Source organism: Rattus norvegicus, chromosome 4 (assembly GCF_036323735.1).
Source record: "Rattus norvegicus strain BN/NHsdMcwi chromosome 4, GRCr8, whole genome shotgun sequence".
NCBI classification, from domain to species: Eukaryota; Metazoa; Chordata; class Mammalia; order Rodentia; family Muridae; genus Rattus; species Rattus norvegicus.
In genome coordinates, this window is record NC_086022.1 from 64,565,582 (window position 1) to 64,796,860 (window position 231,279).

At 43.2% G+C, this 231,279-nt stretch overlaps 4 protein-coding genes and 1 long non-coding RNA gene across 27 annotated transcripts; 3 read left to right on the forward strand and 2 right to left on the reverse strand.

Moving 5' to 3' along the window:
• The first annotated feature begins 2,998 nt into the window (after positions 1-2,998).
• Stra8 (stimulated by retinoic acid 8) lies at positions 2,999-26,333 on the forward strand. The gene is made up of 9 exons (XM_006236282.5): positions 2,999-3,231; positions 10,761-10,958; positions 15,221-15,296; positions 15,733-15,817; positions 18,034-18,240; positions 19,027-19,312; positions 21,457-21,530; positions 23,653-23,764; positions 26,082-26,333. The coding sequence occupies exons 2-9, from the start codon at positions 10,767-10,769 to the stop codon at positions 26,154-26,156; spliced, it is 1,107 nt and encodes a 368-aa protein (XP_006236344.1). The 5' UTR covers positions 2,999-3,231; positions 10,761-10,766; the 3' UTR covers positions 26,157-26,333.
• Positions 26,334-32,847: 6,514 nt separating this feature from the next.
• Positions 32,848-80,587, reverse strand: Slc23a4 (solute carrier family 23 member 4). Of its 3 annotated transcripts, NM_001270038.2 has the most exons (12): positions 80,488-80,587; positions 73,422-73,565; positions 71,872-72,029; positions 52,304-52,463; positions 46,891-47,072; positions 45,937-46,057; positions 44,947-45,103; positions 43,980-44,233; positions 35,802-35,966; positions 35,429-35,537; positions 35,241-35,336; positions 32,848-33,780 (listed from the first exon to the last, which is right to left on the reverse strand). In NM_001270038.2, the coding sequence occupies exons 1-12, from the start codon at positions 80,527-80,529 to the stop codon at positions 33,524-33,526; spliced, it is 1,845 nt and encodes a 614-aa protein (NP_001256967.1). In that variant the 5' UTR covers positions 80,530-80,587; the 3' UTR covers positions 32,848-33,523. The 3 variants fall into 3 exon arrangements, with proteins under 3 accessions (NP_001256967.1, XP_063142059.1, XP_038963448.1); XM_063285989.1 differs by lacking the exons at positions 71,872-72,029; positions 80,488-80,587 and having other exon boundaries at positions 73,422-73,563; XM_039107520.2 differs by lacking the exons at positions 46,891-47,072; positions 52,304-52,463; positions 71,872-72,029; positions 73,422-73,565; positions 80,488-80,587 and having other exon boundaries at positions 45,884-46,159.
• Positions 36,523-56,922, forward strand: LOC103692099 (uncharacterized). 6 transcript variants are annotated; one of them, XR_010066135.1, is made up of 4 exons: positions 45,097-45,892; positions 45,999-46,090; positions 50,190-53,062; positions 55,764-56,922. XR_010066135.1 is itself a non-coding variant. In XM_063286931.1 (3 exons), exon 3 carries the CDS (start codon positions 51,040-51,042, stop codon positions 52,225-52,227), a length of 1,188 nt encoding a protein of 395 aa, XP_063143001.1. In that variant the 5' UTR covers positions 36,523-36,782; positions 45,999-46,090; positions 50,190-51,039; the 3' UTR covers positions 52,228-54,584. The 6 variants fall into 6 exon arrangements, 3 of the variants coding, with proteins under 3 accessions (XP_063143001.1, XP_063142999.1, XP_063143000.1); XR_010066137.1 differs by having other exon boundaries at positions 50,190-50,266; XR_010066136.1 differs by lacking the exon at positions 55,764-56,922 and having other exon boundaries at positions 45,999-47,192; positions 50,190-50,266; positions 52,928-54,584.
• A 33,734-nt stretch (positions 80,588-114,321) lies between the features above and the next one.
• On the reverse strand, positions 114,322-215,851 carry Cnot4 (CCR4-NOT transcription complex, subunit 4). 12 transcript variants are annotated; one of them, NM_001037782.1, is made up of 12 exons: positions 215,660-215,851; positions 172,237-172,502; positions 170,237-170,434; positions 162,636-162,722; positions 161,894-161,995; positions 161,134-161,259; positions 157,368-157,492; positions 149,279-149,336; positions 145,883-146,132; positions 143,996-144,493; positions 116,372-116,584; positions 114,322-115,680 (listed from the first exon to the last, which is right to left on the reverse strand). In NM_001037782.1, exons 2-12 carry the CDS (start codon positions 172,408-172,410, stop codon positions 115,379-115,381), a joined length of 2,133 nt encoding a protein of 710 aa, NP_001032871.1. In that variant the 5' UTR covers positions 172,411-172,502; positions 215,660-215,851; the 3' UTR covers positions 114,322-115,378. The 12 variants fall into 12 exon arrangements, with proteins under 12 accessions (NP_001032871.1, XP_063142060.1, XP_063142061.1 ...); XM_063285990.1 differs by having other exon boundaries at positions 157,359-157,492; positions 215,660-215,796; XM_063285991.1 differs by lacking the exon at positions 215,660-215,851 and adding an exon at positions 215,009-215,450 and having other exon boundaries at positions 157,359-157,492.
• Positions 215,723-230,812, forward strand: LOC102553126 (uncharacterized). 5 transcript variants are annotated; one of them, XR_005503517.1, is made up of 5 exons: positions 215,723-215,860; positions 219,407-219,531; positions 219,647-219,780; positions 227,194-227,300; positions 230,540-230,812. It is a non-coding gene; the product is annotated as an uncharacterized LOC102553126 (long non-coding RNA). The 5 variants fall into 5 exon arrangements; XR_010066138.1 differs by lacking the exon at positions 230,540-230,812 and adding an exon at positions 216,696-216,758 and having other exon boundaries at positions 215,724-215,860; positions 227,194-227,842; XR_592076.4 differs by lacking the exon at positions 215,723-215,860 and adding an exon at positions 216,017-216,758.
• Positions 230,813-231,279: the final 467 nt, after the last annotated feature.

Consider the following 231,279-nt stretch of genomic DNA (forward strand, 5'->3'; position numbering starts at 1 on the left):
CGCTCCCTCTCTCTCTCTCCCTCCCTTCCTCCTCTCTCTCCCTCCCTCTCTCCCTCTCTCTATCCTTCTGTCCCTCCCTCCCCTCCTCTCTCTTCCTCTCTCTTTCCCTCTCTCCCTCTCTCCATCCCCTTCTCTCCCTCTTTCCCTCCCCTTCTCCTTTTCCCTCTCTCCCTCCTCTTCTCTCCCTGCAATGTTTGGCTGTCAGAATCCTGGGCTCTCTAGCCTTTGGACCCCAGAGTTCACACCAGTGTTTCTCAAAATGCTTAGACCACCCCGACCCCACCCCCAGCCTTGAAGTGACATTTACCTCAGCAGCTCCTCTGGCTCAGAGGCCTTTAGATCTGAACTGAATCACGCTACTGACATCCCAGGGTCTTGAATCAGGAAACGCCCTGTCACGGGATTTCTCAGCCTTCATAATCATGTGAGCCACGTCTCTTAGTAAATCATTCATTTACCTGTTTATCTATAAGGGTATCCATCCTTCCGCTCATGAGCCATGACTCTAATTTTGTTTGCTGGGTTAAAAAAAAAAGTCTTAGGCCTCCACACTTTAACAGATGGAATGGCTAGGAGCCAATTAGAGAGAGCTAGCTCAGCAGTTAAGAGCACTTAGCTTTGCTGCTCTTGCAAAGGACCTGGGTTCAGTTGCGGGCACCCACACGGCTCACAATTGTCTATAACAACTCCTGGGAACCTAGCACCCTCTTCTGGCATCTGCCAGACATACATACAGGCAAAACACTCATACGCATGGAGTTTTGAAAAGAATGTTAATTTTTTGGGTGTTTGTTTGTTTGTTTGTTTTTAACAAGCCAGGGCCAAAGGACACAGAACCAAAGTGGCTCTGAGTTAGTCTAAAACAGGGATCTTGAAAGTCTTCCTGTCAGGAGGGTGTTATGTGAATCTAGTAAGAGGATAGTGAAACCAGGAAAGAAGCACAGCATCTCAGGACAGCGCCTGCAATGCAGGGATGCGGACAGAGTTCACGGGACATACGTGAGGGGTTGGCTTTTAACGATCCATCCATACTGAGCCCAGAGCGCTGGAGTTGCAGTTGTAGGCAGTTGTGACTACCTGGTGTAAGTCCCCATCCTTTGGAAGAAGAATCTGAGCTCCTAGCCTCTGAACTGTCTCTGCAGCCCGTGGGGGGCGGGGCGGGGCGGGCAGCAGCTATGTTACAGTGGAAGCAGACGTGAGACTCAAAGGACAGCAATCGTATGGGTACTGCTAGGGCCCCTACCATTCAGGAGCAGAGCCCCTGGCCTTGATGCTGAGGAACTGCCTAAGGATCTCTTTTTCAGTAAAGAAACCAGGCTACTGCAGGTAGGGTTAGAATGTCTTCAGAGTGCTCCGTTGCCTCTATGGAGGTCAAAGTATGGAAGCGCGTGCGCGTGCATGTACGTGCGCGTGCATGTGCGTGTACGTGTTCATGCTAATGCATGAAGTAGGCAGAGGACTGGTAACTAAATTAAAGGTTGAGGCTTGTCAGAGGTCAAAGTTTGCAAACCTCCACTTAACCTCTCAGGGCAAGGACAAGGCTCTCCAAGACAAAGGTTTACAGCCTCAGTACCAGTTCTGTTCCCGGTAGCCCCAGCAGCACTTAACCAAGGTTTAAGCAGAGCCAAGAGAAGGATCACAGATGCAGGCACGGGACCACCTAAGAGACATCCCTCAGGCTCTCAGAAACCCACATCAAAGGCTGCCGAGAGTCAGAAGGGATAGGTCATGACCCGAGCAGTACTTTGAAGGGAAATGATACATTTTTAAACTTGCCTGCAAGGGGGTAAGGTGCAGCTGCTATTTGGACGTGGAACAAGCCTTTGAGCGAAGCCTTGCTGCCATACCTGTCCACACCACTCTTTTCTGTATCATTTTTGCCACTCACTACACTGTCCTCCAGAGCTCCAGCTCCTTTGGCCTGCCACATCCCTGCCAGTTTGGAAGGGAGCTGGTAACAGGGTCTCCATTGGTCCCCACCTTAAGTACCAGACCTGTTTTCTGCCAGAAGCAAGAGCCTCCCTCCCAAGTTCAGGTTAGCCGCCAACTTCAGCTTCTTTTCCTTTCTGGACTACCAGATTGCTGCGACTACAGCTGTGCCCCACCATTCCCACTGGACAGTTTTTATTTTGTTGATAAAATACACAACCTACCAAAACCTCTTGAAAGATGACACCATGACTCTTCTAGGGTCGAATTTAAGGTACCCTGTTGCATACTTTAGATAGGGGCTCCTTTATAGCCAGTCACAGTCACTGTGAGGTAGATTCCCGATTGGAATCCAACTTCTGGTGCCCTGGCTGCACCTGCTACTTCAAGTGACCTCCGTTTAACCTCTGCGTAGGGGAGGGAGAAGGTGAAGCAGCTCACCTCAGGTCAGACTGCAGGAGGCGCCCTCCCTCCTATTCACAAGCTGAGCCTCTCACCTTCCAAGGGGCTTTTGCTTGCCTTTTTTGCTCTACAAGTATGTGGTGGCACTCCTAGCGTGCCAGTTTGATGTGGTGGCACTCCTAGTGTGCCAAATTGATGTGGTGGTGTGAGGACCATTAATGGACATCTCAGGATACAAGGTGGGAAAAGAGGCTTACTGATAACAGTACATCTGGTTTGAGGTGGGAAAATGAGTTGTGGTCCCCTCAACCTGGAGGAAACTTGTTGCCTACTGCACCAACAACTAAACACACCCTCTGTCCTCTTTCTTCTCTGCCTTTTAATTCTGCCTTTAAGGTTCTCTTCTCTGCTTTCTCGGGTTCCTCCATTCCTCTCTCCTATTTTGTACCTATTCCCTCTCATATCTTTATTTTTCTCTTTCTTTTCTTTGAAATAGGGGACTGCTACCGGGACCTTGAAGATGACTCCTCTGTCGCTCAAGAGAAAGTTATGGTGGCGTTGCCCTAGTTGAGGGGTGTAAGAACTGGCGTTAGCCGCCTGGATGGGGTGAGAAGGTCATCTCGCTTCTTCCAACCTGTGGCAAATTGTTACAATGTTTCCACCAATGCCCACGCTCCCATTGGCGCACCACCACGTATCTCCATTGGTCATGGGGGTAGTGACAGGGCTGTGATTGGTCCCCAGCCTGGGGTACCAGGTCACATATCTACCTGAGGCAAGAGCCTCTCTTCTTACTCTGCGACGGGCAGTCGTGAGTGACTGACTCGTCAGAGCTTCGAGCAACTTCCTGCGTGTTCCACAAGAGTCGAAGGTGCATGGTTCACCGTAGTGGCCTTAAGGGTAAGTACTCTTGTGTTCTCAGAGTCCGAGTGGGTGCTCGTGAATGCATGAACTAATTTAATGAATAGTAGCCGTGTCAGTGACTAATTTGTTCGCGGGTGTGTGTGTGTGTCACCCGCGACTCCTTAAGCGTGCGTGTCACCGTGACTCCTAGAGCATGTGTGTGGGTCACCCGCAATTCCTAGAGCGAGTGGGGAGGGTCACCCGTGACTCCTAGAGAGTGTGTGGGTCAGCCGCGATTCCTAGAGCGTGCGTGTGAGGGGGTCACCCGTGACTCTTAGAGCTTGTGTAAGGGTCACCTGCGACTCCTTGAGCATGTGTGAGAATTACCCGCGACTCCGCGAGCATGCATGGGGATCACCCAGGACTCCTAGAGAGTGTGCAAGTCACCTGCGACTGCCACAAAGTGTGCGCGTGTGTGTGTGTGTGGGGTCACCCATGATTCCCAGAGAATGTGGGGGGTCACCTGTGACTCTTAAAGGATGTGGGGGGGTCACCTGAGACTCCTAGAGGATGTATGTGTGTGTGGGTCACTTATGACTCCTAGAGCGTGTGTGGATCACCTGCGACTCCAAGAGGTTGTGTGAGTCACCACAACTCCAAGAGGATGCGTGCGTGTGGGCGGCAGTCACCAGCGACTCCTAGAGGATGTGTGGAGATCACCCGAGACTCCTAGAGGATCTGTGGGTCACCAGCGCCTCCTAGAGGATGTGTGGAGATCACCCGCGACTCCTAAAGGATCTATGGGTCACCAGCGCCTCCTAGAGGATGTGTGCGGATCACCTGCAACTCCTAGAGGGGACCTGTGGGTCACCAGCGCCTCCTAGAGGATGTGTGCGGATCACCTGCAACTCCTAGAGGGGACCTGTGGGTCACCAGCGCCTCCTAGAGGATGTGTGCGGATCACCTGCAACTCCTAGAGGGGACCTGTGGGTCACCAGCGCCTCCTAGAGGATGTGTGCGGATCACCTGCAACTCCTAGAGGGGACCTGTGGGTCACCAGCGCCTCCTAGAGGATGTGTGCGGATCACCTGCAACTCCTAGAGGGGACCTGTGGGTCACCAGCGCCTCCTAGAGGATGTGTGCGGATCACCTGCAACTCCTAGAGGGGACCTGTGGGTCACCAGCGCCTCCTAGAGGATGTGTGGGGATCACCTGCAACTCCTAGAGGGGACCTGTGGGTCACCAGCGCCTCCTAGAGGATGTGTGCGGATCACCTGCAACTCCTAGAGGGGATCTATGGGTCACCAGCGCCTCCTAGAGGATGTGTGCGGATCACCTGCAACTCCTAGAGGGGACCTGTGGGTCACCAGCGCCTCCTAGAGGATGTGTGGGGATCACCTGCGACTCCTAGAGGGGACCTGTGGGTCACCAGCGCCTCCTAGAGGATGTGTGGGGATCACCTGCGACTCCTAGAGGATGTGCAGGTTACCGGTAACTCCTAGGGGATCTGTGTGTCACCAGCGACTCCTAGAGGATGTGTGTGGGGGTCAGCCACAACTCCTAGAGCGTGTGTGGGTCACTTGCAACTCCTAGAGGGTGTGTGTGTGTGTGTGTGTGTGTGTGTGTGTGTGTGACCAGCGACTCCTAGAGGATGTGCACGGGTCACCCGCGACTCCTAGAGGATGTGCTTGTGGGTCATTTATGACTCCTAGAAGGGGGCGGGGGGAGGGGTCACCTGCGACTCTTAGAGCACGTGTGTGTCACACGAGACTGCTAGATCGTGTATGGGTCACCGGTTACTCTTACGGGATGTGTCTGGATTACCCACGACTCCTAAAGCCTGTGTGGGTCACCTGCAACTCCTAGAATGTGGGACGGAGGGTCACCAGCGACTCCTAGAGGATCTGCGTGTTTCATCCATGACTCCTAGAAAGTGTGTGGGTTACCCATGACTCAAAGAGAGAGAATACAGCGATTCCTAGAGCCATGTGTATGTGTATCACCCACAACTCCTTCATATTTGATAGTGATACTGGATTTTTTTTACATCATCAAATAGGCTAAGGAATCAAAGGAAACCCAAATACATTATGCAGCCTATTGCACCATTCTGCCTACCATTTGCTAACAAGAAGGCTCACACACCTTCTTAGAGATCCTTTAAACTTAAAAAAAAAAAAAAAGAAAGTTTTCTGAAACCTAGAAAAAGTAAGACCACTTATTTTTATTTAATCTAGGGAAATAAAAAATTAGCTAATTTAGTTCCATTAGCTTTGCTTGTCTGACTGAGATAGGTGTGTGTCAGCACATCTGGCTTTGGGGAACTTTACAAAATGTTAGTCAGGAGTTGGTATTAAGTGGAGTTTGTATAGAAAACTTTCGTCTATAAAAATGTGGTTTTGGTTGGGCAGTGATGGACACACCTTTAATCCCAGCACTAAGGCAGAGACAGGCGGGTCTCTGTGAGTTTGAGGCCATCGTGGTCTACAGAATGAGTTCCAGGACAATCAGAGTTGCATAGTAAAACCAAGTCTCAAAAAAGGTGTGTGTGTGGCGGGGGAGGGGAGAGGCTGTTTTAGACTTTGGCATAGTGGTAACATTAGTCACCCCAGCACTGAGGAGGCCGAGGTAGGAGGATCATGTGTTCAAGGCTAGCTAGGGCTACATAATGAGACAGAAATAGGAAAGGGGGCAAGGGGGAGGAGAAAGAAAACCTGTGCTTTGATTTATAGATGAGAGGTTTATAAAAATGTGACCCATGGCAGTTTGCATTGTCACAAAATGCCACTTTAGAAGAATGTACAGTGAAGCTGTGATCTTGCTTTATTCTAAGGAAAAACTGCTTGGCACGTCCACCATAGTGGTTTATAAGTTTTTGAAGGGGAAAAAAATAATCTCAGCACCTAGGCCTTCCTGAAGGGCCTTGGTGTTTTTGGTGCCAGTTTCCTACAGGGAGGATGGGCTTTGAACAGAGGAACATTGTCATTGGACCTCCCCAGAATTCCTTAAGATGTGGTGGCTTGTACCCACCCCACTCTCATCCCCCACCCCACCCCCTCACCCCTACCACTCCACCCCACGCCCGGTTGGTGGCTTGTGTCACTTGGTCTTGCTCAAAAGAATCACAGATCCCCGACTATAAGCAAGTAAAGTGAGAGCATTTAGCTTGCAGTGTAGTGAGGGACTTTTTACCTCCTGGTTACGGGTGGAGAAATCAAGGTCTAGGGAGCTCCCTGGCCCTTTCCAAGGCTGACTGAACAAGCTAGCATTGTGACTCCGGCCTTAAACTCACCCAGAAGCTGGCCCACTGCTCCCCACATAGCACACCCACGTGGTCTATCATCTCTGACACACTACCCAGATTTCTCTTTTCTTTCCTTTTTCTATCTTTTATTTTAGGTAAAGTCTTGATATACTAGGTGACTCACACTGCCTGTAATTCATTTTCAATTTTTTTTTTTTTTTAGGTTATCATACAAAATAATGGGTTGGTGTTGTTTTTGCTTTCTTTTGTTTGCTTGGGTTTTTTGTCTTTTTCTTTTCTTTTTGGGGGGTTTTGTTGTTACTTGGTTTTGTTTTGCCCTTTTCTATTGTTTTTGGGGTGATTGGTTTTAGTTGTGGTTTGGGTTTTTGTTTTTGTTTTGTTTTGTTTTTGGTTGGTGGTTGCTGTGTCTGCTTTTGTGTTTGGTTGGTTGGTTGGTTGGTTGGTTGGTTGGTTGGTTGGTTGGTTGGTTGGTTTTGGCTTTTAGTTTGTGTTTCGGAGAGGCTGTTCTTGTGCTTGTTTGAGGTGGCCTCATGTCACCGCAGTCTTGAGTTTGCTGTGTAGGTAAAGCCGGTCTTGAACCTTTGATGTTCTGCTTCTCAAGGGCCGCCTACCTGTTTTTCTGTTTCAGAGGTGTTTGGACGGAAGCCAGCACTCTGTGCGTGCTGGACAAGCAATCTCTAGCTGATCTGTGTAGCCAACCCCAGTCTGGGAATTTCTGAGACAGAATCTCACTTCTCAGTCCAGACCGGCCCAGAATTCTTGGCAATCTTTCTGCCTCTGCCTACCAAGCACTGGGATTGCAGATGTGAGCCACGATTCTCTCTCAGAGAAAAGTATTTTCTTTTCTTTTTTTTTTTTCTTCTTTTCTTTTTTCCGGAGCTGGGGACTGAACCCAGGGCCTTGTGCTTACTAGGCAAGCGCTCTACCACTGAGCTAATCCACAACCCCTGAAAAGTATTTTCAGTTAGGCTTAGTAACACAAATCTCTAATTCTACTACCTGGGAGGCCAAAAAAGGGAGAATCCTGAGTTTGAGGATAGCCTGAGCTACGATCTTGAGGCAACCTCTAAAACACCGCCACCATGACAACGAAATCAGTATTTTCCTTCAAACCAGTATCTCCATCCTGAGTTCCCTATCTCCTGGGTCACCTCAGTGTGTACATTTCAGTCCTCTGGCCATACGGATTCCCGAGTAAGCTTGGGGCTTTGCTGCCCCCCCCCCCCCAATCATCTCTCTACTGTTCTCAGGCAGCAAACGGTCGGTATTGGTTCCCATGGCTCTTTAAGACATCTCTAATTGGTCACCTCCCACTATGAATCCTGCTAAGAACTGAACTAGTGAATATAAAGAGTTCTGTATGGTTAGAGAAAACTAAAATGCTGCTTCTTCTCCCGTTCTGTGTTTTCCTCTTAACCCTCATTGCCCTTGCCTTCACCACTCATTGCTGCCTTCCTTTTAACCCCGGGGGGCGGGGGGTCTTTGTCTTAGCCGCCCAGTCAATGGGATTCTTTGCTTCAGTCTGGAAAAAGCAATGCAGAAAGGGGGATGGGAGGGAACCACATCTACCTGCGGGCGCTGCATTTTGGGAGGACGCCACCAAAGCCTGTGAAATTGAGTCTCACCGAGGGTTTCGTGGACCCACTGGGAAAATGAGATTAAGGAAAGCCAGTGTGTCGAGCATCTTGAATGAATTAATGTGGGCCTGGGAAAGTAAGCCAGCTCAAGGAAGGCGGCGGTGGCACACGCCTTTAATCCCAACGGAAGCGGGTGGATCTCTTAATTTGGGGCCAGCTGAGGCAAAGTGAAACACAGAAAAAGCTAGCTCTAAACGGGTAGAAACCAGGGCTGAGGACAGATATGGGCTATGTTCTAGATGACAAAAATGACAGTAGGCTGCAACATGAAGGTCAGTGGGCAGAAAGGGAACATTTCTCCTCTTAAAGAACCAAGCAAGGGATGAGTGTGTATGTCTGAAATCCCAGCACTCTGGAAGCTGAGACAGGAGAACACTGGGTCAGCCTGGGCGACTCAGCAGAATCATTGGCCTGGGGTGGGGAGCGAGAGGTGATCTTTAGAAAATTCTGGAGTTTTTAAGAGTATTGCAAGCTGTTTTGCTCTTCCTAGTGTTGGGGTCCAGGTTATACAGACTTTCTGCGGACTGCCTACTCCTTAGGCTGCTGAGGGCAGATTTCTTCATACACCTCAATCTGTGAGGGCTTTTAAAGAAAGGGTTTTAGGGTTTTTCTGTTGTGACATTTAGGCACAGCCAGGAAATGCTCTATTGTCAAGCTAACCCCTAGCTAGAATTTTTTAAAGGTTTAGTTATGCATATATGCGTTTGGAGAGGTGGGAGGCAGTAAGTGCACCTGGAAGCAAGAGTTCTGGATGCCCTTGGAGCTGGAGTTAGAGGAGGTTATAAGCTGCTTAATGAGAATGCTGGGACTTGAACTTGGGTCCTTTGCAAGAGCAGCATGCACTCTTGACCACTGAGCCAACTCTCCAGCCCCTAAAACAGTTTTGTTTTGTTTTTTGTTTTTTTTTTTAAACTTCACTTCTTAGTTGGTAGGCACAGACACACTCTTGTAATGCCAGCGTCCAGGAGGGTTTGGCAAGAAGATCTTGAGTTCAAGGCTGTCTTAGGCTACATAGTAAGAACTTGTCTTATACATGCACATTCACATACTGATCTTAATTTTATGGTATACTATGCCCCCTTCCATTGTATGCCAGGTCACCCATTCCTAGCACAGCACTAACTTTAGTCCTGCCTTCCCTTTTCCCATTCCAAGGGGATTTCGGTGGTATTTTCTTCCAGGATGAGGCCTCTCCATATGATCACAGATGCTACTGACATGGATCTGAGTACATTACTGTTCAGTCCGGGGGTGAGGGGTGAGGGGTGGGGGAGTGTGTGGGGAAGGGGTCTGAGTCTGGGAGGCTCAGAGAGCAAGATGCACTCGGCATGCAAGCTTTATAACCTGAGCTCTGTCCTGGGATCACAAAAAGGAGAAAGAAGAGAATCCCCTCTATATAGTTGTCCCTGACCGTCACACATGCATACCCCCCCCCACAAATTAATAATGCTAAATAAAAATCGTTCAGCCTGGCTTCATATGGTATATGCCTTCAGTTCCAGCACCCAATAAGAGGGATGGATGGTTTCTGTGAGTTTTGAGACCAGCTTGATCTACATAGGGAGTTCTAAACCAGACCCCTAAAAGTTTGGTCAGAAAAATATAGACCTAGGCCCCTGTCAGGGGCAACGGAACTTCCAGGTCGATAATAATTAGGAGAGACTATCTTTGGAAAGCTGCAGAAGATCATTGCTGGTGATAACTAGTGGGCAGCCTGTAGGAGGCCACTGAAAATCACGCAGCCGTCCTTCGTCATCTGCCAGGCTCCAACCTCCTCCTCAGGCAGAGTGAGAGGTCCCTCTTCTAGCTTCCTACTGAGCTCCTGACCTGGGGGAATCTAAGGGTGATGGAAGGAGATCAAGACCACAAAGCCAGGTAGCCTGTGGGGATGCTCAGGCAGGGCAAAGCCATGCCTGCTCCCCTCTGAAGTATCACATGTCTGCTTGCTTTCATAGGCAGTAGCATATCCGTGGCTCTTCTTTCCTTCTGAGGTATAATATATGCACGGAAAAGTCCACAGATCCACAGTGGGCATCTTGATACCATTTGTAACCACTCCCTATGGCAAAAGAAGGGCCATTTTTTAAAAATTTATTTATTTTGTAACCACTTCCTATAGCAAAAGAAGGGCCATTTTTTTGAAAATTTATTCATTTCATGTTTGTAAGCAAACTGTCACTCTCTTCAGACACACCAGAAGAGGGTAGCAGATCCCATTACAGATGGTTTGAGCCACCCTACAGTTGCTGGAATTTGAACTCAGGACCTCTGGAAGAGCAGTCGGTGCTCTTAACCACTGAGCCAAGAAGGGCCATTCTTAAGGTTAGAAAGATCACACAGGGTGGAGCCCAAGCCTGTTCAGCTTTAAACAGACGAGGAAGGACAGGCTCTCAAGGTCCAGGTGCAGCCTTGGCTGTAGAAATGAATGTCTAGGGAGGTCCTATAATGTGCTGGAATCGTGCTGGGGTAAGCTCCAGTGCCCCTCAACGGAAAGTCCACCGTACATGCCTTGTAATTTTAGAAGCTAAGTTTCCATAGGAGATTTGGGGTCACCTGGGCTTTATCGTGGGTCTTGTTCCTTATAGTCACTGCCTTGTGAGCTGCGTCCTTCCTGTCTTCTCTCCCTGCCTTCCTCAATGTCACCCCTATTTACGCAAGGCTAAAGGGGGTATATTATGTTGTAGATTATAATGGCCACCCCTGGAGAAGGCAACCAACCCAGAGATGATGGGGCACCCCAGCCAGTGCCACAGCTGCAGCAGCTTGAGCCCCGGGTGGCCCGCAGACGCCTGTCCCAGGCCCGCCATCGAGCCACCCTGGTAGGGCTCTTCAACAACCTAAGGAAGACAGTTTACTCCCAGTCTGATCTCACAGCCTCAAAGGTACAGGGCCTCGGGGATGTTGAAACATTTCTCCACATGGTGGGACTGTAGAGTGAGGTAAGGACTGGCCAAGAGCTGCCAGCCCTGCTGCTGCCCATAGGCAAACTGTCAAAGGCAGGCTTCTCTAACGAGCAGCCAAGCAGCCTGACCTGAGAAGGGAAATTATGGGTTGGAGGGAGACCATGTGGTTACTTGGTGGGCAACAGGCATTCCCCAATAGACGCTCCAGGACCCTGTATATCTACACACACGCATGCACGCACGTACGCACACGCGCACACACGCACACACACATGCACACACACTGGCACTCGTGTGCAGGTTCAGTGTATCTGTCCCTCCAGGCACACATTTATCTCTAACTACCCTTTTTTGATTTTTATTCATGCTGATGTTTAAGGCAGTCTCCACGTAGCCCAGGCTGGCCTAGAACTTTCCAGAGAATAGACCATCCTTGAAATCACACTCTCCTGCCTTTGCCTCTCCATAGTAATCCCACCGAATGAGAATAAAGACCTGAATTCTTTAGTAAGATTAAGCTTTACTTTCAATCAGTTAGGACTATGTACTCCAAAGTGGAGTTTGGAAATATAGCATCGCGCACAGGAAAGGGAGGGTAGGGTTTATATAGTCAAGGGTTGGGAGATTTCCAGAAGAATTTTGGCTACATAGGAACTTGGCAGACATTTTTAAATTATTTGGCAGAACGTCTTATCAGAGTATAATCATGGGGGGAGTCCAACTTCACCGGGCAGGGAACACGTCAGATTTCAGAAAGAGGGTTAAAGCACAGTCAAATTGAATTTTACAGAAAACAGAAGTGAACTTGTTTTGACCTTATAACAAAATGGCTTCCATTCTTAGGATGGGGTTGGGCTGGTCCATCAGATGACAGGTGTATACCACCCAGCTCCTTTTCTTCTTGGTTATCTTTTTTAGCTGCTAATTAACAATACACTAATTAATTATTGTCCAGAGACTGGAGAAAGGCCAGGTAAGTGGGGTGTTGGTAGGAGAAATCAGGTTGGTATCGGTGAGAACATTACAGGCAGCCTCATGTCTTAACAGAGGCTGGAGTGGGGAGGGGGAGGTAGAGAGGAGGGGGGAGGGGAGACACTTGCATTCTGGTAGAAGACAAGGCCAAAAAAGGTTCCCACTGCATCTCCCTGTCTGAACTCTTTTGTACCCCTGAACCCATTCCCAGCCGGTTGGCTCCTTCCCAGGATGACGCCTTCAGCAAGGCAACAATCATAACCTTTTAATTTTTCTGTTACTAGAATTCCCAGAGGAATTCCAGTTTTTGCTGGGGTAGGAGGACACCACAGAAGAGCTCCGGAGCAGGCCCAGGCCTCTGTGGAAAATTTAAAAGGCAGCTCCTGACCACTGGGTCTACCTGTACGGGTTGTCAGTGCAGGAATCCCCCACAGACCCCCCTCCACCTGCCCTTGGAAAATGGGGGGGGGGCTGGTGAGTGGTGAAGGAAAGGCACGTTTAGCAACTCAGGGTGAAAGAATGGGGTCTCTGCTAGGAAGCAGAACTCTCCCCAAGGCATAGCCATGTTCCCCATCCACTGAATAAAGAGGCACTAGCTTGTGCTTCTGAGGGGCATAAAACCTAAAGTCCCTGTCAGTGACCAATGGAGAAGTGTGTACACACTAGCAGGACAGCCAAACAGAAAGCAGGCACGCATGGCCTTGCTGTGGGGAGCGCAGCTAAATCTGGAGGGAAGCCATATGCACCCTCCCGCATGTCCGTCCTCTTCCCCAAATTTTGACTTCACGCTTTAGTAGGTGAGAGCATGGCTCTTGGCTAGTCTCAGTAAATGGGAGGCCAGTTACTTCTAGCTTCCTTCAGTTGCCAGATCAGGGAAACCAGGGAATACTCATGGCTTCCTCACAGGTCATGACTCACAGGAAAAGTCAAACATGGACGTCCCCGTGGTGTTTCCCAGTATACTGTGCTATTCGTTGCCTGCACCTCTGTTTCCTACCCTTCCCATTTTACAGCCACCAGTGCTGGGGACCCAGCTGCCTGCTGTTTTCTCTCTTTCTTGGTTATTGGAGGGACAGTCTGGGATTCTGCATGGGAAAAGTTGCTCTATGAGGCTGGTCAGTGGCAAGGTTTTCTTGGCTCTCCACGGCTGCCATAACACAACAGCAAGCATGGGTAGGCGGACCTAAGACAACAGCAGTTTATTGACAAGGTCAGGGTCCGGAGCCTCTGAACAGCTTCAGAGGAGAACCTTTTATGTCTCTGCTAGCTTCTGGTATCTTCCACCCAGCCCTGCTGTCTGGAGGGGCAGCGCTCCAGCCACACATTCATGTCTCACTGCCCTCACATCCTCTTCTGCCTTGGGTCTATTCTGTGTCTGTCCACATTTCTCCTTCTCATAAGGGCATCAATTCTATTGAATTGGGGGCCAGCCCAAGGGCTCTATTTTAATATAGTTACCTTACCCCAAAATAAATAAATAAATAAATAAATAAATAAATAAATAAATAAATACCTCACTGTCACAGATGCCACAGAGACCACAACATATCTTTTGCCTTTTGGTGTTGTGGTTTTGGGGGGGTGGGGTGGGTAATTCAATCAGAACAAAAATCCCAAGAAAGTGAGCCTACTACAAGCACTCGAAAGGGCAGGAGAAAACGCCCAGTAGGAGAAGGTGCTGGTCAAGCCTTAGGTCAAGCCTGATGACCTAAGTTCAATCCCCAGAGCCCACATGGTGGAAGTGACCCCTGATGGCTGTCCTATTGCCTCTACAGGGTCATTATACAGTAAAATACTATTTGAAAACATTATTCTAGGAAAAAATATCGATGTTGATGTCTCTGGCTTCCCCGATGCAGTAGGAATATAAGAAGGCACATGGGGGAGGGTGTATCTTAGGTGGTAGGGTGCCAACCTGGCATGCCCGGAGTCCTGGGATCCATCTCCAGCACTGTAAAAACCTGGGCTGGTACACACCTGTCATGGCAGCACTCTGCAAGCATCAGAGGCTCAAGGTCGTTCTTGGATACACAGGGTGTTCGAGTTTACCCTGGGCAACTTGTGAGAGAGAGCGAGAGACCTGGCTTCAAAGAGAGGGAAAGAGTGTAGGGGAAGAGCTGAGAGGTCCTGCTGAGCCAAAGCGGGACATTGGCTCTGGGCCACAATGCCAGCCCCACAGATATCGGCTGCTATAACAAAACGCCCTACTCTGGGACATCCATAAGCTGCAGAAATGCATTACTCCCAGCTCTGGAGGCTAGACTGTCTAAGTTCGAGGTGCCAGCAGGTTTTGTGTCTGGTGAGGGCTAGCATATCTGTTTCATGTAGCCATGTCCTCCCAGGGAAGCGTGAACAAGCTCCCTCGGGCCTCTTTTCTTAGGGTATTAGCCCCATGCATTCAGAGTCTGCTCTCAGGACAATTGCGTCCTCAAAGACCCCCAACCTTTGAATGTCTTCAAATGAGGGTTCGGTAACAGGAAGAACACAAACATTCAGAGCAGAGTAGCCAGAGCGTTGTCTTGCCGTCCTAAGAACAGCCGAGGTCCCTAGCCCCTGCATTCCGAGTGAAGGACAGTGAGGTATATAGGAAAAAGGGCAGGAAGGAAGGGAAAAATTCTGAATTCAAATCCACAGAGCATTTGCTATTTTTAGGTATGTTTAGACCATGTAAAAATTATAATTATTTTCTTTTTTTTTTTTTGTTTAAAACAGGGTCTCATGCATCCTGGGTTGACTTTGAACTCAATATGCACCTGGCATTGGCCTCCTGACACCTTCTGCCTCTACCTACCAAGTTCTGGGATTATAGGCCTAGGCTAACACACCTAGCTACACGGGGTCTATGAATTCAGCAAGGAAACATTTGGAGTAAAAGATACTGAGTTGCACATGGTCACCACTTGAGCAGAAGTCTAGAGGGCCTTTGTGCAGGCCTGAGCTTGACATTCCGTCCACCAAGCCCCCTTGTCACAGTGTCCCACCTGCAAGCAGCCTATCTGTGACTCTGCAACCACTGTGGTCGTTTTCTCAACACATCTCATTCCCAAACACCTTGGGATTCCAGTGAGCACCCATTTATAGAATGCAAACCTGTCTCCACACCTTCTGTGCACTGGGTCAAACTTCCTATCCATTCCACAGACCAGGACAAGGATGGGACTTGCATGGGGGGAGTATGGCCTCTGAGTGACAAGGGGTTTCCTGGGCCCGTAAGGAAAATCGTTTCAGCAGTGAAGGGCTGTGTTTTCAACGTCTGTCTGTGTCCTCAGTGGCAGGTACTGAATAAGGCGAAGTCTCATATTCAGGAACTGGAAGGAAGCTTGGATAATTTGCTGAAGCTCAAAGGCAAGAGACCCCTCCCTAGAGAAGGCTGCCTCAGACTTTCCATTGCAGGCAGAGATATGGGTTAAGAACCTATGGTGTGGTGTGTCAAGCACTGTGCTTGGGCCATAACTGGACCCCATCCCAGGAAATCTGCACCCTGGCAGCATGGGCAAGGGTCCCCAGACTGTGTGGGTTCGATGGTTTCCCTAATGGGACATGGCTAAAGGCATCTGACCTCAGCTTTAGGAACCAGAAAAGGAGTAGACTAGTACTTGACCTGACTCTCCCCTCATGCCTTTGAGGAGAAGCGGGAAATGGCTCTGCACTCTCTAAAGCTAGGCGGGTCTGGGTTTTCTGTGCCTCCCCCCTCCTCCCAGGGTCCCTGAACTAGACCAGCAGGAGAGACTCAAAGGTCTGACTTTTCTCATTATGACTCTTGCCCTCGTGTCCCTGATAGGATTCTTCAACCTGCAAGACGGAAATCCCAACACCTTAGAGGAGGTCAAGGAAGAATATGCCAGAATGTACTCTGAGAATGAAAGGTGAGACCTGGCAGGTACCGGAACTGGGAGCCTTCAGTGCTGCGTGACAGCAGACTCCAGTGAGCAAGGCCATGAGGGTTCTCTCACCCACTTAGCAGCTGTCCCATTCCCTACAGCTTTATCCTTCCTTCATCCCGATAACATGGCTTGGATATTCTTCCTAAGTGACTCATGCGTATTACAGAATTCAGAAAAGCATGAAACCGTGTATCATCTCACCTCTCTGAAAATTCATGCTAGCTCTGATGGATATCTACCCCCAATCTGATTGTTTGCATTATTCAAACTACTTTAGAGACGGGAGATCATAGAATTTACCCATGTCTTGGTGTGTGCGTGCGTGCGTGTGTGTGTATGTGTGTGTTATATGTATACAGATATATGTCTATATATGTATATGTATATATGCATATGTATGTGTGTTATGTTTGTATATATGTGTGTGTATGTATATATGCATATGTGTGTACATGTGTGTTATGTATGCATACAAATGTAAACATATGTATATGTGCATATGTGTGTGATGTATACATATGTGGTGTGTGTATATGTGTGTGTGTGTGTGTGTGTGTGTGTGTGTGTGTGTGTGTGTGTATAAGACAGATGTGGAAGACTATACAGACATCCTAGTCAAACTTGAACAGAGAGGCTGGTTTGGGAAATGTCCTTCTCCTATGTTTGCTCCACTGTCAGTCACTTTCCTCACCACTGTGACCCTGACACTGAGATGATCACACAAAGGAGGAAGCACTGGTTTTGCTTACAGTTGCAGAGAGTTCAGTCCATGGTTGCTTAGCCCCGTGAGCCTGAGCAGATATCCTGGCAGCAGGAATGTGTGGAAGAGGAGGGCCATTCAGCTCGCAGAAGACAGGAAGCAAAGAGAGGGATAAGAAGGGGTCGGGAACAAGATACCCCCAATGTCCCACCCCAGTAACCTACTTCCTCTAGCTAGGACTTACATCCTTATGTGTCCAGGATCTCCCAAAATAGTATCACCAACAGACATGAAGCCCTCACACATGAGACTTCTAGGGGGAAGAGGGAGAGGAACTTCACGTGTAAACCATATGTGAAGTCAGGAATACATTTAACTTTCTCACTGCCAGTGCTTTGCATGCGTGGTGTGTAAGCGTGTTCTCTGCTCTGCATTGCTGTTAAAAGTTGACATAAGGCTGGCCCCTTTCTCATGCATGGAGCCTGCAGGTCCCGGACTACATTTTGTACTTGAGGGGACAACTGTCAGGCCCTTGTTCTCTCCATTGGCCCCATGGCATGTCCACTCCAATGACATGATATAGGTCCAGGTTGGCCTCTAATGAGACCCAGAGTGCAAGCCACATCTCTCCCACCCCAGAGAGGGCCACAAACGATCTGCCGTTTTAGCCCACTAAAACCTATGGTGTCATGGTGTTGTCCAGGGATTTTTGGTGTGGGCACTTAGAACTTTCATTTTCTTCTCTGTACGTTTCCCCTCTGATTTCCAGAATTTTATTTCAGTTCTTCAGTTAAATGCCTTAAAATGTTGTTTTATTTTTATTTTATATGGATGGGTGTTTTGCCTATATGTATGTCTATGTACCATGTGCCCACAGTGTACTTGGAGACTGAATGCTGGGTCTCCAGGACTGGAGTTATAGATGCTTACAAACAGCTATGTAGGTGCTGAGAATTGAACTTAGGTCCTCTCGGAAGAGCAGCCAGTGCTCTTAAACACAGATCCATCTCTCCAGTCCTGCTTTCCAAACTTTTAAACAACAAATATGTAGTATAGCCTGTGTGAAATATTATTAAATATATTATTAAATGCATTAAATATTACATTAATATTTAATATTAATTAAATTTAAAATATATTAAAAATTAACTATGTTGTAGCCTAGTGGAAATTTTTGTTAGAAATCAAGTTACATCCTGTGAAGACATTAAAAAATGTCTCAAGAAGAAAGAAACTGCCTCCAGTCTCCCTCCATAAAGACTTTATCATTTTCTTGTTCACAGAGGAATCAAATGAGATAAGCATATGTTTTTCTTCTATAGCCTGTAAAATGACTGACTTTCAAACGATGGGCTAGCAATCTTGTATTCATAAGGGCCACTTGGTTATTATCCACATATTTGGAGTATATAGCTAGCAGAGATGTATTATGAGTTTGGTGTGTGCACTCACTGGCGAGATTTGCCTAGCACTCTCTCGATTCCGTGTTCTCCCCCAGTGTGTTTCTAAACAGTTTTCCTCAGAACAGCCCCCCTGCATGGCTGCCCCCTGAGGCTGTTGGGCCGGATGCTGAAGAAGGAGGAAATGATGAAGAGAGAGAGGTAGAGGAGTACCAGGAAGAGGAGGAAGAGGAGGAAGAGGAGAAAAAAGTCGATCTGTCCCACTCCTCTCCCACTCTGTTGCCGGACCTCATGGAATTTGAACGGTGTGAACAACTGGGTGGGATGCTTTACTCACGCAGGGGGATTGATTCTATGGGCAAGGGGACAGACACTCCAGCTGGCCTGTATGGCACCCTCCAAGCATGCATGGTTCAAACCAGGTTCCAAATCACCAAACTACAGGATTTCCATGTGGGAAGCACCCCAATGGAGACCAGCTAATGTAATGTTAAAGTTACATTTGTATAGCAAATACGGTTTTTACTTAGAAGGGGGGATTATTTAGGGGTCTCTGGGGTAAGAGTGCTGCTCTCAGTGATTTTTAGTACTCACCCCTCCTTCTATCTCACACACCCCTCAGAAATCTGCTTTCGGAGGTTGAGTACCAGGCCACATCTTCTCTTATACAAAGATGGTTCCTGGCTTGCTCAAACTTCTAATGCCTCCTCCATGGACCTAAGACCCTCTAGCAGCCTTGCTGGCTTCCACATGGCATGAACTAGAGACAAGAAGGTTCACATCATATGTAGCAGAGTCTTTCATGCCCGAAATTAAAGCAGGCCTGCTACGTTGTAGTCTCAGAATATTCCCACAGTGAGGCAAGCTAAAGCAGCCATGCCTTGTACAAAAGCCATGCCTTGTATTGAAGACATGAGAGAGGCATACCTCTCACCACCATGGCTCTCAAGATGGCTGCTGCATTCGTGGGGCCAGGGGAAGGCAGAGACAAAGCTATGTTGTTGATAAACCAAGGAATGGTAGCCGTGACAGCTGTGGCCTGATCATAAGGACCTGGCTGAGGTCTGAGGGACAAACCATGTCTGTTCCAGGTACCTCAACTTTTACAAGCAGACCATGGACCTCCTGACCATGAACAGCATCATCTCCGCACAGGAAGTGACACTCCCCATTGTCTCTGCGGCCATCTCCCACCTGTGGCAGACTCTCTCTGAGGAGAAAAAGGCCAGGCTCCTGCAGGTGTGGGAGCAACAGCACAGCACCTTCTCGGACCTCACCGAGGCCTGTCTAGAGCTGGCCGGTGCTGAGGGCAGCATGAAGGACAGCGGGGTGGACAGCCAAGGAGCCAGCTGCTCACTGGACTCCACCCCGGAAGAGGTGAGCAGACCCCATGGGGTGGTCCTATGCCTTGACTTTCCCAATGGCCCTCAGCAGGTGACTCCTGAGAGGGCTTTGTATGTGTGAGGAGAATGAGTGGCCTGCCACTGTGTGGACTAATTATATGAGGTTAGCGAAGGGAGGGCCTCTCTATCACAAATCTATGGGAAGAGATGCAGAGCTAAAGATGGGAACGCAGGCCCTTCTCTGGCCCCTTTCCAGATGCTCTTCAAAGTCACAACAGGAATGTCACGGGAGACACCAAAAGCAGTGTCCAAACCTCAAAGTCTTGTGTTCCAGGGGGGGGGGAAATCGAGGAAGACTCTAGAGCAGATGTTTGCCCTCTGGGAGAGAACTATACTGGGTGTGGGTAAGAGCCCCTGCAGACCCATCGGGGGCAGAGAACCCCTCTTTTTTCTTCAGGGTGGCTGCCAGTGTGTGTGCCAGGGAAAAGGAAGCAGGTCCAGTCACACTTTAAAAAATAAAATAACTTATTTTTATTTTCTGTGCATTGATATTTTGCCTGCATGTATGTCTGTGTGAGGGTGTCAGATTCCCAGGAACTGGAGTTACAGGCAGTTGCGAGCTGCATGTGGGTATTGGGACTTAAACGTGGGTCCTCCGGTAGAACAGCAAATGCCCCTAACCACTGAGTCATCTCTCCAGCCCCTCTTATACTAAATATGTATTAAGACTTCTAATCTGAAATTCAGATTTACCTAGGTGCCCTGTATTTCTGCTAAGTCTCTCAGCCTGAAGTGTAAATCAATTTTGTTTGAATACTCAGTATTCTGTTGGAACACAAATTCAGGAGAAAGCAGGATCAAGGCTATCTAAACAACAAGTGTGTTCTCCTACTATTAATCACTGTAATTCTTACAACTCGATGAAGGAAATGATTGTAGAGAAATAGGTCAGTGTGTCAGCAATGAGTATCTCTGGCAGGAGAGTTACTGGGTGATTCTTAACTCACCCATTCCTGGTTCAGAACTCCCATGACATTCACAAAGTCCTTTTATGAAGCAGACAGCCATTAATAATACTGTCAACGTAATTGAGTTTAACTCACTTACATACATACATACATACATACATACATATCCTGTTGTAACAAAGACACTGTTGGCACCTTGCCCTTTGTGTGCCACTGTAGAACCCTGAATCTGAGAAATAACAACATGAAAATGTGTTCTCTCACTGTTCAGGGAGCTGAGAAAGTCACACTTCCTATGCTGACGTCTGGCTAGGTCCTTCTTGCTGTCTTCACATTAAAAGGGAGGGGAGAAGAAGGAGGGAGAATTTTTAATACCCTCTAAAAAGATTTTACCGTTTTATTCTTAACTATAAAAGTGCGTGTATACACCTGCGGGCATGCATGCGTGCGTGTGTGTGCACGCGTGCACATGCGCACGAGTGCAGATGCCTACAGAGGCCAAAGCACATCAGGTCCCCTAGAGCTGGAGTTAGAGGCAGTTCAAGGAATTGAACTTGGGTCTTTTCCAAGAGTCCTATGTGTTCTTAGCTGCTGAGCTGTCTCTCCAACCCCTGAAGCCCAAGTCAAAGATATTAAAGAGTTTTGGAATGGACAGACGTTTGACCGTGGCTGTTGTGACTTGTTTTATAAAAGAGAGTTTGAAAGAAGTTCTTTGCTGACCTTGCCAATGAATGAACAGGCATTGGAAGCCAGCCCTCCTGCAGCCTCACCCTCCTGCAGCCTCACCCTCCTGCAGCCTCACCCTCCTGCAGCCTCACCCTCCTGCAGCCTCACCCTCCTGCAGCCTCACCCTCCTGCAGCCTCACCCTCCTGCAGCCTCACCCACCTGCAGCCTCACCCTCCTGCAGCCTCACCCTGATGAGATGGGGTTGTGTGTTGTAGGCTTGAATATCTCCACCGGGAAAGGTTCAGGCTGAGGCTTGGCTTTTTTATGGGGCCAGGGGTAGCAGTCTCCAGCTCTTTCTCTTCCTCTCAGTCGCTCCCTGAGAAGATCACTGAACAGAGACCCTGAGTTTGGTGCTAGACTTCACGTGTGTGCTGGACAGGATGCTAAGAGAGAGCCCGTCTGCTGCTCTTGGCCCCGTAGCCCTGGACATGCAGCAGACTGCAGTGTTAGCGCTGACATAGGTAACATTGTCCTCTCTTTCAGATCCTCTTTGAAGATGCTTTTGATGTGGCGAGCTTCCTGGACAAGAGTGAGGCCCAGCGTCTGTCTAACATCAGGTAAGGAAGGTGACAGGAAAGTGTGTTCATATGTTCGTGGGCCTGAGGTTACATCTGGGTGAGTGTGTGGTGTATGTGTGTGCATATGTGAAGTTGTGTGAGTGTGCGTATAGGTAGGAGACCATGTCAGGGCGAATGTGACTGTGTGTGAGAGTGGATGTGCGTAAGCACCTCATGTCTGGTATGTTCTGCATCCCACAGATACACACGTAACCCCAGAGGAGGAAATTCATCCTCCCTGGCCCAGGGCTGGCACATACTCAGGTTCTAAGAACATGTCTCTTAATGCCTAGTTTCCCCAGTGTGCCTTGGTCCTGCTCATGCCTGATCTGGGCACTCACAGACCTACTACTGGTCCATCCTGCATAACCCAGCTTAGAAACAACAGACACTTATTGCTTAAGGTTCTGGAGATTGGACATTCAAGGTCAAGGCGGAGACAAAGCCTGGGAAAGACCAGTTCCCTGTAGCTATCACCTTCTCCGTAAACAGATCTCTGTAGGGCATCTTTATAAGAGTCCTGACACACACCTTTCTATGATTCCGGGGGTTAACTACAACTTATAAGAATATAAATTGGGGGGCAGGGAAACAGCGAGCTGTGGCCCACGAGTCAGGCAATAGCAGCCAGCCTGGCGGGCACACAGCACCAACATAGGAATAAGCTTTGAGCTGAAGGGATCTCTCAGCCGTACAAAGTGGGGCACTGACAGGAGCAGAAGAGGAAAGGATGGGCGGCTGCACCGCAGTGAGAAGATGTGGAACAGGATCTGGAGAGCCGTTTTAAAAGACTTACTTATTTTATGTGTGAATGCTCCATCTGCATGTATACTTGCAGGCCAGAAGGGGGCATCAGATCCCATTACAGATGGTTGTGAGCCACCATGTGGTTGTGGGGAATTGAACTTAGGACCTCTGGAAGAAGACTAAGATCTGAGCCACCTCTCCAGTCCTGGGATCTGGAAAGATTTATAAAGCAAGAAGCATCTTGCCTCCATCCGTACTGAGGGGACTTTCCCAGAGTGAGACAGTCCAAAACTGAGGCCCTGCAGCTGCGGTTTGCAAAGCTGTGGTCTTGGCTGACGATATGCCTGACGTGTAAGTTTTTTTTTTTGTTTTTTGTTTTTTGTTTTTTGTTTTTTTTGCCATGGGACAGAAGGACATCCAGGTCCCTATGATCAGAGTGAAGGGTTCTCTCGGTGGCAGCCTGGGCTCCAAGGAGTCCTGAAAGCCATGATCTGGGTGGCTTCAAGCAGAACTTCAGTCTGCCTGAACACCCACCTTAGTTCTGCCACTCCACCCCCCAGATGCAGGTCTCACCACGCTTGGGGACTGCCAGGAAGCCATGCGTTGTTGAGTTCTTCCCACCGTTGTACGGTGGATCCTATTGCAGCAAAAGGCTAGAACCCTGCATTCCTATTTCTGCACTGGGTTTCGCTTGTAAGGACAAGGTCATTGTCAAGAAGTTGTCAGAGTGCATTTGTGAAACAGTGTTAGAAACTCCTCATTCCACCGAAAAGGCAAGAAGAAACCTATTAAAGTATCTTTTCCAGCCTTCTGTAAAAAAGGATCCCTGTGCTAACTGGAACCTCCTTCCGTGGAGAAGTGAGGGCAGGTCTGCCTTATGATACTCAGCCTCTGTACTGCAAGGTACTCACTGCCCGGGAATGCTTCTAAAGCCAGAGAGGAAGAAGCCCACCCACAAATAGAACTACCATTTGCTCTAAGCTGAGTACCACAAGAAGAACACTGAGTGGGGACTACTCCCCGACTGAACCCACACTGTATGGACACCCTGGGCTGCCTCAGGTGGCCCAAAGCCACAGTCCCCGCTGCAGAAGACGGAGAGAAAGAGGAGCTCCCATCTCTTCACCCAGGATGTCACAGCTTAGACCACTACATCGAGACGCAAGAGACAGGCTTGCCATAGTCACTTTGCAGGCCTTCCAAATATGGCGTCTCAGTGAGGTGGTACACACTTCCCCGGAAACAGCTCTGGGCTACTTGACAATTCAACTGAGTGCTTAAAGTTTGCACACTGAGCCGGTGTTCAGGGCATGGGTGGTAGCAAGCCCGGGTGAACGATTTGATTCTAAAGGGTTTCTCTTTCTTCTACTGTCAGCGCTGTGTTTGCCAGCTGCAACTCAGAAAATCTAGAGGAGAAATTTCAGCTCTACATACAGATCATCGAGTTTTTCAAAGGCCTTGGCTGTGTCAACACTCCATTAAACCAGGTAAGATAGAGTGGGGAACAGCAAAACCTCTTCCAACACCTTTAGTGGGGAGGGCACTCTGGCCCACCCTGACTCCATCCACCCCAGAGGGCTTTCAGGCTCTCTGGTTTGCTTCACGGTAATTCAGCTTCAGTCTAGTGCCTTCTGTACAATGGAGGACACCGGGAAAACAGAAGAAAGAGGCAGGGGGACTTCCTCCAGGAAAGCTGCACAGGAGCCCTTTGTAGCAAAGCCAGATTCCCAAGGACTGGCTCCTAGCGGGCACTCATAAACATTGTGTGAGCTCTTTGGTCTCTGTGAGTCTTCAGTGTTATCTCTGGTCAGCCTTTGAAGGCTAACTTCTCTCTGAAAGCTCCTCAGTAGCTGGTGGTGATGTAAGTCACAGGATCCTGGTTAGGGCTCCATTCCTGAACTTTCACGGGGTTGGGGGATGCTAGGATGACACCACCAGGGGACAGGCCCTTTCAGATTCTCCACCATGGTTTTTCTCCATTAACCTAGCAAGCTACCGCTGTTTGTTTAAAATAGTACTAGAATAGTGGCAAACAATTTCAGCGAGGGCACCATTTCCACGGGCAGAGGTGTCCTTTGACTCCTTTCTTCCTGGTTCCGCATTTCTCCCTGCTGACACCACTTTCAGTTCCTCTCGGGGACAGCGTCTGTCTCTGCACAGTCTACTTTCCACTTCCCATGAATCCTGGAGTGCTCATCCTGTAGCACCTGCCCCACTCTTCGTGTTGGATGTGATTACGTTAGTACATTGCCAAGACTTTAACAGCAAATTCACCGTACTCGGCAGAGACCGAGGACAGAGGTTGAGAGTCTGTGTTAGGCAGAGTATTTGAACTTCGCCCCTTCCGAGCATCACCTTGGGGTCTTGTTAGCCACCCAGGACTTGTATAAGTGACAGAGCAGGAAGCCCTGTGATTTGATAGGCTAGTGTGAAGAGGGAGCTTTCCTTGTCTTCCGTGTGGCACCCCCCAGCTCTCTGCTGCCCCCTGTCGCATTCATGGGAGGGTTTGGATGAAGCTCTGTGGGCGGCCACACTGCATTCTCTGAACGATGACTTAAAACAGCAGCAATCCGGAAGTCTGAAACGAAGGGTCAGCAGGGCTGGGCTGCTTCTTTCTATGCCAGGCCTAACTGCTAATGGTGCCCAGCTTCTTCTCCAGAGCAGGTTGTGGGGTGTGGAAGGTTGCAAACCTCACATCTGGGTATCACCCATGGGAGGTCCTACTCTCAGTAGATGGCTGGACCAGTATAAGGATCCTTAAAGAACAACCCCGATCTGCCAGCCTATCAAACAGCGGGGGTCATTTTCTGCTTGGCAGAGAGAAGGAAGGAGATCAAAAACCCTGGAATTATGTTTAGGGGAGAGACAATAGAGTCCTGAGGAGTTGCCTGGCATCTTTGAAAAGAGTGAGACAACTTTACTAAACATTGCTTCTCCTCCTCCTCCTTTTCCTCCTCTTCCTCCTCCTCTACTTCCTCCTCCTTCTCCTCCTCCTCCTCCTTCTCCTCTTCCTCCCTCTTCCTCTTCCTCCTCTCTCTCCTCTTCCTCCTCCCTCCTCCTCCTTCCTCTTCCTCCTCCTTCCTCTTCCTCCTCTCTCTCCTCTTCCTCCTCCCTCCTCCTCCTTCCTCTTCCTCCTCCTTCCTCTTCCTCCTCTCTCTCCTCTTCTTCCTCCTCCCTCCTCCTCCTTCCTCTTCCTCCTCCTCCCTCTTCTTCCTCCTCCTCCTCCTTCTTCCAAATTTTTTTAATAGTAGGTAATGCATCTACATGTTATGAAGTTCAAAACTTCCCAAAAGATACTCAATAAAATCTCAGTCTCTCTCTTATTGGGCTTACTAACTCTCCCTCAGTTTTTCCCAGGTACAATTACCAGAACCAGTTTCCTGCCCATCTACTCAAGGGCAGTCTGTGGATATTTATGTATAATGCATGTGCCTTGCCCATAACTCTCCTAATATCTGTACTACAGATATAGGGCCATCACATTCCTTTCTTTAAAGCCAGGCATGTGATTGGCGGGTGCATCATGGTATGGGTCACCATATTCTGTAGATGGGTATTTAGGTAAAGCTTTCAGATTTCCCCTCTTGTGGGTGCATGGAAGTTCCAAGCACAGGGCAGAAGCCAGTTCTTGGCTGCCCTTCCTGGAAGTCCTAGGACCTTGTATCGAACTAAATGGAGATAAGGGTGACCCCCTACCTGGCAGGCAAAGCTGGAGAGTTGAGCGCACCTGGGATGCTGGGACCTTCTTATTTGTCTGGAGATGCGTTGGTCCTAAGGGTCAGCCTCTTGTTTACTGATCTGCAGGAACCAGATCCTCCTGTGGATGACGACGTGATGTTGTTGAAGTGCCTGGAGACCTTCGATGATGAAGATCTGTAATGCGGAGGGGAGCTGAAAAGAAAAAGATTAAATGGGGGAGGGGCGGGTCCAAGTTTGAAATGCCAATGGCTAGGGTTATACCCCCTTGTCTTTCAAGACTCATTGAGAAAGGCTGTCTCCAAAAGCCTTTTTGATGTTCTTAGTTTCTGTTACTATAAAGTGTTAAGAGCAATGATATTTTGGTGTCCTTGCAATGTTTTTTGGGGGGGCTGGTTGAATATAAGGTCTGCCGCAGGACACATATCCACTATGTCCCCGCTCAGGGGAGGAGGGTGAAATACCACGTGTAGCCAAGGCCTAGGCCATGAGCCTTTCAAGAAGACAACAGGCAGGATCTGCCCTGTGGGTGGTGTAATAGCAAGTCCTTTCAGCATGTCCTGGACTCAGGACGTTGCTGTGGTAGCTTCTCCAGAGATCTGAAGCCCAGATAGATGCTGTGGGAGCCCAGGAACGAGCTCAGCTCAATCCTATCCTGCAGGGCCACAGAAGAGAATCCAGTACGCCTGCTGCTTCTGCTTCAGACGGCTGACTGGGCACTGCAAAGACAGCCAGTGTTGTAAGCACCTCTGGGGGAGGTTCCTGGGCACACTGTGTGGCTAGCCTTGGGCTTCCATACTAGACGCGAGAGAGAATTTTGTGTCAACCTGACTAGGCTATCGTACCCTATATTTGGTCATACATTCTTCTAGATGTTTCTATGAATGTATTTTTGTATGACATTAGAGTCACAGGGTTGGGGGTGTGGTACAATGACATGTGTACTGCCGTTTAAATCAGTCAACCTTGAGTGTAGCAGATCGTGCTCCATAACACATTCAATTAAACGTCCGGGTCCCCCAAAGGGAAAAGGACCTCCACAGCATCTCTTCCTCACTGGGCAGCCCGAACAGTGAATGCTGGATTTGTACCTCTATGATAGCATGGACCAACTGGTTAAAGTAAATCTCTCTCCACCCAACTGTATACAGGTATCTCCATCCGATCAGTTCTGACTCTCTGGTGTGCTTGACTAATAGACGAGTTAAATTGAAGTCAAAGCACTCATAAGGGAGTTGAGGTGCTTACTGGTGATGTCTGACCACAGTGCCTCATGTGACAGTGCTGTCATTTTGCTTCTGTGCACACACTAGGTGTACGCTGCACACATGCCACCACACCAGGCAACATCAACAAGCGCTGGCAAAAATTCTTCCTCTCAGGGTTGAGACCGTTAAGTTACGAATTGCACGGTTTTACTGTGCATATGAGAATTTTCTGCTTACAGAAATGTAATTGTTTAATTATAGAAATAAGTACTTTTCATATTTTCCTGTTGCCGTTCCCCAACCTATAAAGTACAGGTTAGCATGTCTTTGGATTCTGTGGAATTAGAATATTTTAATTTAAAAGTTGACGTTTGCCAGGCGTGGTGGCACACTCCTTCAATCCCAGCACTGGGGAGGTGGAGGCAGGTGAGTTGAGATTTCAAGGCCAGCCTGGTTTAAATAGAGTTCTAGGACATCCAGAGCCACAAAATACAGAGACGCCGTCTCAAATAGACAAAAACAAAAATTGCTACTTGAGTTGCTGACTTTGGGTTTCATTAAAAATTCTCCCCCTCCCTTTGCCTGGCCGACATCAGCCCTATTCTTTGTTCTGCCCAGCCATTGGGTGAACAGCATTTATTGACAAGGCAAAGAATAAATGGTAAGAATTGTTTACACAGACTTGAGACAGGAGATTCTTGGTATAAGCATTACAATGCTGTGTATTGAAACTGAATATGAGGTCAGAGAAATGAGCATTTGAATAACACAGGGGGCAAACACTGTACAAAAACATTATTTCTACATCACTTCACTGGCTTGAGAAGCTTCCTGGGCTCCCTCCTTCCTAAGCCTGTTCCTAGGTTTATAGCATAATTTTTAAAGCATGGAATGGGGCAGACTCTGTTACTTCAAGGCCACCATGCCACACACAGCAAATAGGCTTTTAAAATGATAACACAAGTAACAGCAGATGTGTGTGCTTGCATAAACTATTAAAAGAAAATGTAGTGATACAACATGGAGCCTTGCTGCAGGGACACCCGTGAGTAGGAATGGGAAAACAGGCTCTGGACTCAGAGGAGGGAGCTAGCTTAGAAGAATCCAGGGTTCTTTCAGAAGAGTCACCTGAGGGTACAAGTTCAGAAAGCAAGAGGTGAAGAGATGGGGACATTTGTACAAGTCTAATGCGGAATCCCTGGGGATTACTCAGTGAAGCAGGAGGCTGAGAATCTGGGCAGTGCAAGGGATGGAGGTGGGGAGAGGGGCACGGTGGGAGAGGGCTACGTATTTGAGTCAACTTGGGAAGCAAGTTAGGGCCCGTGTGAAGGTCATGGCTGTGAACCTAAGATCACGGGTCCGAGACCTACGACACTCAATTGTACCCACTCCAGTGACAGTGTAAGCAGCAGAGAGTCATGAGGAATGGGTCTGATCAGTGAGGAAGTTTAGCCAAGGGGGTTGAGATGAAGAGGAAGAACCAAGACCATTAAGAATGCGAGATGGAGTTGACTAGGTGAATTAAACTAGTCTCAGAAAGAGGTTTCTTCTTATGTGTTAGATTTTTCTGTAGGTACATAAAATTACTTGCACACACACACACACACACACACAGCATGAAAGTTGAAACAAAATTACCTAGGAAAACAAAGGGGAGGGACTAATAGGAGAGGGGGAAAGGGAGAAGCTATGAGGGAGACTATCCCCAAATCCCCAATGTACAATATATACATCTGTGAAGATATCCTATATCACAGTACCATGTTCAATGGATATACATGAAGGAAAGAAATTAATGCAATAACCTGACTGGATTGACTGTGGAATTCTGGTCAGATGATGAAGAGGGAAGAAACAATAAGTAGAGGCTGGGAAGACAGAAGATGTTAATGTTGGCAAAAGAAAAGGATTTTGGACTTGGGGACCTAGAAGCAGTGATCTAGAAAACCAGGATGTCAAAGAATCACTTGAAGAGCTGGAGGGTGGTGCAGTGGTTAAGAGCACTGACCTTGGGGCTGAGGATTTAGCTCAGTGGTAGAGCGCTTACCTAGGAAGCACAAGGCCCTGGGTTCGGTCCCCAGCTCCGAAAAAAAGAACCAAAAAAAAAAAAAAAAAAAGAGCACTGACCTTGGGGCTGGGGATTTAGCTCAGTGGTAGAGCGCTTACCTAGAAAGCACAAGGCCCTGGGTTCGGTCCCCAGCTCCGAAAAAAAGAACCAAAAAAAAAAAAAAAAAAAAAAGCACTGACCTTTCTTACAGAAACTGGAATTCAGTTCCCAGAACCCATATCTGACAGCACAATCACATCCCCAGGGGATTTGATACCCTCTTCTGGCCTCAACACACACTCGAATAAATAAATAACAATAAATCTTTATTTTAAAAAATGCTTAAAATGCACAACTCTAGAAGACACAGAGGAGGGCAACCCAAAATCTAGCCTGAGGTTCTGGGGAGGACCATGTCACTATGAAGCTCAGACATACAGAGGCCATGGGACAAGGATGGACAACTGTGGATCGAATGTCACCAAGTAGTAAGACAATAGCAATGGGAACCTTAACTAGGTCACCATCCTTCACTAGCCTGAGGGCACTTTTCATTCTGTCCACTTATCAGCCTCCGGCACAGTGTGACAAAGGCTACATCTGATGCAAGTGCATTATCTAGTGATACCGGGGGCGGGGAGGGGGAATTCACCAATTTCATAAAAAAATAATTGCCAGGTTTTTGTAGGCTGACAAGTATAATTGAAAAAGTGGTAAAGGTATCAAGAAGAAACCAACTTGGGAGGTGGAGCAGCAGGGCACAAATAGAAATGTCACCCTTTGCAGACAGGGAAAGGGGCATAAGCCAAGAAACACAGGTCCCCTCCATAAGGTGGGAAACCTTAGGTAGGAACCCCCACACACACACCGCAACTGTCAGCGGAAGCAGCCGTGGCATACCCAGAGCCTGGCTTTGTCAGACCGACTCCAGGCACCTGGCTTCCAGAACTGTAGAAGCAGCTGTGTAGTAAGGCAGAAATCATGTGGGAACAAAAAACCCAAATCCTCCAGCAGAACACTTAACAAGAGCAAATGCACGGGCCCCATAGACGTGCTGTGCTCAACACAGTGAGAAACCCAAGCTTCGGTTGAGTTACAGTGTTACACACCTGCTTGGCCTGCGGCTGCCACCTTTAGCTTTGGTGAGAAAAAGGAGGGCAACAGGCAAGTTGCAGCTGCAGCAGGGAAGGAGGAAGGGAGGGAGGGAGAGTGGAGGAAGACGGAGTTGGGGAGGGAGGCACTGCTGGGTACTTCCAACCTTTCATTTTGTCTTCCACAGAAGTCAATGGAGAATGGTGCAACCAAGTTTGGTTTTTGTTTTGTTTTGTTTTGTTTTTAAATCATACAAACAAAAAAATTAAGATGTTTTAAGTAAGTTTACAGTTTTGTCTTGGGCCCCATGCAGCGCTCTCAGAGGCTATGTGTAGGGTACCCATGAGAGTTTGGTCCCTCTGCATCTAGTCCTCCTTAGGTTCTCTCCTACGTTTCTGGGGTCTTCCCCACTTCCTTCCCTCCCTTTGAGAACCAATAAATAGATCTCACTCTCCATTTTCTTTCTTTTAAAAACATTTTATTTTATTTAGTTGTGCATATGTATGTGTGGCGGTTGTATGTGAGGGGGAAGGGGGCTATGTTGGTCCCTGGTGGTGGTCAGAGAAGTTGAGGAAGTCCGTTCTCTCCTTCCATCATGTGGGGGCCTGAGGATGGGAGTGTGGTCATCAGCAAGTGCCTTTACCTGCCTGGCGTCTGCCTGGCTGCTGTCCAACTCTGTCTCGAGTTAAGCTTCTCTCACAAGGCTAAAAGGCTCGGCCCATCGTAGGCTCTAGTTGTATACACCCTACTCCTCACCTTGGTCACTTTGAAGCTGAAAATGCATGTGGTTGTGGAGACAAGGTCTCACGACGTAGCCCTGACTGGACTGGAAATTGCCGTGTAGCCCGGGCAGACCTCAAAGAGATGTTTGCCTCTGCTCTGAGATTAAGCTCTGCACCGCAACCATAACACTCAGCCTGGGAATCCCTTTTTTTTTTGAGTTGGGGACCGAACCCAGATCCTTGTGCTTGCTAGGCAATTGCTCTACCACTGAGCTAAATCCCCAACCCCGGGAATCCCTGTTTTAAATGGTAATCTTCCTACCTCCTCCTATCCCCACCAAGCCATTGTTATTTTGAGGTACAGTTCTAAATTGTTTCAGGGGTGGTATCTATTTTTCTCTCTGAAGGGGCTTCACAGGCAGTTCTAGAACCCACAGGGTGTGGGCCAAGAAAAGTCCTCAAGAGTGACCTTTTCAACCCCCCTGCCTGGGAAGATAGTTTGGATCACACATCCCGTGCCTTTCAACTTGTGGATGAATGCATGCCTCTTCCCCATCAGCTGCGGCTGCTGCCTCAAACTCAACTCTGCCCTTGAGGATCCACAGATTTCTCTTTCCTCCTGGACAATTATTCCTGTGTCCAGACTCCCAGAGGCTCCCAGCAGTCTGTCCTCCCCACCCGGTGACCTTTCCCCATGCTAGGGTCACTCAGAGAGTGGGGCTCTTAGAAAGTTAACGAGGAGAAAAGAAAGAGGGAGTGAGAAGGGGGAGCATGGAGCCGGCTACAGTACCTCCTCTCACAGGCTCGATGGAGCCCACTCTGCCCTCCCTTACAGCAGGATGGACAGTGTTTGAATCCGTGTGGTTTCCGTGGCTCTTGGCACCCTCTCTGCCTTCACTTAGGCTAACTCACAAGGGTGCACACACTCACCCTCTCCTGCCACACCCCGTTTCTGCTCATTTCCATCGAGCATTGGGCATCACCAAACCCTGACAGGAGTCAGATCCTCCCACCCGCCGCCAAGCAGAGACAGATGAATGGTAGGGGTGGAGGTGGGGAGAGTCGTATTAGAAAAGAAGCAGCCTCTGCACCCAGGCGCTCCCCACCCCCACAGCACACCTCAGCCTTTCCTTCTCTTGAAAGTGGGTTTGGACAAACAAAGGAGTCCCTGTTGGGAAAAGTGGGGTTGGGAGAGGCCATGGGTCCTTTCTCTGGCTCATCTGACCCAGTGCCTGTAAAAATGTGAAGACCTAAGCCTGATTCCTCCTGGGAAATAGTAGAGGGTTCTGAAGGCATCGCAGACAGACTGAATGCAGCTGCCCAGGGACCTGAGCCCCTGCTCTGGCAGACAGAGCTGGGAAGGGGCAGTGAAGCCTGATTCCTCTACACCCACACCGTGCCTCCTTGAAAGCTGTCTGAGGCCCATGACCCCACCTGAATGGAGACTGAAGAGCTGCAGGAAGCTGTGGTGTGATTGGGAAGGATGGGGCACAAAAAGACACAGGTTGTCTTAATTCTACCCAGATGTCTTAGGTCGGATCACACGTCCTAACGCTGGACAGGTGCTAGAGGGGGTCTAGGGTAAGGAGAGGTTCCTCACTGCTTTCCCATGTGAGCCTTGAGGAATCAGCTACAGGCTACAGGGAGGGCTGGAAGGCCTCAGGGTCCCTGCCTCTGGAGGAAGGGGACCAAAACAATTGTGCCAGTTGCTTTTTCACTTTTTGTTTTTGTTTTCCTGTGTTGAGGTTTGGACCTGGCCCATGCATCTACTACAAAAGTTCTTGATCACAGAGCCTCATCCCAAGTTTGCTTTTTAAAAACAGATTTATTTATTTAATGTGTGTGAGTGTTTTGCTTATATGTACATCTGTGCACCACATATGTTCCTGGTACAGAGGCCAGAAGAGGGTGTCAGATCCCCTAGAACTGGAGTTGGGGATGGTTGTGAGCCACCATGTGGGTACTGGGAATTGAATCTGGGTCCTCAGCAAAAATAAGTGTTCTTAACCACTGAGCCATCTCTCTAGCACCCCTAGCTTGCTTTTTGTATTTTGAGACAGGATCTTGCAAAGTTACCCAGCTAGCCTTAAAGTCCGTTTGTAGCACTAATGAGTCTATGGCCCTCCTGGGAAGCCTCTTGGTTAGCTGGGATTACAGGCTGCCTGGCCTCATCACCTTTCAGCAAAAAGCCTGCCCCTGTCTCACAATGTGCCTCTTCCTCCTGATCCACCAAAATATTGCTGAGCAGGCTTCTGTGGAGACCCCAGACCCATCGTCCACTCTGGAGCCATGAGACAGCAGAAGGATGCCCTGAGGCCAGCTCCATACTGATCATGGTCTTCATCAACACTGTGTGTTCACCACGGTACCCAGGTGTGGAAGGTCCTGGGAAGGACTCTTGAGTGACTATTTGTGAACAGAGAGTTTTGCATTTTGCAGGCCAGGGTTTGGCTATGAGGAGATGGGGTGGGGCCACTCCATTCACATCTTGGTTTCTGTAACACTCCATGGGTGCTTTCCAGAGGAGGTCTGGGAACATAGAGTGAGCTGGCTCGCTCCCACCTCATCTCCATGGTGGTCTATCCTGGGCCAGAAGGGGAGGATTCGGGTACATGAGGATGTGCAGAACTTGGTGCCAATCCCCCAGGGAAGGCCATAGACCTTTGAGGCCTTCGGAGTCTCCTCAGAATCTTCCTGGATTTCACCCCATGCCAAAAGGCCTCTCTCCTCCAGGCTGCCTAAGAAGTAAACATTGAGAAGTCAAGGCTGGGTATTGATTCCAGTCACAAGGCTACCCTGCGGGTGCCTATGCCATCCCTGGCAGTACCTGAGTACTGCAGTGCCCTGCTCTTTCTTCTACTCCTCCTCCAAGCGTTGGCAGGAACCACAAGCCCCCTCTGCTCATGAGGCCATCTCAGAGCCCCCACTATGTGGTACCCAGCCTCAGTCTCAACCATGGAACCTCAGAGCTTTCCTCAGCTCCCCAGAGCAGACCTGTCCATGTGTGTTTGTGGAATGTAGGTGCACTTTTTGTTCAGTGGAGAGTACAATGTGGCAAACAAAGCATGAAGCAGGTGCAGTCACAGGAGTTTCTTGGAGAGGCTCGGGGGAGGGGCACAGGAGAGAGAGGTGTGTGTGTGGATGTTTGTCCAGAAGCTGAGTTGGAATCTCTATGCTCTTCACCATCAGTGCCCCTCCAGCACCCTCAAATATTTCATCCCAGACCTCATTAACACCATCCTGTTTGTCTGTTTCCTCTATTAGCCTGTGGGCTTCTGGGAGGCAGGACATGTCTCACTTCTCTTCGTATTCTCAGTGAGTAGCACCTACTTCATATGTAGTAGATAGAAATAAGAATGTTTGGATGGATGGATGGGTGGGTAGGTGGATGGATGGATGGATGGATAAATAGATAAATGGATGGATGGATGGATGGGTATGTAGTTTTCATGCCAATAGGTTTAAGAGAGCTAAAGCCATCTTTTTTTTTCCTTTTGTATCTGGTGTATCATCCACTTTAGGGCCTTGCTATGGCTGAACTATATCCCTTGAAAAGTCATACATTGACAGCCTATCCTAGAGGCATCAGTATTTGCCAATAATATTTAAGAAGGTAAAGACGTTACGAGGAGTCTGTCCTTAGAAGCCTCCTGCCTGGTTGTTTGTTGTTTGTTTCTTATGTATCCTGGGCTTGCATGGAACTCACTGTGTAGCTAGCGATGACTGGGACTCTCCATGCTCCTGCCTCCACCTCCCCAGCACTGGGGTCCCATGTGTGCATCGCTGCAATGCTTACGCATTGGTGTAGAAGGAGCCGGAGCTGTGCATGTAGGCAAGCCTCTCCCGACTGAGCTACATCCCACCCCAGCCCTGTCTTCTTCACACGAACGGAGACTGTGCCAGCCCAAAGCAGAGGCAATGTGAGGACCCCCTCTGCAAGCCGAGAAAGGTCCTGTGAAGAACCGGCCTGCCCCGGAAGTCCATCCCAGGGGACTGAGAGACGGCTGTGTCGTTTCGCTCACCCTCCTCTGTGATGTTCTTCTGCAGCAGTTCAAGCTGACTAAAGTAGGCCAGGCCTTATCCTGACTCAGCCCGAGCACCCATTTAGGGTGTGCTGTGAACAGCCTGACAGGTTTCCAACGGCCTTGACACTGCCCAGGTGCCCATGAGCCCAGCTATGGAGTGGCTGCAGCCTTACCAGGTATGGTGTTGTCCAAGACGAAGCCCAGAAATCCACCAACGAACATGCCTGTGGTCAGGAGCACTTGGATGACCTGGTCCAGCTGGAGAATTCCTGGAATGCGACAAAAGTGACAGTTCACAGGGACCAAGGGCCACCCTGCTTCACACCTGGAGCAGGGACAGTGCAGAGGAGACAGCACTCACCTGTCTGCAGCTTCTCAGGGTTCTTGTTCACCCAGTTAGGGACGGCGAGCCCACAGAAGATTGAGAAGCCAAACACGAAGAGGTTCCTAGATGAATTCATGTCCACATACTGTGGGAGAAAGGACCCCCGAGTTCACCAGGGCCCTAGACACCTTCACACATGTGCATACTGCTGGTTTTGAACGTTTCTTTCTTGTATGGTGGGTGGTGTCAGTGTGGCTCCTAGGACCACGCCCTCCTCTCCCTCGGCTCCTCCCCTTTGCCCTCCCCTCATCATCTTCCCCTCTTCTCTCCTGTCCCTCCCCCACGCTGCTCCACCTGATGGGCTCCTCTCAGGGTGGGGGTGGCGCTGCTGTTCACTGAGGTGCCTCACCTGCAGGTTGGAGATCCCCACGGCGCTGATGATTCCGAACATGACAAGGAACATGCCTCCAATCACGGGGGTAGGGATGGTGGCAAAAGCCGCCCCGATCTTCCCGAACATGCCCATCAGGAGCAGCACACAGCCCGCAGCGACAATCACCATCCTGCTCCCGACCTGCACACCCAGAGAGGAGGGATAGGAGAACCAGGGCAAGTAGATGCCCTGGGCATCTGGGCCTGCACCCTTCACACTGCTGTATTGAACCTCGGAAGCAGCACGGGCTGCTGTGCCCAGGGTCCCACACTGGGCTAGAGAGAGACAGAAGGACGGCCCTGGCCTCAGCTCTCATCTCTCTGCTCTGCCTCTCTCACAGCTATTGGGCATATTACTAACATCCCTGAAAGTCAGTTTCCATATCTACCATGTGAGATCCCGCATACCACACAATTCAATGCAATAAGGCTTATGAATATGGAACAATATGTGTTGAGCACACAGAACACTCAATAAAGAGTTAATTATTTTTGCCGGGGGTGGGGGTGGGGGCAGAGGTTCTCCTGCAGCATTTACACCTCTGTGTGTTGCTTATGCTTGGCCACTAAGAACGAATGCTTCCACTTCTCTACCACATCACACTCCTCCAAAGGCATGAATCTCATTAAAACTTCCCACGTCTACCCCTTGTGCACATCACTATGCAGATAAACATCACTGGATACCCAAAAGGCGAGGGCAGGAAGGAAACGCCAAGGGTCCCTTTTATGTACCCCTCATTCTGTAGAAGAGGCTAAAGTCTGAAGGAAAGAGAGGATCCCTGAGCAATGCCAGGGTCTCCTGCACCCAGCAGAGCCATCGGCTCTCTGGGTTTTATTCTCAGCATTACACAACGCCCGCCTCAATTCCTGTGTCATCTGGTGTTTTATAAATGGAGCATCTATGGTCTCAGCAGGATGGCCAAGCGGCACAGAGGAAATCTCTTGAAGGAAACAGGTTTGTACTCTGAAGAGTCATGGGACAAAAGGCACTCAGGGAGGCTCTATGGTGGTTGGCTAGTCTGGCCAGTCAGGAGAACAGAGGGACAAGAGAGGGGCATGTACACAAAGATTTGGTGGGAGGATATTCTAGCGAGAAAGTGGCTTATGTGAACTCTAGGATAGGAAAAGCCATTTTAAAGTACAAGGAAAATCAGTGTGCCTGGACTGCAGTCCCCAGGAGAGTGGTGGAAACCCAGGGCAAGGGATAGGCTTCAGACCTCAGGGCCCTGGGGGCTTGGGAGTGGGCGGAAACAAAATGTGCCTCAGCTGAGCAATGAGGCATTCTTAGGTCCCTGAGGAAAATGGTTCTGATACCTACTGCAACGTGTGGATGAGTTTTGTGATGATTTAAATGAAAAAAAGAAGAGCCTCCGTAGGCTCATGCTTGGTTCCCTCCTGTCTGGAGAAGTTATGGAACATTTAGGAGCCTGTCTTCTGGGGATGATGAGCTTAGCCTGTTCTTTCTCTCTCTCTCTCTCTCTCTCTCTCTCTCTCTCTCTCTGTCTGTCTCTCTCTGTTTCTTTCTGTCTCTTTCTGTGTGTCTGTCTGTCTCTCTCTCTCTGTCTCTGTGTCTCTCTCTTTTTCTGTCTCTCTTTGTTTATCTCTTTCTGTCTCTCTCTTTCTGTGTGTCTGTCTGTCTCTGTCTCTCTGTCTCTGTTTCTCCATTTCTCCATTTCTCCATTTCTCTCTCTCTCTTTCTCTCTCTCTCTCTCTCTCTCTCTGTGTGTGGTGTGTGTCTCTCTCTTTTTCTGTCTGTTTCTTTCTGTCTCTTTCTGTGTGTCTATCTGTCTCTCTCTCTGTCTCTGTGTCTCTCTCTTTTTCTGTCTCTCTTTATCTCTTTCTGTCTCTCTCTTTCTGTGTGTCTGTCTGTCTCTGTCTCTCTGTCTCTGTTTCTCCATTTCTCCATTTCTCTCTCTTTCTCTCTCTCTCTCTCTCTGTGTCTCTCTTTTTCTGTCTCTCTCTGTTTCTTTCTGTCTCTGTGTGTCTGTCTGTCTCTCTCTCTGTCTCTGTGTCTCTCTCTTTTTCTGTCTCTCTCTGTTTCTTTCTGTCTCTTTCTGTGTGTCTGTCTGTCTCTCTCTCTGTCTCTGTGTCTCTCTCTTTTTCTGTCTCTCTTTGTTTATCTCTTTCTGTCTCTCTCTTTCTGTGTGTCTGTCTGTCTCTGTCTCTCTGTCTCTGTTTCTCCATTTCTCCATTTCTCTCTCTTTCTCTCTCTCTCTCTCTCTGTGTCTCTCTTTTTCTGTCTCTCTCTGTTTCTTTCTGTCTCTGTGTGTCTGTCTGTCTCTCTCTCTGTCTCTGTGTCTCTCTCTTTTTCTGTCTCTCTCTGTTTCTTTCTGTCTCTTTCTGTGTGTCTGTCTGTCTCTCTCTCTGTCTCTGTGTCTCTCTCTTTTTCTGTCTCTCTTTGTTTATCTCTTTCTGTCTCTCTCTTTCTGTGTGTCTGTCTGTCTGTCTCTGTCTCTCTGTCTCTGTTTCTCCATTTCTTTATTTCTCCATTTCTCTCTCTCTCTCTCTCTCTCTCTCTCTCTCTCTCTCTCTCTCTCCCCCTCCTCTTTCTATCTCTCCCTAGTTAAAATGTGATCAGCCACTTTCTTGCCCCTGCCCCATCATGCCACACCTTCCTGGTCATGATGGCTATATCCCTGGGAACTCTGAGTTAAAATAAACCCCTTCTCCCTTAATTTGCTTTTAGTCATAGTAATATTTTGTCACAGCAATGAAAAGTAACAGAGAGAAGTCTTGAGGACTGTATGCTAGGAGACACAAGCCAGCCAGTCACAAAATGTCACATAACATGGCTCCATTCACATCTCCAGGGGCCTCAAATCCATGGAGAAAGGGAGTTAGAAAGGTGGCCAGGCTCTGGGGAAAGGAGGACCTGGGGGTGGGGGGAGCAGAGAAGAGAACTGAGGAGGAGCAGGAAAGAGGGGAAGAGAAGAGAAACGAGGAGGTGGAATGAGGACAGCACAGTGCCAAGTGTTGCATGACAGTGTCAGAATGCTTAATGCTGCAGCCACACTGACCCCAGCACTCAGGAGGCTGAGCTAGAAGGTACAGACATTCGAGGCTAGCCTGGGCTACATAATGAAATCCTTTATCAAAACAATGGAGGGAAATAATGCCAAAGTATATTATATGCATGAAATTGTGTGCAATAAACTAATTAAAATATATAGCTTTTTAAAAAAAAAGCTAGCACACTAACCATTTAGAAATGGTAATGATGGTAATTTTGTGGGTTTTTTTTTTTAATTTTACTACAGTAAAAATAAAAACAAGAGAAATCTTCACTCTTTTGCTAGTGGGCTTTAAAGCAAGTTGGTAAGGAGATGTGATTCCCATTCTCTTCTTCCCCAAGAGGAGCCATTTCATTACAAATACTCAGTAGATTTCCTCAGCAAGCAATTGTTACAGAGTATGATGAATTTTGATTTCTCCTTTGCCTGTGTGGAGGTCACTTAACATCCAAAACCTATCCCACCCATCATTTGCTGTTTCTAGCCAGATTTTTATTTTTAATTTGGGGGTGGTGGGGTGGGGATTCAGGACAGAATTCTCTGGGTAGTCCTGGCTGTTCTAGAATTCACTCTGTAGACCAGGCTGGCCTTACACTCAGAGACTACTTGTCTCTGCCCCCCAAATGCTAGGATTCAAGGAATGCAATTATATCCAGAATGTTAAAAAGAAATTAAAATCTTAAGAGATTCCCGGGGCTGGGGATTTAGCTCAGTGGTAGAGCGCTTACCTAGGAAGCGCAAGGCCCTGGGTTCGGTCCCCAGCTCCGAAAAAAAGAACAAAAAAAAAAAAAAAAGAGATTCCCTTAGTTCATTTCAATGGAGGACTGATTATTGCCATGAAATCTGCTCTGGAATACACACAGACACATAGATACTCAGAAAACCATACAGAGAGACTAGACTCTCTCTTTTCTTTCTCCATTCCCTTCCCCTCTCTCCTCTGTCTGCCCAATTTCATAAAGGACACCAGCACGCAGTCCTACCTGTGTGAGCTGGAAGAGGCTAGAGTTCTGGTGTGTAACAGTGTAAATACACTAAACTAAGCTTCCAAATAGTTAGGCTGGTGAGTTTCTGTTTTGTGCTTTTCCCACAATCAGAAAATATTTTAAAAAGGTATTTTGGTGTCAGCTAAAGACCACCAATGAACAGACTGCAAATGTGCTTTTCCTTTGCTTTCCAGACTAAGAATCATCAGAAATGCTGTTTGGTTTAATGCCTTTGCAGTCGCCTGTGTGACTGCAGGTACAACAGGCGGGTCTGTCAGGTCCAGCTTGTTGTGCCAAAGGTCTCATAAGGACAATCATCCCCAATCCCATCACTGCATGAGCTTGTCATGGAGACCTGGGTCTCCTTTGGCCTCAGAACTGATGTCCAGGCAGACAGTTGTGACATCCTAGAGAAGTGACAGGAGCTTTGATCTCCCCCCTAAACCCCCCAAGATACACAGATACACACGCAGAGAGATATACATGCACACACACTCACATGTGAATACATACAGGTACATACATACTCACACACACATACACACACAGAATCACATGCACACATGGTCACACACATCTACTACACACAGAGATACACACATGCATGCACACACATATACACACAAACCACACACACACATACACACACACTCTCACATGTGTACACACACACACACACACACACACACACACACACACACACACACACTCACTGCTGCAATGCCTGAAAAGGCCACAGGGGGGAGTGTGAGCCCATAAAAGCAAATGGTCTTCGCACCCGTCTGTCCTCTCTTGGTTGATCTAACCTCTACTGATTGAGTTTGCCCTGTTCCTGTGGGTTTTTAATTTCTGCTTTTTCATTTCTCTCAAAAGGCCTCAGCTTATAAACTGCCCAATGAAATTCGTTTTGTTTATGGAATGTAATTTTCTGTTTTTCACAGGACTTGTTCCCTTTAACAGGAAGGAAGTCGTTGCTGCTCCAAGGTTAGGCAGCTGGCTGCTACATTTGTGGTGTGCTCACAGCCTTGACTAAGGGCCCCGAAAGCCTTTCTAGGGTTGTTGAGAGAGGCAGTGGAGGTGGCTGGGGATTTGGTTGTGGATTTCAGCTCCAGCAGTAACACAGGTCACTTGAGGTTTGGGAGTAGACGGCACAACATCTCTAGGATGCACGCTGGAGCCATGGAGGAAGGGAGGGAGGGAGGGAGGGAGGGAGGGAGGGAGGGAGGGAGGGAGGGAGGGAGGGAGCCGTAAGACAATGCCAGTTGGGATGATGCAGGGAGAGGACCCTCCAAACCCTTGCAAAGATGCACTATAGTGGGGGGGGGGCATGCTACTGCTTCAGCACTGGTTAGAAACACTCTCTAGTGGGAAGTGGTGGGGTGGGGGTGGGGTGGAATAGACTAGTCTAGTCAGAGTTGGGCAGACTAGTTAGAAACCAAGCAGCCACGTTATGGGTGGAGCCGAGATGAGCAAGATCCCGCTAAGAGAGCATATGAGGCCCTGCTGTGTAGGGACAGTCATTCTGTGTCACCAGCAAGGGAGTCAAGAGGGGCAGGCAAGGAGCCCTGTAGAGAAAGTAGAACCCAGTGGAAAGACTCAGAACAGCTAGAAGTTAAAAATGACTGCCAGGGTCCAGCCTCGACACAGGATGGGAGTTCTCAACTGGAAGCAGGGACATCTGGAAGGCGCATAATAAATATACACAGACTACTCTGGGTACAAACTGACAGGCAAATTTTCAAGGCTTAAAGTTACTCTCTCTCTCTCTCTCTCTCTCTCTCTCTCTCTCTCCCTCTCCCTCTCCCTCTCCCTCTCTCCCCCCCCTCTGCTCCCTTTCTCACTCACTCGCTCACTCGCCTGAAGCTTGAGACTGCACACACTCTGTATTCTCTTGCTCACTCTGCTTTTCTCCTTTGTGCTTTTCTTTTTTCGAACTCCCACACTCACGCACACCTCTGTTCATTCCCCTTTCACTCTCACACGATCTTCATACACACTTCACACACACCACATGCACTCTCCTTTCACTCACACACACACACTCACACACACACACACACACACAATCTCATATACACCTCACATTCTCTCTTCCCTCACTCTTCACACGCTCTTCTCATGCTCTCTCTCTCTGTCTCTGTCTCTGTCTCTCTCTCTCTCTCTCACACACACACACACACACACAATCTCATGTACACTTACTCGCTTTCCACTTGTTCTTTACATGCTCACACATGCTCACACATGCTCACACATGCTCTCTCGCTCGCTCCCTCATTGGCTCCCTCATTCACTCTCCAGCCTTTCTCTTGCCCCAGTCATTTATTGATTCTCCAAAAGCAGGTAGAAAAAAGACATTGTATAATCATTTGCCAAATCAAATTCAAAAGAATAACCATATCCCACAAAGAATCAAGAATTACAATTGTTCCCCAAAGTTTCAAGCTTCCCCTATTCCCAGGCCTGTGGCCAAAATAATAATTGCAAACTTATCATTATTTAAACTTTAACTTTGGATTTATTATACTTCAGAACTCAGAGCTCCAAGGTCAGCTACTTGCATTTTCCTGTGAAGCTCTAATGATAAATGACATGGGCGAAGCTGTCAGGCAGTGGCCAGAAAGAGTCAAGTTAACCCTTAACAGTAATTCTGCTAGTTTTCTGCTTCTGCACATTGCACACAATGACTCTCCTAAGGGTCCTTGTGTTTCGACTTAGTTTTACTGGTATAAGATTTTATGTATTCTATACTTGCTTATTCAGGAACCACTCTCAAATATTATGCAAAACTTACTCATATCTTTAATAACTTTTTCTTTTCTTAGGGTCCCAATGTTGGCTCTAATTCATTTTCTAATAATTTCTTCAAAGTTTCTTTGCAAGTCAAGCATTAATCTGGAACTACCATTGTGCAGTTATTACATTGTTTCCAAGATGAGAACACCCAGCATGCACCTGGGCCATTAGGGCTGTGCTGTGCTGTGCCCCTATGCCTCAGTTTCCAATTGTTTAAGAATCATCACATCAAGGAACATCTAGTTCCACCGAATCCACCAGAGCAGATGGAGAAAGAAGTAGGAAAGTCAGATATGATAGAACAATTATGCACCCCAAGGCCAACTGAAAAGCAGTCATGCACAAATAAAATCTATACAGCTATTGTCCAGGGCTAAGGTTAGGAGAAATGGGAACCTTTTTTTTTTTTTTTTTACAAAGAGCTGCTGCAGGCTACCAAAATGTCTCCATCCTGGCCTACTGCTGGCAGTCCCTGTCATGGTATGCTGTCCCCAGTAGATGCCATGTGTGGAGGAGTGGGTTCCCTCAGACAGGGACTGCAGAAGAATGAGTGTGTTTCATAGGTCTCTGGCTGTCAGGGGCCCTGGGGACCTGAGGTGAGTCTGGTTAGGGACATCTGAATATTCAGGGCTAGGTTAAAGGCAATGACTGTCCCATCACAACCGAAGAAGGCCACATATTACCATCAAGATCATGACCCCTGCAGAGATAGCCCATTCTGAGCCCCTAGGCTAGTCATTCTCAACCTTCCTAAGGATAGACCCTTTAATACAGTTCTTCATGTTGTGGTGACCCCCAATCATACAATTATTTCATTGCTACTTCAGAACTGTAGTTTTGCTACGGTTATGAATTATAATGTAAGTATTTGATATACAGGATATCTGATATATGGCCCTAAAGGGGAGCCATCATGTGTTGGTGGTGGCATCTGTGGCTTTGCCGAGTCCCTGAAGGAAGGTCATGAGCATGTAGCTTTGCCAGGCTTGGCAAGGGGACTTTGCAGAAGTGCCTGAACTAGGGTTGGTGAGCTATGGTCTCCTGGATCAGACTAGTGGTTCAGCATAACTTCATGTGTCTTTGTGAGGAGACAATTTTTCACATCTGTGACAGGGGAGTGTGCAAGAAGGAGGCACGGTCTGACAGGACAGAACAGCCCGTAGAAAAGGTCCACCTAGAGAAGTATTTCTATGCCCACACCTCTGCTTAACCCCCATACAGTTCCCACCTCATGTCTGACTGTCAGCTCATCAGGGTGATATTTATCTAAACCCAGTCTCTGTGAGTTGTCACAGCTACAACAGGAAACTGGTCCTCAGGAACCCAGCCCCGCCCCAGGAACTCCATCGGCAATCTTACCCTGGTGATGCCCAGCGCACCGACGTTCTCGCTGTAGGACGTGGTACCGTTTCCGGTTCCCCAGGCCCCTGCCAGCAGGCAGCCGAGGCCCTCGATGCCAATGCCACGGTTGATGGCGTGCTTCGGAGGGGGCGGGGCCCCAACCAGCCGAGCGCAGGCGTGATAATCACCCACAGACTCTACCATGGAGGAGATCACTCCAGCGATGATTCCGAAGACTCCAGCCAGGCTGATGGTGGGGAGGCCCCACTGTCCTGCCGAGGAAACACGAGGGGAATGTCTGGCCAGAGGAATCTGTTAGACCCCAAGTCACTTGTTTGTCAGAAGGCTCTCTAGAAGCTGCTCCGTTCTGGGAAGCTCTCAACTGTCCAGAGGCCTTGTCAGCTCCTGCCCTGCCTTCCCATCCTTAGAGCCTCTCTTGCATCTTCTCTCACATAGCCCAAGCCTGAGGGGTCCAAGGCCAAGGGGTTCTGGGTAACATGGAGGAGGGTAGGGGCCTTAGGCTGGTTCTTGGAAAGCTCTTCGGAATCACGGCATTTGGCCCCCTGTTTCCAGGGGCTTTTTAGAACGGCCCAGGTTTAGTGAGCAATGTCTGTAATCCCAGCTTCTCAAGAGGATGAGGCATGGGGATCACAAGTTTTAAGGCTTGCCTGGGCTGTGGAGTGAGTTCAAGGTCAGTTTGAGCAACTTAGCAGTGCTTTGTCTCAAGATAAAAAGCAAAAGGATAGCCCAGGGTTGATCTCCGAGATGTAGCGAATTGTGGAGCAAACACGGAACCTGGGCTCATTTCCTAATAACACATTCACACCTTAGAGCAACCTGGAACCTCACTCCCCACCCTCTCCTCTCCCCAGAGCCCATGTTTCCTTGCAATCTCTCCCCAACCCTTTTCAACCCTCCATCCAGTGCCTGGAATCCCACAGACAGTCCCAGGAAAACTGTGTCCCAAACACTCATTTCTCCTCACCTGGGTAAGGGAAGCGGAACCAGGGGGCCTGGCTCAGAACGCTGCCTTTGGTGTCTGTGCGGGCCATGTATCCATAGGCCGTGGGGGACTCGGGGAAGGTGTTGGTGACAGTGAGCACGAAGCAAAAGAGCCACGAGAGGCACAGAGCTAGCAGCACCTGCCAAAGGGAGAGCCCTTCACGCTGTGCCTGCCCCACCCCTTCCTCTCTATGGGGGAAGGGGGCTTTGAGACTGAGGTGCACCGGGTTACTGACTTTGCCACCGACAATGGGATTCTGCTGTGTCCATGGATAAATCAGCACATTAAGGAAGCAGACTAGAAACAGAGACAGAAATTTCTCTGTGGAAAGAGACCTTGGGCAGAGTGGGACAGAAATGTGGTGCTGGGCCAAGCCTGCAGCAAAAGGGTGACAACCTGGTTCTCACGTTGTGCCCTTGTCTCCATCTGTGCCATGGGATTAGGCCTGATCCTCTAACAGAGCCTGAAACAAAGTGGAATCCCAGAATGCTTTGCGAATTCTCCCTTCGGAGAGCATTGTGCAATACGAAGCTGTCCCTTCTGGGGTCAGAGAGAAATATGTGGAAGCATCTTTCTAGAAAGCTCTGGAAAAGGAGGTACCCATAAGTCATTAGAGGTGAAGCTGTTGTTTTAAGTGCTTGGCTATGAGGACAGCCAGGAGCTAAGGCTGTCCGTATCATACCAGTTCTCAGAGCAGGGACCTGAGATGGCACACCACCAACCACTAGGGGGTGTGACACCACAAACACACATACATGCACACACACGCACCCACGCACCCATGCACCCACGCACCCATGCACCTACGCACCCATGCACCCACGCACCCATGCATGCGCCTCAGCCTCCTAAAGAGAGGCCCGCAGAGAGGAGAGAGCATCGGTTATGGAGCTAGCCAGGCTTGGGGAGATCTCCCTACCTGCTCCAGGTGAGCCAACCAAGAGTGGAAAGAGGATAAGGGGTGGTTCTTACAGGGAAGACCTGAAACAGGTTGAACTTGGAGATGTGACACCTCTTCCCTCCTCCATAAACAGGCACAGGAACCATGACGTTTTTGAGGTACTGAGAAAAGAGCACGATGAGGAAGATGGTCCTGAAACAGAAACAGATGGCCACACCCACTTTGGTGAGCTGGGATCCTCATGGTGTGGGCAAGGTACCCCCCAAGGATTGGGCCAGGAGGCTGAGCCGTCATGTGCCAGTGGCATCGGTGTCTTTTGCTGAGTCCCTGTAGAAAGAATGCACTGTCATCCCTGGAGTGTTGAGCCCCAGCGGAAGATGCTATTGGCTGAAGGGAAATAACTGCCCAGGGGACTGTCACTTCCGGGAGCTGGAGAGAGATGAACTGCCGGTAGCAGGATCAAGCCAGCCATCAGAGCCACTGAGGCCAGAGTCAGAGACGTCTCCCAGGCAGTTCTGCATCCCTGATGCCTCTCACACCTCTTCTCGGACCACAGGGGGGATGGGAATAACCCCCCCTAAGCTCAGTGTAAATGCTGGAGGCTCCATTTCCCAGGCGTTTCCTCAAATTTCCTCCTTGGCTGTCATTTCACTGCACACACACAGCATCCTCTGACTCGTGGCTGTCTCCCAGTACTGCAGGTTGTAAGACCTCAGTCTCCTCTCACGGGCTACAACACTCGTGAAGGTGGGGCCAAGGTGGAGTCAAGTTCTCATAAACACCACATGTTCTCATACACCGTTGTGATGAACAGGTTGTCCATGTGACTCAAAAGAGTAGAATATCAAATAGTAATAATGAATTTTAAGTGTCAGCTGTGATGCTTTTTAAGGTGTGATAATGGCCCACAGAGGTATTTGTAAGCCACGAGGGTTTACCAATAACCTGGACTCCCATAAGTCTCCCGCAGGTAACCTTCCGCCAAACAGGACTGAGATGGCCTGCCTTTCCCAGAGAATACTCACAGGGCAGAAATCCCCCAGTGGGTCCCGGCATCATTGCTAGCAGAATCGAAGAGAGGCAGGGCCACGAGGGAAATGGTTGGAGCGATGGTCAAGGGGCCAATGAAACGCATGAGGTAGCCGATGAGGCCCGAGAAACCCACCAGCATCTGGATGCAGGAAGCCACCATGACAGCGCCCTGCAACTGAAGGGAGGGTGTGGGCCTCAGCGGGGGGCCAGGCCGACACACACTGCCCAACCTGATTACACCTGGAGACTCCCCCAGGCAGCACAGAGGCCAGGTTGGACCACAAAGGAACGTACGGTGAGGGGGCTCTGATCTCACACTTTAACGTAACTGCCGTCTTCAGGAAATAGGCTTCACAGTTACTTTTTGATCACAGCGGTTGTGGTGAGGAAGACTTGTCACAAGGGCAGCAGTGCTTGTCTGTTTTTCTGTCCTTCCACTTTCTGTGGCAAGTGGTCGGGAACTTTACCCACAAACAGACAGAATATTCTAGGCCCAGGTAGCCACGTGGGCAGTGTTTGCAGTGTTTCTGGGCAAGACGAAAATGAGCAATCCACACTCCATCGGAACTTCATTTGCAGGCCATGAAGTTGGAATTTCGTGTGATTTTGATGGGTCAGGGTATTTTACTCTCTTTGTTTCTTAAGATCAGCACTGACAGTGTATAACCATTCTCAGTGTGCGGGCTATCGAGGAGCCATGAGCAGGCCTGGATTGGGTGTGTGCTGCCCCATCTGTTGAGGTGAATGAGTCTTTCTCCCTTTTTGCTTTAACGGTGTGGATGGTAACAACTCTTCTATTTTCAAATATTTTTTCTTCTGAGACAGAGTCTCGTGTGGTCCAGGCTAACCTTGAATTCACTGTGTAGCTAAAGATGACTAGGAACTTGTGATTTCCCTGCCCCAACCCCCAGAATGTGAGCATTACACTGGTCTAAGGGCTGCTGAGAATCACACCCAGGGGTTTTCGAACCCTATGCGAACACTCTTCCAACTGAGGTGCCCTATTTTTGTTCTTAGAGAGTTATTGCCTCTAAACTGTGACTCCATTGCTTCTGTGTCTTGAAAGAGAACGTACACCACAGGCTTGTGTGTGTGGACACCCGGTTCCTAACTGGTGTTGCTGCTTGGGAGGCCATCGATTGAGCCTTTGGGATGGGTGACCTCTGGGGCCACAGTGGGTATGGGAGAGCCATTGAGGTTCAGCCTGGTTCCTGCCTAGCTCTCTCTCTGCTTCCTGATTCCTCCAGATGTGATTGGGTCACATCACAGGCTCCTACCAACAAGGACCGTAGACTTTAGCATGTCTTCCCCACCACGGTGGACTGTGTCCTCAGACCTGTGAGCCAAATGGAAACCCTCCTTCCTCTACCCTCAAGACACTTCCACTAGGTCTTTCACCACAGCAATGAGAGAAGTGATATATAATTATTGAAGAGATCCCACGATAAATAAAGCATACAGACTTGTCCCAGTTTGACCCTAAAAGCTCCATCAACAGCGCCATCTGCTTTCCGTGCCATTTTACCAAATATTTGCCTGTGCGTCTTTCTATTCTCTTTAGTCATTAATATGAACAGTAACATGTTTCTTTATAGTTGATATTAATTTATTTACCCACCTCCATGGGCTGAAGTGTGTCCCTCTATATATTGAAGCCCCAGTCCCCATTGTGATAGTGTTTGAAGATGGGGGCCTCAGAGGATAATTGGGTTTAACAAAGCTAACAGGAGGTGGCCCCCAAGGCAGCATTAGTGTCCTTATAAGAAAAGGCGGCCATGGGGTTGGGGATTTAGCTCAGTGGTAAAGCGCTTGCCTAGGAAGCGCAAGGCCCTGGGTTCGGTCCCCACCCAGCTCCGAAGAAAAGAACCAAAAAAAAAAAAAAAAAAAAAAAAAAAAAAAAAGAAAAGAAAAGAAAAAGCGGTCATGTTGCCGCTGGCTCGCTTTCCCAGTGCTAGAAGGTGCCGGGCAGGTGAGAATCAGCGCCTCGCTCGGTGCTGGACAACAAACACTGTCCATCGTAGCAACACTTCGTTCGGGTAAAGTGAGCTTATTCTGATACAGTGGCACGACTGCTATGGGGTAGCCAACCACTTTCTGCTTGGATTTGAGAGAAAATTCCTGCCTGGTACTGTAAACCCGGTAAAAGCCCATGGCTCCCTGAGGAGGGAGCTACTACTGCTTTGCTAAATGGACATGTTATCAAACTATCTTCTCGATATCTGTGTTTATAGCCCTTTCTACAGCCGAGAAAGGAATGATCATTTTTTTCTCGGTACTTTGAGAATTTGGCATTCTCTTATAGTCCCAGGTGTTGCTAGTAAAAGGGACACCAAAGATCTAATTCCTATCCTTTTGTAGGTCATTTTTAAAATTTCTCTCATGGTTTGTGTGTATACAAGTGGGTACACGACGCAGTTAGAGGTTAACGTCAATGTCTTCCTTAATTCTGTCCCACCTCACGGTTTTTTGTTTGTTTGTTTGTTTGTTTGTTTTGAGTCAGTGTCTCACTCTGTAGTCCAAGCTATCTGGCCTCTGCCTGGGCTCTCACACCCAGTTCCAACTTACTTTTTTGAGACAAGGTCACTTACTGAACCTGGAGCTCACTGATTGGCTGGAAAGACCGGCCGGTGATGCCAGATCTTTCTCTCGCCTCTCGCACAGGCGCATGCGCCGTGTGCCCTCCTTTTGTTCAGTTTTAGGAGTTCGAGACCTCCATGCTTGCATTTCACACACCGAGCCGCCGAGCTGTGTCCGGGTCCTGCTTCTCTCTCACTACTCTTACCAGCCCTTGTACTTGGTGTTACTGTTTCGTCGGGGTATCTGGCTGCGGGCTGATGTTTAGCTAGTCCATTGAGGACTTCCGTGCTTTTCTTCCCGCTGTGTCTTCCCTGACTTTAAACGATTCATCTCTGTCCCTCTTTAATATTACTGCTTCTCTGTTTTCTCCACCACCTCCCCCAGTTCCTATTAGAGGATTTTCCTTTTAGCCCCACATTTTGTCACCTCAATTTCAGACTTTCTGTTCTCTACCACTCACAGTCACCTTTTCGATTATTCCCCTGCTGACCCTTAGCTTATGAACCTCCTTTTTGCTGTGTCAACATTGCTTTTAAACTATTAAGCTCACTTTAAAACAGCATTTGAAAACATCATTTTATGTATTGGCTCTGTGTGTTCTGGGGCTCCAGGTGCCATGACACTGGAGATAGAGTCAGTTCTCCTATGTCTCCTACATTTTTCCCCTGCCACTATTTCTTTATAAACAAAATCTCTGTTCACTTTTCTTTGACAGTTCCTTCAATCTCAGTCTCACCGGTGACTGGCCCTGCGCTGTGCAGTCAGCGACCCTCTGTGGCATCAGGAACTGAGGTGAGTAGAGATAAATGTAATTCAGTAGACACAGACACGAGGATTCCATCCCATCCCAAGAGTGAATTAAACCACCGAGCACTGATCAATGACAGCAGAGGTTAACACGACAGGGCTTTCTCTGTTAATCAATACTGTGGGAAACCTTGGCCAGCAGAAAGAGCTAATAATGTAGCACAGACAGAACTGGTTTTGTGGCTCATTATGCTGGGATTCTTGAGGGCCAGGTTAGGGAAATGGAAGTGACAGCCCCCACCCCTGGCAGCCAGAACTCAGCCCTGCGTTATACAGTAGGACTTGTAGAATTTCTGTGAATGCCCAAGAAGGTTTAGAAATGGTTTAGGAAATGGTTTAGATTGGGATTTCTGCCTCATAGTATTTCTTTTTTCAAACAGCCTTTTCAGGATAGAAAAGTCATCCTTCATCCATGGCCATAAAAGGACAGGCCATAGAGGCTGGAGAGATGGCTCAGTGGTTAGGGGGTACTTGCTGCTCTTATCAAGGACCCAGATTTATTTCCTAGCACCTACATGCTGGCTAACAACCACCTTTAACTCCAGTTCCAGAGGATCTGAAGTCCTCTTCTGGCCTATGAGGTCACTACATGCATGTGGTATACATACATACATACATACACACACGAAGGGAAAACACTCATACATATAAAAATAAAACAGGTCATAGGTGAGATTTGGTCCAAGACCCACAGTTTTCTGACTCCTGATATAGGGCTCCCCACATATCACAAAAACAATGCATTGAAGAAAATATGAATGTCACTTGCACGCTGCCTCCTGGAAGACTCAGGAGTGGTGTCAAGACCTATCTGTCCTCCATTCCCATGGTCTCCATCCAAGCAGCTCCACATCCTGCTGTCACCATGTTTTGTTTTCTGTTTCTTACTGGAATGTTTTTCTCTCTCCCTCCCAACACACACACACACACACACACACACTCTCTCTCTCTCTCTCTCTCTCTCTCACACACACACACACACACACTCTCACACACACTCACATACACACACACTCACATACACACACACTCACACATACACACACATACACACACACTCTCACATACACACACACTCACACATACACACACACATACACACAGTCTCACAAACAACACACTATCACATATACACACACTCTCACATACACACACACTCACACATACACACACACATACACACAGTCTCACAAACAACACACTATCACATATACACACACTCTCACATACACACACACACACTCACACATACACACACACATACACACACTCTCACAAACAACACACTATCACATATACACACACTCTCACATACACACACACTATCACATATACACACACACTCACATACACACACACTCACATACACACACACTCACACTCACACATACACTCACATACACACACACACTCACACTCACACACACTCTCACATACACACTCTCACATACACACACTCACACTCACACACACATACACACATACACACACTCTCACATACACACACACTCTCACATACACACACACTCACACACATACACACATACACACACACTCTCACATACACAAACACACACACTCTCACATACACACACACACTCTCACATACACACACACACTCTCACTACACACACACACTCACACACACACACTCTCACATACACACACACTCTCACATACACACACTCACACACTCTCACATACACACACATACACACACTCACACACACACATACACACACTCTCACATACACACACGCACACACTCACACACACACTCTCACATACACACACACTCTCACATACACACACTCACACACACATACACACACACTCACACACACACTCTCACATATACACACACACACTCTCTCACACACACACACACACACACACACACACACTGGGATGCCAGCTTCTTGAGTGGATTAAGTTGGATTAAGTAAACCGTCTCTGGAATAGGGAGCTGGATAATGAATGGTGAGCAAGTGCCTCAGCTCCCGCAGCCAGCTCTCCCATTACCTCTCGGATCCTCTTCTGCCACTCCTCGGTGAATTCAGGAGAGCTGGTGTTCACCAGGCTGGCATTGAGAGTCCACTCTGGGCATTTCCAGGCAGGAAGAGAGAGCATGGCCAGAGAGGGAGCCACGAAGGCGAAGGTCCCTCCTTGAAGAATGGGCAGCCTGAAGGAGGGAGGGCAAAGATGTGGTTACCACCAAGATCCTCCCACACTGGCCTGTCCCAGGCCCCAAGGTGCTTTGAAGCCCAATCCCTAGCTCAGTGACAACACATGGCATGCTCCTTCAGTTGCAGAGAACTCCTGCTGAGTTCCAAGGCAAGGCCACGAAGCCTGAGTGACTCTGGACGGTTAGCAGCAGTGGTCAGGGGAAAGACATCCAGACCCGGATGCCGTGCCGGGAGGAGGGAGTCAGGCACTGTGTAAAGGCAGCATGAACTGGGAGAATACAGCAGGTACCGTCCTCCACCCAGAGCATCTCCTGACCCCAGCACAATTCACACGATGCAGTTCTCCATCTCATGTCCCCAGCAAGCCACCTCCACACCGTTGAGAGCTGCGCAGCCTCCAATCTGAGTTGCCCCTTGGTGCTCCTAGGAACCAAGGTCAATCCCGGGCTTCTTCTCTCAGGTTCCTTACTACAGCAGGCTCGAGGGCCTCTCATGTGTGTCACCTCCAAGCGACCCTCTGACTCCTGGGGCACTCCTTCCTCCAGCCTCTGGGACAACTAGCAGAGCTTACCCAGACTGCACAGAAGCCCATGCAGTAAGTAAGCAGCCTCCAACAACTTGTCGGATAGCAGCCCAGGTTCACCTACCTCATCACCATCTCTGGACAATAGAATTTGGGTGAATAGAGGACTCCGCCATCTTGAATACAGCTGTCACCTTAACCAACTGAATCTAAGCACTTGTGGGTGTGGGGTATAGGTGTGGGGGTGCATAGGTACATGTCTTCATATATGGTGGCCAGATATGTGGTGGCCACATCCTGAATGTGTGTCCGTAGGCCCTATCTACATCATTATGTTTTAACCACTTGTCTCTGTCTCCTCATCCCCGGCCATTACCATAGCCATTTTTTGTTTGATTGTTTCGTCGGATGGGTTGTCTGTTGTTGATGTTTTATTGTTGTTTTTGTGGGTTCTGGAAATCAGTTCTGCATCCTTGCAAAGCAAACAAACTCACTATTCATCTTTGAGCTCAGGTAAGGCCAACATATTTGGATCACAGGGTGCAGAGAGGGTTGGAACATACACCTGGAATTGTGTTAATATACATACATGAATGTAGGCGTGTAACTGTCTTCCTTTTAGGACCCCAAAGCTAATGCCCCTGAGCTAGCGCCATGGGGACAGAAAGGAGGAAGCGTATATTGTTGTATGGAAGGTAAACACAGAACACATCACACAAGACACAGAGCTCCCAGTTCACCATTCAGCCATAATCCCACACATCTGATTCATTCATCAAATGCTCGCCGAGGGCTTGCCCAGTGGCAGGCATGAGGTGCAGGGGTCAGAGCGAGGATGGAGAGGTAACACCCACTTGCACAGTCCTCACCCTTATCCACGGTTTTCTTCTCCATGGTTTCAGTTCCATGAAGTCAAATGTACTCTGACAACATTAGTATTTATCTCAAGTCTTTAAAGGGAGATCATTATCATGATAAGGTATCATAATTGTTTTCATAGTCATATTTTATTCCTGGCCATTGAATTAATCACCTACCTGCCTATTCATAGATCAAGCTCTATCGCTGGTGCATATGCACAGAACACAGCTTTACAGAGCTCAGCATTAAGGTGCGATTCCAAGTGGCCATTGGGGTTTTGTAACTCTGCCTTCAGACAAAGAGGACCCAGCTCCACTCTTGGTGCCATTTCTCTGGCAGAGCTACTCATGCAGCCCTGGCCCCATAGAGTGACAGTTCCTGAGAACTTGCCCTCTCTGGTCATTATACTCTGATTATATTTGCAAACAACCCACCATGGGAGTGAGTCCCTGAGTCCCAGTCGTTTCCTTGTCATGGTGCCCAGGAGGGCAGGAATTCATCCAGCCCTGAAACTGCCACACCAAGAGCTTGCAGAGAGTTTTTTTAAAAAATCATTTGGGTTTCTTCTCTTTTTGTAGGTATGTAATAAAGCTTTTTACAAATATCCATTGGTATTTCATTAGGCCATCGAAGACGTGCATTTGTTCGTGTGCTTTTATGACCATCTTTACTATCTATAAACACTGCAGAATTTTGATATTGACAAAATCCAGTTCTAGCAATTCTTGCTTAAGGATGGTGAATTTATTTAATTTTTTTTGTTTTACAGTTTATTTGTTTGTGTGCATGCACGTGTGTGTATGTGGTGGCCTGGTAATGACCACTAGAAGGCAATTGTCGTCTTCTACCATTTGTAGGTCTGGGGATCAAAGACAGGACACAAGGCTTGGTGATCCAAATTTAGTTTTCACACACATGTAGAGCAGCTCACACTGCCCATAGTACCCGCTCTTGGGGAAGTGCTGGTGTTGGTGAGCTAGCCCTGACGTGCTTCCCTGTCCCTGTTGCCTATGGTGCCACAACATGTGCTAGGTCGAGGGGCTCACTTTTATGGGCTCTAACTCATTTCGGAATGTATCTTACCAGTGTTGTTGTGGGATCTACTTCAGGTCTTTGTGTCCTCTCTTCATTTTGTTCCTGCACTGTTAGATATGATTAACCAGGCATGCTCTCCAGGTCCCTGACAAGCTGCCTATTAACTTTGACCTGTTTGCTATAATCTGTCCCGTTCTGCACAGGACTCGGGGTATGTCAGCATGCTACGATACAGCTAGGACTTACCACAGGATATTCAGTCCTTCCAGGTTTATTCCCATTTTCCACTCCACTCCAGTTCAAATAACCATCACAGGGAAAGTGGTCCAAGTTCAGATGGGTGGTGGGATTGGTACTAATCTCCATTGCTACCATTACAACTCCCCATAGAAAACATAGGCAGACTTGTTCTGCCTACTCTCCTCTTTCCTCCACTACATGACTACGTGTGTGTGTGTGTGTGTGTGTGTGTGTGTGTGTGTGTGTAGTGTATGATATGCATACATGTCTTTGAATGTGCATGCACATATGTGTGTATATATGTGGAAGCGTCTGTGGGTACTGCATACATGTAGACCTAAATGTATGCAGAACACCCATAAAAATAAAAAAAAAAGATTTTAAAGGATTGGAGGATCTTTAGATCCTATTTCCTCACCCCAGTTTGAAAAATAAAAAAATTAAAAAACAAATTTGTCCCTATAACTGTAATGGAGACAATCTGGATTAGCCTCTGCCCCTCAGGGGCTTAATTTAACTGTCTCACAGCTAAATTAACATACATTCTAATCTTTGCCTAATGGGGAAGAAATCCTCTCCTCTGGCGTGGCCAAACTGTAAATAAACTAAATTTCCTCTGTCAATTTCTGTTCCCTAGTTCCTTTGGCATGCAGGGGGCTGAGGTGACGGTCTGTGAACCTAAGTAGCCAGTATCCTGACATGGTATCCATCATGGCGAAAACATGAATACAAGTGTGCTCCTGTCCTCGGTGGCCCCTCCTCATTCCAACCTCAACTGTGTAGCAGAGGACGACCTTGAACTACTGACCCCCCCACCCCCGCCACTACTTCAGTGTTGGAGTTACAGGTGAGCCGCCAAAGGATGAACCTGGGGCTCCCAGAATGCTATACAAGAATTTTACCAGCTGACCTACATTCCCAGCCCCCTACCGTTCTTCAAGTGCCATATTCTCCGTAACTTCCTAAGCAAAGTCATCTGTGTCTTTGTCTTGCTACCACGTCCCTTAAAATGCAACACTATTGTGCTTACTACAGGGCCTGTAATTCTTTTTTCATATCTTTGATTCTTTTAAAAACTGTGTATGTATGTACACGAGGGTAGCACCCATGGAGGCCAGAGAAGGGTGTCAGATGTCCTAGAACCGGAGTTTCGGGCAATTGTGACAACTGACATGCTGGGAACTGAACTTAGGATCTCTGTAAAAGCAGTATTCATTCTCAATTACTGAGTTGTCTCTACAGCTCCTGATTCCTCTTTTGAGAGCCTCATCTCCTTCAGAGGGAAAAAAAAATCACAAACAAGTACCGACCCTTAATGATAGCAGACAGTCATGAGGCAAAAGGATAAAAACAACCAGTTACATTGACTTCGGGGTCTGTGAGCACTGTCCCCCATTTAACCAGCGGAAGCTAATATGATTTAGTGCAGAGACCAAAGCTGGTACTCTCTCTAATTTAAAGTTGTTTCATCCTTAGCCTCAATCTGATGGTATTTACTGGGAGAGGAGGCCTCTGGCAAGGAATTGGGTTTAAATGAAATCATGCAGATGAGGCGTCCTGGCCAAGAGAAGATTAGTATCTTTATGAGGAGAGAAAAAAAAAAACAAGATGAGAGCTTCTCCTACTATGTGGGGACCCAGCAGGAAGGCTGTCGCCTGGAAGCCAGAAGCCGGTTCTCACCAGAGCTGAACCATGCATGCACCCTGAGGTCAGATCTCCAGCCCAGAACCATAAAAAAGAAAGAAAGAAAGAAAGAAAGAAAGAAAGAAAGAAAGAGAGAGAGAGAGAGAGAGAGAGGGAGGGAGGGAGGGAGGGAGGGAGGGAGGGAGAGAGAGAGAGAGAGAGAGAGAGAGAGAGAGAGAGAAAAGACAAGACACACACTGTTCTTCTGGGTGAACAGAACTGTTGAGGAGGCAAAATACAAAACGAAATAAAAACCACTATGGTAAAGATTCTATAACGCTGACTGACTGGATAGAACTTTCTGGGTAGTCAGAGCTGGGGAGATGGCTCAGCAGGAAGAGACACTGGCTGCCCAATGTTGCAAGCCTGATCCCTGGAGCTCACATAAAGGTGGAAGGAGAGAAGGAGATTCCACAAAGCTGTCCTCTGACCTCTACACATATTCCCCAGTCAACAACAATAACAATAATAAAATTTGAAAACCATAACCTTCCTGATGACGGAGAGTTTGGATGGGCGGTGGTACGTTCAGATAGAAATTATCTTGGGCTATCTTTAGATTACTTAACAGTTATTCATCACTCACCCCTGTGTCTCGCCCAACATTCTTGCAACTGTCAGGTAAAACTTCAGGGAATGTATCAACTTATCAGAGTGCCCATTGTCACCAACCCAAAAGCCAAGAATGTCATCAAACAGGCTCTGAAGTCTGTGGCTGGTGCTTTTTTGAAAACACCTTGAATCATAACTTTCTTTGGGTGAGTAAATATAAAAACATCCCCACATTAAGTGTTACTCTGAGCAACCAAAATGGGCAACGGATGATTAAGACTGTTTGGCTCAAGGACGGATTCTCTTACTCCCTTTGAATTCTATGCTGACAAGAGTTTAATCACTCAGCCTGTGGTATTTTGCTTTGGCAGCAGAGCAGACCCTGACACAGCAAACAAGACTCAACGGAAAACACCCTAATCGCTTCATCGGAAAACACCTGAATCACTTCATCAGAAAACACCCGAATCACTTCATCTCTTTGTGCGTGAAGGGGCTCTGGCCAGCCCAGCCTGGCAGACATGGCTCTGCCAGGCCGTGCCCTTCCCCCACTCCCTCTGAATGCTAAAAATCGTTAGAGCACATTCCTAAAGCCAGCCACCAAGGTCTAGTCTTTTGTTTGGCCACTTCCTTCTCATGAGGCTGACTACCAAGGTCCAGCTATCAAAGTATTCAAGTCCAGCAATCAAAAGCTCACTTAATTAACATGCCCAATTAAAATTAAATACCTCATACAGGTATGAAGGTTTCCCCTTTACCTTTATAAACCACCATTTTCCTACGGTTCCTGTCTGTCTCCTCTCTATCCAGTCAGCCCTTTGTCCCCTTTCCAGGACAAATGCTCCTTCCTCTTTCCCTTGCTCCCTTCTCCTTCTCCCTCTTCCTCTCTCTCATTTTGTCTTTGTCTCTTATCTCTGCCCTTTTCCTTCTGGGGCAAATAAATCGTCTTTGTGCTGTGAAGTTGGTCTTTGGGGTCCTGAGGCAATATCATCTACTGTCTGTACTTAAGTTTCCTCTTCTAAACAGCAGGATAACATTTATACTTGCTTTAAGTGGTGCAGGGGAGATTATGTGTGTGTTGACTTTTTTTCCACATGAAAGGAGCAAATCAGGTCTCAAGTCAGCCCAGGGCCTGGCCCTGGGATTTGGGCTGTATCCCCACCTCACTGACAGTGAATCACATAGCAGATATAGACCAAAGGCCATCATCTTCCTCCTCACATTGGTCCAAGTGGTTTCTCCTTTCCATTCCAAAGAGAGAAGATATTAGGAAATGAAATACAAGTGTTTGTGATAACAGGAAGGACAGGCTCTGCCGATCTCAAAGATGGGAATGGACAGGGAGAGCTGAGGTAATGAAGGAGATAGGCTGCCTTTGAAGTGGCCTAGAGAGCGGTTATATGTCTCTTCACATTTTGTTAGTACACCCAAGGAATGCAGAAAAATACAAACACACAGAGCAGCACCTTAAAGCAAAAATCAAAGTTCAGATGTGACTACATCATTGATAAGGATGGCTCCTGGTCATCTGACGTGAGTGTTATCCTCCAAACCAGAACTTCACAGGTGACCTCATTGATGATCTATCCCAAGTGCAAGATACACATCTATGAGATATAGACCAAAAGACCATCATCTTCCTCCCTCCATCCGTCCCTCCGCCAGTCTCTCTTGATTCCCTATCACCAATGTGCTTATCATGAGCAGTTCTGTTTATGAGGTCCTGACCTTCCAGCACACCTATGGGAGGATCCAAGAAGTTGTGATGAGCCTCCGGATGATGCTGATCCATCAGCCCAGGGATCCACCCTGTCTGTATCCTGCAGAGTTGAGAGTCTTGGCTCATGAGACAAAAAGGGAAGGGGGTCCCGCTGAGACTTTTAGAACTCTGAGCCACTCTCTGTCACTTAATGAGAAGTTTAAAGTACACTGAGAGGATGAGGGTACTGTCCATGATGAAGAAAGGAGACCCGAGGCCATCAAGATGATACAGCAAGTAAGGGCACCAGTGGCCAAGCCTGATGACCAGGATTATATCCCTTGGACCTACACGATGGGAGGAAATGAGTGTTCCAGGCACATTGTCCTGTGGTCCATGATGTATGCTGTAAACCCCCCCCCCATCAATAAGTGTAATTTTTAAATATAAAAAATGAAGGGACAGGGGTTGAGGATTTAACTCAGTGGTAGAGTGCTTGCCTAGCAAGCACAAGGCCCTGGGTTCAGTCCTCAGCTCCAGAAAAAAAAAAAAAGGAAGAAAGGAAGAAAGGAAGAAAGGAAGAAAGAAAGAGAGAAAGAGAGAAAGAAAGAAAGAAGGAAAGAAGGAAAGAAAGAAGGAAAGAAGGAAAGAAAGAAAGAAAGAAAGAAAGAAAGAAAGAAAGAAAGAAATGAAGGGACTATTTTGCCTAATCACAGTGTCCCAGGAACTATAAGCTCAACAGCTGTACTGTAGAATGAGAAATAAACGGAAGAGCAGATCGCCAGCTTCTGGCCTTAGCTCACGGACCGCAGCTAAGCATCCCCAGCAGGGCTCAGGCCGGGATTGCAAAACTGAAACTGAAAGTTTCATGGGAAGAAAAGTCACTGTCAGCGTCCAAGCGTCCCAGACTGGAGGAGCAAGGAACAGCACCATGAACACCGTGTCAATATGTCACTGTGACTCAGTGTGTCTCACTCAGTGACTTCGGCCTGTGCAGAATCTTACAGCAAGGAAGTCAAGGAGTCCTTGGTCTGAAGACTTAGAGAAGACTTTTCTGTACAAAGCAAGTGAAACAGTGTAGGTTCCCACAAAATAGAGAAGAGGGCACACTCCTAAATGACTTTGGGATCGTTTTTTTAAAAGAATAAAACTATCGCAGAAAACAAATGATGGTTTGCATAGATGAGACATAGACAACATATTCCTTAAAAGAACAATTCGACATTACAAAGTTGCCAATATCCCAAGTTTATCCACTGAAATAACGCAAATGCTTCTAGCATTCCAAAATGCTCTATTTTACTCAGTAAAAATGCTTTGAAAATTAATCTGGAATAATAAAAAAAAAAGGCTAGAATTTAAGGAAAGCACAGGAAGCATGTAAATGCAGCTGTCTTTGAACTAGAATAATTTAGAAATAATTTTAAAGGAAAGCATGATTAGGAAGAACAGGGAGGCACAGGACTGAGAATGTTTGCTCCACACATAGGAGAATGGGAGTTTGGATTCCAGCAGACATATAAAAACCTGTCTTGTCCCACACAAACCTGTAACTCTTGCACTGCAGGGAGCAGAAACAGAAACATCATTAAGGCTTGCTGGCTGCCACCCTACGTGGAATAACACACCTCCAGGTTCAGTAAGAGACCTTGCCTCAAAGGGACAAAGCAGAGGGATAGAGGACACCTGGCACTTCCTTCTGGCTCCTGTTTAAGTCACATGTGGTCAAGAAAACACATGTACATACACCAGACAGACAGACAGACTCTCTCTCTCTCTCTCTCTCTCTCTCTCTCTCTCTCTCTCTCTCTCTCGTGTAGTTTCTTCTGAATTTAAAGTCTTGAAGGGAAACTTAAGAAAGGATGCTCGTAGGGAAGCAAAACAGTAGGATATTATAAAGGGAGGTGACATAGTTTAAGGAAGCTCTTTAAGACAGGAAGTACACAACTCAGAATAGCTCCAGGGAGTCCCTGAAACTGATCAGACCCACTAGGACACATCCTTCCTTCCCAAATGCATATAAACAGTAAAGACTGCTGAGGGTCACTCTCAAATGAGCCAAACTACAAAACAAAGAAGACTCTCAAACAAGCCCATCTATTGGAAGAAGCAGAGACCTGTGGAGCTGACTGGAAGAGGACAGTCTCTAACCTATTGAGCTGCCTGCACTGTGCTCCAGGTTCCCAGCTTTGGTGAGCTGTCACCCATGCCGGGGTGGTGATACAGTTGTCTCTGAGTCATTTCTGCTCCTGTAAATAACACTCACCCACATTTCTGTAAGTAACCCCAATAAAACATTCATTCACCAAGTTGGACTTCGGTTGTATCCTTGCTTTGGCCAGTAGTCAGTTCCCTATGGGAATGAGTGGACATTTCTTCATGTCTGAGATTCTAGTTGAAGACACTGAAGTATTGTCTATAACAAAGAATTCCTGAGATACAGAAGAATTTAAGGGTTGGAAAGATAGAGGTACCAGCTTTCAGCCTGACCACCCAAGGTGGATGCCTGGGATCCACATGGTGGAAGGAAGAATTGATGGCCACAGATTGTCCTCCTGATCACTACGTATCCACTGTGGCAGCCCCCCATCCCCTGCTCAATAAATAATAAAATGTAAGTGAAAAAACTAGTATGGGTGGATAAGGTATCTACTAAAAGCACTGTGTTCATTAAAAATTGGGAAGACTAGGGGTTGGGGATTTAGCTCAGTGGTAGAGCGCTTGCCTAGCAAGCGCAAGGCCCTGGGTTCGATCCCCAGCTCCAAAAAAAAAAAAAAAAAAAAAAAGAAAAGAAAAAATAATTGGGAAGACTATGGCATAAAATGTAATGTACGGTTGTTAACATGACCAGCACAGCTCATTACTGAGTGGTCTTATTTTTAATTTTTCTTCATCCATTTCTGTACTTTTTTAATGTGTAAAATATGTATTGGCAAGCAGAAAACATGGAAATGTGTGTTTACTTTAAAGAAATAAATTAAAATGTATTTCATCACTGCAACAAAAATAGAACTTAAGTGCAAGGTGCACAGAATCACACTCTCTTGAGAAATAGGTGATTATTCAATAAATAATGCTGAGAAAATTGGTGTTTAGGGCAAAAGTGATCATCTTTAACCCTAGAAACATAAACCCTTTAGTGTACAAAAGTCTTCATTAAAATTAAAGATGCCCAAAATATTTTTGATAATTAATGAAGAAAAATTTAATACATAATCTAGATAATGTATGTAAATTGAATCTCTGGTTAAAGAAAGGAAAACATTGATTTATGAGTAAAATTTCCCCCTCTTGAAACCATTAGACTGATATCAAAATATATTTTAGGAGCATACATTCCAAGGATAAAGAGAATGGAGCAGGAAACAATTGTGCTACATTTTGACAACTGAGAAGCAGATGGTGAACAGTTACAGGTCTGCCGCCCCCAGGAACAGGCCCCACACAGGATCAGGTAAATAGCAGTGTTCTCAGAAGTCTCAGAGGTAGTCCTCAGTGTAGGGATAAACCTGGAGCCAGGACAGGTTTTAAACCCCTCTTAAGTACCAGCAAACATCTTGGCAGAAGACTTGAGGTTTGCTGTATGGGCAAAGCACGGGGTGTCTGGGCAGGCAGAAGACCAGGCAGAGTTGGATGTGGGGGCTGGGAGGGAGACCACCCTGACATGAGCCCTCCAGCCAGTGTGCACACGTCGAACACTAAAATGCCTGCTCATAATCCACCCGGAGTCCAGAATTCTTGTGGCCAGCTCCAGTCCCTTCAGGAAAGAGACCATGAGATCTTTTTCTGAACATTACAGCAGCACGGGATGGAAATCATAAAGATGCTGAGATTCAGACTTCCCCAGCCCCCGCGCAGCACCTACAATTAAGGGCAATTTGAATTGTGAGCCCTGCGGTTGGTTGATGAGCAAGTCTCCATGTTGGGCTACAGTGAAGGCCAAGGATCCATTTCAGGTTCAAAACTTCTGGTCAGCCTCTTAGAACTACTCCTATACTTGAGTAGATACATAAGGACCATCAGACAACTAAGAAAATGCAAAGGAAAAAGAAACAGATAAAGTTTTTTAACTTTTAAAAATTTTTAATTGTTCCTCAGGTATTCAAGGTCATCCTTGGCTTTTTAACAAGTTCCCTTTCTTTAAAAGAAAAAAAAAAAGAAAAGAAAAGATTCTCAGACCTAAAAGATTTTGCAATCATAAATCAAAAAGAATATGAATAAAAAAAGAAATATTGTATTCAGAGAGTAAAGATAGCTCTTGAAACAATATTGCAAAAATGAACCCTAAAAAGACTTTTAAAAATAAAGTTGCAACTTCTTCCCTCCAAACAACAAAAATACATAGGCATATAAATAATAAAGGCTTAAAAAAATAGAGCTTTATACTACAGAAATCCAGTAACTGAATAATAAAAGTTTCAGAAAGAAATTCTAAAGGAGCTAAAGGCCAGTATTTATATGTAAAAACATATTATTTAATATAAAGTACAGCAGATGAAAATAAACTTGACCCATGAATTCTAAAAAGAAATTAACAATACTAAAGTTATAAAAACGAAGTCACAAAGACTACAGAATCTCAGAATTGAAGGTCCCTCCAGGTTTCAAGGGTGTAGGTGGAGGGATGTGAGCCAACAGGTTGGGATTCTTAAAGTCATGTGGCATGCTAGAAGATAATGCAATGTTTCAATGGTCTGAGAGAAAATTACTTCTCACCAAAATTTTTATACCCAGCCTAAGTGTCAATGGAGGGTAAAGATGGAACCACGGACTTTTTACAAAGTTTACTTTCCACACATCATCTCCTGAGGTGCTAATGGGTCATACGTCAGAAGGAGAAGAAAGCATGGTAACAAAGATCCCTCAGAGAACCGACATAAAGCAGATTTCCTGGAGAGGGTCAGGATGGCAGATGAGCACCAGAATCAGGCAGAAGCCATCTCCAAGTATATCAGAGATTTCCAGAAGACTGAGGAGAATGAAACTGATAGGCTATGTAATGGGAATGGGAGTTTTAAGAAGAGATTTAGACAATAAGCTAAGTGTTATTACTAAGAATAAGTACACCATAAATTAAGTGTACTTAAAATGAAAAGAGGAGAAATTCACTAAGTGAGCCAGCTCCAAATATCATTACGGTGCAAACACTAAAGACTGATCTCTGCTGGGCCATCTGCCCAAGTAAGATTGTGTATGGTAGGGTAAGGGGTTGAGAAAGAAAATCAAAGAATGACAATCCTATTGACACATCTATCAGCCATGGTGCTACAGACCAGTAATCCCCACGAGTGTGAGTCTGGGGTAGGAGAACTGTGCCTTCAGGCCTGCTTGGACAGTAGAGTGGGGCCTCATAAAAAACATACAACATCAACCGTCTGTGCTATGTCTAGCACTCTTTGTCGGCAATGGATTGTACTCTGCCTCCCTGTCCCCATCCCTTGTGCTCTGCTCTGAAGGCAGGGATGCTGACCCTGTTCCTTCTCTACTGATGAGCTTTCTGATACTCATAAGAGACAAGGTGAACAGCAGGTACAGTCACAAAGGAGACTCAGGCCAGACCCTCCAACCGGAGCTCCCAGGCTCCGTGGACGCTAAGCAGCAAACGCCAGTCGTGGCTCTCAAGTACATACTTGCCTCAAATATAGGGTAGAGGATGCAGGCTCACATAACATGCTCTGATGTTAGTCTTTAAAAATGAAAATAGGAATCTGGGTGGTGGTGTCACAGGCCTTTAATCCCAGCACCTGTGAGTCCGAGGCCAGCCTGGTCTACAGAGCAAGTCCCGGGACAGCCACTGGGGCTACATAGAGAAACCCTGGCTTGAAAAAAACAGAAACAAACAAACAAAAGGCCAAAATGCAAGCAAGCAAACATCAAAAAAACAGAGCAATGATTATCTTCCCTTGCCATAAAGCAGCTCCTGTACTTTGAAGGCAAATAGATGACAAGTGATGGAAAACTGTAAGAGTAGGTTAAAACCACCGTAAGACTGTATACAACTCAGAAATAGCCCCGACCTTCTCTTCCCACATTCCTTTGATCTAAGACTAGACACACCTTATTAGCACACCTCTTCCAAAGAAACCTCCCTAGTTAAAATTACAATTAATGCCAGAGACAGTTAAATCTGAAGCTGCACACAGGCCTTCCGTTTCCTCAGAGAGTACCCTGCAAACTCAGGGTCCTGTTTGAAATAAATGATTTTAAGGCAAAAGGGGGCATTAGCAGCAGAAGCTGGTCAGCTCGCCACCTGCAGATCAGAATGTTGGCACCCACACGGGGGATTAGGAACTGTTTATCAGCCAGAAGCTGAGCTCTGTGCAAGTGCGTTCAGCTCGGAAACTAAGCTAAATTAGGCTACCTTGTGTTCAAACTTTAGGAGTTTAAGAATGAAATACTTTGCATCCTAAGTGGTCAAAAACAAAAGTGGATTTGTCTCATTTTATAACCTCAGTGGGTGTCAGAAGTGAGCAGTAAGTCAGGGGGTACACAGGAGTGCCTGCAGAATCATGTCACCAACGCTTCGAGGGTTGTCAAGGGCTACAGCTGCCAGCCCTACCCCGGGAAAGGCCTTTGTAGCCCCTAGGCCAGGGCACAGTGGGTACCCTCTCCATTGGGAATTCAGTAGCCATCATGCTAACTGGGTTTGACTTGGTTTTCTGAACACTTACTGCAGTGCTAGCATCTGTGTGTCATGTGTAGGCAAGAGCTGCGTTATCTACTGGCCAGCAGATTTCCCACATCTATGTGGGCCTCTGACTCATTCCTAAACTCACTGTGATAGCCTTTGATTCCTTCCCCGGCAGTTACTCATCAGGGCAGGACATAATGGGAAACCCACCTCCATGGGTGGGACCAAGCTCAGCTTTCTGTCTATTCCCTCATGGTCTAATGACATCAGCACGATCCACTTTGTAATTTTATTTCCCTAGGGTGTAAGCTCCTTGAATTCCTTGACCCCTGACTCCTGATTAGCTTGGACATTGGCTTAAGGAACACCCGGAAGGCTAACAGGTTCATTCCTCTAGCCAGCTGACATACATGTTTATTGTCAAAGTATCAGAAACAAAAGAGACTTTGGCACATTCACAGATCAATTATTTCATTGTACCAAAAAGAAAATTCAAGAGAGCGGAAGTGATATTCCATGTTCCCACAGTTAAAGCCAGGACCAGAACTGGGGCCTCAGCCTCTTCCACGACCGTAATTCACTGCGTCAGATGCATGCTGCGTGCCTGGCACACTGCCTTCTAAATATTTATATTTATGCCCATGATTGGTCAGAGAAGCTTCTTTTCATAATGGGTGCAAGGGACTGCTGAGGCGAATCTCTGGCCAAAAGGAGCTGCTAGCGTACTCGGCCCTGGAGGGAATACCTATATTGCTTACCTCAAGGATCAGGGACAGAAAGAAGGAGCTATGGACAGGTTGCTGGGGAGAGGGAAACATTTCCTTCAGTGGTGTAGCCATTGGTGAGGTGCCCGTGGTGCCTCAAATAACCTCTCACTTGTACTTCTGAAAGTGACCCTAATGAAACTAGCTGGGTCACTAAATAAACGAATAAAAGGAGAAAGAAAGAGGAAAGGGGAGACTGGTTGGGAAAAGCAAGTAAATCAGGAAGAGTGGCATGGGGACCAGAGAGAGTAGTCAGAGTAAAAAGTATCAAAATACAATATATGCATGTATGTAATTGACAAAAAAAGATAATAAAAAGAGTCACAAATACAAAGTAGCCTTAAAAATTAATAGCACCAGGGGAGTGGGCTGTTCCAATCACAAAGGCTGTGTTTGTAACCACCATGGGGCAGGGTGGGAAGGGATTCCTGTCCACCCAGGGGACATCAAGTCTCTGATGTGTGGCCGATGCAGCTTCTTAGTCCCAGGGCCAATCATGGAAAAAGCAGGAGTCTAAATTCCAGGGACCCAAATAGTAGGCTACAGCCAACTTTGTGCTGTTTGATTCTTCATTGTACTTTGGGGAGAAATCCTAACTCACAGAGATGCTGACAGAAGAGAGGAGACAGAAAGGGTGTTATGGCCTAACACCCACCCCCAGCATAGCTGTAGCCATTCTGTTCCATGCCTGCCAGCTATTTCATATTGTTTCAGTGACATGCCTGCCAGTCACTGACACAGAGAAGGGTCTTGGCTCAAGGACATGATGACTGTGCACCCTGTTTTGTTCTGTATATCCTGAATGTTCTGTATGAGGTTTGCTAATCTTAAGAAATTCCACAAAGCTTGATTTGATTTGATCCGATCAAATCAAAGGTCAATATGAATGACTATGTCTAAAATATCTTGAGCCAGAGCTGACCACCAGGCAGTCCTTCCTGCACCTATGTATAAGCTCAATGTGGCTGACACTGAAGAGTGATACAAATAAGTCAAAGGGTTATGATTATAATACCCATGCTCTCTTATCTCGATGTTCTGAAATTCCTCTGCTCACCACCCATCCACCACTCAGGACCAATCAGCATGAAGGTTAGCCGATGACACTTTGCCTAGTGAGCCAACTGCCCGCTCCTTGCTCTTTAAACTCTTGAACCTGGTGTTTCCTATAAAAAGCCAACTCTTGAGAATAGACTGGGACCACAGACCTTTTTTGCTGTCCTGGATGTCCAGTATTTTGGTGTACATTCAATAAACTATTCTTGCTTAACTGACGTTATTTATTTTAGTTGTGGAAGATCCTCAAGCATGGACACTCGCAGCCTGAGATCTGATCTGGGCTTTGTGTCAGGAGGACTTGGAGATATCACTCACCTTCACTGCACTGTGAAGATGTAGGCAGAGTTTCTTTATCTGCTCAGAGAAAGCAGGAATGGCTCTGTCTGCTGGGAGTGACTTGTCTCGGATGGGAGGAGGGCTGTGAGGGGCTGACTCACAAGCAAGACAAGGCCATAGCATCATCAACTCACGACTACAAATGCTGGTGTAAGGTCTGCACGAGAGCCTCTAAACATCCAGTTTAGATGGGAGGGGGGAGCCCCAGATGTAGCCACTGTCGAGTCACTACCCACATGCCAACAGATAGCTCTGTACTCGTGCCCAACTAGGCAGTTGTGCTGAAGTCCAGTGGGTCAAAAGGTAAAACCCAAACAAAACAAAATGACATTAAAATAGGATGGGGACTTGGTAAGAGGAGAGGGATGGGGTAGGGGAGAGAAGGTAGAAGGTGGAGTGACCAGAGTATACATGTATGAAACTGTCAAAGAATAAGTTAAGTTTTAAAACCCTAGCGATACGTTCACTAATGATGTGCCCACACTGTTATAAAATTTGCAAAGCAAATGACGTCAGCCATTGGCTACGCAATCTATTTCCACTGTCAGCGCTACCTACTCCCTAGTGTTTGCATCAGCACTGCAGGGCTTTTGCTAAGGGGAAGCCAAGTCGAGATACATTTTGTCAGAATGAACTGGGATGTATAGTTAATTTATTACTTAATCGTAGTCATAGTGTTGTCACGCTTTCCAGAAATATCTCCACTGCCACAATGCCAACTCAAGGTCAGGACGCAAAGGTCTAGGACCAAGGGTGGCATTGGGACGTCAAGGTATCCCCTAGTCCATGGCCCTGACGTGTGGGTATAGAAAGGGGTAGTTGGGAAACAGGACTGGAAATGAGTGGAGTTAAAGCTATCACGTTGGTGATAATTACATATGAAGGATCATCAGAGGAAACATGGCTATCGTGGATGGAATACACAAGCTGGAATCTCTCTCCTCCAGGAAGCAGGGACAACTGTGAACCAGGCAGACTTTTGTTTGCTTGTTTACTCCAGTTTACCAGTTTTGAGTTGGGGGCTCCCTGTACAGCTCTGGCTAGCCTAGAACTCACTATGTAGTCCAGGATACCCATGGGCTTGTTGCAGTCCTCCTGTCTGTGCCTCCGGAGTGCGGGGTTCACAGGTGTGGGCCGCCACACCCAGCTGGCACCAGGCATCTTCAAGACTCATTTTTCTTGCCAGTCCAGAGATGCACAGCAGGTACGCACTCTGGCCTGTAACTCCGCCACTGGAATTTTAATTTTTTTATAAGGTAGAGTTCACCAGAATTCTTCTGTTTGTGGGGTGCAAATCTATGAGTGAAGGCAGAGTGGGGTCCACCCAGCAGTGACAACAAATAACTGAAGCTGTCTCCTCGATGGCCAATGATTGTGAGCCGGCCGGGATGCAAGACCACAGACGCACGAGGAGTAGCTTAGGTGACTTCAGCTAAATAATAACGATTTAGCAGTAATACTGCATTTGGGAATGTTTGCTATTCGTGGTGTTTGTCTGCTCTTTTAAGAATTGCAGTGTGGGGCTGGGAAAATAGCTCAGTGAGTAGGAGAGACCGCTCTGAAAGCAAGAGATGCTAAGGTTCAACCCAGAGATGGTCACATGAGTCTGTAACCCAGAAATGAGGGGACAAAAATAGACAGATCCTGGGAACGTTTTCATCTGTCAGTGATCCTAGTCAAAATGGTGAGCTTCAGAAAAAGATGCCTAACATCCTCTTCTAACTTGTGCATGTGTGCCTGCACGTACGTGTACACACACACACACACACACACACACACACACACACACACGCACGCACAGAGCGAGGTAGCTCATGCCTTTAATCCCAGCACTCAGGAACTGAGTCAGGTAGATCTCTGTGAGTTCAAAGCCAGCCTGGTCTACAGAATGAGTTCTAGGATAGCCAGGGCTGTTACATAGAGAAACTATATCTAGTTAAAACGAAAATAAATAAATAAATAAATAAGAAAAGAGAAGAAAATTTGTGACTTACTATTACATTTTTCTCTATAAATGTTCTCATTCCTGTATAATTTTGTATTCGTGCTTTTCTGTGCTTTTTCTTAAAGATGACACCAAAAGCTCTAGCACCTCAAGCCACACACACACACACACACACACACACACACACACACACAGACGCGTACACACACAAACACACACATATACACACGTGCACACACACATACACACACATACACACACTCACACACACATATACACACACACCCACGCACACACACACACTCACACACATACACATACACACACTCACACACACATATACACACATACACACGCACTCACACACACTCACACACACACGCACGCGCGCGCGCGCGCGCACACACACACACACACACATTTGCCATTTCTTCTCAGAACTAGGTGTTAAGAAAATATCAAAGGCAGGAAGCATTGAGTACAAATGGGTTTGACTGAAGGAGGTGAACAAAAGGGCCAAGAAGTTCTTCAGAGAGAAATTCCCAGGCAGTGACCTGCAGCCCCTGCCCTCCACAGTGTGAGAGTCCAGACCCCTGCACTTTCCTTAACATCTTTTTCACATTTGTGTTGTGAGCCACTGAGTTTAACCAGGGTTGCCTGTGTCTGGAGCTATCCACCAGAGCATGCTGGACTCCTTAGTCATACAGCTGAAGACGATGGCTACTGCTCTCCCAGCACCTATCAATCAATCGCCAATAGTTCATCACTAAAGGATAAGGCCCTGCGAGCCCCTCCACCATCTGTGACCTACTGTTGGTAAAGCCAGAGCCGCTCTTGTGGCAATGGTCAAGGAAACAACAGTTACTGTAAGTTCGTGATTGTAATGGCTGTGCGGAGTCTAGAGAACATCACTTCACAGTTCTTCATATCTTCCTGCTCCCGCTTCCTCCCAAGCCCCTCTTTTATAAAGCTCAATTAATTTAATTTACCGTATCAATTTGACTGGGTTAATGGATGCTCAGTTAGTCAGTCAGTAGAGTGTATCTCTAAGGGTGTTTCCAGGAAAAACTTGGCAAGACATCAGCAGATGAAGCAAACACACTGTCCCTCACCATTATGGGAAGGTCCCAAGCCATCTTTGGAAGATCGAAACAAAACAAAAAGACAATGGGAGGTGAATTTGCTCTTTTTCTCCCTGGTTGCCCATCTCTTTATTCCTCCAACACCTCTGTGCCCCTGGTTCTCCAGGTTCCGCACTGAGCTGAAGCAGATCTGGCCCGCCAGGCAGGTTCATGGTTCAGTGCCAGATTTGTCAGCTTATAGCTTTATAACTTTTTAGCATCACCCATCATCTGAATCTTCACTGGTTTGTTCTTATCAAGAGCCTCACACATATTAGGAGCAGACAGACAGAGAGACATGGGGGCTAAGGGGAGGGCTCAATCCACAGTGTGCCCCCCATACGAGCATTAAAACCTGAACTCAGTGCCCCCCACCTCCATAAAAGGTCTAGATGCAAGAGGGCACACTTGTAATCCCAGCACTGGAAGGTAGCTGGTCAGCCAGCCCAGCCTGCTTGGAGGGATCCAGGCCACTGAGAGACTCTGTCTCAAAACATAGAGTGACTATTGAGGAAGGAACACCTGAAGCTGTGCTTGGGCCTCCTCACATTCATACATACATGCGCGTGCACCAGAATACACAGGTTCAGATGAACATGCATGCACTACACACACACACACACACACACACACACACACACACACACACACACACGGGGGGGGAGAGGGAGGGGGAGAGAGAGAGAGAGAGAGAGAGAGAGAGAGAGAGAGAGAGAGAGAGCGAGCCCTGGTTCATCATGTCTTCTGCCTTTCTCTTAGCTCAATTGTATAAACTAATAAAGAACACATTTCCCCCCTAAGCTAATATGTAATTCTCTTCCCTTCAGTCAAGCACCCTGGTTCATCACTTACCCCTCCCTCCAACCAGCTTCGTGTCACCCAGCGGCATCCAAGCAGACCTCACCAGTACCATAGCAAGTAGAACTCAAGATCCCTGGAGAGCAATTTTACCTACCTGACCCCTAAAAGCACTTGCAAGAGGGTGCAGATGCCTGAGACAAAGAAAATGGTGCTGATGAGGTAGCTTTGGGTCAGGGGGTCATGCTGCAGGCACAGGTCCTTGGCCAGGATGAGCGGCACGGCCACGAGGCCGCCCAGGGCTGTGAGGAAGTGCTGTGAGAGCAGAACAGAAGGAGGTGGGCATAAGATGCTGCTGGCTGCCTCTCCATTCCCCAAGGCAGAAGTGCATCCTCCCTGGGGAAGTCATAGCGCACAGCCTCCGATCCCAGAGTGAAAAATCCGATGAATGTAAGTTACAGAGAGGCAAACAGGAGACAGACATCGATCAACTGGTACAAGAACGAGCCGCTGGGTCACATACCCTGGCCTCAGTCTGATTAGGTCTAGGGAAGTGTTCTCATGGGCTGCGGCTGGACCTGTCTGGAGTCATACCAAGTGTCCTGGATGATGGTCCAGTCCCACACCAGTGTGACCTTTTCTATGTATCTATCCCTTGAACCCCTCTTCCTCCTCCTTCTCCTTGGGGTAGAGATTGCCACATCTTCTAACCACACAGGTGGAGATAGCAGGAGGATAGCCGGTGAGAAATAAATCCCCGGGTCTTTAAGGGGCAGCTTCAGCTCCAGTTGTGTCAAAGGGATCAGCCAACCATTGGATTACCCCACCCACATGGTTAATCCCCTTGATGAGGAACAATCCGAACAATGTGACCAGCACTGCTCTTTGACAAACTGGGGTGGGGGTAGGGTGTATAGCGGAAGCAGGAAAGACTTTAAAACTCCCTGACAGACTGTGTGGAAAAACAAAAGGGACTTGGCTGCCCCCCACCGCCCTAGGAGGCCCATAAGAGAGTGTGCAGAAAAAGAAGGCATGAATATTTCAAGGCACGTTCTGACAAACTTTAAATTCTTCCACGAGCCCTTGGACAATGACGTGAGTTTAATTCTTTACGGCCCTTTTTTAGTGAGACTGTGGAGTGAACACAAGGCCTCACACAATAGGCAAATACACAGAACGTGTAAGCTACCCCCGAACCAGCCCTGGAAGCCTCACACAGACATTTCTTTGGCATGCCAGCAGCTAGGCCAGTAGAAGGCACAGCCCTCTCCAGGCCTAGAACCCACCAGTGTTTTCGTACTGTTCAGCAACAGTGGTGAGCGCCACCTATCAGGGTTGACTCCCTCCTATTATCCAATAAACCTCATGATCCTAGAGACTAGGTAACTGTGAAAGCTGAAACAGAGAGAGATTGCTGACAGAGCGGCTCTGAGAAAGGAGCTCGTACCTCTCTGCCTCCGAAGGGCCTCACCTACGTGAGGCAGACCTTTAACCACATCAGTTACCGGCACCCAAGTGAGTCACCTCAGAATGGTCTTTTTTCTAAGCCTCTTTTTCTAAGCCTCACACCTACCCTCACGTGCTGAGGGAGAGACCTGGGGTTGATATGGAAGCTACAGCAGCTGATCTGTAACTGTTGTACTAATTTGATCTGCAGTTGTTTGATACAGAGCTTCCTTGGACCTAGTGCTGGCTGGGAGGACGTACCTGGATCCCCAGGAAGATGCAGAGGTACCATGGTGGGCGGTCCAGGATGCCATAGGCCAGGTGACTGCTGCTGAAGTCCTTCTGCTGTCTGTCCTTTGTCTTCCCCTGGTCTTCAGTGTGGGAGCTAAGCGCACCATCACCCCTCTGCCAAGACAAGGAAAGAGCACGTGTGAGCTGGGAGAAGACCTCAGCTGTATGGTGGGACACCCTTCCAGACACGAGAGGGAGGCCTAGGGTAGGGGTCAGCAGTGTCAGCCTGCAGAGGACTACAGAGACAGAGGAATGACCAGTGCTACCCTGATCCATACTGTGGGCATCTGTGTTAAAGACTCTTAGGTCTTGGGCTATAGAAGGTGGGGGTAGGGAGTGATCTAAAACCTTGGCAGAGAGACGTGTTTGCTAGGGAGGAGAGGGAAGCCCACCTTAAGGTCGAAAAATAGGTAGATTTCCTCTCAGGAATGGAGGGTGGTTGAAGACACCACATGCTTAGAGTACAGGACTCCGATGATTGGAGCTGGATCTGACCTGAAAGCCTCTTTCCTACAATTTGCCCCCACCCACCATGGTTCCAGCAGACACGTGTCAGTGGCAACCAACAGCTGTCTAGTTGGACTTTGGCAGGAAGGGGATTTATATCTGCCACTAGAAGCTGAGCCAACTTACCAGGGCTAATCAGATCACGGACATGGGGGGTGGGGGGAACTACCACCATCATTCTGCCAGACCAGCATAATTCCTTACAGCATTCGAAACCTTATCCTTACACCTATAGAAAAGGGTAGCTGCCGCCCCTCGTCAAAGAGGCCTCTCCTCACAGCCCATAGAGATCCTCCCAGAAACTCATAACGGTGCCCAGTGCAGAGATCAAGAGACTATGAGGAGTCCGGCCCCCGCGAATACATCTGTGTCACAGCTCCTCTTCTGTGTGTGCGTCTTGGGGGACATAGAGGGAGAGCGGGCAGAAAGATTGTAAGAGCCTTGCTTTGCTCTATCATGCACCCTCCATCTCCAGTCCCTGCCGTGAGTGTGAGCCGAAGAATGACTATGACGGACTAATGTGATGAGCTGCAGAACCCACGGAAACCACCCAGGCCAATTCACATTCCTACCGCTTAACCGAAATAAATAAATAAATAACTCGGAATTACAGATTTTTATCCTAACGTATTGACTGTACGGCTCACTCACCTTGGGCGAATGAATAGTATTTCTGCTTCTGTGTTCTCTCCACACATCTAGGTGGGTGAGAAAACTGCCTTGTGGTATGAAGCACACAGACCGGGACCTTAACACGTCACAACTGCCAATAAGTGTTAGCTGTTGTGTTCACTGTGACCTCCCATAATTGCCGGGGCTGCCATGTACTATGGCTGACCCTGAGACAGCTGGCTGTGGGCAGAGGGACGTGGGTACACCGTCTCTGGGGTGGTCGGAGGTATCAAGGCCACCACCAGCGTGAGGATCAAGTCATTCCAGCTGACGTGCCCCCGGGGAGTCTCCGGGCCCTGGTCAGGTCACAGAGTGCAGGGCCTAAGCAATGGCAGTCAGGGCTGCCCCAAAGGTAGTGTGGGAGCGGGAGAGAGTCCCGAAAAGGCTGCTGAAGTAGGCTCCTCCAGGGCCACCTTCACACCTAGGTTTCCTACTGCCACCCACCTCAGGGAACGTCTCTGGAGCAGCGTGGGCTCGTGACCTCATGGATTGGTATCAAGCACTTGACTCCCTGTGCTCCTTCCATCAAAGAAAAAATATTTCAAATATTTGGACTACCTTAGTAGAAAAGTGAGTCGTGTATTAAACGCCCTCGAAGTGCATTTTTTAAAAATTCTATTTGTTTGGCAATACTGAAGATCAAACCCAGAGCCTATGAGTCAAACATAGAACCTCTTTATGCTACACCTCCTCTGAGCTACACCCCTAGACTTTTCCATCTCATTTTAAAACCAGTGAAAGCATCGTGGGGCCGAGGAGCTTGGAGGTATGGAGAGCAGGTCCAGAGAAAAAGTACGGTTGAGGTGTGTCCTACCCCCCTAAATCTGGTCGTGAGAGAAACCTGGTAGCCAGGTTAAACGTCCTCTCCCCTTAGGTTATGTCCAGCATCACCTGGGAGCCCCCCTTATGCTAATGAGGCATCTCTGGCACCCTGGCCTGGGCAATCATGTACACTCACCCTGAAAGCCCCTACCCACTCCTCAAAGGTTTAAGTAGCCTTTGTCTGCCTCTCCACCCCCCTCCTTAAATGCTCATAGGTACCTGAGGTCTCTTTCGCTCTCAGCTGTCCCACTTCACTTCCCCTCTTGAGATCTACCGGTTGTGATTATTAAGGGCAGGAGGTGGAGCTTGAACTCCATGAGCTTCTAAACTACCAAGAACTGGGGCACTATGTGTTCTCTACCTAATGGATTGGTGGCTCCACTCCAGAGAAGTGTGAGATGGTAGGGTCTCAACTTGAATAGACGTGGAGGGTAAGAGCAGTTTCAGATCGAGAACTGGACAGCTGTTTGTTGCACCACCCCCAGAAAGCACCCCCTAGGGATCAGTATCCAATATGTCCTGTCCCATTACTGGAAGTCTCTCTTTTCCAAGGTTTCAGCTAGCGCGCGCGCACACACACACACACACACACACACACACACACACAGGTGTGTGTGCATGTGCACAGAATGAATACAAGTGGCCCTGGAGGCCAGATGAGAGTGTCAGACTGCCCGGAACTGGAGATACAGGTGGCTGTACCACTCAACAGAGGCACCAAGAACTGAACTTGGGTCTTTCTGCAAGAGCTCTTAGCTCCTGAGCCTCCTCTCCAGTCCTGAGCCTTATAGTTTAAACTGCACCATTCTGAGCAGTGGGATGGGATCCTACGGTAACCTTTCCCACCATGCCTGGGAAGGCAATTCTCCTTCTGTCTAGAGTATCCATGCTGTGTGTGCTACCTTCTGGTTATTCCCTGATATCAGACCAACTGCCTTAGGATCCCAGGACTGTGGTCAAGGACCCCAACATGAATACTACTCAAAGGGACACCAGAACATAAAACATGGAAAGACACATTGATACCATGAAGCAGCATTGCATTGCAGGGTATATGGGAGAAAGTACGCACATGCACACAGACATCACAAAATATAAACATATATAGACATATATAAATACATAAATATATGTATATATCACACATCACAAATACATGTGAATTTATATGTATGTATCATGCATATCACAAATAAACATATATAAGTATGTAAATATATAAACATACACATGAGAAACAATACAGTTCAGCACTACCTAACATTTCAGGAAGGAATCCCCTGGGAGCCTTAGGAAACATCTGCACAAACAGTGGTGACTTTTGTTTTCTAAGTGCAGTCCCTCAACCTCTGCACCACTGACATTTTGCACTGCATAATTCTTTGCCGTGAGCTGCCAGGTTGAGGCTGGAGGGTCCTGACCTGTGCACTGAATTATGTTCAGTGACATTCCTTCCCCCGCCTCTCTCCTAGCTGTGATAACACAGCTTATCTCTGGATGTTGCCAGTGACTGGTTGGAGCCATTGCTGTAAGAGCAGTTCCCACTTTCCCCAAGGAAGATCTAGCTTAGGGGCAGTGCTGGCTGGAGAGGAGGCAGATGTGGGGTCACAGACTGCACCGTGTGCTATTGAAGGTGCACAAAGCCAGACCTTCCATGGGGGCAGAATACAAATATTCAACCCAATTCCTTTCTGACACATACTCATGAGTTCCTCACCACTGGTAATAGAGAAAGGCCAGCTTGGCGCATTGAGGGAGCCATGAATCGGCTTCATGCTTCCTGATATGGGGTCTACTGAGCTAGCCTCAGCCCCACTCTGCAGGGCTATTTTGTGCCTGGATAAAACATTGGTTTGTAAATTTCCCTCTTTATGCCATGTCTTCCTGAGAAGTGTGACCCATCAAGAGGGTCCAAGGACATCCGCAGGATGGCTGACAGATTGATGGCTGCAGTTTCTGGAGCAGTACACATGGACCGCCGCCCTCAGGGAGCTGCTCTGTGTGGGTAACAAGCCTTGTCATCACTTAGAAAACAGCAGTCGCCACTGTTTCTGGAGATGCTCTCTAAGACTCCCAGGAGATTCCTTCCTGAAATTCAGGTGGTGTGGAACTGTGTCATTTCTCATGTATGTTTATATATTTATGTATTTATATACATATATATGTTTACATATTTGTGATATTATGATACATATATGCATATGTATATTCCGTGTATTTTCGTGATATGTATGAGGGGAAAACGCAGAAGGAAGAATTACAACAGGGAAACAAAAAACACACCAGAAGGAGCGAGGGTGGGAAATCAGCTCACACAGGGTCAAAGGTCAGGCACGGCCGTGACATTCTCAGGAGCCTTACAGATTAGTGAGACAGATGATACCCAACAAGGTGAATGAGAAAAATCCCACAGCAACTATCTCAAAAGATGATAAAAATAATGCTGGAAAAATTCAAAGGAAAATACGCTGCCTGGGCAGGAAGATGTTTCCAAAAGCCATAAGGTCCCAATAGCAGGGCAGCTGCCTCTAAAGAGACTCTAGCCAGCCTGAGCATGCATGGCAAACAGTGCCCTTCTCTCCCACCCCCTCCGCCTTACTAAACACCGTTAACTTACATTCCTAAAGCCAGCCACCAAGGACTAGTCCCACATTTGGCCACTTCCTCCTCCTGAGGCTGACTGTCAAGATCCAGCAATCAAGTTCTCAGTACAAATGGGAGACAGAGGGCAGGGATAAGGGACAAAGATGGGAGATGGAGGAAAAGGGAGAAGGGGGAAGGGAACGAGGGAGAAGAGGAAGGCTGCCTTAATTAACATTAAAATCAAAATTAAACACCTCATCCCAGAACAGGACTTCCCCTTTTACCTGTATAAATTACTATTTGCCTTGGGGCCACATCTGTCTCCACTCTATCCATCCCCACCACTCCACCCTCTACCCACTCCTACCCCTGACAAATACTCCTTCCTCTTCTCCCTCGTTCCCTTCCCCCTTCTCCCTTTTCCTCCATCTCCCATCTTTGTCCCTTATCCCTGCCCTCTGTCTCCCATTTGTACTGAGAACTTGATCTTGGGGTAACTTGGAGGTCCTTCCCCCACCATAATGTTGGCCAGGAAAGCCCCCAGGGCCTTGGCTATGGCTGCTGCTGTTGGCTGCATGCTACAACTAGGAGGTAGATCTCGACTGCCGAGACACCCGTGTATTTTAGCTCCGGGACACAGAGAAGTCAGACGGGGACTAAGAAGGACAATCCCTCCCTACTGATTGGCCTTCGGAATGCCAGAAGGCACTATGGAGGCTACTAGAGGGAGAAGGCAATCACCAGGGGTCTCGCTGTACACTGTGGTATCAAACTGGCAGGCAAGGTGTGCTCAGTGGTGCAATAGTGGGGACTGTTGTTGGAAATACAGTCGAAAACATTTCCATTGGATTTCAGGACGTGGGGGGAACTTGAGGGTAATGGTACAACCCAGGGCAGAATCCTGCAGCTGAGAAGGTCATGGACCCCGGCAGGGAAGCAGCACGTGCTATTGTTTTACTGACTAGATGTGATATTCCTGTCACCTTGGTTTCTACACATTTGTGAATATGTCCCACTACATTACTGCCCCCGTAAGCCTCAGTTGCCCGTGGAAGGAAACTCCTTTCCAATCACAAGTGTACAGCAGAGACTCAGAGTCTGTCGGGTTCCTGAGGCTGTGGCATAATAGCCTAATACTCAGCCATAGATGAAAGAAAATATTCAAATATTGACATCACCCTGGAAGGCTTGGGGAATGGTGCTGGAGGGGTGGACGGGAAGAACGCAAAAGCTGAGGGGAGAGGTGGAGCGTCATAGAAAACCTTCATCTGTGCCTGGCAAACATCTTTACCCACAGGTTGTCACCCCTCACAGACACCCACAAGAGTGGGCCTGTTGATGTTCCTCATGGAGGGCTGAGTTGGAGAAGGTCAACCTGAGATTTCAGCCTCTCCCCTTTGTACCTCCCTGATGGTTTATGCAACCCTGCCCCAGCTTCCCTCTGGAGAAGCCATCATCCATGCCCGGGGTGGGAGGGTCACCCACTCTCCTGTAAGTAAGCCAAATCAACTCTTGTTCACCATGCTCCTCTAGGGTGGGATGGTTACTTCAGTCTGCCATGGCCCTAGCTGGGGTGATGAGACGTTCGTTTATATCACCCCCGGGAAGCATTAATGCAGGCCCTCTGCTTTCCATGAAGGATTTGACTCACAGAAGCTCAGGAGGAAATGGAACCTTCAGTATAGTTCCACAAATTTTTTTATGTCTCCAAGAAGTATAACAGAATCCTGAGGTGAGACCACGTGTTTGAGGTCAAGGGTTTTTTTCTAAAGAGCCATTATTTTCTCATTTGAGAATTGCAGGAATAGAGACAAATGGAGAGTGTCTGTGGTTGGATCCAGAGAGCAGACCGAGAACCTAAGTCAGGTTCGTGGGGGGCCCTATCCTTCGTCTGGGTCTGAAGAGAGAGACCCCTGTCTTTGGAGTGGGCAATGGCCAAGACAAGGATCTCCACTCGGCCTGCCCTGTGATTTTTAGGTGAACAAAATAGGTTGGAGAGGGTGGTGAGACCAGGGTTCTGAGACTAGCTAGAGAGGCCTCCATGGGACTAAGACTAGATGACCAGATGTAACGGGGCATGGGGGTAGGAGGCACACGTATAAAACAGAAGGAGAAGCACCTGTCACAGTGGGTGTCTCTGCTTCCCTTTGCTTGATTCACAGCCTTTGGAAAGAAAGCTAAGCCCAAAACAGAGGTTCCAATCCAGAGCTGAAGCAAATAGCAGGGGTGCCCAGTGCACATTGTCAGGAACCCCGCCCACCTTCCACAATTTCCCAGCATCTTTTATTCACAGTTTAAGGCTCAGAGAACGTCCTGTTTGTTGCAACAGTAACAGAAGCCACTCCTGCTTGGTGATAAGAACCCTAAGTTAAGGCATCCAAAGGCCAAGCTTGCACAAGGCCTCCTTCCTCCTCCCCTGGTTTCCCTCCACCCGCCAGCCACCAGCACTCACCCTGCTGTTGGGGGACTCCAAGCTGCAGACTGCAGAGTTCATGGCAACTGGAGGCAACCAGAGGGAGCTCTCCTTCTGTCTTCCTCTCAAGAGACAAGACAAATAAATCCAGGAAAGCAGTCCAGTATTTCAAGAGAGGAGCCTGACTCAGAGGGCAGGCCCTGGGGAGGTGACTTGTAGTCAAAACCTCTCCAGCTTCTTCCTGAAAAGACCAAGGTGCATCCAGCTGCAGAAAATGCTTCCTGGTTTGATAAGTTATGTGGGCACTAGGAAACAGGGTGTCATTTGAGAAGCCTTTCAAAAGGCAGATTCCCGGGGAAGGCGGAGGGGAGTGAACAGAGCTACCGGCAAGCTTTTGATTTTTCCAACTGAAAACTGGTTGAGATGAGAGAGAGCTCATTAAAAAGATAGTGAGCCCAGGAGAGTTGATCCGTGAATGAAATGATTAATGATGGAAGGAGTATTACTTGCTCTGGGCAGGAGTATTACTTGCTCTGGGTGTTCTGCCTCCAAGGCTCTTGAGTGGAGACAAACACTTACAGCAAGGGTTCTCGCCCTGTGGGAGTCAATGACCCTTTCACAGAGGTTACCTAAGACCGTCGGAGAACGCAGATATTTACATTATGATTCATAAAATTACAGCTATGAAGTAGCGACCAAAATAATTTTGCAGTAAGGGGTCACTACACCGTGAAGAGCCGTGTTAAAGGGTCTCAGCGTTAGGAAGGTTGAGAACCACTGGCCAGGAGGCTCAATAAGAACCTGAGGAAACAGCACTGGAGCCCTTAGCGCTGGGCTAAGACACAGGAGAGCCTGGAGGAGTTTGTAAGGGGCCAGGTAGGCAGAGTCACTCTCCTGCACAGAGGACTTGGAAGGGCCTCTCCTAAAACGTGCCCACCCACCTCCAGGAAAGCCAAACTAGCAAGCAGCAGCTAGTCATGGTGGTAGGATATTCTGAGATAGGTATTCCTGACTCCTACCACTCAGAGCACATGGCAGGAGCCACAGAAAACTCCACGGGAAAAGCACAGGGAAAGCACGGGAAAGCGCAACAGGATGTTAGAAGGGGGTGGGGATGAACCTGACTGGAGCCTTGACAGAAAACCCAAGGTCAAAAAGTCATTGATGCTAAGTAGCCGTCCTCCAAGAACTTGACTCTGCACCGGCTACAGCTTTACATGTGCGTCTCTGTTTGTTTTGCTTAATTTGATGACAGACCGAGCGTGTGCACGCTCATGTTACAAATTACACCACAGGGCCCCTGAGAAGGAAGCCATCTTGGCAAGCACTCTGACTGAACTGCATTCCTTCAGTACCTACCTTTGTTTGGTTGGCTCTCTTTTCTTCCTTTTTCTTTTTTATTTTGCTTTACCTTTCTTTTTGCTTGTGTGTCTGTGCATCTGTGTAGGTGTGAGTGTGTGTGAGGGCCAGCAGTGGAAGTCAGTCATCCTCCTTCACTCTCAACCTTATTGACTGAGGCAGGGTCTCTCCCTTGAGCCCAGAGGTAGCCCATTTTATTAGTCCAGCTAGGCAGCGTGCTCTAGGGAATGCCCTGTCTTACCACTTCTGAGCGCTGGGATTACAGATGACCACTGCACACACCCAGCATCTGTGTAGGTGCAAAGGATCTGAACTCCAGTCCCCACACTGTCATGGCAAGTGCTTTTCCCACTGAGCCGCCCCCTAACCTTCACAGGTATAAACTAGTGCAGCTGAGAACTTGAACTGTTTTCCCCTTTTCAGCAAAAACCAGCTTTACTTTCCCTCTTCTGGGACCACACACACACACACACACAGTCACACACAGTCACACATAGACACACATACACAGTCACAGACAGGCTCGGAAAGAGGGAGGGAGAGACAGACAGGCAGACAGGCAGACAGACAGGCAGACAGACAGGCAGGCAGGCACAAACACAGACACAGGCTCACGAAAAGAGACACACAGCCATACACACAAGCAAGCAGGAACCCAGACACACAGACACACCCTATTCTTTGAACTCATTCTTGCACAGCCCTGAGATTCCTCCTGAGCTGCTTAACAGGGACAGTCTCATGGCAATTTGCCGTTCCTCCTCTGTAACTGACTCCTTCTGCCAATCCTTCAACTCATCGCCAGGTCCGCCGTCCTAAGAGACAGAGCTCTAACTGTGAAAACCAAAGTGCTATAAAGGAAGTTAGGCCGGGAGGAGAAATCTTGGTGAATGACACCAGCATCTATCAAGTGACCCCAGTCCTGGTCCTGAGTCCATCCTGGGCAGCATTCTTGGTCTCCCAAATCTTGGCAGATCCTCTTAACTACTTCTCATGTGTGTCCAAAACTCCAACAACAGGAAGTCTGCTAACCTCATCTCAGTCTCCTTTTGGCCCCTCTTCCCACTCTATATCAAATTCCTGCTATGTAACGCCATAACCTTCTTTCCTTCCTATCTACGGTCTGGATAAAGTCATAAAACAAGTTAGTCTTGTTTTCTCTTAAACAAACAAAGAGCAAAGCCCTTTCATACTCCCCTGAGCCATAGGATGAAACGAAACTCCTCACACAGCCATGACTGTGTTTCATGACTTCTCTCCTAAGTCTGTTGCTCAGCCCTTCCTATCACTACACCTGGGTCTGGCACGCACACACACACACACACACACACACACACACTCAAGGATCCAATCAAATTATCCAGGGTTACTCAACTCTTCTTAGCCACTAAACTGTCTCTCAGATTTCATAAGCCAGATCTTTGACAAGAAAGAGGTTGATCTAAACATGTTCTTCCTCTTCCCCAGGCTCTGGCTGTAACATAGTGGGGGTGGAGGAGAGGGCTATCTCAGTATAGCATTTGCCACAGAAGCATAAGTGTTTGAGGGCTATCTGAGTGTCACTCACTGTGGCATGAGCTGGCCACAGTGGCATACACCTTTAACCCCATCCCTGGGGAGACAGAGGAAGGCAGATCGATCTCTGACTTTGAAGACAATCTGGTCTACATAGTGAGTTCCAGGCCAACAAGAACTTCACTGTGAGACTTTATCTAAAAAATTTAATTGATTAATTTTTCAAAAGCCGGGAGTGATGTCATAAACCTGTAATCCAGAGGATACCCCCTGGAGCTCACAGGTCACTCAGGGAAAGTAGACTTTGCTGGTCAGGGAGTCTGGGGCCAGCACATCCAGAGGGCAGAACATTGAGATGGCGCAATGCTGAATGGACTTTCTCCCTTGAACAGCTATTGCTGATCTCGCCTTCATCCCATCCCCTTTGCAATGGTCTCTGACACTCCTTTTTCAAAAATGGCAGGTCTTTGAAAAAGAACAAGGAAAGTTCATTAAGAGGAAAAAAATCTTAATAAATCAAATGTTCCCGTACCCTTCTTTTTGGCAGCATAGTAGGAAAGATAAATGGGTGAGAAAGGCAGGTGAGAGATCTATAACCAGCTTCCCTGATTTGCTGTAACCCACCTTGCTGCTGTCCATCACCGTATTTGAAAATCGTCCTGATTTTATGACTTTATTCTGTTACTATAAAAAGCTCATCAAAGTGGTACCACCCTGGAGGTAGCCCGAATCTGTGTTCCTGGGCTGTGGTCACTTGGATTTGGCTCCAGAATAAACTATTTTCACCTGTGATGTGGCAGTTGTGTGTTTTGTGTTGGCACTGAGCTACAACAGGACTCATGGTCCTTCTGTCTTAGACATGCCACAAGGCATCCCAACTCTGGGAGAGTCCTGGCCATTTTGCCTCTTAAATGCAAAATCCATTTATATTTTTAATGTGCCCTTTACTTTTATTTTGAGACTGATCTTTTGTGGCCCAGGATAGACCCACTCACTAGGTAGCCAAGGCTGACCCTGAACCATTACCCTCTTGCCTCTACTTCCCCAATGCTGGGGTTACCCTGTTCATGCAGCAGTGGGAATTGAACTCAGGGCTTCCTACATGCTAAGAAAGCACCCTTTCAACTTAGTTACATCTCCAGCCCCCTAAGTCAGTTTGAATGCCAGGAGAACTTTGCATTCTGTTATGTAATATAGTAGGAGTTTGGAAATGAAAGGTAGAGGGTAGCATGGGGCTGGGGCTCCCAGAGAGACTGTGTCCCTGGGACTGCGGCTCTCATCACAATTCAAAAGCTGGCTCCGTTGTTGGCAGTCAGGGTCTGGGATGGGTGTTTCCAGGTTTTTGGCCTCTTAATCCAAAGAACTGAAAATAAGAGTCACGCAAATTGGCCAACAGGGAAATAACTTTATTCAGAGCAAATGGATAGCAGAGATCAAATAGGGACGCACTGTCCAGATTAGCAGCTGGCTATAGAGAAGAGCACACTCGGGGCCCTGGACATGATCAGGATGTCTTTTTATGGGATCTGAAAGGAGGAGGAGGAGGAGGAGAGGAGGAAGAGAAGGAGGAGGAGTTGCTAAGGGATGCTAAGAACATAGATAGTTCTCTATTTAGATTGGTAGATTGGTAATACATTTTACTTTCCCATGGTGTGTCATTCATATAGATAGATAGATAGATAGATAGATAGATAGATAGATAGATAGATAGATAGATAGACAGATAGATAGATATAGATATAGATATAGATAGAATAGATATAGATATATAGATATATACACTAAATTTGCATAGGTGTAAATGGTAAGTGGAGAATCTCTCTAAAAGTTTTCTAGAGGACTGTTGTGGTTTGCCCTGAAGTTATCTGTATTTTGATGCTAATTCCACTGCCCCAAGGACAGCTGCCTAGTCACATGCTCAGGACTCAGGTGACTTCACCAGAACCTTCTCCCCATTTAACTTGTAAAATACAGGTACAGGATAGGACGAGGCCTGTCATTGGACGAGAAGGAAGGATGGGCAGGAGAAAAAGTTTAAGTGAAGAGGAGGAGAGGGGAGGAGAGGCAAAGCAGTCTCGGAGAGAGAACATGGAGGCGGATGTTAAGATTCCACGATGTACCTTTATAGGTTGTTACGAATGTTCTTTTTTTTTTTTTTTTAGGTTCTTTTTTTCGGAGCTGGGGACCGAACCCAGGGCCTTGCGCTTCCTAGGTAAGCGCTCTACCACTGAGCTAAATCCCCAGCCCCATTACAAATGTTCTTAAGGGATGGATGTGTACAGGGCTGTGTATGTTTAGGTGGGCAATTATATCTTATCAATTGGATCAGAGGTTATTGTGTTGTGTGGTCTTTCATGTAGCGATTTAAGTGTAAGAAAGTGTGCAGCGGCTAGAGACGCTGGGCCGCCGCGGAATTGGGATGTGTGTTTCTGGCAAGATGTCTACCAGAAATCTTGGGGCACTGTGGTGCCGGATCTAGAGGGGGTAAAAGACAGCATTTTATTTTCTATATTTTTACAACAACAGAGGACCGCAAACAGGATTAGCATAAAAGTCTAGATCCTAGAAAGCTAATGGTCATCACGTCTGGGAGGAACTGAGGTCATGTATACACTATACCAGTAGACATTCACTCAGACCTTAACCCTGATTTATTGCTGTTTTAACCTTCTTATTTGAAAGCATTTCTGTATAAGAGCAGTATTGTCTCTGAGTTGGCAACACTCCAGCAAATGTTAACTGTGCTGGAATTCCCTGGAGTCTAGGGCTCCCTTTTCATCCAATATCCCCATCAGGCGTCCTGTCAGTCTTTCATACCTCAGAGTCAGTGAGCCTGCTTGGGCGTTGTGCAGAGGAAGCTCTCTGACTGTCCTGCTTAGAGGTTTGAGTTCCACAGTACGGAAGGGTTTCCCTCTTTTTTTAACACTGCTTCTCATCCTGGTAGTGACCCTGAGCTGAAGAACCCAGGAATAGGTCTATGGCTGCCTCCTTTCAGCTCCTCAAGTATCTGACCACTGAGCTCCATGGCTTCTTTTGGGGACTGAGAGAGGGCCTGGCTAACAGGCAGCTCAGTACTGGCTCGTCCCCACAAAGACAGTGCTGATATGTGGAGTCACCAATGGTGAGCACACCTACATGTTAGATATGTATGTTAGATACCTCAAGCCATGGCTCCCAGAAGAGCCATTGCCTCTTGACTTCCCCCATGAAGTCTGTTTCCCAGTAACCCCCCGAACCCTCCATGAATGGCTCCCCCAGAGCACCAAGAGCCTTCTGCCAACATCCCGGCTGTCTCTGTCTTCTGGACAACATGCTCACTCCCATCAGGAGAAGATGCTACAAAGCAACATTTGAGCTTGCTTGTTCTGGGCACAATGGACTCTCACAGACAGTGCTGGGTCTTTTAGGTGCAGGGACCTGGGAGGAGACAAGGAAACTGAGCTTCACCTGTGTCCCTATCATCTGACTGCTCAAAACTATGCCTCGGCTTGGGTGTCTGCAGAAACAATATGGGAGCTGAGGTGGGATCTGACTTGTGGGACACAGCTGCTGCAGGCAGTGGAATCCTCCAACAAGCACCCCACTCTCGCCGTGTTGCTGAAATCAAGCAGGATAACTGCCTGCCCTGTGGCATACAGAGACTGCAACCGTGACTGTTGTCTAGACCGATCCAAGTAACTCTTTTCCTTCTCAAATTTGGGGCTGAGGGGGTCGAGCAGAAAAAACTTCTGACCTATCACCTGTCAGAGCGTCAGGAAATAGAGAAGAGGGCCACAGCGACACCCAGTGGAAAGGTAAAAACCAGCATCCTTCCACCTAGAGGCGCTTGGCGGAAATCCTGAACACACCCTACCTTCCAGAACCGAGGGTTGGGCTCTGTCTATGGTGCTGACATTCTAGGATGCTCTCTAGACTGAAAGGGCTGGAGGAGGACTGCAGGGGAGAGCCCGGCATGAGACTTCTGTCTCCCCACAGAACGTTCCTGAGCCAAGGCGCATTTCCCGACCTGTATTACTGATTCACCTCCCCGGTCTACTGAGGACAGGATAAGAGAGAAATGGCATTGTCTTCAATCTACAGTTCCATGGGAACAGATGAGAGAGATCTCAACGGGAGCGTTGTTTAAAATGAATACCCCGGACCTCGGAGACGGCTCAGCGAAAGCGTTTGCCATGCAGGTGTGAGGATCAGAGTTTGGATCCCCGGCACCTATGAAAATTCTGGATGAACTTGGAAGGCATCTGTAATCCCAGCACTTCGGATGGGGAGATCCCCAGAGCAAGTTAGCTAGCTATACCAGCCAAATCAGCAAAGCTTGAGGCAAGTGAGAGACCCTGCCTCGGTGAATGGAGAGTAGCTGAAGAAAGCAGACGCAGACGTCTGGCCTCCACATGCATGCGCACATATGCATTCACACCCGCGCACACGTGAACATGCACCACACGCATGAAAAGTACCTGAATGATTATTTCTTCCTCTTTCTCCTCCCTCCTAACTTCCAGCCATCTACCCATCAACCATGCAACGCTCAACTGCTGTGTGGTGTTTCGATCAGCATGCCAGGTGGCGAGTGTAGCAAAGTCAGCAAAACCAGACACGCATCCCTGACCTCATGGAAACCACCATCTGGTGAAAAAGAAAGACATTAATCAAGGAGATATTGGAATAACTGTATGCTCTCGGCTGAGGTGAGTGTCAGAGCTCTCCTTCTTGAACTGGGTCAGAGCCTCAAGCCGCGTACCTGGATGCGAGGGTGCTAATAAGCTTGCCAATAGAAAAAGGTCTCTAGACGTTAAGTGCCCAAAAATTAACTAAAAATTAAAGTTGCAGTGGGTCAGAGGCATTTCCGTTGGTGTTCACCTGTTGCGCACATCAGCCTGGGATCGGAGCCAACAACACGTCACTTTGCACCTCGTGACACCATGCAATGACCGGCTGAGATTCAAGACTGCAGCATTTCACCAAGCGAAGGGTTTTTCCTGCACGCGCAGAGTTCTCTGCTCTCACAGAAACGCAATAGCTGAATCATGAGGGGCTGGGGATTTAGCTCAGTGGTAGAGCGCTCACCTAGGAAGCGCAAGGCCCTGGGTTCGGTCCCCAGCTCCGAAAAAAAAGAACCAAAAAAAAAAAAAAATAGCTGAATCATGAAAGCTCTTTAGCAGTTCCCCACTGCTGTTCCTCAGCACACAGGCGTCAGATTTATACATCTTCGGATTGAATTGTGTTAGGATGTTTGATTTTAAAAATTGCTATTTGAGAGGCCCGGCAAGATGGCTTAGTGCATAATGGCACCCGGCATCCTGAGTTCAAACCCCAGGCCCCTACAGTGGAAAGTGAGAACTGACTCTTGCACGATGTTCTGACCTCCACTTATGGGGTGTGGCACGTGTGCTCCCGAGAGCACACACACATATACACTCACATAAGTAAGCTAATTAAAATACAATTTAAATGCTGCTGCTTGAGATGCCGAGTCACATTGAAAAAAATGTTAACTGAAATTTGGCATGAGATTAGGACAGAATTTCCAAAGACTGCTGAAATGTACTAACACATACTTCTGCCATTTCGTACTGAAGATTTATGCAAGGAGGTCTTCTCATCGGTGACAATTATGAAATTGAAATATCAACCAATTCTGGAAAACGCTGAAGACGCTGTATTCTGCAGTATTAGTGACTCAGCCAAAAATAACAGCCACCCATGTCATCAGTACCCACATATGTTTTTTAAACAGTGATTTTATATATGTGGATAAAAGGATTGTTTTAAAATAAATGTATGATTATTAGCAAACATTTAATCCATACACTTATTTTATATACTTACATACCCGGGGTTACATGAAAATAGGGGTCCCGAGTGGACCAAGAAGCCGCTATGCGGAGGAGCGGCGAGCGACGCTGCCAGCCTCACCACGGGAACTCAGAAAAGGCTGACTTGACACAGAGTTTGGAGAACGTTTGGAGGAGTTTGGAGAAGGCATTGAGCGCAGAGGCTCTGGGGCAGCGAGGAGACAAGAACGGAGTCGAGAGAGCAGAGAGGAGCGCGGCGTTAATGGACGCAGAAGAGGGGCTACAGGCACATGAGTTTGCCGGCCACGTGAAGAATCTACTATAGCCTCTGAGGGGCCAGGGAAGGTCGCTGCTGTGTTTGTGCTGATTGCGTGTGAGGGTGGAGTGGAGACTGAGGGATTATGGGGGACTTCCGGGATGTTTGCGAGGGTACAAGATTGGAATTTTTTTCGCCCCCGGCCCCACCCCCAAGGTTGAAATTTTTATGGAACTGGGCAAAAGTAGAAGTTTTTGGTTTGGAGTGGGAGAACACAAATGCAGATGGTTTGGAAATAACCAAGTGGATATCAAGGTGTATGTATGTGTACGCCTCCAGAGGACCTCCTGTAAGACAGCGTACACAGCAGTCTCGAGACTCAGCCCAGTAGAAATGGCAACTTGAACCACTGAAGGAGTGCTGAGGCTCTGGTGAAAAGTGTAGACCGAGGGGCGCACCAGAGGCCGTGTGTGTGCCGTGTAAGAGCAGCCTCACGGTTCAGAGTTCAGGTCGGAAGATGTGGGTGTGGGAAGGGGTGACTGAGATCTGTCTTGTCCAGGGTCCTGTCATTACTTCCGCACTAGACTGGGATCCTCACAGACACAGAGAGACTTCAGAGACCAGTGCTGGTGAGATGACTCAGAAGCTGAGCGCTTGCTGCTCTTCCGGATGACCCAGGCGCATAGCCAGCATCCATATCAGGTGGATCACAGCCCCCTGCAACTCCAGTTCCGGGGGATCCAGTGTCCTTTTCCCGCCCCAGTGGGCACTGCGCCTACAGTTCACATAGCCACTCACAGACTCATACACATGTATATATAGTTGGTCTTTTTTTTTTTTAATAAATGTTTCTTAGGCTAGGATCCTTCCTTGGGCTAGGAATGTAGTGCTTGCCTCATATAGGCAAATCCCTGGATTCCATTCTGAGCACTACCTGAAACCAGGCATGATGCCGCGTTCCCGTGATCCCAGCACTTGGGATGTGGAGGCAGAAAGTTCTGAAGTTCAAGGCCGTTTCTCAACAGCCTAGTGAGTTTCAGACCAGCCTGGAGTGTTTGACTGCCTATCATGGGCTGAAATTGAGGGTGGGAGGCAGCGCAGCAGCGGACTGATGGGGGCGCTCTGTGCTGGGCGTTCCTGGCTCCCTTGCTTAGGACGGCCCTGCTCTGCCGTCCTCTAGCAACCACCCAGGGTGCAGTACCAACAGGAGGCACTAGAGGGGGCTCCTCAACTGAAGGTTTATGAATGAGACTGCTCAGGGAACATGGAACAACTTGTTGCCCCACAGAGTCCTGTACCTTAAACCCTCTGAGTGGCAGCTGGGGTTTTCCACGTAACAGCCTCCAGATTAATTACTGCTGAGTGTGTTGGTGCCTGCCCGCCATCCCAACACTTGTAAGGCAGAGACAAGAGGATTGCAAGTTCAAGGACAGCTTGAACTATGTAATGAAACACTGTCTCAAAAAGCAAAACACAAAACCCAGGAGCCTCTCCTAATATCCTCAGTCTCAAAAGCAAAATCATTAGCTAGATGGCAGTGTTGGCTACTCATGCCAACGCCAGCAGCGACAGTGGGAGGGAAGGCTTTCCTTGCTAAATAGAGAGACTCCTTTTGTAAGCCCAACCCCTGGGGACAACCGGCTACCAGGCTCCACCACTGGAAGGAGTCAGGTCTCCTCCTGAGGAGTTCCCACGGCCAGGCCCCATGCTACAGGGGGGAAAAAATCCCTGAGTTTGCTCCAAGATCAAGCCACACAATCCCTCCAATCCCAGGCTACCCTGGAACTATTCCTCCCCCCAAAAAACCCCATTCAAACTCTGTCTTTTGCTCAGCTCCCTGCTGCCTCTCACGCAAGCAGAGGCAGCCACCCTCCTGTGTTTCTTCCCTCCAGGTAAGTCTCCTGAGTGAGGTTATTGTGCAGCGTGACTCTGCGGTAGTCCTTGACTGCTGGGATACCTTCCCTGCGGGGCTGCAGCGGTCACAGGTGGTACAGGTCAGGGTGCAGCCAAGCAATTGGCTCGGGCCAGCACAGTAGCAAGATGGGGATGCTGGATTTAGGGCAGCTTCTTCTACTCGATTTTTGTTGGTGCCCTCCAGCCCTGCATGGAGGTCTCCTTTCCAGAGGCCTCTCCACACAGACCCACAGAGGTGGCCTTGCTTCCTGAAGCCTCATTCTTGTTTGCCCCAGAAGGGCTAACAGGAGCTACACCCTGGGTTCCTGCAGGGTCCTGCGAGTATAGCCAATAAGTCCCTGGCCATGTAGCATTCAGCAGAAAGAATTCTCTGAGTTCTGCAATGAGTATGGTATAATATATGGTATGGTATGGTACGGTATGGTATGGTACGGTATGGTATGGTATAGGGTATGGTATGGTATGGTATAGGGTATGGTATAGTGTGGTACAGTATATGTGTGGTATGTGGTATGGAATATGGTGTGATATAATAAACAGTATGGTATAATATAGTATGAAATGGTATATGATATGGAACATTGTATGATATGGTATATATGGTATATGGTATGATATGGTATATGATATGGAATGGTGTATGGTATTGTATGGTATGTTATGAGGAGAGCTGTCAACCACCCATCACACAGGTCCCATGTTCTCTGTTCTTCATGGAGTCCAATCCCAGTCTTTTCTGGTTTGAGCTAGAAAATACAGGTTCAGCCTCTGTGAATAACCTTCATTCTGGCACCAGAAAGATCTCTCTCTCTCTCTCTCTCTCTCTCTCTCTCTCTCTCTCTCTCTCTGTTGGGATGGTTCTCTTCCCCTGTGAGTCTGATTGTGACTAAGTAGGAGCAACCAGGAACAGCGGAACCCTGAAGACCACACCCATAGCATCTGCAGGGCCTGATACTATGAAAGTAAAAATGTTGGTCCTGCACGTCTCTCCACAGAGATTATAAATCAAACTAGCAAACTGACCAGTGCACTGTCATCCAGCCTTGACAGACACACCTTAAAAACAATCTGACGGCCAATTTTCATCTTCCTCTTGGAATTCAGACTCCTTCAATTCTGGGTTCAAACAGGGTAGCAGAGGGAGGCCAGACCTTGACTCATAACCACCCTCCTATCACTGATTTGCTCACCCGTGTCTCTGCCCCAGAACCCAGGGGCGGGGGGTACAAGCAGATGCTCCAGTCCAAACGTCTAAGAGCTGCCCACTCTCTACCTCCCTGGCAGGGAGATAAAGGGTAGATACAAGAGGACAATCAAAAAATACGGAGCACAGTCAGTAAATAATGACCCATATATAAAATTATTCACAGCAATTGATGAAAGGCAGGAAGTTATGATAGAGCTTGGTGTCAGGGTCAGCAAAACAGAGGTCTCGATAGCCGTGTCTGTACCACATGGTGGCCAGGGATAACAGGAAGGCAGCTCCCAGTGGGTCCCAAATCTTCCCACTGAGGCTGAGACTGAAACCAAGGCTCACCCCTAGCCCATGGTTTCCCTAATATCTAAGCGTTTACTTTATTCAAACTGACAAAACCAAGGAGCAAAATAGAACATTTCATGCCTCCTGTGTGGGAAGGGGCTGTGGGACTTGCTGGGCAGCTACTGGACATGCAAGACAGAAGACGGAAAGGAACTTCCATGGCCCCCATCTTTGAATATCAGACAGATAGGGGAAGGCTTACACCCCTCTAAGCAGTGTTAGCTTAGGGACGAGCTTCTCACAGGAAGAGCAGGAAGAGCAGAGTCACACTCCCGGAAGGTGCATGTCAGAGTTGCCTCCCTTCCTCCTCCCTTCTTCCTCTCCTCCCTCCTTTCCTCCCTTCTTCCCTCCCTCCCTCCCTCCCTCCCTCCTTTCATCCTTCCTCTTCTCTTCTTCCTTTCTCTTTCCCTCCCTTCTTCTCTCTCCCTCCCTCTCTTTATTTTGTGATACAAGGTCTTCCTATATCACTTAGGTTGGTCTCGAACTCTTGACCCCTCTGAGCCTGGAGTCCTGGAATTACAGATAAGTATCACCACGGCCAGATCTTCCTAGCTTTTTCCCCTATTGTGTTCCCTTTTCTAACCCACTTGCTCAGCCCCTAACTATTGTCCAACGCATCATTTGATACGAGGGAGCGGCAACAGTATGCCATAGTCCAGAGCTAGTAAACACGGGAAGACATTTTATTCCTTGGCAGGAAGTCAACGCAGGAACTCGGGGCATAAACCATGAATGAATACTGTTTATCGGCTTGCAGGAATGTCTGTGGGGGCATTTTCTTGATCGATCATGAATTTAGGAAAGCCCGGCTCACTGTGGATGGTGCTATCCCTAAGGAGATGGGCTGGGTAGATAGGGTGGTTAATATGGGTGGACAACGGTTAAGAACAAGTACTGCTCATCCAAACAAAGGACATGAGTTTGGTCCCTATGAAGCCTGTGAAGCAGCTCACAGATACCTGTAACCCCAGTTCCACGATGCCTGTGGCCTCCTGGGCACGCACACACACACACACACACACACACACACACACTATACACATACACACACACGTACACGCACATACTCACACACACACGCGTACACACGCGTACTCACACATACACACACGCGTGCGCACACCCACACACACGCACATGCACACACGTACTCATACACACGCGCACGCACACACATATGCGCACATGCACGTATGCGCACACGCACATGCATACGCACATGTACACGTGTGCGTGCACACACAAAATGTAAAAGACTAGTGGAGCACGGATTGGGAAGCCAGCAGGGAGCGAACCTGAAGTTCTCTACTTGCTTCAGTTCATCTAAAGCTGGGCAGAGTTCATCGAATGAGAGTCCGATCCAAAAGTAAGCATCGTGAAACCTAAATGGGCAAACGGGAAGAAAAATTAAACGGAACTATGAGAACTGGCCACGGATCTCGGTGCTTAAACGGAAATCCCGCACGGCTCTCCACCGAAATGTCATCTAATCTCAGAGCATATGCACAGAGACGTGGGTTTTTCCGGATCTCTGACATGAAAGAGCCTGCTCCAGGGAGCTGTTCTCTCCGTCTGCAGCTCCATAGCTCTGCTCATCCTGACAGAGTTGATAGGGACGGGGAAACTCGCCAGCTCCTCGTCATCGCCAGCAGACTTCTTAATTAGCTTGCTGGTACTGTCAGCATCTTGGAGCAGAGCCTGCCTCTGCTATTTTTAGGGGCTTGTACTGGGATCCCACCTGCCATTTAGCTGGCCTGTCTTAATGAGTGACACGGATAGGGACGCCACAGATCAAATAGGAAAGGAACACAGCCTGGCGAGGCATCCTGAAGAATCAATCGCTCCTCACAGCTTTAGGGCTCTGGCCCCAAATCCTCTTCCTATCGCCAGGGTTTTCAGAACAGCTTAAAGATGACCTCAGGGGATTGCCCCATCTGGGGTTCCAGCCCATATACATACAGCCACTAAACCCAGTCACTATTCTGATGCTAAGAAGTGCTATAGCTGTGTCCTGAGAGGCTGTGCCAGAGCATGACAAATATGCAGCCAGCCATTGGACCAGGAATGAAGTCCCCATTGGAGGAGTTAGAGAAAGGATTGAAGGAGCTGAAGGGGTTTGCAACCCCATAAGAACAACAATATCAACTAACCAGAGCTCCCAGGGACTAAACCACCATCCAAAGAGTACACATGGACTGACCCAGGGCTCCAGCTGCATACGTAGCAGAGGATGGCCTTGTTGGGCACCAATGGGAGGAGAAGCCCTTGGTCCTGCCAAGGCTGGACCAGCCAGTGTAGGGGAATGTCAGGGCGGGGAGGCGGGAAGGAGGGTTGGTTGGGGAGGAGGAACGCCCTCATAAAAGAAGGAGGAGGGGGATGGGATGGGGGTTCATGGATGGGAAACCAGGGAAGGGGATAACATTTGAAATGTAAATTTTAAAAAAGTCCAATAAAAAAAGTAAAAAAAAAAAAATGACCTCAGGGAAGAGGACAAACCAGCATTCTATGCCAAAGAATGCCAAGCCCCAGTGTGGGCTGGCTAACCTTGCTGTGTTCCCAGATTCTACACAGCATTCGTGTCCCTGCCCAGCCATCTGGTGAATGGGTCCCATTGCCACAAGATTTCACAGTGGGAACACATGGGTCCAGGGAAGACGTTCCAAAATTCAGAATTTCTGAGGTCACCTACTCTAACGCCTCGTGTTACTGGCATAGAAACAGCAGCTCAGAAGAGCAAGGTAACTGTTTAAGGTAACTTTTTATTGATTCTTCGTGAATGTCACATCATGTACCCCAACCCCACTCATCTCCCTGCGTCTTTGCATTCTCCCTCCACCACTGCAACCCCCACAAATAAAAATAAAGATAAAAAAACAAATAAAAAACAAACAAAAGGCCACTAGGGAAGCTGCAGTGTGTCCCACAGCAAACCGTTTGCTCACAATTCTCTACTTGCAAACGCTCACTGCATAGAGTCATCGGCCTAGACCGAGGCCTCTGGCTTCTGCTCCACTCTCCATACTGAATCCTCACGGGACTCCTCTCAGAAAACTTGTTGTTGCCAGGTGACTGCTAACTTACGCAGTAGTCACGAGGCTGGTGAGAAGCTGGGGCAAGATCCAGGTTTACCCACACCCGGTGAATCACATGTCAACAACATGTCAGAGTTCCTGTCAGCAAAGAAGCTGGGAAGATGGGAACGCTCATATACTTGAGAAATTAGTCTTCACTGGCTAGTCTGTCTCTACAGTTGCTTGTAGTGGCAAACACTTAATATTAATTGGGGGTTTCTACCCTGCCTTTGGTCATTCAGTTACCAGATAAAAGACACAAAACCTTTATATTATAATAAACCTCAAGCAGCACTAGAGCCTGGCAGACATCTACCCTCTAAGCTGTTAGGATCTACTTCCCTATCAATAACCCCGAGTTACAACTTGCTGTGTTCTGCCTGGGCCACTCTTACTCCAATTGACCAGCCTTTGAAGCCATATTTTCATGATTCACCTACCCCGTGGTGCCTTCTCTTCTTTCTTCCTCATGGTCTCTGTTTCAAACCCCAAACCCTGGAACCGAAGTCCCGCCTACCTCTCTTCTGCCCAGCTATAGGCTGCAGTCATCTTTATTCACCAATCAGGGATAAGTTGGGAGACAAGGTTACATAGCATCACTTGGTGTACTGAGGATCTCCAGGGGGCAACAAGACCTTAAGGTCCAGTATTTAGCATTGCAACACATAGCAACAGACCGAACTTCCACAGTTGCCATTCAGTTCTTTTAAACATTCAAGGGGATTTGGCTACAGCATTATTCATGGTGGTGAAACTATATGAGACAAAAAGAATGTTTATCGTCCTGGTTATTGTCAGCTTGACATAACCCAGGGTCCCCCCAGAAAGAGGAACCCTCAGTTGAAGACCTGCCTACATCAGCATGGCTGTGAGACACCTTTTTATTGCTAATTAATGTAGAAGGGTTTGGTCCACTGTGGGCGGTACTACCCGTAGTCAGGCAGACCCGGGATGTAAGAAAGCTAAGGGAGCACTGGCCGGGGAGTCAGCCAAAGATGAGCCAAGTAAGCAGTGTCCTCCACCTCTGCTCCTGCCTTGAGTCCCTGCCCTGTCTACCTTCAGTGATGGACCGTGTCTTGGAAATATAAGATGAAATAAACCCGTTCCTCTCCTTGCTTTTTGTGTGGGTGTTTTATTACAGCCACCAAAGGAAACTATTAACTTATTAAGTAGAAAGTGGCTGAGTGGCTCTTGTATTCAAGCACTACTGCAATGGAGGACACATTTAAAAAGAATGTTGCAACGAATTGAATGAAAAACAGGCAAGAGAATTCAGCCAGTCTCCACCAACCCAGCTATTAAAGAAAGTAACAAAAATGTAGAAAGCACTGGATAGCACAGTAACTGTGCTCCCCCCCACCCCCGACCCCAACCATGCTTCAGTCCCCGGGACCAAAAGAGGAAAACACCACTCTCCCCTGAAACTTGATCCTAAAAACACAGGTATTTCCCACGAAATAGGCTATTTTACCATGCTTTAATGATATGAGCTTATTATTGTTTCCGCAAATAAACGAACACCTAAATATCCCAATAACAATGTCATTGAATGATAGTCACAGAAAACTATACATTCAATTAGGAAAAAAAAATTTAGCTACCCCCAAGGAAAAAAAAAGGTCATTAATGTGATTTCATAAGTTGTGAGCATTTAAGGAAATGCCACTGTGATAAATTACTTAACAAAGCAACTGAAGGGAGAAAGGTTTATTTGGTTGGTAGGTCAAGGTAAAGCTCAGTGGCTTTTCTTACAGTCCAGGATCCCCATCGGGGTCCCGTCATGCAGGGAGCAGTGCCACCTGCAGCGAGGAGTTTTCCGGTATGGTGGTTTGAATGAGATTGACCCTCCATAGGCTCACAGGGTTCAATACGTGCCCCCACTCAGTGGAACTCTTTGGGAAGGATTGGGAAGTTTGGCCTTGTTGGAGGAGGTGTGTCACCGAAAACGGGCTTTGAGATTTCAAAATGGCATGCCATTCTCAGAACTCTCCACCCCCTCTCTCCCTCCCTCTCTCCCTCTTTCTCTCTCTCGCCTTCTCCCTCTCTCCCTCTCCCCCACTCTGCTTTCTGTTTCTGGATCCAGATGTGAGCTCTCAGATGATGCACCAGTATCATGCCTGCCTGTTGCCAGGCTCCCCTCCGTGTCAGTCACAAACTCTAACCCTCACAAACCGTAAGCCCTAATAAACTCTTTCTTCTACAAGTTGCCACAGCAATAGAGAAGTAACTAAGATGCCACCTCGATTAAAATAAGGTAGCTCTCCACAGGTATGGGGGAAGTCTTCCCAAAGGGGACTTCCTAATTTTGTTAGCAGTTTTTTGTTGTTGTTTTGTTTTTTAATTTTTTTAAATATTTATTTATTTTATATGAGTACACTGTAGCTGTCCTCAGACACACCAGAAGAGGGCATTAAATCTCATTACAGATGGTTGTGAGCCACCATGTGAGTGCTGGGAATTGAACTCAGGACCTCTGGAAGAACAGTCAGTGCTCTTAACCGCTGAGCCATTTCTCCAGCCCTTGTCAGCAGTTTTGCTGACAATTAGCATTAACCACCACTGACACAGACCTAAAACTGTACAGTAAAAGAAAAATAACCAAAGGTGTGTATTAGTGACATTTTACCATTAGAGTGTGGAAGTGATAGCTTTTTAGCATTTTTTTTTTTTTTGGTTCTTTTTTTCGGAGGTGGGGACCGAACCCAGGGCCTTGCGCTTCCTAGGCAAGCGCTCTACCACTGAGCTAAATCCCCAACCCCGCTTTTTAGCATTTTTAAGGGCTATATTTTTTCTGTTTTCCATACTGCACTGTTTTCCATTCTGACATGGGATGAATGCTCTCCTTGCCCGAGAAATATTCTGATGCTAACCACAGTGCCACCCAGTTACCAAGTTGCACTTTTCATTCACAGAAACTGACTTGAGGTAAGAATTGCTTCCTCGGGGCTGGGGATTTAGCTCAGTGGTAGAGCGCTTACCTAGGAAGCGCAAGGCCCTGGGTTCGGTCCCCAGCTCCGAAAAAAAGAACCAAAAAAAAAGAATTGCTTCCTCTTCAGAGAGACTTGGTCAAAGCTGACATGGTTGTGCCGTTAAGGGGTTCCTGGGCGACTGAAAAGCTACTCTCTGAATATCTTTGGAAATAGATGTGAGGCCTTGGCGACACTTTTGTGGAGCCCAGCCTACACCCAGAGAGTGCTGTGCATGTTAGGCTCATCCACACCACGGCAGCGTTAAACACTGTAGCCTCTAGGTCCAGCAGTGTAATCATGTATACATTTCTGAAACCTTACCGCTTGACGTCCCCAACAGCAACAATAACCTTCTTCTAGAAGTAACATTTCCACTGCTTACTCAGCTCTCCCTCTTACTATGGGTGCTGTGTATGACATGCAGAGTTTCTTTAAACATGCTTTTGAGGCTAAACGTTTCTATGTATGAAACAAGACTTCATGTATTCCTCTGTATCCTGCTCCTTCTCAGCCACACACGGCGCGGCGCGGCACCGCGGGACACCGCACGGCACCGCACCGCTGCTAGGAAACTCGTCTAATGTCATGAAGCAGAGCTCATTTATTTCTGTGGCTCTATCACACTCACTTTTTGTGGTTGTTTTTTGACACAGGGTTTCTCTGTGTAGCCCAGGCTGTCCGGGAACTCGCTCTGTAAACCAGGCCGGTTTTGAACTCAGAGGTCCGCCTGCCTCTGCCTCCTGAACGCTGGGATTAAAGATGTGCGCCATTGTGCCTGGCTGCATTCACTTTCTAAATGAAATAAATGTTGATTCCTTTTTTAGTCAACAAACAATAATTGTATCTATGTAGGAGTTTAGAGTGATGTTGTTATATGTACACACCACAATATGATGAGATCAACCCAGCCATAGGTCCACAACCATAGATCCTCTATTGTTTCTGTGTATGAGTGTGCATGTGTGTAATATGTGTGCATGTGAACACTCTTGTGCATTAGCATAGAAGCCAGAGGCTGACTAGGTCATAGGCCCTCAGGGAGAAGCTGCTACTGTTCTTCCACATGGACAAGATATTTTAATGTCAATACCCACAGATTGGTGCATCTCAGCTCCCATCAAAGACTCTCTCTCTCTCTCTCTCTCTCTCTCTCTCTCTCTCTCTCTCTCTCTCTCTCTCTTCTTTCTTTTTTTTTCAATAGATGGTAATTGATACAGGAACCAGCATCCAGTTGTTCGTCAGACAAGGAGAGGCCATGGAGTGCTCAGCTCTAAATGAGAGTATCACATCCCCTCCTCCAGGGTCCAGAAATCATCAAGGAGGGGGGGATAGGAAGACCGTAAGAGCCAGAGGGAGGAAATGTCTGGGGAGAAGCAATGTTTCCCGGACATGAACAGTGGCAGTTCACACATGAACTCACAGAACCTGGGACTGCATGCACAAGACTTAAACAAGTTCCAGCAAAGCCAAACTCCCATCATGGATTGAGAAGGACCCCCATAAGGTCCCACCCTGATCTGAAGGGCTCCTGGCAGTGGGTGGAGAGTGGGACAGGAAGAATCAGTCTTCTTCAAGGGTGTGGGCCTGAGAGGCTGCCCATGCTCCAGCACTCATGCCCACATGCACAGACACATACAGACACATGAAAACACACACAGAGTCACAGACACACACACACACACACACACACAAATATGTACACATAGACCACAGACACACACAGACACAGATACATAGACACACAGACACACACAGACACAGATACATAGACTTACACATGAACACACACACACACAGACACATACACAGAAACATACAGACATACATATAGACATACACAGACACAAACATATACACATAGAACACAGACACATATACACACAGACACATAGACACACATGAAAACACACACAGACACAAACATATACACATAGAACACAGACACATATACACACAGACACACACACACAGACACATAGACACACATGAAAACACACACAGACACACAGACACAGACACACATACCATTATACATACAGACACACAGACACAGACATAAACATATACACACACATGTATATACACAAACACACATGCACGCATACACACACACATGCATCACACAGGAAAGGTGGACACAGGATAGAAAGAGAACTAGAGGGAAGGGAATGGGGGCTGTATTGGTGCCCAACACATTATACACACATATGAATATTACACACTTAATTAAAGAGACAGGACAGTGCTCCTCCTCACACACACCAGCCAGGACTCACAGGACCAGCCCCGGCCTTGGTGGAATGCATGCCTGGAGGGGAGGACCGGGAAGGGCTGACAACCTCACCTTCCTCATGCCCCAGAACCACATAGAAGATGGAGGCCACAGAGACCAATAGCTCCCATCTGCCCCGTCCACACAGCACAGAGTGGAGCTGGCTAGAGTCGGATCTGAGAATGTCACCTTTCACCTCACTGCAGCTGCACCGCCAGTCCATCCCTAAGTAATCGTTTGGTTTTTTTATGTTCTATTATTTAATCTCCACTCTGGCATGTGTCTCATGGTGGGTGTGGTGTCTGTGGATAGCTGTCAGGTTTCAGCGTCTGTGTCTCACCAGTTCACACACACCGTGTACTTTAGTCTTGTCTCATGCTGCCTCCTCCACTCTTTATTTCTTTTTTTAAAAAAAAAGAGTTATTTTATGTATATATGAGTACATTGTAGCTGTCTTCAGACACACCAGAAGAGGGCATTCGATCCCATTACAGATGGTTGTGAGCCACCATATAGGTGCTGGGAATTGAACTCAGGACCTCTGGAAGCCAGTGCTCTTAACTGCTGAGACATCTATCCAGTCCCTCTTTTTATCTTTTTCCTCTTTTTATTTCTTAATTATAACTTTTCATTTCTACATCTTGATTTCTTTGCAAAGTTGATCTTGTACTTAACCCTTCCCTTGCCAGCCAGCCTCCTCCCAGTCCTAATCTTTCATTTTGTTTTTAAGAAGGAGGGGGAGTGTGTCTTACTGTGTAGCCCTGGCTGTCCTGGAACTCCGTGTGTATTCCAGGCTGGCCTTGAATCCCAGAGCACTGGGATTAAAGGGGTGAACTCCATTCCTAGCTTTCTGAAGTCTGAGGCTGTCCCACTTTAGCCTGGGAAGTTTTATCCTCAATTTGTTTATTGGATGTATTGATTAGATTTACTTACTGAGGCTGAAAGGGTGACTACTGCCTCGTACAATATTTGCACAGTGGGAACATCCAGCAGCTGTAGTTGTTCTCGGATGACCCTGAGCAGCAAAGTAACTCCAGATGTGTAAATCAAATCCCAGGCATCAACATAAAAATCACACACACACTAGTGAGATTGATGGGATCCCAGCCAGGAGACTCAAAATAATACCTATGTTCAAAGAATGACAGGAAAGCAAGCTCCTAGGTCAGAAGAGGACAGACCCTCTGGGCTGGGGACAAGGTAGGGAAACAGAAATAACCAATCAAGGCAAAGACAGAAGGAAGAGGCCAGCGTAATACAAGATAGACACTATGGTATGCAGAAGCCAAACCTATGGTAATAGATGCAGAAAGGGAAGGCTCTCACTCTCAAAGCATAGAAAAAAATTTGTTTGTTAATAAAAAATATTTAATGGCCTGGGATGGGAGCAGGGCAGGGAGGGGCTGAGAACAATTATCACTGTTACAGAGGATTCCAGAGGATGTCAGGAGGCTCACAAACAGTTGTGACTCCTCCAGGGGATCTGACACCCGCTTCTGACCTCTGTGGGCACCAGTAGGCACATGTGCATGCGCGCGCGCACACACACACACACACACACAAATAAATAAAAATAAAATAAGTTTTAAAAAGAATCACCGTCGTCATTGTCACCACCATCATCGGCTGTAGAGATCACTCAGTGTTTAAGAGCACTGGCTGCTCTTGTAGAGGGTCAGGTTCAAATCCCAGAACCCACATGGCGACTCACAACCATCTGTGACTCTATTCCAGGGATTTATGCCGTCTTCTGGCTATTTCTGGCACTGCATATATGTGACGTACAGACATATATGGAGACAAAACATCCATATACATAAAATAAACATAAATAAATCTTTAAATCAATAAAATTCATAACATACATTTTCCTGAAGTTAGGAAGATGCTACTCCAGATCTGAGGTGATTGAGACCCCAGACAGACAAGACCAGGAGAGTTCTCCCCAGTCATCGTATAATTAAAATACTAACCATACATAATAAAGAAAGTCGCTGAAAAGCAGCAAGAGAGGAACAGCAAGTCACATACACACGCAGGACCATCAGAATGACAACGTACAATTCGAGTGACAATTTAGAAGCCAGAAGAAGGGCTTGAACTGGTCTATCTCCAGTTCTGAAAGACAACTGAGAACTCTCCATCCACCTGCCAAAACTGAAGGGAAAGTAAAAACTCCCCAAGATAAAAATATGCTGAAGGAGTTAATGACTACTAACTCCACTCTTCAGTAGATACTCGAAGGGATATTTTGGCCTAAAAGGAAAATCAAAGCCACCTAGACCGTCACAGGAAAGAACAAAGCGAAGTAGAATGACAGTTCAGAAGCATATGAGGAACACACGCTCTGAAATCAGCAAACGGTGGGGATCAACACTCATCCTTTGTGGCGGTTGGTTCTTGTCAGCCTAACACGAACGAGAGTCACCTAGGAAGCTGCAGAACCTCAACTGATGGGTTTCCTCCGTCAGACTGGTCAGCGCTGTGGCAGGTGCATGCGCACATACAAAATAGATGGATTAAGAAATATTTCTAGGGGGTTGGGGATTTAGCTCAGTGGTAGAGCACGCTTGCCTAGGAAGCGCAAGGCCCTGGGTTCGGTCCCCAGCTCCGAAAAAAAGAACCAAAAAAAAAAAAGAAAAAAAAAAAAGAAATATTTCTAGGGCTGGAGGGATGGCTCAGTGGTTAAGAGCACTGACTGCTCTTCCAGAGGTCCTGAGTTCAAATCCCAGCAACCACATGGTGGCTCACAACCATCTGTAATGGGATCTGATGCCCTCTTCTGGTGTGTCTGAAGACAGCTACAGTGTACTCATATACATTAAATAAATAAATTAAAATAAAAAGAAATGTTTTTAAAAAGGGTCAAGCATTCCAGCACTGCTGGGGGAGGGGCTCGTGGGTCTCCAGCTCACGCTGAGGGGCTACTGGCAACTAATTGCTGCTGTTGGTACGGCTGCTGGCAGCTTGTCTGTGCTCACAGGCAACACTGAAAAGAAAAGGAAAAAGGGAGAAGAGGAGGAGGACATGAAAGTGGGAGGACAGGGGAGGGTGTTGGGTGGTTCAGGGGAAGAAAGAGGGGAGAGATGATCAAGGTGCACTGTAGAGATGTGTAAAGCTGTAATGAGTTAAATAAATAAATAAGAAGCTTGAAGAAGTACGTATGCCATTCTCCCTCTTGAGCCGGTACTGAGAAACGTGTCTTTCCATCTGGTAACTTCTAGACCCTGAGCACTCAGGAAATGCACGATCAGAAGATGAATATACATAAGTTGTACTGGGTTAAACGTTAGCTTCCCGGGGCTGGGGAGATGGCTCAGTGGTTAAGAGCACTGACTGCTCTTCTAGAGGTCCTGAGTTCAGTTCCCAGCAACCACATGGTGGCTCACAACCATCTGTAATGAGATCTGATGCCCTCTTCTGGTGTGTCTGAAGACAGCTGCAATGTACTCAGATACATAAAATAAATAAATAGATCTTTAAAAAAAAAAAGTCAGCTTCTCTGGATATACAAGGATGCGCTGGGACATATCTAAGAGACTTCCTCCTGAAGCTATGGATTCCATGACATAGCATGGCTTCCTGCCACACCACACACTCAGGGGCATAATCTATCTTCCTCCCTTCGTGGTGTGTGTGTGTATGTGTGTGTGTGTGTGTGTGTGTGTGTGTGTGTGATAGTTGGTATCACAACATATGGTTAAGATTAGTAACTCTTCAATGTCAAATATAATCAAGGTAATTACTCAAACTGTCAGCTTGATTGTCTGAGGCAATCAAACCTCTAGCATCAGCATTCCCCAGAGGGCTTTTTGGAAAAGTTCAAACCCGAAACAGACGATCTTCTTGCAGGGAACGAGCTTGTAGGTGCCTGAGGTTCAGAGAGCAATGTGGTCTGTAAAGGCTGCCCAGATGCTAATATATTATCAACACTGAAGAAATCCATTCTTCTGCTCAAATCTCCAAACACCAACATAAAACACGGCAGCAGAATTTCAGCGGGGAAAACCCACAAAAGCATTCTGCAGGAAGTTACCACAGCAGCGGTTCCTGCTTCTGGGTGATACTTTGGTCTTAGGCACAGTACTTCAGCTAAGTCTTAAAGCCACAGGAGCAGAGTGACTGGAAGACACGGGTGAAGAAACAGAGGTCAAAAACAGGGCAGGGTCAAGGCTGGTTGGATAAATGGTGAAACTGTCTGCCTCTACATTTAAAGAGTTCCCGGCTGAAGGCTGTGACCAAGGAGGCTGTTTAGAGCGTCATAGAAAAGCGACAGGCAACCCGGTGAGGTTACTACAGGTGAATTCTAGATTAGGAAAAATTTCCAGGTCATTTAGTTCAATCTTGTTTTAAATAAAAACAAGACTTCCCTTTACCTTCTGTTCTCACTTGTCTGAGTGTCCTCCGGTGTTCCTTGGTCCCCAGGGCTGCTGGAAATGGAGGCTTCAGGAGGTATACAGCCTTGGGGGCAGTCCCTGGCCCACTGGAGGCGCCCTACTAAACGTCGCTTTGGGAGCCTTAAGTATTTCCTTTTCTCTATTTTGATTGTTGGCCCATGGCATACGCTGGGCATAGGCCCTTTGGTGACTCTTTTTTCCCTCCATGATGTGTGCCCCTCCCCAGAGACTCAGCAAATGGAACGCCATCTGAGGCCAAAAGAAACTTTTTCTCAGTTAACCACCTCGAGCATCTTGCAAGACCAGCGCAAAGCTCTCTTCCCCACTGATCTGTCGGCCTGGCTCCCTTCCTTAACTAGACCTCTTTTGAATTTCTTCTTCTTCTTTTGCAGGTTTTATTGGGACCTGCAAAAATGTTCCTCTCCTTCCACTAGCCCAATTCCTGCAATCCATAAACCTCTTTCTTGTACCAGCGGTAACAGGCTGTTCAACTATTTCTAATATTCACTGATCAGCTAAAATGCTAAGTACTTGATACGGATTCTTGTATTTAAGCCTCCTCACGACCCGAACAGTTCAATAGAACCTGTTAGCCTGGGGTTTATAGGTTTGCACATCTTACCTTGCTCAGGGTCACCACACTGGCAGCGGTGACACTGGCAATGACATCAAGCAGCTTGAGTCTGTGACTATCTAAAGCATCCACAGTGGACTCCATCTGTTCCTTCTTTATCCTTCCTCCTGCCTCTGTCAACCACCGCGAACTGAACAAGGACCGCGGGGGCTGGTAATGCTGAGCCACACCCTACCTGCCACGCCTCTTCCATGGCGACTGGGAGCAGCAGATCAACTCCTGGTGCCATTTTATATTCTTGTCACTGTTGCGTACACTCAGCCCGAGACACCACACTTATTGTCCCACACGCCTGTCAGAATGGTTTGTGGCTATGAAAGCCATGAATTACCGGGCACATGTTCAACCTACAAACATCACCTCGCATCCCTGTCCTCAGTCATTGGGTAACCACGAAACAAGGGCTTTGCTCAGGTGCGCATGCCCAGCTCCTGATGGCAGGGCTTAACAGACTTGCTCTGAATGAGCGCTGAGACTTTTTAAGTTTCTCCCTAGAAATAACGCCATAATGAACATTTTTATGTATAGATGTACCAGAAGAGGAAGCACTGGCGTGAAGTGAATGGGTGATTTCTATTTCTAAATTGTCAATTCATCCCTCCAATGAATGCACCGACTTATTACCACAGTGAGGGCGAGTGGGATACGTACTTCCTACGACTTCACGGGTGTTTTATGTTTCTGAAGCATGAGAACCAAACATTTTCTATGATCCTGATCCACATGTTGTCTTGGGCCACTTTTTATTGCTTTAAAAAAAAAAGGTAGGTTTTACAGGTATCATTTTTACATTTGGAGTCAGCAGATATTCTTGAATCTGTGATCTTTTCAAGGTGTTTTGTTTTACAACAAATGTGGGTTTCGTTGGCCAACATCCTTTTCTTTTTGCTGATGTGTGTTTTTCACAGGACACTGTATCCGCAAAATTCTTCCATGGCCACCTCCACTGCTCACATAAGCACGGTAGGAGAGAGTCGTGTCTGTTTTATTGCTGAGTCTTCCTATAGCATACACAGCAAGCACCCCAATACTTGTTCAGTAATTGTCTATTGACTAACGAGAAGTGGTGGGTGAGAATATTATGAAGAAAATAAAGACATCCTTGGAAGAAAGTCAGCCTAACAGAATTTGGCTGTGGTTTGTTTTTGTAGAATGCACTGTACACATTGGTAAACCCTGCACCTATTTTTAAAGTCTGGCTGCTATTAACTTCTGGAACAATCCCAAATAATCGTAAGATAAACTTGAGGGGTCACACAGGGGCAAACGTGCCTAGTGTTGTCCTCCCGGCAGTGAGACATGATGTAACTTCTATGTACCCAGATTGTGGCATCCATCCCCATCCAGGTAGCCTGCCTATTCTCATCGTCCTCTTACCCCCCCCGCCCCCCCCAGTGTTGAGCGTTTTTATGTTCTCAAGCTCCTGATTCCACTTTCTGCCTCTTCACTGTACTGAGTTGACAGGACCTTCATCTTTCCCGCCTTTTACCTCAGAACCACGCATTTCTCTCACTACCGTCCAGGAGGGAAACGCCTCTCTCTTCCTAAAACTGAGCGCACATACGTTCCTGACTCCAGTTTAGTTTTCTTGTTCAAATTCTTCCCAAATAACTAACTCCCCTAACTTCTAGTAGGCTATGGTCTCCTCGGCTTGCACGTGCGTCATTTTCACGGTCAGGCAGCTCACCATCTGAAATTCTCTAACTCCTGGTGTTCCTCACTCTCCCACCTACTGCAATTAGCTTCCAGCCTCTCCAGCACCCTAAAAGCAATCCTTCAAAGATCCCAGATCTCTTGCCAGTAAGATTCAATACTGCCGATCACTCAAAGCTTCTTCCCCTCCCACAGTCATTCATTCAGAAGGATATTAGGAACTATGCCAAGCACCGGGTATATTCAGCTGTCCCTTCATACTGTGTGTGTTTGTGTGTTGGTAGGGAGTGATTGGTACCAGGATCTCTTAGGATTATCAAAGTCTATGGAAGGTTATCATGAGCTTTACATGAAAATGGTGTAGTGTTTGCATATAATTTATGCACATCTTCCCTGATACAGTGATTTGTCACGTCTGATCTCTTACAACAAATATCTAGTGTGACATAAAAACCATATAAATAGTTACATTGTATTGTTTAGGGAATGACACAGAAGCCCTCATATTCAGTTCAGAGAAATTGCTTTTCTTGGCGTTTCTGCAGTTGCACCTCCTGATGTAGAACCCACTGATACAGTGGGCCAAATTAGAGAGTTGGAGGATCAAGTTACAGTATAATAAGGGCATTTGTAAAGTAGACACGGAAACAGGAGCACTAAAGCAATGGAGTTTGAGGACAATCTTCAGATGGCTGCGAGTGAGAACAGAAGAGTGTAAACATTCTGCACTGAGAGAACAAATATGCCAGGAACACAGGCATAGACAACATAAAACAGACAATACTCTCTAGGGGAGGAGGGTCCGGGGTCCTGTCCAGTCCCAGGCTCCAGATCAGTGGACCTATGCGGTGAAGGTGTTGGGGATGAGAAAGTCCATGGGGGAGTTTTGACAAGAAACGTGATGACCCATTGCAGACACTCGAAAGCACAGGCATCAGCTTGTCTGTCTCCAGTCAGTCATCGTCATGCCACGATGCTTTCCCATCTGCATCAATGTGTAGATGCTCATCCACAGCATCCCAGGGATGGTGAAATCTAGAAGGTGAGTCAGGAGATGTCATCATTCTCCAGGTGGCTGTGGTCAGTAGGCGGCTACTGCCAAAGGTGGTGTCTTGGTAGCTTCTTCCCAGGGTCCTCCTGGGCATCCTCACCCTGTGCAGCAGGCAGCTGAGGGAACTTTGCTGGAGGTTTTCTCTGTCCTTTGCATCTCTAAAACTGAAAGTCTTTCCCACCTGTCCCTGCTCTAGGTTCCTGATGAAATCGGACACCAACACAATTTTCAATAACATGTGCCCTGAAACCATCCTCCTTCAGCTTGGTCGTCCAGTCTTCACTTTAGACCGATCCACTCTACCTCCCACCATGCTCCTGCCACACCTCTTCCCATACAGAGCGAGCCCCAAATCCTTAACCTACATCTGACCTGTCGGAACCTCAAACCAACAATTCCCCAGATAAGAACTGTGTTCTTTTTGAACCATAGTGATTCCTGTTCACAAGATGTCATTTCACTTATGAACAAGACATGAATCATTCCAACAGCCTGGCTTGAGTGCTCAGCTATTCCCAAATCAGGGCAAACATTTTGGAAGTCTCTGTGTAACCATAAAATGTAATATTTGCAGGACTATAATGTGTAATAGGCTAGATGTGTTCCCCGCTCTCAGGGAGCAGACAGGACCTGGAAGAAACCCAAGAGGGCTGTGAAAGAGCTTGTCTTCCATCCTTTGTGTCTAGTAACTTGCAAAAGAATTTTTAAGTCTCTTGAATTCTTTGCCCTTCTTCCCATTCCCAGGCCCCTTGTCAAAACCTTCTTCCCCTGGAGGATCTATCTGGCTTTCTAAACTTACCACAGCTAGGACAGTTTTACAACGTGATGAAGCACACATACAGATGCACTTTCAGTTCCTGTGTGTACTGTGTGTACAGTTCATCCTAGCCAAACCCAGACTCCCTGGGGTTCTTCCATTAACCCAAAGAAATCCCTCTTCCCCATTCCCACTGAGGGCTTGTGCGTCCATTCCAAGGCACAATCCTATCGCATTTTCCTTCTTCTAGGAAATGCCTGGTGCCCATCACTGAACGCAGCGCCCACCTCCTCTCTGCCCGTTTTCCTCAAAGATCCCCTCACAATCCCTAACGTGTTCTCCAGACCCAGAAGAAATGCCAGAGCATGCCCTGGGGATGAAGCTTCACCTCAGTCACGGTTCAGGGTCCTCCCTAGCTGCCCGGCAGCCAAGTCTCCCTCTCTCCAAAGCCCTCTTCTTTGAAATACCTTGACCTTTTGCCCTGTGGAGATTCATTCTAATTCCTAACAATGAACAAGCCTTTATACCTTTTACTGGTGGCCACAAACTAAGGGGAAATGGCTATCCAGACGCCACCCATATCTCTGTGGTTTTTTAAACACAAGCAAAACAGCTGACAAGTCCATGGCAAAGGTGGATGTGTAACAAGTGCCTCTAGCACAGCTACAAGAGTTGTGACCCCCACACAAGAATGCTGGGCCCATTTGTCTGCATCGTGCACGATAGAATTCCTGCTACCGAACTGGTACGAGAAGTATTCCTCATCTGTAGCAAAACAAGCACATTGGCGGTGTTTTGCTTTTAGCATGTTCAAATTATCCAGCCCACATGCCAAAAGGCCCATTGCATTATTAATTCCTCCTAAGCCTATCCTGCTTCCTTCAACTCTGACTCAGGGCTAAGAGGTGCAGTTATCTCTCAACACAAGGCCTCCTGTGCTAGCCCCAGAGTGATTTCTGAAAGTCACATACTTGCTTCCTTATATCAGTGTGTGTGTTTACACACACACACACACACACACACACACACACACACACACACATTTTCGAAGGGAATTCCTCCTGTTAGTAAATTGATCAAGTCCTTGAGAGTGGCGACTTTTGTGACAAAATTCTAAGTCATTCATGCTAAGATGACACCATTTGAATGGATCCATCTCAGAATTAATTTCAGTTCCATGTGCTCTCATTTAAAGGCTTACATAGCTTAATCAGATCTTAAGTTCAGTGATGGAAAAAGGTCATGCACAGTGTCTCTGTAACCTCTGGGTATAGACGGACTCCTGCGGGCTACTCACTGAATTCAGGTGGCTCTTTTAGCAGCTTCCCCGTGGGAATGAGTGCACAATCCTCGGTATTACAATTCCCATACAGCTAATAACAGGCTGTTTTCTTCTGCTACAACTTCCATTATTTCTTTAATTTACTTAGGTCTAGAAAATGACCCACAGCCCTCCCTAAAAATGACTTACAACCCTCCCTAAAAATACATAAAATGTGTTTTTAACATTCAGTTTAAAATCTAATAATAATTTAATAATGCGAGATTTCATAAATTATTGATTGTACATCAAAAGAACTTCATTGGAAAAGATGTTGTTTTTAAAAAAGAAATAAAATCTCAAGGTTGAAAAAAAGTGACACATGTAGGCACTGTTTATAAACAAAGCAACATCGTGACAATGTTGACTCCTCGATGGCCACTAAAAACTCAAGACAGAGTTGCCTTAGTCCTAGTGAACTATGCCTCCTGGTTTGTAGAACCAGAATCCAATGCTGAGGTGGCAACTCAAACCTATACATCTGCCTGCACTTCTGCTCTAAAGTCCACCAAAAGGAGGGGGTGGGGTGGGAGTGGCTAGAAAGATTGGCGAAGTGTTTCAGCTGACTTGAAAAGTCCAACTTTAACAGCAGACAGACGTACAGCTGTGAGACGCAATCCCACTAACATTTAGAATCCTCAGGGTAAAGTGGGCGGGGCGAGACTACAGCTATGGGAACTTAGCTGGAGTCATCCATATCCATTCCCAAGTCAGAGGGGTAGTATGTATGCTCAGTGAAAACAGAGGCCCTCCCACACCACCCCGAAATAGCCCTTCAAGCCATCAGACCCATACCATTCTGTAAGACTCTTCTCTCCAGATCCCAAGCAGCAAAGACAAGGCCTATAGACTCAGACTATAGGGACTCCGTGGTAGAAAATGCAAGGTCTTCCACTAGTGAAGCGCAAAGCTAGCAACCTACTCCTGCTTTCAAATACTTCCGTCACATTTTTTGGTCTTGTTCTTACGCAGATAACAGAGTATTAAGAACATCTAAGAAGCTCCTAACTTAGAATACAAAGGTCAGAGCAGGCGAATGAAACCATTCTCCTGAAGACACACAGACACGAGAAAGCAATAAAGAAATGGAGACTTCCTAGAAAGTGGAGCACGGGGCAGGGATGGAAAATTAGCAAAAGGCAAGCACAAGATTTGTCCCAAGCTCAGAATTTCAGTATTTTTTTTTCCTTTGAAAAGGAGAACCAAGAAAGTATATACAAGAAACCCACTAACAAAGTCACTACAAATTTCCCAGAGCTGGCCACAGTGGCCAGACTGTAAAAGCCCATTGTATGCTCAGTGTGTCCAGGACAAAGCCACACTGAAGGCAACACTGAGGGTTTCAGACCACAGTGGACAGGAGGGAGAAAGCCAGACTGCATACCAGCCGCAGGGGTGGCTCTGGCTTTAACAGTGATAACTGAAAGCAAGATGACAGAGTAAGGCCTTCAAACTTCTGAAGAGAAAAATACTCCTCAGAAGCCTGCATCCATCACACCACCCACCCAAACTGAAGTGTTAATTTTACACACATAGTTTCCGAAAACGCTTTCTGTTTTTCTCAAAACAAGTTCCTGGAATATATCATTCCAGCGAAGTCTGAAACTGGAGGGATAAAAGGTGAGGGAATAAGAGCTGGAACGTAAGAAAAAGAGAACCCAAGGAGAGAGGGGCCCTAGGAGCACTTAGTACAGTAGATCCTATGACAGACCGTGACCGCGAAGCTGTCCACACCCAAGTTCCCACTGCCTGCCACTCTGGTGCAGGTACTTTCTGTACTTCTTGGCCTCCGTCCCAGTCCCACGTGTCTGCTCTCTCAGCTATGCCTTGATCAGTCACACCCACCCAAGCCCTAGGTGTTGTCCTTGAGTCCGTAGGGAGGCAAACTTAGGCCCAGACAACACCGAGCTCCTCCAGACTGTACTTTGGCCAATCGTGGTCTCACACGGCAGACCTGTCAGACACACTAACTGGTGAGTCTCGCTCTCCGGGCTCACTGTGACCTGACTCCCTGTCTACCCCAGATAGCTTTTAAAACTTAGCAGAGAGGCTAACACCAAACCATGACCAGAGCCTCTAATATGTTCTAAAGCCCTTAGCGAGACTATAGCGAAGTTTTCCTGCCACTGCTGGGCCTGGATCATTACTCAGCTTTTAAGAACTAAACAATTCATTATCCAGGGATACAACCTAGCTGGCAGCCCAGAAGGAAGGGAGAACAAAAGTAACGGTGGATAATGTTTGCGGGTTGTGAGTAAACAGGAGAGGTATGTCCAGTACACTACAGTCTTGCAGACTGATTTTAACCTGTGCAAGGCAGCTCCTAGGTCATTAGTCTAAACAGTAGCCACACACTTACAGAGTGGGTATGATTCATTAAAGATACACAATTACAGCAAGGCAGACTGTCTCTTTTACAGGAAACAAAGGCAAAGGTCACAGGTCGAAGCCCACAGTTCCCAGTTCTTTCATAGCACTGCAACATTTTTGTGAGTTACAAAATGTGTTGTTCCTATCCTGTGCAGATGGCCCTTGTGGTGATATCTAATAACACGCTGTTGATTATCTAAAACACTATTTTCTTTTTACTCGTTTATTGGTTTTGACAGGGTCTCACTCTATGCCCTGGAACTGGCTGGCCTGGAACTCATGGCAATCCTTCTGTCTCAGCCTCTTGAGTACTGAGATTATAGGTGTGCATGAAAAAAAAAAAAAGACAAAAACTCAAAAAACTTGCTTTCTTTAAATGAAGTAAAGATAAGATGAAGAAAAAAAATCAACCCCAAAGCACATTGTTTACAATTTCAACCTACTCTGTTTGTTCTGTGCATACTGGCTCCCTTGGGACACTGCTTCCAAGACTGCCACCTGAACACAGTCTTCTAGATAGCGTCTTCAGTACCCGAGTCACACCCTCCCCACTGAGGCTGGCTGAGACAGGTCTCTGGACTGTTGGCCCCAGGACTGCTGGGTCTCTCCTGCAGCTCCTAGGGTGATGATGCTCCTGGGCTATTGGGCTGCGGCTCCTGATAGCTCTTCCCGGAGATCCACCTCAGCACGTCAGGACCCTACTCACTCCTGACCAGTGGCCTCAGTGGTCAGGTCTGCTCTGCATTTGTAAGAGCCTGGTGGCGGCCTCGGCTAAGGAAAGCCACCGGGAGAAGAGCCGCTGAGAGCAAGAGGGGCTGGGCTTTAAAACTAGCAGTGGCTGACAAAGACAACTCTTCCTTTATTTTCTGATTTCATCAAAACCACCCTCCATAGCTGAAAATGTAAAATCTAGTGGAAACTCAAATGGGCACTAGATCATAAAATATTTCAAATTCACATGCAACAGACTGAAAAACAAAAACAAGAATCACCCAAGGGTCACCATCAAGTTTTCTGTTTTATTTAAGATTTTAGTTTTAATTCTGAAGAAAGAGGTACATTTCCTTGTTTTTAGTTTTAGCATCAGGTTATAACCAGGTTTGTTTTCTTTTCTCCTGTCTTTTCAATACTGCACAAACGTCCGGAACTACAGGGTTAAGGAAAAGCGGCAGGCAAGGAGGGCAGAGATTTGCTCCTGTGGGTGATCGGTGGCCCCAGGGCAGTGCTGGCTCACAATGCCCTGTCAGATGGACTTATGGTCAAAGGAAGAAAAGATTCTGACAGAGGAGAAAGACTGAGGAAATCACGTATAATTCAGCTCTCATAAGGATAGGTATTAAATTTGTGAATATTTTTTTCTTTTAAAACATCTGAATTTAAGTCTAAAGCCAAAATTTTTTCTCCTTAAAAAATTACTTCTCCCTCCTTATAAACTCTTTAGCAATAGGCCAGTTACTACTACAGATCAATTTATCTTGTCATCAACTTCCAATAAATCCCTTTGCTTAACAACACAATTGAGTCCTCCCCATCAATTCAATAAAGAATTTAAAATTGAAAGCGTTTCCCTGCAATAGTGAAAAGCTGAATGCAAGACGGAAGCCAGGACCACTGCTTTCCCCCAAGAATTTAGCAATCTCATTTAAATCAGCCTGGTTCTCAAGTCTGCAGTTGATAACACATTTACTTGACCTTTCCTATAGATTAACTGTCATTTTCTGCTAAGCAGATTATGGCATTATGAGTGACAGACAAACAGTAATTTTCTAAGTATTGAGACCGCCTTTTGATTTTCTTTTTCCTCTGCTTAAAAAGGCAATTTCCCCCAGAAAGGTTCAACAGTGTCACTCACTCAGATGCTGGACCAACGGAAACTTTTTACAATTAAAGAAAAGGTGGTAAAGACGCTGTGATCGAATCGCATCTGGGGGCGGGGAGAAAAAAAAACCGATCAGGAACTGGATTCTTCAGAACGTAAGAGATGAGAAGGGGGCTGTGAGTGGGCTGAGGGGAGAACAGGGTGGGACAAATCCTGCCCTTTTCAATCCCTCTCTGCTTAGTGGCGGTCCAGTGTTGAACTCTGTAGCAGGTCTGTGGGGGTTTTGCTGGGGGGTCTGAAGGCTGTCTGGAAGCCTGGGGGTGGGGAGTGGAAGCTGGAAGGATTTGAAGGAGGTGGGTAGGGGTTCCAACTGGCTCTGTGCAGAGGGATCTGTGTGCTGAAGGGGGCGCTGTGGTGGGGCTGTGGCGAGGCAGCGCTGGGGCCGTCCACCTCTGTGAGGGCCTGAAGGGATTTTAGCCAGTGTGGAGGATTGTCGTCTTGAATAGAGTCTAAAGTGTTTCCTGAAGAGGCTGGAATACCTACAGAGGAAACAGGAGACAAAAAGAAAATGGTTGAGTCTGTAAGGAAAGAGGACCAAGTTACTCAGGTAAACTCTAAAGGAGCGATTTGTCCTCCCAAGAAATAAATTACAATTTCCAAATGACACCTTTTCAGCCTTACATTCCTTTAGCCACCGTGCCCTTCTCCAGCAATGACCAGGATTTACTGTTACACAAACCCTCGGAAAACTTGGTCCCTCGCTTTCAGAGGCGGAACAGCAGAAAAACAAAAGCAAAAGTCCCTCCCAGACAAGCAACCTCCCACCAAAGAACCCCAGGCCTCCCAAAAGTGAATGGTGGGTTCCCCGTTGCGCCTGTCCCTCTCTAGCAGGGATGTGGACACAGACAGCCTTATATAGAGAGCTTTATAAAGAGTGGAGTATGTTTCTCTTAAGATGGCTCAGTTAGATCCTTTAGTAGTTTGAGGCCTACAAAATACACGCATGCTGCCAGACGGTAACACCTACTTAGACCAAGAGGAATTAGCCCAGGCACAAGTGCCTCAGAACACAACTAGGTGGACAGGTTCACCATGACCCTAAGAATGAATCAGGCTTTGTGAAAAGGAACTTATGTCACAGAGACCCCTGTTCTGACTTAGTCTGTGCTAGAAACCACACTGATGGCTGTGAGTGGAGCTGAGGGGGACAGGGGCGGGGGAGAGAGTTACCTGTGATGATGGCTGGGTCTGTCCAGCTGCCAGGGCTGTCCCAACTCACGCTGTCCGTGGTGGCAGTGTTGGACGTTGGTGCACTGTGGTTGGCGTTGGAGGGGGAAGAAGAATTGGGCAGTCCACCAAAGTTGATGTTAATGTTGGGTAGAAGTGCCCTTAGCCCGTCCTGCCATTCCTTCATATTTAAACTCTCTACAGAACTGTTGTTGTCTGGGAGATTTACCAACAAAAAATGAAAGATAAAAAAAAAATAAAAAGCTGACGTTAGAAACATATGCTGTTCTTTAGTGGTTAAGCGGGAGAGGAATTATTCTTTCTTTACTGAGCGTTTATGGGTTATCCTAGCAAGACAAACTGGGTTAGGTCTGTGCTTGTGAGCTCAGGGACCTCAAGGAGAGAGAGGGAGCTCTTTCAGGCTGAAGGGAGGGAGGGGCCTTCCGGTCTCTTTCTAGCTTCCTGACCTCTACATGTGGTGCAAGTCAATAATCCAGCTGTGAGACTCAATGCTCTAGAGACAAGCCAGCATCAGCTAAAGGGGAAAGTTTCAGTCAGAGAGGCAGTCAGCCAGCTCAGCTGATGCTGATGTACACCATTTAAAAAAGAAAAATCCTGTGAAGTCCACTACAGGAACTCCTCGTTTCTGAGTTTGTTAAACGGAAGGAAATCATTTCATGAAGAATAAACACGTTCAATATTAAAAGGAAGCGAAGTTCTCCTGATTATAACTGGTGATGCACTTCAGGGAAGCGGACACAGTGCAGGCTTCTGACTTTAGAAAGGGTGTTTCCCTGAGGAACAGCAAGCAGCGGCTGAGCTCCTCCTGGTGGAGGCGTCCCAGCGTCCGCCTGCTTTGCTCTACACTCCTCTCTGGCTCTACTAGTCACGGAGGCGGAGCCATGGAGTCCCAGAGTTTTCAGGGTCTATTTATGGATAGTGTCAAATAGAAGACGCTAGCAACGTAAAAATGGGTTTTTATAAACTGTTTTAAACTGTTCAGAACTCGTACATGATATCTGGGGCCAGGAAGGTAAAGTCTAACAACTATATTATTAGAATAATTACTTTATTGAGAATGAATCAAATAATCAACAATCTCTCTTTCTACAGAACCCATCAGCAGCCAGCATGGAGGGGGACAGTGACCGCCACCAGGCTCTATGGTGAAGTCGGAATTCTTTTCAGATTTTGCTTTGCCCCATCACTGACCTGTGCCAGATTCTACTAGTTTCAGCAAATGAAGCATTTCATGGTACTAACCTTTTTCATAAAAGACAGACACAACTAAAGTCAGGAAAGATCATCTCTGAACTTGACAGAAACGGAGAAAGCACTCTACACTAGGTAGGCAACACGAGGCGGGGGTGGGACTCCTCCACCTGCATTCTCTTTCACAGCTGCTATGATTTCCTAGGCCTCGGCCTTCTTACACCTGCACGTTATTTGCATTCATGCTGACTTACAAGGTACTGCACACTTAAGTGATTTCCTTTGATCCTCACAACAACCCTGTGAGGTAGGCAGGACCTAACAGATACAGAGCAGATAGGGACAGATCCTCACTATGAGCCCTAGACGTGCACGCCTAAATCCTAGCTAGTACTCCACGGCTGAGTGGGCCTGAGGACCATGGCGACTGGGCAGGGCAGCCCCAAAAGAGAAAAAAGTGCCCATGTTTATAGATCTCATTTTTGGTAACCTGAATCCAGATACTGAGGAATATATTTTACAAAAACAAATTAAGAAGTTCTCACTTGGTCTACTTTGTATAGACTATCAATTTTTTTTTAAATGAGTCAAATATTTAAGGGGAAAACCCAAGGTCCTATGAGGCCCCCAGTTAAAAAGAGAACAAACAACAACCAACAAAAACCCAAAAGAGCTAAGGAAATATCACTGGTCCTTCTTTCAGGGGTGATGGACAGGACAGAGAAATAACATACCTTAAGAAACAGACTAGTGTTTGTAGCCAGGGGAAACACCCCTCACATATACCCCGACCCCTGTGCCTTGTGTTATGGAGGTCGACTTCAGGACCTCTCGTGAGCTAGGTAAGCATTCTATCACTGAGCTACACCTCAAGTCCCAAGAAACCACTCCCTTTTTGAGAAAGAGTCATGTATCTCAGGCTGGCCTTGAGCTCCCTATGAAGACTCTGGAGTATGGGAATTACTCAAACCCAGGGTTTTTTGCATTCTAGGCAAGCACTGTATCAACTATACGATACCCCCAGGATCCAGCATCCCTAGGGTACAAGGTTCTAATTGAGAATATAATTGTCAGTGTCTCCCTCTAGGCCCAGAACTTGGACAAGGCATAAACAGGATCCTCTGATAAAAACTGAAATCATACATGTGTCAAGTACAAGATGGTCTGGTGGATGAGTCTGGCTTCTAGAATGGTCTTCTATGATGCAAAGCTAAACTCTAAGGAAGGCTTGAAACCCTCACGGAAGGGAAACAAAGTCACCTTGGAAAGGAAAAAATGCCACATAGCTAGCTCTGTGGAAAGGACTACAGGATGGCGAATGCTCCTCCTTCTGGGTGGTCCAGGTAACTGAGATAGGTGCCCAAGCCAATGCCCAGCTTCTCTCTTCCCTACCCCACTCATTATAGGTTCTTACATTTGCCAAAAAGAGAAACAGGAGAGCACTTACCTCTGCTTACAAAGTAAGACAGTCAAGAAACTTTACTATGAAGTGGTATCATAATACAATCAAGAGACAGCAAAGCAAGGCTCCAGGAGAGCCATTCACCTTACATGTTGGCTTTGCTGCTAACCAAGAACTACGTAAAAAAATAAAACAAATAAGTGCCATGTTTTCTTTCTTTATAATCAAAGGCTATTTGTTCTGCAAAATAATATAATCCAGCAAAAGTGTTAGCCAAAGATAGTCATCTGTGGTACACAACACACAAACAACTGGACACTATGATCTTCCCAGTATAGTTTGGATTGTAAGGTAGCTGGGAAACAATTTCCCCATTTATTATTTTTTAACAGTCTTTACTGAAAACAACAAACAACACCTCCCCTCTTACACACTCAAAGCAAAGCCGGTGTCTAAACGTTCTGGGGGCCTAAGAGCACAGTGTGTTGCTTACAATGGAGATGTATGGGGAGGGGCATCACACACCACAGGACCCACAGCCTTAGCTCTTGGAATGGGAACACACTCTAAAGAGTTTAGAAGAAAAGTTTACCTCTCCCTCACTCCCTTCTCTAACGCTGAGCTGAGAGTTAGTGCAAAGAAAGGGAACCAAGCTAACCATCAAAAGATGACCGTCTACACTACCCTCATAGCTTGACCCGGATTCATTTTGATTGTAGACTCTACTAAGTCCATCCCTGGACTTAGTCTCTGGCAAGGCTTGTCTCTGTAGCAGGCGGTGGTGGTAGACAAGTGCTCTACTGCTGAGCCACACCCTGGCTCGGCAGCTGGCTTTAGCAATGCCCGGTACTTTGGACACTGGACGACAATCCTCATTGTTGACAGTTGTCCTACATACTCTGGGATGCTCACCAGCACCATCCCCTCTAGTCTGTAGACACTCCAAGTGCCACGGGAGGGAGGTGGAGGCAGAGTCTCCATTGGAACCACTGACAAAGGAAGGTAACTCCTTTGTTTCTGAGACTCCAATAATACAGCCGGTCCCACCCCTAACAGTATCAGCACATGGACCGCTGACTCAAATCTGATGTAACTTAATTATCTTTTAAGGATTCACACTAGGAATTCACTGCAAGAAGTCAGCAGGTCTATTCAAGGAAACACTGGGCTGTAGAAGGCAGCTCCAGGGCTGCCTGCCAATATAACCTTGAGCATGTATCCTACCTACCCAGCCTCTACTGCCCTACCCCTGGGTAGACAGAAGAAAAGGAAGAGAAGTCATCAGAAGCACATCGTTTCTTGATAAGTGACTAACAACAAATGTTTCTCTATTGGTCACTTTCCAATGAGCCAGACTTCTTACTTGCTGGGAACCGGCCCCAAAAACAGGTCTCTTCTTTGAAACTTAGCCATAGCAGCCACCATGCTCACAGAGGAGCTGTGCGGCCAGCCTGCTTAGCATGTCTGCCATAAACACTCCACAAGCAGAACTTGAAAAGACCAAGCAAGGTACACTGAAAATCAAGTCACTAATTATTTTATGGTAAAGTGATATGCATTTTATTCTTTGGAGTATTTAATTAGTGCTGGCAGGACTGACTATAAACACATAGGCCTTATCAACTAGAGTAGTTTGATACAATTAAATTCACAGACATGCCGAGTCCTCTAGCATTGATGCTTTGGTGGGAGCAGCTGGCTCACAAATTTGGCCTTAATTCTTAAGTTTTAATTGCTGACTGTGGTACTGGGACCAGAGAGCCTGCTGTCAAGTTAAATTACTCGTGAGTGGCTTGACAGTCCACGTGAGAAGGTGTTACTGAGTTAATCCCACTCAGAAGCAGTTCTAAAAACCTCATCCTGCATGTCCGTCCCACAGTGAGTCCACTTCTCTTTTCCTCCCAAGTTTCCCTCTTCTTCTCTGACCTACAGTGGGCCTTTTCAGTGGTGCACAGGATAACGGCCTCCATGGTTGCCACACTGCTGCTCTCTCCAGTCCCTCCCACTAGGGTTTCATCAGTGTTTACTGTGTGAAAGCCTAGCTCCCTCAAACTTCAACAGCCTATCTTCATGGGACTCAAATATAAATGAAAAAAGCCAAACCAAGCTTTCAAGAATAGAAAAGAATTGCCACATTACAACTTGAGTTTTGTATGCGGGTAAGAGATTCTTCAGGACAGCAGCAAAATCACCAGAATTTATTAATTAAATATACCCCTAGGACTGCCAAGAAATTCTTTCAGACACAAATCAGCTTATGAGAATATTCCATCTAAATGACTGAGCTTCTACCCACATTTCTCAGACTATGTTTATATAAACAAGGCAGACCAGTAGGGCAGAGCTGAGTTTCCTGAGCAACTGAGCTGTCCTAAACATAAGATTTTAGACAGATGGACAGAAAGGGAAGAAAGGGAAGAATGAAAATGACAAAGAACTCTGAGGGGAAATGTCAGACGCCTTAACAAAACGCTGAAAAGTCAAGTCTGTTTATGCTGTGTAAGGAGTCAAAGCGGCACCCGTGAGAGGTCTGGGTCAGCTGAACGTGCTTTGCACACTTTAGACTACCTCTATCTCCTGTCGTTCTGCTTCACTAGAATGCTTCCTGGAGCTCTTCAATTAATTTTTAAGCCATCTCCCCAAAAAGCGGTCCTTTTTTTCTTTCACCCAGATCATTCCAGATGACACACAGTGTAAGCAAGAGTCACCTTGGATTCTTACACTTTTTTCCTTATTTCAAGATAGCTGTAGACTTGAAGACCCTATACAGTTCAATGTGTATTATGCAATGCTCTTTTCAAAGACAAGAAAACCTTTCCAAAGCCAGGTCGAGGTTTAAGGGTCCAAAAAGCTTCCCTCAATGTAAAGAAGAAAGAAATGAGTCACTAAGATGTTTTAGCACTGTTCAGATGCCCAAAACACATGCACCTTAAAATATATACTTAAAAAAATCCAACACATTAGTATTGTTTAATAGAAAATGCTAACTTCTTTTTAAAAGACCGAGTCTCATTATGTAGCCTTGGCTGACTTGAAATTCTCTCTGTAGATCATGCTACCTCATAGAGAGCCATCCACCTCCGCCTCCAGAGTGCTGAGTATTTGGCACCATGCACAGCAGGACATGCTCCTTAAAAAGCCAACATTCCACTACTCTGTATAAAGGACAGCAGCCAAGATTTCTAAGGAAGATTTTACCACTTTTCTACTGCAGACACCCCTCCCTCAGCCTGGTCTATGTCACCATCACTTCAGGGCTAACAGCCCAGTGAAGTTAAGTGGAAGTTATGTAATTTTAAAATGTCAGCATCAGTAACCAAAATCAGGATAATCAAACAGGGTAATAAAACTTTTGTTTCTGTAAAATTTACTACCAACCAGTCCTGGTCTAGGCAACTACATACAGTACAAGATGACAGACACACAACATAACCAGAGTATGTAACAATACATACTGTGGTAGAAACAAACAGGTCCTAGGAGGCAGGAAGAAATAAGTGAGAAATGCTGCCATCCCATAGATGGTATCCCAGGGAAGATCAGGGGAAGAGAGAAAGAGCCTCCTGTGCAGAGCAGAGGTAGTCCAGCAATCACAAAAGCATAAGCAGCGTTTTATAAAGGGTGCACTTTTCTGTTCTAGAATGTTCCTGAAGGATCTAATAAGCCTATTGTGGAGGAGAGTAAGATCATCTTGAGAACAAGAAGGTGTCCAGATACTGATTTATCAAAGATGTCTATGTGTAAACATGTATGTAAACAAGAAACACACTGGTGGGTGCTGTGGTGTACACCTATTACCTCAGCAGCAAAACGATTACCACAGATCCCAAGAGGAAGAAGCAACAGGACCACCGTAAATGTGCAGCTGGCCTGGTCTACAAAATGAGTTTCAGGCAGCCTGGGTACCTAGCACTACCCATGTGGAAAACAAAAAACAAGCTATACATTTAATGTAAAAAATACATATGTCAAAAAGAAATCACAGAAAGGATCAGAAGACACCTGAGTCAGAGGATATAAACATAAGGCTCAATGAAGGAAGGCGAGCAAGGCTGATGAAAGAGGAGGCTCACACATAAGAGCTCTGAAGCACGAAAGCTAACGCTGGCTCTGGCCAGATGAGGGTTAGGGCTGAGTTAGGGAAAGCCCTGTGGGGAACACACGAACCACAAAAAACACACTCAAGAAGACATGAGACCACCTGACCACTCACTGAACATGGTTTCCCTCAAACAGATTACAGAATTGCAGACATGCAAGGTGTCAGCCACATTAGCATCTCATGAGGTCTACATCTGCTCTAAGAAAATAGACTTGATAAGCTACTCCCCTACAGGTCTTTCCCAAGACAGTAAGGAGGAAGGACATCTAATTCTGCCCAACAAGGGAGCTAGTTACCTACTGTAAAAAATCAGATTTTCTTTGGGATTTACCATTTTAGCAAAGAGTAACTGGGCGACAGTTCTTAGGGGGCAAGTATTCTGGCTACTTTTGTCACTACCACAGTGACACGTTTGTTCTTTCCTACCTGTCTCTGAGTTCCTCCTTGGTTTGGTAGTAGTGTCTGATCCTCACTAGGCAACGGGATGGATGGCACTGAACAATGTGCTTCCAGATTGGTAAATAACTTGTTCAAAATAGGCCAGAAAAAGAATGGGTGAAGGTGGCTCCCACATGGGAGCTAGAGAATTGTGGTTATGCACTGATTACTAACACTCTCAACATCCTGGACAGATTTGTCTGTCTGTCCTCCCTCTCACCCCTTCCCTTCCCTCCTTCCTTCATTGAGCTTTATTTGTATCCTGATTCAGGTTCTTCCTGACCTTTCCTGTGATTACTTTTAATGTATGAATCTTTTATATTAAATATTAATAATAAAATGAAAATGAGATGGTATATATAGTCAGTTGTAGGAGGGAGATGAAGTTATATTTAAAGAGATTAGCAAAGATGGAATTTCACTATCTGTAATGTAAGAGCATTGTAATTCTTACTGTAATTCTTACTGTAATTCTTACTGTAATTCTTACTGTAATTCTCACTGTAATTCTCACTGTAATTCTCACTGTAATTCTCACTGTAATTCTCACTGTAATTCTCACTGTAATTCTCACTGTAATTCTCACTGTAATTCTCACTGTAATTCTTACTGTAATTCTCACTGTAATTCTCACTGTAATTCTCACTGTAATTCTTACTGTAATGTAAGAGCATTGTAATTCTTAATGTAATTCTTACTGTAAGAGTATTGTTATTCTTACTGTAATTCTTACTGTAATTCTTACTGTAATTCTTACTGTAATTCTCACTGTAATTCTCACTGTAATTCTTACTGTAAGAGTATTGTTATTCTTACTGTAATTCTTACTGTAATTCTTACAGTAATGTAAGAGTATTTAATTCTTAATGTAATTCTTACTGTAAGAGTATTGTTATTCTTACTGTAATTCTTACTGTAATTCTTACTGTAATTCTTACTGTAATTCTTACTGTAATTCTTACTGTAATTCTTACTGTAAGAGTATTGTTATTCTTACTGTAATTCTTACTGTAATTCTTACAGTAATTCTTACTGTAATTCTTACAGTAATGTAAGAGTATTCAATTCTTAATGTAATTCTTACTGTAATTCTTACAGTAATGTAAGAGTATTCAATTCTTAATGTAATTCTTACTGTAAGAGTATTGTAATTCTTACTGTAATTCTTACTGTAATTCTCACTGTAATTCTCACTGTAATCTAAGAGCATTGTAATTCTTACTGTAATTTTACTGTAATCTAAGAGCATTGTAATTCTTACTGTAATTCTTACTGTAATCTAAGAGTATTGTAATTCTTACTGTAATTCTTACTGTAATCTAAGAGTATTGTAATTCTTACTGTAATTCTTACTGTAATCTAAGAGCATTTTAATTCTTACTGTAATTCTTACTGTAATCTAAGAGTATTGTAATTCTTGTGAATTAAAATCAGACTCCATAGTGACTGAATGCATGCTAATGGCTAAGTGTGGAATAATGGAAAACCAAAACCAAAACAGGAAAGCCTCTTCCTGTCCATTTCAATGTTCACTTCACTGCCATCCATCTTACTGAGAAAATCTGGCTCTCCTGGCCAAAAGGACAGACTGAGCAACCTGAAGAGTGGAGGCCCAGAGGTAGCTGAAAGGCACAAAGTGAAGTGCATCCTAGGATGTCCGTCCTCACAGATGAGACCAGAGCCACTGTAGAGACAAGACACACGAGAGCAAGGGGCAGGCTGCAGCAATGGCATGCCTGCATTCTTCTGACTGACACCAACAGCGGTTCAGCTCTGCTCTCTTTCAAGACATTTCTCTGAGAAACAGGCATTATTTTGTCGAGAACTATCTAGTTCCTATCCAACTGATACACTCATGAGGTCAAGCTTATTCTGTCATGGAGGGATCTTCCACTGACTGCTTTCAGAGCGAGCATCCTTTTCCTGTCTCTTGTGACTTTACTTCCTTTGCTGCTGCCTGCCTCCATCGCAGGCTTTGCAGTTAGCTCTTCTTTCACCCCACTGACTCATCAAGCCCCAAACAGAGGAACACAGTGACCAAGGAGAGCCGAAAAGATGCTCCACGAAGAACAAGTCACATCAGAATAATGTTGGGATGGGATCTTTAGTTGGCGAAGTAGGATGCTTCTTGATTTGACCGGCCCATGCTGCTTTTTCATGATTCCCTTTGGAGGGTAAGGATGGTTAAGACTAGCATGGCTAACAACAGAGTTTGGACAAGTTTGTGCAGAACTTTAGATACTGTGTCAGTCTCTGTCCTTCTGCTTGGTTTGTTTAACTCCACCACTTTTCTGTATATTTAACAAAATGTACAAAAGTTCAAAACACGGCGACAAAAAACCAGTTGTACATACAACCATATTGGGAGTGGAAACCATATCCTCTTCTTAAAATCCTTATGCTGTTTACCTAAAGTAAAGAAGTAATTAACAACATGGATCTATCAGTTTGTAATTATGTATCCTTTTCCTACAGCAAACTTGTAAGATGGGGACATATACACAGAATACCCTCAAACTAGATTAAATCCATCCCATAAAATGTATCAAGTATACATTCCTGGTTTTTTTCTAAAATACATCAAGAGAGTACCTGAGGGGGAAAACCCTACCTATCTACCAGTGTGCATGGGGAATGGCATAACGATTTTACTTAGTAGATGTGTGGTATCTTAAGAAAACTGGTATGAGCATCTAAAAATGCCATGTAAACAGATGTGCATGTCTAAATCAGAAGTAACACAACCTTAGCTGACCCCCCCCCTTTCTTTCTAGATGCTTTTATAAACAGACTGTATAAGCATACATGTACGGAGAAGTGCTGGCAAGAAGAATGGCTTTCATGAAAAAGTAGATTATCTGACCACCTGTCAGTTACTGCCATCTGGTGTAAGCTCACTTTAAGAAAGGCACTGTCGAGTTGATATATATTACAGAGAGCTACAGAGAGAACTGGGTATCAAGTTATGTGTGAATGGCTGAACTGAGGATCTAATCTACATTCAAAAGGTAGGAGACAAGCAGTATTGGCCTCCATGGATTTGTCAAGCAGCATTGAAAAAAGGTACAAATGGGAAAAGATGAAAGGATTTTGGTTTAACTATGAGGGAAAAAAAAAATGGCAATCAAGTTGTCCTAAAGAGCTCCTAATCAGTAAAACAAAGGTCTTTAACAGCTCATCGATACACTTAGAGAATTCTGAAAATTCAAATGTTTTATAGAAGCTTTCGGAACTGTGCTTAACTCAGTAAAGACCAACACTGTGTGTGGCACATCAGATAAACAGTGAGACGGAAAGCAGTAACGCTCTCAGGAGATGTGGTGGTGGGAGGGATGGCACGCAGTTGGGAGATATGGGGGGCAGGTCTTATGTAAAGAAGAGACAGGTTACAGTTCAAGTTTATTCTGACTAGATGATGCCAAAGCTACACTCTTACAAAAGTAGGTCCAAGTTTGGCAGGCTTCGGAAGCAACGTCAGCCCCAAACATGCAGTGAATGTCAACTCTGTCCACCTGTTCTATACTATTCTGCTTGCTTTTCAGGTCCCCACTGAATGACTACAGAGTGGCTTTTCCCAATAAAGCCACAGCTTTTGATTGTTCAGTGTTGATAAAACATTAGAAAAAAAAAAGAACAAAAACAAAAACAAAAACCTGGGATGCAGGTTTCTCTTTAGCTTTGCACTTGAATTGGATACTTTTGCTGACTTTGCAGCAATTCCCAATGGTTTTGTCTATTGAAGTTTCTAAGATTTTTGATGTTCATCATTTTTACCATTAAGAGGTTTTCCAACAATCTAGAAGTTAAGTCACTAAAGCTATGTTTTTATTGCATTTTGATTATACAGTTCACTTTTATTACAACAGTGAAGATTAATCAGCCTCGTCTGATCCTAAGACACTCCTACAAGCACAGAATTATCTTAAGGGCTTATAAATTAACAAAAATTTCAAATGAAACAATTAAAATTATTCATTTTCCCAAAGCATTATTATTGTAACTGGCAAATTCATAATTTTTTAGGAGCTGCATGCTTAAGTATTTCTAGACATCATAATGGTTTACTTCATTTTAATTTCATTTTAAAAATTCAGAACAGGATCATCATGTTACATTAAAACAGAATGGAATGGGTATAGATGTGGTATAACTGATGACTCATACAATTCCAGATGCAGTTTAACAGACCACTCACACACTCCAGAAGTTTCTCACTACTGTAAAAGTTTTGCAAACCAAGAGGCATTTTTGAGATTGGCTGGTATAACAAACGGTCATTTTCTGAAACAAGCACATACATATTGAAATTTCACTAATTATGTGCAATGTGTGTGCTAAAGGAAACAAATGTATATTAATAGGTGAAAGAAGATAAGCTAAAAAGCTATTCCAAAGACCAAATGGAACAGGTAAGACCACGGGGACGTACACACAGCCCAGTGGTTAAAGGGAGGGACGCATGAGACAGTACAGAGGAGTATATCAGGATGGTAAAACGATGGCCGCATCATTCATTTGCTTAGATCTATACAGTGTACCGCAGCCTGAGTGAGCAACCCTCATACAATCTACGACTCTGGGTGACAGGCTCCTCAACTGGACCGTGCTATAATGAAGGAAGCTTTGCACGTGTGGGGGCATGGAGGACATGGGAACTCTCTTAACTTCCAGTTCAGCTGTGAAACTAAAGCAACTCCAAACACACAGGTTTTATTGTTGTTTTTAAAGGGTTATTTTGCTTTTCCTTTCTCTTATTTATTTACCAGGGTAAAACGAAACCTTTTCTGCTTCAAATTTTCAAGTGATGTTTCAGTATAAAGAACAGGGCCATTCTTGAACAACAAAAATGACCTGGTACTGATTACTATATGTTTATGCCACATATTTCTAATTATTAATTTATTTTACACACACACACACACACACACACACACACACACACACACACACACACACACACAGTCAGTCTGTCCTAATAAGAACACATCCTTTCCACCAAACAGAAGCCAGTGCTCCTGTCAGGACAGCATTTCAGAAGACTCTGATGAATTCAAAGATTGTTATGCTTACCACCAGTCCACTAAAAAGACTTTATTTTAAAATCACTTAAAATATGTATTTATGTAAGTGTTCATCCTTAGTTATGATTTATTATAGTTGAATTTGGAACAGATTGCCAGAGATGGTCTTGATAGAACCAATTCTCAGTCAATATTCAAGCTCACTGAAAAAGAAGGCAGGAAGGAAAGAGGGAAGGAAGATTAGATGAGTACATTTTAAACATAAGTCAGAAACTATAATTCTTACTTCAGATATTCTGGAGCTTCAAACTGAATTAGAACTAATGCTTTAGTGAAAATAATTAGAAGTATTATATGGGTTTTAAAGAGTATCTTAAAAAGTTGCCTGAATTAGAACTAATGTTTTAGTGAAAAAAATATAAGTATTACATGGTTTTTAAAGAGTATCTTAAAAGGGGTTGGGGATTTAGCTCAGTGGTAGAGCGCTTGCCTAGCTAGCGCAAAGCCCTGGGTTCGGTCCTCAGCTCCGAAAAAGAGAAAAAAAAAAAAGAAAAAAAGAAAAAAAAAAAAAAGAGTATCTTAAAAACTTGCCTGAACTGAAAATCAAAACTTTCCAATGTCAAAAATCTGTTGGTTCAATATTTAACAATGCAGTGGTTGCTCTTCAGTCAATTCCAAACCAGAGTGTGCCTTCTGTTCAAATGTGTTGTTTTAATTCAAAAAAGACAGGGAGAAAAGAATATGATCACTTAAACTCCAACTCCATTTTAGAAGTAAGCGGACAGGAGAGTAGAATGGTTCCTGCTAACAGCATATACTGAACGACAACTAACATTTCCAACAGACACCATCCTTTCTTGTAATAGAAAAAGAAATCTAGGACCATGGGCTCCAGTAGGGAGAGCACACGTTTAGCACACATTAGGGTGTAGCTATGGATTAGGAGGCGTAGCTCGGCTGATGGTTGGCCTAGCATATACAAGGCCCTGTGTTTAATTCCCAGCACTATATATAAGCAGACAGGTTAGCACGTGCATGTAATCCCAACACTCAGAAGATTGGGAAGTTTCTGGGTCATCTTGCTACACAGTGAACCTAAAGTCAGATTTTAAATTCATATGCCCTGTCTCAAAATAAAATATGAACAAACATAAAAGATCTAGTTGTGACTTGCCCACTAATTGTGGTAAATTACATGGAGCAGGAAATGATTCTTTGTCCAAAGAAAGAAAAAGATAAGAGCAAAAGCTGTCAGAATGTCATGTAAGGTGCTCAAAAATTAAAATCTAAAATTTTTACAACCTAAATGGTACATTTGGGGATTATTTAAACTCATGTTTATTTCATTAAATTTAAATTTTTATTGAGAGGCTGGGTGTGGAGGTAGAGGTAGGTAGCTCTCTGAGTTCTAGGCCAGACTAGTTTACAAAGCAAGTTCCAGGCCAACCAGGGCTAAAAAGGGTAAGCCTGTCTCAAAACAAAACAATTTTAAAAAAGGACAAAATTCACCATGCCAGGTTTTAGGAGTTTATGTCTAGCAGGACTGACCTGGACCATGTGAAGATGACAGTGAGCTTTCTCAGTGATCAGATCTAGAAGGGTAAAGGAGATAAAGCTGATAAACAACCTTTCCTTAGTGGGCGTTAAGCACTGATGTGGATCGAGCAGTAATCCGTAAGCACAGTGAGCTCTGGGGGGAGCTAGAGATCAAACACAGGGCCTTGCATGAGGGCCACATTTATGGATTTTAGTAAAAACAGTACTAGCATCAAACACAGAAATGAACAATAGCATGCAACTCAGTTAAAGTGAATGCAAAATGCTCCTACTTGGCTGGTAACCTCACAGCCCAGGGCCTGGTTTACCTTTATTTAACTGGGTGGTCAACTTATAGACATAACACAGAGAAAGGGGGCGGCGGGCAGAGAAAAGAAAAACCACCACACAGCTTCAGGGAGACAAACTTCTGGCAACGGCTACGTGTAATGTGCCAAGCAGGGTTTCAAACAAACGCAGCGAAGTTCCAGCCCACTCTGTTCTGTTGAGACCAACAGCAATGTAAATGCGGGATCCAGCCATTGGAATTCAACTTGGCCGTAGCAGGAAATAGCAGCAGACTTCACCAGGGGCAGCTTTCTTGACTCCTCCCCCAACCCCTCTTGGAGACGCTGAGGTATTATCTTTAAATCCTTGTGCAGTTTTTCTTGTTCCAGTGGGCTAAAAGCCACAATGTCCTTGATTGAGAAAAGCCAGCAAAGCAGCTCTCAGTGTCTGACGCGCTGCGGAGGGTACTGCTTCTTCGGCGTTGGCGCGACCTCACGGTTAGTGTTGCTGCCTAGCCATTCCTACGCAGCTGGTAGGGATCTTGTCTGTCTGCCTCACAGTGAGTACTACAACTATCAGCGGTCTAGTGGTAATGCAATGTTGGTCCTAGGTGCTCTGTGGTACTGAAGACATGGTTTAGGCAAATTAAATTCCACCACTTTTTAATCTTTATTTTATTCTGACATTGGCAATCATGTAATGAAGTTTACATGAAGAACACTGGAACGGCTACGCCCCCCCCCCCCCCCCATTTCTTCAAGTTCCTCCACGATCACTGGGCCACATTTTACTTGATGGCTTACAGGCCATGTGATAACTGCTGGTCCATGGCCATTTTGAAAGCCTTCTTTATTTTCATCAACTTTCAGCTGAAAGCCCTTGAGAAAACTTCTAGAATAGTTAAACAGTAAGACACAACATTTAGTGAGGAAACAAATCCAGAATCTTTAAGTTCTTTTTTCCAGTGAGTTGTACATATGAAAGGAAATTCAGAATCTTAATGTTCTTTTCTCCAGTGAGCTGTGTGTGTATAATAGAAAATACAGACAGGACTAAAGAAACTCTAATTCGGTGTTTGAATGTGACTACAAAAAAAATTACAATCCTTCTGAGACTGGATTATTACTCGATCCTTACAAGGAGTATTGCTAATAGTAGTAGCTATCAGAACTCATGCTTGTTATACAAATCTTCAAAAATTATTTTTATAAGCTTTTCTAAAGAGTGACATAGGGGGCTGGGGAGTTAGCTCAGTGGTAGAGCTCTTACCTAGGAAGCGCAAGGCCCTGGGTTCGGTCCCCAGCTCCGAAAAAAAAAAAAAAAAAAAAAGTAACATAGGATGGTGCTACTTAGTAGTAAACTTTGATATGAAGAGGTTATAAAAATCTTTATTTGAAAAAAAACAAAAATGGAAAGACTGGCTAGGGTGAGTTGGGGACAAGTTCTACATCCTCACTGCATTTAAAAAAGCACTTAAGAAAATGACAAAATATTTTGATAAGACAGCATTAACGTCAAATATAAGAATGAAGTGAAACACATCAGGAATAAATACATGAGAAATCACCAAAAAGTATGAGAATATTTTCTCTGCTACAGTCATCAGGCAGGGGACTGCCGTACAACCTACACATGCAGACAGGCCTCATGCACACACCAAGAACAAACAGAGCACTTTACAATCCAGCTAAAGTAAAGCCTTTCTTGCTTGATGCTAAGCAAGCATCCCCAAGACAGCATACTACGACTGCCATTCCAAACTATGCAGACAGCTGTTCCTAGAAGAAATCAAAGATCTCTAGGCTTTGGCTCCTTATTCTTTTGGGATTTGTTTTGTTAAGGGAGGGGTTGGGGTTGGGAAGGTAACTGTCAAACAAAACTTAAGCTGAAGTGGCATGTACCACTGTGAAAAGATCTAAGCATATTCAAACTTGATATTTATTTAGCTTATGGGGTAAAATGTGAATCTAGATACAGCCATTATTACTCTGCCCTAACAATAAAGGGGCCACGATTCTCACTAGCAATGAGACAATGAAAGAGCTCTACTGAACCAGTGCCCTGTACTGTTTAAACAGTTAATTCTACTTTACATGAACTCCACATGTATGGGAAAGAAAGACATGGGCACTTCAAGAGCTTTGTAAGTACACAGAGTGTGTGTGTGTGTGTGTGTGTGTGTGTGTGTGTGTGTGTGTACATGGGCACGAGTGTCACACCTGTGTGGCAACACTGTTCTGAGGTCAGTGTGGAGCTTCTGGAAATCCTTAGAATAATCCAAACTGTGTGAAATGAGCTAAAAGTGAGATCAATAAGCTGTCTAGGAAGGGTGGTCACAAAGAAGCTAAAAAGAATGGAGTGCCTCTTGAAGCTAACATTTGACACTCTTTTACAAATTCTGGGTACCTAAGTCAAGTCTTCAAGTGGCTTACTTAGGCTTACCTCAGTTCTAGGTACCTAAGAGGTATAAAGTAGCTTTTTTTCTTCTTATGACTAGCATGAAAACTCGTGTGATGTTAGTTTTGTCAAACTTGAGAAAATCTGAAGTCAGCCAGGCAAGAGTCTCAGTGAGGGTATATCTAGATCAGTTTGGCCTGCGAACTCATCGCTGGGGGATTCTTTAGATTACATTAACTGGTGGGGGAAACTCTAATGAAAAAGTAGGAAGCACCATTCCCCGAGAGCTGTACTGGAGAGTGTAAAAATGGAGAGAGCTAGCTGGGCATAACATGTATGGTTAACTCCTCCCTGTGCTTCTTAACCATGGTAAATGTGACAGCAGTCACAGGCCATTGGACTCTAACTGCCCCACGTGATAAGCTTTAGCTTAGAATTGTGAGCACAAACAACCCACCCCCACTTCCTACGCTGCTTTTTCAGGGTATTTTATCAGAGCAGTAGAAATGAAACTAAGATAGTAGCATTAATTCTCCTAGAGTCAAATCTCAGACTAGTAAGGAGGGCCAAGAACAGTGTTCTCTCCATTCAAATGGTTTCATAAATTACTATTGTTGATCAGTAAGACAAAGCTGACATTCATCCTATACCATACAGAAGCAAATCTATCTAATTTAAAAAACATTCATTCAGGAAAACTAAGGCTGCTTCCAAAGTAGGATATTTGCTATTAACTAGATGGAGACACATACACCCTCACTCCCGATCCACTTACTACACTTCAGCAACTTTTCATAAAGGGTATCCACCTAAGGATATAAAATATAACAGTTAAATATATTAGCCCCCCAGAAATCTAGGTTTAATTTGTTCATACAGTAGAATCTCATTGGAGGAAAATTACCAAAATACCTTTACTGTGTTTTATGGTGAACTGTTAAGGTCTCTCTACTCCACTGCTGTGCTCTTAACTTGCTATATAAAGCAGAATCTTTCTTTGAACGCTGGACTGCAGGAGTGTGCGACAACTCTCACATTTCACCATCGTCGAGAAGCTAACCCAGCTGTGTGGAGTATCTCTCTTCTTAAGTAGAGAGCATATGCTGGGGCTTTCTAGTTTGCTTCTGAAACAGGGCACCTGGTTTTGCAATGGGCTCTTTAACAGACTCATCCTGCTCCGCATCTACTCTCTGCTAACCCTTTCAGACATGACAGCTCCTTTGCACATACCAAGCTTGCTCAAGCCGGACACATCTCATTGCTGGCTTTCCCAGGCCCTCCCCAGTCCTTCTCCTACGCCCTCTTTCAGAAATCTGCCTTTGCATCATTTCAACTTGGAGAAAAGCAGACTTGAGATTCTAAAGGCAACACCATGCTCTCAAGAGTCCAGATCTACTCCATACTCTCAAAAGAAAGACTGGAGGAAAAGAGGGTAGAGACCACATAGGGGTTACAAAAGCTAGCTGTTCTCCCAACCATACAATCCACTACTTGTCCTGACTCTCATCCACCAGTCAGCACTGAGGTCATCACACTGAGCATAATAATCTCCTTATCCACTGAACACTATCCTGTTCTCTGTCATGGAATCTCTGTCACTGACTGCCCTTCCACATCACTCACATCATAGGCTTGCAGGACATGCCTTATGGACTCAACTACAAGATTATGTAGTCCTGACACTCCTGGAACTCACTATGTAGACCAGGCTGGCCACAGGGATCAACCTGCCTCTGCACTGGGATTAAAAGGGTATGGCACCCTACCCAGTTAGACTGGATATTTTAATGTAACCTTGTATTTATTTGTCTTCATCTTCTTTACCTTCAAATCTCCTAATTGTTTGCTTTCCCACACCTGAACTTTATGTTAAGCCAAAGATCATTTAGAAAGTACACATTCCAGGGCCCTGTGAAAGCAGAATCCTATCTTTACACAGTTCTTTAGTAAATAAATATACCACAAATCTCTAAAGGAAACCTCATTGCAGACTCCGCTCCTCAGCTGAGTGTCATGGGGCAGACCTGTAAGCCTAGCACTTCAGAGGCTGAGATACACAGAGAATGGTGACTATGAGACCAGTCTGGAGTACAAATGACCCTGTCTTTTAAAGTACGGAGATGGGGACAGGGGTTAAAGATGTAGCTCTCAGTTGGCAAAGCATGCTGTTCAGCATCACACAAAACTGGGCATGGTGACAAAGGCCCTTAATTCCAGTGTTCTGAACTGAGGAGACGAAGGCAGAAGGATCAGAAACACAAAGTCATCTTTTGCAATGCTTTGAGTTTGAGGCCAGCTGTCACAATAATAGTAAGAGTAAAACAACAACAACAACAACAACAACAACAACAACAACAACAACAACAACAACAACAACAACAGCACCGCAGCCATGCGGCCAGGAAGGTACTTTGTCACCTATGCTGTGAGTCAGCATTTTAGGTTTCACACAAACTACAGTTTAGTGCTCAAGGATGACAATCAGTAAGATCCTGGTTCTGTGTTTTTTTTAAATCTAGCTGCTATTTTGGACCATTTAATGCAATTTGAAAGGGCAATAGAGGGGTTGGGGATAGAAATATAGCCAAACCTACTCTAGTCCAAGCCATCTTTTTGCACTGGCAATAATGGCATCCCGGAACTGGATTCTAATTTGCTCCAACTGCAATGAAATACCTTACCAAATTACTTCTCTTAAAATACTACACCATGCCAAACCCTACCACATCCACCCCATCAGATTGTTCTTCCTCATTTTCAAGGCTTTAGCTTCCTTGAAGCCCTGCACCTCACTCAGGTATACTTTCCAGTCCTTCTGGTCAGTGTCTCAGAATGTAATTCCTCCTCAAAAGTAAAGTTTTATAAAACAAGCTCCTTTTCTAACTCGTGTTGTTTTGTTTTTAAATTAGCACAATGTCTGATTTGCTCACTAAACACGTGTGTGAATGCCTGCACACACTATAGCCGCTTTCCGACCTCAGGAAACAAAGCGAATACTCATTCAGCAAGGGAGAAGTGTTTACTAAGATCACCAGATATCTGACTTTGGCTATTGCACACATATACACTGCTATTATGTTTTCATCTTTTATACCAATTAAACAGGTTTGAGAAAATTTCATGATTCCCCCTCCCCCAAAAAGAAACAGAAACAGAAAAATCTAAAACCTTACAAACCACACAGTAGTGCTCAATTTTGGGGATTTCAAATGCTCCTATAATGCCTTCCTTTCTCTGGACTTTCTGCAGCAATTCCTCTCTGGCCGGACCTCCCTATGAACCTGTGCCAGAGCAGAAGAAAGTTCTGGCAGTTTTGAAGGTACTTGGAATACCACATAAATAAACTATGTCAGTACCAGTATGCAGAGACAAAAGTGCACTAATAGTGCTTACTTTTTGAAAAACATAACTGTTTCCAGGAGGCTGAGACAACAGCACAGACATATGCAGAATAGAAAGATCAGCATGTATTTTCTAGTGTTTTGTTTTTATTTTTTTATATCTCCCTCCAAATCAGTTTGTAGTTTAGAGCTGAAGTGTCAGTGTTTAACACTCTTTGCTGCCACTGTCAAAGCAGTGGCTGAAACGGGTAATAGAATGAGTCAAGATTGCTGTGGCTGCTGTGATGACAGTACCAAGGGCTGACCAAACAAAAGTAATGTGGGAGAACCCTGCTGCAGGACTGCTGAAGGAAATCATTGTTTTTCAAAACATTCTCCACTGAAATCTTTGAGAATATAAGAGAGCAATTCACATCCCAGAACTGTCAAGGCAGGACTCTATTTCTTTCAGGGGCTCCAGGCAGTCATGTGTTAGCCACTTGGAATCTCTTGGAGAGGGAGAAATCTATCAAACTCATTATCAGTCTAGTAACTATGGATCTTCCTCAGAAAAACAAAAACAAATGCACAATCACACAAACCCACCATTTTATATAGACCTTCCAAGAGTCTGGGACTCCAGATTAAAAACCCTGTGTCAAGGAAAAGCCTAGTCACTTTTGTAATAGTCAAAGAAGTAAAAACTATATTAAGAAGTATCCCAGTGTAGGATGCATCATACAAGAATGTATTGACAAACCTGAAGTTTCTTAGAATTTCTCACCATTTTAATTAATTTGTCCATCACATAAAATAGTATTTTTATATACTCTATAATTTCTTCCATGCATTAACATAAATTCTGACTTTTAAGGACTTCTAATTAAAAGGACTGCATTAAATAAAAAGGTAAGGCCTTATGGGGTCTAGAAATAATAAAAACAAACAAAAAAAACAAAACAAAAAATGACTTAAAAGTAAGTTTTTAAGCACTTTATAGAAATTGTAATGCTAAGTTCTAATTGCCTAAAAAGTATTTCCCAAATTCATGGTACGTCAGAAGTAGAGGGAGGACAGACAGAAGGGAGACAGCTTTGGGATTCTTACTGGGGACTATGAGCAAGTCTAGGAAAACTTGGGACAAATTTTCTATAGAAATCATGAATGAAAAAGAACAGAGAAAGACAAGGAAAGAAGCTTTGCTCAGCAGCATCCCTCACAACGCAGCAGTGTAGGATAAATGGGAGCCAATCATCCTCTGTGCGCTTGTGAGAGGAGGGAGCCAATGAACGCTGGAGAAAGCTAAGCTCCAATGAGCATCATTACAAGAAGCCACATTTCCGGTGACAAGCCCAAAAGCCTTAGCCACACAACACACACAAATCTTGACCTGTTATGGTCAAATGAAACCCATAATTGAATTAAGGTCTGATTAAAGGGCTGAAGTTTAATAAGTGTACAGTATTGTTCTGATATTTTCTAAGACAGTGGTTTTCTTATAATGTTGCTGTAAACTCACTTTCAAATGCAGGCTAGAAATTGATATTTATGTTGAACTCTAAATATATAACTTAGATGGGTAGAGAATTGATCAGTTTTAAAAGTGGTCAACCAAATTTTAAAAAGTGTAAGGATAAACTTCCACTTTACTCCACTGTACCTCAAGTGAAGGCATTTATTTTGTTCTATGTAACAGGAAGTTCCCACATTTTATATTAAAAAACAACCCAAAAATGCCAGTGCTGTATAGCATTAGCGTCATCTTCAAGTAAGATGCTTTATTAGTAGTATTATTAAGATTTCTTTTTGGTATTCACAGTACGCTTTTCATGTTTTTTTTTTAAACAAATTAAGGCATACTTTTTAAACTTTTTGTTTTTAAATCTCAAGTCTGGCTTTCTCTTTCTCCTCAGATGCTTTTGGGCAAATTATGGTAATGTTTTTTTTTTAAAGTCAGATTTTGTCCACTGCTCAGAACTAAGTTCAATTTATTTTTTATTATCATTTTTTAAACTATTCCAAGAAGTTTTGCATTATCAAAAGCATCACTTTACATTATGCCTTATGTCCCCTGTCCTCTGATCATCTAAGGTTATCTATTACAACTTATACGGTCTCACTTTACAGAACACCCAGCTTCTTTCTTCTATTGTAAGTCTTATTCTGGCCAGTTACTTTTATCACATGTCAATTATTAAACAATGAAATTTCCAAACAGATCTTACTGAACTACTGCTTGCTCAATAAAAATGTTACACTACTATGGCTACTACTTACATATGATGTTATCCCATGTTCAAGTTTCTAATAACTCAACTACAAGTTGAAATTCTGTTTTTGAGGCATTTCCTGGTATACTAGGCAGTGCATTAGAAATCAGATGATATTGCATTTAGGCCATAATATTACCTTTTAACCATCTATGTATAATTAACAACCATTCAAAAAGAAAAGTGCAAATGTGCAATGAGAAAGAACAAAACAGTTTGTATACATGTAATGCATAATATAGGATATAAATCTAGGCAACTAAAAACAACAGCTGACAACATCTTTCTGAGCATTAAATGACACCACCAGTTTTGTTTTATATGTATTCTTTCTTTTCAAGAATTCAACGAATGCAATAGACATTATCTTAATGTTTCAAAAATTTCAGGAGTAGATTAGAATATTACCATTTTTTTCCACAAACCAAAAAACAAAGGACTACCATTACTTTTGTATATTTCCAATAGTCAAAATAAGAACAGGTCTAGCTAATCTCCTCTGGGATCTTAATTAGTACTCTAAGTTTATTTGTAAGAGTTAGAAATAGTATCACTCATGAGAAACAATGGCAAAATTATTTTGCTAATAAATTATGTTAAAGGCCTAATGAAGAAATACTTTAGCAACTACGAGGTCCACGCTAGTTGTCGGCATGAGGAACGTTTATATTGGCTCTTTTGGGTGTATACATTAAATGCAAAGTCAGAAAGGAACCATGCAAAAATCCAGTTGCCCATGCAAGCACCCCGAGTCTAATCCTCTCCTTTCCTCTCAGTTCTGGTGTCAGGCCACAGTAGTGTGGAGACTTGTAGGCTGCTGTCCTTGTTGTAATGAATGGGAAGAGGCTGACAGTGGCATGGTCGAAACCTTCACCTCTTCTTCCCCTGTGGAAAAGTCAGTCATGGTCTAGTTACGGGTGACTAGATTTGTTAACAGTCCCTTTAAAAAATGATTTCAATATTTGGAATATTGATACATATATAAAATACATGCTTAATGGTTGGAATCTGGGTGTGAAACAAGACATGAATTTAAAAATATTAACTTAAGTACCTAAAAAGTAAACTCTAAACACTCCCTTATTTTAAGGTAAAGTCAAATATAATAGATTTAAATTATAAATATACCACCAAAAATAAACAAAAAAGAAAAACAAAACAAAACAAACAAAAAAAAAAGAAAAAGAAAAAGAAAAAAGAAAGACCAGGAAAGCCACTCTTTTTAAGCCAATTGGACCCTTATGTAGACATTCCTTAGCAGTGAGTACTAGTTTGGAAGAAAAAAAAAAATCAAGACTTGACTTACAGGAGAAAAAAATGATTTTAAAAGAGGAAATTATAAATCTATGTTTCAAAGACATAAGTCATATGAGGAAAAATGAAACACTAGATACAAATATTAATTAATTAAATTAGTACGTAGCATATGAAATTTACTATGTATATTTGAAGCAATTAGGAAATAGTAAAATATTAACAGTACAATGATCCAATTGACTGAAAAGTAAGATGACTACTTCTAGTCAGAAAACTAGACATGAATGAGACTAGTTCTCCTAATTATAATTGATAATTATTTCACTACAAGTAACTTACTTTATGTATGACACAAAACTCAACAGTCACATGGAATTACTATAAGAACAAAAAATTAAAAAAAAAAAAACGCCCTCTAAGTAAAATCTGAATTAACAAAACTATGAAAAATCCAAAGCCTAAACAATTTTAAATATTTTTGAATATCTTAAAACAACACTGCTTACACACTTACACTTATTACTGTTTGTTTTCCAAATAATTTTCAGCGTTATGTAATAAAAACATTTTAGCAAAGAATTCTTTGAAAAATAAATCTACAAAATTGCATTTGGAAAGACAGCATAACTGACAAACTGCAGTCTTTCAATCCATAGAACAGGTTATTTTAATTAACAATCTCTCTTAAACCCTCAAAGTACATAGCAAGGAGACTGTGCCAAAGCAAATTTAAACTCCATTACTTGGTGAGAACGTTGATACTAATAAGGTCCTAAGCAAGAGACTGATTTTTAGTTAATAAGTATCATTCTATTTCCTTTGTATTTGTTTATTATAGTTCATATGCGTAAGCTAGGCCAATTTCTCTCATGAAGAAATACAACTGTTTTTAAAAAAAAAAAAAAGATTTGCAAGTAGGTGAGAGCAAAAGTGAGTTACTACTGGGAGAAAGCCAAGTTGAAGCACATTCCAGTGGTCTTCAATTGTGAAGGAGAGCATCAGTGCAGCAGAGCAAAAATATTTCCATTACTGATTTTGAGATCTGGGCTGTGACCCTACCTTACTAACTGAACATGCACCTTAAATCATTTACGTTTGCTTTGACATTCCTAAAATGAAGGAACTTGACAAAGCAAGTCATTTTTTTTTTAGAACAAAGGCACATGGTTTCAATAATAAAACATCTAAATACCTACTTTCTAATCAAAATTCCTGACCAGAAATATTGCAAAAATCTTATGAACTTAGCAAACCAGATACACAAGCACAGAGAATACTGCTAAAAATACTTAAATGCCAAGTAAACCCAAAACTATTTTCAGTGAGACAAAGGAATAAAAGCTGGCTTTCTGTCACACCTCTGGCAACTGTTCTGCCATGACAGGTTTCAGTATGTCAGTGCTTTCATAACTAACAGAAACAAACCAAAATAAAAACTCAAATACAAATATAGAGAAAACAGATGTGGCATCTGCATGACATACTGGCTGCACCTCTGATTTGCTGCTACAGGTCAGAATCCTATTTTGCTCTCTACAACTGAGGAGCAAGTCTGTAGACCTTTCTTTCCTAGGATAGGTTAGTGTGGAGTAAGTACACTGTAGGACTCTCCACTGATGAAGCATTAATAAACAGCTCTGCTAAGAGGCACCATGATAAAGACTGGAGGGTGCATAGTTGAGTTCCTCCCAGTCAGCCAATTCAAATACATCTGAGCTTGAGAGAGGCAGATACTTCCTAGGTAAATTGCTTCAAGTTAGATGCATTACAAATATATACAGTTTTTAAGATTTTTTCTTTTGTTATTGCTATTCAGTTTAGTTGCTGAAAATCCTAAATCATCTAGTTATAATTATGCAACTATTCTAAGGCAATTCACTTTCTGAAATATCTATCAAATAAATATTAACTAGCTCTAATAGGATTCTAGTGTGACTCTTAACAATTTTAAAAATTTTCTCTAGTCTTCAGTACTTTAAAAGTGATCTATTAACAAGCTTAGTTATAAGTCACCATTTAAATACCAAGTGAGAATCACAGCCCAAAATCAAAAATCTGGAATAATTTTTCCCACCCCATACCGAATATAATAATGGCTCAGAATTAAAGTTGGTGACTTCATTTTTAGCATCTCTGAAAAATAGTTTTCAATGCTCTGTGGTTGAGTATAGTCAAAGGGAGGAAAAAAAACAAAGGATAGAATTATAACTTAATGCTGCATTTAAAAATAAAATGTCTATTTTAGTTGAAGACTCCAAAAGAACTATCACAAAAAGGCCTACATTTAACAAATCAGACATATCTCATTACTAATATTCAAAAATATCTACTATGTAAAACATCTGGAAACATTCTTAGGTGCTAAGGAACAATAATGACTCAGAAACTGGAAGGACAGACAGTCTAATAAAGACAGACACGTGGTAAGTCAAACAAGAATACCAAGTAAGTATGGCTCAAACAAAAGTCCAACATCAAGTATCCAGTGTCTTCTCTATCAGAGCTCCTTAGCCTCTCAATCTCACCCTACAGTTTAAACAGCACCTCCTGTCACAGAAGACACTCTGCTTACTGTGAGGCACACAGCATCTATCCATCTCTATCCTTTACTCAGGAAGTTTCCAGCAACATAAAAGACCTCTTTCTCTTTTGCTGCTTACCCAAATTCAACATGCCATATTACAGAACAATTCCTACTTCTTCAGAAACTTCTCCCCAACAACGATTAGCTACACTGTTTCTCCGATTTCAGAACCACACATAAAGTTAGCCACTTTCACATAAGACTTTGATTTTATCTCTTCAAGGACACTAACAACTACCTGAAATGGCATCCGTATTTCATATTTTTGTATTCCTCATATGACCTAGATCACTGTTGGGGCAAAAAGGAACTGAAATGTTAACCATAACTGGCTCATTATTTTCTAATGTTTGGCATATTTAAGGGGAAACTTTAAGCTTTTAATATTAAGACCAGCTAAAAAGCACATTACTAAAAAATTGAAATGTCTTCTTTCTAAATTATTAAAACAAAGAAAATGCAAACAAAATTATATTCTAGTATGCTATGTTGAATGGCAGAAAAGGAAACGGCACGGAGAAATTGAAAACTTAGTGGCTATCAAAAGGAACAAACTGGAAAGTGCTACCCTGTATTCCCTAAGACCTAATGATCCTCTAAGACCTCATAATTCAATGAGCAAGTATCATGAACCCAACAAATGAGCACAGTACTACAGCAGGTGATCGCCAGTGTATTTTAACTGCTAAAACTCACTGTACCCATAACAACAAACTAAGATCTATCTGCTTGTCTAAAACATGAAATGCTGCTGGTCCTAAGGGAATAGAGCCAATGATTACCGATGGTTCTAAGTCTACTTATCAAACTTGCTGAAAACAAGAGCGTGAACACCTTGCTGTTAAAGTATATTACTGTACTAACACTATGCCATGACACGTTAAAGGCCACGACAGGGGAAAAAAACCAAATTATTGTATAAGTACACAACCAGCTGAGAACTATTCTGTTCTACTTGAAGAGAATCAGGAGGGAACAAGCTTTACGACATCATCTCTAAAGCCCAAATTAAATGAAAACAGTTAACCAGAATGACTCTGTTCCAAAACTTCATTTAAAAAAAAAAAGTTATATAAAACCTAAAAACCCTAAAACTCTGAAACCTTCAAGATAGCAGCACACCACCAGTAGTGATCTGGCATTAAATTTTATTACCTTATTTATCCTGATTATTGTTCCCAGAAATAAAAGCATAGCCAATGAACAGGGTAAAATCTCTCCTAAACAATTTTCCATAGAAACTATGTTTGTAACATAAAATAGGCTTATGAAACATTGATAACTGAACTTCTCAAATATTAAGCTATATACACATATGGCAAGTTTTGATGTGTGCATGTATGTATCAGTCAAAATAAATAATTGCTATAGCAGTTAGAGTGGCTTTATCCCTCGTGCTCTCATTAATTTTAACTAAAAAAATTTTAACCATTTTATTTTTAGAATATAACACAAGCTACTTTTATTATGGTGTTGGCCTTTATAATACCATAATTTCCGAGCCCATTTTTTCTTTTCCTTTTTTTGTGGTTACTTATCATCTGAAGGTTTGGTAACCATCCTATTAAATAAAATGCTTCCAAACAATAAGTAGGTATAATACTCCACCATCCTTATAAAGCTCCATATTACAAGGCATTCATTCTATCAAAAAAAAAATTTAGGTTAAAGATGTAAGGTTTTCCACAGAAATTTCTAAGACTATAATGTAGTCTTGTTACCCAGTAGCTCTTCCCTAACCACCCAACAACCTGAAGACAAGAATGATATACAATTCTCAGAGGCTTTAAATGAACCTACCTGCTATGGGGATCCCTCCCAGACCTGTGTTGTGCTGTGGCGGGAGATTCAAGTCCAAGAAATTACTATTTGAGGTGGGGTTTGCTGTGTGGTTCAAGTGCATGATGCTATTGCGTGGAAAGGCCATCCAAGGATAGCGGGCTGCCTGGCCTGGAAAACCGAACGAATTATAAACTGCTCGGTGCTGCTGAAACTGAGGGAACCTCTGTGGCAAGACTGAAAAGGTACTATTAAGAGAGTTGGCATTGGCAGGTGCAGCAGGGTGCAGGAATCCAGAGCCTGGACCTTTGGCGCTTGTAGTGTGTGAGGAGGAGTTCTGAAGAGACGTGGAAGAAAGGGAAGGTTGATCTTGGACGGATAGTTCCTTCTCAATCAGGTCTGCTAAGGCTTTTCGAGTAACATCGAAGGGATCAAACCCCAAGTCATCCTCTGGCTGTTTAGAAGAACCAAAGCCAAATGCTGCTTGCCAGTCTGTAGATGATGATACTGGGATTGTTTCTGTTGGGAAGAAAAATAGTGATAAACACAAAGTAAATAATCTATCTACACAATGTATGTCAGACATGCTACTGTACAACAGAAAAGCAAATGTGCAAAAATTATACAAGACCACTAGTTCAGAGGACCTCATAAATTTCTAGTGGTGTTTCACTGGTAAATTAAGTTCAAACATGAATGATAGAGATTAATTGTCCTGATGAGAAGGAAATCCCCTAAGCCCCCTCCCCCTACCCAGATTACATCCAACCATTCCTAGTCAAAACCAGCATGTCATTTAAATAAAGTAATATAGTCTAAAGCTAGTAAGGTTAATTCTTACATTATATACTAAAACAAATTAACCAAAAATCTGATTATATGTTTTTAATTGTCTATGTCACAGGTGCTAGTGCAGATATTAATTTATGCCATCTTTCAGACTGGTAAGAAAATGTAAATGAATAAAAAGAGAAGTGGTGTGCTCTCTGCTTTCTAATCCCAAATGCTCTGCTTGGCCATTCACTGCACACTAAGACTGGCTGACACCTCTGAAACCAGCAAGAGAAAGATGGGACGTAGCGCCTCTTCAAGGAAGAAAGTGTAACCATTCTCAAATCTTTCCTCAGTCTAGTTTCATCTGAATGGGATACAGTAAAAAGACAACAAATTCCTGACTGTGGCTGACACTGTGCTTTGGATATTAGTTAAAATATAATTCCAAAAGGTAAGAGCATAACCTTCATGCATATATACACCATGGCAAAAATTTTAAAATAAAATAGGTAGAACGGAGTAAAATTTAGTTTTTACTACTAAAGAAACTACTTATTTGTCAACTAGGGAACAGATCTTAAATTTGATTACATAAACATAAATCTGACTTTAAAAGTTAAGTCCTCAGTTTCTCTCAGGTCAATAATCTTTTTGTTTTTTTTCCTTTTGGATTCATTCATTCTCATTCATATTCATTCATATTCATATTCATATTCATTCTCTCTCTCTCTCTCTCTCTCTCTCTCTCTCTCTCTCTCTCTCTTGAGATAAGGTTTCTCTGTGGACTCCTAGCTGTTCTGGCACTCCGTCTGCAGATGAAGCTAAATCTGCCTGCCTCTCCTGAGATTACAGGCATACGCCACCAAGTCAAGCCAGAGCAGTGAGATTTTATTTAAGAAATGATGACAAATGATTTCTAGAGAAATCTGTTCTCTAACACAGTAATTTCTAGGCAACACAACAGCTAGCATACTATCCAATTCCATGTAGTTTAAATAATTTCAGATTTTGTTTTTGTTTTTTTTAAAGAGAGCTGAGAGAAAAGAAAATAGAAGTATATCAACTAAAATGTACCCCACTAGTCTGTCAATCTCTAAGAGTCTGATTACTAACTTAGGCAGTGTTGCTGCATACCTGATGTGAAGAGGCTCTGTGGTTCTGGAGCGGTAGGCCAATCACTGGGTGTCTGTGGAGAGCTGGGAAAAGGAGGAAGCCCACTTGGTATAGGGTTGGGGTGGCGGAAATTGTCTGAGAATAATGACTGTGACTCTGTTACTGCCCCTTCAAAAGGAGACCTTGCACTGTGATTGGATGAACTGATGGGGATGACAGGATTGGATTTTGATAAACCAGGTGGTGGTGAAGGCGTATCACTGTTAGATATCTAAATTTAAAAAAAAAAAAGGAAGAATTTGATGTAAGTTTATATCTTAATAAACCACAATTTAAAACATTTGCAAACAAATGGTTTCAAATAGTGGTCTTTGAACAAAAACAACTGACTTCTTAATCAAAGTATAGAATTTTAGAAAAGCAAACAGTTCATTAACTTATACATGTACTTAAAAAATTTGTGTCTGAAAAGACTAAGCTGGTCTCATATTCCTCTACAATTTTATTTCTAGTAATTTCCAACTCCCCAACCCTGCCTCCAAATCCTTGCTGTTTAGGATTTCATTATACAGCAAGTGCTCAAAAGTGAAACCTTTAGGGAGAAAGACAGGTGACCAGGAATGTTCACACTGATAATAAAAGAGTGGCTGACTCCAGTGAGTATCATTGTTTGCAAATTAGATGACTCAAAGTATTTTAGTTTTAACCAAAATAAAGGAAGTTCTAATCAAGGTTTTCTCAAACAATCATTAAAAAAATAATTCTGAAGGCTGGGAATACAGCCATGGGTAACACCCGTGTTCAATCCCCAGCATCAAAAACAAAAAGCAGGGTTGGGGATTTAGCTCAGTGGTAGAGCGCTTGCCTAGCAATCACAAGGCCCTGGGTTCGGTCCCCAGCTCGGAAAAAAAGAAAAAAAAAAAAAAAAGAAAGAAAGAAAGAAAAAAACAAAAAGCAACAACCAATTAACCAAACTAACAAAAAGCAAAAAAGAAAATCTCGTGCTTATAATTAGGACAAATTGTTATGTGATTCTGAGGTACTTAATTCCACGGTCTAAGGGAGAGTAATATACCTTTCCTCCTCTATCTGTGCACTATTTATATAAAATGTCTTGGAAGAACAAACAGCATGACTAAGACTATTGCAAATTTATTTAATGTCACCAAAGTTCACAGGGGAATACATGAAAACTGATTTTAGGTTGACTCCAATATATTGTCTTGATCAACCTCAATATTACTAATAGAAAGTCAAGAGGAAAAAAAGGTATTTAAATCCTTGTCATTGTGTTGAGAATAAATTGCACACTTGCCTAATATACATAAGGCACTTAGGCTCAATTTCCAGCACCTAACCAAAATACAAACAAACAAACAGACCAAACCAACAGCAACAGCAACAACAACAACTCTGCCACAGCAAAAACACTTCAGTCCAAAATTTATAAGCTTCTCTGTGTTTTGTTTTGTTTTCTGCTGTGTTTGTGCGTGCTTATATGAGTAAGTGTGCATGTGTATAAGTTCATACAAAGGCCAGAAATGTGTCCTGGGTACCTTTCTACACATGCTCACTTTAGTTTTTAGACTGGAGACCTCTAGGCAGCTTTGCTGAGTCCTCCTGTCCCTACCCGACTAATGGTTGGTCTACAGACACGTGCTGCTGTGCTCAGCTTTCATGTGAGTTGGGGCCTGAGGAACCTTATGAGAAGTATAACGCAGTAAGAAACAACTTGGTGATGGCAACAGAAGTAGGCACATTTCAAAAAGAAAAGTGACATTTCTAACTGCTGAAGAGCTTAAGTATTTTCTAAAATAGAATTTTCTAAATTTGTTAACCAAACATGATGTGACCAAACTATGATGGTGGATACCAAATATTATGTGTTATTAGATATATCTGAAAATACAGTAGTCTGGCTGAAAAAAAGTGTTTGGCATGGTTATACATGTATGTAAGCCTAGGCCCCTGGAGGTGGAGACAAGAGACTCAGGAGCTCAAGGCCAGAGTCAATACATAGCAAATAAAAAGCCAGCTTGTAAATAAGACCATCTAAAAATAAAAAAGAGAGAAAAAAATTACAAACACTGATTTTTTTTTTTTTTGTTCTTTTTTTCGGAGCTGGGGACCGAACCCAGGGCTTTGCGCTTCCTAGGTAAGCGCTCTACCACTGAGCTAAATCCCCAGCCCCACAAACACTGATTTTTAAGTTACTTTATAGAATTTGTGAGTAAAATGTTTAGAAAAATGTATTGTAGTTCAATCTGTTTCACTTACATTGTAGGAAATTGGCCATTCTTTATATAAGAGATTAGAAATATATATTTTTTTTACCAATATAAAAAGATGGGGGGGCTGGGGATTTAGCTCAGTGGTAGAGCGCTTACCTAGGAAGCGCAAGGCCCTGGGTTCGGTCCCCAGCTCCGAAAAAAAAGAACCAAAAAAAAAAAAAGATGGGTGGAGGCCCATGGAGATGACTCAGTAGATTAAGTGCATAGTGTACAAACATGAGAACCTGAATCTTCAGTGCTTAAATAAACACTGAAGTGTGGGGGCATATATCCTTAGCCCAGCACTGGGGTGGACAAGACATGCTGAACCCCTAGGGCTTAGCTGACTGCCTAGCTAGGCTAGCCATGGTGAGCTCCAGGTTCAGTCACCCACGACAGAAAATAAACTAAAAAATGAAGGTGGATGGGGCCAGAAAGATGCTTAAGCAGGTACAAATATTTGCCTTCCCTCCTGCGTTTGATTCCCAAGGCTCAGGTGGGAGGAGATATCTGAATCCCATAAGTTGTCACCTGGACTCCACTTGAGAGTTGTTGGTTGTGAATATATCCTACAAAATAACTTCAAAGCAAGCACTTAGAAGGCAAGCTAGCTGGAACCATTTTTATGGAACCAAAACAACCAGGAACTGTAGCAGACTTGACAGTCACTGGTACAATATGATACTGTGCAACACTAGGTGGTTATCAATGGAATTCTGACTTAGTAAGAAAGGACTAACTTGGAGGCTGGAGAGATGGCTCAGTGGTTAAGAGCACTGACTGCTCTTCCAGAGGTCATGAGTTCAGTTCCCAGCAACCACATGGTGGCTCACAACCATCTGTAATGAGATCTGATGCCCTCTTCTGGTGTGTCTGAAGACAGCTACAGTGTAATCAAGTACATAAAGTAAGTAATTCTTAAAAAAAAAAAAAAAAAGAAAGAAAGAAAGAAAGAAAAAAAGGACTAACTTATACACTACACATTGTATACAGAAAAGAAGCTAATTTTAATACATTTAACAAAGCACTCCATCAAGGTGTTTTTTAAACTGTATCAGTATTTTTCGATTTGGAAAATTTGTTTGCATAGAGCACTTTTCTTTTAGGGTACAGCAGATAATGAAAAGGCATTTTATCAAAATCTTACCTGTTGGGAATTATCACCATTCCCTATACTGAGAGAATCTGAAGGTTTGTCAATGGGGCTGCAAAAGAAAACAAACTAAGTAAAAGGAAGAGTAAATCATTCTAGAATAATTTAAAAACAAAAATCTCCCCAAACTATGGCTGAAATAAATGACTCTTGGGGAGGGGAAAGAATAAGAGGAGCTGTTTTAAACTGTTCTGATGGTAGGCTGGGCATGTAGGACAGCACTTGCCTAGTATGTGAAAAGGCCTGGGTCCAATCCCCAGTCCTGCAAAGACTACACCAGACACTACTCCAATTAGTAGCACATCTTCATCTATCATTTAGTTTTGTGCATGCAATAAAAACATCCATTGTAGTTTTTGAAACAGTAATTGACTTATTTTTCTTTGTTTGACAGAGGACAAAAAGTATGGAAATGCTGTTATAGGCTTTTAGAATCCATACATTTCTTTTAATATTTCTGTGTATACTAATCCTGTTTCTAGAACAGAATCCAAGAATGCATATTACACATACGCAAGCAAGACAATATATATTTTAATAAAAACATTTTTCTGACAAAATATTAACATTTACTTCATATAAAGAAACTATAGAACAATGGTTAAGACAGAAATTTTAAATTAAAGTCCATTTTAATGTGTCTCATTCAAAGACAAAATAAAAATTCGTACTATAACATTAACTTAATGACTTAACTTCTATAAGTAATCCCACTAAGTTCAAAACATAAACAAAGTTATTACTATCCAGATGTGTCCAAAGAAATAGGGAAGCAAATTAAGATTGAAGATTTCTTTATTCCCTGCATAGTCACTTTACAAATAGGTACCACCATTAACTGCTCTAAGCAAATGTAAGGGGTGGGGGGGAGAGGCGAGTATTCAACCCTAACCCCAAGTGTATCTTCTTCGGAGATGCTGCTAGATACACCAGACTCTGACACAGACTGTTTAAACATGTATACAGTAAGAGGAGAAATGGAAGAAGGGTATTAAAGGAAGGAATAACATAGGTCAAATGACTTCATATAATAGGGAATGAATTAGTTCAAACAAAAAAAAATATGGTTTGAAATAATAAAGAACAAAAAAGGAGACAGAAGCCAGAAGGAAGACACCTTCTGGATATAAGCAATATTTAACATTTTTTTTTTTCTGGAGCTGGGGACTATTTAACATTTTTTAACATTTACTTTGTGCGTGTGTGTGTGTGTGTGTGTGTGCACACGCGCGTGTGTGCACGCACACATGCGCACAAGCACATGGATAACAAATGACAATTTGTTGGGAGTTAGTTCTCTCTTTCTAACATATGTATTCATATGCAAACACATACAAATAAATATAATTACCATAAAAAGTATGTATAAACCCTTATAGATAAAATTTATAAACACATTTTCATAAAAAGGTTTTGCTAACATTTCTACTACAAGAATAAATATCTTTAAATTAATCTGAAGTTCATTTGAGATTTAAGTTGAAATCAATGCTGGGGAACTCTTCAAAAGCTAAATATATAAGCATGTGTCTATTCTATTTATTCAGAGCATAAAGCATACCCCATCATTATCTATAGAGATTCTGGCCCTATTAGCATAAATTCAAAACACTAGCTGGCATGCTAGTCAGCTTTCTGTCAATTTGACACTGCTAGGGTCATCTGAGAAGAGAGACCTCAGCTGAGAAAATGGCTTTATCAGTCTGGCTTTATCAGTCATTGCTTTTGATTAATGATAAGGAAGGGCCCAGCCCACTGTAGATGGTAACACCTCTGGGCAGATGGTCTCAGGTCATATAAAATAGCGAGCTAAATAGTTATGGACAGCATTTCTCTGTGATCACGGTGGGCTGGAAGTCAAAAGCTGAAGTAAACCCTTTCCTCAAGTTGCAGACATCTGCTCATGGTGTTGATTCCAGCCTCAGAGGGCAAACTAGGATGTGTGGTTACTGATGATCCAACAACACAGGGAATAAAAGGAAGGAACAGAGTGATGAGGGATCACTAAGTCTCTCAGGTTACTAGATTGTACAACTATAAGGAGTCAAAGTCAAAGCTCAGTATTTTATTTTAAAAAATATAGAACCCAAAACTCAAAACTATCTGTAGACAAGCAATGTAAGTCCCATAAAAGGCCTCTGCTACAATCTTACAATAGACAATTTTTTTTTCTCTCCTAACTTGTCCCAAAAGTCAATGCTTAGATTATCACATCCTTTTCTTCCTTAGTGACAATGTCAACCAACCAAAAAATAGTTTCATGAAGGCTTGAAAAAAATTTTTTAACATAAGACAATTATACAGTAGAAGAACCAAAGGAAAATTCACATAGGGGACTAGAAATGGGACAGAAAAAAAAGTTGAGGCTCTAGTTCCCTTGTTTATTAAATTCAAAAAGTCACAGTTTATTTTAGTTACATTCTGAACATATATCTATTTAAATAAAAATGCCAACATAAAGAACAATTCCAAATTTCAATGGCATGTTGCTGTATATACAAATGTACATATACTGTTACTAAATGAATATATTTTCTTTTTTAAATAAAATTTAAATAAATTTAGTTAAATGAATTCATTTAAATTTTTTTTATGTTTACCACAGTCTTTAAAAAAAAAAACCTTGGGAGATAAATGTTTGATACCACAAATGAACTATTTAAATTAATGACATGCAAAACTTGCATTATAGAATACATTTTAACTTTGTATAGGCTTTAAATGCACATCAACATTTAACCTACTACTATGCTATTAAAACATGGCCAACTTTTAAGTAGCACAATTAGCTCTTTACATGCAAGAAAATAAATGCTTCAGCAAACCTGGAGTGTTTATAACTGGGCAAATGCTTTAATTGGTTTTCTTATAATCTCTAGAGCTATTTTATTTAACATAAAATGAAAATAAATGTCTTAATATCAACAGGCAGGCACAAATAATTTTTCTTTTCTTTTCCTTTTTGGCTTCTTTCAAACAGGATCTCTCTCTTACATAGTCTTGGCTTTCCAAGCTGGCCTTGAACTTACAAAGACCACCAGTATGCCTCCCAAGTGCTGGGACTACAGGTGTATACACCTTGCTTGGCTAAGAATTATTCTTAATATTGAAGTTAAAAGACATTGAAAGATGTGACAAGTTTCCCTATACAGCAGGGAAACCTTTATTTATTCTTTTTGATCTTGTATCTCTGTAATGAATTTTAACTTTCAAAAAGATATATTTAAGTTGACTTATACACAATTGGTTTTTTGATGTACTTTCTCTTCTAGAAAATAAGGACATGAAGAACCCTATCTTTTTAAAAAGTTTTTATTTCTGTATTTATGTGTGGTGCATACACCTCGTGCGTGCTCCCATGTGCACACACGGAGGCCAAAGAAGGAACTCAGATGGCCACTTAATGAATGAGAAGCTAGGCTGGGGTGGAGAAAGTATTTTATAGATCTCCAGACATTCTTCTTCTATTGTGGACAAGTGATTTACAATCTCCATTTTTATTTTTGCATGAAATTTAGAGCTGTTTACTAGTAATTAAGTATCTCTTCCCCAACCACCAGCACTAAGGTTATAGATGTGCTTGAGATTTGAACTCTGGTCTTTATTCTTGTGTAAAAAGTATCTGCTGAGCCATTTCTCCAGTCCCTCAGTGCCCTATCTTCAACCATTCCTCTTTAAACTCTGAAGTAGAACCTCTAGTTTGTTTGGAAAGTCAGTTATGTCACATGTTGTTTTGCTGGGGCACACAGGTGAAAGGACTCAAGATGAAGGAGTATAGATATGACCCCGCAGATAGTGGGAGATAAGTAGAGAGCACTGGTTTGGTTTGCCCTGCCTGCTATTCTTCGCTTACAATACACATGTATATGTTCACCTTACATAGCATTGTTGATCTCCACTAGTGATGACTGATGACGCCAGAGAGAAACTCACCAAAGAACTGAGGCATCTTGCTGCTTCCACAGCCTCACCTCAGGCCAGTTGGTGAGCCTTGCATTTTCTTCAGGATTGAACTACAGTTATTGGTTCATGTCTGTTGTCTGCCTGCTGAGAGGACTGACTGGTCTGTAGCTGCTGAGTTATATTTGGTGTTTGGTATGGGACTGAACTCCTGCCAAGGAAGTTCTCCCCCAAAGAACTATTGCTTAAAAGGTCCACTTCCCCATATCCTAATAACTTTTCTCTCCCACTACCTCTGGTGGGTAGTGGGCAAGAAAGAGGAAAGCTTGACCATTTATTAAAAGAGTTTGCAAAAAGTTTATGCCTACATTGAGAAACAAGAATACAATGGTATTTTTAATATAAAAGTACCTCAAGTAGGGTTAGGGTGTAGATAAGCAGGGGTTTCCTGCCTAAAAAGTATGTGCCTGTTTGTCTAAGACTTTTAGCTACCTTTCACTAAAATCTAAAATTTAATATCGGGATGGAAAAATATAGGCCATAGAGGGCTATAAGACTAATAAGCATATGCACTGAAGGAGTGGGTAACAAAAATCAGGCAACATAATGAAACCTCCCTGAATATTCAGCAAATGATGAATGAAGGGGCCCTCATTAGGATTATAAGAATGATCATTTTGCCAGGAAGTGGTGGTCAAAGCACTCGGAAGGCAGAGGCAGGTGGATCTCTGAGTTGGACGCTAGTCTGGTCTACAGTGAGTCCCAGGACACTCAGAGCTATACAAAGAAACCATGTCTGAAACCCTGGCTCCAAAAAAAACAAACAAAAAACAAAAGGAGGGGATGAGGAAGAGGGAGAGGAAGCAGAGGACAGGGAGGGGGAGGAGGAAAAGGATTTCAAAAACCATTTTGTTTCTAATGGGAGTGTCTAATAGCCTGCCTGTCACTTTGAGTTTGTGTCCCACCTCACAAGAACAGAATAAAGCAGCTTCACTTTCACACTGAGTCTCTAGTAGCAGTTACTTTGAAGTAGAGGCGGGGGCAATTATCCCCACAATTTCTTCTAACTCTCTAAACAGATCCTTTAAATCAGTGGCTCTAGTACCTTTCTTTTAACTACAGTGAACTTAAGAGGGGTAAGATTCCTTAGGTCACTTAGTAGCTCCCCACTATTTATGCACATGTATAGTAGCTACATATAAATCAGAACAGAACAGGGGCTGACAGAAACTAAAGACAGAATCCAAAACAGAAAACCAAACCCCTAGCAACTGGCCAATTTTAATGTCAACTAACCAAGCTTACAGAGTGTCACCAATTTAATTAATAAATAATTCTGGGTTTTATGCAAAAACAAAAGTGAAGATTGTAAGTCATCTGTGTGCAGTGAAAGAAGAAAGTATTCTGGTAGACCCATTATATGCAGACCACTTTTGTGGCTCCTGTGCACACTCTGAGAGTCCGTTTTCTACCACTTACCTCTAGCCCTCTATTGGCAGCACAGCAAAGCCTCCACAGAAAAACAATGGACATGTACATTTTTGTGTAAAATTTCAGAGTTCACAGGTATCTCAATACCTAGTCATGCTTTAACAAGCTTTCCTGGAGAGCATCTTGTATATTTTTGACAAAATACACCTTTTTATCTTGAGTCATAGAGAAACCAAGTTACTGAATGCCATGGAATTCAGGGAACAGGAGTAATGCTCTAATTCCTCCCACTCTAATCTATTAGATAGCTTCTATCTATGAGAGCACACAACTTTCAGTTTAAAAAAAAAGGTCAGTGATGAACTATTTGCCTAGCACACATAAGACCCTAGATTTGTCCCAAAGCACCACAAAAAGATGACAGTAACTATGGTGGTGGTGATGGTAACAATATATACTTCCTCTCCAAGGAATAAAAATCGATAGATTCTCTGTAGTTTTCCTTTCAATACTTTTACTAAATAATAAACTAGCGCCCTCTATCTGTGGTTGAAGGAAGCTTAAAACACTATTAATTCTTTGGAAGCTACACCTCAAGATTTTCAGTCAAAATACATATGGTTATGACATGGTTTCACTTAATAAAACTAATGTGACTGACATTAAACTCTCTTCTAGCAATTTCTCCTTTAAATTTTTGACATAGTTTAAGCCTATTAAATGAAGGCAAAGTGAGATGAGTCCAGTGTTTAAAGTGACAAGGATTTGGGTTAGAATCCCATTTCTACAGTACATTTTGTTAACACTTAACTCAGTTAGTTTTCTTATCTGCAATAGTGACAACAGTATCTGCCACTCAGGAGCATGAGGAGGATTAAAGAAGCACATCAAAATTTTATTTACATCTTTCTTTCACTTCAGTCTGAACTTCACGTCTTCATTTTCCCACAAGGACTATGTGAGCTATGTCAAGCCATTATCACAGCGACTCTTATCACACTGTGATACATTGTGACTCTGATCACCGGGCCTACTCAGTGTCTGAAGCACAGTAACCAGTCAGGTCCCATGTGCTTATACTCCAGTTGTTGCACAGTTTATGTCTCAATCTACATGGAAGTCCCAATACCTATCCTTATGCACTACAACCGCATGGCTTCCTTGTTTTCTCTTCTTAGCGCTTGAATTCCACCATTTCAAAGCAATGTAATCATACAGAAAAGTTATTTTTAATAGAACGATGATGTATATAAATGTTGAGTATAGCAGAAATGTTTACTGCAATAATCTCATTTCTTTATCAAGCAGCACAGAAGCAGTAGGTAGTGAGCAATAGCAATGGTTCATCATCTAGAAAGAGTGGTACAAATTATCAAAGGAGAGGGCAAGTTTGTCCAAACCAAAAGCTATGGTTGGATTTAGCTTCTATTCCTAACTTCAACTAAATAAACCTCATATTATTAAATAGAACTTTATGTTTTATGTTGAGTTCTACTTACATATTTATATACATATATCCATTATGTGTAAGTGTATAAAAATAATCATTCACATTTAAATAGTCCTTAATATTTAAGTAATATTCAGAATCAAAGGGCAAAGACATCTGATGCTTTTAAATTCTAAACATACGAATATGTTTGAAGAAAGACTCTAACAATCATCTGTGTAACTCTTATTGATACATTTGAAAGCTGATTATTTTACTAGACTCCAGACTCTACTATTTAAAGCAGAACATTAAAACATCACTTAAAGAATATTTAGGACACAGTAAAATCCCAAAATTATTATTTTGGGATATATAATTTTCTGACAACCTATACCAAAGTACAGTTTAAGATATAAAGATCACTAAATCAGCATGAGATGTTGTACTAAAATTATAAATCTGTTTCAACACTCACTCACTATCTACCACCCAAACCATGTTAGACGTAGAGGACAGGAAGGTTTCTTGTTCCCAGGGGTAAGACTGACCCCTGTGATATTCTCCTCACAGGATTTAACACCATGGCTTCCCTAGACTAAAAAGCTGTGCATACTTGTAACCCAAACACACACTTTCGATAACTACCACTTTCTCTTTTATAATGTTTCCTCCTTTATTATGTCAGGGAGAAACCTTAAATTGGGTAGCAAGAGTGTTCAGTATCTAAGTCTCCTTGTTTCTTTTGCCCTATCCAACATATGGTTCTTATTTTGTACACATTTGAGAAGGCCAAGATTTTGCTATGTAGCCCAGTCTGTGACCTCAAACTTGTAACCCTCCTGCATCAGACTGCTAGGATTAGAGATGTGAGTACTGCACCCAGCTCTCTGATTTCCTTTCAACGCAAAAGGTATCCCCTAGGCTCAGGGTACTCTGTATATAAGAGCCAAAAGTGAAGGCATCAAGAAGATGAAGTGTTAGCAGGGGCAACGAGCAAGAGAAACTCAGACTTAGCCTTGCCTGGTAGTACATGCCTTTAATCCCAGAACTCAGAAGACAGAGGCAGGAGGATCTCTGTGAGTTCAATGCCAGTGAGTTCCAGGCCAATGAAGGCTACTTTAAGAGCCTGTCTCAAAATAAAATCAAATAAAAATCACACTCAGAAACTATGATCTGACATTTCTATATAGTTGAAGACAGTACATAAATGATAGATTTTGTTATGAATTTTGCCTTAAAAAACATACCCAATGAAAAGGATGACAAACAGGAGGAAAGACATCTGAGGATCAATACTTAATCAGTACTTACACATCATACCTTTGTAATGGTGTCACTTTGTTCTTATTCTTATCAACTGAACCCGTAGATAACTGAAGAAAATTGGGATTTAATTTATATAATTCTTGGAGGAGCTTCTGTTCATACTCTTGGTGCTTACCCGCCTAGTAAAAGAAGAAATTAAAACTGCAGTGGGATTCAAAAAGAAAAAGTCTGGAATGAAATGCTTGGTTACTTTCTGAATTATTACAAGTACCATAAACAGAACATTAGTTTTTTTCAGAGTCAAAAGAAACATGAGATGATGCTACTGAACTTGAAGAACAAGTTATTGCAGCCAAGTTAAACTACAGACATCCAGACGCCAAAGCACTCTTTCGGCACCATATGTAAAGAACAAGTTCACACATCAATGCACCAGAAGGCTGTGAGATAGCTCGCTGGGTAAAGGCTCCTGTTGGCAAACCTGACAACCTGAATCTGATCCCTGGAAAACATGTATGGTTGGAGAGCACCAACTCCCACAAGGTATCCTCTGACCGCCACATATGTTGTATGCCACATGTGCATGTACACATGTGCACTCATATACACATAAGTGAATAAATACATATAATAAAAATTTTAAACTTCCAGTTTCTTTTTTATAGCTGAGTTCTCTAATAAGTCACTACTGAGTTTTCTGATGCCCCAGCTACCTTTAACTGTCAACTTGACACAACCTAAAATCTCCTAGGAAGGGAATGCCAAATGAGAGACGGTCCAGATCACAGTGGCCGTGGGCATGTCTATGGGGACTAACTTGCTTGTTAACTGGTATAGAGAGAATGGCCTAGCCCACTATGGACAATACTATTCCTGGGCTATAAAAGGAAACTAGCTATTTATAAGCAGCTCAGCAGGAAAGGAAGTAGCATTACTCCATGAGTTCTTGCCTCAAAGATGAACTAAAACCTATAAGCTGAAAAAACCCTTTCCTCCCATAAGTTGCTTTTGGTCATGCTGTTTGTCAGACCAAGTAGAAGAAAACTAGAACATTTATGATTAAACAAAATTTATCAATAGATGGCTGTACTTAGAGATTAATAGCATAATGAATCCATAGTTTTCTTACATTTTTCTTCCTCTTGACACCAGGTAAAAATGCTATTAATTTGTTTTTATTATCTACTTTCTCCCTACCACAGCAAAATGAAAATTAATATATTAACACTAAACCAGGAGTGAGCAGTTTACAGCCAGTCTCTTGTTTTAGAAACAATGCTTCAATGGGCACAATCTAGTTGCTCATTTATACAATGTATCGACATGCTTTCTTGCTACAATGTGAGAGTGAAGTGTTACAACAGAGATAGTGGAGCACAGTGACAGATGCTACAACAGCCTAGAAATTTTAAGATACTTTATGAGGCTGGCCTTTAAAGAAAACTTGCTGGCACCTGATGTATATACAAAAAAACACCTGTCATTGTAGTTGGGGTAGCTTCCTATCAGAAGTCAATGTCACAAATGGTACAGGAGAAATTAGGTAAAATTCACTAAAGAAGCAAACTGTAAATAAAAGTAAATGACAACAAAACCCCTTCTAAGTGACTTTTTTACCATTGCCTGTGTGTCTTAACTAAAAGGACATTTCATTACTATGGGAATATCAAAGGTTTTAAAACTGTGACTTGAGTATATGTTGTAGCAAAGCGAAAATACAACAGAGTAAATCCAGTAATAAAGGAAGACAGAGTCATCTAACAGAGCACAAACAACTGCACCACCTGCAGCACACACCGAACTGTCCCTACTCTGACACCCACGCTGGTTACTCAGTTTTTAGCTATATATAACAAGATGTTTCTGAGGGTTTCCCATGATATAACTTACTCAAATTCTCTTTCCATATTGAGAAATAGAATTTTAGCAAAGAAACTCTCTATAGAATAAATTTTAAACTTACATAAAAAGAATGTGTTTTGAGAGAGAGAGAATGAGAGAGAAAGAGAATGAGAGAGAGAGAGAGAGAGAGTGTGTGTGTGTGTGTGTGTGTGTGTGTGTGTGTGTAAATTTTTCATCTTTAAAACATAAACCACCTATAAAACTCTGTCTGTAATCAATACTTCAGGAGTTATGGCTCAGCCTGATTCATAAATGATTATGGTTTCACAAAGGCAGTTAAAATCCTACCACATGCATTTTTCTCCTACTGTTCAATGAAAAATTTACATGGAGATCAACCTGGATTTGGAAATCCTTAGACAAACTTTCAGTGTAATAGCATTGAATAGTGTAAAATCCAGTTTGAAATGCTATTTAGATTCAACCTTATCCTGAGAGCTAGGGGCTGACTCGGTGGGCAAAGTGCTGCTGTGCAAACCTGAGGACTGAGTTCAGGACTTGTGTGTGTGTCAAACAAAGCAGAATATGGTTGGAGAAGACAATAGGATACTAGGGACTTCTTAGGTAGTCACTCTCAGATCAACCAAACAGACCCTATCGAGCCATCCAGAAAGACACTCCATGTGTACCTCTAGTACACAGGTACATGCACCTCAATATACACCATACATACATGCATGCACATATACTCAGAAAATGTTTCATTTTGAAAAAAAAATCACTCATAAACAAAACTTTAAAGTACTAACTGAAAAATATGTATTTTGTCTGCCCTGTTGACTATCATTATTTTTAACACTGTTTTTGAATTTCAAAGACAATACTGTTAAGAATCATCAAGTTGTTTATTATAATGGGACTTAATCTGCATTAACTCCAAGTCAAAAGAGACAAAACTTCATGCTGTTTACAATCTGCCTTTAAAGGAGCTCATAAGATTTTCTAGATTGACCTGGAATAAAAAGTAGCAATGAATTCCCCCCACCTTCTGCAAAAGTCCAGCAAAAGATTCAGCAACAATCTGAAGTCCTCATCTACAAAAGGGAACCGCAGCATTGTGCTTTGGTATATTCCTCATTTTAATATGCCGTATGGTCAAGCTTTTTACTTGTAAAAGCATGTTTATACTACAAATTAAAAGGAGACAGGAGAAGAGGAAACGTAAAAAAGAAGATAGGACATTAAGCCTTCAAGTCACCTCTTATAGGACAATGAGTACTCTGTAGACACTTTCAATGAAGCTTGAAAATATCAGCATCATTGGGCAGATTATTATTTTCTAGAACACTCTACAGAGAGTAGAAGTAAACCAAAACAAACAAAAGCAACTACTACTACTACTACTACCACTACCACCACCACCACCACCACCACCACTACTACTACAACAACAGTTAGTGGTTAGTTAATGGTGGTGGCTTTAATCCCAACACTCAGGAAGCAGAGGCAGGCAGGTCTCTGAGTTTCAAGACCGCCTGGTCTACAGAGTATTTCCAGGATAACCAGGGGCTACAGAGAGAAACCCTGTATCAAAAAACACCCAAACAAACACCCCAACTAATAAATTAGCCTAATTCGTTGGCCCTCATACTGCTGACCTTAAAGTAGACTCCTGGAAGTGTTTGCTGTGGTCAGCTAAGTCTCCTTTTGAGTACATGCTAGCACAGTAAAGACTCTGGAAAAGCTTGTAGCAAATGAATCTGGGGATTTACTAACTTACAAAGTTTTCTAACTAAGGTGACCAGAGTCATTTTATTGTAACCATGTTCACAGAAGAAACATTTTATAAGATGCTTTGGAAAATGCTACTTTAAAGTAATATTGGGTTTTCAAAAACTCAAATCTTTGTCTTTGTCTTTATAATTTTAACTTGAAAAGTCGTTTTGTACTAAGCTGGTTATTCAAATACATTTACTACCTGCATTTCCTCCTTGGTGAAGCTGGCTGCCTCATCCCCCAGTTCGTGCAGATACATGCAGTCGGGCTTCGGGCACTGCATGTTCTTCAGGAAGTAGCTGCAGTACTTTGTTGTGCCTAAGGATGCCTGCAGGGAGAAGACTCGAAATGTGAACTGACACCACAACGTGAATTCCCATGATTACTGTTTTTACTTCACCTAAAATGAGACACAGAGCAAGACATGACTAAGAGCACTAGAAAGCTGAATTATTCCTGATGGACATACTGTAGAGTTTACTTAAGAAAATCTAGAGAAAACAGATATGGTTTCCAGAATTTACAAATTCAACTATTCTCTAGGCACCTGTTTCGTATTTAAGAGGTTCAATACAGAAGAAGAGAAATTCCTTTTTCTAACTCTGTCATCCTCCTTCCACTTATATTGGTTGGGATTATTTGCCCAAACACAAACCAACAAGACAGAACTATTATCTCTCTCTGATGAGAACAGTTCTATTTTCATAAAATAAGAAAAACATGAAAGTCAGATTTTTAAAGAATTGTCTCCTAAATAATGTATAGTCCCAGTAAATAAAATAGGGCCCAGGGTCCTACTAAGTTAATAATAATTTGTATGTCACAGGTTAGTATAGAAACCTAAAAGATCTTGAAAGTAAATGCCTTTGAAGTTACCATTTAAATGCCAGACATGTCTCTGCTTTCCAATCTTACCCCTTCCTCTTAAAAGATAGGAGAAAGAATCAAGAGAAACACATTACCTTTAGTGTCCTGCCATCTACCACCACATTGTTGACACACTGTATTGCTCTGAGAGCATCTTCTGACCGGATATAGGTTACATAAGCACTGGCACTCGGACCCTAAAGCGAAGCACATCCCATTCCACTGTTATTAGTTTCAAATTAATGCTGAAAAAGAAAAGTATTTTACAACCTGCCTACAAAATTCTAAGGGTGTTTTGTTACCACTACTGTTGTTCATAATAATACAATCAATAACAACTACTAACTACAACTATTAGTTTCTGATATAATGTTGTTTCTTTTCCTATCTCATTAAAAGCTGTAAGTAGATTATAACACAAATTGAAAAAAAAAAAAACTAGTATCTTACCCCCCTTTTTTTCCCCTCCCTAAAAGTTGCTTGACAGGCTTATCAAAGTTACAAAAAAGTTTAACCTTTCAATATCTAAACTTATTTCTGATTACAAATCATTATCTAATTATCAGGTTGCTTGGTAGCAGGCTAAGTCCCCACCACCACCCTTTAATCCCATCAGTTAGGTTTTGTTTTCTATTGCCCTCTCATTCTGTCAAGTAATTCACTGTAAAACTTGAGAGATCCAATAAACATAAAAGTTCTCCCAACCCACCAAGAGCGGTCACTACACTTTACCCCCTTTGATCCTCAAGCTTTCTGACTGCAGAAAATGTTCCTTCTGACAGCCCAGGTCAAGCCCTGACCTAGGGAGGAAAGGCAAAAATCCCTATTTTGAGTTACCTGTGAGCCTGCATATGATGTGCTATTATTGATGACAACTTTATGTATTTTACCAAACTTCCCAAAATACTCTGGTCGTTTTAAAACCTATAAAAGAAGAAGAAATAAGGCATAAACTGTCCCTGCTTTAATCATCTTTATCCTTATAATGGGGACATTCACCATCCCTTGTAAATGAAAAACACAATGGTAATTTTTTTTTTTTTTTTTTTGGTTCTTTTTTTCGGAGCTGGGGACCGAACCCAGGGCCTTGTGCTTCCTAGGCAAGCGCTCTCACAATGGTAATTTTTAAAACTTCTAATTAATGTAACTACCTCATAAGAGCATTGATGTGGTTAAATTACAGGATTTTTTTTTTTAAATCTAAGAGCTATTCTTTTATGAAACACTCTATAGGAACTAAAACTTATGAAGTTTTGCATTATTATGTTCTAATATTTTCATCAATAATCTATGGGGTATTACCTTCATAAAATTCAACTGTATTGTCACTAAGAGATGATTTTTATGAAGTAGTAATGATCAAAATTATATTCAAGAACAGAGAAAGAACAGGCATAAGTAATGACATTTATATCTCATAAATCTATTGCATATTATATTAAGGCAGTTTTATAAATTCCAAACATGTTAACAATGTCTCCTCAACTTTCCATGTTCTATCACTGTGTGTATAATTCCCTATATCAGTAATTTTACTTTGTAATTGTCTCATAGGTTGTTCCATCCCTGAAATCTTTATGACTAAGTTACATTTGAAACACTTACATGTCTTTGTCTAATTACCTAAGTTACCTCTTACCGTATCTCTCTCGCTACTGTTGTTTTATTGTTTGATTACTACAGTATTCTTTTAGACTTTCTTACAAACTTGCATAACTTTGGTTTAGGTTAATGTGATCGGAATTTTACATGACACAAATTTTTTCTCATGACTTATAATTACCTCAACATTAAATTTTGTTCTTTTCCTAGAACTTTACACACAACAACCTCTTTCTCAATGAACAGTCTATGTTGTACCATTAATTCTTAGCAGTAAACAACTTAATACACACTAATCTCGCTATATTTTGCATATTTACAAATATAATGTTATATACAGCCAATTTTAATGGATTAAAGAGTGGTTACATTGGTTTTCCACATTTTTTCCCCTCTTGACTGACAGAATAATAGTAACTAATGAAATGACACCTTGTCCCCATACTGTTTCAGAGCTAAAAACTGGAGAAGAAAATTGTCTGAGAGGGTTTTCTGGCCAGTAAAATTTGAAACTGAATTCAGTATTCCAGCTGGAAGAATACCAATTCAGTTAACAGCCTCATAGCTAAGATACCTGTTCCCCAAGGCTGCCAGCACGCAGCTGCTGTGCATCAGCAGCTCTTACCGTAGTGAGCTTACAGCAGCAGCTCTCAATGAAGGAAGCCCTGAAGGGGCCACTTTGGAGATCTGTGGAAGTTTTATTTGGAGGAGACTTTAAAGTAAGAAGGAAACACCTCTAGCATTCAGGAGATGAAAGCCAGGGATTCTTCCATGGCTCAAACTAGCCCTACCCAACAGTGGTTCCTGCATACCTTCTGAATGTCCCATAAGACATGCATATAGCTATGAAGCCTGTTTATAGTTAAAAGGTAGAAAGTTCACATTATACCTATTTTCTCGGTTTTGACATAAATTGAATTTATAGGTAATATGTAATTAAGAAGTGACTATACATACTTTGAAATTTTACTAGTTGTTTTACAGAAATCATATCATTTCATGGTACTTAGGTTGCCAAAACATATAAATTTTAACTGCCAAATTTATTGAGTCTACAAATTAGATAAAGAGTGATTTTATAAAACACCATTCCAAGAAATTTAATATTAATACAAATCATTTGAGAGACAAGTTAAAAAAGAAGTTCAGATTCAATAGGTCTAAGGCAGAGCCTAAGAACTGGCACAGTAAATTCCAAAGTGATACTAATGGCCACAGATCACAGGGAGGTTCAAGAATGCCTATGCCCAAGCACTTACATGCAGAAAAGGATTTTTCCTCATTGTTTCCTAGATATATGTTTTGAAATATATAGGGAGAGAGATTATACCATCCAGAATTCATTTCTAACTGTATTAGTGATTATTTAAAACACTGAACTGTTCCAGTTAGTAAGTCTTTTCAAGGAAAGTGGAATGTCTGTTTGAGATTTTGTGCACAGTTTCATTTTTAATCTAAATATCCTGTTCATATGTATACATCTTGACTTGTCTCAGGAGTTCTTCATCCTTGTATTTTTGAAGATATTATATGCATGGATATTTTTATTTTTCTCTTTTATGAAACATATGTTGTCTCCTGAAACTGGAATACAGGTATCCTACCTGCTACAAGAGGATTTAGGGCACACAGGAGATCAAGAGCTTAGACTTGCACAAGGAAACCTGTCTTATTTTCATTAAGACAGAAAAACTGGGGTTGGGGATTTGGCTCAGTGGTAAAGCAAGCGCTTTACCACTGCCTAGCAAGCGCAAGGCCCTGGGTTCGGTCCCCAGCTCCGAAAAAAAGAATAGGAAAAAAAAAAAAAAAAAAGACAGGAAAACTAGTGGCAATATGTGACCGGGGAGGTGGTCTGTCATAAGACATGCAGGTCCTTACAAGGGATTTGAGTTTTACTGATTGAAAAGTGGAAGAAGGCTATGGAATAGAGTATAGGTTTCTAAGAGTACAGGCAAGGGCAAACTCGGGGACAATTACTTAGGAAGCAGTTGGTGCCTGGGTCAAATGTTCTTGATGGGTCGAGTTAACTCAAGTCATTAAGAAAAAGAAGGGTAATATTTCATTCAAGAGCAGTGGTTTCTGGTTGTATAATGGAAGTGACTTGGGGGCTTTGGGAAGTTAACAATACAAGTCTTTCCCCAAAATATTCGAATTCACCTACTCTATACCACACAAGAATGCACGGTAAAATGCAAATGAATGTGATCTAACAACAACAAAAAAGATGTTTTATACAATATTAGCTTTTTTTTTTTTTTTAAAGTGGACAATGAACCATTTTTAGAGTGGAAGACAACTGGTTTAGGGAAATAGTTTCTGGCAAACAACTGGGTATTACACCTTCATGGCAAATAAGATAGAGATACAGAATTACACTGACATGTCCATCTGATAGCCAAAATGGTACATGTCATTCTATTCTTGAAAAACTTCAAAACAGTTCTGCCCTGCCTTCAGAATAAAATGTACACTCCTCAGCACTGTTGGCAAAGCCTTCATAACTAAGTACCACTCAATTTACCCCAACCCCTGAACTCACCCCCTGAACTCTGACCTTCCAAAGACTTCATAAAGAGGGCTTTCTCATTCATAAACACTTGGGCATTCCCTGTGCAGGAAGCACTTTACCCCAAGGACATTGAAGTCCACTGTACCTTCCCAGCAATGGTCTGCTGCTGTCCCTATGTGCCACTAAAGCAATACAGTGCTCCTCACACAAGACTGTTGACTACACATAAGCAGGCACAGTTTTGTATGTTCTGCCTGCTCAGTGTCTTACATAGTGCCTGCATGGCATAGCTAATCAGTAGATTTATCTAGGTGTGGTGGCTCACAAAACAGAAGACTGAGACAGGGATTTTCAAGGGTTCAAGGCAAGTATCAACAATAGACTCTGGTCTCAAAAAAACAAAAACAAAAACTTGGATGTGTACATCAACAACCTAAAATAGGCTTCTACAGCAAAGGAAGTGCAAAAACTTTAAACATCCCATATTAACAGGAACACTAGATTTTGGCTAAACAACTGATTAAACACAGGCAGAAGTATTCTTTGGGGACATAGAATATTCATGGACACTACTAAGAAAAACAAAAGGTGACAATCAGACGCTGCACAAGTAAATAAGGAATGAATTAACAAGGCAGTCATCAGGACAGAATCCACCCAAATAGAAGAACTACCATAACAAACAAGCCACTCAACTGTGTCTGCCTCAGTTTCTAGGTTATAAATAAAATGGTTGTGCAGACTCTTGAATGCTCTCTAGAGCTACCACATACCTGGGATACTACTTGACCTTATTTGCTGCCTCACTAACACTATTAATTCTCAAAGCCGGTCTTAATTAACCTTTTCTTGGGGAGGTTTTTGGGGTTTTGTTTGGTTTAGTATATGTGTTTTCTCTACATATATGTATGCTCACCATGTACATACAGTGCCCTCAGAGCCAGAAGAGGAGTCAGATTCCTGGACTAGAGTTAAAGATGATTGTGAGCCACCATGTAGATGCTGAGAACCAAGCTCGGGTCCTCTGCAAGAGCATTAAATGCTCTTTTTTTTTTTTTTTTTGGTTCTTTTTTTTCGGAGCTGGGGACCGAACCCAGCATTAAATGCTCTTAATTGCTGAACCATCTCTCCAACCAACTTCTCTTTTCATAAATGCTAGGAATGTGTAAGCATTTGAATTCCATCCCCTCCACTAGCCTGTAAACTTGCTATTGATTAGTCTATGTCTGGCTTGCTACATAATTTATCTTCAGAATCAAACATTGTATATATGCACAAAATTCAAATTTTAATTAGGAATGAATATCTCCATAAACCTGAAATTTAGGACTTTTAAGATATATATAATTACTTCTTAATTGTCATCAAATACCATAGCTCCTAATTTTTTTCTATTGACTAATAAAAGAATACATCTGATACTCTACTTCTAGATGTGGCTCCACATTGCTTCCAATACTAGAGCTAGTTAAACTAAAGATATAAAAACAAACTAACAGGAAATTCACACCTAGAAGCTCTCAGATCAAGATGAAAGTCCCAGGAAGTTATCAGTAGCAATTTCAGAAAGGCAAAGTAATTAGGAAGCTAGGAAAAAGTAACAAAGGGACTGAAGTGGGCCAGAGAGCCAGCTCAGCAGGTGAGAGCCAGCTCAGCAGGTGAGAGCCAGCTCAGCAGGTGAGAGCCAGCTCAGCAGGTGAGAGCCTTTGCTGTGCAACCTGAATTCTGACCCTGGAACCCAGAAAAAGGCAAGAGAACCAGCTCCACAAAGTTCTTCTATGACCTCCACATCATGAATGTATGCCTGAAGAGCATGCAAGTACGAACACGAACACACACACACACACACACACACACACACACACACACACACACACACACACACACAGAGAGAGAGAGAGAGAGAGAGAGAGAGAGAGAGAGAGAGAGAGCGCATTTTCTTAAAGGCAGTGTTGAATGGGACAAAGAGACAAATTAGCACAAAGTTTTAGTCATGTTCAAGGGAAGTGGTCACAGAAGAGGTAGGATTCTGTCTGCCTAAGGAAAGCAGAAAAATGGAAAATTGTGAACAAAAGGGAAGAAGTGATGCTGAGATGATATTGTGGGTCTAAAATGAACTCTTTCCTTAAAATCTCCTTTTCTGTTTAAATTTTTTATTTCTGTTTCTTGAGACAGGATCTTACTTCTTTAGCTCAGGCCTGGCACTCATTAAGTAGCCAGGTTAGCCTCAAACCCTCCTGCTTTAATATCCTGAATGTTCAAATTATAGGTATAAATTTTTGACCAACCCCTTTGCAAAGAAGAAGGTTTGTAAACATTATCCATTTTCCCTGGACCTGGAATCCTAGAAATTCTTTGTGTGCTAACAGCAGAGGGCAGGAGAGGGGAGTGCATATGAACCATGGCACATGTGTGGAGGCCAGAGGACACAAGTATCCTTTTTGTAGAGTTAATGCTCTCCTTCTACAATTACAGGGGGCTAGGAGCTGAATTCAGGTCATAACGGTTCCACGGCAAGCACCCTTACTCCTTGAGCCATCCTGCTGATCCAGATCCTAGTAATTGAGTTGTATCCATTTCTAATCCTCATGAGATTCTTCAAAGTAACAGCTCCACAAGATTCTCCTCTATTGATTCAGAGGATTTTAAAGCCTTAGAACAAGCTCATCAACCAGTAAATATATTCACAAGAAGAGACAGTAGGTTCAGTTACGATTAGATATGAAGTTAGGCCTGTTCTGCAACCTATAGATATGAAAACTATGGCCTAGTCAGTGGTCACTTTCCTGCTGGATTCATAACTGAATGGATTACTGGGAGGTGGTACAAGTCATATGAAATGGGTCCCATGCAGATGAAGTGGGTCTCTGAGGTATACCTTTGAAAGCTATCTTGTTCCCAGCCTTATTCTGTCAGTCTTTCTGTCTTTCCACTGCCTGAAATGAGTAGCCTCTTCTGTCACAGCTTCTGACAGGATGATCTATCTAACCTTAGGCCCATAGTAATGGAGCTAGCTAACAATGGACTAAAACTCAGACAGAAAGGATGAGCCGAAATAAATCTTGTTTTAAGTGCCCTCCACTACCCAACTAGGTATTTGTCACAGTTAGTAGAAAGCTGTTGGGAATGGCCTAAGAAAATGCTCAACTATGGAGCTAATCCCTAGCATTATGATGAACACTACCTCAAACTCACTTCAAGGACTCATTTTAGAAGACTCCGAATTCAGCTCTGAAGCAAACATTCTGGTTGACACGAGGTTCAATTTTCCTTCCCAACAATCTTGTAAGTCTTCCATGATATAGTGGAATTAAAAATTAACAAATGCATATGCAAAGCCCACAAGAAAGCATGAGCTCAGAGTAAGTTTGATAAGCCTAACTGAAGGAGAAAAGAGAAAGGTTAAGAGCCATCAATCAGGGAACTGAACCACAAAGAACTTCATCTCTCATTTTACTTAGTCAAATTCTCCTTCTTTCCCTAAAATTTGCTTAGAATGACAAATGTACAGAATGACAATATGGTACAGCAGTTCTGAATGAACAAGTTATTACTTGGGGAGCATTGAGATAGCTCAGCTGTTAAAGGCACTTGCTCTTGGGCCTGCTGACCTGAGTTTGACCCCAGAACCCACACAGTAGAAGGAGAGGAGTCCTGCAAACCCACCTTCTGACCTTCACACACACACTGAGACACATGCACACTCCAACTTCAACAGCTGGTTAAGACTTATTAGGTTCAAGTAACTTTGTCTTCAATTTCTTGGTTCACACAGGCACAGGAAAGGGAAAGGGAAGAAAAACAAACAAACAAAAATACCCCCAAAACTATTCACAACTCACATTAGCCATAGGGTGACAGGATCATTATCCAATTTCACAAGCTACCAACACAAAACGATTTTTGGTTCAATCCCTTAGTTTCACAATTGTGGAAACTGAAACCCAGAAAGATTAATGTATGCCTAAGATCACAACTGGTCATTGGCTTTTTGTTGTTTTGAGACAGGGTTTCCCTGTGTAGTCCTAGCTGTCCAGGAACTCGCTCTGTAGACTAGGCTGGCCTCAAACTCACAGAGATTTACCTGCCTCAGCCTCCCAAGTGCTGGGATAATAGGAGTGCACTACCACCACCTAGCTTTGGCCACTGGTTTGTAACATTTATTATTATTATTATTATTATTATTATTATTATTATTATTATTATTATTCAGACTTTCTAAAAAAATTTATTATATTCAGAAGAGTCTTACAATTTATCAGGGCCAACTATTATTTTCAAATAAGCCGGGCAAACACACTGATGGTGAAAGCAGAAGAGGACTTACTTCTGGGTCTGCTAGGCGCTGTGACAGACCTACGACAAATACAAGGTTTTTTTGTACAACACGTACACTAGCCAAATGTTTTCGATTTTCTGAGATTTTCTGTTTTCTCTCATTTTGTTTCTGTTTTTTCTCATTCTTTATCCTTTGCAATTCTTCCTGGGAAAGTGGTTTATAAACTGCTGGGTCTTCTGGATATGGCTATAAGTATAACAAACAAGATAAAGTCAACATTAAATAAAGAAAAAAACTGAACAAATGATAAATATCCAATTCTAAATAGCAGGTGTGTGATTCTTAGTTTCCCTTCTTCTGACAATTTCAACAGCTTTAAATTATATTTTTATTTAATAAAACTTAAAAGTTCTAAAACTTATTTTTTAAAGCTTAACAGAGTCCACATTGAACACAAATGTCAAAACAACAAAACCCAACTACTTGATTCTGGTATTCCCTTAACACCTTACTAAGATGCTGTGTGAAAGGACAAAGTAATTCTTTCAACAAAACATGGATTTGTATATATTATAGTCAACAAATATTTAAGTCATATGCTTGTTTGTATGTGCAGGTATGTGTACATGTGTGGAAGCCTCGACCTCATTCTCTGGCGCAGAGTTTCTCACTGACTCTGAAGCCCACCAGTGGCTCTCCTAGCAGGGCAGCAAGCACCAGGATCCTCCCCTAACTCAGACTTTTACATGGATGCTCGGGCTCCCACATCCTCAGCCCATATCCTTTTTTTTTTTTTTCTTTTTTTTTTTTTTGGAGCTGGGGACCAAACCCAGGGCCTTGCGCTTAGAGGCAAGCGCTCTACCACTGAGCTAAATCCCCAACCCCCTATATCTTTTTTGATTCTGTTTTTTGTCTTTAAATATATTCCTAATCTAATAGGAAGAAAGATGGAACATAAATATTTAGACTCTGGCTCAAGAGTTCAAATTTACTTCTAATATTACCTGGTCATAAGCACTTAAATAACTCAGTCCCTAAGCCTTAGTATTCTCAAGTATAAATTACAAATAATCCTAATAACTGATATAAAGATTAAATAATACTCATAAAACAATTATCATTGTGCCCTCAAAAAACACTAGCAATCTCTGTATGTTCTCGTCTTTTTTATTCTCGGGATGGCAGTCTTTTCCTTGTTTCAGTTAATATTAGAGCCACTGGAGGAACAGTAAGACGGAGTCAGAGAGCCAGGCTTCCAATCCAGCCAACCTGGTAAAACCTTATGTCCATTCTGACTCAGCCTTCTCATCTGTAAACTGAGTCACATGTAACAAGAGGGTTTCCGCAGAAGTAAAAAGTTAATGACTAAAATATGTCCCACTTGAATAAGTACTAAAGAGTCAGTTATCAGCACTACTAATCATGCAATAAATAAAAGGCAATTACTTGAATGAAGCAAAGCTCCCCGGATGATGTGAGGACTGATTTCCAATGGTAATCTGACACCCCTCGGGGCATGTCTCTAACAGTGTTTCCAGAAGGGATTGAGGAAGGAAGGCCCGTTCTAATGTGGGTGGCACTGTCCCGTGGGCTAGGATGCACAATTAAATAAGGAGGGCAAAGGTAACTGAGTGCCAGAATGCCCCTTTCTGCTTCCTATCTCTGGTAAACACCTCTCCTGTTTGGTACTAGAAAACTAAAGCGAAATCACCTCACGCATAAATACAGATGTTTTTCTACTTCCATATTATCATATCCAAAATCATAAGCTTTTTACCACTCATCTTAGTCAGTAAGCATCAAGACTGTGTCTATCTCCACTGTCAGAGAGATTATATGACTTTACTGATGTCAGATAGCTAGTTAACACAGCAAAGGCCTGACCCTGACTCTCAATCCACTGTTCTTTCTACTTCATCATATCTTAAAGATCGAACAATGTTTGTTTTAAAACCAGTCACTTATACTCATAGGGAAAGAATCAGACAATTAATACTGGACAGTCAAAAAACCTATAAAGCAGAAGAAAGTTGGTGTGAAGCACTTACCTTTCTACATGCAGGACAAAGCCCATTCTCATCAGTGCGGATTCGATGCCAACAAAATCGGCAAATCTGGTAGCCACAGGTGCAAGGGAAAAAGTTAATATCGTCTATTTCCAAGGGCTCCATGCAAAGAGGGCATTCCACAGGGTCTTCCTTTGCATCAGGACTGCGAGACATTTTCACGTTTATTTGACAGCAGCAAAAGTTTATAATAATTTAAGGGAGAAGGTAATTCAGCACTGAGAGCTAATATATAGAACTCTGAAGACCTGCAAGAAAAGAAATAAAAAACAAACATACCATTCACTACAGGAAAAATACTAACTTTTTACTAAAATCAAGGATAGACTTAAGAAAATTTCTGTATATCAAAGAAAAAAGAACTGGCATTCAGTTTCAGATGCAAGAGAAATGTAAAAGAATTCCTGTTTTGTTTTGTTTTGTCCAGCTATGACATCTAATGCTGATCTAAACACTGTTTATAACACACTTTATGAAAATAAAAAAGATGCATCTTCAGCTTTAAGATAACCCTGAGATCAATGATATGGCTCTGTAGGTAAAAATCACTTGCTGTGAGAGCCCGCTGACCCAAATAAGCCTGCAATCCCCAGAGTTGGCAGGGGAGAAAGGCAACTCCATAAAGTTTTCCTTTGACCTTTGACACATACACCATGGCATGTGCATGCCAGTATACTCATTCTCTTTCATAATAATAATAAAAAGTTTAAAACCATGCACATTGAACTATTTAACTTTCACTTAAAAGCTAATTAATACTGTCATCTATCTAAAGGAACATAACAGTTATGATATGCCAAAATATATCACAATTTACAAAAGGGACCAATAAAAATGTGATTTTATCACTTATAATTACATACTAATATCATCTGGTTTTGCCAGAAAGATATAGTTTGAAACTAAACAAGCATAGCATAACTGTTTACAACTATGTAATACTATGCCAGTAAAAAGAAACTGCTGAGCAAACAGATTTATAAAACATTCCTATAGTAAGTGCTACAAAAAGCCTGTAAGAAATCAGAGAACAAATAGATCTTTCTATTCAAATCATGCTTTGTGAAATGTGAATTCTTTTTAAGTTATGGAGCCACAGTTAACAATTCCATACTAAAAGTATGTTGAAATCACTATTTGCCTATCAACTGGAAAAGCTGTAAACTAATCTACATCTTGATGTAATTCCTCATCAGAATCACATCACAATGGTTTAAAAACCACAGACAAGGGGCTGGGGATTTAGCTCAGTGGTAGAGCGCTTACCTAGGAAGCACAAGGCCCTGGGTTCGGTCCCCAGCTCCGAAAAAAAGAACCAAAAAAAAAAAAAAAAAAAAAAACCACAGACAAAATATGACAAGTGCTTCTAAAAGTTACACTGAAGAGTATATGAGAATAGCCGACATTTTTTGAGGGAAAATATGATGATTAGCCCTATCAGATACTCAACTGTCCTGGATGAAGCTGAAACTTCTTACTACACAAAGGTAGAGAAAACATCCAAGAAACTAAAAACTAAGAAATAGGTCCATGAATAAATAATATTTTAATTTTTAACAGAAATTACACTACAAATCAATATGGATGGGATGGAGCATTTTATAAACAGTAAGAAGCACTGGTACGTTTCTAACTCATGCTATAATAAAATAAACCCCTGTGCAGTAGTGGCACAAGTCTTTATCCCAGCACTGACGTCTCAAGAGTTCAAAGCCAATCTCGTCTACACACAGAGTTCCAATGATAGCCAGGGCTACACAGACAATGTGTCTCAAAAAACCAAAAACAAATGAACAAACAAACAAATAAAGTAATACCCAAAGGTGACTGAACACTTATCTGGTATAGTATAAAGTACTAAAATGTTAGAAAAACAAATAGGCGGGTTTTTCTTCCCTGACTTAAGCCCAGTTCATCCAAAATGAGATCCCATAAAAATACAGTTGACTTACTAACATGAAAAGAAGAAAACAAAATTAAAGGTAAGTAACCTAGGTTCCATTTATATCACCCCACAGTAGCTCTGAAACATCCATAATTCTAGTTCTAGAGGATCCAATACCCTCTTCTGGCTTTTTTTTTTTTTCCTTTTCTTTTTTTCGGAGCTGGGGACCGAACCCAGAGCCTTGTGCTCGCTAAGCAAGTGCTCTACCGCTGAGCTAAATCCCCAACCCCCCTCTTCTGGCTTTTGAGGGCACTAAGCACACATGAAATCTTTAAAAGTAGACAGACAGACAGCAAGTAGATAAAGTCCTTTATAAATTTAATATTTCATACTGCCTATGAAAGAAGCTTTTCTACATAAATATTTACATATACCAAGCATTATATTATGTTCGACAATCATTATAACTAACATATTGCCAACATGGCACCCACCAAAGGGGAGATGATTAGTAATCAGATGCAGCACTTAGGCTGGGCACGTTTAGCATCCCAGCACAGTAAGCAGAGATAGGGTGGTACAAGAATGCTGCTATGGGCCATCTAGGGCTACAGTGTGAAAACCTGGCTTTCAAAAAAAATAAAAATAAAAAAGAAAGACACAGCAACTCAGTAAATTTGTTTAAGTTGACTTAGAAAGAAATCTATTCCTTATTAAGGCTTTAAAAAGAACAAGTTAGAGAATTACTAACTCTTTCTATATAAGCCCTGTATGTGTAATATAAATTTGGCTTGAATTAAAAGACTGCACATACTTATATTGCACTACAGATACAGACTGCAAATTACAGCTCTCTAGAACTATGTCTGAAGGAATGAAAACCCTAAAGAAGTGACTCAGCAGAAATGCATGCAAATATTATGTTATTTATTCATAGAGTCAGAGATAGTTTGCTTCCTCTTCAAATGTTCTTTTATTTTTGAAGTTTTAGAAATGAATACATGCTTTTTTAGGAAGAAAAACATTAAAACTTTATAACTAACAAACAAAAATAAATGATCGTTGAGATCAAAACCAAACCAACCCAAACCAAAAAGCAAACCCGTAACTGACAATCCACATCGGCAAGTCCCTATTCTGAGGACTCTCAGAAGGCAGCTAGGAATTTAAGAAATTAAAGGCTAAGCTTGATGAAAGTATTATTGATAATATAAATGAAATCTGCACAGAATTAAAGCAAAGATTAATAAATGTGGTACTAATTAGCTTTCTATCACAATCGTGCAAGTTAAAGAAAGAGAGCTGCTTGTGTCTGTTATTTTCAATTCAGAAAAAAAATAAATAAATAACAGGTGGATCCCAGAGAAAGAATATAACGGAAGGGCAAGCCTGTAAGCATGGAACCAACCCTGTACTTGAAAGAAATGTGTCCAGGGAGCGACAATTTTTTCCTTGGTTAGTCTGGACTTACAAATGTGTTCGTACAGTATTGTTGCTTATATCAATTGACAGTTTATCAGTAGCCATGAACACAATGGAAAATATTGATTCATGAAGAAACACTAAATATGGACATGCCTGTAGTCACAAAAACTTGAGAAACTGAAGCCCGGAGGATTTTTGAGACAAAGAGTTCAAGAGAAGCAACTAGTGAGATATGGGGTGGGGATGGGAGCTGCCATGAAGGGGGGTGTGCTAAAGCAGGGGGGCCGCGTTGAATTCCAGGCCAGCCAGGCTACATACAAAAGTCAAACTGTCTCACATCGGGGTATCAATAGCCCTAACCTGAACCTCCAAGCAGTTTTTGTTTATTTTAAACCATGCTAAACACAGTTAAATTCAACCTCTTTCTTCATCCAAATCTCTCACCAGTCACTCAGTTTCTATCACCTCTACAATTCCTTCTTTTTAGTAAGTGATCACTGTAGAGCAATCCATCTTTGATTATAACTGACATCCTCTCCCCGCTGAAGTGACAGGAGAATGAACACTGTTTCATAGGCAAGTCTACCTTTTCAACTGTTTTGCCTGAGTAAACCACAGAAGGGGAAATGAAGAAATGTAACCTTAGAACAGAATTCATAAAATAGCAAAAATAAGGTTATCTACTTGTGATTTTTAATACAGAACTGAAAATAGGCTTTAAAAGTTGGTAAGCATACAGAATCAAATTTACATATGGAAGTTTGACGGAATGTTCCGTTTTATTAGATTTCTGGATATACTGTTAGGCAATCATTTAGGATAAAATTAAATAATAAAATGTTTAAGAGACCTAAAACACAGAAAAGCTATTAATCCTTTAAAAATAAAGAAAATGTTTTTATTTTCCTAATCTTTCTATTGTGACTCAGTAAAATCTAAAATGTTAAGTTTTATTGCATTAAACTAAAATAATGAGACTGGAGAGATGGCTCAGTGGTTAAGAGCACTGGCTGCTCTTCCAAAGGACCAGGGTTCAATTCCTAGCAACCACATGGCAGCTTACAACTATTTGTAACTCCAGTTTCAGACACACATGCAGGCAATATATCAAAGTATAAAATAAAACTAAATTATTAAACCTTCTGTTCTATGCAGGACTAATTCATTGTACTACCAATAAAAGATGCTTCCTGAGAGGGCCAACCAATGCAATGTGGCTCAAGTGAGCGGGAACAACAGGGATAAGCTAGTATGTGGGGGAGAGACGGGCAAAAAAGAGAAGCGAAATGGTTTCTGCACTATGAAGGGAGGCAGAACTGGAGATGTGAGGGTAGGGAGGAACACCCTGTGAGTAGCTTGAGTTGAGACCATGGTGATGTTCTGGCCCATGCTGCTGCCAAGGGCCATGTCTGGATCTGGGGCCTTGCAGCAGCAGAGGTCTATAACTATTGAAGACCAAGGGAATGTCCCTGATCTGGGCCATCACCTGGGACTATGTTGATGTCCAAGGACTGTGCAGAGTTGGGCCCAACCCACGCATGGGCGGTGCAGGAGAGTTGGCCCCACCCCTTGCCTGGACAATGCAGAAGATTTGGCCCCAGCTTGAGCAGGAGAGCTGGCCCTGCCCCTCAAAAACTATAGTATTCAAGAGGGCTGGTCTCGCCCTGCATTTGGGCTGGTGTAGGCTCAGGAGAAATTGACCCCTCCGCCTCACTGCCTTCAGCAGGCAGGAGAGCTGGCCCCACTCCTTGCCTACTACAGTAATCAGGAGGGCAGGCCCCACACTTCACCTGGGGAGCACACACATGAGCTCTACATCCCTCACTTGGGCATCCTGGGAGAGCTAGCCCTAAGAGAGTGAGAGAGGGTAAGCTGGGCCTGCCTCTCCCTGGCCTCTCAGTGGCATAGGGGTGGGAGAGCTGATCCTGGTAGCATAGGCCCAGGAGAGCTGGCCAGCTGACCAACTCAGCTCCCACCCAGACCCAGATCCAGGGCTTTTTTTTTTTTTTTTTTTTTTTTTTGGGTTCTTTTTTTCGGAGCTGGGGACCGAACCCAGGGCCTTGCGCTTCCTAGGTAAGCGCTCTACCACTGAGCTAAATCCCCAGCCCCAGATCCAGGGCTTTGATTCACCTCATCCCAACATCTCTCTACCCCATCTATGAACAGCTGGGGGCTGGTCCTGCAAAACTAAAGCTGCAGGATCTTAATGACACAGGACAATGAGGACCCAGTATTGATAGTATAGACACCAGAGGCCTCAAACCAAACCAATGACTCAGTGCAACGAACATTTGTAATTAAACTGTTTGGGCAAAGGGGTATATACTGGTGACTCACCACAGCTTTCGCTTTCATGACAAGATTTTTGTATGTTCTTTTTTTCCTTTTGGAGGGAATTTGCAAGGATAGTATGAGGCTATAGAGGTGACAAGGATATGGAGGGACAAGGAGAGTGGAATTGAATTGCCTGGTGTGAATTCATGAAGAATAGAAGGGGGACGGGGGGTTGTTTACCAAATTTATATTCACATACAAAGTCTCAAAAGTCTCAGAAGAGAATGAATACATCAGAGTGCTTCCAACAGTATCTAGGTGTGTATGTGTGTGTGTGTGTGTATGTATGTATGTATGTATGTATGTATGTATGTATGTATGTATGTATGTTTATATGCTTAAAGTACCCCTGCGGAGACGACAGAAGAATTATTGAAAGAATAAGGCCTGCCTGGGCTACAGGAGATGAAAGTCTCAAACACCAAAAGAAAACTTTTCTCTAAACATAATAGCCAGAAGTTGTGTACAATCCTATAATGCTAGCACCTGAGAGGCTGAGACCAGGCTGGACAGCAAGGAAGTCTCAAAACCAAAACCCTAAGGCTATTATGGCACAGAGATTCAGGATTTGCCTAACATACCCAAGGCCCTGGGTTTTACCCCAGCATAACAAAGCTAATTAAAGCAAAGCAAAACAAAACAAACCACAAAAACCAAGCAAGCAAATAGAAAAATAAGGGCTACTTATACCAAAAATCTAGATGGATTCTAATTGTGAGACACATTATTTGTCCATCAACATCCATCCCCAAATAAAAGAAGTAGAGAGAAAGCTTTAAGTTCACAGTAATGCAAACCTATTCAACCAGGTCAAGTGTATAAAGGAATAGTAAATACATGGCTTTTATTATTTTTTAAAAGCACTACCATTGAGAAACAGCATCCACATCGATTGGCTCACAGGCTTCTTTAGTTCTAGGAGATCTATTACTCTCCTCTAGTCTCCATGAGTAGCCACACACATGTTCACATACACACAAATAAGTAATAAATCTTTCTGCCAATCTTGGTGACATGTGCCTTTAATCTCAGCACTTGGGAAGGAAAATGCCATCCTGGGATTTCAAGGATGGCTTGGGAGACCTTGACTCAAAAAACAGCAGCTAAAGAATTTTGGTGGTACAAAGGAAAGTAAATTAAAAATGAAATATAAACAGTGAGAAAAGAAAATGAAGGTCTGGAAAACAAGTTTTAATAAAAAAAGTTACACAGTAGTGAGTTTGAAATCATGAAGGAAAATACTAGGTTTAAATAAAAAGAAAATGGTTTAATTGGTAAAGTAATATTAGTTCTAATATTAATACTATTACTTTTGTGATATAATTATAGTCTTCCCATGTTAAAAATCATATTTCATTACATTACTATAAAACTACAGTGTACTAATGAAGATAATTAAAGAATGAAACCAGTGCTGTAAATAGCTAAAATAAAAAGGTTTACATAGCTAGGTGACTGTGGTGCATGCCTTTAATGGGATGCACTCAGGAGGCAGAGGCAGGCAAATCTCGGAGTTGGAGACCAGCTTGGTCTACAGAATGAGTTCTAGGACAACCAGAGTTACACAGAGAAACCCTGTCTTAAAAAGCCAAAACCCACACCAAAACAAAAAAAAAATCTTTAAATAGCTGTAAACTATACTACTACATTTAAAAAATAAGAAATAAAAATATAAATATTAAGAAATAACAAAATTTTCATAGTGACTAGAACATTAGTACTTTATTAACTCACCAATGTTCTAAGACTAGGCAAATTATGAATATTGTTGGTAAGACCCACCATACTTGTAGGAGCATTAATGAACAAAATTCAGGGGATGGGCCAGAGAGATGATCAGCAGGTAAGAATACATATGATGCTCTTGCAAAGGACTCATGTTTCTTTTTCAGAATGCATGGGTATCTCAAAACTACCTGTAACTCCAATTTGAGAATAATGCCCTCTTCTGGACTCTGCAGGCACTGTGCTCACAGACAAAGACCATGACAGAGACATTCATAATTAAAAAATAAAAACAAATCTTTAAAAAAAAAATCCCACTTCACCAGAGCAGTATATAAAAATATATTAACTAAGCACAGATCCAGACTTTCCCTGTTATTTCTAATAATCCAGATGAGAACCCTATTAAAATTTGCTCTAGTTAGAAAATTAGATTTATAAGGTTATGTTCCTTAAAAGTCTAAAATCTTATTATATTGAACAACCATAAGCATGCTGTACTTTGTATTTAGTAGTTAAAATGACAGAAGTGGCAGAGGGAAAAGAACAGGGAGGCAGAAGAAAATAAAGCTAGAGGAAACTAGATAATAAATCTAACACTAAAATCCTAATAAAGAAACAACAGATTTAAACTATTCTAAATACAGTACTAGCAAAAACAAATCTGATTACATTATAAAACTCTCAGAAGTACAGGGATTTTGTTAAGTCAAAATTATGCATGACCTCAATAAACCATAATAAAATACTATTTCAAGAAATAACTAAAAAGTAAATTGAAAAACAAAACTATTTGTCTTCATAAAATCTCTTAATACTAAAACCAGACATGACTCTCATGCCTTTAATTTCATCAGTGGTAGACACAGAGGCAGGTCCCAAAGGCTCCTAAGTCAGCTAGTATAGTGAAAATGAAGAAATTGAGATTGAATCAGAGTACCAGTGTCAAGGGATTAGGATAGAAAATAATAAAGTAGTACACCTAATATTCTCCTCTGACCACTGCATGTCATGCATGGGCACATGCACCCTCACACCAAGACACACAAAAATTATAAAGCTTTTCATAAACTAGGGATAAAAAGATAACTCTTTTCACATGGTAACTGATATGTACTCTAAAACAACCTAAAATTACAACAAATACAAATTCTATCATTAACATTATTTCAGAAAGACATTACATCACTACAGACATAACGAATATTTAAAAGTATCAATAAATAGTATAGAAACTGCATGTTAGTAAATTTAACATTTTAAAAAATGCCTAGATCCCAGGAAAGTAATTTTATAAAATGGACAGAGGAAGCTAGGCAATAGTGACAATAGCCTTTAATCCCAGCATTCAGTAAGCAGAGACAAGTGGATCTCTCTGAGTTAGAGGTCAGCATGTTTTACAGAGTGAGTTCGACAGTCAGGGCTATACACAGAAACCCTATCTCCAAAAAAAGAAAGAAAAAAAAGAGGGAAAAAAGGGGGAGAGGGGAAAAAAGACAAGACAGTTATCTTCTATATGTTAATGTAATTTAATTTGCTTTAAAATACCAACTTTCACAGTTGGAGAAACAGCTTAAGAGAACTAGGCGTTCTTGCAGAGAACTGGAGTTCAGCTCCTAGCACCTGAGACCAAACAACCTGTATTCCAGCTCCAAGGACTTCAGCACCCTTTTCTAGGACACCTGCATGCCTATGACACACACACATGCATACTCATTAAATAAATGAATAAATAATGAATTTAGAAAAATATATCAAAAGACAAGTTCTTCCAAACAACAGAGGAAGAGGAAACTACTCAGTAAGAATTGTCACAGATGTGGCATAGTGGGCGATACTTCCAATCCAGTAGCACTTAAAAGGCTACAGCACTTAAAAGGCTACAGAGGTAGGCCTGGTAGTAGTGATCCATGCCTTTAATTCCACCATTCCAAAGGCAGAGGCAGAGGCAGAGGCAGGGGATCACTGAGTTAAAGGTCAGCCTAGTCTAGAAAGTGACATCCAAGATAGCCAGGACTACATAGAGAAACCCTATCTTGAAAAACAAAAGGGAGCAGGGATGGGGGTGGGGGCAGATGTAGAAAGACCAGAAGTTCAAAGTCAGCCTTGTTTTACATAAGACTCCAACTCCAAAACACAAACATCAAATTTTAAGTAAGTTAAAAGAAAAAAATTTCTTCAGTCTGATAAAAATAATAACCACAAGTCTACTACCAAATATTCCCCCCTTAAAGTCAACATTAGGTTAATCCTGTTGCCATTCCAAACAGCTAGAGAAGCTTAACAGATACTTGGAAATCTTTTTTTTTTTTTTTTTTTTTTTTGGGTTCTTTTTTTCGGAGCTGGGGACCGAACCCAGGGCCTTGCGCTTGCTAGGCAAGCGCTCTACCACTGATCTAAATCCCCAACCCCGATACTTGGAAATCTTAATTCAATAACAAATAGTAATAAAGTTGCAATTTGTTAATCTTTTAATGTTAAGTTTTAACCTGCCATAGGATTGTAGTGTGAGTGAGTGTGTGTGTGTGTGTGTGTGTGTGTGTGTGTGTGTGTGTGTGTGTACATACCCTAATTAATTATGTGTCTTATTGTGGACTTACAAAGTTACTGCAGATACCCTCTACCCAGGAACACAATTAGAAGCAGATGTTGGATCCCTTAGCACCATATGGGTGCTAGTAATGGAACCCAGGTCCTCTGTAAGAACCGCAAGTACTCTTAACCAGTGAGCAATTGCTCCAGTTCCCAACACTAACTTTTCTTAATTCTAAATGGTATGACAGTGGTGCTATAAAAAAAATCTCTGGAAATTAATAAACTAAACATTTTCTTCAGATTTGAAGGATAAATAAGTCACAGGATATTAACAAACAATTTAAGAATTCTAATTTTCTGAAAATCATCTAAGGAAAATGGATTGGTTATATTGTTAACTTCCTAGTTAGAACTTATGCTCTTCAGGTTAAAAAGGGAAAAGGGGAGAGGTGTAGCAGTATAGGTGCTATTGTTTTGCCTAGCATGCTTAAAAGTTCTATATTTAATCTCCAGCCCTGCATACAACCAGCTGCTGATACAACTGTAATCTCAAAACTTGGGAGGCAGAAACAACAGGACCAGAAGTTTAAAGTAATTCTCAGCTATGCAACCAGTTTGAGGCCAGCCTGGAATACATGAGAGCCTATCTCAAAACAAACAAATAGTTGTTTTTTAAAAAAGATTTCTGCTTTTTACATATCCAACATTGTGAACAGTCTTAGTGCAAAAAATAGGTAAAATGTAATCTACAAGTAGTATTCCTTGAGTTACAAAAAAAAGTAACAACCACAGAAAATCTACTATAACCACTGGATATATAAAACAAATACAACTTTTTGCAATTAGTAACACACACTTGGAAACAAATGCAAAGTATCATTTGCAAAGCTATCATATACAGTGTTAAATGTTTATGGATAAGCTTAACAAGGGATGTGACCTACATCTACAATGTGAGATGTAATAACAGACCTTTATAATGATGCTAACAAGTAAATATGAGAACAATGTCAATACTGACTGTATCCTCAGTGCCCTTCATTCTATTTACACAGGCAAATTTCAGGTTCTTTGAGATTTCAACCTTATTAACCATAATCTAAGCAAAGCTATACAAATTACTGTAGTACTCTATCTATTCCATGTCGCCATGAGTTTCTCATCACACTAAGTTAACTTCCATTAATCAGCAGCCTATAATGCAAATATGTAAAATCTTCAGAAAATCCAAACATCACAGAAAAAAACAAGGTAGGATTTTTAAGAATGAAGAAAAGGGAAAGGAGAAAAATGATGGTGCTTTAACTAAATTTTTACACTTTCTTGTCAAAATTTAAAGTCAACTGTTAACTTAGAAAAACAAAAGACAGTTCTAGAAGCAGTTAAAAAAAGCTAGCTGCTCCTGCATAGGACCTGAGTTCAGCTCTCAGCATCCAAATGGATGCTTCTAACTCCAGCTCCAGAGGATCCAATGCCCTTTTCTCTGGCTTCCAAGGCCAAATGCATTCACGTGCAAATACCCACATATACATATGCACAATTAAAAAATAAATCATGTCCGAAAAAAAAAAATAAATCATGGGTGGATGGACGGACAGACAGACAGACAGACAGACAGAGATTATTGTGGCCCCCACAGTCTCATTATTTCAGCGCTAGGTTCCTAGTCCGTGGAACTGTTTTGGGAATGATTAGGAGGTGTGGTCTTGTTGGACAAAGTGTCACTTTGGGTGGGCTTTGAGATTTCAAAAGCCTGTGCAAGGCCTAGTCTTATTCTCTCTGGTTCCAATCTGTGGATCTAATGTTCCAGCACCATGCCTGCCTGCCTGCCTGATGGCATATTCCCTATCACGAGGGTCATAAACTCATTCCCCGAAACTGTAAGCAAGCCCCCCCAATTAAATTTATTCTGTTACAAGTTGCTTTGGTTATGGTGTCATCACAGCACTAGAACAGTAACTAAGAAACTAATATGTTTCTTCCAATTTCAAAGCGATCTATAGACTGTGGACAACGGAATAAACTTTTCCCTACTCTCAAACATGACTAGAATTTTGCCTCAATTTTCATATATTGCTCCCTTGTCTTAACTTATAGAAGTAGAACTGTTCTACTTTCACTCATAGCAAATTAGTATAGCGTTCACTATGCGTTGCAATAATACCACTTTAAAACCCAATGCCTAGGTTAAGAATAAGGATTAGTAGTAGAGCATCTGCCTCATATGTGTGAGGCCCTGGTTTTGAATCCTAGCACAGGAATGGGAAGACTTACTTCTAATATTTTATCTATTAGTATCTTAGATTAAACCTATACAGGTTAAGGTAAAAAACAAAGAGCACACAGAACCACACTGAAGTAATTCCACACTTTCAGCGGCTGCAATGGAAAGGAAGCATATAAACTTGTAAATGACACTCAAAAAACAGAGAGAAATCAGCAGTATCTTGGCAATGGAGACCGAAAAGAAATGGGTAAATCTGAAAATTACTCCAGTAGTTCAGACCACATGGTAGAGAAAGGAAGAACAAAAAACCCAGATACACTCCAGATTCTGCATATAGTCAAAGATGCCTTCATTCCTAAATGAACGTGTACAGAGTTCAGAAGAGCTGGTCAGTATTCATTTGAATCAGACATATACAATATGCTTTCAGGATGAATGATACTGCCTAGATTTTCTGATTCATGTTATTCCCTCCAAATTTTGTCTAAGCTAGATGTCTTCTGTCATTTAAAGAGTCCTTGCTGACACAACCTCTTCATTGGATCTTTAATATATTCTTTAGAAGTAGTGAGAGTAAATATGTGATTTGATGATTTTATCTTATCTTAAATTATTCCATGAATTCATCTTGTACTTGGAATGCAATTATTTATATGGCACTTATAAAAGTAGCCTTACCTTGTTTAAATTGTGTGTGTGTGTGTGTGTGTGTGTGTGTGTGTGTGTATGCAAGTGCATGTACACATGTGGCCCACGCACATATAGAGCCCAGGGGAGAAGGCTAGGTGTCCTGTCCTACGGCTCTCTACCTTATTCACTTACAACAGCGCTCTCACAGAACCTGGAGCCCAAGCCCCAGTGGCCCTCCTGTCTCTGTACTGCAGAGTGGCTGAGGCTGAATGGTCATGCAGCTTTTTATGTCTGTGCTAAGGATCTGAACTGAGATCCACACGCAAATATTCTTACCAAATAATCCATCTCCTGAGCCCCATCATACCCTTTTGAGTCATTCTCATTTCCATACACTTCTATCACTATGTTCCAAATGCTAGTTTTACAAAAACAGTTTCTAAACGTAATTTTTTAAAATGTATATCAGTGTTTGTCTGCAATGTGTGTCTTGTGTAAGAGTGTCAGACGCCCTAGAACTGGAGTTATAGACAGTTGTAAGCTGCCGTGTGGGTGACTGAAACTTAACCTGGGTCCTCTGAAAAGTAACCACTGTTCTTAACTGCTGAACCATCTCTCCAGCACTTGAAAACCTTTTAACTCAAGACCTCAACACTAATTCTAGATATTAGGCAAAGAAAAATAAAAATATAATCCACAAAGGGCTTACATACAAATGTCCATAAATATCAAAATGGGGGGGAAACTACCATATAAATGAATAAACAGATCTTTTTAAAAAAAATATAAAAAAAACTGTTCAGAAAAAAATTAATAACAATGTATGAACAAGTGTGAAATGTATTACATTTGGTACAAAAAGCCAGTCACAAAATTATATTGTTTACATAAACAGGCAGAACTTTAAGTTCTGATGACAGAAGCTGAACAATCTGGGCGATAAGTGCTGAGCAAGAAGCAGTCTGAGGAGCATCCTAGGTGACAGCAATGTTCCAAATCTTGACAGAGATGTGGGTTATGCAGGTGTACATATCACAACATATTTAACACAAAACTTGTTTCACTTTATGTTAAGACCTCAAATTTAAATAAAATTATGCTACAAAATCTCTACAGGCTTAAGCTTTTTCTATTAGAATTTTGCTGTACTATTCAGCCATGGAGATTTGAAAGAAACCATACCACTGAGGAGAAAGGACAGTCTTCTCCTTACCACAAGCCAAAACACTTAAGTCAGTCTCCTTCCTACACAGCTACTCTTCAGCAAAGTAGGAGAGATGTGGAAATAGTGAAGGGCTCAATGGGCTGCAAGATGGCCCAGAAGATGAGGAGGCACTCCCTGGCTAGCCTGATAACAGAGGTTGGACCCCTGAGGACCCGATGGATGAGTGGGGAAAGGAGAAGCCACTCCTACAAACTAAACTGTCCTCTGGCCTGCATGTGCACACCATAGCACACTTGCACCACACATATTATACATAAGTATAAGCAATGTTTTTAAAAAATCAGTATATTTGCCCAAACAATTGAGACCCCTCCCCTCAAGCTATCTTTAAAACACTGCTTTTTAATCAAACCTGAGAGTCTACAAATATAGTTAAATTGAATCATTTGGTAAATTATTTATTTTCATAAAAATTGTGAAATGACTAAAAGCAGCACTTTCACAACTAGAACTAAAATGGAAAGTAAGTACCAGAAAAGAAATTATGGTGGTAGAATAATTGTGAAGAAGTGATTTTAGGGCATGAACTGATGTGTTGTCTCTGTGTGTTCGGGAAGTTTAGCGTTGGGGACTAAACCCCAGGCTTTGTGCACACCAAGTACAAGCTCTACTATTCATCTATACTGCCAGCCCAAATAAAATGACATTTTAAGAGACAAACTTATAAAAGATAAAGTTATAGTAGCCTTCAAAATTGCTAACAAATAATTCTTTCACATTTCTGAATTCTATAATGCCCTGGGTACAATTAAGTACTTCATTTTCTTCTAAACTGTCTAATGTCACTAACCTGCACACTAGTTAGTGCCTTGCAGACAGTGTCCCTACACCTAGCCAAAGGAGACTATGTCTATATAAAACCTCTTCAGTGACCCTCAGTACTAAAATATCATAGCAAGAAGTGTCCCACAGCACTGAACCCTTTTAAACTAATCCTATAATATACAGTTGGTTCTACAAGCTACTATAAAGAAAAAAACTTAAATATGCAATTGATAAATTATGAAAACAACTGAAGAAAGTTAAAATGAGATGTCAAAAGACAAAAATGCAATATGCTTTTTAGACATGGTCTCACTATGTAGTCCTTTCTGGCCTGAAACTCATTATATAGAACAGACTGGCCTTAAACTCAAGAGAGCCACCTGACTCCTGAGTGCTTGGACTAAATAACAAACACCATCATGCTTGGCACAGTTCATTTTCTTTTGGACATGGAAAAAGATAATTATCTTGCTACAGAATCAAGTTTTAATGAAGTTGATTAGCTTGGAAGTTTGAATACAAGCCCTAAAGGTGGCATGAATAGGAAAATAAAAATATTAACCTCTCATTTAAGTGTTTCTTATTTTCTCATAAATGAGCTAGTGCATACACCCCCCCCACATACACACATATACAAATAACTTAAAATAAGAATTTTTTTTTTTTTTGGTTCTTTTTTTCGGAGCTGGGGACCGAACCCAGGGCCTTGCGCTTCCTAGGTAAGCGCTCTACCACTGAGCTAAATCCCCAGCCCCAAGAATATATTTTTAAAATAGCAATAATGAAAGGTAGAGTTCTACTAATGTTCTTGGGTAAATAAAAACAAATAAAAACTAATACACTGAACAAAATCTTTTTTTAGTCACTTCCCAGCAAAATATATTACTAATTTGGCAAAGAATTAAAAAGCAATTTTCTAAACTGTCTCAATCAAAGATAGATTTAAGCAGTGTGTGAAACTGAAGATAAAAATAGCCTATTATTCTATTCAGAATCTAGAAGGGCATAAGACAAAAGAACAATGTCTTCTGTTCTAAGAGTAGGATAGTAATACTCTTCAAGGCTTTCCTTCCAAGAACACTTTATTTCATTATGCTAATAACCAATCATAATTATTTAAACTGGTTCTGACTCAACACATTAGTACACAGCACAGAAGGCTGAATTATTAATAAATGCTCTGGTTAAGAGTTTTCTCTCCACATTTCGGCTAAAGTCATCCCCATTGGGTCCTGGCAGCCTCACAGGGGAGATAGGTCCTTATAGAGACCTCCTCCAGCAGACAGGCACAGCCCCAGGTCGAGGGATGGGGACACCCACCCATCTCAAAGTTTTTAACCCAGAAATGTTCCTGTCCAAAGGAAGAACAGGGACAAAAAATGGAACAGAGACTGAAGGAAGGGGCAAGCCAGGAACTGTCCCACCCAGGGATCCATCATGTCTGCAGACACCAAACCCAACACTGTTGCTGTGGTCAAGAATACCTAGTGTAGCAGGTTCTGAGGAAGTCTGGCCAGCAACTGACCAATGCAGATGTGGATGCTTGGAGCTAACCATCAGAGTGACCTGGCGAGGAAGCTGGCAGGACTGGAGGAGCGGAGGGGTTTGCAACCCCATTAGAACAACATAGACTGGCCTGACCACCCAGTTCTCCAAGAGTCTAGACCACCAACCAAGGAGTGTACCTTGAGGGATCCATGGCTCCGGATACATATGTAGCAGAGGATGGCTTTGCCTGACAGCAATGGAAGAAGAAGCCCTTGGCCCTGGGGAGGCTTAATACTCCAGAGTAGGGGGATGCTGAAGCGGTGGGGTGGAGTGGGTAGGGGAGCACTCTCATATAGGCAAAGGATTGGGGGGAGGGTGGATGTGGGATGGGGAACCTAGTGGAGAGGTAACCAGGAAATGGGATGGGAGTTGGTAGAGGGGGAGTAACCCCAGGAAGTGGGATATCATCTGAGACAAATGGAATGATTAATAAAACAAAAAAATAAATAACTACTTTTTAAAAAAAAAGTTAACAGTTTTGAGCACCTGCCTAATACGCCCAAGGACCAAGGGTTCCATCTCTAGAACCACAAAGGTGAAAAAGCCAACATGTTTGTAACTTTCTTCTGAAGCCTTACCTCTACTAAATTGCAAAAATATAATAAAGCATAAACATAAGCAACTTTCATATCAAAATTTCTAAGAAACTGCTACTCTAAGTAAAACATTTTAAAAGTGAGATATAATTCTAAAGAACACACTAAAATTACATATGGCCAATGGCATTATACGTATCAGAAAATCAACACCATGCAAAAATCCACACCAGTGGTAATATCCTCCAGTCAAATAACTTTAGGTCTGGAAATTTAGCTTAAGTTAATAGTTTAACCAAAAGAAATACTGGCTGCTTCCACTTGCCTAGCAATTATTGCATTCTCATAGTCAATTTAACAGAATTAAAATCTGGGTTAAGTCAGTACAAAGACCTGAATTTGGAGCATATGAACTGATTTGCTAAATTTCCCAGGTATTTTCTGGGTGATTAAAAAAAATAATAATCAAGGGAATCTATAAAATTAAGCTTTATCAAAGCAAAAAGAAAGTCAAACAATTTCATATTTTGAAATCTCATCATTGGATAATAGAGATGCTGTCCCAAAAAATCCAAAAATAGAAACTAAAAGAATCTCATCATTGAAACAGAGAAGTTTCAAAAAGAGACATCAAAATGTAAAATGATGGAAGAAATTCTGGGATTCAGAGTTAACGGTCCTACAACAGCAAAGAGAACCTTACAGTTTGTTACAGAATACCTCGGCAATAAAGCTTCAGTCTTTCATCTAATTCACAAGATTACAAGCAGGGAATTAAAATTATACAGGGTTAAAATATGGCTGCCTTGGTGCAGTATTTGAGGCTAAAAAAAGGATTTCGTAAAATTCAAAGCTAACATACATGTCAGACATGATAGCACATGCCTATGATTCCAGCTATAGCTGTCTCTTTATAAAGGAAAAGTAACACACAAGCCAACCACAGTGGTTGAGGCCCTATAACCCCAGAACTTGGGGGAGAGAGGCAGGAAGACGACTGCAAGTTTGAGACCAGCCTGGTCTACACAGCAAGTAGGCTACTTAGTGAGATCCTGTTAGCAAAAGAATAAGTAAAATAAGTAAAACTCTCCGGAGGAGACATGAGAAGTTTCAGTGAGAGGAGGGCACGTGACGTCCACTACTGACTAATAAGTGGTCCGAGCGCTGAGACTAAATAAATAATGGGCTGCTGAGTGCTTAGCCATAATGGGACATCTGTGCTACTACTCTCTTCTGCCAAGCTCAGGAACACTGAAGCTGAAGAAGGGAAAACATCACTATCTAAGCCAAAGGACAGTGAGGAATGTTGTGAGATGCTGTTTTCAGGATGTAACGTGGCTGCTGTACCCATGAACTCACAGTAGCAGCAGTAATCTACAAGAGACCTGCAAAAGACCTTCAGAAGACTGAGCCCAGCAACACTCCACTAACAGCCAGTTCATCCTTCCCAGAAGAGCTGGGTAGTTAGTTAATGGTCATGATGGGGGAAGGGAAGTCACGCTCCTTAGTGGTGTAACAACTGGTATTCCCCACCCATCTTCATGCAAGCAGCCTTAACTAAGTCCCATGGGGTGTGCACAGGAACACATGTAAAGGGAGTGGGAAGTGGAGGCACATAAAACTGTAAGGAAGACCTAACCCCTGGAGAAAAGACACTGTGGGAGGGAGAGATGAGAGGATAGTGGGGTGAAGGGGTGTGTGTGTGTGTGTGTGTGTGTGTGTGTGTGTGTGTGTGTGTGTAAGTAAACTGAAGGACTAAAGAAACCTTAAAAAATAAGTCAACAAATTAAATGTTCATTATAGTATAAAAGAAAAATAATCCCAATGAAACTGTTGTGATAAGAATAGAGACGCCTGGCAGTGGTGGTGTACAGCTTTAATCCCAGCACTCAGCAAATTTCTGTGAGGTGGGGCCAGCCTGGTCTACAGAGCAAGTTCCACGACAGCCAGCAGAAGAGTCTGTCTCAAAAAACAGACAAACAAGCAAATAAAACAAAAAAAAAAAAAAACAAAAACAAAAAAATGGGGAAAGAGCTGCTGGGGAGATGGGTAAGCACATAAGAGAATTTGCTGACAACACGTGTTCTTTTCCCAAACATACTGGGCCATTACAACCACCAGATGATGCTCTCTTCTGACATTTGGGCATTGCATACACATACATACATTCAACCACACACATATACATATAAAATAAAGCAAATCTTTATTTAAAAAAGAGAGAGAGTAAAAGCTGGAGGATAGGCAGAAACTAAGGGAACTTGTTGCTCTTGCAGAGAAACTAGGTTTAATTCCTAGCACTCACATGGCAGTTCATGGCCATCTCTAAGTTTAGTTTCTCAGTTTCATGCCCTCTTCTGGCAGTAGATACCAGGCACACACGGTGCCATACATACTAGCAAAATACACACATTAAAAATAGATAAATAGAGGGGCTGGAGAGATGGCTCAGCGGTTAAGAGCGCCCGACCGCTCTTCCAGAGGTCATGAGTTCAATTCCCAGCAACCACATGGTGGCTCACAACCATCTGTAAAGAGATCTGATGCCCTCTTCTGGTGTATCTGAAGACAGCTACAGTGTACTTATATATAATAAATAAATAAATCTTTTAAAAAAAATAGATAAATAGATAAGTAAATAGATTGATTGATAGATCTAAAAATAAAGAATGGGAGAAAGCTTACTGTTGCTATACTGACCAATAAATGAGCTTAAAGTAACTTTAAAAAAATCATCTGTTCATCAAGTCTATTTTGGAGGTGAGAGAGGAGGGAGAGAGAAAAACATCTGAAGAAAATCTCAGTGGGGGACATGCCTCAAAACAAAGCAAAAGTCAGTGGAGGAAGGTTTCCTTACATGGTAGACAGTCATCAACTTCTATAGCTATAGAAACCTGAAAGAGATAAACAACTTTGCAGATGGAAGAAGTCACCAGGAAACCCAAAGACCAGGCAACAAACATGGTAATTAATATACAGAGCCACACTGCCTCCTCCTAATTATAAAGGGTATTAAGTGGCCGCTACAAAAGCTGTTGTAAATGCACCTCTGGCCTCCATTTCTCAAATATGGTATGTGACAAGCAGAAAACACTAATGTTATGGTACCTTTAAAAAGCTAATGTTTTAAAAAATGCAACAGGAGTGGTGGCCCACATATATAGTCTGAGGAGTGTTAAAGGCTAGCCTGAGCTACACATTCAAAGCATGTCTCAAACAATATAAGCAATTACAAACAAAAGACAAAATAAGAAAACTGATAGAAAAACAACAAAATGAACTTTCAACAATAGTTATATCTGGAAGAGTCTTTTGACTTTTGACTGACCAGTTCTCATTTCTTTATCACTTTTTCTTACACCTATTTAATTTCTCAGTCCTACAAAAGAATTTTTACTTTTACTAACTGGGTGATGAAAACAAACACACAAAAATAAGATAAACACTAACTTTCCATTCTACGTTTCAGAACTCTGGTGACAATTGCTGTAAATACTGCAGTGTACTCTTCCAGACATGCACAGAACTACATGTAAACACACTCAAGAACTCATCTCTGTGTCACTGAAAACCTTAAGAACTGGCACACTGTTCTCTTTTATACTTAACACACACTGTAAGTTCTTCTATCCTAAGAGATACTCCTACTTCATTCTTTTCTTAGCATAATATATTCCATTACATGGTCACACAGAATTTTTTTTAAAGATTTGTTTGTTTTATGTAAGTATACTGTGGCTGTCTTCAGACACAGCAGAAGAGGGCATCAGATTCCATTACAGATGATTGTAAGTCACCACATGGTTGCTGGGAATTGAACTTAGGACCTCTGGAAGAGCAGATCTGGGCCTGGGTGGGAGCTGAGCTGGTCAGAATGTTGGCCTTCCCTTATCTGCTCCACCAGGCTAAGCTCTGCAGCACTGCCCTGGCTAGGACCCCAATGCCACCAATGGTAGGAGGCAGTGTCAGCTTTCCTGCTCTCATGCCCTCAGGACTAGGCTGACTCAACTCCACTGATGCCTCCATAGCCAGCTCCCAGTCAAGGAAGCAACTCCCAAGTGCTGCAACCTGTGAGGGGCTGGCTCACTTCTGCCTTTGCCAGTAAGGCAAGCTCCACTCTGTTGCCCAGGCGAGATACAGGGCTCACCTTCCAGAGTGCTATAGACAGATGTGGGATAGGACCAGCTCTCCAGCCTTCAGGATCAGGCCAGCTCTCCCACCACCCATGGGGCAAGGGACATAACTTTTTATTTTTAACTATTTTACTTGCTGGAACACACTCACATTGTGGTCAACCTCTCTCCTTGTACTATTTGGGCCCCAGCAACCAAGCTAAGACTGTAAGGGTTGGCAGCAAGCAACTTTAGCTACTAAACCATCTTGCAGCCCTTACTAAACACTTACTCTTCACAGTAAGATTTAGATTGTGGTATGTGGATGTGTGTCCATGGGTGTGCAGATACTCAAGGAGGCTAAAAGGTCCCTAGAGTTGGAGCTGCAGGTAGTTAATTGTGAGCCATCATGTGTGGATGCAGGAAGCCACTCTCTACTCCCGTGAAACAACAGCCAGTGCTCCTAACCTCTGAACCATATCTTTAGCTCCTAAAACACTGACTGTTTTCAAATGCTGTTTTGTTTTGTTAACTTATTTATATGGGGCTGGAAAGATGGCTCAGCAGCTAATAGCACAATACTCTTGCAGAGGATCCTGGGTTTAGCTCCCTGCACAAACATCACTAACTCTAGTTCCAGAGTATCTAATGCCATCTTCTAACCTCTGCAGGTCCCAGGCACACGCATGATACACAAACATACATCCAGGCAAAGCACCCACATACATAGACTAAGTAAATCTAAATTTAAAAAAGTATGTGTATATGCAAGTAGGTGTGTATGTATGTGCTCGTCTACAGTCTATGTAGAAGTCAGAGGACAACCTGTGGAAGATTCAATTTTTGAATTCTACCACATGAGTTCCAGAGACTACATTCAGGTCATCATGCTTGGCAACAAATGACAACATCTGCTGAGCCATCTTGCTGACCCCTTGCTATCTTTCTGAGACAGGGTGGCTGGCCTCAAATCTTCTGATCCTTCTGACTTAGCTTCTAAGTGCTGGTGACGCATGTGTGCACACCACTGGGTTTACAAGGAACCACCATGTCCAGTTTTCCCATTCATATTTGAATGTATTATTTTACCATCCCAGTAATTAAGTAATATTGTTATTCTTCAGTGTGTCAATTAAAATACTTTTAAGTATTTTTAATACTTTTAATACAGTAACATTTCTTACTTATGTGGTTGCTATATAAAAATTTTAACATACATGGATGTTAGCTTGCTTTTTGTTTAATTTCATTTTATGTATATGGCTGTTTTGCCTGCATGTATATACATCTGGACCACAGGAGTGCTACAGACAGTTAAGAACCACGATGTAGGTACTAGGTGCTCTAGAAGAACAGCCAGTGCTCTTCACTGCTGAGCCATTTCTTCAGCACTGTATGTTAGATTGTTAAAATTTATTAACAATCTAAATTAATAAATTGTGAAAATTTATTGATTTTGCAATTTTATGTGTGGTATATGCATATCAAATATCTTCCATCAGTTTCTGCCTTACTTTTTGAGACCCAATCTCGTACTAAGCCTGGAGAACCAATTCAGCAAAATGAGCTGACCAACAAGCCCAAGCATCTTCCTCTACCCACCTCCCCTGCAGTGAAAATTTAGATTTACACCACCACACCCAGATTTTTCAAGTGCTTGCTGAGGATCCAAACTTCTAACCTCACAGCTTGCATGGCAAACATTTTGGACACTGAGCCATCCCCCCCAGCCAGTGTGAAATGTTTTCTGAAAAGTGTATGTATTAATAAACTTAAATGAGCCATGATCCTGAGTTTTTATTTTAAGGCAAGAAGTCTTAAAATAATGTTGAGATGAACTGCCAACCAAATTTCTTTGATAATCTTCAATAGCCAATAAAAAGCATCCCATCAGATATAAAAAGCTAAGGCTAACTTTTAGTCTAAAAGCAAAGTTGATATATGTACTTTATTTGGTTCATCTTATTTTTATGTATATGTGCCTGAGTATATGTCTGTGATCCTCATGCAAGCAGGAGTCCTCAGAGGCCAGAAGAAGGCACTGGACCCCTTGGAACTGGAGTTACATGGTTGTGAGTTGCCATGTAAGTGTTGGGAACTGAATTTGCAAGAGCACCTAGCACTCTTAACCACTGAGCCACCTCTCCCTACTATTTTTTTCTTAACTTTTAAATTACATTTATTTGTATATCTGTGTGCAATTGCCACAGTGCATGCATGGAGGTCAGAGGGCACCTTTCAGAGCAAATTTTTTTCCTTCTACCACATGAATCCCAAAGATTCAACTCAGACAGCTAGGTCTGACAGCTGGCTAGAGCCTTTAGCCACTGAACCATCTCACCAGCCCGATACAGACATTTTGAAATAGAAGAATCTCAATAATAAAAAGCTGGGAGGGGGGTTGGGGATTTAGCTCAGTGGTAGAGCGCTTGCCTAGGAAGCGCAAGGCCCTGGGTTCGGTCCCCAGCTCCGAAAAAAAGAACCAAAAAAAAAAAAAAAAAAAAAAGCTGGGAGGAAAATATAAAGTGACCTTTTAAAGTAGTAGAAAGAATACAAACTTAAAATTTCTCCTACAAAATGATGAAATTTTGGCCAAATTTATTAGAAAAATAATTTTCTTAAAATACCAACACAATTGGCAAATCTGACATCTGGTCTGTGGAATAACTGACGTAGAGCATCTACTGAACCATTTATTAGGAATGAAACTTTTATCAGAAATATGCAAATATGTAAAAACTTTTTTTTAGTTTCGACATTGTCAAGAGTATTAAGAAAAAAAAGAATTACAGAAATCTACATTCTCAGTAAAGCCAAACAATTTAATCCTTTATAATCTAAAATGTAAGGACTGTAATAACTTTGAATGTTTGAATATTTACAATTTGAGAGTAAATATACTTTATAATGGGAAAATTTCTTTGCAAATAAGGTATAAAAATACAAAAGGTATTTATATAATAAATGTCCAGAGTATAGAAATCACCTTTAAACTACTAAAAATGATCTAAAAACGAGTACACACATTTTAAAGAATCAAAATAACATGAAAATAATAAACATGTTTATTTTAGGGTTTTTGAATTATAAGAATTCTTTTTCCACTTCTTTTTTGAGATTTTTCTCCAGTTATTATTATGGTAATTTTCTGTGACCAAAAGTTCTAGTAACCTAAGAAGAAAGAATCGCAGCTCTTTGCAACACCCAGGCTTTTGATTTCCTGTCAATGGCCCACCCAGTTTTCTGTTGCCCAGTGCCAAAATTTGATCATAATCTTTGCTTCAGCATTCTCATCATCTATATCTGGTCATTACATCTATTGACTTTTATTTCTTATTTCTTCAAGAAATCTCTTTTGGTCTCCATTTCAACTGTATTACTAATATACAAACGAATGTAATTTGTATTGATTCTGATGATCTCTCTGTTCTAGAATTCACGTATCGTACAGTTGTCTGATTCTTTTCAAATAAAAGCTTGTCAAAAGATCATACGTATTAATTGTTTAACTATTCTGTCAAAAAATCCTTCTGATTCTGACTTACTATGACTATGGAATTTTGTATTTCTAATGAATGGTGATATATTTCTAATATAAAGTGATGCCCCCGCCTTAAAATACATTCTCTTCAGATTAAGAACTTTTAAACTGGGGCTGGAGAAATGATTCACAGTCAAGAGCACTGGCTGCTCTTCTAGTGGCCAGGGTTCAATTCTAAGCACCCACATAGAGCCTTACAACAGCTATAACTCTAGTCCTGTCGGATCCAACACTCTTCTGCCCTCCATTGGCATTAGGTACTCGGATAAAAGCACAGACATACATGCAGGAAAACACCTACACACATAAAATCAATAAGTGAGAAAAACATTTATTCTGCTCAAACTTAATTCTTTCTTGGAGTTTTAGGAAAATATCTTTCTTGCACTGCCTAATCATACCACCTCAGCAATGAGAAGAATGTGCTCTCACTGCTGGCTGTCATATTCATTTTGGCTCTTGTTCAGATATGTTCCTTGGGTTTGCCTAACCTTCCTCTCTCACTCATTCACAACTTTAAGCAAATGAATCTTGCTCCCATTCTTTGACTACTGGCTTTCTGAATTCCCGCAGTATTCTCCACTGTGTCTCTGGTCCCTGCTGCTTTATACTTTTAAACCACTGTACAAGGCATTACTCTTATATCCCATGAAATGCCTTAGGATACAGATACTCTCTCACCCACAACAAAACGCTTAATATGTAGTTCATGGAAGTGCATTTCTTTAAGCACAGCACTCAGGAGACAGAAGTAGGTGGATCTCTATGAGTCTGAGACCAGCCTGGTTTATACAGCAAGTTCCAGGCCAGTCAAGGCTATACAGTGATAATCCTGTCTCAAAAACTGACAGACAAACAAACAAAAATGCAATTATTTGAGGCTGGGCATCTAAGTGAGCAATGTAGCACTTGCCTGGCATGGGCTCAATCCCAGGTACACCCCAATCCAGAACAAACTAAATCAAACCCAACCAACCATCCCCCAACCCCTCAACACACACATATACAGAGTGGGGAGGTTAAAAAAAACAAAAAACAAACAAAAAAAAAAAAAAAAAAAAAAAAACAAGCTACCAAAACTTAACCAGGATAAAACAGATAATCTGGTTACTCCTATAATCACCAAAGATGTGGAAGCCATAATTAACAAGCTTCCCAAACAGAAATCCCTTGGCCCAGTCAAATGTATTTTTGCTAAATTAGCTGGGAATATATATATAATTCAATGGTAATGTGCTTGCCTGGCATGTACAAAGCTCAGGGTCTGATCCCCTGTATTGCAAAAGAAAATAACAATAATATAATAGTGATGATGACAAAGATATGCAAACAGAAAAAAGGAAAGGAGAGAGCCTCAGATCAAACATCCCTCATGAACTTATATATAGAAATCTTGAATAAAATATCATTAGATTAAAACCCAGGAACGTAAAGAGAAGATTGTAAACCATAACAAAATGGGATTTGCTCCAGTTATGCAAGGCTGATTCAACTTTTTATTTTTTTAAAAAACTGTATGTCTGTGGGTGTTTTGGCTGTATGTGTATCTGTGGCATGCCTGATGCCTACAAAGCCAGAAGGGGATGTTGGGTCCCATCTGGAGTCATGAGCAGTTGTGAGGTACCATGAGCGTCCTGAACATCAAACCCACGTCCTCTGGAAGATTAGCAAGTGCCTTTAATTATTGTTTCAACTCTTGGAGGAAAAAAAAAAACCACCCCATGTTTACCTAGAGAAATGTGTCAATTGGTAAGAAGTACTTGCTGCTCGGCAGAGACCTGAATCTTGTTCTCAGCACACATGCAGAACAGCTCATGACTACCTTCAAATGAAGCTCCAGGTGACCTGACACTGTCTTCTGGACCCCAGAAGCACTGTACACATGCAACACACAGACACAGACACAGTGTAAACAAAAAAAATATTTAACAAATCCCACCCAGGGCCTGGGGGCACAGGCCTACCCTAGTAAAGAGCACTTGCCAAGCATATGTGAGGCCCAGGTTTGGGGAGGGAAGGAGGAATACACACTTCTGAGCAAACTAGGAAAAAGAGTAATTTCCTCTCAGATTGATAAAGAATGACAAGAAAAGAAAGAAAGAGAGAAAGAGAGAAAGAGAGAGAGAAGGAAAGAGAAAGAAAGGAAGAAAGGAAGGAAGACAAACCAGCCACAGCTAACATCACATTTAATGATAAAAACAGTTTCTTTCCTACTCTGGTCCAAAGGAAAGACAGCTGTTCTCACCAATCTTACTCAACAATTATGGAATGCTACACAATAAAGAATAGAAAATAAAAAATTTTAAAAAAAACATCAAACTGGTAAAAATTTTTGCAAAGTTTTTATTTGCACATAGTATAACTATTTAGTTAAAAAAATCCACTCTATTAAGTTCAGGGAGGTCACAAGATGCAAGATCAATATACAAAAATTGAACACATTTCTATACCCTAACCACAAACTCAAAGACACTAAACTCTATGCAGTGTTATTGTCAACTTGACTGAGTTTGTAATCACTTATGAGACACACCCCTGATTATATTTATGACAGTGCTCCCAGAGGACTTACTAAAGAAGAAACAGCCACCCTGCATGTAAGCAGCAGCAGTCCATGGGTTAGGGTCTCCAACTTAATAAAAAGAGGGAAAGGAAAGCAAATTGAGACCAGCATTTATCACTTTGCTTCCTATGGCCACAATGTGACTAGCCACATCATGTTACTGTGCCTACCCTGGACCTTTAACAATATCCCCTCAAACTGTGAGTGTAAATAAATCCTTCCTGCCTGAAGATGCTCTTGTAAGGAATTTCATCACAACCAGGCAAACTAGTGTGGTACAAGCCTTCAGAACAGATACTTGGGGAAGCGGAGGTAGGGGGAGGATTAAGGGAGTCCAAACATCTTACCAAGAGCCCATCTTGAAAAGAAAGTAAAAGAAAAGCTTTGGGTACTGGCTCAATGGCAGAGTGCATTCCCACTACTGATGAGGTCCTTAGGTATAAACTGATAGAAGAAATAAAAGATTTAAATAACTCAAGAGCCTTAGCATGCTTACTGACCGGAAGTCCTAATACAGTAAAGGCACCAGTCATTGCCAAACTCTGCTACAGGAGTAATGCAATTACTAGAAAATAAATAAAAATAAATAAATAAATAAATAAATAAATATAACAAAAACAAAAAAGTTTCTGCAGATACAAATGGAGCCTATCATAAATGTTATATGGGAAGGGGAAAATCTTAGGAGACCTAAACAGTTTTGTAAAGTCAGCCCAGTGGGAAGAATTACTCAACACAACATGGTACCAAAGGAGAGAAAGATACATAGACTGATGGAACAGAGTAGAAACCCCAGTAAAAAAGGCTGCTCAAATATGCTCAATTGGCACTTCTCAACTTTACACAAGAAACTTAATGCAGGAAAGAAAGCCTTTATAACAAATGATGCTGGAGCACTGCTGCTGGGGTGTGTAATCTTACTACTCAGGAAGTATTAAGTTAAATCAACTTGAAATGGACCACACATTTAAACATAAAGTATGGTGGTGAGGCACCCCTATAATCTTAATACTTAGGAAGCTGAAGCAGGAAGACTGAAGTTCAAGGCCAGAAAGTGTAACAGAAGAAGACTCTGTCTCAAAACACCATCACCCTTCCCACCACCACATACACAATGAGTAAATCACCACCTTGGCCCTTCTAACCCCCTTTAACTTTTAGTAAAGAGTGTCTGGAGGACACAAAGTCTTATCTACAAGAAGATTTCAATCTCATCAAAACTTAAATTTTTCATGAAAAAGCAAACAATCAATCAATCAATCAGTGTACTAAAAGCAATAAAAGCCAAAGTCTTGTGCATGCTAGACCAGCATTCCACCACTGGAGAGAGCTAAACCCCACAGTTCCCAAATTAAAAAGTGTAGACTGGGGCTGGGAATAAACTGTCTAGATACTCCAGGCCCTGGATTTAATCACCACTACACTACATTAAAAAGAAACAAAATTAAAAAACAGAGAAACTTTTGCTGGGTATGGTAGCTCACACAACTTTAATCCCAGAACTCTGAAGGTAGAGGCAGTCAGATCAATGAGTTTGAGGCCAGTCTAGTTTTCATAGCCAGTCCCAGGACAGCCAGGATTACTGGAGGGTAGGAGGGACTGTCTCAAAGGAAAAAAAAAAGGAAGGAAGGAATAAAGAAAGAAAGGAAGGGAGGGAGGAAGGAAAGAGGGAGAGAGAGAGGGAGAGAAGATCTGCTCTGTGAATAACACTAAAGACAATGCAAATGTATTAGAAACTGGGGTAAAGGGGCTGGAGAGATGGCTCAGTGGTTAAGAGCACTGACTGCTCTTCCAGAGGTCCTGAGTTCAATTCCCGGCAACTACATGGTGGCTCACAACCATCTATAAATAAAGTAAATAAATTAAAAAAAAGAAAGAAAGAAAGAAACTGGGATAAAACATTTGCAAACTACTTTTTTGTGTCATTCAGGCTTACTCTGTAGCCTAGGCTGATCTGGAACTACACAGCCCAGGCTGGCCTCAAATTTGAAACTTTTTTTTTTTTTTTTTGCCTCAGTCTCCTGAGTACTAGGATTATAGATGTAAGTACCACAGACAGCTTGCAAACTAAATTTTTTTGTTATCTACAATATACAAAGAATGTTCAAAACTCAAGAGGAAAAAGTCAATCTAATTGAAAAACAGGCTAAAAAACAATTCATAAAAGGTGAGTATATACAGAAAAATGCCCCTGGGTTTGTGGGACATGTCTATAATCCTAGCAGTCCAGAGGTAAGAGGATTGTGAATTCAAGGCCAGTCTGATTGAGAACCCAGACTCCCAAACAAAACAAACAAAATATTTCAGTATCGTTAGCTCTCAGAGATCTCAAACCACAGTAAAATATAATTACATACCTACCAGCATGACTACAGAAAGAATGCTGATGAAATGTCTTAGTGTCTTGTCCTATTACTGTGATAAAATACCCTGACAAAAGTAATCTAAGGGAGACAGGGTTTGTTTAATCTCAGTTTAATATACAGCCCCTTATGGTGGTAGTCAAGACAGCAAGAGTTTGACCAGCAGGTCAAACTTTGTCTGCTCCTGGCGAAAGGAGGAATACAGACATGCTGCTCCCTTTCTCTACAGTCCAGGATCCCAGCCAGGGAATGAATGGCACCACCACCCAAACAAAGTAGGTGGCTCTATCCACCTCAATCAAACCATTCCCGAAGGCCCTGCTCCCAGATGATCCTAGAGTCTATTAAATTAACAATTAACACTAACCTCAAACACAACAAAGAAACCAACAGGTGGAGAGATAATCTACAAAATAAAATAAAGTATTTGTGAACTATAAAACTGTCAAAGACTTAGTATGTAAAATATATAAGGAACTCAAGACAAAAAAAAATGACTTAAAATCAGCAAGAGACATGAAAAATAATACCATTAACCACAGAGTTGGGTGCATTGCTTAGATGCTAGTGTTTGCCCAGCATGTACAAATCCCTGGGTTCAATCCTTAACATCACCATATGAAACCAGGTCTGTTGGTGTGTGCATATAATTCCAGCACTCAAGAGGAAGTAGAATGATCATAATTTCAAGGTCAACTTTAACTACATATCAAGTTCCAAGCAAGCCTGGGATATGGGTAACCATTTCACCATCAATCATCATCATCAACGACAACACAAACTAGGCATGTAATTAACAGATGTCCCAGCAATTTTACTTTTGGACATACATCCTAAAATGAAAACTTAAGTTCATGTAAAAACTTGACATGAATGCTCATAACAACTTTTCTAGTAAAAGCTAAACACAGAAAACAATCCAACTGTCCCTTAACACTGTTGCACAGTTACACAGTGGTTCATCTTTACCACAATATACTAATCAGTAATTAAAAGAGACAAAAGACTGATCGATGTGATATGTGGGCTGAAAAGTTATTCCTATGGATTAATCAAAATCTAGGTAAGCAGAGCCAGCAGAAATTAAGCCTAGCTTTAAATTTTAAGAATTCCCAACACATAGGGGCCGGAGAGATAGCTCAGAGGTTAAGAGCACTGACTGCTCTTCCAGAGGTCTTGAGTTCAATTCCCGGCAACTACATGGTGGCTCACAACCATCTGTAATGGGATCCGATGTCCTCTTCTGGTGTCTCTGAAGACAGGCCACAATGCACTCATATAAATAAAATGAAAAAATAAATATATAAAAAGAAAAAAGAATACACACACACACACACACACACACACTAAAGAGTATTGAAGTCCAGAAAATAACAAGATCTTTGTTTCCACCTATCAAACTTATCCTCCCATTGAGCATCTAAGAATATGAAATTTTATCATCTCCCCATCTTCTTCCTTCCTCAAATCTATATTATTTATAGCTATAAGGGTTTGGAAGCTTTGGGGGCTCAGGTATCTTCTTTTACTCTAATAGTTTCTGTAAAACTATTTCTTCTCAACTCTAATCATTTACAGAACATTCATATTTCCCAATGTGTACTGTTGTCCTTTTAAGTGGTTAAGAACAAATATTGTTCTAGAATATTTGATCTCAGAAGTCAGCATCCTTGGTTCTAGTATTAAGGCATGAAAATATTGAACTCTGAAAATTTTAATCTTAAATTTCTTTATCAAAATTCTTCCAGGTATAGCTGGAGAGATGGCTCAGCTCTTACCATGCTATGTGCAGAGGACCTGAATTCAGTTCTCAGTACCTACATTGGTCAGCTCTTGACCATCTGCACCTAACTCCAGCTCCAGCACCCTCTTCCTAGCCTCCACAGGCACCTACACACTAAATAAACAAATGTTTTTTAAGAGTTAAGCTGGGGGGGGGGGGGATTTAGCTCAGTGGTAGAGCGCTTGCCTAGGAAGCGCAAGGCCCTGGGTTCAGTCCCCAGCTCCGGGAAAAAAAAAGAACCAAAAAAAAAAAAAAAAAAAAGAGTAAAGCTGGGCAGTGGTGGCACATGCTTTTAATCCCAGCACTCAGGAGGAAGAGGAAGGTGGACCTCTGAGTTCAAGGCCAACAGACAGTCAGGATTTCCAGGACAGTCAGGACTACATACATGCACATACACACAAATCCTGTCTAACAGTCAGGACTACACACATGCACACACACACAAACCCTGTCTAGCAAAGCAAACAAAATTACAGGCTAATTGAATATGATATTCAACTACTAAAAAATTATCTCAGAGTTGGAAAGATGGCTCAGCAGTTAAGAATACTAGGTGTTGGGGCTGGAGAGGTGGCTCAGTGGTTAAGAGCACTAACTGCTCTTCCAGAGGTCCTGAGTTCAAATCCCAGCAACCACATGATGGCTCACAACCATCTGTAATGAGATCTGATGCCCTCTTCTGGTGTGTCTGAAGACAGCTACAGTGTATATAATAAATAAAAAAAAAAAAAAAAAAAAAAGAATACTAGGTGTTCTTCCAGAGGACATGGGTTCAATTAACAGCACCTACATGGCAGCTCCCAACCGTATGTAACTCCAGTCTCAGAAAATATGATTCCTCTTCTGGTAGCAGCATCCATACAATCCTCTAATATACATATAGGTAAATACCCATACATTATCATCTAAGACCCCTTATTTCCAGCACTGGGTAGGCAGAGGCAGATAGATCTCTGTGAGTTCAGACTACCCTCATCTACATAGTGAGTTCTAAGCTAGATAATGTTCTATTCTAGTACTAGGCTAGATAATGAGAACCTTGCTTCAAAACAAAAACATAATAAAAATCATCTAAGTTAATCCTTTATCCCAAATACTTAAGAGCAGTATTTATTTTAGTATCATGACAAGGTTTTTATTTTTTTTGGACTTTTTTTCTGTGTCTGTGTCTGTCTCTGTGTCTGTCTCTGTGTGTGTGTGTGTGTGTGTGTGCGTGTGCGTGTGCGTGTGCGTGTGAGAGAGAGAGAGAGAGAGAGAGAGAGAGAGAGAGAGAATGTGTGCCCAGCAGTTCCAGGCAGTTGTAAACCATCTGATACAGGTACTAGGTACCTCTTGAAGAACAGGAAATGCTTTATCTGCTGAACCATCTCTCTCAAGCTCCACAACCCAAGTTTTTACATTTACTTTTTTCTTTCTTTTTTTTGACACAAGGTCTCACTGTATAAATTTGGAACTCAGTATGTAAATCAGGCTGGTGTCAAACTTCTGACAATCCTCCTGCCTCTGCCTCTTGATGGCTGGATTACAATAAGCATGACCTACCACTCATGGTTCTAGAATTCAATAAAAAGCAGAGTCTAGAGCTGGGGTGTAGCTCACTGGCAGAACACATGATTGGTGCATATGAGGAATCCCTGATATCAGAATAAAAACAGAAAGGAACCCAGTAATGATCCTTAAGTGTCTCTTGTTGCCTTAAAGTTATTAGCAAGAATAGTGATGCATGCCTGAGTCCTCACAGACAAATGTTTCCCCAGATCAACCTACCTATAACACCTATAGAAAAGTCACAGGGCTGCAAAGATGGTTAAGTGGCTAAGTGTACCTTCTGACTTTCAGAGGACCCAAGTTTGACTTTCACCATGCGCATGTCAGGTGTCTCACGACCATCTGTAACTCCAGCTCCATCCAGTGCCCCCCAGAGCCTGTGCAGAACATCAACTTATATGGCATACATTCAGAAAAGCGCACACACACACACACACACACACACACACACACACACACACACACAGATTTTCCTTCACAAATTCAATCTTAAAGTACAAGATTAACACATTAAAATCCCCCTTTCAAAAAAATCCCCAAAGGCAAATGGTGTTTATATTTAACAACCATGACCAAATAGATAAAAGTTTTTTAAAAGTTCGGCTAGCCATGGTGGCACACACGTGCCCATAATCCCAGCAGGATGGAAACTGAAGCAGCATGTCTAAAGCCAGTCCGGGCTATACAGCAAGACCCTGTCACAAAAAGCAAAACGGAATCAATGACAAATTATTAGCTTGACACATTACAAAAGTAAAGAAGCTTTAGGGATAGGAGACGTGCCAAGCAGGTTACAGGCTGCATGTCCCTGAGATGCCTAGAGAAAATGTATTTTAGAGTTCAGACTTTGGAGAGATTCTAGAGAATGTATGTAACATAATGACACAGGTCAAAAACTGAGACTAGCATACAACTATAAAGATGAAATGACTTTGTATTTCATATAGACCTTAAACATACAGACATGATATTGTAAGAAAAGCTTCTGGTTCCAGTATACCTGCCTTTGCCTGTGCTCTGTAATGTGAGGGCAGTGGAACTTTCCACTATGGCTATCAGGGAGTATTTTGTAAATTGAAGTTAATGACGATCAATTTGTATTTCTCAACAATGCACTACATTACATCTTGGTTTCTATCATTATTAATATTAGACAAGTGCTACAACAGTCATGGTGCTAAGATAGATCCAAACATTTATAACACAAGAAAGAAAATGACTGGTAAAAATAAGTGTAAATTTAAAATTCTAAGCACCTTGGGCTTCAGAGAGTTCCAGCCTTAACTGTGAGAATCTTTAAGATCTACACGTTAAATTCAGCATAAGAATAATACCTTAGATATTAAAAACAAGAAATAAAAGTAAATGTATTTAATACTCATCTACCATTTACCAAGCTAAAAGAACATACATAAATACTTTAAAACACAAAGTGAGAGAGCTGGAGAGATGGCTCAGCGATTAAGAGTATTGGCTGGCCTTGCCAAGGTCTTGGGTTTGATTCCCAGCACCCGCACAACAGAGCACACCTACCTGAAACTCCTGTTTCAGGGGATCTGATAACCTATTCTGACCTCTACAGGGACCAGGCACACATATGGCAAACATACATGTAAAGCAAAACATTCACACAACAAAATAAAGATATAAAATATATAAATAAGCGCAAAATGAGCTGGGCATGGTGACACACACCTTAATCCCAATACTGGGGGTTGGGGGTGGAGGCAGGAGGACCAGAAGTTCTACTACAAAGTAACTTTTCCAGGCTGGCAAGATGGCTCAGTAGATAAAGGTATTTGCCACCAAACCTGATGACCTGAGTTTGACCCCTGGAATCCAAATGGTAGAAGAAATGACTTGATTCCCAAAGCTGTTCTCTGAAATCCTCATGCACCCCATGGAATCCATATGCTCACCCAAGTACACAGTAAATAAAGTGTTTTTTAGAAGGATCAAAGTGACTTTCAGGCTAGCCTGAGTTCGTAAGATACTACCTCCAGAGAGGAAGACGATGCAGAGGGTTTGGGGATGTAGTTCAACAGTACAGCACTTGCTAGCATCAGCAAAGCAAGGGAGAAAGAGGAGAGCGGAGGGGAGGGGAGAAAACTTTAAAATGTGAAAAATTCTTTCACAAAATGAAGTGTACCGTCTAGAAAGTCACAGTATTTGAGGTTGGCTTAATGAGGGTCAAAAATTGAATAAAAGAATACCTGAATACCTTCAAGAGTATTCAAGAACAGCAACCACATACACCACCACCACCAAAAAAAAGTTGATGTTTAACCAGAGTTTTAAAAGTCTGTATGCGGGGTTGGGGATTTAGCTCAATGGTAGAGCGTTTGCCTAGCAAGCGCAAGGCCCTGGGTTCGGTCCCCAGCTCCGGAAAAAAGAAAAAAAAAAAGGTCTGTGTGCACTGGCCTGTGCCTGTGTTCATGTATATGTGCATGTACATACAGAAGCCATAGATGGACATCAGGCATCTTCTTCAGTCACTCCCTAACTCACCCAACTAAGACATGGTTTCTCACTGAACTTGGAGCTCAAGGATTAGGCAAATTCAGGGATGCTCCTTTCTCAGCCACTCAGAGCTGGGTCAAGATGCCCAACATGCTCAGCTCTTTTGTTTGTTTGTTGTTTCATCTAGGTGCTGAAGATCCTAAGTAAAGTCCTAATGATTACACAGCAAAGCACTTCACCAATTGAGCCACCTCCCCAGCCTCCAACATTACGTTTGTAAAATGAAGCATAGCAAAGTAAATCAAAGAATAAATTTTCATTTCACATGTCTTTTTCTAATATGTTATCCTGCTGACCTTAAGATCCTATTCATCCTTAATGGAAGTTGGAGCCTTCAATATTTAATGCCCTTATTCATCAGAATTTTCTGCATTCTTCTGCTTCATCAAGCCATCACTGAACCTTAAAGATACCCAATAATATTTCTTGAGTATAATTATCCAAATATAAGCATGTTATATCTTATCTGTACTAATAAACACATAGAAGCAGAGGAGATAAAGTTTTCCACTGTAGTGAGCAACTGTAACCTCAGCACTGTAGGAAGTACAGGTGGAAGGACCATTGGAAGGTCTGCATTGGAAGGTCATTTGCAGCTCTTAGGGACAGGAAAAACAGTTTACTTTTTTAATGTTTCTTTGTTTTCCTCACTATTAACCAGTGAATGAATAACTAAAATCATTCTTAAAAACTGAATTCTTTTTTTTAGATTTTTTGAGTAATCATATATCACCTCCCTTCTGAAACCCTGCTTCTATATTAGCCACAACTACATTGCCCTATAATCACGTCTAGTGCACACTAGCCTAGGTAACATGAGACCCTTGTATATACTATAAAAGACAAGCACAATATGATTCCTTAGTCTTATGCTGTAAGTACAGTGCCACTCTGAGACTTAGGAAGCTGAAGAGAAAAGACTCGGACTCAGCTGTTTACTGCCCTTGCAGACCTAAACTCAGTTCCTGATACCTACATCAGGACATGACCACCTGTAACTCCAGCTCTAAGAATTCCAACTCCCCCGTCTGGCCTCCAGAGGCACCTATACACACTTAGCACGTATACATTCACACATATATACATAAAAATAGATTTTTATTAAAAAAAAAAAGACTTAATTTACCACCAAACCCTGCAGAATTTCCACCTCAATGCTTTAATATTCCTCAGAATAGCTTTTCAACTGGCCTTTAATATTTCAAACAAAACTCAGCTGTTAACCCCAAATTATTCATCACAGTACTGAAAGAAGAATTAATCTTTCTAAAAAATACCACCATGTAACTCCTGACCTACCAATTTTGTTTTAGGGGGGGATGCTTCTTAACTGTTTCACACATTGAATTCAACCTTCTAAATATGTACTTTATAAACCAACTCTACTAATATATCTGCTACAATTCCCTCAGATTAACACTTTTCTCCCAGAAAAACCAGACTTCTTACATCCCTCACAACACACTCATCCCCATCCCCAAGTGACTACTCATGATCGTCTATCCCCTACATGAAGTGTGTGAAACGCTCCTCTGGAGCTACTCTGAGGACACACACTTCATATTCTTTATCTATATCCCACTTTCTCACCCTACAACTCCGATGTGAAGTACACTGACTGGAGTTTATGTATTATAGACATTATTTGAACACTGCTCTGGGCAGTGCTGGTTATACTATTATAAAGTATTCTTGTCAAGATAAACACAAACTGTCACTTTCCAGCATGTGGGTCTATAATATGCACTCAGCTATTTGAAAAGCCAACTGCATGATCCTGATTAAAATTCAGAGTATTTTATTATGTCTAAAGAGTTCTAGTACAAAAGAAAATAATGTGATGGCTAGGATTAGATTCAAAGTGGTGCAGAGCAGAAAGCAGCATGAAGAATGGTAAAGTGAGTGGGGTAGAGGTGAAACCAAACTGCTATGAGCTGATAATCTTTTGAGGCTCAGTGACAGCTACTACATCATAATCCATAGCTACTTTGTATTTCAAGAAAATGTTCACGAAGTTTCAATTTTTAAAAAGGACTTGGGCTTGGACTATAGCTGACTTGTAGAATGTTTTCCTAGTACATAACCACTAAATTCAAATCCCAGTTCCCTATCCCCCACTAAAAAAAGAAGCTTAATGTTGTCTTAACTTCATTTTAAATATATATAAAACACCTTGCAATACCTTTTTTCAGGGGTTACTGCTGTTGTGGATCCTGGTGCACTGAAATAGATCTGGGGCAAACAAAATGTTTGGTTTGGTTTTTTGAAACAGGGTCTCACTATTAAGGCTCAAATACTGGCACTACAGGTCTGTAGTACATGGCTAGATACAACTAGGAGAGTGAGAGAGCAAGAGTGAAAGCTACATTTTCCTGATTCATGGTTGAAGATGGGAGAGCCTGACCGAACTGAGTAATGCTACTCTTAGGCAGGTGGGCCTGAGTTATTTAACTAAGGAAGCTTAAGAAATCTAAGAGGGGGGCTGGAGAGATGGTTCAGAGGTTAAGAGCACTGACTACTCTTCCAGAGGTCCTGAGTTCAGTTCCCAGCAACCACATGGTGGCTCACAACCATCTGTATAATGAGATCCAATGCCCTCTTCTAGAGTGTCTGAAGACAGCTACAGTGTATTCACATGCATAAAATAAATCTTAAAAAAAAAATCAGAAAAATGTCATACATAAAATATGGAAAGCAGAAATTTTTTTTAAGTTTTTTTTTTAAGTGGAGAAAAAACTGCTATAATCAAGGCTCACTAAATAAGTTTAAATAACTTAAGTCAGCAACGTCCGCTCAGTAAACTCATAGTCTAAAGACACCTGATGCCCTACAGGGAATGAATGAAACAGGTTACTAAATTATCACATCTTATGGAGAGAAGAAAAACCCTGCTCACAAATGTCTAGATATGTGGCTTAGACAAGGTATCTGTTACTATTAGGGAATATCATATCCTTTGGATATATATCTACCATTCACATTCTGTCACTGCTTTGTCTACACCACAGTTTGCTAATTCCTTCAACAAACAGTAACACAAACCTATGGTTTTTAAGTAATGGGTTTTTTAATTCAATTACATTGGGTTTTTGAAGTTTGGTTTTGAGCTTTTCCCCCTTCAACTTTGTTTTTTTGTTTGTTTGTTTTGTTTTGTTTAAGACAGGGTCTCATTGTTTAGTCCTGGCTATCCTGGAACTTGCTGGTCTATAGACCAGGCTGACCTTAAACTCAAGAGACCTATCCTGCTTCTGCCTCTCAAATGCTGAGACTAAAGGTATATGCCATTATGCCTGGTATTTATTTAACCATTGTTTTTACATAATGTTTTACACATTGTTATGCACACAAGCCAATTTGGTCATTTTGATTTCTAATTCTATTCCATAATTGCTTAAAAGATGAGAAATTTTTAGTGACCATAACAAACAAAAAGTTTTGAACAGATATATAACACATATGCTATGCAAATAGCAAGGCTTACCCAAGTAAAGTAAGTAAAGCTTGAAACAGGAGGATCTTCCTACAGAAACAGCTTAATCATGAAAAAGCCATCCTCACGAACAGACTGGGTCAAAAAGGAAAAACATCTCAGACTGCCCTATACTTATACATCTTTACTTTGGGTTTTCCTCTTCCCATAAAAGAAAATCTAAATTACAATGATGCAGCTAAGTGGTAATATACTTGCTTCATATGCACAGGCCTGAAATACGTTTCTTTTTTTCTCCCTCCCTCTCTCCCTGAAATATGTTTCTTAGCATAGAAAGACTTAACCAAACTAAACCATAAGGGACCAAAAAACAGTGCTAAAATTACCCATAAACAACTTTAGGGAGGAACAAAGACAAAACAAACAAACCCAACAAACTTAAAGAACCAGGATGGGAAAGGATGGTTTATATAGCATTTATTTTACAAGTTTGGAGACCAGGGTTCTGTCCTCAAAACTCACTAGACATGGTGTGCAATTGCAGTCTAAGTCCTGACTAGGCAAAGGCAGGAGGAATCCTGAAGGTTAGTGGAGAGCCAGAATAGCCTAATTGGTTAGTCTAGAGCCCACCTCCTAAAGTTGACACCTGAAGTTGTTCTCTGGCCTACCCACACATGAATCTGTATGAATACACAAATGCAGAACCTACTAGGAAACTACATTTGGAAAAGCTGGCATTTACTTCACAATCTTTCAACTAAAGAAGTCTACAAAATGAGATTAAAAATTATTTTGAAATAAACTGTGTAAACACCCACAACCTGATCACGGTAGTGGCTTATAACCATAATTAGTAAACTTTCAACTTCTGAGAAACAAAGATACATTAAATCTTTGTTACCAGATTTCATGCAACTATTTCTTTCCAAGAATGGATATTTGTAGACTTTCCCTAATAACTCTGAGGGAACATAAAGTTTATAAAATGTTAGAATGTGTTACCAAGTTTTATCTGATACATGCTATTCCAGTGGGATGAAAACCATTTACAAGTTCCATTTAGATTAAAAAATTCCTTTGGGGAATGTATGTAGTACATTCTAGTTATACTGTTTCTAGAACAGCAAAAACCTCTATAACCTATTTCCCTACTGTTTTGGTTTCAAAAACCAACTTAGATCTCTATAGTTTCTTCACAAAAAGTCAAGGTGATATTATAGGTAATGGGGGGGGGGGGGGGTTGGGGATTTAGCTCAGTGGTAGAGCGCTTGCCTAGAAAGCGCAAATCCCTGGGTTCGGTCCCCAGCTCCGACAAAAAGAAAAAAGAAAAAAAAAAAAAAAAAAAAAAAGACCCACACAGTGGAGTGAGATATTATAGGTAATGACAGAACTATATGAATTTCCAGCAGAAACAAAAGCTTTCTCAAATTTACCCTATCTCACATGGTCTACAAAAACAATAACAAAGTTGAATCAAGAATTACTTGTAGTCACATTAAAAAAAACAAAACATTAAAGTGAAAAGTGCTGCCTCATTTTTAAAACAGGGAGTAGGAAGGAAGACAAAGAAAAGCTTCTAAATCCAAACTACTTAAATGAATTGTTTTTCATTCTCTTAGGACACAAAATCCATTTTACAGAAACACTCTCCTGAAAGCCACTGTTTAACATGCAGGAAGCTCCATGGTCTTGCCACACAAATAAATAAGTAAAATTCTCCTAATGCTAGGAGCTCACCCTTTGGCAATGGCCTCTGTCTTTTACAAACTAATGAGTTATCCAGTACTGGTTACTTGGTGGTTCACTCTGTAATTCCAGCCTAAGGAAGCTGAAGCAGGATGACTGCCCTGTGCTTGAAGACAACTTTCACAGTCAGTTCCAGGATGGCCTGTGCTAGTTAAGACCACAAAAACAAAGTAATGGGTTACAAGCTATCTCTAGTATTTCCATCTAGAAGTAAGTTGACAAGTGTCACAAAACACTTTTATTTTGTTATTTGCTGTTTGATTATATCTCTCATCCTAATCAAATTAAAGGTTTGTTGATGCAAGTTTCAGAAAAATTATATGGTAAACCAACTTTAAGTGACTCATGTTTAAAATCCTTATACAAACAATCTATTCATTTGAAGACTTCAACTACTTGATTAGCAGAAATAATTCCAAAGTATCAGAGAAAACCATTAAGCATGAAGCCTCCATGTTAAATATGTTACAAATAAAAACTACACAGAAATATTTATAAATTTCAGCATATTTCCTCCTGTCAATATGTCAAAGAACTTTTTACATCTTCTCTATGCTAGAAGAAAAGGAGAAATTACTTAAGGTATTTAGTGAGCAAAATAGTCTTGCAAAAGAAAAGATGTATTAAAAAAAAATCATTCACCTCCTTCTATCAGACAAACAGTATTCTCCTTAGAACATACTGCTTACAATTCAGCCGAGTGTGACTGCCAAGAGTATCTAGACAAGATTGTTCAAAGTGGCAAGCTTTTCCACCAGCATCTACTTAATACTTGGAGTTAAAGGCAAGTTATGGATAAGCTAAATGAAAAGTATTATTTTCTCTTTAACTTCAAAGTATAGCTAAAAACAAGGTATGCTTATTTAAAATGCTTCCAATTTTCAGAAGAATAGGGATTTATTCAGTTTTGCCAAATAGAGACTTAAGTGGCTGAAATAAAGAGCTCTGGCCACAAGTGAAAAGATGAAGAGTCTGGTGGATGTCTACAAGTTCAAGGCCAGCTTAATCTACATTGCTGGTCAGTCAGAGCTAACATAAAGACCCTGTCTAACAAAAGAAAGAAAGAAAAAGAGGAGGAGAAAACAAGAGGAAGAAGGAGAAGCTTTATGAGCAGCTTTTCTAATATTAGTTCACATTTTTAAAGACTTTTTCATAGTAACTTAATGCAATATCAAATCTAAGAATATTCAAGCTTTACAGGTGAAATATGTAAAACTTACAATAACTCAGTAATGTGCAAAAGTGACTAGAGGAACTGCATTTGTATTTACACTTAAGCTGTAAATATTTTTCCCCAAATAAGGGACATAGTGTATCATGAGAATGTCACTGTGACTTTAAATATTTTTACATATATATTAAGAACACAGTGTCTTATGTTCAATGTGTTTGTGCTGTTCTGGTAATTCTTTATGTCACTGTGGTGTATTACAGCAAAGGCTCTAACTTCTGGTTAAGCAAACTAGTACATTTCAATTCTGTTCACTGTACTGTAGAGACCATAAGCCACTCCTTGCTCTTCTAGTTCTGACTACAGGTTATAACAGCTAAGTACCACAGAAAGCGTGCATATGCACAGCTTTGTCACTTCTTTTCTCAGCCCCCTTCTTTTCTATGGAAAAAAAAAGGAATTTAAGTTTACCCCAAAATATCAACTTCTCTTTTACATACATTCCCAATGTGTTTTTCCATACAATTTATTCTGATAATTCCTATCCTAGAAACGTCAAAAGAGGGAATTTCACGGATCAAAAGGGGAAATAAATGTTATCAATTATCATAACATCAATATAACGGAGCCAATAATTGATACAAAAGGAATCTGTAATCTGCAGACAGTCAAAATACCACTTGTATTTGCATGTGATGTTCACGGATGAATTCTGTGTGTGTGTGCCAGATTCACCTGGTTTTGAAATGCTAAGCTGATCTTTATGGGTATAATCAGAGCCAACATCAAGTGTCCTGAGGAAAGGCAATTCAGGAGAGCGCTGAGTGGCATGGAGAAGGTCGGAAATTAAGAAGACAGCGAATGAGCAACGAAAAGATCACAAAACTCAAAACATTCATTTCCTGAGTAGCCTGAAGAAAGATCTTTTCTCTTAACGTTAATAGTCTCCTACTCACTTCATTCACTTCCTAACTTCCTTTACTTTTCAAGGAACAACAAGGGGCATCATCTCCTCTTTTCTGGGAATGTGTACTCAAAGAATCTGCATAGGAAAGAGGGAAGGAGCCGACAATTCTCAAGTAGGTTGAGAAACAGGTGGATTACACGGAGCAACGGAGCAGTAACATGATTTAGATACTCACGAGGTGGCTTTAAGATGACAGATGTGGTTAAAGGAGACTTGCACGTCGGAATCAACTTGGGTCTGGCAGACAGACTGGGGACTGATTTGCAAGCACCAGAGGGGGGCAGAGGCTAGAAACAGAGCGGCCTCAGTGGAGGGGACGGGGCAAAAAAGGGCAAAAAAACCCCAAGCACCAAGCAGGACGGGTGGACAGTGAGTAGCAGCACCCGTCAGAGTGGAAGGCTATTGCTTGGGAGACCGGGGCCAGTAGGAAAGGACGTCAGAGGGGAAAGGGGGCTGGGGAAACAGGAGGACCAAGACCTAAGGATACTGTTGCCAGAAAAATGCGGGGAAAAACTGGCGATGAGAAGCCCTCTTGGGTCCTCAATTGAAGAAATTCTCCAAGGAGAGCCGGCGCTCGTCGCCGCGCTGCCTCCAGCCGGGCTGCCTTTTCCTGGTGGTAACTGCTGTGGCGTAGAGGGGAGAGGGAGGAAGAGGAGGAGGAGGAGGAGGAGGTAGCCAGAGGAGGAGGAGGGTGAAGACGAGGCGGGCGGGGGTGGGGGGGTGGGGAGAAAGGGGGGTGCGGCCTGCACAGTCCCAGCGAAGCCTCCGCTCTCTCGTAGCCGGTCAGCGCCGGGTTTCCCCTAAGCCCAGCCCCGCAGACACTCACCCGCCTGCCTTGCCTCGCTTTTCTCTTAGCCGACTCCACGCGTTGCCGAGTCCTCACAGGAGACCAATGAACGAGAGTCGGCGAAAAAACTCTTCAGAACCGGGCCTGACTGCTTCAGTGAGTCCGACCTTTACGGCTGAGAGAGAGACTCTCAGCTTTCGGTGGGTTCCACGGCTAGACGGGCCACCATCTTACATTAGGGTAAGACTCCTCCGGCCTCCGGTGCGCAGGCGCATGCCGATCCGGCTGGGAGGGGCGGGGGAGGGGCGGGACAAGCGGCAGGCGGGCGAGTGGGAGGTTGCGGCGGACTGGTCCGCTGCACCCTGGGAGTTGTAGTCCTCCGATAGTAACCGCCCCGGGGCAGGCCGGGAATTGAAGTCATCACTAGAGAAGGCGCTCGGGAGCTCGTTCCTCACGTGGCTACTGGAGCGCCGGCTTTCTTCTTGTTTTGCTTCCTCCTCTGCCCGCGTGTGTGGCTACTGTGTCATGTGGTCGGCGGTTTTCAGTAATGTTAGCTGAAATGTAGGAAACCAAAATTCTACGAAACTTAACTGATTCGGAGAAAGCGAGGACCTGTCTTTTCTGCCCCGCCTTCTGTAGATAGGTATCTGACGGGGGCGGTGTGGCGGTAGAATCAGGTTGAGCATTGCAAGAGCGCGGGATTTGATCTAGAGTGAGGCTTTGATACTTTTGGGAAAGTGAATGTTAATTCGTTTCCCGGTCTTGGCGCGCCCTGACACCAGTACGGTTGAGCTCATCCTCCTTACGGTAAAATCACTAGTGAAGAAATACCTGAATTGCCTTGTGCACGTTTCTCAAGAGAGTAGCATGCGTTGCTGGTGATGTGAAAAGAATGTGGACTTAACTGCATACTCTTGTTGGCTACGAGTTCAGCCTGCACAAATGTGTGGGTCAGGTTCGCAAACTGCGCAAATAAACACGTCTCAAAGGACATAATGCAACCGCAGCCGGTTCGAGCACCGAGAAACCTTAAGTAACAAAATCAATTTACTGGACTTCCCGGGTTGCCTCCTAGAACTCTGGTGTGAGTGGCGCTTCTGAAGCGGTCGTTCTGTTTAGTGCCTGTATTCCTATTCATGTAAGTACTGAGCTCCTTGGTACCTAGTTCTTTACCATTTGCCGGGAAAATATAAGAGAGCAAACACAAATCTGTCAGTCACCATTCTGGGGTTTGGAGAAGTGAAAGGACACAAGTTTTCAAATCCAGGGTTAAAATACATAGGATGGGACTGTGGCTTGCAGCACAGTGGTAGAGCGCTAGTCTGGCACACTTGAGGTCTGAATGCAAAAGGCTGGAGGGGAGGACTTAAAATAGGAAAGGGGAAAAGTAGGGAAAGAAATTGAAGTTTTAAAATCTCAGTGTCGCTGGACATAGTGGCATAGGCCAGTACTCTGGAGGTAGCAGCTGGTGGATCTTTTTGAGTTCAAGGCCAGCTTAGTCTACAAACCCTGTCGGGGGTGGTGGTGGAGGGGGGAGGACAAAAACAAAAAATTACAAAAAAGCCAGACCGGTTTCTTTGGTATCGAAGAGAAAAGAAAGAGGTTATAGGGGAGGTGGGGGAGTGAACGGGGATAAAAATGACCCAAATTTTATTTTATACACGTATGAAATTGCTGAAGAATATTTAAAAAATATAAAAAGAAGCACACATTTGGACATAGTATTATGAGACTTTGTCTCAAAGTAAAAAAGTTAGGGGCTACAGAGATCTCCCGGCAACCACATGGTAGCTCACAACCATCTGTAAATGGGATCTGATGCCCTCTTCTGGTGTGTCTGAAGAGAGGGATGTGTACTCACATATATAAACTAAATAAAAAATTTATTTTTTTTTAAGTAAAAAAAGGTGGGCTGGAGAGATGGCTCAGTGGTTAAGAGCACTGACTGCTCTTCCAGAGGTCCTGAGTTCAAATCCCAGCAACCACATGGTGGCTTACAACCATCTGTAATAAGATCTGATGCCCTCTTCTGGTGTGTCTGAAGATAGCTAAAATGTACTTATATAGAATAAATAAATCTTAAAAAAAAAAAAAAAAAAAGGTAAAGCCTGGGACATAGCTAAATGGTAAAGTACCTGCCTGGTACAAAACCCTGAGTTCAATTCCAAAAGATAAATTAAAAAAAAAAAATACAGTAAAGTCTATATTTCCATAAACATGATTGTCCCAAAAATATAATACAATCGTCATTTTTCTAGCATTTGGAACAAAATCTTCATGTATGTGAAAGTTATAAATACTAACTGATTCAGGTGTTTTTTGGTCTCTCTCTCTGGTGGACAACACCTGTCTACCCTTAGTTACACCATTAAATTATTTCATTATTTCATTATTTGTCAGAACTAAAAACACAAACAACTTTGTGTTCATGTGTAAAGCAAGTTAGACTTTGGATAATTAGATGTAAGTTGTATTCGTGTAATCATACACAGATGTTTTCCTTTGACAGTCATGAGGGACATAAAGTGGTAATTCAAATAAAATCATGAAGAATAGTTCTCCCATTTTTGCAGGAAGGGTAGCACCCTGGGTTCCTATACTATGAGTGCCCAACACTAGAAAACAATGCCACTTTTGTTGTTGTTTGGGGTTTTTGTTTCGTTTTGTTTTTTTTTTTTTTTTTTTGGTTCTTTTTTTCAGAGCTGGGGACTGAACCCAAGGCCTTGCGCTTCCTAGGTAAGCACTCTACCACTGAGCTAAATCCCCAGCCCCCTCGTTTTGTTTTTGAGACAGGGTTTCTCTGTGTAGCTCCGGCTGTTCTGGAGCTCACTCTGTGGACCACGCTGGCCTTGAACTCAGAGATCTGCCTGCTTCTGCTTCCAAAGTGACAGGATTAAAAGCATGCGGCACCACTGCCAGGCACAATATCACTTATACACTCATTGATGGAGATTGACAGAAAAGGACAGTTCAGCTACTAAACTAACGATATTCACTACCCTTTCAGGCCAGTCCTTTTATTACGTTAATAACCAATCTTTACATCTTAATATATGCATACATATATACTTATATTAATGTGTGTATACATATACACTTGTCAATGTAACAATTCTTTTAAAATGTTGGAATGTCTCTTTTTTATTTGATTTTTTTTTCTTTTGGTTCTTTTTTTTTCGGAGCTGGGGACTGAACCCAGGGCCTTGCGCTTCCTAGGTAAGCGCTCTACCACTGAGCTAAATCCCAAGCCCCTTTTATTTGATTTTTTAAGACAGAGTTTCTCTGTATAGCCCTGGCTGTCCTGGAACTCAGTTTGTAGATTACGCTGACCTCTAGCTCCACCAGCCTCTGCCTCCCACACTCAACTCAGAAATATTTATTTTTCATTTATTTTGATTTTTTTTACCTCTGTGTACCGTGTAGTTCTGTGTGTGAGTATGTGCATGTGACTGCCACTGCCAGAGGAGGCCTGACCTGTCAGGTGCCCCTGGAATTGGAATGACAATCAGGTGTGATCAGCCCAATGTGGGTGCTGGGAATTGAACCCAAGCGCTTTGGAAGGATAGTATGTGTCCTTCACTACTGAGCCAACGTTCCAACCCCAGGAATATGTCTGTAAAATTACAGAAAAAAAAAACCCACAGGATTCATACACATCAAATATGTAGAGTTAGTTAAATAAAGGGCTGTATTTGGAAGAGGTGGGAAGCAAGACATAACTTCATAAATTGCTTCATTGATTTATGGTTATGTATATCAACCAGTTTTATACATTTTCATAAATAGATATTCTGCTGTGTTGCAAATGGATTGAAGAAAAACAAGAATGAACTTGGAACAACTAAGTAAGAGAGTATTTTAGTCATCCAGATGGTTACTCTGATTGTGGTGGCAGCGAAGACAGGAGAAAGGTAATAAATCCAAGATACATTCTTAGAGATTGAAATGACAAGACTGCGTGATAAAGTGGAAATGAAGGCGTTCTCCTGAATGAGTCCCGTTTTTCTGGATTGAATGGCCTTGCAGATGGGGGCTCCTCTGGTTTCAAAGAAGAAGAGGAAGGCGATGACGATTGAAATATCCTGTATGAAATGGAAGACGAGAACTTCGTTGAAAGTCCGCACGACTTCAGAAGAGTAGTGACTGCCCACGTGAACCGGGTAAACTTTTTAAGGATTTTTAAGGATTTATTGTATGTGTATGTGGCCATGTTTATAAGTGGTGATGTGCACTTTCGCAAATTACTCAGATAAGAATATTCTAAATAAATCGTAATTTCAAGTCATATTCTTGGGACATAATTTCAGATACGAACCTGACTACATACAAAGACATGATTGCTCTGCAGTCATGGCTGTAGCTCAGTGGTGATGATCACTTAGTATTCACAATTCTCCAGATTTGACCCCTAGTCCTGAGAGAAAAATCTGATTACTTCAATATTACTAAATTCTAGTGTCACACTATTTGTGAATCCTTATTTTCCCCAGACCCTACTAACGGTGGGTCTTACTGTTATTTGATAATTTTTGTATTAATCATTTAAAGAGTATTTGAGTATTGAATGTTAGGTGTAGATGTTGGTATGCAAAGTTATTTTAAGATTTGAGAGAGAGAGAGAGAGAGAGAGAACAAATAAAATAACTATAAAATGATTAGCTTATTATCAAAAGTATTAGGAAGGAGAAAGAATATAGGATAAGGTAAAAGCCCCTGGACTGGCTGATGTGAAACAGGAGAGCCGCTCTGAAGACATGACGTAACCTGAAATCTAAAGTGTTACAAACAATGGTCCCATTATTTTTTTTTTAAATTACCCATGCCAAGACCTTAATGAAGGGATATCCTTAACATATTCCAGGGATGCAAAGTCAACCAATCAAATCAGTGCAGAGACAAACAGGAAGGAAGTCATATAAGGTTCAGAGTTGGATGAAGTTTAGATCTATTTCCAAAGGCACAGGGACAATTGAACAATACACACACACACACACACACACACACACACACACACCCCATGTGGAGGATGGATCTGAGATGGTTAGCCACTGTTCAAGTAGAGAGACTAGTTAGGAAGTTACTACAGAAGTACAATATGGTGCTACCGTGTGATCCAGGACAGGACTGGGGACCTGAAGTGACACATTTGTTTTGGATACAGAATTTGGGTGATCACCTAGAAGAATCGCAATAGTTAGGGTAAATGATCTTGTGGGGAAGCGTATTACGTGTGTGTGTGTGTGTGTGTGTGTGTGTGTGTGTGTGTGTGTGTGTGTGCATAGTGTGGGTGTTGAGACTAGATTAGGGTGAAAGTTGATTTTCTTCTTCTATCATGGATTCCAATGATCAAACCCTGGTCATCAAGCTTGGGCAGCAAGCGTTTTTGTCCACCAGGTCATCTCACCTACCCTAAAAATATTTTTTTTAATATTTTATAGGCTAGAGAGGTGACCACTGATTAAGAGTACTTGATGCTCTTGTAGAGGACCTGGGTTTGGTTCCCAGCACCCACACAGTGGATCACAACTATTCTTAACTACAGTTCTAGGGGACCTAACTCCCTCTTCTGACCTCTCCAGTTACATGTATAATGCACATACATACAGACAGACAGGCAAAACACACACACACAAGACCTAATTTTAACTTATTAGATGGAGGTGGTGGTGCAGGCCTTGAGGCAGGCATATTTCTGTGAGTTTGAGACCAGCCTAATCTACATAGGGGGAGCTCCAAGCCAGCTATAGCTATACAATGAGACGCTGTCTGAAAATAAGTAACATTTTATTTGTGTATATGTGTGTGTATGTGGGTGCCCATGGATGCCAGAAGAAGGTGTCAGATTCCCTGGAGCTAGAGTTATAGGCAACTGTGAGTCACCCCACTTGGGCACTAAGAACCAACACCGATCCTTTGCTAGAACATTAAACCCCGGGTTCAATTCCCAGCACTCCATAAAAGGAGCGTGATGGTCCCAACACTCTGGAGATGGAGTCAAGATAATTAGACACTCAAAGCTGATCTAAACTATGTAGTGAGCTTGAGGCCAACCTGAGATACATAAGACCCAGTTACAAATTAATGAATACGACTAACAAACAAAATGTTGAGCTACAAAAACATACACTCCAATCTTTAATTTACAAAATGCTGGCTACTTCTCTCCCCAACCCCAGCCCTTTGCCTATAAAGATCTTATCAAAATAGGTAGCTGCACTGAAGCTATAGCTTCCCAATTTAGTTTTTTAAGAGGAAATTCAAATTGCACATTAATAAATATCCTACAGCTAAACAGTTCCACCCCATGTGTAAGTGTGTGTGTGTGTGTGTGTGTGTGTGTGTGTGTGTGTGTGTGTAAGAGTGTGCATATATCTAGTGTCTATGAGTTTTACACAGGTATGTCAGGGACCTTAATGACAACATTAGTTGTGATAACAAAGCAGTGGGAATGGCCCACATGTTAATAAAATAATGGAGGAATAAATTGTAGAAGTTTAATACAATTCAATACTATATATAAAAAAACAGTAAGCTACAACTTCACAGTCAAGAATAACCTTCAAGCAGACATGGTACTATACACCTCTAATCCTAGCATTTGGAAGACAGGAGCTCAGGGTCATCCTAAACTTCACAGTCAATTCAAAGTCAGCCTGAGTTCCATGACATTCTATATCAAAAAACAAAAACAAACCAAACAAAAACAAACAGACAAACAGAAAAGGAACAACCAGGTATAGAGTACAAGCCTTCAATCATAGCAGCACTAGGAAGGTGGAGGCAGACAGAGTTCTGTGAGTTTGAGTCCAGCCTGGACTACTTAGTGAGTTCCAGGACAGCCAGAAATGTATAGTGAGACCCTTTCTTGGAAAAAAACAAACAAACAAAGAAACAAATAAGGAGGAGATGAAGGAACGGCTCAGAGGTTAAGAGCATTGTTTGCTCACCCAAAGTTCTTCAGTTCAATTCCCATGGTGGCTCATAACTGTAACTGTAGTCCTGTGGAATCCAATGGCCTCTTCTTTTGTGCAGAAGTACATGCAGATAAAACACCCATATACATAAAATATATAAATAACCTTTTAAAAAATTAAGAGGGGCTAGAGAGATGGCTCAGCAGTTAAGAGCACTGACTGCTCTTCTAGAGGTCTTGAGTTCAAGTCCCAGCAGCCACATGGTGGCTCACAACCATCTGTAATGGGGTCAGAAGCCCTCTTCTGGTGTGTCTGAAGACAGTGACAGTGTCTTACATATATAAAATAAATAAATCTTAAATAAAAGACAAAGAATATCAAAAGCAAACTAAGAGAGTCAGTCACAGGCCTATTGAGATGGCTCAGCAAGTCAGAGTGTTTGCCTCACAAGCCAGACATGTTGAGTTCAGTTTCTGGGACCCATATAGAAATAGAAAGAGAGAACAGATGTCACAAAATTGTCTTCTGACTTTCATGGGCTTGCCATAGCATGTATACCTACATATAATATACATACACACACACATACAGTAATAATAAATGAAATTTTAATAAAGAAATTCCACAAATGAATAGCTAATAGCATGAAACATTTTATATGAAGTTCAAAAGCACACAGAACTAAATGTTGTGTAAAGAGTTAAGTTTACACAGAAAAATAAATGTTACAAAATATAAGATAGTGGTTACGCCAGTTGGGAGGTAAAAGAATGTGACTTTGGGAGGGAGTTAAGATTTTCTGAAGAAGTAGTGCCGTCTTGTCTGCTAATCTGTTATAGACACATGGATGTCCATGTTACCATTTTTTATGAGATGTAAATACAGTTTGAAGGGCAGGGAGGTGGTTTGGTGCATAAAGTGCTTGTCACAAGATCACAAGATAGGCAGAGATCCCAGGAGCTTGCTGCCCAGTAAACATACTCAAATAAGTAAGATCCAGGTTCAGGAAGAGACCCTCCCTCAAAAGGAAAGGTAGAGAGTCTTAGAGAGAGTCTAGTATCCGTTTCTAGCCTTTACATATATGCATACATGGAGGGACATGCATGAATACAATGCATTCACTGCACACACACACACAGTTACATTTTGAACTGGCCTTTATATATGTAGGGTAATGTATGTCACCAATGAAAATAACAATAATATTCTGAGATGCATTCATAAAAAATTGAGTTGGTATGCCTGTATTTTGTTTTGAAAGATACCAGTTCTGAGCAATTTTGCCAGCTACTTAAAAGATTTTTCAAGCCAGATAGTGGTACATGCCTCTGATCCCAACACTCAGGAGATTACAGCAGAAGGATCACTGCTAGTTTGAGGTCAGCCTGACTATATAATGAGTCCCAGGCTAGCCTGGGTTACAGAGTAAGACCCTTCTAAAAAAAAAAATAATCAAACAAAAGGTTTAACCTGGAGGAGTAAACATACAGGCATAGATGTGGTGAGTTCTTCTTACCTGCGGGTGCACGAGATCAAGTGTACAGAAAATGGACTATAATTTTTCTTTGGTGGTGTCAGAGACTGGACACATCCTTGAGCATACCAAGCTGCACACACTCCTGCTCTCTTCTGAACCGTTTCAAGTCCATGTAGAGAACATGAAGGAGAAAGTACCTAGGGAATCATGTAGCCATGAGACCTCCCTGGTTAAAGAAATGACCCTTAGAAAAGAAAAATTTCCGGAACTCATATACCAAGCACAGCTTCTTTTATTTTATTTTTCTATAGAGCCAGCTTCTTGAGAGGCTGCTTCTGTGGTTAAGCCACAAAAGTGCTGTGATACAAACTATCCAACCCTGTTTTTCGCCTACAACAATAGTTACTTGCTCTTTGCTATGCCTCAGACTTCTGGTCTTTGGGGCCATGCACCAGTGGTCCAAGCTGGGTCCATCTGGGTGGTTGTGCTTCAAATTGCTGTAACCAACCACCCTGGAAAGAATGAAGATATTATTTTTTTTAATGTGAGAAGGTATTTTGGCTACACGTGTGTCTGAGCAACACTTGTGATCAAGTCCTTGAGAAGAGCAGCCAGTGTTCATAACCACTGAGCCGTCTCTACAACCTCAGGGATGAGGATATTCCAGAGACACCTTTTGTGCTTCCTTTTAATTATAAGAGTCTTGAAATAGCAGACCTTAAAAGGGGGGAGGGGGCTGGAGAGATGGCTCAGTGGTTAAGAGCACTGACTGCTCTTCCAGAGGTCCTGAGTTCAAATCCCAGCAACCACATGGTGGCTCACAACCATCTGTAATGGAATCTGATGCCCTATTCTGGTGTGTCTGAAGACAGCTACAGTGTGCTCATATATAATAAATAAATCTTTTTTAAAAAATGGCGTCTCAGGGGTTGGGGATTTAGCTCAGCGGTAGAGCGCTTGCCTAGGAAGCGCAAGGCCCTGGGTTCGGTCCCCAGCTCTGAAAAAAAGAACCAAAAAAAAAAAAAAAAAAAAAAAAAAAGAAAAGAAAAAATGGCGTCTCATACTGAGAGAAAGGAAAGGATGGAGCCCTAGTGTCAGCCAGAGATGGGAGCTCGTTTCTCGGGAATAGATTTCACAACATGCCAACACCATCTAAGACCAATTTATGAGGGAATCTGGAGCCAAAATAATGTGGTAGGCGGGACCACACCTTGAGAAGGACTGCTTGGTTATTTGTCTTCTATTTACCCCTAAACCTCATCTTAGGGCCCAGAAGACCGACTGGACCTCCCTGTTCTTCTCAATGTGACTCCATCGAATAATCTTCACACTGTGTGTTGTTTTGGTTTGTTGTTTGGCTTTCATTTCATTTTTGTTGTTTTTGTTGTTTTGTTTTGTATTTTCAGACAGGGTCTCTCTATTATGTAGCTCTGGTTGTCCTGGAGCTCACTCTGGACCAGACTGTCCTAGAACACACAGAGATCTACCTGCCTACCACTACCACACCAGGCCCACTGTTGTGGGTTTTTGGGAGTGGGGCACACAGGGAGTTTGTTTGTTTCTATTTCATGCGCATCTGTCTCCATGCATGTCTGTGTGAGGGCGTCAGATCCTCTGGAACTGGAGTTACAGACAATTGTGAGCTGCCACATAGGTGCTGGGAATTGAATCCTGGTCCTCCGGAACCACTGAGGCATCTCTCCAGCCCTCCACTGTAGTGTTTAATTGGTCTGTCGAGGAAAGTTGTCCAAACCCAGGTTGTTAGGGCTAGTTGTCCCGGACCAGGCCGGGCTTCGCCATCAGCTACATCTCTTTTATGTTCGAAGAGGCTGTGTCTCTCTGAGGGAGGTTTTTCTGATGGCAGTGGCAGAATCGAAGGAGAGGGAGCCTAGATATGAAAGCGCATGCCAAGGTTCTCCCTGTATCACATTTAGCAACAATTCAGCAACCACAGCATGTGACATGGACAAGCTCAACATCAAAAATGCTGTGAAGAAGAGTCTTTGCATGGAAGCTGGAGGAGCAACTAGTAGAGTTATTTACCACAGCAATGAGGGGAAGAACTAATGTCAAGAGCCGTACACATTTGTCTCTGTCCACTCCACTTCCTCCGCCGTGGGGCTCAATAAAGATTTTTTTAATCTGTTCACTATAAACGACTAAAGAGAAGTTGGATAAATACTAGAAACATTTGCTAAAAAAAAAAAAAAAAAAAAAAAAAAAGGGAAGTCAAAAAATGTAGTGGGCTTTGAGCTGAGGAGTTGGAGTTTAAAGAGGTGACTTGAATCCATTTCCCTCCAAAGGGCATTTGCTCTCCCTTAAAAGCCATCTGAGAGACAGCCTGCCTTTGGCCAGAAGCCAGAGATAAACAGTCCTGACTGCCAAAGACAAAGGGTACTCTTCTCACTGGATGTGCTAAAAGATCACAGCTTTTGCCAATCTAAGAGGAATAGCTGAAAAACAGAGTGACTCTAAAGACACTTGACCCTAAGGGGACAGACATTGATTCCACACAGGCTGCAGCTGGAGTTTCTGACCTTCACTGGAAAATTGAAATGGGCCACTTTTGAAAGTAGGGGAAAGGATTCAATTCCAGGGGTCAATTAAGCAATCACAGCACCATCTAACTGTTAGAAGGTATCTTAGTAACTCCCTCCCCCAAGACAGGGTCTCTCTGTGTAGCTGTGCTCCTGGCTGACCTGAAACTCTGTAGACCAGGCTGACCTCATGCCTCCTAAATAAATGCTGGGGTTGAAGGTGTGAGCCACCACTGCCCTCAGGCTTTTTCCTTTGTTTAGTTTTTTTTTTCTGTTTTTTTCTTTTCTTTTGTTGTTGTAATTGTTGTTTTTGAGACAGGGTTTCTCTGTGTCACCTTGGCTGTCCAGGAACTCACACTGTAGACCAGACTTGCCTCAAATTCAGAGATCCACCTGCCTCTGCATCCTGAGTGCTGGGATTTATGATGTGCACCACCACACCCAGATTCTTAGTAACTTTCTTATGATAAGATGCCACGACCAAGGCAACTTGTAAAAGAAAGATTTTCAGGTAGGATGACCCACATTTACAGACTAGAGTTTCTGATGTCCACATGATGCCACCCCTTATAACTGACCCAGCCCGGGGTGGGGGCCGCTGGCCCGAGTCTCTCGGATCTGTGCTCACTCAGTGGTCTCTTCCAGGCTCCTGACCCTTGCCAACCAGCAGAACCTGGTTCCCTGGTCTTCTCTCCTCCACTGCTCCCCACTGATCTCTGCAGCATCTGTGGACTCCGGAGGACAAGACTCGGGTAGGCCTGCAGCAAGCTCCTGACCTTCCCCTGCGGGACCCAGGAGCACAATGGGCTTTGTGGACACTCGCTAGCTGCCTATACTCAAAGGAAGGGTGAGGTCTGAAGGCCGCCCAGGGGCCCCATCCTCTCACCTAGATGTGGGCTAACCTCAGGACCCAGACTAAGGTGGAGTTCCTACAAGTGACCGAAATGTCATGATCATCTCATTGTCTAACAAGCCCTTTGTCCTCTGTGCTGGGAAGGGCTTAGCTGCTACTCAAACTGACAAGTTGGACGGCTTTTTACTGCCTTGTTGCCAGCTATCTGAGTGTGAGAGGCCGCAAGCGGTAGATGCTGGCTGTCCCACATCAGCGTCAGCTAGGCATGGTGGGTGGCAGCCCAGACTGAACTAGAGCCTAACTTGAACATGAGTATTAGCCAATGTAATAAAAGCCTACCTTGCCTAAAGTGTATCTGTTTTATGCTTACAATGGCTTGGAATGGAAGTGCATGGTTTCCTGCTTCTAATAAAATTCTTTAAAAGCAAAAGAAAAAAGAAAGATTTTATTTGGGCATACAGTTTCAGAGGGTTAGAGTCTATGACAACCATGGGGAGAGCACAGCAGTAAGGAGACATGCTGGAGCAGTAGCTGAAAGCTTATGTCTTAATCCACAAGCATGAGGCAGAGAGCACTAACTGGGAATAGCACATCTTTGAAATCTTAAAACCCACCCCTAGTAACACATTTCCAACAGGGCCACACCTCCTAATCCTTCTCGAATAGTTCCAGTGAAGAGGAACCAAGTATTCAAATATATAAGCTAATGGGGACATTCTCATTCAAACTACCACAGATGGAAACACAAATTTTCTGGAGGAAACTTACTGTCTTTGTTAGGGTCTTACTGCTGTGAACAAACACCATGACCAATGTAAGTTTTATAGAAGATAACATTTAAACAGGGCTGCCTTACAGGTTCAGAGGTTCAGTCCATTATGAAGGTGAGAGCATGGCAGCATTGCAGAGTCCAGGCAGGCATAGTTCAGGAGTAGCTGAGTTCTACATCTTCATCCAAAGGAAGCCAGGAACGGACTGAGCATCCCTAGGCAGCTAGGAGGAGGGTCTCTAAGGCCACCCCCACAGTAACACACTTCCTCCAAGAAGGCCACACCTTCTAATAGTGCCACTCCCTGGGCCAAGCATTTGCAAACCATCACACTTACCTTATTACTCAGCTGTCGAATTATACCCAACTAAATTTTAAGATGAAATGTCCTAGAAAAAATAAATTTCAGAAACATAAAATGAAGACCCACAAGAAAGCAAACAAAGCAGAAATAGACTAGAGGAAAAAAAGTAGACACTTAAACAATTATCAGAGAATACAAAGCAGTTGCATTTCCTCTTTTCAGATAGATAAACGGTTCGTCCTCGAACATTCATTCAAAGAATTAGAACATTTTTTGAGACAGTATCTCATGAGATAGACCAAGCCGGCCTTAAACAAACAGAGATCTACCTGCCTCTGCATCCAAAGTACCAAGCGCTAAGTTCAAAGGTGTCCACCATAATTCCCATCCAGAAACTATTAAAAACAACATCACAACAAATAAACAAATAAATAATATTTGAAGTGATGTCATTCGCTGCTCGTGCAGAGGACTGTACTCTCCTTCCTACCATCCATGCCAGGTGGCTCACAACCAGTGCCAGAGGAGACAACTCCCTCTTCTGGCCTCCATGGGTACCCACATGCATGGGTGCATATACACACAGAGGCATACACAGACACAAATAAAATAAAGCATTTTTAGAGTAACATTACAGAGTTGAAGAACACCCAACTAGAATGTTAAGAATTAGTGATTTTTATTCTTGCGTATGTGTCTGACCTTCATCAGTTCGCTTGAGCCTTATTTATAGGCAGGAGCCCACAGCGGCCAGCAGATGGCGTTAGAGTACCTAGAACTGGAGTTACAGATGTTTGTGAGCCTCCATGTGGGTGCTGAGCACGGAACCCCAGGCCTATGTGACTACACTAAGAATTCTTTTTTATAAAGATTTAATTAATTTATTACGAATACAGCATATAGTATTATGCCTGTATACATGCCTGCATACTAATCCCTAGCACTACCACAAAACACAATCTGATTTTTCGGAATTTCTTTAACATTTGTCACAGTTTTACATAAGTCCTCGATGCATTGTTATTCAGAAGTTCTAGAATTAGTTAGTCATAGGCATGACTAACTAAATCATTGACCTTTAAGAATCAGCTTAACCTCCAGCCTTACCCCACCCCCATCCCAGAGATTGGGGGTACTGTTGAAAGTCCCAACCTTCTAATCTTACCTCGATCTTTCTGATGTACCTAGGGACTTCAGTGAACTAATTTGTAAAAGAGCCTTGAAGATTACAAAACTTTTAGTTTTATGCCAAGACTGAGACTAGACTAAGACCAAAACCATACTTGACACCCTCAGAGTGACCATTTTTTCTTTAAACGTTCTGATGGTCAGTCTTGGTAGTCAGTGGACTAAATTTAGGATCAATTAAGAGATATCCTCTGGGTAGGTCTGAGATAGCATTTCCTAGAAAGATTAACTAAGATAATTAATGATGTGTGGTGGTTTGAATAAGAGTGGGTTCCATAGGCTCATAGATCTCTTTTTAATGTTGTTTTGTTTTGATTGTCAAAACGGACTTTCTCTGTATAACAACCTTGGCTGGACTGGAATTCACTTTGTAAACCAGGCTGGCCTTGAACTCATAGACTTCTGCCTGCTTTTCCCTTCCCAGTGCTGGGATCAAAAATCAGGAGTCACCATGCTCTTTGATTTGAATGCTTAGTCACCAGGAAGTGGAACTGATAGGAGATGTGGCCTTGTTTAAGGAAGTGTGTCACAGGGGGGTGGACTTTGAGGTTTCAAAAGCCCATGCCAGGCTCAGTCTCTCTCTGTCCCTGCCTCCCTGCCTGTGGATCAGGATGTGACTTTAGCTACTGCTCCAGCACCGTGAGTGCCACCACGCTCCCACCATGCCCTCACCATGATGATAATGGACCAACCCTCTGACCCTGTAAGCAAGCTCCCGAATGAAAAGCCTTCTTTTGTATGAGTTGCCTTGGTCTTCATAGCAGTAGAGAAACAGCTAAGATACGGTGGGGGCATCCTCTCCACGAGTGGACAGCATCACTAAATGTGGATAGAAAGTGTCTATCCTGTCAACATGCCTGCCTTTGCTCCCTTCTAGTGAATTCATCTACTTTATTGCTGCCCTGCAGCTGTCACCACCCTCTTCTCTGACATCAGAAGCCAGCATGCTTGGTCATCCAACGTGAACTGAAGACTAGTGACTCTCCAGGAATCTTCCAGGCCTTCAGCACCAGATTACCTCTGCTGAGGAGGAATCCAGCTACATGGACCAAGTAGCTATTGGGTTCCCAGCTTCTCCAGAGCATAGCTGTGTTTGGACTAACGAGCTTATGGTATGTAAGACAATCTAATAAAGCCAGTTTTTAATGTATATATTTATTCTGTTGGTTTTGTTCCTTGGGAGAACTCTGACTAGTACAGACATCAGTCATCTGTTAAGAAAAAAAAATGTCCTAGTTACCTTCTTCAGCCTTTGTTAAGCCCCTTAAATCTTTTTGTATACATATGAGTGTCTCCTGGGTGTCATACATCTGCTTGAAGAACTTCCTGCAACAGTTTCTGTGGTGCACATCTGCTGTCAATTCCCTCAGCCTTTGTTAGTTTGATGAGGCTGTATTAACACTGACATCCTCTTTGAAAGATGTCTTCCTTGGATACAAATTCCTCATCAAAGGAAAACATTGGTTTTCAGTGGTTTGACTATTGTGTCAGCCACACAGGCACCCAATGCAAATGTGCTTTGAGGAGAACTTACTGCCAAGAGCAGAATCGACTGGTGATCCCACATGCCGTACGGTTTAATGTACCATGCTACACAGAATCAGTCAGCCTCATAAA

Coding starts and splice junctions, on each gene's coding strand:
- Stra8 (XM_006236282.5), top strand. CDS start 10,767: ATGGCCACCCCTGGAGAAGGCAACCAACCCAGAGATGATGGGGCACCC. Junction 10,959..15,220: donor CTGATCTCACAGCCTCAAAG/GTACAGGGCCTC, acceptor CTGTGTCCTCAG/TGGCAGGTACTGAATAAGGC. Junction 15,818..18,033: donor ATGTACTCTGAGAATGAAAG/GTGAGACCTGGC, acceptor GTTCTCCCCCAG/TGTGTTTCTAAACAGTTTTC.
- LOC103692099 (XM_063286931.1), top strand. CDS start 51,040: ATGTCACTTGCACGCTGCCTCCTGGAAGACTCAGGAGTGGTGTCAAGA.
- Slc23a4 (NM_001270038.2), bottom strand. CDS start 80,529: ATGAACTCTGCAGTCTGCAGCTTGGAGTCCCCCAACAGCAGG. Junction 73,566..80,487: donor TGGAGTCCCCCAACAGCAGG/GTGAGTGCTGGT, acceptor TTGTCTTGGCAG/AGGGGTGATGGTGCGCTTAG. Junction 45,104..45,936: donor ACCTGTTTCAGGTCTTCCCT/GTAAGAACCACC, acceptor TCCCTTTGGCAG/GTGCTGCTAGCTCTGTGCCT.
- Cnot4 (XM_063285990.1), bottom strand. CDS start 172,410: ATGTCTCGCAGTCCTGATGCAAAGGAAGACCCTGTGGAATGCCCTCTT. Junction 170,435..172,236: donor TTTGTCCTGCATGTAGAAAG/GTAAGTGCTTCA, acceptor TTATACTTATAG/CCATATCCAGAAGACCCAGC. Junction 157,493..161,133: donor TCACCAAGGAGGAAATGCAG/GTAGTAAATGTA, acceptor TTCTTTTACTAG/GCGGGTAAGCACCAAGAGTA.